Source organism: Poecilia reticulata, chromosome 10 (genome assembly GCF_904066995.2).
Source record: "Poecilia reticulata chromosome 10, P_reticulata-male-v2, whole genome shotgun sequence".
Lineage (NCBI taxonomy): Eukaryota > Metazoa > Chordata > Actinopteri > Cyprinodontiformes > Poeciliidae > Poecilia > Poecilia reticulata.
Genome location: NC_088839.1, coordinates 28,001,660 through 28,222,908, shown reverse-complemented (window position 1 = coordinate 28,222,908; position 221,249 = coordinate 28,001,660). Strand labels below are relative to the sequence as shown.

General features: G+C 38.0%; 3 protein-coding genes across 10 annotated transcripts; 2 read left to right on the top strand and 1 right to left on the bottom strand.

The window, feature by feature from the left end:
* The first annotated feature begins 43,334 nt into the window (after nucleotides 1-43,334).
* ppargc1b (peroxisome proliferator-activated receptor gamma, coactivator 1 beta) lies at nucleotides 43,335-156,074 on the top strand. 2 transcript variants are annotated; one of them, XM_008420859.3, is made up of 15 exons: nucleotides 43,336-43,439; nucleotides 54,463-54,516; nucleotides 57,978-58,103; nucleotides 58,197-58,295; nucleotides 123,787-123,972; nucleotides 129,587-129,787; nucleotides 137,781-137,906; nucleotides 140,483-141,539; nucleotides 142,087-142,132; nucleotides 144,484-144,548; nucleotides 146,331-146,961; nucleotides 147,921-147,978; nucleotides 148,173-148,291; nucleotides 148,759-148,886; nucleotides 149,833-156,074. In XM_008420859.3, exons 4-15 carry the CDS (start codon nucleotides 58,215-58,217, stop codon nucleotides 149,922-149,924), a joined length of 2,790 nt encoding a protein of 929 aa, XP_008419081.1. In that variant the 5' UTR covers nucleotides 43,336-43,439; nucleotides 54,463-54,516; nucleotides 57,978-58,103; nucleotides 58,197-58,214; the 3' UTR covers nucleotides 149,925-156,074. The 2 variants fall into 2 exon arrangements, with proteins under 2 accessions (XP_081467938.1, XP_008419081.1); XM_081611812.1 differs by lacking the exon at nucleotides 149,833-156,074 and having other exon boundaries at nucleotides 43,335-43,439; nucleotides 148,173-148,295; nucleotides 148,763-148,886.
* An 8,594-nt stretch (nucleotides 156,075-164,668) lies between these two features.
* Nucleotides 164,669-187,892, bottom strand: pde6a (phosphodiesterase 6A, cGMP-specific, rod, alpha). Of its 7 annotated transcripts, none has more exons than XM_017307268.2 (25): nucleotides 187,790-187,864; nucleotides 186,618-186,642; nucleotides 186,080-186,413; nucleotides 185,303-185,444; nucleotides 183,740-183,892; nucleotides 183,398-183,487; nucleotides 183,037-183,177; nucleotides 181,856-181,930; nucleotides 180,762-180,826; nucleotides 180,310-180,376; nucleotides 179,074-179,121; nucleotides 177,612-177,761; nucleotides 175,952-176,095; nucleotides 175,234-175,299; nucleotides 173,999-174,145; nucleotides 173,438-173,545; nucleotides 172,828-172,937; nucleotides 171,625-171,712; nucleotides 171,264-171,364; nucleotides 170,112-170,219; nucleotides 169,969-170,032; nucleotides 168,266-168,340; nucleotides 165,706-165,789; nucleotides 165,456-165,624; nucleotides 164,669-165,320 (listed from the first exon to the last, which is right to left on the bottom strand). In XM_017307268.2, exons 3-25 carry the CDS (start codon nucleotides 186,406-186,408, stop codon nucleotides 165,280-165,282), a joined length of 2,565 nt encoding a protein of 854 aa, XP_017162757.1. In that variant the 5' UTR covers nucleotides 186,409-186,413; nucleotides 186,618-186,642; nucleotides 187,790-187,864; the 3' UTR covers nucleotides 164,669-165,279. The 7 variants fall into 7 exon arrangements, with proteins under 7 accessions (XP_017162757.1, XP_008419077.1, XP_008419079.1 ...); XM_008420855.3 differs by having other exon boundaries at nucleotides 186,080-186,416; nucleotides 187,790-187,862; XM_008420857.3 differs by having other exon boundaries at nucleotides 186,080-186,416; nucleotides 186,618-186,685; nucleotides 187,790-187,839.
* Nucleotides 187,893-188,753: 861 nt separating this feature from the next.
* Nucleotides 188,754-197,591, top strand: slc26a2 (solute carrier family 26 member 2). The gene is made up of 5 exons (XM_008420853.2): nucleotides 188,754-188,905; nucleotides 190,078-190,686; nucleotides 190,865-191,155; nucleotides 192,674-193,122; nucleotides 194,317-197,591. The coding sequence occupies exons 2-5, from the start codon at nucleotides 190,093-190,095 to the stop codon at nucleotides 195,137-195,139; spliced, it is 2,157 nt and encodes a 718-aa protein (XP_008419075.1). The 5' UTR covers nucleotides 188,754-188,905; nucleotides 190,078-190,092; the 3' UTR covers nucleotides 195,140-197,591.
* Nucleotides 197,592-221,249: the final 23,658 nt, after the last annotated feature.

Here is a 221,249-nt window from a genome sequence, read left to right as displayed (position 1 = left end):
TACAAAGTTCCTTTTGTTCCATTAAATATTAAAAATGTGCCTTTACATTAATACGATGACAGTGCTGAGCAACAAAAAACTACAATGAAGCTGGGAAACAAGCGTACAGAATATTTTTAAATTCTGCAGATGCTTTTCAAATCATAGATCTAACATAACAAAAAACAACATTTTTATTTTACAATAAGCTTCAATGAGAGCATTGCATTTTTCCAAACTCAATTAAATGGCTTTCTTCTCACAGCCTAAACAAATGGTAAGTAGAACCAAAATGGAAAGTGAATGAATGAAAACAGGAGCAATCTTTACAGACACCATGTGATTCCTTAAAACATGGAACAGTGGTGAACCTTCCAGGAAATGGCTGTTCTGCCAAGAATACACCAAAAACACATTAATGACTCATCCAGGAGGTCAAAGAAGTACCAGGAAGAAAACAGCTCAAGCATTTCAGACCTCACTAACCTTTGACGAGGTCAGTGCTCACCAGCAAACGGTCCATGATGTGAAGCTTATGCCCAGTTGGGTTGTGTAGAGAGACAGTAATCTGAAGCAGATCAGCAGGCAGACATAAAACTGAGCTGAGGTAAATTAATGGTGGTTGTAATAAATTCAAACAAAGGAGACAGTCTGTCAGTCAGTTAATCTGCAGCTGTCTGATGTTGAACCTTCTGACCTTTATAGCTGGATAATGACAGTTTAATCCCACCCCTGCTCTCACACACGCACACATTTATGAATATATCTCTTTTTGGACAATTCTGTTCACATTTGGCATTTCTTGTCTTTTTACTGTAGAACACGACAAAGCTATGCAGCTGTTTGGATGCTTGTTCAAGAAAATAGCGACATGAAGACAAATGTAATCTCTCTCTTTCTCTCTATCATTCTCATTACTTCCTCAACCTCTCTATTGTAGATGTCCAAATACACACTCTTCTGCACAGGCACATAGTAGCCATGGTTCATTTCATAAATCCTCGTGGCCCTTGACATACTATTACTATATTAAGTTTTGCTCTTTCTCCCCCTTCAGCCTTTATCCATTTTACTTTAAAAACTCAATTGCGTATAGCCCTGTGAGATTTCGATCAGTCACCAGCTGTCCTGTGAGGTGAGGAGTAAAGGCAGGAGACCTCAGTCATTGTTCTCTCTTCAGATTTTTGTTGTCTTCTTTGTGGTTTTCTCCAGTAGTAACATCCGCCTGTCGATCACATGAACCGTGTGATGCAAAAAAGTGTTTCCATCGCAGTTTGGTGAAATACATCTATTTTGATAAACCACCTCGTCCTAGCACAAAAACGTTTTATCAAAATGTCCGTTTTTAAATTGGCATGTTTCCATTGCACAAATTCCATCCATCCATCCATTTTCTTGACACCCTTGTCCCTTGGTGGGGGTCAGGAGGGTTGCTGGTGCCTCTCCAGCTAACGTTCCGGGCGAGAGGCGGGGTCACCCTGGACAGGTCGCCAGTCTGTCGCAGGGCAACACAGAGACACACAGGACAAACAACCATGCACACACACACTCACACCTAGGGAGAATTTAGACAGACCAATTAACCTGACAGTCATGTTTTTGGACTGTGGGAGGAAACCGGAGTACCCGGAGAAAACCCACGCATGCACAGGGAGAACATGCAAACTCCATTGCACAAATTAATTTTTGTAATTTAAAGTTGTGCAATTTTATGGTTAATGAAACTGAAGTAAGCTATACAAATATTCCTGCTAATAAAGAAATAGGAATTATTTCATGTTCTTTTTTTGACAGACGTCCGCCGTGCCGCTGACCTCTATGCAGCTCTCCTGTTTGCCCTTTGCCATGGCATCTCTCACCCACCCTGTAGCTGCTGATATGCTTACTGCAGGCCTCTGCTTCCTCAAAGGCAAACCATTAACAGCAACACCATCACCACTGTATGACACTGTGGTTTCCCGATAACCGTGTTACGTCTTGTTAAACTCCCAACAAACAGAAAGAGAGAGAGAAATGAACAGCTTTGTTAGAAGATTAAATGGTTTACGATAAGAAGCTCCAATTGACCCGAGTCCTGTTTAAGAAAGGATCAAAGTCACACAGAAGGAGTTAAAAGAGATTCTGCTTCTTACATGCTTTGCACCAAATCACTTTTTTAGTTGTAAATTCTCCCTAAGACATTGTAAAGCCTATCAGTTTGCAGACACACCTGGGCTCTGTAAGGTTCTCCTTCCAGGGTGGATCATACGACATCTAGCTGGAATAAATAATGAACATGGGTGAAAACAAATGCACTTTTACATTTTAATTTATAATAAAAATGTAATTCCTCCAAATTACTCCGGTTGATGCTGCAGCTTTGATTTGTGTGTTTCAGTTAGATGAGGAGCAAACAGAATTTCCATCGTTGGATCAGATGCATGTGAGTATGTGTGAATTATGTGTGGAGGTCCAGCAGAGTTATTGATGCTCGTGACCTTGAGGCCTTAAAATAACAGCCATCTACTCAATTATAGATTGTACTGCTCCTATGAGGGAAAACTGAGCGTGAGTGCCCAAGTTAACCCATGTCTGTATGAGCGCACAAGAGCAGGGAAAATGACTGACATATTAGAAACACATTTGTGAGCTAGAATTACTTTGAGTGTCTGTATGTCTGTGTTTGTCTGCGAGTTCTGCAGGATCTGCAGCATGACGGAGATGCAGCGGGAATTCACCAACGCTGTAAAGGATCTACATGTTTTTCTCTCCCCAAGGGGTGAAGAATAACTGAGGAGACACAGGAGAGGGTGGATTTGTCAGGACATGCATGTGTAAGGAGATTAGGTGGAGCTGAAAAGATAAAGAAAAAAAGCAAAGTCATCATAAACAAAACGGTTTATGGAAAGAGCAGAGTCATCATGAGCAGCAGAAAAGGGGATACATATAGAAAAACATGGCGCTCTGATTGAAAGTAAGAAATCTGATTTGCTGCAGTTGATTATGTTTGGGTGCCAAGCAGTAATTACAGACAAGGCACAAAGAATACAGGCCATGAAACTAGAGCGACAGCAACATGAGAATCCAGCCAGCAAACGCTTAAATAATGACAAAGAATTATGGAAACCAGGTGAGTCTAGACCAGGGGTGGGCAATCCTGGTCCTGGAGGGCCGGTGTCCTGCCCTCTGGTCTCCCTGGTCCAACAAGCTTGAATCCAACAGCTGAATCACCTCCTAAGTGCAGTCAGGTTCTGCAGAGTCCTGCTAATGACCTCATTATTTGACTCAGGCGTGTTGAAGTTGAGACACATCTAAAAGTTGCAGGAGACCGGCCCTCCAGGCCTGGAGCTGCCCACCCCTGGTCTAGACAAAGGGCTGCAGAACAATTGAGGGAGAATCCCAGGAACATTAGGGGAGGTCAAGAGTAAACAGAAAATGAGAGATGTGGCTCAATGCTAGCATAAGACTCAGATAGAAGAGAACTACAAAATCCAACTCAATTAAGCTACTTATTGTTACTGTTGATTTTTAAAACGTGTCAATGTCTTTGAGTTTAAATGTTTGCAACAGGACTGACATGAAACAGATTTCAATAACAACTCTAGGAACAAAGAAATGAAAGCAACAAATGAAGTAATGGATAAAAATCTGGTGTGATGGAGAATACTCATTGAACATACAGGACTTACCAGACATAAGTATTGTTTGACCATCATCATCTCTGACCAGTCTTATGTATGTTTGATCGTTATGAATAAATAACAAACGTCTAACACCTCCGCAGGACATCTCTGCTTATTCTGTTATTACCTCCAATTCAAGCGGTATCCATGTTTTTGCAAGACACTGTAGATAAACAGAGGAACTAGGTGAGGCATATTGTGCATTGACTCTGTCTGTCTTCTAGAGATATCTCTGAGGAGCCACTTTATTGCAGTCACATCAAGCTGGGAGGACACCCTGGGGCACCCTACTGGAAAAATTATATCTGCCAAGGGAGTGCTGTTGGACTCCTGGAGAGGGGAACCATTTTTTACTTCAAGGACGTGTGAAAGTCACTACACTTCGTAATTTGCATGCAAACACATTAGAATTTGTGGTTATTTAACCAAACACTATGCTTTCCTTTTTTTACTTTATTTTCCTAGACTTGGTGGCTGAAAACAGTGAAGCACCTTTCAGGCGAAAACGCTTTTCAGCTCAGGAAATGAATCAAATTTCTCCCACCCGTTCGTCGTGATTTGTAAATGCCAGGATGGATTGGAAGTTGAGGGATTGGAAAGAGAAAGAACAGGCGATGCAGAGTGGAGGTAGGTAGAAACACTGTATGTGGTCACAATTTACCAAAGTGTTCTCCACAATATGAGTCATGCAGTAACTGTCTGTGAACTAAAGAGGAAACAGAAGACAAACTTGGACAGATATAAAGAAGTATATAAGAACAGAAATATTTCTTTTAACATAATCAATGAAAAAATATTGTCATATGAACATCGCCATCTTTTTTTTAAAGAAAAAAGTCGACATCAATACAACAAATACTGCAACGGTATTGAAGATTTTAAAAACATAAAATGTTCAGTTTTCTTCAAATTCTTTGATTACTGTATAGTAACTTAAATGTGAAATTCTGTTGTGTCTCAGTGATTGTTTCTATCTGCAGTTCTGACTCATAATAAGTTATCAGCTAAACCAAATTTTCTTGTAACTTGTTGCCAAGCAGACAGGCTCTCAAAACTTTTCTGTAAACTACTTAGGGAAGATTTTTCACTTAAACTGCATCTTTCATTTTACAGTATCAGTTAAGAAAAAATATGTCTGCAGTAAAAGAAGTGTATAGATTTTTGCTTTGCTAAGCTTTTGGGGTTTGATCCAATTGGAGGAGAAATTCCTTGTTTTTTGAAGCTTCAGCAGGTTGTAATGTATGATTTTAAATGTAAAAGCGTAATAAGGGAACTCTTTGTGCTTTAGAAGAGTGTTTCCTGTCTTAATGTTGCCTGAAGATAAACTTGTATCATCATTGATATGAATGTCTCGAAGATTCATTCATCACAGTTTCGTATTGATCTTTACCATTTAATGAACATAAATGTAAAATAAAGTTCAGGTCATAAAATTACTCAACAGGTCATGAATAAATTTGCATTGCACATAGCCTAACTTATTATCTCATAATTTAAAGAAACCATTTACAAAATGAATCCAACCTCCTTCATTTAAGTAAGAGGGTAAAAAAGTCACGATTTTTGCCATCTATGGCCTTATCCTCTAATTCTCAATTTTTTTGCATGAGTTCATCTTTATTACCACTTAAATCTAATACATTAAACTGTACCAGTGCTTTCTATCCTGTACATGAAAACAGCACAATCCAACCCACAGAGTATAGGATTGACTTTACAGCAAACAACATCCGACTGCATAGATCAAATCATAATTATGAGGATTTGTTTGCCCCAAAACATTATAAGTACCTGAACACACACAGTGAAAACTTCATGCTGCCATGGAGATTCCTGAACAGTCTTCCACCTCAACATGCAGTTTTCCATTAATAGTAAGTGGCTGCTGCAGGGAGAGGATTGCATTTTAATACGTTTTCATTATTTAATTAGAAAAAAAGAGTATTAAAATGGGGGCTTTCATCTCCAGTTCTCGAGAACCACTGTCCTGCATGATTTAGATGTGTCTCTGCTTCAACATAGGTGACTCAAATGGCTGAATTGCTTCCCCTGCATCTCATCAGGTTCTGCAGGAGCTGACTAATAAAACATTAATTTGATTCAGGTTTGTGGCACCAGGGAAATATCTAAAACATGCAGGTCACTGGCTCTTTTAAGAATAGAGTTACCTCCAACTTTCAACCAAGGATTACTTACCTGGGAAAATAAATAAACAAATGTATTTTTAATGAAAAAGAATGAATGGTTATTTGAACACAGAAATGTAAGGCCAAACATTTCAACAGGTTTTTTTTTTACAAGAACAGATGACGTTAGCATCCTTGTATGTGTGTTTCGCCGTTTGCACTGGTCAGGTTGGGAATCTTGAAGCTTTTATCTCTGAAACATGAACTCAAGGGGGAACAGAAAAAAAGTAGAGCAGCCTCTGTATCTGTGCTGCATTCTCACGGTACTGCAGCAAAGCACAACGAGCGCTACAACAAGGAGAGTTCACACAGAGTTTATAAGGAGCAAATCGTTTCCAGTTACTTGCATAAGAACATAGTGAATCAAAATCCCAATATTATCATTAGAAATTAGCTAACGGCTCAAGAAATACTCAAATATTGGTGTTGACATTAAACTTAGCATTTAGGTGTTGATTTCATCTCGAAAATAGAAATTGCACGTCTTTCAGAACATTCTGAGAACAGGACAGTTTGCTTTCAGCAGCCAGTCAAAGCCAAGGTCACACAAAGAGCATAAGGTGAGAAACAGGACATAGTTTGTTCACGAAGTGGGAGGAGTGTGTGAAATGTTTTAAACAAAACCATGGTTCACTTTAGTGACTACGCTATTCCTGATGGATCTATCCCAAACACACATGCTCCATGACAACTTAAATCAACTTAAGTGTCTATTCCAGAAATCTGGATACCTCTGGCTCAGGCTCAATGGAGAGTCAGCAACAACTGGTCAGCTAACTTTAGTGCCAACAGGCATGTCTGTAAAGAAAAGGTCAAAACTGTAGGCTAAGGTCTGTGCATAGCAAAATGTTTTAGGGAAATAGAAATAGAAAATGTCAAACCAAAATGTGGCAAACTTTGCTGTGAGTGAGGATTTAAGTCAGATTTACAAGAACACAAAAATAACTGTGTTGAAGACAAACCGAGTCAAAACAGGATTATTTTCTCAGTAGGCATCTTTCAAGGTTTTACAGCTTAGTTACTGTACACATGTACTGCACATGCTTTAACATAAGATTGCATGTGATACAGTCTGAAGCTGGACTAATTAGTATGAGTGCATTTTCTTCCAAAGACTACCAAAAAAGGAGTGCCACAACCACCCTGAACCGATCACCAGTCTGTCGCAGGGCAACTAAACCTGCAGTCAAGCAAAACCCTCTGAACAATAGTCTTATATCTTACAGAATACGGCCAGGATCTTCATTTATTACTAGTAAAAAATGACCTGATTAAGGTACTATTTTGTATTTCTGACTGTCAGACATTTTCCTATTTGAGGTCAGTTAGGGTGACTAAAATTATTTTATACTCTAAGTACCAGACCAAAACACAAGACATGTTTTTATTTCCTTCAAAGTTGTACGTTTTTATACATTTTCTTGGTATTTGTGGGCAACCCTCTACAAAATTCTGGTTTGCTGGATTTTTGTCCATTCCTCCTGACAGAATTAGTGCAACTATTATGTTTGCAGTTTGCAAATCACTGTTGAAATCGGTGATTGGAGACGGCTCCTCCCTCCTGCAGCAAATAACTCACCAAACAGGATGCTGCCACCCTTCAGAGCTGTAATGGTGTTCCCAGGCCTGCATGTTTTCTTCTTTTCCCTCTCAATGTCACAATTGTTGTCAGGGCCAAACCCTCTCTCTCTTTTATGTTGCTATTTTTAACCCATGTGGATGTGCACTCTCCTACTAACTTCAGCTAGCACTTTCTCGGGATCTTTTGCTTTCATTTTGGGATTGATACACACAATTCACACCAAAAGTCCTTGGCAGAAGCCTTTCATATAATTTATGGACAATCTTTTGGCATTTATATTGAATGTTGCACCTTCAGCATCTGGAAGAATTAATCAACAGGTATAATTCAAAACTTACTGAATACATGAGCTTGGTGCCTTTTGCACTTGCTGAAGCCACTGCATCTCCACGGTACAAAGCTGACGCAGCGCTTTGGAAAAGAAAGGTCACCGTCGCTTACTGTATAGCAAACATTAGAAGCTGCCAGGGGCCTTCACCATCAGAATCATATTTGGAGACACACACTCTCCATGTTCCATGTTGTTGGTGAAATGGTGAAATGTCTGTTGACATCTTTGGCTTTAGACGCTGTTGGCTCCCTTCCTGTGTTTGGCAGTTAATAAAGGTGATAAATGATTGAGGGAGCAAATCTATTCTTGGCTTCCACCTTCTCTTGTTCAGTCTAAGTCTTCACTTTTATTGTCTTTATATATTCTAAGCTGTGGTTCTTATTCATTCTTTTCTGTTTTATTTTTGTTTCTCTCATCCTGTAAAAAGTCCCAATACAATCTTGTATTTGTTCTCCATCTTTTGTCTGTTTGTTCCAGTATTACTCCAGGTGATTGGGTGCATGTGTTGTATTACTACCATGCCACAGGGAACAGCTGCTGTGTCCGCTCTCTTTTGCGGTCCATTGCTATTTACAGAGTGTATCACATGAGCACAATGACAAACACACACACACACACACACACACACACACACACACACACACACACACACACACACACACACACACACACGCACACGCACACGCACACACACACACACACACACACACACACACACACACCCCCACATACGCACACGCACACAATGACCTTCATAAACGTGCTTACACACAGTTCCCCTGTTGAACACACACAGATGCTGACACTGAAATTTGCAGACACTTATGCAGTCAAACACATGCGACATGCTCCAGTTACAAACACAGGTATTCAGAGCACTCCCACATTCGTCCACACATAAATTGTTTGAACCATATACAAATGCCACCCGCATGCATAACATCGTCTTGTCTGGTGGGACTCACCACTCCCACACCAGTCTACTCTGCTCATCTTTTTAAAAAATTATTTCTTACATTTCTCTATTTAGGCAGGAAGAAGTTTATCCAAATTTACTCAAATCAGTTTGATACCAGTTATACTTATACAGGGATAACTCAGCTCTAACTCTAACCGTAAAGACATGTCATTACAAATGGCGGATTTGTTTATATTTAGTCAGCAGCACTGCAGTTTTATGTTAAAGCTGCGCTGGTGGAAAACTGGGAGGTAAATCTCTCCGCCCATCTGTTCTCCTGACCTCTGCTGCAGTAATTCAATGTCAAACTGCTTCCTGTTCTTACTGTATCCATTCATCTCTTGTTCATAACTGCAGAGCCTTGGAACACTTTGCCCACCTCTTGCACCTTTTCCCATGGTATAATCACCAATTTCACTGAAATATATTATATATTTAGAATAACTTTAAAAGTTCCTATTGATACAAAGATGCTTTGCTTCAATAAAATCCAGAAAAAATATGTCAGCATTTGTTCTTGCAATGTAACATGTGCAAATGGTAAGTGATTGAAAGACTTTTCTAAGACACTATATTCTGAATGTAATTTCTAAACTTTTTAGTGAAAAGCAGTGCATAAAACCCAATAATATTAATGTGAGTTTAATTGCTGAAACAGTTTTTTCTGTCTCCATGCTGCATGTGGCGTGTGTATGCATGGTTTTTGTGTGTTGTACAACCTGGGAGCTAGCTGCAGGCTGAATCAGACCTGGCTGGCATCTCCACATGCTGTGAGAGACAGAAAAGGAGAAAAGGCACAAGAGACCCAGGAAAATGTCACATCTATTAAACAAGGGAATGTGATATAAATAGATGAACATGTCATGAGGAAAATACTGAAAGAAGGGATACCCTATTCCAAAGAAATATATTTTAGGTACAAATAAGATTATTATCATTTTTCAGAGGTGGGTAGAGACCCAAATAGTGTATTCATAATTTTATTTAAGTAAAAAGATATTACTCAAGTAAGAGTACAATGTTTTTTTGTTAAAACGTTTACTTAAGTACTGAGCAACTGATCAAAGCATCAGTCATTTAACATTCAAATTATGTGGAAATGTTGGTATTTTAAAGATCAAAATGAAAACAATCCAAACAACATAATTACAAAATCAGGCAAAGTAAACATTATTCCAAATAATCTTTTTTTTTCTGTATAAAACTTCAACAAAACTTCAACTTAATCCAATAAAGTTACTCACAGTGGGAAGAGTATCCAGAAATTTTACTCAAGTAAGAGTAGTGAGACTCTCTAATAAAAGCAAAAGTAAAAAAGTATGGCGTAGTGAAAATATCCCTAAAAAGTATTTTTCTTTCTTTGTTACTCAAATAAAAGTAATTGAGTAAATGTAACTATTTACTGCCAAACTCTGCCCCCTTTATGTAGAGCTGCAAATTTCTTAGTTTTCTTAGTTGTGAACATGTAATTATATGAAAACCCCAGAAGAAAATAATATTTTTAGGTTTATTTTACTTTTGTTTTGAGCAGCACAATCCATTTGATCTTCATGGTGATGTTTGGCCCTTGCCTGGGGGTTTTCTAGCCAATCAACCCCTGAATCCATGCGTTTACTCTCTTGCACCTGCCAGCAGTTAAGGGAAGCATTAGGACTTTTTTTGTTTTTCTCCACTTTGGCAGCAGTGTCCGTGAGCGTGTGTGCACGTTAAACAAGCAGGATCAGACCTAACCTTTACACCCTGTTATGAAAACACAAGAGGTGGGGGCTGAGCTATGCTTGCGCCTGTTATTTTGCAGGTCTATGTGACGATAGCATGTCTGTGTGTGTGTGTGCATCTGTATATATAAGAGCTTATGCAGGCACACATTTGAGTGTGTGTTATGAAGGTTGGCTGCCCATGGGGAAGACTGGAGGCGCTCTTGTTTTGAATTCCTTCAAGCCAACTGTCATAATAGAGTTGCATAGAAGAAGTTTGAGAAGTGAGGGGAGGAAAACTATCACAACAATGCAGCAATTTTTCTTTGTCATTGAATTTTGGGATTTCTACCCCAAAAATCTGAAGAAAAATTGTGCACTCTGCAACACTTGAATAACATTTTGAATAAAATGTATCTTCCTTACAATTTAGCCCTTCACTGCCCAAACCTAACCCTTCCGAGCAAATAATATTCTCCTGATTAGCTTTATCTATTTTGAAGCAGGGTGATATTATGTAAAATCAACTTTTTTGAGCTTTATATTATGTTATAATGTTATTGCCTCATCAAAAATACTTTTGAGTGTTGCGTTGATTCTTTCGTGCATATTTGAGAAATCGTTGAATCTCTGAATTTCCTCAGAGCTGCAGTCCCCACACTGCTCCCCCAGACTAGTGGTAGCAGTAACAAGTGAAAACCTGGTGGAACTGCATGTCAGCTGAGCTCATCAAACAAACTCATTCTCAGTACAACACGCCTATGTTATAATATCCGAACATTGTTGCGATGACGTGTTGAAAGATGTCAGAAAGACCTAGGAGCTTCTTAAAGAGACAGAGGCAAATTTCAAGATGTTGGATTGTGAAGTCAAGTTTCTGTTAAGTTATGCTTGATAGAGCATTTTTAGAATTGATGGTAACAGTTATTTGATTGCACTATGTGCCTGGAAAATCCACAATACCACCCATTTAATTTTAGTGCTAATAAAGGGACATACCTTAAATTTAAATCTTTACATCCTTTCCCCCAAAAGTTTTGTTGCAAAGCTGAACGACTCCTCAAGCTGAAATGTCTGTGTCGATAGCAGTGATTTTTACCTGCTTCCCAAAACTTTATGCAACAGAAATATAGTTTTTTGCACATTTTATTCTCCCTACAATTACTCGTGGAATATCCTTGCAATTATATTCCTTATCATTAAATGCCCTGCTGGTTGTGGGCATGCACACTGACTTATAATATGAAGCCTCTGAGGAGAGTGTTGGCCTCACAGTGACCCCTGTTAAGCATGATAGCATAAAAACCAAAACCCCGTATCAACCCAATTACATGTGATGCACCTCTGCAAGCAAAAGGTCAAAGAGAAGTCAAAATGTGAATCAACAGTTTGTGGGGAATCCATTGTGCTGTCGGATGCACAAAGGAAAGAAAGTATACAAATTGATGTTTCTTGCTTGGTAATAATAATGATGGCTTGCATTTTAACTTAAATATTACCATTGGAATTTGTCCTAGTACTGCTCTTTATTCAAGTTATGTTTGTTTGAATATATGCAACTAGTAATGCTTTTATTATGTTGTAGAAATGGTAAAAATTATCCGTTGAAGAAAGAACATCAAGCCCCCAAAACTGCAGAGGCTAAAATATCAACCGACTGGATCATCCAGCTGAAGCTCCGATTTTAAGTTCTAACATCAAAATATGGGATTAAAGCTGTTTTCCTCTTTTGTAGGAATATTTTCTTTTTGTGACAATGTTGCCTGATTAAATTTTATTTCTGTATTCATTTATTGTTTGTGATGGTTTGAGCTACTGTGAGTTACAGGTTATGTTTCATGTCATCCTAATTACTGGTGACAAAATGGTAAATTTTGGTTTGGCGGTTTTGCACAGTTCTTTTTCTTTTTCTTGAAATGAGATGATTGTCAAATAACTAGATGTCCAATTATGAGTCTGATAAGACAATTTAGTAAATCACAAACAGAAACAGTTCTGTTTCTTTTTAGCTTTTTTTCTGGCTCAGAGTAAATCTGTCCCTCCTCTCTCTATTTCAACTAAATACAATTTCACACATTTAGCTTATTTATGATTAAGTCTTGCATTTATTTGACCTTTGGTTCCACAGAACTTCATCCTTTTGGAAATTAGGTAGAATGAGTCAAAAGAGTCAAAGATAATATTTAGATTAGGTTATGTGATTTAGCAGGAGTTGTAAGAAATGTTGCTTTTCTTTATTTATTAAAATCAAATATGAAAAAAATCAGGTTGTGGTAAAATAAGTACTGTGGGTTCATGATAATTCAAAGCAGTTATTGTGACATCAAATTTTCACTCAAATGACAATTTTATTCTGTTAATTCAGCAAAGTATTTTTGCAGTGAAGCTAAATTTCTAACTGTTTTTTGCTTTTTCACAGACATGAATAAAAATAACCTGTTTGCTGTTAAAATCTGAGGAATGCCTGCTGAGTACAGCAGATTTGTAAAGGATTAGTAAATGGGTTGAAAATTAAAGAATGTGAGAAAGAAATTGTCCAAACACTCAATTGCCACGAATATCACCCGACTGCAGTAAACCTGGCTAAGATAATTCGAGCTCTTTCTGTGACCACAGCTTTCTGTGAGAGCATCGATCCACCAGGAAACACTCCAGAGGAAGCCGATGTGCCTTTGAGATGGCCTTGGCAGCAGCGGAATTAGATGGAGGCTTATTATCTTAACCCCCTCCCACCACTGCACATACACACGCACACACCACATGTCCAGCATGCATACAAATGGTAAAACCTTGGCAGCAGCTACATTTGCACAAGTGCACAAGAACAGACTCAGATAGGGAGAGACCCTCCCTGACAGACATCTAATAACACAACACTGATCAGTATCTGAGCTAATGGGAACTCATGACAAGCCACAGGATCAAAGAGAACACGTATGAATGCACACTTTTTAATATGATATGCACACACACACACACACACACACACACACACACACACGCACACACACACACACCCCCACACACACATACACAAACTTACTGACCTAAAAGACCTTCAGCTTATGCTGTAAAATGTAAATGTAGCCTGGAGGTCAACTGGTCCTGACTCAGGCACACACACACACACACACACACACACACACACGCACACGCACACACACACACACACACACACACACACACACACACACACACACACACGCACACACACACACACACACACACACGCACACACACACGCACACACACACACATGCGCACACGCACACACACACACACACTTGCGCCTACACAGCTGAGGGCTCCAGTATGACACCACTCACTCATGTGGAACCATTTGACCTTCGACTGATACTTGTCCTTGAGTCCCATGAAACAGATTGGAGAGAAGTTAAAAATTACATTACATGTAGATGTAAAAGCTAACCTGCTGAGCGTTTTAGTCCTGCACACCTGTTCAGACAACGACTGCAGCACTAAGCTAACATCCTTAAGACTGTTCCTCTGGGATGACATATAGCCTGTATAGGTCAAATGTTACTGCAACAGTATTTTTAGAACATAAACTGAAAAACAAAATGTTTACACTTTTTCAAGTAGCAGAAATTTTCCCCTTTTTTGTAATATCAATGATTGATCAGTTTTTGTCAACCTTAATTTGTTGTCAAAAACTGATATCTAACCTGTGATTTTCTCAAACCTTACAAAGCTGTGAGAGAAAGCCCACTAAATAAAAACAATGATAAAACTAAACTTTGAGATACGTAAATATAAAAATGTTCTATATATTAAGGTCTTTCCGCTTCTCATCAGTGTTAACTAATGGGGATTAGAGTGTTCTTACATTCTCCTCAGTTGGAAGACACTTTATTCTCTTTGACAAGTAAAATGCTTGTTTGTTCTTTGGTGTTTAATTAAATGTGATATACAATAAACTGCAATTAAATCATTTTCTTCTCCTGAGATCAAATGGTTAGATGATATGTGACCATTCCTCTATAAAGAACAGAACACTGCAGAGTCCAAATGTTTTTCTCTAACTGAGAATCAGTTGAGAAAACTTTTTCTGACTCCTGATTGTCTTGAGGTTTGAGCAACAATTCAGTAAAGATTTAAATAACAAAAGGGATGTTTTCATCCCTAACCTCTTTCCAGCTCTTTCTCGTTCGATATATTTTACCTCTTTTCCCTGAACATCTTTATAGTTTATACATCTTCTAATTCTTCTCCCACCACCTTCCACCTCGCTCTGATTTTAAATTCCTTTCTCCTTTTTGACACAATTTCATGCTACTGATTCAACATAATAACGCAGCTTTTTAACTTCCACACGTTTTAATTGATCTCTCCGTTTTCTTTATTCTGGCTTGCAGGCACAAAGCTGCTGCTGCTGCTGCATAAGATTCTCCTCATTTCCCTTGTTGCTCATAAGATCCGTCAAATAAAACATTTTGCACAAGATTGAAACAAACAGATTAAGCTAAACTTGCTGATCCAAGATAATCTGAGTAATCAGCCATCGACAACAGTATAGATTTTAACTGAATAAATCAAGGCATTAACTGTGCTTGAGAGAGATTTTACTTGTGTTGATTTGTGCAGATTTTAAATGTCTAAGTCTTCTGTGCTTTGAGTTTTAGTTACCATCACAGGAGTTTTGTATCACTTTATTAGCTTGTTATAAAGCCACAGAAAGATAGAAAATCAATACAGCTTTCTTGGTTGTTTATTCTCCTACCTTCAATATCCAAACACCCATTCACAGCAGCAGCACTAGACTCTGTTTTTGCTCTTATGGAGTGCAGACATTCAGATTCTGGTCACTTTTGTTGTGTTATTTTGCACCAGTTCATGTCAAAAGGGAATTCACCTGAAACCAAAGAAAATATGATCATCCTCAATCAATCTACAATCATCTTCCATTCAGTGTGATCTAATTGCAAAAAGCAGAAATGCTTTGGGTTTTGGAACATTTGCTAACAATTACATATGTTTTTATATATTCTCTGGTATGTATTTGTGACTTGGTAAAATCTTATAGTTAACAAAGGAACTGCTGTCGGGTTGCAGTAACAGTTCAATTAGTTCATCAAGTTTATTTGTGTGGCACATTTCAGCAACAATGCAGTTCGAAGTTCTTTACATCATAAAAACACAAAAAACCTGCTATTATCATCTGAAGAAATGCATCGCTCCAGACCAAAAACAACCAACCAGAGCCAGGAGGTATATTTTAGTGCTGCCAATCATCCATGTGAATGTGCTGCTAAATATGCTAATGGCAGAAAAACAACTCACTGTTATAGGAAAACCATTTATCTGCCTTCATTGGTGGCCATGCTAACTAGCTTTAGCATTCACAACAAGCTCTGCTGACGGGGAAGAGGCTAGTAGGCGGTGCACATACAGGCCTGGCTGTTAGCGATAAAACCCTCCTCTTGGCTCTGATTGGTTGTTTGTAGTTAGAGCTGGGATAATTTTTTTCACTGATTATCTGTCTCACATTATACTGCAACAACAAAGTGACAGTTTGAACAAATATGTATAAAAAAAAAAAAAAAACACTTTTTGTAAAAGTTACAAACATGCTGCTTTAATGCCTTCCTCTTAGATATCAGACTCCACCTGCTGAGCAGAAATCATGGTGAACAGATTGAGAAGATCCTCAAAAATCCATCACAATCGTTGTCCATCGGTGTCCTTTTGAGTGGAAATCTGCCATCGGCGTCCTGAACAAAGTGCCACTTTATTAAGTGATTTAAAAAGTTTTGTTGTCTTATTGCAGTCATGTCTTCAGCGACAGTCTTGGAGCTCAAAGGTCTTTCTCAGCTGATTGCAATTCACTTTCCACATACTGCATATAAATCTAAATGTTTTCTAAAAAGGTAAAGGTAAAATATTATGTAGTATTAATGTAAAACACCGTAAATACTCTACCATGAAGAGTAAAGAAAAAGGTTGATTGAAGCTGTGATTCAACTGACAGAAATCACTTCAAGGCATCTTCATTATTGTCAGCTGACTTCATAATGATGCTGTTTTATGATCAGATGTATGGAAACTGCCTTATCATGCTGAATCGTTTGGGCTTGCTGCTGCAGGCAGCGCGCAAAAAAAACCTATAAAACACTGAGATGTTATTTTCCACAACTTATCTGATGATGCTCGACAGAGCCTCTGCACCACAACAAAACACACAGTGTGGCCCCTTTTTGCAGATTTCATATTTTACTGCCCTGTGGTATTCAAACTGCTCTACATGCCTGTACACATTTTATTGCTAAGAACAGCAGGAAGCCAAACTGCTGGTTGCACATCAGCTGGGAATTGTTGTTTGCTTCCAACTTGTTTTTGTTCATTTCAAACTTAATTGAATCTTTTGAAGCCAAATAGCTTTTTTTAAATAAACTACAGTGCATGAAAATTGTTTTAATCATTGTTTTAAAGTTAATCACTTTACTTGGGGGCTACACTTTCTTCTGAAGACAGAGTAATGGTGTATAGATTTCAGTCTCAGTTGTTCAGCTTACTTGATGAATTTCCTCTGCAGATTCTACAAATCGTTGATACAATATTTTCCAAATTCCTTTAACTCCTTTGTACATGTTGTCTCATTAAAAACACAAACTTTACTGTATATTGGTTTTCATGTGTTAAGTCAACACAATATAATGCATAATAATTGTGATTTTTATTTATTCATTTTGTAACAAATAATCTGTATAGCGTGGCATGCATTTATAATCAGCTCCACATAGTCAATAATTTGTAGAACCAGTTTTCCTTTAATTACAGCTCTGGTATCTCAGAGTGTGTGTGTGTGTGTGTGTGTGTGTGTGTGTGTGTGTGTGTGTGTGTGTGTGTGTGTGTGTGTGTGTGTGTGCGTGTGTGTGTGTGTGTGTGTGTGTGTGTGTGTGCGTGTTTAGCATATCAAGAGACTGAAATATTTCTCATTTTTCTTTTACAAAATAAGTAAAACTCAGATTAATGAAAAATATCTGTGTTAATATTCAAGACTTGTCCAACTTCAGTCCTCACAGGCAGGCGTCCTGTGTAGTTAAGGTGCTCTAACATAACTTAATTGTACTGGATTTAATTTTGAGTTACAGAGTAAAGGGGGTTGAAAGCAAAGGCACGCAAAAAAATGTAGATCATGCATGATGGCATACCTTTCTTTTCACAATAATGTTTGCATTTGTTTTGGTTTGATGCATTAAAAATCCCAATTAGACGTGAAATATTGTGTTTGTAAAATAATGTAATCTGCTACTCAGAAGAAAACCTCCCTTCATTCCTATTCGTTAGATAATTGGAGATTAAATCAGGAATGGTGTTTCATCACAAGCTTGGATTTTCTTTTTCATATAAAAGAGTCTGCCATGATCTGACCTTCTGTTGGGACCAACATATCTTAACTGCTTCTTCTCGTGTCTATCACCTGAAAAGAAAAATCCCTTTGGTCTAGCCTTTTAACTTTACAGCTTTTGGGAAGTCATCCTGTAAAATATGTAATGAAACCTGCTGTGTCTTGCTGAAAGAGGCAGTCAACCCCTTTATTTCCCTATTGTGGGTAACAAAAGTGTAGCATGCGACACTAAAAGCAGCTTTACAGGATTTTCCAGCTGCCGTTGGTTTCCTGTGTGTTGAAATCAATGTAATAAGGCAGATTGCTCTGTACAGAATGCTGAGTAAAGATCAGATTGTTTAAATTTAAATGTTTTAGACTATCAGATTTTGATATCAATGTTGTAAATCCAAAATGCAGTTTTCAAATGAAGATTTCATTTATTAGGAGAATAAAGCCAGCCATAGTGAAGCCTGTCACATCATGATGCATGCTAGCCTAGCAGGTTTGTTACTATATTTATTTAAATCTGGGAAATTGCCTACTTCAGGTTGTGAGACAGGTTCATATCAAGTCATTTCTTGATTCTACAGGCCTGGGAGTAATTAGGCACCACTGTAATATGGAAACTGAATTTTGTGTTTACTTTGGATGTTTTATATACACATATATGAAATTGTGATAATCTGAAAAATGAATGCGATGAAAATCAAAAACACAAGAAAAGGTGCAAATACTTTTTCACAGCACCTTGAATTTTTAAACTTTCAAAGCGATATCAAGGTTTGTTTTTCCTTCTTATCTCTGCTCCTCATAAACACACGTTATCTCTTCTGTACTCTGGTTGTACTGAGTGACTTTTGCTTTTAAAGTCTCCGGCACAAAGGGACACAGCAGCTGATAAATGGGCCAGGACAGGAATAACTGGAGCTGAAATTGTGAAACAGCAGCCAACTTTATTCAATACACATCATATTTTACCTTTACAGTCAGTTCCTTATTGTCTGCAGCAGACAGAGCTTCTGCTTCCACACATCTATTCCAAAAATACTAACAAGTCAAAGGTTCTGACCTGCACTGCAGGCGACACGTTCTCCCTAAATGTCAAAGTGTTGTTACTCTACAGGGCAACATTCTTCTAATGTTAGTGATGCAGGTTTTGTTTAAGTGTTTGGATTAATAGTCTGACTAACTATAAAAATTGAACACTGTCTTCCTCTCTGGAAATCTTTAGTATGTTTTCTCTTCACATGGTTTGCACACAGTTTTCCCTTTGCACATGTGTGTGTGTTTGTCGTTCACTGGTTTAAATGTGGTACCTACCAGTAAATGCAAGGTAAAAAACAAAAATACCTTTGAAGGAATATATATTTTCTATCATTTAATAATTTTCTGATCAAGTGGTTTGCAGGTATTTCAGTGAAAAACAGAGGCTAGTAAAATAAAATCCGCAGAAGCTGAACTGAAACTGACTCCCATTAATGTCTATATAAACCATGCCTGATGTTTGTGCCATTGGAACAATCTATATCATTTGGAGAGAGAGGAAGCTGATAATTAAAAAGGAGAAAAATAAAACACTAAATCGGAATGTTTTTTATCTGGTGTGATGTAAAGGTTTTTTTTACAAGTCTAAATTTAAATGATCTAAACGACATTGGATTTGGATAATAGATTTCAATTCTGACATTGAAATCTGAAAGAAAAATTGATTCAGCTTTAAATGCAGATATGATAATTGAGCTTAATTTTTATCCTTGAGAAAGACACGTGGCCTACTTTCAAGACGAGGCTAAAACATTCGTTTTTTGGTAAAGGTTTTACTTAAAGAGTCTAACGACACCCTAAACTTTCTCTGTAAGTATAACATGCTGCTCTAGGCTTATGCTTCTGGTGGAAATATTGACAACTTTTCTCATTCTGCTGCTTTCTCCTCTCCATTTATGCATTATCGACAGTTATAGTTTCCATTAGTGTTATTCCCTCTTCCTCTGTTTTCTTCTCTCTATGCAGCTGAGCTGGTCTTTCTTTGGAAGAACTGTTGCTATCAGTAACCTAAAATGTCTTCTTACCATAGATGAGTGGCCATGTTTTCTGTTTAACTTGGTCTCCTTTCTTTTTTCTGTTTGTTGTGTTTCTTTTATACATGAAGTGGAACTCTAGAATTGATGAGAATTTATTATATTGCATTGATTATCTGAGTATATAGTGGAGATATGTTGAACTAAACTCAACTTTACTGACTGAAGCAAAATCTAGTGTGACGTTTCTTTGCTATTCAATCTTTTAAGATTCATTTCCAAATCACTCTTCTCTTAATTTTTAATTTTCATCATGTGCACACACCAAAATTATGTATCTTTTTATTTATTCCTCACTCATCTGATCTGATTCTCTTCTTGTCTTGATCTTGCTTGTTCTTTCTCCCATTAAATCCAGATGTGTTTTTTATGCCTTCAGCATTTTCTTCGGGTTCCCACGTGTTTGCATGTGTGAGTGCAAGTATTTGAATGGCAGAGCAGCTGGGATTTTGCAGCATGTTTGGAAGAATTTACTCAGATTATTTGAGGATTTTAATACCCCTTCTGTGTGTGTTTGCATGTGTGTGTGTGTGTGTGTGTGTGTGTGTGTGCGTGTGTGTGTGTGTGTGTGTGTGTGTGTGTGTGTGTGTGTGTGTGTGTGTGTGTGGTCTTGTGGGGCACTGAACTAATCACAGAGATTTCTTCCTCAATGGAGCGAATAAGAAGCAGGAGCCTAAGGAATAGTCTCTCTCATCTCATTTTTTTCTTTCACTTTATCTCCCCTTTCCTCAACTCACCTTTTATTTTCTGCTACTCTATTTCCCCCTTTGTCTTGTTCGACACAGTGCTCCTGTCAGAGCATATCAGTTTGTTAATATTTCCTAATACTAAATCTTTTTAATGTCCCCTTCCTTGCTATGAAATACTTTTTTTCTGATCTAGTACGATGCATAACACCGTACTATGCACGTGTTAAAGACCGTACGTACAATATGGTAGCACATATTGCATCCAATATGATTGTCTGGTACAACAGTTCACAACAAATGACTGTTAATTGTTGTTCAGTTTGTTTGTTTATCTTTCTAACTCCTGAAAAGTTACCATATGCTTTTTGGTTGTTTGTGTTATAAATATTCTCACTGGAATCATGTTTTTACTTTTTGTTTTTTTTTTGCACATTGGCTTAGGGCTTAGGTTGATTACATTTAATTCAGTTTATTCATGTAATGGCAATTCACAACAAATATAATCTCAAGGCACTTTGCAAAGTATCATGTTAAACTTTGTAATGTGTTGTAAAAAGGCAAAGTGTGTTGCATGTGCAATGAAAATGTAAATGAGGAATGACAGAATTTTACAGTGCAACGTTGACTTTTTTAATGGAACAAAAGAGCTATAGTCCAAAACACATATTTATGTGTGAAAAAAACAGACATACAAAACAACACATGCAAAAAGAGGAAGTATGCTGTTATAACAGATTAATTCCATCTTATTTAAACTTCTTGCACGCTATGCTGTCTTTATTCTTTATTTTCCCAGAACTCGTCCCTTTCAACGATGACTCATCCCTCTCTCTGTTTCCCACCCTCTACTCTTTCTGTTTGCATCTTCACTCTCATCCTTTAACTCCTTTCTTATACCCCCCTCATTTTTGCTCTCTGCTCTTCCCCCCACCTCTTTACCTCCTTCTCCTTCTCTTTCCCATCTATCTTTCCTCCCCCTCTGCCAGACTAAGCGGATGTTTTGGTGACTGTCCAACAACAGCTGTTTATGTTGGTTGGCAAAGGTTTGGTATGCGAGTGTGTGCGTGTGTGTCTGTGTGATCATTAACTCTACAAATCAGATTCTCATTTGTTCACCCACTGACACACCATCTCATTTCAGATCAAACAGGCTTCAGATGCATGATTTCTCTGTAACTACTGCAGAATTTATACACACTCTGCCTCTAACTGAGACTCAGAGTTGCGTGTGTGTGCATGTGTGTGGACCTCATGAATCCAGTGATATATTTCAGAAATGCTCTCCATCAGCCACACGTGACTCAGGGATTATTTCTCTCCTCTAGAATAAAGCTGAGAGAGTGAGAGAAGCTGAAAGAGAAGAGGAGGAGAGTGAGTAAAGCAAAAACAGAGTGAAATAAAAGAACGGCAAAGAGCTGCAGTATTAGTCAGAGTGTGAACCTTCACACAAAAAGCAGGCAGAAAGCGTGATATGAGCCTACAAGGTAGCAAGTAAAACAGATTTTAGGATAAATAAAAACTGCAAAATAATAATAATAAAAAAAATCTTAAATCAGAAGTTATTTTTTAATTTCTTGAGGCACTACTTGGCCCTGGTCCTGCACATTTGACATTTTCTCCTTCCTGTTTGCATCTTGGCACTCTGACCTCAAACTTAAAAAAACTTTACCATTTCTACCAAAAGTTCATATGTGTTTATTCTCATATTGTTTACTGCTCGACACATAGCATTTTGCCTCACCACAGAGTTTATATTATCTCATGCAAGACAAGGGTACATTCACACCTTTAATTAAACTCTTCAAAGTCTGGTTTCTTTGGAATCTGAACAAAAAAGCTAAATCTGGTCTGCCTAGAAACCTGCGTCTGTGTTTGGTTGAAGTGAACTCTGGTGTGATTCAAATGGATATGTGAATACCAAGCAGACTGGAGACCGCTCCAAAAGCAAGAAGTGGACTACAGCACAGGGCATTCTGTGAAAATACAAACAAAGCAAACTTGAGAGTCTAACGCCAGTTAGGGAGAAATGGGTTGTAGTCTTTTATCAACGACAGAAGAGAAATCCTCCAACCGCTGAAATCTGATACTGCTCCATTTTTGTTTACATTTTGTGAAGAAGGAAGTTGCGCTCATGGAGTTGTTGTGTCATTTCCCTCAGGGGGTCTAGGTGCAGCGCCACCAGAGGTGATGGAGGGAACAGTTTTTTTTCTGATGTTTTGGATCATTTGACACAATGCATTGTGAAAGCAAACTGCACCCGCTGAAAATGTAACAAATTGGACTATCTCGACAAATCGAGACAAATCGTCCACATTCAGAAACTTCAGAAACTGCAGGACACGACAGTGAGGTGAAAGTTTTGAGCTTCTGTAAACAGCAGTATGTGTGAAATCTTCTTGATGCAGCAGCAGCATCACAGTGTGTAACATCACGCCGCACAGCAAGTTCCCTGCAGTCACTCTGCATTACATGACTCACACACGCACTGCTTCTCTCTGAGAGGAGGGCTGCTGTGTTTGTATCTGTACTTACATACTCTAGGACTATTTACATGCTGCACATGTAGTGCTTTTCCCACTGTACACTCATTTGCATGCTCACAGGATCGTGTCATGAGCTGCCTTAATAATCTGTGTTTGTGTTTTTCCCTTACTAGTATCTCTCAGCTTTTAGATTTAACAGATAATCTGACAGAAACTGGTATACATTGGTGTAAATCTAATTTACTTCAGATGATCTGCATAAATGCTGTATTAACAGTTAGAAGACCAGTAAAGGATATAAAGTAAACTAATAAATGGCACCATGTCGTAAAAAAAGGAAGATCTGACGCTGATTGGAGAAAATTGGGGAGTAAAAGTGCAGGGGAGTGTGATAACTACATGAGTGTTTGCTGATTACCAATGGATGACAGATGGAGCTAGGAATGAGGTGCATCCAATGAAACATCTGAGGAAATCTAATGAAACGGATCCACCCATCCATCATTTGTTCATATCCGCATTTGTGTCACTTGCAGGGTCATGGTGGGTGGGCAGTTGGGAGGGGGCAGCACAAAAAGAAATGAACATCCAGTACACACAGCCTTGTGCACGCACACATACTAACTCCTATGGAGACAACTCTTCCTCCCAGTATGTGTGTGTTTGTAAAGGAGGAGAAAGTTGGAGTGCCTGGAGAGAACCCACAGATGCACTGAGAGAACATACAAGCTGCATGCAAAAAACCAGAGGGCGGGATTGAGCCCAGGACCTCTAAGGGAACAGAGAACCGTGGTGCCGAACCATCCAGGGAAGGGATTTCTAAGCCAAAATAAATAAAAATCATACAGAGAAATCCATAAAAAAACGATCATCTCAACCACATTAACACAAACCACCTCTGAAACCCACATGATTTACCAATGTAAATCACCACTGTTCTTCTTTTGAATACATTGTTTAATTTCTATTCCAACATCGTAATTAAACAGCATAATTTGGTGACATGTTGCTGGATTCAAAGGTGGGAAATCTTGTTTGATCTTTTGACTGTTGTGTTTATCAGGTTGACTTATTAAGTGCAAAGGAATTTATTAGCTGTGCAGTGATAAGAGGGAAAGTTCAACTAATCTCATAACTAACCTTTTCATGGGCTCTCAGTCACGAGTTTTGGATTTCGTTCAAAATTGTGAGATGTTTTGAAATATGCATTTTCCCAGTACGCTTTACAAAAAAAAAAAAAGTTAAACAGTATGAAATTATACAGGTAAATTCATTTTGTTATAATTCAAAATATATATTAATTGACTGAAAGAGTTCTGCCTGTCAATGCAAACTGACCTTATTTTTCAAATGACCATCAGAGGTCATACGTTTACATAAATTTAATTTCTAGTACGTACTTGACTGTGGCAAAACATTCAAAATGACTCACAACATTAGTCACTGAACCTGGGATAAAGAAATCACGTTCATTTTTAAACACTGTAAATCCTGACAGAAATCCCAACAAAAGAATAGTCAGACCACAGACATTCAAATCAGGACAGAAATTATGTTTATTGACACCATACTTAATTTCTGCTCCACAAATTCACACTGACATGATAACAAATGCTTCAGTTCCTGCTTGGAATCCGTCATGAGATTTTACATATAATGAACTTAAGATGTCCTTCTCTCTGTAAGTTATTATCATGTTCAGGTTCAGGCCATGATAACATGTTCTTTTTGTGCATAAGTAGGTAAAGGTATTTTGAAAATAGTGATGGTGGTGTTATTTTCTGTTATCTGATTGTGTATGAGCCTGCATTTTACCTTCATCATTGCAGAGAAAATAATCCTTGCAAAAATATTACAGGTGACACTAAAAGAGTCAATCAGCTCTGTAGTCTGTAGATTGCTGAAATAGCACTTTTAATGCAAACAAATAATTTTATTAAACATACATTTCGGATTTTGGATTCTGTTGTCTTTATAGTGAGGAGTAATTATGACATCAATAGCTTGAAAGTGTTTTAATGTTTGATATTGACACAGGAAGTCTGTAACCTACATTTTTTGATCTATCAAGTAGAAGAAAACAAAAACAAGCATTAGATTTGGGACATTTTCCATATTTTCCTTTTTCCTCTAACTTAACTGCCATTGATTGCTCTCTCCAAGTTAGAAAGTAAGACTAAACATTCACCAAATAGCGGACATGTATTGTCAAGAAATCAAATCACGATTTGTGACACTTTGTCCACAAAAATACTGGATTTTTAGGCAGTTAAATTTTCACTGAGTTTATCTGAAGATTAGAAGAATTGATAATTAACTGACTTTTCAGCCGTGTGCTATTTTCTGCCAGCTTTGTTGGGCAAGTTTCCAGCCTTGGCAAGCTAATGTCCAACTGAGGCAGTTGCTGATACTGTAGGTTACACAGCTCGACGTACAAGTTGTTTTCTATGTCAAACGGATACTCATCTCCACCCACTGGCCTAATAGTTTCCTTCACTGCCTTGGGTTGGTTAAATCAGTCGGTAATTGACCTCCACAGTCTTCTCAGTAGTCTCAGCTTCCCTATGTCATAATCTCCTTAAAGGGCAAGAATCTGCTGCTGATGTGAAAACAGGATGTTTTTCCTTGTGTTTACAAATCAAAACAACTATCACAATAATTTAAAAAAATGAAAGATAGATGCAAATTCTGCATATGTGATTTTAGGAGGCCTGCTTGTGTTTCTGTGGGAATGTGTACATTATGTGTGGATATTTTTACAACTAACTGTATGCGCCTGTGTCCTGTGCTCTCTCTCGTGAGTCATGTTCTATTTCTGTGTTGTGCAGCAACTTTCATGTAGAAAATGTAATAGTGTCTTCACATGACCAGCTGCGCTACTGGGGCAGTCTGATTGGACAAGAGTGTCCAATCAACTAGCCAAACATGCAAAGGCAACAAATTACTTTTAAAATACCCATCACTAATAATGTAAACAACATGGTGTTTAGAGCATAACCTTTAGCAATGCCCAGTTTTTATGAAAACCCCAAAGTGATTCTATTTTTACCTGGTCTGTATGCTGAGAGCTCAGGGTTCATGATGTCCTCTGTCTGTTCCAGCAGTGTCACATTTTCATGGACAAACATGCCTTCTAATATTCAACAACCACCTGTGTTGTAAAAATATACAATCTTGCGCTTCTGTTTCATTAAAAGTATTTAAAATGTATGATATTTGTTTCCCTAAATAATGATTTTTCTGCTTCCATTTTTTACAAAGAGCATTACTCTCCTGTCATAAATGAAAACCTGTTTTTCTCACTCTGTAATTTTCCTTTCATTTAATTTTTTTCTTTTTTCATTTACTCCAGTGATTCATTTGTTTCTTATGGAGCTTAAATGTTAATGATTTCCTTTCTTTATCTCACATTGCTCTTATTCCAGAAACTACTGCTGGATTCATCCACACTAAACTGTTTCTTTCTTCGTGTTTTCACACAGCTTTTTTCCTAAGCCTTGCATGTCTTTACAAAGTCATTTTTGTGTTTAGATGCACTTAACTATTGCACATAAAACACAATCTATGCTTACTGTCACCTTTCAGAAAGATGTATAAGAAGCCTTATAAACTTAAACTTTTTTGCAGGAGTAAGATAAAAATTTTAAATTTCATAATTATTTTGCTACAAATACATTTATTTAGCAGAGAGTGCCTTTAACAACTCCCCTTTACTCATAGGACATCGCTTACTCTTCTATGAAATTTCACAAGTTTGGAGTTTGCTGAAGGGAATATTTGTTGCACAATCCCTCAATCTTAGTCTGCTCTTTTTTTTTTCTTTAGCTTTCCTCACAGGTTTTCCGAATGTCTGTGAAAAATTTCCTAGAAATGTTTTGATTTTTGTTCTGGTGAACTGCTTCTGTGTTAATACGACCATAAAAAATAAAGACCCAGAGACAAACCACTTTTCATTTTTCTCCCAGAGGGCACTAGCTTTTTATGTGAAATATTTCGGTGTTTTCAAGAGTTCATGATGCCATTTACTCAAAGGTTCTCAGTGCTTTTGTAAGAGAAATGGGCCCACAGGATCATAGGTCTTCCACCATGCTTAATGCCCACTCCAGTGTTTATTCTTGAAAATCTTAGCCTGATCTGACCAAAGTTCAGTTAAAGACTTATAACAGTTCTACAAACTTCACACTTTTACATTTGTGGTGGCATTGAAGAAAACTACAGTTTCCCTGTCTCCCAAACATTTAATGCAGATAGTTTCTAATGGTTGCCATTGTGAGTTGCTTTGAGTTGTTTGAGGTTTGTTTATTCTTTGTTCTTTGGTTTCTTTCTTTGATTAGATCAGTCTTGTTTCTGTTTTACTTTGTGTTTCTAGTTATGTTTATTTCTTGTCTTGGTTATTTCTTGTTACTTTAGTTTAAATATGTTACTTATATCTAGTTATTTTTGTTAGAATCATGTCCTATTCCTCAGTGTGTCTCTCTTTCTCACTCCTCAGTCTGCTTTCTGCTCTTTCCCCACACCTGCAACCTGTTAGCTCATCAGCTCAGATCTTTTGTTCAGCATTAAACTTCCCAGTACTTAAGCACCTCATTTTCAGTCACTCCTTGCAGGTTCCTCCTGTTACACCCTGTTATTTTCTCCATTTCTTCACCATGGTCCCTGCTCGCTTTTTCATTAGATTTGTGCTTTTTGTTCTGCTCTGGCTCCCTGTGATCTTTGTAAGTTTGTCCATAATTCTTGAAACATTTTTTATTTACGCGACGTCTCTGCCTTTCTGCATTTGAATCCACCATCAAAACACACATCATAACAGATATTTAGAGTTGGTGAACCCAGATTATAATTTATTGCTGTGACTGGGGAGATGGGCAAGTTCAGAGAAAGGGCTATTTTCTTTTTGCCTTTTCTGAAATGAAGCATCCACTGCCTTTGTAGTTTTTAAAAGAAAAAAGGCTCTGTTTATTGAGAAATAGAAAGTCAGAAATTACTGATTAAAGGTTCCTAAATGCAGGTTAAGTTATAAACAAAAGTTTTTCCAAAAATACTTCAATTACAATTGTCTTAAAATAATTTTGGGATTGCTTATAAGTTTATCTACTTTTTATTGTAAGAAGAAAAAAAAAACTTTAATGTGTGAAGTTTTTACTTCATTCAATCAATCTGCAGAATGTTTTTTCTGCCATTTTGCATGAGATTATGATAATATGTTGCTACAATACTACTGTGTTCTTTGAAAATTACTTAAATATTGTAACCAGAAGGGCCAGCATGTGGAGGGCGCTGTGAGCTTCCATGATATGTCAGTGTGTTTGAGACAGATCACCTGGAATCTGTTCAAGGAAATTTCAAGGAAATTCAGTAAAACATTAAAGATGACCCTGTAATGATCTACAGGGATTCAGATTACAGGTTCTTCCTCATAAAGGGAAATATGAAACTTATCTGTAAGAAAACCGACGGCGTAGTGAAGTACAGTTCTGATATGATAACAGATTACTCTGGACTCGCATTAAGTTGCATCAGCAAAAGAAGGTTGATACTGAAATGTTACCCCAGCTGAACCCTACCACCTTTATTTGTGTGAGAAGAATTTTGAAAAATATGATTTCTTGTGTCTATTATAAAACTATTCTGAATGAATGTCTGTTCAAAAGTGCTGGTGATTTTGCAATTAAACGTTAAATTACTGAAAATATTTTACTTTCGGTTTTAAAGGAAAAGAACAATCATATCAAGACCTAGAAGATTACGCTCAGACTACTAGAAATTTGTTTTGGTGCTGAGACAAAACTGTCAAACTTTTATAAAAGTAACAATTAAGTTCACAATAATCTGTAGCAGAGGTTATCTGTCTCGATCTGTCTGCAAAACACACTAAATAAACCATTCTGAACTTTCTCTTCTTAATGCAGATTATTTTTTCAGCATGATTTATCTTCTGACTGCAGACTTGACAGAAGGCTCATGTTAAGTGATACAGTATGTATTGCATTACTTTCAGTAATCAGTCTGTGATATTGACAGTAAGATTGTGTCATCGCTATACTCTGAGTTCCTGTTCGGGGAAGAGAAGTCAGTTTTGAAATTCAAGAATTTCATTTACTGTGTTTTTAAAGAAGTACTGCAGTTTGTCATAAGGACAGTTTTGTAACTTCATTGTTTTTCTTCAAATATGATTTTTATTGTAGCCAAACCACTCATAATTATACAGAGACTGAAGAAAAGTCCCTATTTTCTCCTGTGTTGTTTATCAGCTCTGGGTCATGCATTGTCTGAGATTATTTAGCAGTGAAAAATGAACAATTCTAGCTGAGTACTTCTGCTGCAGGATTTCCTTGAGAAAACGGATAATGATTGAATGAGGCAGCTGGTGGAAGACCAAGTACCATCTAAACGGCAGTCCAGATGCATACTGTGGAGCGGAGCTATGGACCAACAGCTGCAGATATAAAGTGTGCATGCTTTGTACATACTTTAAAGTAAAAAAACATCAGGGGCAAAGGAAGCTTAGCTCCTCAAGAATTTTTGGGGAGAAAATGTGTTTTTCTTCAGCTAAATACACTATAATTACAGAAAATGTTTCAGAATATAAAAATGAATTATGAGAATATAAATCCCTGTCTTTGAATTTATGTGCACCAAATGTTTTACAATTCAGGCAAGGCTTATGAATACAAAAGTGCTTTGAAGAGGTAATTTCATTGTAGAGCAAGAAAAACTCAAAGTGTAAAATATGTATATTTTACCTTTTTATTGTTTTACAAACCAGATAAGCAATTAAAGTATGGCATCAAAACTAAATAAATAAATTGAAGCAATGCCTCCCTGAAACGGAGTCGCCATTACCATATATAACTGAGAACTTAGACTACGTTCACACAGCAGATCTTAATACACAATTCTCATATTTCTGCAGAAACATGATTTTTTCTTTTCATTGTTGTTCATGCTACTAAATAATGCAACCAGATTTCTGTGTGAACAGTTTACAACCCTAATGCTCATCTTGAAGGCGGGGCTAGGTCCAACCAGGCGTTTTGTTCGGCTAAGTGGTTGCCATGGCGATTAAAGTACTCCTCTAACATGAAAGAAAGAATCAAAACAGGTATGTTTTGATGTGTAAGATTATACGATGATGTAAAGCACAAAAGAGTTGATTTTATATAATACTGCTTTAAAGGAGGTATGGTGGATTTTTTTTTTTTTCTATCGGCTGATTTTTTTTTTTGACATATTTTATACGAAGTCTTGTTTACCATAATACTCTAAAATGTGTGTGTGCGCGCGTGTGCGTGCGTGTGAATGTGTGTGTGTGTGTGTGTTTGTGCTGTTTGAGCGCTGAAAAGCTGAAGTTTCTCTGAACAATTGAAACATCAATGACAAAAATGCGACGCAGTAAACACACCCGCTGCTTTGAGTCAGCCTCACACTCTCACACAGGCCAGACCCCCACACATAAACTCCCACACACACCTAAATACAATGCATTTAACTCCTTATAGACTTTGGATGAATCAGTGTTTGCACATGGTTTCCCACTAAAGCTGTTTTGTGTATTGTCATGCATAAAAAAAAAACACAAAATCGAACTTTTATTCTGAAGACATTCATTTCTTACTGGAATGCTTAACCAATGCAGGAACACCCTGGTCAAATTCATACACTCCCACAAACACACACTGAGTTCAGAGGTCGGAAAATTGCTTCACATGGTTTTTTATTTTAATCGTGTTAGATTTTTACCAGTAACACCTTGCTAAAGCATTCCTCTTTAACTTTGTCACATTTTGTTACTTTACAGCCAAAACCCTCTACATATTTATTGAGATATTATCTGGTACTACAGCAAAAAGTTCTGACAAATTGTGAAGTAGAATAAAAATGATACAAATTAAACTTTTTTGCCCTTTTTTCCCCTGCCAAATAGCTCAAGCTAATTCAGATCAGGGACAGATAGTGTCTGTTTGTGAACAACTTTTTTTTTTTGTAAACTCTTAATTTGATTTACATTGGACTTCGGCTTGGTCAGATATGATCTAATACAAACTATTGTAACAATGAGTCAATTAAAGTGTTTAATTCAGTGTTGAAAATGCAGCTACTGCCTCTTCTGCATTGAAAACTTTATAATGAAAACGTGTTTAATGCACAATGAAACTAATACAAAAGAAATATTTTACAGAGTTTCATCAGCTGAAATGTTCCTTTACTGAAATATGACTTCAGAACTCAATAAAACTTGGTAATTACATAAAGGTGAAAGACACAACTTTGAGGAAGACTCATCTAATTTCCTGTATGTAAATTAGATTTGAAAAAAAGAAAAACCTACTGCTTCCTTGAGTTTAAAATGTTGCTTAGTTAAAGTCATCTGTTGAAGTGATTGAGTTGTGATATGTACTGGCCAATAAGACTTAAACACAATGTCTTTTAAAGATGGACATCTGACTTGGAAAGTTAGAGGACCGTGAGAAACTCCCAGTTTCAAGTTACGATGGCTGCCACTCATATTAAAAGTCTTCAAAATCCTAGAACATACAACTCACACAAATTCACACAAAAATTACTTTCCTGCAGCAAGAAAAAATGGCTTAAAGCCTGATTTAAAGATCCAATTTCAGATTAGTTTTCTGTTGACTCAACAAAAATATGTCCTTTGAATCTTGTCATTTTATGTCTGAGTGATTAGAAGATCACACCTACATACATTTTTAAATAAATCTTCTCGTAATATAGACTGACAAATATCAGGTAATAACCAAAGAAAGAGAAACAAACTGTCTCCTTGAAAATAATTAAACAAGTGATGACTCAAGAGTGTCTGTGTGTATTTTTGAGCATTTCCTCAAAAATTTAGTGTTGAATGAACCTAGAAAGTGCTGCATAAACAGAGAGTTTCTTGTCACTTGGGACTGCAGCGCCTCCGACCACCTTTCACAAACACATCCTTCCACTCTGTCAAGCTTGTCTGCTTTGCGTGGGCAACCCTGCCTTTATATGACTGTTGACATGTGTGTGCATGCATGTGCATGAGTTGGCAGGAATGCAAGTGTGAATATTCCTTTTAATATTCTTTCTGTGGCCCAAAACACGCAGCGCAATTTTGCTCACGTTCCTCCCCTTTGACAACCGTGAAATGAAAACAATGGAATATGGATCAGTGCAGCTGCTGTTTACCTGCAGGATGTGTTGTGATGACCAAACAGCCTATATGTGAGAAACTGTTCTTTATGCTTGTTTTGTCCTGTACACACCAGCAAACCTTATAATCCATGCGAATCACACACACATAGCAAGGGTCAGGGATTGATTTTTAGTAAAAGTGTGCTGCCATCTTAGGTTCCCTTCATGAATTAACCAAAAGGAATGAAGAGACTTGAACCATAAATTAGCATAGCAAAAATTTTCATCTGACTAGAAACTTCTTTATCTGCTTAACTTTTAATTACTGTGGATATCTGTTTTGAAAAAATGTTCTCATCAACTCCCTCTTTGTGATAAGTTTTTCTAAATCATGAAAATACTCTTAGATTAAACTAAATCTGAAATGCAGTAAGAAAAAACCCAAACCAAATTCAACGCATTCTTTAAATTTGTTTATGCTAATCTTATTTGTTAAATATATATACTGTTTTCAACACTTTAAGAACTTTTTGTGTGAACCTTTATGTAGCCTAATGCAGATATATGCATTTAACACTATATTTTACCGTTTCTCCTCAATTACATTATAATATAACCTCCACAACATTTAATCAATTATAATAGCAGTTCCTCATTCCTTCCAACACATTGCTAATTCTTTTGGACATTCATCAGTTGTTTCCATACAATGTCTTTGTTTATGTCATGTCAGTCAAAATGAACTATACTTATGAATGCAGAATAGTCATTTCCTATGAAATAAAGAGTTCACATTTCATTGCTTGAGTTACTGCATTCAAAAATGAACCAGTTGTCAAAATCTTTCCAGCATATTTTCTGCATTTCTTTATCATTCTGTTGTAAAATGTCTTTCTCTCAAGTGAACCTCAGCTTTTACTGATGATATTGTTCAAGTTGTGCACAGCTTTACCCAAAGGATGTTTCTTATGTTTGCTATAAATAAGTTTGTACTTTGTTTTTGTGCAACACTGTAAACAAATTAGAACAGCAAAGAGCAAAAGCAGTAAAAAAAAGCATAAAAATTCAATATTTTCTATTCATTTATGTGTAACTTAACTGAGCAGATTTTGTAAAGAATAAATAAATAATATGAAAAGGGAAGCCCACACCTCAGAGAAAGCAGTTAATTGACTATTTGTGTGAAGGAGTGTCAATAGAAACAACCTTTATTGTCCCGCAAGGGGGAAATTCAGGTTTACCAGCCAAAACAGAAATAACATGCAAAAGCTGGACCTTCTCATGTCTTTCAACAATGCCTGACAGGATGTTTTAGTCCATCACAGGAGGAAATGCTCTCTCTGCATTTTTGTCTTACAGTAGCCCATAGGTGCATATAGTGAATGTGTGTTTATTTTTTGCACAAGTGGGCTGATATACGCCATTCGGTTTGTCTAAAGGGTCACAGCTATAAAACTTAACTGCCACACAGATTTAGAAGCTGAACCAGGATGAGTGACTGCAACAAAGACAAGGATGAAGGGAAAACCTGAGAGGAGGAAAAGAGAGATGAAAAGAGGGGCCTCGGGCGGCTGTCTGACAAAACTGATTATGAGAGAAAAGTGTGAGAAACACCAGGCTTGATCATTGCTATGTCACCCGAAAAGATAGTAATTAAAACATTTCTGAAACAGAGAACAGAGAACAGACATTCAGGATCCAAGGATGTAAGGAATTGCTTGTGGGTTCATTAGCGTGTTTCATTTGTTTTGCTTCATACGCTGCAAGTTCACATAATTACCATACAAGCAAAGAGAGGATGAAGAGGTTGCGAGGATAAGGGAGTATGAAGCTAGACGGACAGAAGGAAAAAAGGATATATGATGCAGGGAGGAGAGAGGAATGTGGCCGGATGAGAGTAAAAATGGAGCAGAGCAGAGAGGAGAGCGTGGAAAAAGCCCAAGCGAGGGAAAGAGATCAGCGCTGAGTCATGTGACAGAGCAGCACGTGTCGGCCGGTAGTGTCAGCTCTCCCTCCTCTTCCTCACTCTCCTTCTTTCCACTCAGATACAAGAGATGTTCCCAGCCAATCAGGAAACAGCTACTCTGTTTTGCTCAGTTTATGTGTCTCTGTGTCTCTGTGTGAGTGTGTCGTACTATTCGTGACAGAATAATTAATGGGAAGGCTCCTTTGCGATTTTAATGTTCAGAGCCATGACGGTAAGGGCAAAATCCAAAGAAACACAACCTAAACTAAAAACATGACCACAAATCAAAACAAGACTAAGACTTTAAAGAAAATCAACACAAAGAAGAGATTTATAGCAAAAAGTTTTGAGTTAGATCAAATGACTTCCACGCATTGATTTAACTGCAACATGGTGGATTGTTTATTTTTCTGAACGTAGTAATTATGACACCCAGCAGACAGAAAGTGCATTCATCCAAAGCAGATAAACTTCATGCACATTTTTAATTCTCACCCATTAACAAATTGTTCAATTGTTTTTCTGGTTCGTAATTTCAGTGTTCCTGTATTTCAGCTTCTTTTATTTAAGACTTCACTCTTGCGTGGTGTCACTAACTTTACAGCAAAACATGCCGTACTTAGTATGCGACAGTGGACAGAAATCTCCAGCAGAATCTTAGTACAAGCAAACATCTATCACAACCAACTGGAGGTTTCTCTTAACCCTGGACAAATCAAATATTTATTTGGCTTACGTGGATGACCTTATTTGACATCCCAAGAAGCTTTTGAATAACTCTCAACTAGCTGTTAAACTTTAAAATGTTCAGTGTTGACTTTATTTTCCAAATGCGAAGAAAGTTCCAGTCATGGGATATGCATTGTCTGAAGTGATAACGTCAGTTTTTTTTCTCTCAGTCCAAAGACAATGGTTTAGAAAAAACACTGAGGTCAGGGTTTTTTCACTTTCTCTCCTATGTGACGTATCACCCATGTTACCTTTAATCCACCTCTAACTGATCAGCCCCTCGTGACGCTGCTTCCCTTGGCAGAGGACACTGCAGAGGAGCTTAGCTGAGTCAGAGACAAAGAACAACAGAAGAAGGTTTTGCTTCACCAAGTCAGAAAAAGATCTGATCAACCTTTCAGATTCAGTTTCATCAAATATTTCCGCTTACATCATAGTCTATACTGTTACTTTGTGTTTGTATGAAAAAGATTTCAGTTTTCATTCCACCTACTATGGATGTGAGGTGCTAAGTTCACTCTTTGTATCCAGCCTGATTCTGAATCCAAAGAAAGGAAACATCCAGCAGCCTGTGCCAGAACCAACCACCTGCTAGTCTGCAAGTGACCTCTATGCTGACAGGCCCAGCTGTTCGACCAGTGACCCAGTTCGTCCTCTAAGCCAAGACACGGACATGTGGGAAAACCCACATCAAGAAAACCAAGCAGGGACCAAGAGAGGGCTGACGTAACAGACCACAACGGATGAAGGAAGACATTTATTCCTCAGGTCTTTAGTGGCAGTTTTGTTGTTGAAAGCTGAAAGGTCCAGGCGTCTCAGAAACTTTGAATTCCAACCATTCATCTGTTTTCTAGACTCAGTAAATCACTGCAGGGTCACAGCGGGGCTGGTTGGTGCTTATCACCGTTTGTCAATAAGTGACAGGCAGGGTGCACCCTGCATAGGTCATCATTCCATCACAGGACTTTGAATTCCTTTCACTTTTTCTTTCCCCTCTTAGGTTAAAATGAGACATTAGAGCTCAGAAGCTGGTCACACAAACCTTTCAGCCAACAAAGAGACCAATAAACTCTTCATGAATTCCAGATTTTTAGTAATCACTTCAAAAATGTTATTCTAAATGGCTATTTTTATTTGTTTGTGGGCTCATTTTGCTTAAAACAGCATAATGACACTACTTATAAAATTCTTCATTTCATTGGTTACAAGTTGTAATCTTGCTTTTTGTAATCTTGACATTACATAAATCCTTATTCTTAGAATTAAACAGGAATCTTTTGGTGTGTCATTTAGTGGAAAGCTCAAGAAATCACTATCAGATAGATCATTAGACTGATTTATGATCACTAAAATGACTAAAGGTAGATAATCTTTAATAACTGCAATTAGAGAACAGCAATCCAAGTTGGACAATCAGGCAGGACTGAGGAACCTATCTGGTCTCACTGAACTTTGGCTTAATTAAATGATTAAATGATTGAAATCAGTAACAGAAAATACAAAGAGAAAACAGCAGAGATCATAACAGTATTCAATGATGTTTTTTTTGCTTAATTTATCTTTAGGGATTTTACAGATGTTACAGTAAATATTAGAAAGTTAAACTAATAAGTACAGACAAGCTGTTGAGAATCCACCTACAGTTTGTTTACAAGTCTGTTGAGGTCAAATACTTTCTAAATGGTGCTGCGTGGTTGTGTTCAGGGAAACAATGAACGTGTGGGAGAGAAGGGAAAGCTCAAATACTGCATCAGTGTTTACATGCATTTTAGCTTCAGATTCATTTGCATTTTGTTGCTGATTTCTGTTCTTCTGCTCAGTCATAGGGCATGAATTACATAAATCAGAATTAAAATGAAAGTTTTTCCTTACTCTTTCTCTCAGTTAATGTAAAACAAGCAAGCTCATTGCTAGTTGAATACACGTTAAGTGTTTGAGTTTGTTTTAAAGTGTTGTTCATTTGTTCAAATTGCTGATGTGTTGAAGCTTTAAATGAGGTAAATATTTCTCTCCGCCATTCCATTTCTCTCATCTCTCTCTCTATCCCCAGCATTACTCGCTGTTTAAATCTGCATAGATATTTCCATCTGTCTTTCAGTCTAGCGTACAGATTTGTGCAGCGTGCTCAGTCGTGGATAAAAAGCTGATGCATTGCACACTCGAACACACTGGGATGACTTGGTTGAATGGGGTGCGCCCTAAGCCTCTGTGTCACTATGTGGCAGACGGAGGAAGAGAGAGGGCGGGAGTGAGAGACATAGTTGAACAAACAGGTATTTGCCTTGCAAGACGATGCTCGGCTTATCCTCTTGTTTACAGTTAATTGAGTGCAAGTGTGCATGATTGCAACTCAATGGCCATCACTATGCAAGCAGATCAATACCCATGTGATTGATTTACAACACAGGTTATGTGAGTTAATATTATGTAACATGGAGGAGAGCTTGTTCATGGTGATGGTATCTGAGTGCGTGCGACAGATGTGCAATGTGATCATTTTATTGAATGTAAATGCCTACAGAGGTTATCAGTCATGTAGAGTTTGAAGTCATTTGAATCAACCTTACTCTTTAAAAATAATATTTTTACTTGTATCTTTTTAGTACTTTTCCCATTTCTTTTTTTTTTAACAGACCAATTCCTAGAAACAGACTTTTTAAAAGATTATAAATCAAACGTTTTATTTTCTTTCAGATCTTCAGAATCATAAGTGGGGAAGTTAGCTTAGTATAGATAATGTTTTATCCTCACTGTAAAGCTAAACTTCTGGATTTAGCAAACACAATTTATACTTCTAAACGTACTTTTCTGCATATTTTATTATTCTTACATTTTCCTGCATTTATATTTTGTGCAGATCTTGTAAACTAAGTATATGTTAGTATAATAAGCAATCAGAACACAATTTCTTATGCTTGTTTCACATGGTTATTTGCTCACCTTAACAATGGCACTTCCCCAGCTTTAAGTTACATAAAAAAAAGAATTGATTGATTTATGAGCAACAATATAATGTGTCCTAATCACACTACATAAATTCTGACAACTTAAATGCTCCACAGTTCACAGTTCAACGTATTTACATACAAAAAGGTTATCCAAGATTTAAAACATTAAATAATCTTTCTCGATCATTCATTCAGTAACATACTTCTCTCAGTCACTGTAGTTTGCACATCTGTTATTTATGCATCATTTGCAGCTCATCAACCTAGACGCACCTTGCACATCTGTGACTTTGCCGTCAGCTGCCAAGTCTGTTGATGCCATGCAGGAAGAGTCTGTTTTGTCTCTAAGGATGCAAATTTGTGACTTCCACATATGGAACCTTGTGGTTGTTTTTCCCCTTTCAATAAAACAAGACATTGTTTCAAAATCAGTTGGCATTCTGGCTGAAGAGATTGCAAGATCATATTCAGCTGAAAATATCTTCTGGTTCTGGAAAAAGTTCAGCATCAGTTCTACTACTTTGAACCCTTAAAGTTTGTGCAGAGTTCAGTGTTTATCAGATTACAAGTGAACTGAATGAAGACAATGGGTTACTGAAACAGACGAGACAGCTCATCTGATGTAGGTACAACATGAGATCCTTTGGGATTCAAGAGAAAGAACACTACACAACTACTGGTGAGAGAAAAATCAGTCCTGTGCATCCTACAATCTAACCACAACTTGGATTGAATCATATTTATAGACTGTAATGGAAATTTATTAGAACACCCTGAATATGAGACAGACTCTGACAGAAAAAGAAACACACAGCACTCACCAAACTCTCACCTTGGAGGGAAAATGCAGTTACTAATATATTAAAAAGGAAACATTGTCCAACAAATACTCATATTTTAAAACGTGTTATTGGCTCAAAATGTTCACTCCAAAGCAAAGAACATGTTTAATGACACCAGGTAGACTTAAAGAATAACCATTTCCATTTAGTATATTCATACACAGCAGCACCAATAATAAAGAACAACTGAAGCCTGACCATCAAAACTTGGTCTGGATTATACTGGTTTGTATCCCAGTGTTGAGACTAACAACACTTTCTCTAATATAGCCAAGCAGTCTAAGGGAACAAATCCAAAGTTAATCAATTTTGACTAATTGGACATGTGGTTTCCAAATGGGAGCAAGGTTCAGGTCCCACCGTTCTGTTCATTTGTATTACTCTCAGCAGGGGTTATTGTTTCACAGTCCATTAAACTAGAACTGCCTTTCATGGTGAATAGCTGATCGAGTAAAGGCAGCAGAACATCTCACCTTAATTAAACATCAAAGCAGTCACATCTGTCCTGTTTTTAGGCAGCAAATGGCAAACTAAAGCGTGTCTGGAGCTGAAGTTATTCAAGGCCCTTCATACAGGCAATGAAAAAGGTGACATTTAAAAATAAACTGAATTAAATCTAAACATGAAAGAACTGAAGACACAAACACATATTGGAAAATGTTTCAAAAAGATATGTATAACGCTTTCATGCTTTGCCTTCTGCTGAGCCAGACTGACAAAAACCCACCAAGTCTCATTTTCCATCTGAAACTAGGAATGCAACTCCTCTCAATGGACATCAGGTATCACTTTTTATGATGACTTTTACAGAAACAGCTCACAAAGGCTGGACTGATCCAGTTATCTTTTAGTTCTCTATTGCTGAAGATGATTGTCAGAAGAGGTTTGTCTTGTAATCCAACAGTCGCTTCTTTGCTCATGGAAGCTTGAAATATTTGGCCTAAAACAAGAAACAATGTCAGAATAAGTAGATAAAGTTGGATGTTTCATTACCTGAAGTGAGTGACATCCTAACCCACAGTTCTGGTTAATGTTTTGTACCTAAAATAAACACACCCTAAAATTAATAAGATGTGCAACCACACGGTACTACTAAAGTACACATCTCTATACAGTTAGAACCACATATTTATGCTGTATAAAAATATGTATAAGTGAATTTTCTAAATGTTTTGCATTAAAGAAATCCAAACTTTTAATTTTTAGGTCAGCTAGGATTATCAAAATGATTTTTTTTATTATTTGTGAAAAAGTACAAAGAAAGGGAATTTTTGGAGTTTTTTGTTTTGTCAGGTTTATTTATATAAATTGTTATGCTTTTAAGAAATTGGTGAAAGCTTGGATAATGGTGTTATGGCTTAGTTGAGGCACGCCTTAAATTCATTGTCATCTTGTATAATGTTATAGGACGCAGCTTTATATGATAAACAGAATAACATAATGAACAAACAATAAATAAACAATACACTGGCAACATAATGAGAAGTCATGTTAAGTTGTTAGTTTAAAATCAACATAAAAATGTAGGATCAAAGTTTTCAAATGCACCCAGGGACAAAAACTAGCATTTTAAAGTCAAATGAAGTAAACATTGAACTGTTTGGCTGTAATTACCACTTTTTCATTTAGAGGATAAAAGAGCAAATTTGCAAGCCTGAGAATAGAATTGTTGTTTGCTGCAAGACGGACTGGTACACTTTGAAAAATTGATGGCAACATAAGAAAAGAACATTTTCCACTGTACTCAGTAACTGTTCAATAGGTCTTCCAAAAAGACTGATAACTGCAAATAAACAAACAGCCAGTAGAAGATGCTTTCTTGCTCTACTGTAATGATTTCTACTAAGTTTTAAATTGCATGTGACCAAGAAACCTCCAGTTGTTTATATGAACTATATCAGTTAAATTGACATATTATTTTTTCTTTTTTACTTTTCTCTGTATTTGTTTCTAAAACAAGCAAAAAAAAATTGTTTTATAAGCAGATATAAAAACTAGACATCACAAGCAGCAGGAGCTTGTAAGCAAAAATGGATCACTGGAGTTAGTCGGAATGAGAATAATGTTGTTTTGGTGCAAATTCAATTGCATTGTTATCACAGCTGTGTAGAGTGAGGAAACAGCACCCTGTGGGAGCACAGAGAGATTTCTGAGATGAAATGGGAAGAAGGAGAGGATAAATGAAACATTAAATGAGATGAAGAGGAAAACTGTGATGGAGACGGAGAGGATTTGGAATGGTTGCGTCAGGTTAAAGGAAAAACGTGTGAATTTCTACGTTCAGATAAAGAAAATAATTTGACAAAATTATACAATACTGAAGATAATAAAGAACATTTACAAGCATTTTAATAGCATTAGAGATTTTTTTAATTTGTTGGAGGAAAAATATCTAAAATTATGCAAACAGATTAAAAGTAAATAATGAAATAAACGTCTAGTGAGACAATAAAAGTGGCTCCATGACAGTTTGAATTTGGATCATGTGGATTTGATTTTGTGGTTTTGTTCTTTGAAACTTCTGTAAAATAAAACTATTTATTTATAAATCACTAAACTGATCTGCATAAAAATATCATCCATGTTTCTGTCCCATATTTCTATGACATTAAGAGATGTACTGACACTTATTTGTCTCCACTTGAAGTACTGCCCATCATCTGAACACACACACAGTAGAAAACTGCACAAGTAACACCCACTCACACAGATTTCATATATATGACAGTACTTGATGTTTCACAAAATGTGCTTCATTTGGCCACTTTTAGAGCAACAAAAAAATGTTTTAATATGACCCAACATATGTGGGATGATGAGAAATAGTGCAAGACTTGCTTAACCTCATAAATATAATCACCTTCATTGGATGAATTAAAGGAGATTACACTCCCTAAAAATATATGTCAACTAAGAAATTGTGAAGCAACATGTCAGGGACAGATTAAATAAAAATGTAATTGCTGTAAAGATATCAATAAAGAGGTGTACAAAACCGCCAGGACAATGACCTTCAAATCTGGCACAACACTTGCTGAAGTGGCATAATACCATGATGTCAAGTTCTTTGACACAGATGCAATCAGGTCACTATTCCTCCGGTTATCAAAGATGATCTCTGATTAACATAGTGAGTAAAGGTGTAATTTAAAAGTCTCCCAGAACAGGTGTTTATAAAAACAAAGATTTTTGATATGCATTTTTTCTAGAATTGTAGAGTTTTGCACAAATATTTAACAAGTATTGATTTCATGCAGAAATCAGTGTCTACTCAATATTTGCCTTTTCCTGTGGAGTAAAGGTCATCTCCAAAAGCATGATGAAAAAGTTTTATGTCTTAATCTTACAAATTCACATTTCTTTGAGTTGCAAAAGGAGGTAAAGCAAACCCTTTCCTAACATCTTAGCACACCACAGACCTCCGTGTCATGTTGTGAAACACCTCATGTGATATTCTCCTCAAAACTTTTCAGGCGCTGTCTGCGAAAATGTAGATTTTTTGTCAAGTCAGCACATTTACGATCCCATTCTGGGGCCTTGTCTCAATGTGTCGGTGTGTTCATGCTTCATTTCACAACAAAAATGTAGAAATTCTTCATATGTGATCATAATGAGGAGTGAGCAACATAAGCCTTCTGGCCTGTACCTTTTACTAACCAATCCGATGACAGAAAGCAATTTAAATCAATATACTTTGTTTGGTTTTGATAAAACAAGTTACATTGTAACATTGTAGTTTAAACTGATGTAGCTGGGAAAGTAGATTTTATAAGGGAAACTACATGTGTGAATAGCTCTGGGCAGTCTGCAGCTGAAGTAAATTATGAACTGCTAGGAAGTAAACAATGACAGAGGAGTGGCCAGAGAGAACGGGACTGAAGGTCAGACTGTTGTTTCTTTTCATGCCACCCTAAGGTGCGATAAAGAAAACTATCCTGGCTTCTGTTTTAAAAATTATAACTTGCAGTTTATTGTGCAGCTGTAATTAAAAGCTGGTTTAGCATTTTCTAATTAGCTGTTTCAAACTGTGTTTTTACTCAATGACTTTTTGCTGTCATTTTATTATTTTTTTAATGTAAACTATCGTTAAATCATGTTCACACAAGACAGCAATTGAAACAATTCGAGTTGATAAAAGAAAACAGCAAAATTACTATTGTATGTCAGTCCATTCATCGTCTATAACCGCTTATTCTGGGAGGGTAGATCCTGGACGCTGGTCCATCTTATAACACAGAGGACAAATATGTGTGTGTGCACACACGCACGCACGCACGCGCGCACAGCCACACACACATACGTCTTGGTGCAAATATATATCAGGGTCAATCAGTTATGCCAGTGGAAACAAATTTGCAAACTTGTTAACGTGATTTACATATCTGCTGAGCACACCTTTAATAGGCAATAATAGCAGAAGACTCTAAACTACGTAATTTTACTGTCATGGTTCTGGGGTGTTTGGGTTGCATCTGTGTTTGTATTTTGATTATTTCCTAGTTTATTTCAGCTTATAGGTTTTGCCTCTCCCATTCTATTTATTGCATTTAGCCTCTTTGACTGTGATATTTTATTCTTTGTGTAGTGGATCATGTTATTTCTCCTCTAGGTTTACTCCTCTGTTCCTTCCCCAGTAATTGCCCCAGGTGTTCCTCATTCTACTGATTACCCCTGTGTGCGAGAGTGTGTGTGTGTGTGTGTGTGTGCGTGTGTATGCATGCATGTGTGTGTGTGTGTCCCCACCAGTTCCCATTTCCAGCTGCTGTATTCTTGTGTCCTCTCATGCTCACATACTCCAGTGCTCCTTTGTTTCCTGTGTTGTATCCTCAATTTGTCCTGTAAGTATTTTTTTGAATTCTCTTGGAATAAATCATCATTCGATTGCAACGCTCTTCCTTGCAATTCAATCCACCACTCATCTGGCAAAACCTGACATTTAATCTTGTAATTGCCACTTCTTTGCTTATCAGTTGTTCAAAACTTTATCCTCTTTCCTTTGGTGCTATTAATTATATGTAATCCACTTGGCAGTTGTTAAAATATCATATCTGGTCAGTGTTTATATCATTGGTATGTTTTGAGATATGACAGGTTAATTTAAGGTAAAAAATAAAACACAATAATGATATTGCTGCAGAAACCTACAGTTGGTGGAACCAGAGATATTTTAGTGCTGGAAAAAACTAAAGTAGAAGCAACAGGAAGGCTACTTGCAATGCAGAGCACTAACGTACATTATTCCTTGAGCTTTAATGCTCTGCCATAAAGCATGAAAGATTTGGAAATGTTGAAATTTTGTTGGAAGACAACATTTATGGTAAAAATATTTAAATATATTTAGATGTCAGGACCAAATCAGAACCCCAAAATTTTGGATCAAACAATCTCTAGACCAGACATTCATTATTCCATCAAATGCTGTGGACTAACATGATTCACCCTCATTACACAAACATCAGGCAATGCTAGATTAAAATTTCTACAACCTTGCTACAATCTGCAGAATTTCCATATCAGTGAGGGGTGTCTTAACCTCCACAACCAGTTCCAGGCTTTTCAGCATGAGAGATTGCAGTTTAAGATGTTTCTGTTAATGCTGCACCCAAGTTAATTGTTCAAACAATTTTAAACTGGGCTCGTCACTCTGTACACATACCTTTCAGGGTGTGGTCAGAAGGAATCATGCACATGGAATCTAAAAAGTCTTTGTGCATCAATCATGATAATTCTTTGGCGTTGAACATTTTTGTTTCCTGGTCATGCTTTAGCTTGCTGATGCTTTTTCCTCTTCATCCTTATTGGTAGCAAACCTTCTCCCAGGGTTGCTCTTGCTACTTGCTGCATTCTGACTGCATCCTGAAAAGCTCACAACTTCCTTTGTTCTCCTAGCAACTAGCACAGCCAGGTCTACGTACAATTTGGAGGTGTGTGCCCTACTGTGCATTTGAGTAATTAAGAGCATACTGATTAAATGTGGGGCCTGCAGGTGCTGTGTTGCTTTTTGGCTTAGAAAGGGGATTGTTTGTTGCAGTTGTGCGTTGAGGTCTTTTTGGTTGAAGCAAAAACGGCAACAACTTGGAGTCACACGCCTTGGCATCAGGCCGGTGTGGCCATTCCTGATTTAAATTCTGTGCTTATGGGTTCTACAGAATAGATACAATGCCTCTACTGCCAACACACACACTGAAGCTCCTTTATATATATCCAGGACCCGGATATACTGCCAACACAACAATGAACCACCATAAACTCACCGTGGAAGTTCTGTTCAATCACAAAACGGTCATTGGGAAAAGTCACATCTAATTAAGAACTCACTTTTTAAAACATTTGTACAAATAAGTAAAATGAAAAGTTATTTCAGTCAATTCATTCTTATATAATACAGTTTGTCAGAGTCACAGGGCCTGTCATTTTATTCACAACTTACTTTACTACTGCATTGTGTAGCAGTACGACTCCAGTTGAGATTTGAAACCAGAACCTTTTTGGTACAAGACAATTCTGTAAAAAGATAAAACAATTTGTAAGTCCATACTTAAGCGGGTTATTCACAGGTCAGAGTCCCCAGAAAGGATTTAAATTTGGTCAGTGTTCTGGCAGATCTGATTTAAGGGGTTAATCCAGTTGACGTCCTAGGAGCAACAATTGAAATTGTGTGATCTCTTGGGTTTTTGAGCCACTGCAAGTATCTGGTTAGACTGTTCGAGGATGACCAAGAAATGAAATATGACAAATAAGTGGAAGTAGCCAACCACCATATATTGGAGCATATCCATTTAAAAATCCATCCTAAAAGAACAAGAGTGAAATCCACTTGCACCAGTCCCCAGGTGCCACTTTTTCACATGTTTTAAATGTGTCACAGCTCCTACATACCTTCTTAAAAGAAAAAATTACTTCCCCAGCATGTTGTCAGGTTGTGTGGATACATGTTATTCTGCATCAGATGTGCTAAAAGCAGGAACATGTCTAAAATGTGCACATTTTTCAGTTGTAGCTTTCATATTTTCCATTTTTACTACATCTTAGCTGATCCCCAGTGAGAAGAGAAGAAATTAATATTGCAACGTTTTCAAGGTTGTTTAATTTTGAAACGTAAATCAGTTTAGACGTCTTGCATGTTAATAGCTGATACGTGCTCAGGAAATTTTGCCAAGCCACAGTAATTTGTTGTTGAATGTGGTTTTGCAACACAAACAAGACACTCCTTAAAATACGTAAGGTACTTAGACATTACATAGTGTCAACAAAATCACACATGGAGTAGAGTGTGTTACTCCCTGTGTGTAACACACCCAACTCCCCCCCAGAGGGGACCGTTGGGGTGCACACACAGTGACATAAGTAGCAAACATTACATGAGGAGTCATTAATACAGCGACAGAGTGTTATAGGTCACTGGGAGGACATTTGCAAAGCAAGACTATTTACAGCATGTCTACACAAGCTGTTGTGTATCATGGTTGTAATTAATATGTACAGTTTAAATTAATTATTTAAAATCCTCCAATATGAAATGTATGTATGTGTGTAATCTGTGGTAGCAGAAAATGGCTTGTGCCAAGCACTAGCTGTGTAATACAAAACAAAGGAAAGCAATTGTTAAAAAATTCACTTTTTCACTATTTTGTTTTGCAGAATTGGTTGTTTGCCACTCTTCTTTTTGCAGGTGTGAACAGGAATGTGTTCCGTCGAGACATTTCAATGTCAACCAGGCAGAAATTTGCAACTGCCTTGAAAAAGTTTCAGTTACAACTTGATGACAAATTACTGTAAAAAAAATGTTGGTTTATGACTCCAGTCTACTAGTAGGAGGTGATCGAAGTTATTTTGATTAATCGTTATATTTTGTCAGATTGTATGCATAACTTCACCAGCCTTATTGGAATCTTGACCAAAATAAAACAAAATGGTGTAGAAAAAAATAAAAAAAACATAAAATATATTTATGGCATTTGGATATCCATTGTCATAATCTATAAACATATTTCACTACAATGGCAAAATGGCTTGTTCATAGTATGAAACTGAAGAAAGCAGTAAAAATTATTTAGTAAAAAGGGTTGTTAATTATTCCTAATTCTAGAAGTACTTCAACAATTTACTGTGCATATATATCTACACACTCTTTAGAGCAGACACAATATATAGCTCACAAAATTTAATATTAATATCACATTATCAGCAGTAATGCAATCAATGAATTACTGCTGGAAGGCGATTTTTGATTTGTTATAAAACTTCAGGTGCCTTGTCGGATTTTGTAAATCTTTATGGGTCAGTTGAAGGTGAAATATTGAATAACATGGATTTCTGAAAATACTACCAGACGAGAAAAGGGGGTTTGTTGCAATATATGCAAAGTAAAAATAAGTAAGAATAATGAAGTGTTTCTGTTTTAAACATGAAAATTCCTTGGTGATATTTAAAGCATGTTTTGAGGGATGTAAGGGAAGCAAGGCTGTGCCCTGGTCAACAGCTGTAGTGTAACTGTATTTGGATGCACTGACATTTAGCTGGACACACACATGATCTGTCACCCCCACTGTGATATGTAGTGCAAAAGTCAAGGTCAGCTTGCAAAAGAGAGGGACCGATGAGGAACCTAAGTGAGTGAGCTAAGGCGTAGAGAAGCACGTGCAAAGCAGAATAACGCATAGAACAGGATAAATTAAAACCTACCTCGCTCAGATTCACACCACACACAATTTTTCCAGCAGCTCTTCACCAGATTGACCAAGCAAGTAATGAAATTCCCTGGTTAGAAGTGAATGATGCAGGCTGCCTTGAATAACATACTCCTATAAATCACTATGCTCATCATTCAGTGAAGTACATTTAGGATGAGGAATGGAAATGGTTTCACACTGACCATGCATCCATAAGGGAATATACCTGCAAAGTAACCAGCATACAGGAACAAGCAGAAGCTGGCCTGTTCTCAATGCTCATCTTGGTCCAGCAGTTGTCATCCTATGTTACAGTCATGTTCCTGCTGTGCGGCTTACCCACCTGCAAGTCCTTGATACACTAAGCCACAGTGTAGGAGGACCAATAGGATTCCCATCTAGCGTTGTGGTAATGCAACCATTCTCAATATGCAGAAATTAAAAATGTTACTTACTCCTTATCTTTGTCCTTTCTCTTTAACAACACCAGCTGTAGATCAGGGAGCATCAGTAATCACTTGGCCACAAGTTAAAGTCTTTAATCAGATAATGTATTCAATCATGGTTGTTTCCCAGGAGACTTGCTAATTTTAAGATCATTCTCCAGGATGCTGGTGGAGAACATGGGTATCTCTGAAGAAACAGCTTATTAAGATTACATTAAATAACTTTACCAATTTCCTGTGCCTGTCTGTAGTGTGTTGATGTGTTTGAGTCCCAAGATTAAAACAGGATGTGGGTGGTTTTCCCAAAAGGCCACATAAATAACTTACGTTTTTACAAAGCCTTGTTTCATTAGCTGAACTAAATTATTCCAAAAATATACTTGGTAATAAACTCTGAATACATTTTCATCTGCTGCAACCATAAAATGTACCAAATCATACTGACAACTGAAACGTTCAATTATCTTACAGAAAACAATTATCTTTCAGAATAAACAGTGGCACAACACATTATTCAGGTGGATGCGAAAACATAAATCGGCAATCAGAAAACTCTGATCAGTGCTCAATAATGACCCTAAAATGATTCCTGTCTGATGAGTAATTAATAGTTCTTTTTTACACTGTTATCACTCAAACTGTAAATATCTACTGTCAGAGTTTCTGTGGTCAGCAGGTCAAAGTCTGACTGCAGTTCATCTGGAAAACAGCTTTTCTATTTAAAGTTTACTAGAGTTTGAATTCTTTATTCGCTCCAAACTTCAATTACAGAGCAGCAAAAGAACAAAGCAACACAATGTGCCTGTTGAGCTTTTTTTTTTTTTTTTTTTTTTAGATTAGCCTGACATCAGCTTGAGGATTTTGAAGAACTCAGCTTAGTGAGTTTGGAAGTTTCTTTTAATCTCAATAATCCACACAAGCATGATAATGGAAATGACATATTAACATCCTTGGCTCTTAATCCTGCAAACAGCGTTCAACTTGATTCCTGTGGAAACTAAACCTGTGTGTCTGAAGTGAGAAGGCAGTGTAGCAGAGTGTGATGTTCTGGCTAAGTGGGTGCCTCCTGGGCTGCCTGGTTTACAATGTTCCAGAGTATTCCAATATCTTGGACGGTTATATTTGGAACATCCTTCTTACATGACGAGATTCTTTTCAGCTCCTCACTGGCTGCGTTTGATCCCAACATCATAAAACAGTCAACAGACAAACAGTCAGCTGGAGTTTTTTTCTTTTGCTGAACTTTTTTGGACTTTTCTTAAGTGGGTTTTTGTACTTTCAGAAAAGTCCATAATGACTTGTTTTCTGCATGTGAAACAGATTTGAGAGCAGACATAAGGTAGCTATTGTTTTATGAGTGAATCACTGTTCACATTGACACTGGGATGCTGAGTATGTGGAAGAGTTGTGTAGGGTAAGGGTCTAAAACAGTATTCTCATTTTTAGACCGATTTGAATCATTGGACACTTTGGGAGAAACTTGCTGTCATCCCTGACTTTTGCTTCCAGACTCACTTGTTACGTCAGATAAGTAGATTAAAAAAGAGAACCTTAGAAGGATCTTAATTGATTCTGTCAAGATGTCATTTACAATTTCCTCTTCTACTGAACCAAATATGTCTGGTCAGAGATGTAATTGTGTCATTTTGCTAATAAATTATTCTATTTTTGAACCTTTGAAAAAGTTCAGATGGTACAGCTGTATTTATTTCTGTAAGTATATAATAACAAATCAGAATTAGTTCAGTGATTTATGTTGACAGCTCCCCATTTTCTTTTATCCATCAAGTCTGTAATACATGGTGAAATTACAACATGTCCCCGGGACACAATGCGACTATTGATCAATGTGCCTTGAAATTTAGACATAATATTAATGGTTGTCAAAACTTTTTGTAGACTCATAGATTTTTATTTTACATATAAATTTAAAAAATTTGACCAAATAGACTAAAATCTCATATGTTCATTGCTACCATCTCCAGCCGTTGGTCTTTTCCAGCAATAATCAGAAGGGATCATTTGTAATCATAAATTAACACCACAAATGGGAAATTTAAAAGCCAATTACTTTTTTTTTGTTAACTTATGCTAATTATTGGTTATTCTGCAGTATCGGATTTAACTTTTCTGCAGCTTGGGCTCACATCTGGAGAAACTACTGAATACAGGGAGCTGAAGAGAACTGCAGGAAACTAGAAAATAAATTTACTGAACAACAGAAAAATAAAACATAGGGACATAATAAATATAACGGAACGTGACTTAACAGAAGTCCAAAGTCTCACATATACAAAACGACAACTCTGTGTCTGAGAGAAAAGAAAAACAAGAAGTAATAATTACAGAATAATGGGGACCTCTTCAAACAGAAACAATGAGTACAACTTTATACATTTCAAAGAGTAAAAGCATGAAACTAAACTTCAAAATAAACGTATTGAAAATCCCAAGGATTATAACACTTGACCTTTTTAAAATTTAAAAAGGTTTACGTACACAAAGAAGTACAGAGTAAGAGGTTTCTTCAAGAAAGGAAAGCCAAATACAATGCACATAGGTAATGGCAGCAGGACTCTCCCTTGGAAAGAGGAACAGCTACATGTGAGAAGCACTCCAGAGTGTCTAGGTGTCATTAGAGTCTTAAATTAATATATCTAAAGTTAAGGACTTAAAATGTTTTAAATCCATTTTAAAAATACTACTTTTTTTGCTTTACATAATCACTGGTCTTTACTTTTAAATTTTATCTCATATATTCTATGTAAATATTTCTTGTGGAACTTTTTGGAGTCGTGTACAGACATCTTCATTGTGCTCTGTGACTCAAGGTGGTTAATATCACCGCTAGGCTAACTAGCTCCTAGTTTTCTAGTTTTCTGGATGACGTTTGTTTTTCCTACTGGCTCACTTCTGTTGTCAACCCATAAGATGCTACATTCATTCTAATATTAGCACTAGTTCCTTCAACAGCTGTGTCTACCAAAAGAAAAGGATACAAACCATTCCAAAACATACTTTGATTTACTGTCCTATTAATTCAAAATGTCCGCTGTAAGTTCTCACACACCTGTTCTTGGTAGGTTTCATAAAAGGCTTTTAGGTTTTTGAAGAGAAGTTTTCACTGACCTTTTGCATGAACAAATAGTAAAAGGGTGTACAAGCATACATTGTTTAGTAGAGTACAAAATTGTGTAAGATTTGAAATTGTGCGTGCATGCATTATTTAAAAGAAATAAATAGCTAATTTTAATAAAATCCTTTCTCACCTCTTAGTATGAAGGTGTAGCTTCTGGAATGTCCAATTACCCCTGAAGCTACCTGAGGTCAGCCTGACTGTTGCAGTGACATTAAAAAGTTCAGGAGTTCTCTGTTATCTTCTCATTTGCACATTAAGGCACAGAAACGCCTAACAACATAAGCTTGAGTGCAGCTAGAAAGCCCACTTCAGTAAAATACTGCAGTTATCCCAAGAACCGCCTCACAATGCCAGCCCAGCTCAACGACAGCCTGACCTCAGATCATGAGCTTGGATTGAGACTGCATGACCTCGGGGACAAAAATCAGAGAAATGTCCATTTTAATGGTCTGGATATGAGTGAGACACACATCCTCAGTATTTATACTTCAGTGGTATTGATTGTTTTTGGTGTTTGTTGTGGTCAGCTGCAGCTTGGTGTGATATACGAAGGTATTAATGTTGCCCTGGTTGCTGCAGCTTATTGCCTGTTTGTCATTTTGAATGGAGTTTTTTTCTAGGAGTAGAAAGGCATTTGTTGTGTAAAGCTCCTGTAGGCTTCAGGGTCTCACTGCATATTCTAGTTCCCTTTTTGTCATTTTGCACACAGAAAACTTAACAAAGACATAGTTCTGAGTTATTTGTGGTATGCTCTTAAAGGTGACCTATGCTTCCTTGACCTGATTTGGATAGATATGAGCTATTCGAAACATGTTCACTACATTTTTGCACTAAAAAGATTCTTAGATAATGAGATTTTAATCTGCTCAGTTCTGCCTATTTGACCACCTTTCAGGAGCTGTCTTGTAGGGCTTCTTGTCACTTTAAATTTAAATAAGCTGCTGCTGTCCCCCCAACTCAATATTTACATGAAAATGGCTGGAAACAGATCCAATTATACAACTGCACATATCTGAAAAGCAGACGTGGAGCCTCCTGCACAACCAACAAGAATCCAGCAAGTGGTTTCTCTATGGCATTGTTTCTCAATTCTGGTCCTCAGGCCCCCTTGCCCTGCATGTTTTAGGTGTTCCCTTCTGCCACACATCTGGATTGAATCTGTGCGTGACTAACAGGCTTCTGCAGTACTTGATGGGCATGCAATAATCTGAATCAGCTGTTTTGGAATAGAAGCACATCTAAAACATGCAGAGCAGGGGGGCCTGAGGACTGGAATTGAGAAGCACTGCTCTATGGCAATCCAACAACAAAACACTCGTCTTTTCCAGCAGCCATTGTACAGTGTGTACAGCAGCAAACCAGCTGACCAAATGTACTAGAGCTCAGCTTGGGTTGCTAGGTAACAGGTTGGGCCTTGCTCGGGTTGCTAGGTGATGGGCAGTGCCTACTGGTTAGTGACATTACATTCCAGAGCTTTCTGAAACGGCTCATTGAAACTGGAAACTGGTCCAGACTCGAGAAACATTAACTTATAACCAAAAACCAGCTGTGTGGGGTTTTTTAAGCACTTTGGCTATTTTTAGGAGCAGCAGGTACCCAAATGAAAGTGCAAAATGTGAATTTTACATAATACATCTCCTTTAAGTAAAAGAGATCTCATTGCAGTTTAGTTCCTCTCTCTTCCTCTCCATCTTTAAGAATGCCTCTTTAGTTATGCTGCTGTAGATGCTCTAGATGTTTTGAAACTGAAGGTTACTCTGTTGTTGAGCTCCTTGGCTGCGTTTCAGGGTCTGGGAGTGGACTGGAGGCATTAACGACACCAAAGTGCAGTAATAATAGAACCAGGCATCACCAGAACTTGATTTATAGTACTTTGTTGGCATTTCAGCTATGGAGGCTTCTTTAAAACAAACACTACTCACAAAACACCCTGAAGAAAAAATTACATTTGCTGCTATTTTAACCAGTTGTTATGACTTAAATCATTAGTTTAGTTCTCCTGAAGCAAACCTAACACATTGTGTCTAATGTGACTGCCTTACTATTTGTGTTTTCATATTGACATTGTTTTTGTCATTGGAGTAATCAGTTCTTAAAACCTTGCTACGTCTCTTTTTCAGGCCCAAAAGAAAAAGAATAGTGTACAGCGTAATGTGTAAGCCAGTGGGTGTTGAAATCAGATGAGGAATGAGTAATGCTGTACATTAAAATAAAATTGTTGTTGGTTTGGGTCCTTTACTGCATAAAAATGTGTAACCATGAATAAAACCTACCACTAAATTCCTATTTTTTTTAAGTTTCCATTTTAATATGCATCAAAATCAGCAAAGCTTATTCTAGTTCATGTAGCCCTTACTGACAACAAACACCTGTTTGAGATATTCTAGAGAAAAACATGTGCATTCATTCTTGTTATATTTAAATGTTTCACACTATGAAACAAGTTGAACATCAAACACAAAGTAAATCAGATGCAGCTTTCATTGTGAAAACCCAATCTGGCACAGCATTTCAGTCAGACTTTGACCAGATCACTACAAATCTTTAACTTTGGTTCTGCATGCACTGTAAAGTACATTACATACATAACATTTCTGTATTAGGATCAAATTTCTCTTGGTCTTCTGCAGTATTCAACTTTTTCAGAAACTCGTCAACTTTTTCAGAAACTCGTCATACCTGATGAGTGATACTCATCAGGTATGACTCACACCTGATGAGTTTTTATCAGGTGTGAGTCATATTAAGCATTTTTTGCATTTACTATATCACTGTGTGTAAAACAAATTTTATTCTGAAATAAACATATTAAAATCAAATTTGCTGAAAATAATTATCTTATCAATGATATTCTCATTTCTTGAGATGAAGTGGTATTCAGACAACCTTAACTGCAAGTTAATGAGTTTCTCCTTCATGATGAGGATGTTAATGAGCCATCATTACTGCATCACACCCAAAAGACACTTGTATATCACTGCCTTTGGTAAAGAAGAAAAAGCATTTGTAATTCCCTGTGCATAAGGAGAAGTTAGTATTTCCTGCTCCCATGGTTGTAAAACATGATCCCCGTGCCTCTTTCATGTCAGGTGATAGGTCCTTCCAGCCATTCACTCGCAGTGACTCATGCTTTGGTGTTATGACCTAAATACTCTACCTGCCAAACTAACCTTTAGCTACTAAAACCTTTCACTTGGTTTCTGCTAAGGAAAACATCAAATTCAAAGACATACGTTATTTTTACTACCGTACTGTGTTGAAGCAAAATAGAATTTAGTAGGTTTCTTTAATCTGCCTCTTGACTCAACTTATAAAGTCACTGATTTGATTAATATTGCGTGAAGCAACATGACGAATATGCTTTAACATGTTTCCTTTGTTTTCAAAACTGACGCTGTTAGTTGATATGTTGTCTGGGAATAAGTTCTGACAAGTTTTCCTAATGTATATTATATGTATGAAACCCATCTGTCTCTTGCAGGTAACAGTTTATTACCCCAAAATATACTCTATTTGAAACTGTCTGTCAACTTGTACTTCCCTGTATATTCACAGCTTGCAAAATGAGTACTTGTCAAATTGTGCTTCTCTGTTTCTCTCTCAGATGCATGTGGAGGTGCTAACTGGTGGTACTGGGCTCAGTAAATCTGTCTGCCAGGTAATCATTTTCTACAGCAGTAGTTGTTGGTCCAGCAAAAATGCCGGAAACATTTTTGGGACTTTAAAAGTCCTGTTGATAAAAATCATTACCCTTCATGGAGTTATTCTAACAGTTTGACTCAGAAAAATCACTGAAGGTCTTTGATAATGAAATCTGACCATTCCAGTCAAGCCTTGTTCTCTTCACCAAGCTGTCTTTATCCATTCTTAGACTCTTTGTCTGCTCCACTATTTAATTACCTTTTTGTGTCATGTTTTTGTGAATGTTGTATTTCATTTATTGGTTTTGTCTTTTCTTATTGTGTAATTTGTGTCATTTTAAAATTTGTCTTGCTTTACAGTCATTCTGAGTTGTAAGTAAGACATTTGTTCTCAATCGTTTTTTTAGCCTATTTATATAAATGTTTTATTGTAATACTAGTAAAAGTTTCCATCTACAGCTCCAACATGTTGGTGCAGCCAGAAATTTTACACATTTTTTTCCGTCTTTGAGTAAGGGGAAAAAAAACAAAAACAAGATACATCTTTTGTCTTATATATTGTGTGATGTCATCAGAGACATGTGTGTGGAAGATTGTTTTAAGGGATTAGACAATAAAAAAATACAACCAAGACATGATGTCCTACAGCTGACACCTTATATCTAGAATGAGTTTGATTGATTTCACAGAAAGCAATGCCTGCCACCTTTACCTGAGCTGATCCTCTTTTTTTTTTTTCAGGCCCAAAGGAGTTGCACCATTTTCTTTTTAAAATCTAATTCTGCAACACCTTTGTACAAAGGGATTTATCTGCTTTGTGATGTTTTGGATAATTGGGAATCTGTCCAATGCCATGATTTGTCCTGGAACATTTTAAGGAAAACTGCATTACATAGCTACTGTTTTTCCTCTGACCAACAACAAAACACAAACTTGCCTTCAAGCAAAGCTGCTTACTGCAATAATGCATAGCTACTGGTGCCAACAAACAAATGCTGAGGTGTACTTTCCATTCTGTTTTGCTGGATCTGACACAATTTCAGAAACACATAGTAAAAATGTAACAGTAACGAGTGTGTAGTGGGAATATACAACTGTGGATTCATTCTGACTGCATCCAAGGAGCTGGCCTAGTTTAGATAATTGCTTTTACTGGTACTAATAAGGCAACAGATTTGTTTCTAGTTTCTGCATCTGAATGAAGAAAACTTTGTGTTTTTGTGGTACAATTAACATATTTGCATCTGCTTGGGTCTTGAATGTGCACTGTCAGATGCATTCATATGGAAAACCGAAAGACTGTTATGAGTTCAGAAACTCTGGAGATCTACTGACAGAGCAGATTCAACATTACCTGGATCTGACTGTCCATTATCAAGTGAAACTGTTTGGATTAAGTGAAGGCATGTGCTGGAATGAACTTAAAATATATTATGCTCATCCACTGATGATACAACCACAAAGGATTAAGATGTAAGTTTTCCTCTAATTGCAAAAGAGAGAATTGTGTCTAAACTATACTGTTTAGAAGTGTCTCTGTGTGCAGAAGCTTGTCAACAAATTGCCAGGGGAAACTGTAAAGAATTAAGTCATCCAATTACCACTGACTGTGTGCAGTAAAGACGAGATTTACTCGAGCGTGCTATTTTGCTTCAGGCTAGGTGTCAGGTTGAAAGCTAGGTAAAGCCGGTTAATTCAGGCCAAAAAGGCAAAGTCATGCTGACTTTCAAGAAACAAGGTTGAATAACATCGCTGTTATTATCAGATTATAAACAAATGGCTCATAAAAATAAAACACCATTGCAGAACAAAGTATTAAATTCAAACATTTTAGCATAGTTTCTTGCAAAAGTATTTATACCTCTTGAACTCATTCACCTTTTATGTTACAGCCACCATCAACAATGTACAGTGTATGTACATGTACAACAATGTACAGTGTATGTACATGTACATCCAATGCATGTGGATTTTACCTGATAGGTCAACACAAATGTGAAGTAGAAGGATTGCTTCAGTTGTTTTTCAATCTTGTTCACAAACAGAATTCTGAAAAGTGTAGCATAAAATAAAAACCGGTGTTACCAACTGCTGTCAGAGGCCACCTGGTTAATGGATAGACTCCATGTAAGTGTAATTTAATGCCAGCATTAAAATTGCTTGTCTGAGAAGACTGCAGAAGTTTGTGATGAGAAAAAAGCTATTGTTAGCAGGAAACCATAAGCCAATGCGCTCATGCAGGAAGGGGCACAGTAAATATGTGGAAAAAGGGGCTGTCACTATATGAATCAATACAAATATATACAAAACCCTGAGTGCAAAAGAAAACAGTACCCGGTTAGAATGGTTTCGCAGAACATCAGCTGTGTTGGAATAGACAACTGACAGGCGTCGATGTTGCTGTTTCCCAGCAACAGCAAGAGGATTTTGCCACTTATAGCTGTGGATCTGAGACGAAAGCAGAATGTTTCAAGAGTTTTTAACTGTACAATGCATGTCCCCACTGATCAGCCCCACATTTAGTCTTTTTCTTTTCTGTGGTTACAAAACAATGTCCTTAATTAATGCATATTAGTTTGGCGTTCATTTTTATTCTTAGTTTCAATGCCAAGATTACACTTCAAATTTGTGTTTGATGTCATGTATTCAATGATCAGGCATAACATTATGACCACTTAGAGTTGAAGTGAATGAAACAGATTACATTTTTCTTTATGGTACTGCAATGGAACACTTCGTCCTAAATGTTGATTTGGAGTAAAAATTGATAAGTGTGAAGATTTGAGTGACTTTGACAAGTCCTGAATGATTTGTTCAGAGCATCTACAAAACTGCAGCCCTTATAGGGTGTTCCTAAGTGGAAAACATCAGTCAAAAATAGCATAGAGGACTGATGTCTTGGTCATAATGCACATTGGGAGCAAAGGCTTGCTTGCTTGTGAAATTGCTTAAGACGTTAATGCTAAATGGCTTGGTATAACATGGTATAACATTTTTTCAATCCAGAAGACCCGATTCGCACACACATTCACATGCTAATGGTAGCAAGCTACTGGATAGTAGACACAGTTGCCCTAGTCAGGGCTATTTTAGCAGCAAAAGAGAAACCAACCCATTAAGCAGCCGGTCATAATGTTAGGTCTAATTCATGTGTGGTGATGCTGGACATTGCTGAAACTCTATAAATATACAAGGAAGAAACAGACCAGGTTATTCTACAATGACAAAAATAAACTTTAAAAGTGAAGTCCCAAAACTGAAACTATGGATGATGACATGTATTTGCACGTTTGAGCTATATATCATCTACTAGTTCAACAAAAGTATATGAAAACATTGCATGGCGTGTTTCCAATTTCTGAGTCTTTCTCAGCTGCATCAAAAATTTATTAGCACATTTTAACTGCTGTAAACTGTTGATTATATTGCAGAAAATGTTCTTTCTTGTGAGAATATGTCTATCTATTTCTATAAACAGATCTTTATTAAGCTTATATGGCAGTGACATTGGAGTGAAGCAGTCCTGATTTAGCCGCGGGAATCCAAGCATTGACCCCTTGGTGCTCCCCGGAGACCGCTTTTGAAGAGCCGCATGTCTTTTAATGTATGTTTGTCTCCACGAGTAAATAGATGCGCCCCCTACTGGCGGCCCGCTCTCACTCCTCCTCCTCCTATACTCCACTCTCTGACTCCGCAGCTCCTCATTCACTAGAAGATGGCGGACTGCGCTCCACTATTAGATGAGGAACTCTCGTCCTTTGTCTTCAGTTACCTGACAGAAAACTCCGGCAGCCAGGTAAGATCCCAGCCTTGGAGGATACACGGGACTCGGGGCTTTGCAGAGCGGGGCACGTCTCTGCACGTCGCCGGCTCTGGCGCACGCTGTGCCCGGCTGATGGGAGCCTCTCTCTGGGCTGCACGGCAGCATCTCCCCGGCACAGTGCAAGCCGGCTTCTCGGTCTGCATGCGTGTGTGAGTGTGTGTGTGTGTGGACTACAATGACTTGGTGTCTGGCTTTCACGTGTCTTGGAGGAAATGTCATCAGCCATCGGCAATAGGGGAATTTAATGGATGAAAACGGATAAATGTGTTGGTGTTAGATCTGGAGGCGGAAAGCAGCCGGTGTGCTGCTGCTCGGCCGGGATTATTTGGTATGCAGAGGGGCGCTTTGGAAACTTTAGACGCATTCTTGAGGGAAGTTTTAATTTCAGTGCCGGGGACTCGGAACACGTGGTGCGCCTCTTCATGCGTGGACCAAGCCGGTGGATTATTGTGTTATATTGGCGTATTAATTGGCTTCTTCACTATTTATTTTTAAACTGTGTGTGAAGAAAGGCGAACTTGTGTGTGCTTAATCCATGTGTTTGCGTTCCTTGTTTTCTTTTTAACACTAATTAAATGTTTTTGAAGAGGTCTCTTGTTGTGGCATTGCAACACATTAATGCTGTGTAATGTTATTTATCCACTTCATTATTAAGCTGATTGCCTCGACACAGCGGGCTTGTAGCGCTGGAGGATCTTTGGATCTCCTGCGGATCTACGCATGCTGACCGGAGCGCTCCAAAGTTGAGCAACACCTTTCCCACGATGTGTTCACGGACATCTCATTATTATTATTGTTGTTAGATTTTGTATCTCCAAAACCTGAACGAAGAAGAGCAGACGCGGGTTCTGAGTCAGCTGGGAAAGTTGATGCGGTTTTACGTTTTCGTAATGCTTTGCGTAATCGAAATGATTACAAAACGCGTCTGGGTGGAAAAACTGACTGAAATCTGCTCGATTCTTGGACTGCTTACCTGAAAGTGTGGTTATGGTGGCAGGCTGTTAACAGATTGTGTGTATGGATGAGGAGGGTCCGCGGGGGGCTGCGCTTTAAAAGGGGCCAGTTATGTCAGGAAATCAGCGGAGATTTGCTGATTCTTCTCTAATTTACAGTCGCAACACACGAAGATTAATCTCCTCGCAGGTAGTCTGCAGGAAAAGACCCCCTCGGGGGTCTGTCACTGTCGATCCAGGATCCGCAGCACAGCGCGACATAATTGCATTGCGGTGATTGTTTTTGCTCTGGATGATGCAGGGTCATCGCGGCATCTGATGCGCTGTGTGTGTGGGTTGGAGGTATCGGTGTTGCTGTTGGTGAAGTGGGGGATGAAGGGAGGTCTGTCACAGCTGATTGGCAGCTCTAGCAGGTTGAAATCAGTGCGTGGAGGGATGTAGGGTGACTGTGGGCTATTTATAAGCCGCAGCAGTGACATGTGCCTACACATAACACATACTGTGGATGAAAGCCATCTCAATGTTATGCATATTAAAGGGAGATGCAAAACAATGTCTGTTATATTTTGCAGAACATTATGTTACACATAACTCAGCTATACTATTCATGTATTCTCACTGGAATTGATCACATATTTAGCTCTTTAAATTGGTTTTGCAGAAATAAATTGAATCACAGTCATCACACATTATCAGCATAAGCAATATCTCTATTCCAAAGCACTGCAATATTTTGTAGCCTATCATATTTCATGTTTTATGCATTCAAACTGCTTTCCAGTAATCTTTATAAGAGGTCCAAACATCAATTAGCATTTTAAATTACTTAGATTTTTTTCTTCATCATGTTGCCAATAACTGGATGGGATATATTAGGAAAACATTTCTCCTCAAAGTCAGAAAAATGGACAAGCGTAAGAATTTGAGTGAGTTTCAAAAGGGCAAGCATGTGATAGTCAAATTGTGTCAGAAACAGCAGCCTTCCTGCTTTGCATGGATCTGTAAATATAAGAAGTCCTTGACTACTTGACTAGTGAGCTATGAAATACGGCGATGGCAGCATCATGCATTTGTATAACAGAGAGAGAAAAGCAAAGTTGATGGGAGAATGGAAGGAGCTAAAATTAGGCAATTATGCTGTTTTACGCAAAAAGCTGAAAACGGGGATTAAGAATCAGCTTCCAGATGGAACATTACCCTAAACACATAAACACATCTTAGCTAAAATGGAATGGCTCGAACATATTCAGGGACTAGAATGGCCCAGTCAAAGATGAGACCTAAATCGAAATTTAAAATTGTGGAAATAATTTAAAATTGATGTTCACATATGTTCTCCATCCAATGGCTTTTTATTCTTGTTAAATTTGTAATTTGATGTATTTTTTTGTTAAAAAATACTTTTTATATATCGTTATTATTCTTATTATTTTCTGTTTTGATAAAAGAAGCTTGTTAACTTGTCTGTATTGCACTGCCGTGTATTTTCAATGATTGTACCCTGAGAGACTATGGTATAATATATATAATATTCATTGTCCCTTTTTGAAATAAATAAAAAACAGGTTGAGATAGATTGCAATGAAAAACTGGAAATAATTTAAATCTCTAAGTGCAAATCTGGAAGAGATTACATCAAGAGGGGCCTTGCTGGTCATAATGTTATGCCCTGGTGGGTGGGTATTTGGCCACTGGGCTGATTTGACTTTAGTGTACTTTATATCTGTACCAAATCTATATTTTAGTGACCAAGAGTCTAAAGCTCAGGGGATATCATGACCATGGAAAAGAGCAGTATAGAATCATATCTCCATTACTAGCAGTCACTATTATTAATGCAGTATTAAGCAACAATATTGTGTTATAATTATTTGCTGACTAATGATGTAAAATTGGAATAGAAGACATATTCACGGTGTATATGATACCAGTTTTGTTGTCTTTGTCCTTGTCTCTCCCCAAATTGAAGTGGCGCCCCAGGCGGTGAGTCTTAACGGCCAAATTACAAAACGCCATTGTGTATCAGGTTACCACTGGTGTGAATAAAATTCCCTGGAAGAGTCAAAAAGTGGTGTACCAAATCATTTCTGTTCACAAATCACCTCTGCCTTAGAAACCCACGCAACCAAACATCAGTCAAACAGCAGAAGGGAGTTGGAAATGCACATCATGCTGAGCACAAGGGGGAAAAATAATGCACAAGACACCTAATACACATTTCGATTTGGAAAATGTGACTATAAAACAAAAGTATATCCGTGCTGTGCAGATCCAATAAAGACGTGGATGTGGAATGTAAATGGGACAACTGCGAGGGAGAAGAGTGCTCAGATGGAAATAGGCATGCTGTTACGTCTACGCGGCGCTTTGCTCTGAGGCTTTTAATGCTGGATTGCTGCTAAGTCCTTGACTGGCACGGAAGAGGGAAGATAAACTTGAGTCAGAAACGGAATCAAACTGTGCACTGTATCGCAGTGTGAAGTCCTTTCTTTATGTGCAGTCTGATAAGGTTATTTATAGTGCAAACGGCAAACTAATATGTTAATATTTACTACTGGTTATTAAGGCAGACTTATGGCTTTCTTTTGCTCTCCGTTGCTGTGTGTGTGTATTTGGGTTGTACTTGTAAAAGACACACTTGCCCCTGCCGGCTGGTCATTGTAGTACTCTATCCTCGTGACTGGTGTTACAGAACTGCCCTGCTGCAGTCATGTGAGTTGTAGTGGAGGGAGGGGCGGACGGAGGCGTCACCGTGACGTAGAGGAGGGATGGGCTGTCTCACCTCCCTCCTCTTCTCTTCTTCCTTCTAACATGTGACTGCTTCCTCTTCTCGCTGTCTCTTTAGTTTTCTCTCACACATGCACACACAAACAAGCATGGCACCGTTTGCCTCATTTTTTCTCGTCCTGTCTGTTTTGCACATGCACCTCCACATATATCAAAATAAATTGCTGTTTGGGCTTAGATTCCATTTCTACAAACCTAGACAGGAATTGCCTTTCTAACAAACTTAGGTTTTTAGTTTTTATTTTGGGTTTTTTTCTGGCAATATTTGAAGAATTCAAACTCCCCAGAGTTAGTTTTCTTGAGTTGTCTCCTAAATGACACAAACTACTGCCTATATTTGTTGTATTATGTCACCATATAATCAAAGTTGGAGTATTTGCTAATTTCTTCATCATAACATGTCAATTACAGATTAGTCCTACACAAAATATGCTGTTGCCTCCAGGTGAAAATGATGGATTCTTAAACAACGTTGGCATCTCAAACATTTGTCTTGCAAAATCACAATGTCTTTGAAGACAAGTTCCTGCAGATGCTGCTGCTGACGTCAACGTGTTTTGGCTTTTATCGTAGAGAGAACAAGTAGATCCTTCGTAAAACTGCATATATTAAAGTAAAGGCAACAACAGGTCCTCCAAGTTCACAGTTATACCTTGCAGCCTATTAAGATTATGAAATTCCCAAGAGGATTCTGAAAGTGTCTGTTTGAATTTTTCTTTTGCAAAAACTCTTCCTCTTCTTTTATTGATGAGTAAGTTCATAACAAATGTAGGTCAACGTAAAAAGGTTGAGTCAAGCCTGTAGATCATAACTAAAAGTTATGATTTACAGTCAAGTCTGCACTCAACTAACTACAGGATAACTAAAAGTTATGATTTTTCCTTTATGTATTTTTCTGAATTTCCTCACTGTGGGACAAGAAAGTATATTTCTATTCTATTTTCATCCTAAGCTACTATTAAATTACCAGATCATCCCCATTTGTTATTGCATATAAACACAGTTGCCTAAAAGCACCAGCCAGTGTTAAATTGTCACTTCATACAAATCTTTAGTACAGTATTGGTGCATTTGTGCAACAATTTGGTAAAATTCTAGAACATTTTGCAACATCATTGAATTTATTTCATTTATGTAGAAACAGAATAGTTATTCCAACTGCTTCTAAAATAAAACGGCATATAAACAACCCCCCACTATATTTTGTTATAGTATTGAAGTGTTTAATGCAGTTTGTCTAACAAGCCTGCAGTCAACTGCGTAACAGACACATTCATAGCTTAACAACTGTAGTTCATAGTGCTAGCTTACAACATGAATATACTAATGTAAACTTAATATCAAAACATTAACATTATTATCCTATGACAAAAGTTATTGGAAGAATTACTGTGTAATCTAAGTTTTAAATGTGTTATGGTTTTACAGGATAACAATAGTAAGTTTTTGGACTTGCAAACCTGCTGCTTCTCTGGAGGTTTAATGGAAAGACGGCACGATGTATTTAAAACTTTTCTGTTTCCGTTGACCTGACCGGACCCACAGAGAAGTCGCTTTAGATCACAGAAGGCTTCTCAGACCTCTCTCAGGGCTTATAACTGACCGGGTGTCGAGGGTCACTCTCAGCCCTCTCAACGGGGGTGAGGGGGATTTTGGCGGAGATCAGTCCGACTTAACATCAGCAACACATCCTGCTTTGACAGGACACAATCGGCTAAGGGATGCATGCTGGTAAAATATTAGCCTTGTCACATCCACGCCACTCTGCTGTTCAAAGCACCGGTTGGGCAAACTCGCTTCACTACTGAGAAAATCACATGCACGTACACGCACACGTGTTATTTTCCAGTAAAAAGAAGGTGAACTCAGAAGCACTTGCTGCCTCTTTGATCACCATACAGTAGGCCAACCATCATTCATTAAACAGCACCATAAAGTTGGGAGAATCATTTTTTTGTCAAAGTATTTTGATGTTCTTTGGATATTTGAAAACCATAGTCACATTTATATCCATAGATATTGTGAATTTTTAAAATATTTTCCTGCATACTTATAAAAGTAAGTATGCTTTGCGTTATTTTAAAGCACTTTCAGTTGCCCTTTCTCTGAACAGTGACAAACCTGCCTTGTTTTGTAACTGTGTTGGCTTACAGTTGCAATTCAAAAATTTAACTTCAGACAAAAATCTTTAGAATGTTGTCAATAAGTCATTCTTGATGTATATTGCAGTAAACACCTATATAATACAGTTTATTTAATAGTAACTTACATTTATAAGGTTCCCTTTATTTTTGATTTGCCACAGCAAAACTTGAGTTTTTATTGACTACGTTTATTTATTTTGGTAAATCCATACTAATTTAAGATGCTTAAAGCACCTATTCAGTGGTTTTACCCTCTGGACTCCACTAAAATATGTTCTGAAACCAGTTAAACCAGTCTTACTCAAGTGGATATTAACTGAAGTAGGAGTGCTTTGTAGATGCCAAGCAAAGCATTCTGACTTGTTCCATTGAGAATGTTTATTTTTTTAACAAACAAAATAAATTCACCAACTGTGAATTGAAAGAATGTATATAAAGCAGGATTACTGAGATCTAAAATTGCATCAAATTGGATTTTAAATTGGAGAGAATCCAAGTTTGGTTAGATTCTCTCTCAAAACCATAATCGTCCTTTACCTCATTGCCCATTTGGAAATTCAACATTCTGTTTTTTCATGATTTATGGAAGTTGGAAAATATTATTGGACTTATATTTGAGTCTGCTAATGAAAGACATTTTATTAATCTTGAAATCAGTCACCAACCTCATTCAGCAACCATGAAGCATTTGTGGATGTAAATGTTGCATTGAGCTCAAGCAGACTTTATTTCTAATTCCAACCCATTAAAAACAAGCTTCTCATGTGTTCATGCATGTTTTTTTACGCTTCTGTATGATTACAGGAACAAGATGATGCTAATGCACAAAACAATTCGGTGGAAGTTGGAATAAGATTTATATAAAATCTCTGTGATTTAATTTGGATATAAAATTCTATTTGATTTGTTGCTTTCAGCCGAACGGGGGCTGAAAGCCAGCTGGCACATCACCTTCTTTGTGTAGACTGATAAATATGTCTTAAACTGGTTGGTGACTGAGGAGTGAAGGCTCTGCACAGACAGCAGACAGACGAGTATAGATATCAAGGCTTTGAGGATCCTCCCAGGTGTGATGGATGTCTTCGATACAGTCGTTACTGCCAGTGTTCAATATATATTCTATCCTGAGTTGTTTTTTTTGCTTTTCAATGATTTAGCCTTTTTGCTGTGTCTCCGCTGCATTTACTTTCGGTGTGTTTGTGCCCACCATCCTGTGTTTTATTCCCAATTCCGTGCCATTAGCTTTCTTGCTGTTCCTCTCTTGTCTGTGTGAGTCGTGATGTGCAGTGCTGCAGTGCAATGTGTTCAGCCTGCAGCCCCACGGTGACTCACCTGTCCCTTCTGTCACTATGCGCTGCTCACATCACGAGCAGCGCTTGGATATAATCACACAATTGTGTGGAAACAGTGTCCAAAATGACATAAGATGACTTGTTTTGTCTTTTAAATATATTTTTAATAATAGCTAGGGATGATACAATTAAGGCTGCAGCTGGTGCAGCATCCTCCTTGTTGGAGACGGAACAATATGTCCGCCTGACAAAGTACGAAAGTAAAGTGAGAAAGTTTAGGTGATTTGTTGCCCAGGTGTCAGATTCACAGGTTAGTAGTATTAAGATAGTCACTCGTCTTTTATAGTGCTTTGCACCTCATAAGAATCACCCAGTTTTTGTCAGGGACATAAGTGTGTTGATGTTTGGCTAATTCCCTTTGGGTCCGTGTTAGTATGTGATGGTGCTGGGAGTATGTTTGTTTCCTCTGAAATCCCTCTGAGGTTTATCAGGCATCCTGCTGAGACACAAGGGGCCCATGCTCCCGTTAACCGCGCTCCTAGACCCTGTGTGTGTGTTGAATGGATCTCTCCGCCCATCACGTGTTTGACTGTTGCTAGCTACCATGCTAGCAGAGGCAGGTTGGTGGAGGGGGTGTTCAATAATTAATTAGGTGGTGATTCATCAGCTGCTCACTCAGACTTCCTTGGCACCACAGCAAAAATTCATGCAGGCATACTCCCAGTTAGATCATGCAATCTCTGATTAAATCTGGACTTCTGTCTCTGAATTCAGATTATTATTGTGTCGTCTCTATAATCGCAGTAGCTCTTTGTTCTTTTTCTCATTCATCTAAGATACTTTTCTGTCATGATTTGCATTGTCAGTCTTTCTGGTAACTTGGGTCACCGCTCAGATTTGAGCATCATTGAAAATATATGCTCAAATATTGGATCAAAATTGCTTAACAGAGTTTTAATGATAACTGATTTTACCTTATTAGAGGAAGCAGTTTGCTAACTATTAACTTTTCAGCAATGCATTAACCAAGCTGCTTTGTAATATGACATCTTGGCATGTCTCAACTTTGCACCATTGTGTACACTGTTTTACGCCATAGATAGTGTTCTTGTAAATGTGTGACAAAAACTGCAGAGTAATTTTTGACAACTGCTCTCCACACTGGACATCAAGAAATATGATTAGCAACTGATTTCTTACAATTTTAGTGAAAATACATCAGTCGTTGAGTAAAGATCCAGTTCATATTTTCTACGTCCAAAAGATTTCATGAAGTTTACATCAGCCAGGTGATCCAAATCAAATGCAGTTGATTAACTGACCGCCAGTCCGTTCACCACTAAATAGCCAGTGGTTTTGGGAGAACAATGACTTCAAACACAGCCGCAAATCTGCACCAGCATAGCCGAAATGACGTGAGGCCTGGTGTTGCAATGGCTCGGTCAAAGTCCAGACTCTAGACTTTGTCATATTGAGTCATATTGTGAAAACAATTTACTACGACCTACGTCAAGTGAATGCTACAAAAGATAGCTATAGAATCATTAGATCTTGTTCTTCCTGTTTCCATAACTGTGTTTGTGACTTTTTGAAACACAACAATGGAAAATTAAATGTTGTTGATTGTGTTGTATGATTGCCTTCGATTTTTGTCCACAATGGTCTTGCTAAGTTTTACCTGTAACAAAATCTCACGTGATCCTAATTTTGCAGGGCAGTAATCAGAAGGTGTTGGTTAGACGCAACAAATCACCCATGCTAATTAAAACATAGCACAGTTGATTTCATTAAGCCTTGATGGATACAGTTTTAATGTACAGAAGTGGTATGATTATTGCTAAAGAGCCAGACTCATTAAGTCTGTGCTGGCAGTCCTGGAAGACTGATACGGTCTATCCATCTGTCAAGATCAGATGCAGTTTCTTCTTCTAATCATGTGCCTTTGTCTTTGGTATCCCATAACAGAGCACAGTAAGGCTCTTGGGCAGTGTTGACCTTTAGTCCAGTTTCCAAATAGGGATAAACGGTGCTAGCAAAGGCTTACCGACCTGCAGGTTCAGGTCAAACTGGAGCTGTACATTATTGCTTTAGGTTTAATCAAATCAACATGAGTTTTGTTCCTGCTTCCCTTGAATGCATGTCAAACTGCCCCCCATCACCACAAGCTTCAGCTTCATTTGAAGGACCTTGTGTTAGTGGAACTGCCTATTTCAATTGATAGTTTGAGCTCTGAGCTTTCTCATGATCCAATAAATGCTGTTTGTAGAATGGAAGTGGAGTATAACAGGTTGCATTTCTTACATTGCATTGTAAGAAACTTGGATGAATCTCTGAAATCCAATTTCCATGCAGCATTCTTTCTGTTAGGTATTGCAGTAAGCAGCAAAAGGAAAGATGGTGGAGAAATCAGGCAGACAGAAAAAAAATCTAACATGACTGAGACTCAGGGGGAATTCAGATCCTATTAGGAATTCCTTATTGCATTTTTCCACCTTAATTTATATGAAAATCTATTCAGACTGTCGCCGTGTTGCAGGTTGTTGCCGCTGTGACTCAAACCGGAGTGGGATGTGAAGATGTAAATTTCTCCTCCATCTCATCTTTTGCACTCAGTCCAAGCTTTTCAGTTAGTGTTGTGATTCACTGGTATCACCTCTCTCCATTTCCTCATGCTGCTGATTATTCTTCAAATTTATGCTTTTTATCTTTATGGCACATTGAAATCCACCTCAGAGGGTTTAAACATATTCAGTCTTTTATTGTCAAATCATCTTTTACACACCGTTTAACACTGGTGAGCTGGTTAAGCCTCTTGGTTGGATCTGATAGAGCTATTCCCCTGCAAAGACCCTGATTCATCAGCGAGTCAAATTACAACAATTTGAGTAATTTATCAGTCGCTAAAGTCATTGAGAAACTTCTTTGAATAAATCTTTTTGCTGCTTTCTCCTGTTACTGTAGGCCCCAGGCAGTCATTGGGTATTTTGTACTAGTATTTGACGCTGAATAGGCTCATAAATGGCTAATTAGACATTTATTAGACAAAACCCTGACTCTAAAGCCTTACATTTTACCCACTCAATAGCTTACATTGTATTGCATTTATAACACTTTGCCATCTTGCAAAGCTAAACATTTACTAAAAATATATGTTTATATGCATTAATTACTTTCCATATATTAACTAAATAATTATTCAGCTTACGTATGGTTTGGAGGAGGAAGGTAGATGCTCTCTGACTCATGGCATATCGACATGTCCAATTTCTGCCAGCTTTGCCACAACCCCAGAATCTGCTTTCCCTTCAATCAACTCCTTTCTGATGTTTTTGTGTGAATCTATATTTGTACTCATACTTATGCCCACAAATTGGTAAATTTAAGTGGAAATTATTGGTAATATGATAATTGCAGCTGAAAATGTAGTTTCCCCTAAAATTTTAACATTAGCTCACCAAAAAATGGATTTTACACATTTTTAGAACTACACAATCTTTGGAAAGACTTCTGACTGGACAGTTATCCGACAGTCAGTCACTGACACTTTCATGAGGAGAGTAAGTCACAAGAGGTCATTGCTAAAGAAGCTGGTTGTTCATTGTGTTTTGGTGGAAAGTTGAGTAGAAGGAAAAACTGTAGTAGGAAAAGTTGCAAAGGATTGTGAAGCTTAACCCACTCTGGGATAACTCTGCCATATCCAGATTTTACTTCACTGTCAAATCAGAGGTGATGCCAAAATAATATTGCCTGAGACAATGAGAAAAAGAACTAGATTGATGCTCAGTGGTGCATTATTCTTTTTTCAAATGACTTTGCAGTCTAAAGTCAAGAAATTGACTTTAGCATCTCTATAAACAAGGTTTATAGAGATACTAATTTCATATTCTTGCAGGACTTGGCTTCTTCTCACTCTGCCAAATGGACCAATTCCTGCTATACTGGCCATGGGCACTGACTTAATTGGCCAGTAAACATATTGTTAATCTGACTAAAGTCTGTAAGTCACCTGTCCCAACTTTTAAGGTGTCCAGAGAAGGTCCTAAGTGGCCCAATGAACAAAAATTATCTTAATAAAATGATTGGACTGGTGTAATATTTGAAGTTGTGAGAAGTTGGCTTTTGGCTTTCAGTAGCTCTACGCCATAACAATCAAAATCACCCAAGAATAAACATTTTAAATGGATTACTCTGTTTGCAATGAATAAAACAAACTTTTCAATGATATTCACTCGTGTTCTACGTGTCCTTTCCTAACCTTTGTTTGTAATTTGTATTCATCACAACTGCCATGGTGGCTTTATTGATGGTGTCAACATAAGGAGTGCAGCTGTCATCCGTTGTAGACTCGGATAGACACACAGTAGATGTCCACATCACCTGAGGGAGGCGTGGAGGGGTTGGTGGAGGGGGAATTCAATCTCACCCTGCTGCTCAGGGCTTTGTAGTGAGGCAAGAGCTCGCTGGATGCCCTAATTCTTTAAAGCTCTCTCCCACCGCTGCCTGATTTATCATAGGGGCAGCCACACAGGAAATGCCTTATTTTAAGGGCGAAAGACCCATACCCACTGTTATGTCTCTTTTCAAAACCTTAGATGAGTGGAAGATAAAAGAGAAAGTCTAATCTTGCTGGGTAGGAAACGTGACAAGCAAATAATGGAACATACTTGCAGACAAAACTGATAAACCACTGCGTCTCTTCCCTCCAAATAATCCACTCGTCCTCCTGGATTAATGTGTAAGATTATGACCCATGCTCCACAACTTCAGGGATTACATGGTGTTCCTGGGGCAATGCCACCCAGAGCTGAGGAGGCAGTGATGCAACATCAGTGCATATGTTGCACTCTGTAGTATTTCCCTTTACTCTGCTTGTAGTCGCACCGACCTGTAGTTTCACACAATGCTAGAAATGATTATTTGTGGAGTACATAAGTCTTTCTTACACAGAGTCTCTCAAAATCAAAGATTAAAAGAGATTCCTTAAATTAAAACACACCCCAATACAACCACTATTAAACTGAACCTTGATGAATTCATGACTTTATCTAGCTTATGCAAATTTGTGACTGCTCTGTCCGACTGTCTCACCTGAAATCTAGACTCATCGGCCAGGCAACATTTTCTGCTCATTTTCAGCAGTCCAGTTTGACTTTGTGATTTGTAGCTTAAATCAACGAGTGGCACCTGCTCAGGTTGCTTGCGTTATGCTCCTACTGAAAATACACCTTTCCTGTGGCTTTGCTGAGGTACCTTTGTCATGGAAAAGAGTAAAAACAGAAGTTAAAATGTTGCTGGTCCCAGTTCATACGTTGAAACCAGTTTGGTAGCTTTGTTTACCAGCGCCCTCTATTGTCGAAGAACACATTACTCTATTGTGCCCAACTACTGCAAAGACTATTTTGTGCAAGCCACAACAAGACTGAAAACTTGATTTGCAATTTTACAGTATTTGTGTTGTGAAAGCAGCAGGGATGAGACTACTGGAGATTATAACAGACTTTTAGAAGTAGTCTTGGCTAAGCTAATAGAGTAGTCGAAGCAGCGATATTATTCATCATGTGACTCAATGTTTTAGGAGTTTGGACACCTAAACGGTCTCCATGGCAGTTGGTTTTATCTCTACTGAACCGTTTACTGCCCCCAACAAAGAGACAGGGGAGATAGAAAAAGTTTTTGTTGCACCGAGAGGTCTCTCAAGGGCAATGGTGTAAATGAGGGAAAAGGTTAAAGGAAATTTCCACGGAATGGCGAAACAGACCTTAGGGACAAAAGGACACACAGTCACATGCATGAATGCCAGCATGGCATATATCTGTGGCAACAGTGAGCTAAGGGAAGGCAAGCACAGACTGGTATGATCATGCACCTCTGCAAACACAGGTATCCATGGTTTGCTTTAAACACTGCCAATTACAAGCAGCGCAACATTATTAGATATGGTTCAGTGCAGTATTGCACACACACTCCTGCACTTATAGCTTAGTGTTTCTCCCTGTGCTTTACTCCACTTTAAAAGATGTCTTATTTTTAGATTTAACTTTGTTGCTTCCTCCGATAAAAGGCACATTATTGTCTCTCTTTACCTCAGTGTGTGTGATCCAGCAGGGAGTGACTATTATAAATAGATCTGTTGGCTTCGAAGTGCACACCTTTCTGTCACATCATACACACTTAGACTTGTGGACGATCACAGGTTCAGACGTAATTACTAAAAGAGCTCCATGTGGGCTTGTTAAAAGAATAACGTAGAAAAATTGCAGACTAATGCTGTAACTCATCAGAATGTATTAAATTACCACAGCAGAAATCCAAAATTGAATCTCTGATTTTGTGATGTATTCTGATGATAATCTAATGTAATATCTCTGATAATTCCTAATGATGAATACATTAGAGTGGAGTTTCAGTAATAGGCTCAGGAGGCTCTGTGGGGCTTAGTGATGGAAAGTTTAGAGGTGTGTGTGCTGTAAGCAAGCAGGCGTCTACCTGCACTGAACGGAGGCACTGATGGAGGTGGGTGAGGTTGTTGATGTACATAGTGGGGCTTACTTCCACACTGGTACACGCATGTCAGCATTCATGCCAAGTCTAACGTGAGCACATGTTTGCCGCTAAACAGACATCCTGCTTCTGGAAATTTCCATCCTTTTCCCGCCTTTTTGTGCAATCGTGCTCCTTTATTATGATTTTATATCTGACTTGAGCATGACTTATTTCCACCTCCTGCCATTCATCAGCCTGCTGCTCATTGACCTACATCCCAAATTGTCACTTAGGTTTGCGTGACCGCAGTTCAGTGCCATGGTGATATGGCATTACACACATACAGTATTGTGTGTACAACCAAATTTGCTGCTGGGAAGTTCGGATCTGCTTCTGGATGCTGTATTATCAATCCAATCCAGAAACCTTCAGTCACAGTTTGGACAAAACATTGTAACAAAAATTAATATAAATGATTGTTATGTTTAATAATAAAATTTAATTCTTGAATGTGAACCCAGTGTGAAATTGTTCAGATTGAAATCAGAAAGGTGCATAATACTTTTATTCAAAGCCAATAAACATAAAGTAGTAAACTACTGAATAAAATCTTATTGCCTTTATCTGTTACAACAGGTAATAAATTGTAAAGCACATTCACAACTGGTTGGACATTGCTTGAACATTAGATGATGTGGATCAGGAACAGTGATGCCTTGTGGTGTTTTGTCTTTGTTGAACTTTGCCACACTTTACTGCAAACAGTTTGGTGGATTGAAGCCCAAATATATGATTTATATTATAAGGCTTTACAATACACCACTGATTCCACTACATGACACATGGTGCATCACATCTTGAGCACTGCTAAATAAAAACAAGTGGTGGATATTCAGCCTTCTGCATCTCACCCAGCTATTCTTACAATGCTTTAGATAGCAGCCTAATCTGTCATCTGTTTTGATACTTACAATGTTCTTTGTTGGACTTCATGTGAATATCGCCTAAGTAAGTACATGTACTGTTAATCCTCTGCTGCACAATATATGTATGCCTCTTAAATAGCTTGAAAACAAATAATTAAATATTCAGTGTTTTACCTGCATTCTTTGTCATGTCTTTGCAACTAAAGCATGCAAACACTCAGCATCTTACTTTGTGCAAATGTTTAAGTTGGTCTGACTTTTTTGAGCCAGAGAGGAAAACATTTTCTTTTGCGATTTAACTTTACTGTGAATATTTTCATTCTTTTGCATCAATGCATCCAACGCAAGAAAGTGAAATGAATCAAATTTAAAGTTTGAAAATCCATTGTTGCTCTGTTGATGCAGCGCAGATAGATTAAGCAACTTTTTCTTCTAACTTTTGTATTAATCACATTTATCAGAAAATTGAGACGAGCCTCTGGGGAGCATCAGGTTTGAGTTAATGAGGAAATGATTTCTAATCAACTCTGACATATTAATGTGCCCAGTCCTCCTCTCTCACCTCTTCAGTCTGTCAGTAGTTGGGAGAGTATCCGATCTCCATCAACAGATTAGAAAAATGAGAAGCATCTTGTTGATTGTGCTCTGGAAATATGGGCACATCCAACACTGTGGAGTGCAGCACCTTTGTTTCCTTTTTTGCTCTCTCTCCATAAGTGATTCCCAGTTTTGCTGCAATGCGGGGACGCTGTTGACATAAGGAACATTACTATTATAATGGTAGTTGGATAATAAGTCACATACTTTATTGGTGAGTGTGTCTGCTTTTGATGAATTCATCCTTTGTGCTAGTTAGTTGTAGATTAATCTTAAAAAGTTCAATAGTTTAGTGAAAAGCTGCACATTAAACCAGCGTGTGCTGATTTCATTTTCACATTAAATGAAATTCTTCCTCTTTCAATTTTGGTTGGTGGTTCTTCACAGTTATGTTGGGCCCAGACACTTAACTACTATTTTATATACAAGTAGTTACATCTACAAATTCATCATACTTGTTTACATTTAGCATTGTGAAACCAACAAACTTTACCTCACAAACTGACATAATCCCAAAGTTTTCCAGCTTTTGATTTATTTATTGGCATATTTGTCTGACAGAGGTTTTATTTATCTTAAAGTAAACTTTTTATATATGTTTATTTAATAATTTACAGTTGCACATTGTAAAAAAATCTATTTACAAACAGGCTTTTATTACATATTTTCTAGCTCCATGCTGTTCACATGCACAGCTGTCTGTTTTTTTCCTGGGTGAAAATGGTCTGCTCTTTTAAGGTTTGTTACCATCACAGTACAAGGAATTAAAGGTTAGCTAAATTGGAGGCTTATATGGATAAACCAGCAGCCTGGAAAGAGTGAAACCAACCCTGATCCGTCCAAACTTTGGACCTTTCAGCACCAGGTAATTGGGTGGAGGTGATGGATGGCTGCATGGACACACATTAGTAGACTAAATGTCTCCTTCCGGTGTTGTGTACTTTTATCTATACTCGGTAACGTTTGGATGCGCTGTCATTCTTCTATACTTTGTAGGTCTCATTGATGCTCTGACTTTCCAAAACATAATTTTAAAAACATACACCACTGAATTTTCATCTGTCCATCCAGTCTATATTTTTTGCAGGTCCCATATTTAAAGCCTGGCAAATGTTGAAATGGCTACCATAATCCCATTTCTACCATTTTGTATTTGACCTTTAAAAGTTTGCCATAAATGTACTGATTATTTTACAAAATGAGCATCTGGAAAATTGTAGAATCTGGGCTGAAAATGTGTCATGAACCCATGTTATTAATTCAGGTTGGGGGAATAACCAGATATGCACAATATGATTTCTAAAGTGATGAGTCCTGAAGATCAATGCTGCATTTTGGTTTCCCAAGCACAAGGTAGAAGAGATCCATGTGCTTTGCTTGTTTGGTAGTTGGCAGGGTTATGCAAATTTCCTTACACCTCATGTAAAGTTGGACTATGGACAAATACAGCTGCATTTCCGGTCACTGCAGACCTTTCACGCCATTTTTTGTTCACCTCACTTGTGTTCTTTCTGTGTGCTTCTTGGCTCTCCATCATCGCCCTTCTGTTCTGGGCTCCTTGCTGGAGTCTGTGACCTTTTTTTCAGCTGCCTTCCTCCTTTTATTTCCTTCCCATTTTACTCTTTTCAGTGCGTTTTTATTTCTGTTGGCTTTGATGTCGCTGCAGCCTGCTCTATCTTTTTTTATCACTCAGCTTGAATATTGCTCTATTAACAGTTAGTCATGTTTCGGATATTGGGGCAACACACGCACACACACTTGTACACACTCACTGTGACCGGTAAGCAGCCATGAGTGAGTGATGGAAATTTTGTCAATCAAATGTAGGATTTGAATTGACAGCACACACTTGCACGTAAACACACACACACTTTGTCAGAGAAGAGCAGAAATACCGGCTCAGGCAGGCTGATAGCCAATTTACACAGCGTGAAATACAGGCCGAAGAGACGAGAGTGAGTCTGCGAGTTGTCGTGGTCTGATAGCTTATCGATTCCTCTGCAGGTGATTTTAGGAAGAAGACGACCAGGGAATGCGGGGAAAGGAGGAAATAGACAAAAGAGTCAGAGCAGGTGAGGCAGATAGTGAAGCAGAGATGGACTCATATTATTTTAGTCGAGGGAAACAATCCTTCTGACAAAGAAAACCACCACAGACCTTTAGTCTCCCTTCAATGGGTGCGTTTCTTTGGAATTTACTTTCTACGAAGAGGAGCTTGCTCAGCGTGTTCACTCACTTAATCAACTCTGAACTCTTAAAAAAACATGTATTAGTGAGAGAGGTCATAGTCTAGCACACATGTTTCAAACTCAAGGCCCGCGGGCCACATGTGGCCCGCCACGTCATTTTATGTGGCCTCCCCAGCGTTTTATAGGCCCATGATTAACTTAAAATAGGTTTTGAGCACGAATTGACCTCAAACTACATCTCCCATAATGCATTCCGATTACCAGCCAACATTACGGCTTTTCGCCACTAGAGAGCAGCAGAGTCACCTCAAGCTGCTTATTGATTTTCCCAGTGAATAAAACTGAGACATCGACAAGCTAACATGAAAACGTACAAGAAAAGAAACATCGATTTACAAGTAAGACTGTGAATGAAGATGTGTGAGTTGGTGTCAGGGCGGCAGGTCGCGCTAGACTTTTTTTGTTATCCGTTATCTTGACCGACAACATAAAAAAAATCTGCCATTTACTATTTTTACCCGTGAAATTACGATCATATTAACATCGGCTATTTAGCCGCGTTTTATGCAGTTTAGTTAATATTCACCGTGAATCCAGATCCCATCACAAAGTAAGCGGATAAATGCATCTACATTTTTCTCCGTAGTGACAAAAAACACTGACTGTGGCCCCAATAACTTATAATAAATTAAGCGACTTCACTTAAATTAGCATCACTTCACCCGCTGGGGTCTGAACGCACTTCCTCCTGGTTCCCATCTGCAGAAAAATCTGCGCTAATTCATCAGCCAGTTGGATCTGTCTGATCCAAACAGATCAACTGAACTCTGTGAGTGTTTTACCCTGTGCGGTCCGGTGTGCGCTTTTACCAGGATTTATTTATTTATTCATTTGTTTTGCGCGGTTTTGCTTCTCCGAAACGGACAGATGTTACGTCTGCAGCAGCGCGCCTCCAGAACGCCGCTCCCCTGGGTAACGTGCACCCAGAAGGCTCCATTTGTTAAATCCGCTGGATGAGTTACTTCCAGCGGTTTTTAATTCTCCGCAGCGGTGTAGCCGCTTCCGCAGTGGCTGAGCAGCGGACTGCGCATGTTACAGTCTAATTAACTTCTGCGTCGTCATTTATTTCCTCAAGATAAACTCCCGGCTCCTCAAATGGATTAACACAACGTTGCATTCTCTTTACTTTTCTCTGGTCTGTAATGGAGACTTGAATTTAACGCGCCATTTCAACCAAAGGTTTTGAATGCGCTTCCTAACCAGACGCTCCAAAGCTTATTTAACAATATGAGGTGTTGTTTAATTTATTTTTAACATTGTATCTTCATACATTTATGCTAGGGCTGCTCAAGTCTAGTTTTCCAGAGCTACATCTGCAACTGTAGATGTGTTTCTTCTCTAACACACTTGGATCATTGACTCATTATAAGCCTCTACAGAACTGAGTTGCTGCTGATGAGGGAAGTCAACCTTTTGTCTGGGGTGTGTTTTAGCAGGGATGCATCTAAAAGTTGCAGTCTGGCGGACTGCAGCTGGAAACTCCTGATTTGTACCGTCAATGTGGCCCATTGATGGTGGCCAATATGCTGAAGCGGCCCTCGGTGAAATTGAGTTTGACACCCCTGGTCTAGCACTTTTGGTACCGACTGTTTTTTTTTATTAAAAGATGGCTGCAATCAATATTCCGAGGTATAAATAGAAAAGGTTTGTATGACTTCATTTTGTTCTCAACAGGAAACAAAGCTAATCTGTAATCAGTGTAAGAAAAATCACATTTTAGCCTCTGTAGCAGATGCTTAGACTGAGAGGTGGCCATTTATGGCTGTGACTTCTGCTGCAGTTTTAACTAGGTTAATTAGTTAAGCCCCAAACAGCCCTTTGCAGCTATTTAGGAGTGAAGCAGGCTGATGAGGAGCTCCCCAACGCCTGGTTGTGCCTTGGATGGGGTGTGAATGTTTGGCAGTGCCTCTTCAGTTGATATGTATGCTACAAAGTAGGTGTGTTTTATTTGCTCTGAAAAAATTGACGTAATTCCTTTTTGAAGGGCTCGTGAAAACATCAGCCAGATCAGACATCCTAGCTTGTATGTTTACTCTACATTTCTGCTATTTACATGAACGAGCTCCTTTTGGTTTCCTCAGCAGAAATCAGACTAGTTGGAAAGCCATGTTTCTCCCGGTCTGGTTGTATTTCAGAGTACTGAACAGTGCTGTTTAATATTCAGGTCTTCTTTCTTCCCCCTGGGGCTATGTGTTTGGGTAGCAGTACTGCCACATTGTTTGATATTGTTGTAGACTGCCCACGAAGAAGACTGAATGATCACCCAGTGTATACACCTCTGTGTTCTTGTCCCATCAGAGTGGCGATCTTGGTTTAGTTCATCAGCATTATTGCCAGGACCTGAATGAGGACCCGTCAGACATCTTGGAAATCAACAGTAAAAGACTAACATTCTTTTGAATATTTTAGATAAATACAAACACATTTAATTGGTTAATTGTCTGCAAATAATTTCATCGATTAAAAAAAATGCAAATATGTGAATTGGCAAATGGGAAACTCCAGCATTTATGTATTGTTTTGGTTGGTTTTGTGTGTATATGCATGAATAGATGGCTGAGCATTGCAGCCACCAGATGAAGCCACTTTAAAAAGGTGTTCAGCAGCAAAGCACAGGGAAGTGATTAAGTGATGGAAAGCTTCTTTCAGGCAGCAACGTTGGAGGTTTTTAAGTCCTAAAAAGTGGCAGTGAAGAGCTGATTGAGTCTGATTGTGGATCTTAATTTGAGCCGTTCAGCCGAAGTGAAGAATTGTGCTGTTAACTGAGAGGAAATAATCCCTGGAGGAGAGAACCTGAATAAAACAACAGATTTCCAGGAGAGAGATCAACTTTAGTTGGTTGGTGTGGTTTCCTATTCATTACGTTGCCTAATTAATCATCTGAGAAGTCTTAAATTGATTCATGTCCTCCAGCCTGATGTAGGTTATTAAAACCACCACATGGGAAAAGTGGAGGGAGACAAATGAAATGAGTAACATGATATGAAGCAAGATATTTATTCTTCTTTAATGAAAGATTTCTGTTGCAGGCCAGATTTCAAGCTGCCCCAACTTAATTTTAAGGTGTCAAAACCCTGTAAAGTGTGAGACGTTAAATGTTCTGACAGGTTCTCCAAACAGCCATTCCCATCTGGATCTGATGATGGATTCTGACACCACTGTCAAGAGATTAGTGACTCAAACTTCCGCAGCTCTTTTAGAAGACATATTAACAGAGGTTGGTAGAAAAAGCATGTTTTTCTGTGGAAGTCAAATTGAAAGTGCAATACATTTTGCAACTCTTGCATCCTCCTGAGGTATTCTTATTTGCCGTGAAGAAGTCCCATTATGGACACCAGGAGCAGTTTTACAGTGTTCACTAGTGAAGTATGTGGATACAAACTCTCTGCGATCAATTGGAAGAAAACCTGCTGGAATTCTTTCTTGCATGTATAGAAATGCTGAAAATTGCTGTCATGACTAACACTTGCATAAGAACTTCCTACACAGACTTCATCTCACTGACACAACACATACTCGCACACTTTATGATTCATCAAGCAATCACATTTTCTTTGCAAAGTTTCTGAGTGACAGAATCTACGTTCACATTGTGAGCCATTTTTCTCAAAAGGTGTTTGCTCTTTAAGTGCAGTTTGCAAAACTGCCAACATGTTACACTACCGAAATTCTGCTGTCACTGTCTTTTTATGGCCACCTGTAATTCTCTTACTGCAAAAGCTTAAATTGTTCTATTTCATCACGTTGGGACTAGAGACTAGCACATTTTATTGTACATACAACGAAAGTCTGTTCAGTTAAACATCTTTTTTTGTAGTTGCTTTGCTGCACCTCACATTTTAGTTTGTAGCCTCTATTTATTCTGATGCTCCAATAACAAAAGCCCAGTTTCAGCAGGATTTGACTAGAGCCGTTTCAATTAATGCTGTGCTTCACATCAGCCATATTGACCACTAAGACTTTTATGCACAGCTTGCTGTTGTGTGTCTTAAGATTTCCCAATAAAAAACCACAGCATTTCTTGTCAAAAAGGGAAGTCAATCTGCAGGACTATCATATTGCTGCCAGTGTCACTTTGCTTTATGAAATAATTTTTCAGATGTTATAATTATGAAGGTGAGTGTTTAAAATTTGGCACTATGTTGTACAGGAAGTGGTTCTTCTGGCTTACCATTAGCTGGTAGAAGCTAGGATGTTTGGCATCATCTCATGTTCAAAATCTGGAATAACTAGGCTTATTTAGCCTCATCTAAGCTATTCTACACTAAACAGATATTGTTTTTAAAACACAGTTTGAGATTTATTAAACTTTCATTTTATATTAAATTGTGTTTTGGCCTTAAGAACACTACTGGGAATATTTCCAAAATATTCCACACAGTCTATTTAAAACATTTTTAATTTGATTGTTTTTGAATGGTGATGCTTAATAGACACAAAAACTGCACACACACACACACCTGTGTGCAAGGGTGTGTATTAAAGGAATGATGGCAGTATAGTAATAGAATGAGGTGGTGGTGTGAAGGTCATTCTGCCACCATAAACATGATATGACACACACACACACACACAGACACACCCCCTCACATCAGCCGCCTGTCCCACTCTGCCTGCCTGTTATTTACTGCCACATTTTCAGAACGAGCCCACGGACTGAGTTCTGTCCGAGTGTGTGGTGGAGTGTGTGTGAAGGCCAGTTTCAGTCTGCAAGGTGAAAGATTTGCTGCAGGTATGCTGTCATGGATGGACCAAAGCAGCAGCAACTGGAGAGAAAAATATATTTTTTCTTGTACAGTTAACTGAGTAGTTTCAACCTACCAGTGATAAGCAGTTCTTCTTTCATCTTCCCACTCTTAAACATTTGCATTTTCACTTTTTGAAAAGATGTGTAAAAATGTTTTGACTCAGTTAAGAGCTATTTTTGTGTCGCCTGTTAAAACACAGCTGCAGTTCTCTCTCGTCACTAAGCATGCACTTAAACTTTTAACGTGTGGCATCATATTTTTTAGTAATGATTGATCACCTTTCGAGATGTTATTAGTGCATTTAAGATGGAAAAACAAAACTCTTGCAGATGATGTTGCAAAAATGTATGTACATTTTGTCAATATCTTATAAATTATTTGTGAGCAGCAGTACATCGATAGGCGCGTTACTGCAATATCGTAAAATCTAAATCATTCATACAAATTTAGTTTCAAGTGGTCAGTTTAGACAGAAAATTCAGGAATTATTCAGAGGAAACAGAAAAAAGCCACATGAACGGCACAGCATCATGCTTGTGCAGCCGAACTGAGTTGTAATGGAAAAATGAAAGAGGACACCACCCGACATTTGTGTGTTCATGTGATTTTGTAGATGCAGCGTGCGTCTGTTACACTATGATCCTGCGGACCAGGCTGGACATAATGGCCTAAATAAAAAAGGATGTTGTGTGTGGTGCAGTGTGTGAGAAAGACGTTAAGAGGAAGCAGATCTTTTGATGGGACAGCTGGGAAGTTCAAAGCCCGCAAGGCTTTGCGTCTGATGATGAACACACATGCTCCTATAAAAACACACGCACGCAAATATACATATTCTGGTGTACAGTTCGCAGCTGCAGCAACACACAACCTCCCACACACACACACACATACACACACGCGTGCACTTGTTTCGTCAGCCTCTCAGAAGCAGGTTCACTTTCTGCAGAGCTGTATTTAGAGATAAACCAGGAGGTCAAAGGTTGCAGTACAAAGTCCGTGTCTTTGTTTCCCTCCTTGTCTTCCCTGCCTAATATGGATCTGCTGCCGCATGAGCCTTGCAGTCACGTGTGTCATCCAGCTGCGAGACCACACACACATGCACAAAGACACACAGAAATTCAGCTCAAAACGGAGCATTTCACATGCAGGGGTTCTTATTGCAGGCATGCTTGGTGTAGTTCAGGAACATTAATGTCGCTCTGTAAATGTTAAGGACTCCTGTTTAATACTGGTTTCTTGGTTTCTTGAATCTTCCTCTTTTTTTCCCCATTCTACTTATATCCAGCTACCATCTTTTTTATTTTATTTTATTTTTTTTACAGATTTTATTTCTTGTCTTCTGTAGCCTCATTTTCAGGTCTGTTTTAGGCAGTCATTATTTTGACATTAGGTAGAGTGATCTTTCCTATGCAAATAAGTACTCTTCTGTAGAATTCCTTTGCAAAATCTGACAACTAGTAAACTTTTCTTTTAATTTTGTCCTGTGCTCCCTTAATGAAAAATAATAAAAATAATAATTTGCTAGTAGAATGCAATTTTTAACTTTTAATTACTTGTGTTTCCAGAGCATTTGATGATAAATTACCTCTGCAGCTTTGTTTAATCTTTTACAAACAAAAAAAGAGAAGCAGCAACATTAATCTACTTTGAACATTGACTAGTTGGACAGAAACCCAAAAATCCATTAATTTTCACATAAGTGACCACATTAAGTGCTGCTAGCGTAAAGTGCTAAGGGACTTCAGGGTGAAAACTTTTCATAAATGGAGAAGATTCAAAGTTTTGTCCAGAGATTAGCTAAACTTTGAGGAGTAATGCATTCTCTACAATATAGCAAGACATCTGTGGTTGAGTCAGGCTGATAACAGGAAGGGTAAATGAAGCACAGAAAAGTTGTAGTTTGTCATAAAAGTTGTAGTTTGTCATGGAGTATTCTAGATTTGGGAATGGACCTTTTGAAAACCTCAGTTTGACTTAAGGTCTGAATTCTTTAAGGAAAATACGTGGAGTGAACCTTTTTTAGTGCCAGTCATGATAACTTCTAAAAGAAGCTTTATAATGTCATCTCTGAAATAATTTTCTCTGTGTTTCTAAATAGTAAAGCCACGATTTCCAGTGAATGCTGTCTCACACAGCAGTGTGGTCGCCTCCCTGCCTCTTCATGGGCAGGTTAGCTAAAATCGGTCAAAGCTTCTCAAAAACCACCCTGTGAAGTCTGATTGTTGCACTGTCTAAAAATCATTCGTGTAAATGTTAAAGTTGACATTAAAATACTCCCAGAACACTCGAAATGTTCTGTGACTTTTCAGAATCCACATAAAGCAAATGTGTGCACTTGACTGGAGTTTGCAGGGCATTGCAACTGGTTGTGCTGGACTAATTCTGTATGTGTTAAGCCACTAAGCCGTGGTTATCTGCTCACATTTGGCTAAGCAGCCTAGCCAGGCAACGTCTGGACTCAATTCAGATGCACCTGCCCTCTCTGGTCATTATGTGAGAGGTGGCAGGAGCTTGTACCTGCAGGGGTAATACTTCTTATGCTAATGCTCTGCTCAAACCTCCTTTTAAACTCTTTTCACTCATTTCCTTCCTTTTCAGACTGAAACTGGAGTCTAATAATGCCAATAAATTAGAGGAAAATGACAATGAAATGAAAATTGCCTCCCTGTCAGATAGCAAGGCATGCATTCATTTTCAAATCAAAATGCTACTTTAAAGACTTCTGAATTTGAATCTAAAAGCAGCTTCTGAAAAGGCATAAGATTGTCCCCCACACACCTTTAGAAGCCGCTAAAAGCAGCAGCACAAAAGAATGTGAGACAGAGTAAAGAAGGAGAGAAAATAAAAGTTAGTAAAAAACGGTGGATGATGAAGCATGTCGTGAGTTTAATTGAAAACTGAGAGCGTGTAAAAAAGATATCAGGAGGAAAATGGCAAAAAGGAGAGAGATGAGTCTGCAAGATTCCTTCTCTGTGACGAAACAAGAGAAAATGTCAGAGGATTAGAGGAAAATGTTAAGGACGCTGAATACATTTGTTCTTTAATCATATCAGAACTCTTCAGACTTTATAACATCCTCCTGCAAAGTGTGCATGTGTGTGTGTGTAATGCATGAGCAACAGAACCACGTATGTGATTGTGTGTGTGTTTGTGTCATGTCTGCTTGATGATGTGTCACTCGCGGCATTCCTCACTCGGCTCAAGGACGGAGTCTCTGATTGCACCGGTCATCCTCCACTGCCTCACTCACTGTGTTCATGTGTGGGAAAGTGTGTATGTAAGTAAATATGAGTGCATGCCTGCTGATCCTGTTCTCTGCTTTCATGTATTTATTGTTTTTTGGGGACTTGTGCAATGGGTTAGAGCGTGTTCAGCAATGACAAGTTGCAGGTAAAAGGAGGAGGGGTGACTTTTACAGATTGCTTGCAACCATGCATGCATCTTTTTAAGGATGTTGCAGAAAGATGCATTTAGTCACTTAAGATGGAGGATGCTGGTTTAAGTCTTTTATAGCATGCTGGGTTGTGACTTGCACACAACTGAAATACTACAATTATCTAAATGCCATGAACATGATTAGTTTTCCAGGAGCTCATGTTCATGTTTTTAGCATTTATTTTATATATAACGCATGTTATCTTTTACTTTTAAACAATCATAGAAATGCATAAAAAAACTATACAAAAATTCCAATTGTATTATTTCTTTTCATTAAAGCTCTCTACTTTACACATAACCAGAGTAAAATAAGTACACAATAATCCCTTTTATTGTGTGCTTATATCTTACATGATGGTTATATATTTGAACTAAAACTCTGAATATGTGAAAATTGGGATTGATGCTTAAAAAATTGGTACACAAAATTCTTATCAGTGCATTTCTGCATGTTTCATCCTGAAGGATGTTTTTTTTTCTTTTCTTTTGCATAGTTAAAGGCAGAAAATTATCTTTTTTGCAGTTTTTTCAATGGCACAGATTGAGTGAAGTTTGTTTTTGGTCCTAACAGAGATAACCGTAGCTCTGTCCTGATAAAAGCCTTTAGCTGGGCGTGCTGGTGTTCTTCTGAAATAGCCACTGGAACCATCCCAGCCATCTCAGTCATGTACAAGCGGTCAGAGGAAGTGCTTTATAAGTCATAGACCTTGTGTTTCTGAGTCTGACTGACGTGCCCTTTAGCAGCGTGCTTTCTTAACTACTTCATACCTGCAGCAGCACTAGAACAGCCTTGTTTGTCCTCGCAGAGCTTTTGCTGCGGGTATCTGAGTTGCATTTCTTGTTGCCTTAGCTGCATCAGAGAAGGGCTAACAAGGTCAGCAGTCAAGGCTCTGAATGTTCTTTGTGTTGTGTTAATGCAAGCCCGCTCTCCACTTCTCTTTGTATCATGTGAATTTGTGTCAGCAATTTAAGCCACACTGTAAGTCGATGTGTTATGCAGAGAAAGGCTTTTATTTTCTTCCTGTGTGTTTCCGTTCACCTGGTCGTCCTGACAGTGACGGATGGATCGGGCTTCAGAACGAGAGCCTCATCTGCCGACATGCTTTTGCACATGCGCACTTACATCACCTATTTATAGCCGTATGAGTTCACGCATGTGAGGAGGGATATTATATCAGCTTTCTATTTTGGCATAGGATGACTTCTTAGTGGACCTCAAAGATGTGCCTCAACAGCTTCTGTTTGCATGCTCATGAGGTCAGAGTCTGACCAGCTTTGTGTGTGTTGCCAGGGGACACGCATCATGTGATGAAACCTGATCAAAGGTGGAAGGCGAAAAGCGAAAGCATACAAGCGATGACTTTCTGCTCAAAGGTCGTCACTCGCTTGTGTTTTGCTCAAAGTCAACCTGATTTCTCCACAGCGTCCGCTAACCCTGAACCCTAATCCAGAATTGAGTAACTCGGTGGTGCATGTTGCAGGAGGGGAGGCCACTATCTAGAATGCTAGTCAAGTCCAGACTACACAAATGCTGCTCCGCTGGCCTCTTCTGGTTTCCCATCATGAACCTTTCACAAGGTGTTTTTATTTTCAGAGGCAAATTCATTAGAAGCTGCCAGGACACTTAACGCTGCGCACATCTTAATGCTGTTGATTTCTCCGCCGAGCCTCAAGTTGCTGCCATGTCGTGGATAATAGCGGCGGCCAGATGATTAGAATTGGTTCAGCTTAAATTGGCTCTTAAATGAGAAAACTGTCGTCATTTAGAGTTACAGCCCATTTCATTCTCTCAACATCTAGTTAACATTTTGTTTGGTCATTATAGTGTGCGGGCGCTATGTAATTGGATCTATTTGATTTTAACTTTGTTTGATGGTAACATGTGACAGCTGCCGTTGCTCACTTTCCTGACGAGTTTGTTCTTTTGTGGAGTTTTAGAAGCAGCCTGATGTATTCTGTCATAAAGTGCTAATTATCTACTAACTACTTTATGTAAAGTGTCTTGCAAAAAACCAAAACATTAAACTTTGATGTGTCACAACCAGAACTCAATTCATTTTATTGTGAATTTATGCAGTAGGTCAACACAGCCATTCAAAAAAAGATTTTTTTTCCCCTTGAATAACAATCTGAAAAGTGTGGCATGCATTTGCATTCAGCCCTTTGAGTCAGTGACATTGTTTCTTTACTTTGTGACATCGTTCTGTATCTTAAGTTTGTATTATTTCGGTTTTTTGTTTAAATTTTAATCTTCAGGTTATTGTTTGAGTTGGTAGTATGCTTTGCAGAGCTCTCTTTAGATAATGTATCCCCTCTAAAAGTGTATTTCCTTTCATCATGCTTCTTCTGTTACTCTTAGATTCCTGCTCCTCAACAGCTGCTGTACTTGATTTATTCTGCCACCTGATTCACATTTCAGTAATCAGCCTTCCCAGAATTTATGCCTCTTTGTTTAGCAATTTCCTTGCCAGATCCTTGCATTGCCATGACTGTTTTCAACTCCGTTTCCCCCCATATTGCTTGATCTTATCTGTGGCATTGATGTTTTTGGATTTTATTTTTCTAATATTTTAACACAAGCTTTCATTTTTTAGTATTCCTGCCTTCCATCTCCTCCAACTATGTCCCCTCTACTCAATAAATGGTGGCACTGGAAGTCTTTTGTATATTTCTTTCTATCAGTTTTGCACTACTGAAGAGTGAAATTCTTTGCATTCTTCTTTGCTAAATAGCTTGAGCTCAGTCAGGTTGAATAGACACCATTCCTTTTCAGGTTTTGGCAGACATTTTCATTTGGATTTAGAATGAACTTTGACTGTGCCATTGTAAAACACAAATATGATTTGATTTAAAACATTCTGATTTAGATATGGCTTTATGCTGATGTCTTCCTGCAGGGGTGTCCAAAGTGGGTCCTCGAGGGCCGGCATCCTGCATGTCGGCCCTCCAGTTCTCTCCCTGGTTTAACGCACCTGGATCAAATAATGGCTCATTAGAGCATTGACATGCTGAAAAGATTGTTACTTCTACCAGGGAGAGAACTAAAACATGCAGGAGGCCGGTTCTCGAGCACCGACTTTGGACACCCCTGTCTTACTGGGAGGTTGAATAACTTAACAGGGTTTCTTCTACTATTTCCCCAAATCAACTTTGACCTGCTTCCATGCCCCTAAAAACGGGATCCCCACAGGATTATTCTGCCACGATTAAGTTTTCTCATTGAGATTGGATCAGCCTTTTGCATGTAAACCACAGTTCAGGTTTGTGCATCTATCACTAATGTGGATTATGACCAATTTTGATGATTTTGCAAATGAATACTTGCCTTAGGAAACAGACTTTGGATATTTCTTTTCATCATGAGTAAATAACAAGTTTACTATCATGAACTACTTGTGCTGGTTCGTATTACCAGACTGCAGTGCTGGTATCACATTGCACCACACTGGGCTGTTACTGTTGGTTAGCCTTGTGTCTATCTGGGCCAAGCTCAGTGCTGAGCCCTGGGGAAGAGAAACAGTTTCCTAGCCATCAGACCTTTGCAAAAATAGAGTTTCAGGGAAAGGGTTTCAGATAAAGGTTGTAAGGCACTTAATACAGACTTGGCTTCATCAATCTGAAAACATCTAAGTATTGTCTTCGATGCTTTTGTGAAATGCTGAGCTGCATAAACCAAACCCCTTTGAGCGTTTTTCAACTTTTGTGCTGACAGCAGCTCAGACATGATGAAATACATCAAACCTAAATCAATCAAATGTTTCCCAATGAGGCCAATAACTGCAATAATGTTCATGGAACTCAGATGTCTCCTGACCATATTTCCTTGAATAGCTCAGTTGAAGTGAGGAAACACTGCAAATAAAAATAACTGTAGGGTGACGTTTTGTGCAACAATATGGGATCTGGTGTTTGAGGGTTTCAGACAGAATGGTGAAAGTAATTTCATTCAGCCAATCTTGGGCAATATAAGTAACTGTCACTTTATTAAATCAAATTGTTGGGTACAAATACATTTAATTACAGCCAATATTCAGGTAAATAGAGCATGACAGCCTCAGTTCACTATCAGCAGATTTGTGTTTAGCCTAAAATTTGTTGCTGAATTAAATATGGAAATTTACATTTACCCATTAATTTCTTTCTACAGGAACCTGAAGAGCAGGGTGAGATTGCAGGCATGGTTATTATTCAACCTGTGTCTTTCTGCAGATAGATAAATGACCAGACTACATACTAAAAGTTTGATGTATTTCAACAATCTATTTGTGAATAAAGCAGTTTTCATTGCAATGTACAGTCTGTTATGGGAAAACGCCCTCTTTTGCAGCCTGACACATTTAATATTTGTAATGTAATCTCTCAAGGCTGACCTTCAGAACCTTCATATGTGGAATGCTGACTGCCTTTCAGGTCTATAAATAAACAGACGCCGGGAACAGATTACATAGCTTAAAACTGAATTTAATAAATCTCATTGTATTCCTGCTTTTTTAGTCCGTTACACTTGCAGGTAGAGCGAGCAGCTCTTCAGAGAGGAGAGGCAGGTTGCACTGCTATATTTATAGCCGCTCTGTTTCCATGCTAAGCTCTCACATGTTCTGCTGCATAGCGGCATATGCGGCATTCACCGCCACCGTGTGTCCTTCAGACAAGGAGCTCAGTGCCCTTCATGACTGCTGCATATCAGCAGATATGGACAACAAGGGAGGGAGGGCTGGGGAAATGAAAGGAGATGATGGGGGTGACACAGACCAGAGCAAAGTGGTGAGGGGTGATGGGAGGGAGATGGAAAAATAGAGCAAAGTTGAAGAAGGCAAAGTCAAGAAGAAGATGAAAAATCTGAGAGAAGAAGGAAAATGTAAAGAGAGATGAAGATCAGGCTGGGGCCTGTAGGAGATCCTCAGTTTGATCAAAATGGGCAATAAAAGGATTTCTATTTAAGGCAAAGTCTATATTATCTAACTTATTTCATTTTAAATGCACCTCTACCGCTAAAAAAATCTATACATTATTACTGATTTTATTTATACTGTAAATGTGTTGGTTTAGCTCTTTGAATTGCCTTTTTGAGGATATTTGCTACACAAATAATCTAGCCTTGGTTTGCCTGGCCGTAAAGTGAACATAAGGGGAAATGTTAAAATACTTTCTACCCTTAGTGAACATTCTCTTTGCACCTAATGTTACACTACAAAAAACATCAAAGCAGTATAATATTGACATTAATCACTAATTGGGCTATCAGCTGTTTAACGGACTAGCAGGATGCAGCATCAGGTGGTGATGCTGTTTGCTCTCTGCACGGATGAAGATTCACTAACCCCAACATGCTGGAAGCTTGAAATGGATGGCTACTTCTATTTTCTGAGTATTTTATTGGATTGTTAGATACCAAAAAGAAAACAGGTGATCCAACTTAAACTAACTGAATTAATTTGTTACAAGTAATCAAATTAGGTTTATCCAAGTAAATATATTATGTCTATTAAGTTGACATGTTGAACCAAACCTAAATAAAGCAGGTTTGACAAACTTAATACGATTACATGTGACAGATCACATAATTCCACCTCATTGATCCCAATACCAGTTACTATTCGGAGTTATGTGGTTTTGAAACTTTTTAAAACCTTGGTAATCAATCCAAATCTGAGTGTTATAAACTCATCAGGAGTTTTGAGTGGACCGAATGCATATGCTGACAGAACATGTTGAGTAACTTCTCAAATAATTGACACTAGAAGATGACCACAAACTTAACAACAAGGCAAATAACTATGTTTTTTTTAGGTTAGTTTTAAGGGATATCAAAAGACTGTGAAAATTGTCAGCACTCTTCACATTTATAAAGGTGGATGAAAACCAGCTCATTATCGACACATTTTGGACTGGCATGTAAAACTTAAAGCTGATGACAAAGTTTGGCATAAACCCACACATGAACTTAAAGTCTTTACAGGGATGTACAGGCAGGGATAGAAGTAAGAACATGGGTCTGACATAAAATTTAATTTGACCAGATTATAAAAACCAAAAGAAACAAAAATGTGCGGTAGGAGAAATTAGGGAGTAGTTAACAGGCGCAAAGAGAAAGAAAAGAGAAAAAACAGAGTGCATTAGAGGAAATGAAGACTGCAGCGGAGGCGAGAAGGAGCGCAGATGGTTAACTGAGATGCAATAGATGAGAAAGGGAACGAGAAGAGCATTGAAATGAGAGGAAGAGCATTAGGTAAGAGAGAAGAGTCGAGAGAAAGATAGAGGGAAGTGGACTCCATTCATCACTTAATGCGTTTTCTCCTTTTTCTTTAGAGTGCAGTGGCTGGAAGGCCTGCTCCGGTGCATTAGAATGCAGAGCCAGCTCCCTTTTTGTCAAGCAGTTGGCCTACCCTCTCTCTCGCACTTTCTGTCTCTTTTTCCTTTTCGCACGTCCAGACTCCATGTGTGCGCCCACATGGGGACGCTATCACGCGAGTGTGCATCCCCGCATGTGTTGTGTTGCCGTGGGTCACTTGAGGACGACGCTTGAAGGCTGTGTCTTCCTCATTTTCTTCGCCATGTTGCTTGAGACGATTCACAGCTTTGAAGGAGAGCTTGCGGGTAATCAGTGGTGTTTATGCATATGGGTGTTCTGCACATGCAGGACCGCCGCGCTCATCATCTCCAAGGAGATGCAGGAACCGAGACGACAAGCCAGCAAGGAGTAGTAACCCAAAACATGTCACTTACTCCAAGTCTGATTTTGTGTTTGGAAGAATGTGGCTGAATTGAGTCCTTACAGTTTTTCTGCTGCTAAGAAACCCTGTAACCCTGTGCATCCGCCATTTATAAAATCTTTCTACGTGTTTAATCACAATGGCATCCCAGGTGTGTTTGGATCGGTGCTTCCGTGCTGAAGTATGTCAAATGGAGATTATGTTACAGCTGTGTGTTAAATTGCCATTTTTACTCAAGGTATTTGGTTTATCTGCTCTGTTTGGTCCATTCTTCTCCAGACATATCCAATAGTTTTTCCTTTCTGTCTCTGTTCTTTCTCTTCCTTACTGTCTCGTCTAGAATATTTTCCGTCATCACTTGCAACCATTCTCTTCTTCCATTTCACCACTCTGCTTTGTAGAAATGCTGTATTAAAAAGGGGAGAAATGAAGATTAGATTTTTGTTGTTTTTTTTAATCGGCTAGTAAGTTTGTTGCCCAGTAAACTTAAAATTGCTACATCACGTTTTCATTTAATGTTGGTACATATTTAATGAAAATGAAAGTTTTTACTGTTGCAAAAATAAAATAAAAAGACTTTGGGGAAGTTAAGTCAGACGTTTTGAGTATCATTTTTTGGATGTTTATGTAGAGAGCATAAAGATTTATGATGACCACCTCATCTGTTTACAAGTTATCGGATTTGTTATTAAGGAAAGTCCACTGCCAGAATAAAACGATAATCTGAGTTCAAGTTCAATGGTGATATTTTTGTGTTTAAACTCCTTAAACAGTTTTACTGATTTTGAAGTAGGCACACATCTTCCTTCTCTATTAAAGCTTTGAGTTTTGTTCTAATTGGAGCATTATATTGAGTATGGGAATATACTAGATATTTGTGCAGGTGCTAATGACAATTACACAATTTTATTTTGAACACTTAATGATTGATGAGTATAACAAACTACAACTGTAATGTATATAAAAGGTTTGCTGCCATTTTAAAAATCTTTTTGTTTTTACTTATTTTGGGTTTATATTGCCGATACATTTCTCATGGCTATTTCCTCGGTGGTAAGTCTCATCAATCAACATTGTATATAATTGTATCATGTATATCGGTTACTGCCAGCTATATATTAGGAGGTGCCAATAAGTGAAGGAAATGCAAGAAATTTAGGCAATTTGAAATTTCTAAGCTGAGAAACTCGCTTCTGAAGGATTATTTTTTAATGCACTTTCATTGGCATCAAACTTGTCTTCATATTTATTTTTGCTAAGTCCAAAAATGTTTCTGTACAAATACGGGAGCAGCAGGAAGGAGTTGCTAAGAAGGGCTTGAACCCCAATCCTAACTGCTCTTCTTCTGTTCCTTATTACATTTTTTTTATCATCAAAATACTTATGAAGCTTAGAGATATTTTTAGTCCAAACAAAACTTAAATTTTAATCTGAAAAGTAAAAATAAGTAATGCCTAATCAAAATGGATTCAGACACAAATCTAATAAACAATATTCCAACATTGGCTGTTTTCTAGGACTCTCTAGTAGCGTAGTTTATAGAACAAATTTTACCAAACGTATGTTTAACCTAGAAGCAGCAGTTATAACTTAGTGTCTAATACCATCTGTGTCCTGCGTCGGGTAGGATTCAGCTTCCCAGACTTACAGACACTCTGATGTCTGTGACTGGGACTAATCTTTAGTCTGGGGCTAATCTTTTTGGTGTCACTCTGTATTTAGTCCAACGTGACCTCACACCTACGCATAGAGTGACCAGGTGAACTGAGCCAATCAGTCTGTCAGTCGTCTCAAAAAGCTCGCTGTGCAAGTTGCAGCGATTACGCTTCTCCTGCAGAGGTTAATGAAAAGTTGAGCACAATCCCAACTCTTATTTTTATACTCTTTTTTTTTTCTCTATACTTGACATGAATGTGTCAAAACAATACATACAATGCGAGCACATGTTGCAAAATCCTACTCTTTGAAGCAAATGTAGTGCTTAAAATCAGATTTAAAGGATTTCCTTTGAGCTTGAAGGTTCAGTGGGAGAATTTTTTTTCCCACTTGGAGTTTTATTTGTAGTTATTTAAACAAAAGCATAACATGGATATAAGGGAACATCTCATATTTTCCTTGCTTGCTTATTGCTTAGCAGGTTGTTTATCATCCTAATGACAGAGACAAATTAGTAATCAAATTGGTGTTTCTGCTGTAGCTGTCTGGAGTGCTGTAATTAACAGTGTGTACAAACTGAGTGTTTGTGTGCGGATGAAGACTGTTAAAGGTTTGAATTGGCAAGCAGCCAGTGGTGGGAATTATAGTTCACCATAATAATTCCTGTTTGTAGACCCATTGAGTATGTGAAGCTGCAAAGTTGGATAGTAGTTTGTGCCGTTTTGTAAATTATATGTTTGTATCAGTTTGCAAAACACTGCCAGGAGAAAAAAAATGTTGTAATCTGAAAGTTTTGAAATGTAGAAAGTTTATAGACGGCTACTGAAAAGGAATCTAATTGCATTTTTAGTGCTAATATGCATCTAGCAACAAGTAGACAAAGAACTTTCCAAGACCAAAAGTAAACTAAGTTGCTACACAAGGCCCCCACTTAATCACCGGACAAATCATGTTTAGGGTTTAATACGATCTTGGTCAGTAAGAAATTCATTTTCTGTTTTAACAACTATCAAAAGAGACATTTTATATAAAGAATTTACATAACTGTTCTAAACCGTTGAGTTCATTAATTCACAAGTATCTTCAGTTTGACTGTATTTTTGCATAAAGCCAGAGTTGAGACTGGACTCTGAAGCTCTGACTGATTAACCCTCCTGTCTGGACCTGTACTGAGTGTTTTGACGCAGACTTGACCTTCTTAAAAAGAAACTCATGACCTCATCATTAAGCTGTATTCCTATACTTCGAGAAAATGTTTTTGTTTTTCTGTTTGTCACATTTACCGTTTTCTGCTTAGTTTTGAGTTTTTAATACTTGTGTCCTAATATATATATATTTTTTTCTTTTATAGCTTCCTTTTAAAGCTGTAAATCTCCCATCTCACCCAAACAAGGTTTCATTTTAATCTCTTTCCACTGACAGGAGGGTGTGTTCTCAGAAATTCAAAACATGCCCTGCACAGAGGTGACTTTGTATAGCATTAGATGCAGGTTGCAAATAAGTATTTCTTTCTCTTGAGCTGTATTTATAATTAAAAATGTCCAAATTAGCAAAAAATCCTTGGTGACGCATTGAACTTCCAGATACCTGAGCTCTTTATGCTTATGTAATTTAAATCACATGTCTCCGTGAAGCATGTAGCTCTAAATGTAGCTTCGGCTGAACTGTCTGGCCTCATTGGAGGTAAAGCCCTTAGAAGCCATGACATCAAAATCAGGTTAAAGATGAGCAGTCTGCAGGTTGTGTTCCATTTAACTAAAACCAAGTCAGCTGATAAGCCTCATTTAGACTGGAATGTCACACCTGCTAAACAGTATCAGAATGACGAAGCAAAAAAAAAAAAAAAGGTTAACATCAAAATTTGGTTTGGCAGTTGGATCTCCAGTCAACCAATTGCTGGTCTCAATGTTTCAGACGAGCATTGATGTAAAAAGTTACTGCTGTGCAATTGGCTTGACAACAGATGGCCCTGCCGTCTGTCTCCACATTAATAAGATACTGATGAGATGAGTCAGTCAGCACACACACTTTCCCTGCTGTGTCTGTGCCTGTATTTGACCATGTAGATGAAGAAGCTGCATATCTATTCAATATCTGTTCAATATCAGTTTTTGGTTTTAAACGTATACCTATTTGTTGGTGTGTGTGTGTGTGTGTGTGTGTGTGTGTGTGCGTGTGTGTGTGTGTCATTGCTCCCAGTCTCCTCTGTTCTGCTTCCTCTGAGACATCAGGGAACATCGCTGACTCACAATGTCCACTGCAACGCACACGCACACACACACACACACACGCGCACACAACAGCAATGAGAACAAGTGAAATACATGGGCTGTCAAAAAGGCAATAGCTTTTTCTGATAGAAGATCCTCCACTTTTGATTGAATGCTGTGTTTTTTGAACATTGAGTCAAAGATGAGCACAGGTGTGAAAAATATCACTTGTGTGCGGTTGTGTCTATATGCGGAGAGGATTAGCCCTGAGCATATAGATTTGATGGCATGGTGGGATTCTGCCGTCAGCCCCTTCCACTTGAATGCATCATCTGCTCTCATTATGTATTTAGTAGATGCCACATTAGATGATAAAGCTGCATTTTGGATAAGAGGGTTGAATATGTCTAATCTCTAATCTTTGACCTTAAGATGGATGAAGAGATTGGATTGAATTTCTAAGCTTGATTGGGTCTGAAACTCAAAAGTCAAGTCATTTTCCAAACAGTCACAAATAAGTGCTATCAGGTTGTGCTAAGAATGCTCTTTGGTGGACATTGCTACAGAGTTAAGAACATGCAAAATATGTTTCTTTTTAGTTTCAGTGTGGTGTTTAAAATTAAGTCAGAGTGAGCAGAAAATACTTAAAAGCAAACATCATTTTCAGTCGTATGTTGAGACATGTCGGCAATTTGTTCAGGCTGTGAGACAGTGAGTGAGAGCAAGACTCGGGAACAGTAAAATTGCTCTGTTGTATTCTTTGAAACTTTCAACCTTTGTAACTCAATTTCTGATGAATTTGAATGAAGGGAATGAACTACATTGTCAAGCAAAAGCATAGAGAGACTGTTGTTTTAGAAATGCTAATGTTTTACAGTTACTGCTTTCTCTAACCCCCCACACACACTTTGACAAGTGCTCTACTGTTTAGGAAAAGAACTAATGATCCCTCACAGCAAAAAAAAAAAAAAAAAGTTGAATAAATCTTTAATTAACCCCTCTTGTGCATTTTTCCGAACCTAATATTTAACAGCACTCAGTTGAAAATTTGTCAACTTTAGTTTTTGTTTTCCGCCATTCGATTCATGTTTTATTTTATTTTTTTACAATTTTCTTCAGGCAATGAATGCAGATGACGAACTGGAAGATGTGCATCCTTGACTTTTTTAGATTTAATATAAACAAATGAATCCTCTTAACCTGTTTTATTAACCTCTAATTTAAGATTATCCCTAATCTGTGGAAATGATCATGTCAAGTGGCATATAGTTTCTCTTACCAAAGACTAACGGCTACAATCAAAGTGGTTCACCAATCTAATTTACAAGTAATGTTATCTTTGAAATGTCTAAAATCTTGTTAAAAAGTATAGTTTGTAATGGCCCATTACATTTTAATAAAGTTGGACGAGGCTTTTAATTAGATTTATGTAACTTGGATTGGGAGTACTTTCACCCAAAATGACTCTGTGTGATGGGACAGAAAAATTCTCTGCTCAGCTGGTTCTCCATAGAAGTACATCTGAAAATATGTAAGTGCAGAAATGTCAGAGGTGAGATGTGAAGTAGCTGCTGACTGCCTTTAATGTTTTATGTTGTTGCAGTTAGTGTTCAGGAATGTGTGTGCACGTGCGTGTGTATCTGTGTGTGTTTGTTAGACTGGGCTCTCTCTGTCCCTGGAAAATGCCGTTGCTGTTTCTTCCGTTGCTGTGTATTTTAATGCAGAAGTGATTACACAGCTCCATGGTGCATTTGGGAGTTTGGAAGGGATGCTGATGTGCATATGTGGAGAACAGCAGCGACCAATGCTGTCAACAAGAAGACTTCTTACCAGCTGCTTAGCACACAGAGTTGGTGCAGAGTGAATCTATGATGTGTGTTGGGCTTTTGAGCGTCGTATTGTTTATTTAATAAAATCTCAGCTTGCGAGATATTAGAATCGATGGGAGATAGAGAAAGTTATGGCCTTGGACAAAGGCTAAGCAACACACTGTAAAGGCAGCTCAAACAGAATTGATGATGAACTCCTATGTTTGAGTGTAATGATAAAATCAGAATGTGTCTTCATCAACATCGAGGTTTAGTTGAAATTTAGAACGTTTCCCCCACAAAAAATCTGCTAAGCTGATTCTTTGGGTCGCTAAGACAGTCGACCAGCAGCTCACCGTGTTTTTGTGTCAACACATATTAAAAGTGAGAGTTGGACTCCGCCAAGGCTGCCCTTTGTCACCGATTCTGTTCATTACCTTCATGGACAGAATTTCTAGGTGCAGCCGAGGTGTTGAGGGGATCCATCTTGGTGGCCTTAGGATCGCATCTCTGCTTTTTGCGGATGATGTGGTCCTGTTGGCTTCATCAGACCGTGATCTGCAGCTCTCACTGGAGCGGTTCGCAGCCGAGTGTGAAGCGGCCGGGATGAGGCTCGGTGCCTCCAAATCCAAGGTCATGGTCTTGAGCTGGAAAAGGGTAGAGTGCCTTCTCCGGGTCAGGGGGGTCGTCCTGCTTCAAGTGGAGGAGTTTAAGTATCTGGGGATCTTGTTCACGAATGAGGGAAGAAGGGAGCGGGAGATCGACAGGCGGATTGGGGCAGTGTCTACTGTGAAGCGGACGTTGTACCGGTCCGTCGTGGTGAAGAGAGAGCTGAGCCAAAAAGCAAAGCTCTCGATTTACCGGTCGATCTACGTTCCCACCCTCATCTATGGTCATGAGCTTTGGGTCATGACCGAAAGAACGAGATCACGGATACAAGCGGCCGAAATGAGTTTCCGCCGCAGGGTGGCTGGGCTCTCCCTTAGAGATAGGGTGAGAAGCTCGGTCATCCGGGAGGGACTCAGAGTAGAGCTGATGCTCCTCCACGTCGAGAGGAGCCAGTTGAGGTGGCTCGGGCATCTGGTAAGGATGCCTCCTGGACGCTTCCCTGGTGAGGTGTTCTGGGCACGTCCCACCGGGAGGAGGCCTCGGGGAAGAACCAGGACATGCTGGAGGGACTATGTCTCTCGGCTGGCCTGGGAACGCCTTGGGGTTCCTGGAGGAGCTGGAAGAAGTGGCTGGGGAGAGGGAAGTTTGGGCCTCCCTTCTGAAGCTGCTGCCCCCGCAACCCGACCCCGGATAAGCGGAAGAAAATGGATGGATGGATGAACATATTAAAAGTTACAAAACTTCACTAAATATGTTAAAGAAAGCTGTTCACCTACATGTCAATGTCCTTACAGGACCATCACCCTTCTTGTTTTCAAGGACACTTCGGTTCCAGGTCGATCAACCCAAAATATATTTGGCTTCAAAATATTATTTGGTGTGCAAAAGGAGGCACGTGGTGAATATGAGTTGGTGTCAGAGTTGGGTGTAGCGAGGGGCACATGGTGGTGTGCTTGCTCTGATCCTACTTTAGCTGGCTGCTCAGCAGATATACTCAGCCAGGGGCCAGCTCAGATCACACCGTTATTCTCAAGTTGGGTGGTGTTTGCAGGGAGGTGGGGGTAAGTTGTTGGTTTCGCTGTTCAACATGAGGACACGGCTAGTTCGAATAAAGTTCAGCGCAAGGCAGCAGATATCCAAGTCTGTCTTTTGTGTTTTTTTAGACAAAAAAGGCTTTTTGTTCAGAAAGAGAGAAAATAATTCCTTCCTTAAAGATGAACCTCATTATTTCCTGTTCATTGATCTGGTTTTCCTGGAATAAAACCTTCCTGAATTACAGCTTTTGGACTCTGTTTATTGTGCAATGTTACTAATGTTTCAATCCGAGAACATTTGTACCCATTAAGAAGGTGGTACGCTGTCAGAACAATATAAAAAAGCACAATGGGGCTTTTTAATATCTCCAAATATGCAGAATCAGGCAGGCTGCTGCTCCATTTCTACATGTGTGCCATGCTGTGATGAAGTATGTGTCCCTCAGAAATGTCTGTTGGTTTTGCTTTTATGTCACACAAAATGTTTTAGATAATCAATTTTAATACCAGATATGGATACAAAACAACAAAAGAGTCACAATTATTAGTGGTGGTAGTGTGATGGTATGGGATTTATTTGCTGTTTCAATACCTAGAATACTTTCTTTAATTGTAGGAGCCAGCAGATTGAGTTTAGGTTCAAACACTTGTTTTATATAGCAACACACTGATTACAAGCATACAAGTAAGTTGACCTCTGCAAAAAAACAAACAAAACAAAACTGGCCTAGTTAAAGTCTAGGACTGATTGTGTGCTGTGGGAAGACTATAAACATGTAAGAAATGTTGACAGCGGTTGCCACAGCAGACATAAGTTAAGGAACCATTTACATCATCACATAGGCCCAATGGACAGATTTTTCTGCTTAATAAACAAATTTATAATTTGAAAACTGAATTTTGGTTGTTCGACAAAAATATGAAAGTAAAAGTAATCTGCAAGGGGGGAATACTAGTGGGGATCTCCAGTTCAAGTATAAAACAACATGTGTGGAAGTTGGAAAATATTTCAAATAACATCGTTTATAAGTACAGCGATTCACATTGCAGTGTAAAACCTGTTTTGTGATCAAAACAGAAACGCAAACAGGAATGTGTGTGCGCGTGTGGAGAGCTTTAAATTTGCTCCACTATGTGTCGGCTGTTTGGGATCGAACGGGTGACCTTTCTGATATTAAACAGGCCGGCTGTTACATGAAAACAAAGAGGAGTCAATGGGAGACAAGCATTGCAGCCCTGAGGCCTACTTTTTTCTGCGTGAGTGACTGTGAGAGTCCACAGCCACCTCTTTGGTATGCATGCTTATGTTTGTGAGCCTAAAATATTTTCAGCCCTGGAAAAGAGAGAGAAGGCTTCTTGGTTGGCTGTTTGTCACCTGAACACAGTCTCACATGCACAGAGACCCCCGACAGTCTCATGTAAAGGTCAGATCTCCACCCATCTCTCCTCTGCTAAAACAAAATCCACCCCCTTATTAGAGATTGGAGGAAGGAGACATGTTGTGTACAGTAACACTTATCACCACACACCCTCCCACATTTATACACACACACACGCAGTCTGGCTGGTTGTTTTGAAGACAAGATGGAATGATGCCGATTTAGACGAGTGATGACCTGTTTGCCACGAACTGTGATCCAGTAATTCTCCAGTATCAAAGCAGCTCACAGCCTTCTCTTACCTTTTCACCCCCGTGTGACTGTCATGAAAAAGTGGCAATGATTTGAGCAGGAAAGTGTTTGTCAAAGGGATTTTTTTTTAGAAGTCTGTCTGCGACTCTCACTCTCCCCGAGGAGAAGAGACGGAAAGAAAGAGAGACTGATGATGACTATAGCAGCAAAACAACTTCCTTATTTAGATGAAGAGGAAGAGAGGCTAACAGAGGGGAGATCCTCTGAGAGACAGATTAAGAAAGGAGCTGCACTGATTGTTAGGCTTTTCTGCTGTGCGCTTCAGGGGGAATTGTGAGCTAAATTGTTGGTCCTAAATCACCCTGCAAGACCTGTCCATCAGCAGCTGAAATGGAGCACTGACGGCTAAAAACAGCCAACAGCGTACATGTGATGTTGCTAAGGTGTTGAGTTTCAGAGCTATCAGCAAAGTGCACACAAATTAATTAAAATGAGCCATCAATGAAAGGAGAAGAAATTCTCCTTTCCCTGCCTCAGTGTCACTGCTGCTCTGCGGTTGTAGATGTTTGGTAATGGATACTTGTCAGACCTTGTTTAGAAGCTTCGCTTTGCTTCTCTTCTGAATTTCATTTCTTTTATTTGCTGCAAAATGACCTTTCAACAAATAGGTATTACCACTCGCCATCCAAAGTTCAAAAGCATAAATGTTCCACAACATAATCACAGCAAAATTTCCCCCTTTATCCTGTTTTGGCATTTTACTTTGTATGTATACACATTCACAGATGTCTCTGTTATATACATCCTCTATGCACAGGCCAAAATGAGATTCTCACAATATGATAACCATAAAAATACCAAAGTATTTCCACAACAATGTGAAACTAAAACATATGATATAATTACACTTGTTGCTGTTTAATCTTTAATTGTCGCTTGTAGTTTGCCATTTCATCCATCCATTGTCAGTATGTAACTTTAATAAAAAAATATTTATTCATATATTTTTTACATATTTGTTAAAAGAATATTGAGGTCCTGCCTTCTTCCAGTTATATACTTATTGGTTATTTCTTACAGAATTAAGAAATAAGAGCCAGGAGGAGGGTCTTAGCATTGTCAATCATGCTCATGTATCTGCCGCTCACACTCCCCTTTGGTCTCTAATATGCTGCAGCTGGTTCACCACACTATAGTCTTCCAAAAATGCTAAGGCTAAATAAACAGATAAACAAGTTCAGGTTTACTAGCACATTAAGTTGCTTCTCTGTCATTAGCACATTTAGCAGCACAAACACAAGCATGATTAAAAGACCTTCATCTTGGCTCTGATTGGTTGATTTTGAGCGGAGCGGTGCATTTCTTCAGTCGGCAATGGTAGCTCAGGGTGCAGGAGATTGATCTTTTCACAGATCGATATATCGTCTTGCCACCACATGGCAGCATGGCGACAGTTTTAGCAAATATGAAAAAAATATATTTTTGGAAAAGTTACATACTTAAGCTTTAGGCAGTGAGACCCACACTTCCCCAGTCACTTGAGCCAGCTCCTCTGGGGGGATCCTAAGGCAAACCCAGGAGATCACAATCTGATGAAGCCAAAATGACCACATTATCTGCAAAAAGCAGAGACACAATCCTGAGGCCACCATAATGGATCCCTCAACACCTTTAGTCTTGGAATTCTGCCCATAAATGAACAGAATCGGTAACAAGATCAGTTTTCTCTTATTTTAACCGCATAAATAAATGTTGGATCATTTTTACTATAATGCTGGAGCCTTACAAGCGTTCTTCCAGACATTCACATCTAAAAAGTCACTATCTGCTCTGGGAGCTAAGATGTTACAGCAAAACATAAAGGAGCTCTTCTTATAATAATATCACAGATATTTCAAATATTTTATGTTCATATAGGAAGTCATACAACATTGTTCAACATAGTGCAGCCTACTGCTAATTCCACAATAATGATGCCTCTAAATCATCACTAGAGCAGCAAAGTAACTTTAGATGAGTAGTAGAAATTTTTAAAGATATTTTATCTTGATGTAAGTTGGATCGTCTTTGGAAACTTTTCCAGTTCATTGTGTCAGTTTGTAGAAAAATAAGACTAAAGTTTAGTTCATTAATCTTTCAGATTTTCCTATTTGTTTTTTGCTGCGTAGAAAAGAAACCAGCTTGTTAGGATTGAAGAAAAGGTAATCCATCACATATGCATGTCATCTGTTATTTGAGGTTATTTTTGTGTAGTGTTACGCCAAGCTGGAAAATCAGCTTTTGAAATAAACATAAATCCACATAAAGGACAAGGCAGCAGCCTAGATTTGCTTACATTGCTATGTTTGTTTCTTTCTATAATTCTTTGTACCTCCCTGGCTGTTTTTCTGCCCTGTCGGTTGATGTCTTTGCGCAATTATGGAGTCGTGACTGAATGGGTGCAGGAAGGATGAAGGGAAGAAGAGGGAGTGGTTGAAGAGTGGGAAACGGGTGTGCCATGATCTTCAGTTTCACCCCTGTTTTCTGCAGGGATGGAGATGGGTGGATTAAAGCTGGGGGCTGGAAGACGGACAGAAAGAGGTTGCATGCGCAGGGGTTAAAGAGCACAGAAATGATGCAATGCTTTTAAGAGGCAGGAAAAAAAGGGAAGCGATTTCTTAAATATGTAATGAAGGGATGGAATGGAGGAGGGAAGGGATGAAGAAATAAAGAGTGACAGGGAGGGGTTAGGATAGGAGGGTAAGTTTGCAGACGCACCGAGCGTTGAATGAGAATGAGACAAGATGGAGTACACACACACACACACACACAAGCATAGAGAAAGTCGTGATGCATCTGCGAGATGAGGCATTCGATCAGGTGACCCAGGTCTGGTCCATTACTTTTTACCTGCTTCTCCTCTTCCATTCTCTGTGTCCTTTAATTTTATCACCTCATTCTCTCCCTTTTCTCATAACATGACCTCATTCATTTCTTATTTCTTTCAGCTTAGCTCCCTTCCTTCATTGGGGTCTTCACTAATGAAACTCGCTGCTGTTCTCGCTAATAGAGCCACTGCACTACAGAAAGACCATAAATCAGTCTGTGTGTGTCTGTGTGTGTCCAGTCCATTTGGTTTCATTGCTTAATCTGCCCAGATACAGTACCTGAACCGCACACACGAGAACCAAGTGCAGACTACGGCCCAAGGACAGGAAACGAATGAAACCCTGAATTTACCTCGACCTCACGACAAGGCAGCACCACCTGCAGAGTAGTATCTGTATGTGTCTGAACAGGTGTGTCATTATCCAGCCTGCTGTAACAGTAGACACCTGCTGTCATTGTCTTTTTGTAAAGGACACCGGCGGGGCGACAGATAGGGTATCCCCTGTAGCGTGTCGTACACGTGAGTGGATATTTTCGATGCGTTTGTGGCAACTTCCTTCAGGGAGTAACGAGCAGCCATGAATAAAATGAGAGGGTGTTTCACAACAGTTGGTAATCATCAGTGAGACGTATGAAGAGGAGATTAGTAAAATTACAATTGGTTGCACTTTCCTAGAGCAAATATCGTAATACACTTGAGACAAAACTAACTTACAAGTAACTTTTCAGCAAGTTTATAGGTGTTTGTTTTAAGTCCATAGTTATTTAATATTGCTGGAAAAGGGCTGGGCGTTAAGGAATTAAAGTTTTATCATAATATTTTGTGACAACTATAAAAGTGATGATAGGAACTATTTATTACATCTTTTATAGGTAACTGCATGATCATATTATAGGCCCACAAACAGAATTAATGTTCAAAAGATATCCATTTATAATACTCTAATTAAGAACACCAGTCATGTTCAGAAGCCTTCACACCGTAACTTTATTTTCAAAGTTATTGCTATTTGTTGGTGCTTTTAGTAAACAAACAGTAGAAAAAATACTAAAATTCCGACAGTAAAGTCAATGTGGGGGATTTCAAACACCATTAATTGGACTTTATTGTTGCAATAATAAATAAAAATTATTATAATGATAAGTAATTTATCAGAAAAAAATGAATAAATTATAAACGATACAATAAATGCCCACCCCTAGTTCCACAAGCAGATTATTTCACTTATAACATGAAAATATATCTTATTGTAAAGGAAGTAATCTGCCAGTAACGTGTACTTTTTCATCAGTCATAAAAATACTTGGTAAGATTTTGTTTTTGTAGTGTATAGTAATGTTTTTTATAACATTTCTTATTCTTAATTAGGTTAAAATGTAGGCACTGACTGAGCTGATGAATTCAATTGTATCTTAGCCAGCTTTTATACATATCAACAGGTGGGGGTGGGGTACAGCTGCATTAATGTCAGCTTTTTTAAAATAATTTTTATCATCATGATAACCAGAACATTTTTATCCATGGCTGGATTTCTTTTGCTAGCTGTAAAGACCACACAGACATCACACTTAATTTAGCTTCTTCATCATCATTTTTTTTTTAAATCGTTTTGTGCTTTGCCACCTTTCTTTTCTTTTCCCACCTATTCTCTTCAAACCCTCTGACCCCACAGCTCACATGCTGAGTTGTGCCTACCTGCACATTTCCCAGCTATCTCATCCATGAGAAACCACCGATGTGTGTTGGTTTGTGTTTCCAAGCTGTGATAAGCTTCCCCCCCCCTCTGTTAGCCACTGATAGGGACAGCCAGGATGGTGTAGGGGAGACACTTACTGGTGGAGCTGAAACGAAAACTGTCCAATTTACTCACAGATAATGTAATTCCTGATAATGTGCTTTCATAGATTTATAGTCTTCTCAACCTTATATGGAATCTGAGTGTCACAGGAAGCAGAAAAGTTGAACATGTCAATAAAATTCGATTCTTTTCATAACTCGTATACCAATCCATCGACTACTGATCTAAATGGGCCAGTTTTCTCTTGATTGACTCATATTTATTATATACATGGTATTTAGGAATTCCTACTATTTTCCAGTCTCTAAACACATCAAGAAGATACGCTTTGGTGCATAATTGTATATAATCCCTTAATTTTGTTGGATTTAAAACCTCTACCTCTATCAAGAAAACTGCAGGGTATTTTTTTTCTTTTATGGTTGTTTGTCGCAGTTAATTGTTCAGGTAAAAATAAAAGATTGAACTGAAAATATGTACTTGAAATAGAAAACATTTTCGGGAAATGGTTATGGTTTGATTAAAACCAGTCGTTTCTCTGCTTATGAAATAATATGTAAATAGTTTTGCTTTTTATAAGTTGTTTTAACTGAACCAAATTGGAAAAATAAAAAAATGTTTGCGGTGTGTGTGTGTGTGTTAATACATCAGACGTCACCTTACCATGAGAAGTCAGTTTGGTCTGGTCGATAGTCTTCACAGTGCAGCAACATACCAACAATCAGTGGGCTGCAGCCAGCAGAGAAAACACAATCAGCTGCTATTTGTCTTTCTGTCTCATGCACACGTATCCGTGAAGCAAGCCACAAGTTTGTTTATGTTTTCGTGGCGGAGCAAATAGGATGTGATTGGCTGTGTAATTAGCTGCATGCACTCAGGTTTTCATCAGGTTTATGCTTCTGTTCAGGCTGCAGGATGGAAATGCCTTTGCACAGAAAGACAGTTGCTTGGTAGAGTCTGCTCCGCATCTGTGGTTTGTCTAGGAGATGAATTGACTCACTGATCGATTGATTGGTTTGCTTGTCTGCTTAAAGAGTTGGGTGTCATTTATAGCATTTTTTTAATGTATGAGAACCCTGCTGTTTAGTAAGGATTTCAACATTTTACACACTTGTAAAAACATATCTATTACAGTTTTTAGCACTTAACTGTTATTGCCGCAAACGGATGCATTTCAGTTCAGACTTTAATGATATTACAACAGCATGCCTCGTTAACTTTACAGTATTCTTCCTTCCACGCAGGAACGTCACCTATTCAGGTCTGATGCTGACGTTAAAGAGCTCACTCATGTTTCCCACCTTTTCAGAATTATAGTTTGCAACTAAAAGTTCCCAAAAATGCTGAGAATGTTCAGGTCACTCTGCATGCTGTGGCATTATCTAATTGGACTCTTGATAATTGATGAAGCTCCATCGCTACTCGGTGATATCATATTTCAGACCGCAGGATCGCATTTCCCTTCGGTGTCCTTGCTCTGTTCCGGCTGCCCCCTCCTCTTCCTCCTCCTCGCACCACCCACCCTCTCTCTCCGTTCGTCTGACGTTACATGCTGCCTTTGCTGCCCTTCAGTCAGAATAAGCAGAAAACGTATGCAGCAACGTCCTTTGTCGGCAGCAGATGGAAAACACGGCGTCAGCAGACAGTGTCGCTAGTCTAGAGTCAGGATGGCGAAGGAGATGCGGGAAGAGAATCATAAGCAGGCTGCATTAGGGCCAAAGGATGCCTTCAATTTTCATAGAAAACTTTTAAATTTAATTTGCACAGTTTAGTTCTATTTTAATTGATCTGCCTGGACACCTAAATTGAATTTGCAACATGGCTCTTTATTTCTGCTGACAGAATTGCAGAATAATTAACAAAAACTTGCACACTATCGGTATGTTGCTGCACATAGTTGACCCCACCTAATGCAATATCAGCTCTACTCAATCCTCTTAAAAGCTTTAAAAACTTCTTGATTTCCAGCCTAAGGAAGAGTTTATTGGATGCATAGACAACAAGAATGATGGACATAGCCTTTATAGTTAAAGATTGTTGAATTTGGGTTAATTATAGATTTGTCACCCTAAGTCACAGTTTGTGATATTAGTGTACAATTAGATTTTTCTTTTAGCTTTCATTTATTTTTCTCCTTTTTTGTGATTTAAAAATATTTTTACATTTGCCTTGCATTATTTCTTATTTTTACTTAATTCCATCTATCATCCCCTTATCTTATTTCATTTGAGTTTTTATGTGTGTTTATTTTAGCTGTTAATTGGATTTTTACACGTCCATCCCATGATATTTAGACCAGTCCAGAATCTGTTCCTAGTGGTAACAATGTTCAGGCCTCAGAGGAGGAAGAACATGAAGACAAATTGGTAACAAGACTAAATTTAATGAGTAACTTATTGTGAGCAGTCTGTTGGTTTGACCTCTGTTCCTCTTGTGTTGAAAGATGCATGTGTGTTCTTTCAACATGTGAGGGAAGGTGGATGGCACTGCTTTTTTAAATCCAATGGAGAGATCGACAGAACATGAGAGCGGGTGAGAAGACATGCATTACTGCACGTAGACCTGTAGATAAAAGTGGTTTTGAAAGAGGGATTCAGCATGAAAACGATTCTCTGTTAGACTTTGCAGTGGCTGAACTTGCTGCTGTTATTTCAATCCAATTATTATCTCAGATGAAATCCAGCATCTTTTTGCCTCTGGAGTGGTTTGGGATACCATCAGATGCACGGATCTCACAGTGACGGATTCCTCAAACTGCAACCCGGAGAAAAAAAAGAACAAAAAAAAAAAAAACAACAAAAAGAACAACTGCCGCTTTCAGGTTTATTGGCTCCCAATTTGATTTGTCACCAATGATAAAAGGAAGTGGCTTTCAGGAACAGAATAGGCAGTTTGGACCGTTTCTTTTAGTTAACTCACCACAAATGTTTGGGTGAATTAGATAATTGCTCTGCAGCAGTTGTTGCTGACCTGTGGGTCCGGATAAAGCTGAGTGTGTAAAAGTTTAGTGTCCATAATTTAGCCTCTAAAGTAATATTTTACATCATAATTTGAAAACACTCAGAAGAAATGTTTTTTTGTTTTTTTTTGTATTACTGCAATGCTGCATCAGATGTTTAAACCTAAAGAGATCTGCTGTGATAACAGTAAAATAAAAGGCACATGTGTGACTGTGAATGCATGGATTAAAATCTGAAATGAACATCCCTACAAAATAAACTATAATATAATGAAAAAAGCAAGTTTTTTAAACTTAATAAGGAAGTTAGCGCCAATTCCAACTGCTCTGGAATTAGATATTGGTATGGCAGGACATCCGAGACTGGGGCACCTTAAGTTGAAACCTGTTCAGCTGCAAATTCATCAAACTACAACTAAACAAGCTGGCGAAGGAATTTGGAGACAAAGAGATTTTATTTGTTGGAAGGCGCTGACACAACAGTGTAAAACAGAGAATACAAAGGGTTCAAACGTGATCCAAACAGAATCTTTAGTATTCGATTTTTTAAAAATCCATTTTTGTATCAACACCTGCCTGTTCGACTACATCTCCTGTCCTCTGTCTTTTTCAGTTTGAGGGTCAGTCACTCCAAACCAATGCTCTTGAACCCCCGAGCTTCTATTCTCAGTCTTTCTTTTCTTATTTCCTTTCAACGCCCCAACATTTTTCCTTTGTCTTTCTTTACCATTCTATCACACTGTAGCTTGTGCCCTGCATGAACCTGGCTGGCAGGGCCACCATGTCGACTTAGCTGTAACCAACGCTCTTATTTCTGAGCTTTGAATCGGCTTTTCCCTCTTCGATCCCATTACTGGGTTGGCCCTTAACCCATCGGGTCAAGATGGCAGCTCTCCTCCCTCCAAACTGTTCTTTGAGACCTTGTGGAGATCTTTACGATATTGACTTGAAGCAGGGTTCAATAAGGAGCCTATATTTTTAAATCTTTATGAATAATTAACTTTAGTCTCATCTAGCTCAGTAGTTTTTTGAGGATCATAACTAGAGATGCACAGATTAGAATTTTATCATTACTTTAACTGTAAGAGTCAACAATATTTAGGTCTTTGCTTTAGCTTTATCATTAAATTTTAAGAGATACAGATTCTTCTAAGAGGTTAAAAGCTCAAAAGAATGAAATGGAGCAACATTTAGCCTTACTGTTATTTCCTGAAAGTGTTGCTCTCTCTTGGATCCTGAGTGAACGACATATATTTCTTTCCAGGATATGGAATGCACATTTTCCTTCTAAATAACGCCTTCCATTATATAATACAGCTAAATTATTATTTTGTTTCATTCAGCAAGAACACCCACACCAAAGAGTTTTTCTGACTGTGCAACTTAATTGTGCTTAGTGGTGCTTTGAAAAACTGGAAAATAGTCTTTTATGTTTAAAGATTTTACTACATTTTAATTATTGTGGAAGTTGATACAGAATGTTTTGATGTTGAATCCCTTTATTTTAGTAGATGTTTCTATTTTCTTTATGTACTCTGCTCCATGTTTTCCCCTTTCATCCAATCAGAACGCTTGCCTTCCACTTCCCTCGCGCTTGATTGGCTGTAGGCTTATCATCGACCAGTGTGTCAGACTGATATTATTAGCCGTCAGTGCTAATCTGACAATAAGCAAGTGCTTAGTGAAGTGATGTTGATGTGGACGAGGCTCAATCAAAAACTGTGAAAGAACTGCTGCTGTAGCACCACATGTGCTGGATGGAAAAGAAAAACATCTTGAACAACAGATTAGTCAGGCAACAGAAATAAATACACCACACCCTGCCTATGTTTTAATGTGCCTCTCAAACTGAATAAAAACTGTTTGTCGCTCTGAGTTTATTTCCATCTGGCCATCATTAGCCTCTTAATTCAGGATGCAAGGGAGGGTTCACCAGGACTGCTCCAGATTTTGCCACGATAACTCTGACACCCTTTGGGGGAGTGGGAGATGGTGAAAGGGGGGAGGGATAAAGCCAGATTAGGTTGCAGAGTGGCAGAGGTTGGCTGGAGGTGAGATCAGTGTAACGGATCTGCCAGCAGGAAGAAAGGCAAGCAGACAGCCTGGATTCCCTGTCGTCAGTAACCTTAGACACTCAGACTCTGTGGAGAGTATTTTTTCCTCTTTTCCAATTTTAGAACATCATAATTAATAATTAATTATGTATATGAATGTAAATTGATGATGCGGTGAGGACATTTTAGCAGGATCCTTTTCTCTTCTGGGAAACTTTATGTTTGCACGTGTAAAAAAAAAAAAGCCAAGATTTTCACAAATTTGTACTTTTTCATCAAATGGTCTGAAATGAGAAGTGTTAAAAAGCAGGACTTCTCTGTGGATGCCAACTTACTTCTCTTGCTCCAAAAGGTGTTTTTTTTTTATCACACTTCACCTTTTTAGTACATCCCTTTAAGGGTTTTATCCATTATGGGAAGAGATGGATTGCCCATCGTATTCAGGAGTGAGAAAATGAGCATTAGATTGAACTCTTTGAGCATTTCTTTCAGATGAGACTGGAAGTGGCATCAGCAGCACTCAATATCATTTGTGGTATTGACTCAGATCATTTAGTTCAGAAACTCGGTGTGCGTGTGTGTGCGCGCGTGTGCGTGTGTGCGTGCGTGCGTGTGTGTGTTAGACAGCTACACCAAGGAAGTGAAAGAAAATTTGTTCCTGAGATAAAAGATGACAGAGGAAGAGAGTGTTTGATCATGTGCGTTTTTGTGAAACGGAGATGAAAGTAAATCCACATGGAGAAATTTGGGTTTTTGACTTTGAGTCAAAATGCAAGTGACTGAGGTTGAGTACTTCCCCACATCTTAACCCTCATCATCTATTAGGGACCTTTTATCACTCCTGCTCTCCTGCTGGCTTGTTCCCAATTTTTTTCAAACCTGCCAGTAATGAGAAAGGTAAAAGGTCCCCAGTCACGGTACCATCAGCTCCAGAAAGCAAATAAAATACCAGTTAATCTTAGAACCACACATTTTTATTTAAGTTGGTGCAATTCATCAGTACAGTATTCATTAAACCCTGTGGAGTTTGAACTTGAATATTTTTAATTTGGAAAAAAACAAAACATTCCAACGGTATTTACGAACAGCTGGTTATTAAACTGAACCATAGCACTTTGAAATCACACCATGATCATAGCAGGGATGCTGTATACGTTCAAGCAGATTTATGATACTAGATGTGATTAACATCAAACCATCTGGACAGAGCTGAGTAATTACTCAGAGATGATCTGAAATATGAACAAGAATGCTTTCTGTGTTCATTCATGGGTTCTCTGTGGGAACTCAGACTTCCTACCACAGTCCAAAACCCATGCTTGTTTTTTAGGTTCATTACCTACACTAAGTTGCTGCTTCCATTGTGTTTATGAGCATGGTTATTATTCTGTCTCTGTGTGTAGCTTCATCCGTGGTACACCTGCCTCACAGCACCTCCTGCAAAGCCCTGGAAATGGACGGATGGATGTTATAAACCGGTTCACTTGCAATGGGTGGAATCTTTGCCTATACTGTCGCTTACTTGTTTGAGGCTTTTAAACCTCCACAAACATAAAGAAGAAACCAGATTTTAATCAAGCATGATTTTGTTTACCATTAACTCAATGAAATTAAATGCAGATTGATGCCATTACATTTTTGTAAGTACAGTGTTAGCATGTCACTAATAATTATGAGTTTTAGTCATACATTAAACTCTCCTGAAAATATAACTTTCTCTTGCAACCTGGATAAATCACAGAAATGTGTATAAATGTCCCTTCCTCTGCTTTCAGTTTAAACACCTGACAAATACTGAATATCTGAGTCTACTTCATTCAGTAACAACATCAACACAGATAAATGCTCTGACAGCACTTATGTTTGATCATAACTGAAATATTAAAATATTTAATAAACCTTCAAACCTTTAAAGTAGCTTTCATGCAGCTTAAAGTTGCTGTACTATGATCAGTACTGCAGCTGACGCAGTTGGAGTACAGTGAAATGTTATGATCTTGCTCTAGGTGGAAAGGACTGGGAGTCTGTTGGAATGACTGCACACAGAGATATGCTCAGTTGCATCAAACCACTAGAACATTATCACATAAATGCACCCAAGAGAACAACAGCCAGCAGTTAAAATGCTGTTTTCTGGAGCATCATACTTACATTTCATTTGCAGTTATCACAGTTTTAACACACAAAAACAAACCGCGATTGTGTGACTCACAAATACAAGGAAATGAACTTGAAAAGTTCATTTGCAGACAGCTGCATTACAGAACTTGTAATGTAGCTGTCTGCTTCCTCAAGCTGTCTCTCTTTCAAGCGCATGCTCTGACCGCTGCTCAGGCATGAAATAAGCAACACTAGCTGCCAATTCAGCCTTTCATCCACTCATTATAGCTGCTTTATGTGCACATGTGACAGAAAGAGGCTCTCATTCAAGTAAATCACTTAATGTGGCATGTGGTCGCAGCGTTGTGCGAGGTCGAGGCCACGCACACACTCACGCACGCAGCCACGCCGGCGGTTGCCACCAGAGCTTGTCCGATTAGACTTTATTGATTCCACAATAATCCCTGTTCACTTGCATCATCAAGCTTTAAGGTGTGTGTGCATGTGTGTGAGAGGATCATCGGTGTCTGGCACTGCTCCTCAGCTCACTGGCAGCCAGTGGAAGAACTGGTCATGAGACCAGGATAACGGCTAAATATAGAGGCACAGACACAGTGGACACGGTCTGTTTGTTAGTGTCTGCATGAAGCGTTAGCTTATCAAAGATAGATTAACATTCTGGTCAGTGTCTCCCTTTATTTCATTTAATTCTCCTGTCTTGTTCCTCTTTTATTACAACTTGAATAGTATCTCCTGAAGTAATAGAGTGACTGACGTGTCACAACATCAGAGACGGCCTTTTTGAATTAAACGCATGTTAATAAACATTTTTTTTAACTTCATTGTCAGTGCGTTGATTGTTTTTTTTAATGTGAACAGGATGTTTAGTTACAGGCTGAGAAGGTTTAGCAATCAAACTTTTAGCGTTTGATACCATTTTCTGCTTTTTCTTTATGTTTTGACAGATCACAGTTTTATTAAACTCAATACACAGTTCATGAATGAACTACTCATTTTCAGTTTTGATTTATCAGTCCGGGTAATTCTGCTTTTGAAATGTTTGCTGCTGACCGTGGTTCTGAGTCAATCAAGAAAAATCCTCTGATATCCATTACTGCCCAAATGTGATTGTTGCATCACTGGCTATAAATGTCAAATAATCTCAAACCAACCAACTATAAACCGTTCATTTAGAAATGGCACATTAAGAGCTGCAAAGAGCTTGTTGTGATAACAATATGACCTCCAATTAATAAATCAAAGAACTGCATTAATTCTTTGTGAGCAGTTTATTCAACTGTAAAAACATATATTCACCTCAACAAGGTTTTCCTGCAAAAGTTGCTTCTGTCTAGTGTTTTCTTAATGACCTTACCACCATATGGCCTCTTTATCTCCAGAAAATATTTATGCTGCATTAAACAAATAGTGTCACCGAATATATTGCAGGTGTGGCGAGCCTTCATGGTTCCTAAATAATAAGCTAAACATTTTTGCAGTCCAAGCAGTTCCTCTTTAATAATGCAGTAATGACAATTTTCTGATTTATTGTGCAACACTTTACTAATTGTGCATTTGTAAAAAACTGACATTAGGCGCTTTCTTCTAAATACATTTTTCTCATAGCTATTTGCAAGTTATTTATTTATTCATAATTCAAAATATTATTGGACATCAACAATCCTGACAAGTGATGTCTGATGGAAACAAAAAATCCTTTCCAAGCTCTTTAAACACTGATATTGCCCATTAGATTTTAGCTATGCAGAAGCCATCAAGTTTCTTCAATTCCATCTTGTGTCCTATTTATAGAGACACTGTTACATTTTTAAACTGCCAAACATTCCTGTCATCACAGTTTTGCATAACCCCATCAACAGGCTGAGAAAAACAGTAAATCACAATGTTAAGTGGTAGATCTGTCTTTACAACTCATCTCCCAAGTCTTACTGGAAAAATTTACACCACACACTGAATCTTGCATGTTTTCTTCAGAAATTAAATTATGTTCATTCGATATTTCACAGCAAATGCAACCTCAAACCACTGTGCAAGATGAACAAGCCTAATTTCTGTTCAGTTATGTAAAATTAATTTTAATCAATTGCAATGCAATCCTGTCATCAGCTTAACAATCAAATTCATTACATAACGTAATGTTAATTAGAAAAGTATAGCATGAGGCTAAAGTAGAGAGGATTCCCTGTCAACAGGAAGTAACCTCCTGCAGACGCACGCTCAGTAGCAGCAACCATCTGCCTTCACAAGCTGGGTGTTGAGAAGACTGAGCTGACGGAGAAAAGAGCAACTCACAGAAGGGGATAATAACATAAAGAGAAAACAAAGATAACGGCACCATTAGGTGTCATTAATTTTAAGTGCAATTATAGGAACAGTAGTACCTAAACTGATGGAAATGGCAAATGAGTATTAGAGTAGCTATTTAAACATTCTGGGCATCTGCATTTGCCATTAATTGACGTTAAACCTGTAAATGTAAAAGCTGAAGCTAAAGAAGCATTTAAATACTATGTTAAGCTTTTCTAAGGAAAAAAAAAGAGATTAAAAGCTACGAGATAATGATGTGCATTGATCTGTACCCTGATTTAGCTTCTTTCTGTATCCCTGGTGAGATTTTATTGTCAGACTTTGTCCCTCAATAATCAAATGACACATAATTGGCTTTTTGTGGCCCTTATTAAACAGCAAGGGGGGCGATGGATGGACGGGGACATCCTTTTTATTCACTTTAATTAAACACATCTCCTTCGTATTGGCTGTGTAAAGGGACATTGAGTTTTGAAGTATAATTGTTCAGCATTCCCTTCAAATTCGCTGTTAGTAATTTATTCACAATCCCATAGTCCCCCTTGTAAAAGTTCAGCTTTATTTGTTAAAGAATAAAACCATGCAGGAGGTCACAGTAGAAATGTTCTTGCGTTAGAACTTGATATGCCAAACTTGCAAGCTTCACGATAAAAAAGGGAATATCTTTGGATTGTGGCTTAGAAATGACGGGTACAGACGGCTCCAGATATTCCAAAATTAATAAAACGAAAGGATTTTATGTTGCTCAGTACCCTCAATCTTTGACCGTAACTTTCTGAATTGTCATTTATTATCCACTCCCTGTCAAAGTGACCTACAAGAAAGTGGGACTTAAAGGAGTGGCACACTTAGCGGAGTCCCCAGCTTGGCACTCTGCCTTATATCTTCCATGTCTCTTCAATGTTCGAGGCTTGAAGGTGATTATGATTCTCCTTCCAGCTCCCCTCATAACCATCCTTCAGCTATATGGTCTGTGCTCTTGTCACTTAACCTTCACATATTCCTTCCTCTCTCCATTTTCTGTATTATGGCATCTCTGTGAGGCAGGGTATGGCAGCTGTTTGGATTATTTAAAATTCCTAATTAAATGTTAATTCTCAGAGAAGGACAACTTAAGCTGACCTTAGTCTTTATTCTTTGATCAGCCAAATCTGTGCTTGCATATATTCCAGTTGTTAAATTGTCTTGCTGAAGATCGGTCTATCCCAACCGGCATTGGCATTTCTACTGCTGTGCTGTCTTGAAGTTTCAAATATCTCCAAAGCAGTTTGGACATCTCGCCACTTGGGTAATGGAGACTCAGGTGTAGATGTAACATAAAGTTTGAAAGCAAATTATACAAGCACAGCTAAACTATATTTCCAAATTTGCTTGGAAAACCCCTTTGGTTTGTTTTGCCTCTTGGATATTTTGCATATTTATGGAAAACATGAACTCAGAAGATGAGAAACCACTTTTCCACTTAAGCAAACACTAACTAGAAAAGCCATTTGCTTTGGAGATTTACATTGTTTTCCTCCAATTTTGTTTTGACCCAATGAAATGTGTTAAGAAGTAAATTCAATTGGGATAATAAACCACAAAACCCCCAAACTAAACTTTTAGTATTTGCAATCCTAAACTTTCTGGACTAATGGATTATTCATTAGGTGTTTTCAAGGTGGTGGCATTACCTGAGAAACTGATTTGCACTTCTAATTAAGACTTAAAACTATCTTTTTTACTTCCACCATCCTTAGAGCTGCACCACAGAGCTGAAGGAGTGAGGCCTTGTATGGTGTTGCCTGTGATCGAGCATGCCTGGGCCTCAGTTTGTTCCTAAAGGGAAGTTTGGACAGTCCGGACCAATGTCACATGACTGGGCTTGTGACTGACCTTACGTAACATTACAATAGCCCCCGTCTGTCTAGCTGCCAGGAAAGCAGCAGCCAGGGCTTTGATTTCTTTTTGTGGATCAATAAAGTGTCACATCATTATTACAGCTCTGTTGCAGCTCAATGGTTTATTTTCAACAGTCGAACACCTGGATACATCAGACTGTGGCTGTCATAAATCAAACAATAAAATGTGCTTATACAAATACAGCCCTGCAGATTACCCTTGTATTCTGAGTCTATTCTGGATGTTTCTGCAAGAATGGTTGGTTCTGTTACTCTTGTGAAATTTTTTATATAAGGTTATGTTACCTAAATTCACTTTTGGTTTCCAAACCTGTGCAAAAGTTGGTTATCAGAAAGGGTTCTCCCTTAATGACACCATTTGAATCTACTGCTCATTCAAACATGGAAGCACTTCCACTTTATGCCAAGTACCATGGTCAAAACTCACAGAGGAGGTTGCAACTTCAAGTATGACCCCTGCATTGATGTATGTTTATAGAAGATCAGTTTTCAAATATGTACATCCACATGTGAGGGCATCAGCACAGACTGTCTGGTTTTCCAACATCCATTTGTTCATTTTTCTTCATACAGCTTTCCCATGTGCGAGCTTTCTATTAATAGGATGGGTCTAATGTGCGATCATCCCAGCAGGCTTTTTACGACTGAATGGGCCACTAGGTTCTCTGCGTTGTTACTAAGGCAGAGATTAACCACAAGAGGAAGTCACTGCACTTGGTTTTTTCTCCTTAAACTCAATTCTGCCAATGTAACTATTAGGCTTTATTGCTGATAGTATTAAGGGTTCTAAAGATGTAAACAATCCAAAACAGATATTTTATATCTAGGTTTTTGTAAGATTTAGAAATGTTTGTATGTTTAATTGGGAGCCAAGCAGCCATCGATTGTTTTCACCTAGTTTTATTTTTCTGCCTCCAGCAATATTGAGCCGTCAAAATGATGCACAAATCAAGCAGAGTTCAATTGCTTTTTAACGCACTGTGTTGTCAATTTTGGCTCAAAGCGGTTGTGTTGGAGCAAGCACTCAATCGTTAATTTATTTAGTACCCCTTGCTGTTACGGGGTTGGATCCCCTTTTTCTCCTGAAAACTGCCTAAATTCTTCGTGGCATAGATTCAATAAGATGTTCAAAACATGCCTCTGAGATTTTGCTGCATATTGACATGATAGAATTGCTGTTACTGTGCATTTTTCCACAGCACATCCAGGACCCGACTCTTCTGTTTCCCCACATCACTGTAGTGCTCTGTTGAATGGCCGTTGCATTACAGTCCAATTATTTTGAGATGATTTTAACTTTTTTAAAATGGTACATTTTTCTGCTGGATGTAGCCACTAGAAGATGAGTTCTTTGTGCCCGTAAGGGGTTGCATACGATCAACAAGAATAGTCAGGTAGGCTGTGCTCTTTGAAAGTGGCTCCTAAAAGGCCCCAAAGTGAACAAAGAACATATCCCTCAAACCATTTCCCACTACCAGCCTGAACCGTTGAAACTAGAATGGATGAATCTGCTTCCATGATGTTTGCACAAAATTATGATCCTATCAACTGAATTTTTCAGCTGAAATTATGGTTCATCAGACCAGGTCACGTTTTTCCACTGTGTTGCTGCTCAATAAGCTCTTGTGTAAACTCAGGCTTCAGTTTCCTGTTCTTAGCTGACATGAGTGATGTCTGGTTTGGAGAGATGGATGTTTGGGAAATCCCAGTAGATCAGTAGTTTATTAAAACACTCAAGCCGGCACCAACAACCATCCCACATTCAAAGTCGCATACGTTTCCTTTCCTTCCTCTTTTTGATGCTTGGTTTAAATTTTAACAAATCATCGTTACCGCTTAAGTGCATTGAGTTGCTCCTTTCAGTTCGAGTCGTACACTGTTTGTGTTAACATCAATCTACAAGTGTATCTAATAAAGTGGAAAGTGAGTTCATAAATCAAGGACAAGCAAGAATCAAGCATTTGAGGCATATAAATGCTTTAAAGCCCTTGAAACTATCTCCAAACTTATCAGTGAAATATGCCCTTTTTGTAACTAATATAAAGTCTTTATTACATATCAATTTCACACTAATTGGCCTAATCTACCAGTTCTAATGCCTCATTTAAGCCTTGGTGGATTTAGAGATATTGACAGAGACATTGTGACTGATGTTTTCATTTCTGAGGATGCCACTATCTAATTAAACTGCCTACTTAACAGTGGTGTTTTTCAGTAAAAAGATTTATCTCATTCAAACTCTGCATTGGGTCTTTATTGACCTACATGATAGTTTGCTAGATTTGCTTCCCAGTTGAACACATTTTGTGACATCCCATACATTAAAACACAAACATGGCTTTGACTTCACAGCCAGCATGTTTTGTGAAAACATATTTTTTTGTTGTACTTTTTAAAAAGTGAAATTGATTACTTAAAATGTCTCTTGCAAATGTTCAAAGCTTTTGGGCTTCAGTAACAATGTTTCCATGCATTTTACTTCACAATTTTAGATGCTGGAATCGTCCTAAAATGAGTTATTTTTTTGGAAATGTCAACAGGGGATAAGATAATGCAATGAAAAAACAAACACCAGCTTAGATAGAAAGAATGTTTTGTTTTTCAGAGGTGTGTAATTGAGATGAGATTGAGATAAATATCTCTCAAACTTGCTGAACAAGTTTGGTAAGGATCTCAACAATGTATAATCTTTCCTTTCATAACATATTCATTTTTGTAACGTTAAAATGAGGTAACATGAGTATTAAAAAATACACTTTAGGAGTTTCCACCTCCTTAAAAGCCTTTGCGCTTAATCATGGTGAGCTTTAGAGATCTTCCACAATCAACCCTGATGGAAAAATGAAACAAGAGCTGCATGCAGAGGAAAAACTGCTCAGTCCTGTGATTCTTCCTCCTGGCGCCTGTGAGTCATGAAGTGAAGCTGTCAGTGGCTTCATCAGAACTTTATAGCACACAGCATAGTAAACATGCTGCAGCCACAACTCTCGGCCACATTTAGCCTCCTGCTGCAGCAGTAAAGACATAAGAAGAAGCGTCACGTATTCTAGACATTGTTCTTCAAGTAGTTTTCTACTGTCTCTCTTTACAGTTTTTCATATCATAACCACAGAAAGACATTTTTGTGTGTTTGCTTATCACATTAAATCGACTTAAAACATATTGAATTTTATTGTTGTAGTCTCGCAAAATGTGAAAAAAATTCAGGAGGTTTTAGTGTTTCTGGCATGTAGTAAGCACCTGTTAACATATCATATTAATCAGCGACATTGCAGTGCTTATGTCTGTGAGTGTGTGTGATAGAGAACAGGATACAGGAGAGCGGAACGTTAGCAATATAAGGCAGAGAACCTCTGCTTTGGTATGTGAATCAGTCTCCTATAACAAAACATGACATTTATTCCTGTTTTCAGGTTAAACATTCGCTCTATGCATCTGTGTGCTTGTGGATGTGTGTGCCGTGCCCAAGGATGTTTTTATTGATTGACTAGTTGTAATGGACAGAAGAGGGGAGATATAAAGGGATGATGAAAGAGGTCCAGCAGCTGAGTGGAAACAAAGGAATCAATCAGCCAGTCCTTTGAGTTTATAAGGAGAAAAGACTGAGATGGAGGGATGAGGAAAAGATGGAGAACAGAGAGGAAGGTCATTGGAGAAGGCTTGTATAAATAGGAAAGAAAGTTGAACATAGTGTGGGATTGAGTACAGAGTCACAAGGCAAAAAGAAGGAATGAAAAAGACACTTAAGGGCAGATAACGGATAAAAAAAATGGAAGATATGCAGGGGAAAGCAAAATAACAAACAAAACACGAAATATGAGCCGAGCAGCAAACAAGTGGTTGTGGGGAAGAGTGGAAACCATGTGACATTTGTGTATGAGCTGCATGCTAACTAACATACAAATACAGCAAGGTGAAAACACACCTGCATCAGTAACTAGAAAGAAGGGAAGCAGCAGGAGGGTCTTATAGAGGACATCCTTTCCTTCTTCCTTGCTTTTCTTCTTCCCTTATCCCCAGCGACCATCTTTTTTCTCCTTTGACCTAAATGTTTCTTTTCCTCTCTCCCTCTTTGTCTTCATTCCTGCACCTGGATTCCCTTTTTCTTACCTTTCAAGTGTCCTGTATCATTTTTCCTAGCTTTTTCTCCTTTTCCTCTCTCTCCCTCCCTCTGCATTTCTTTTTCATCCAGTCCACGCTTTGATCAAGTCTTCTGTGGTTTACTGCGACTCTACTCCCTCTAATTTATGAAACCATAAATGATATCAGCTGCGTTATCCATTCCTTGACCTAAATAAACACATAACACACTCACCCACCCTGCAAAGCAGCACGATAAGTAACTCAGAGGCAGATTTTAAAGCACTATGCACAGCAAATATTTTTACAGCGTGATAATTAAGATAGAGAAAAGAAAACAGAAACTGACCGAATGTGGTTTTCTTGTTCATGAGAACTGGGAAGGTAGTTTTGTCTATGTGCGCATTTTACTGTGTGCAGAGAAAGGAAAAGACTCAGCTTGAAATTGTGAAATATATTAGTGAGAAAATAACCCATTATGGGGTAATATGATTTATGTTAATTATAAACAGCAAGGGTGTTTAAAGTGCCCCTTAAATTGGTTTGTAAAAGTAATCATAAACCTCTAAGCATCAAGGAATTTTAAATATGGTGGTAAAAACAAAGTAATGATGCTGCAGCGAGTGAGGGAAAAAATAAAAAAGCGAGAAACCTGATAATCAAACACCGCTTTGCAGAAGAAAAGACAATTATGATGGCCTAATGGTAATTTGTTATAAATTTGTTGTGGTTGTTGATTTTTGGCGGTGCTCTGTTTGTGCGTAATGGATAACCACAATGGCTTTTTTAATGGAATCTGCGATGATTGAATGGATGAAAATGTTGCATCAATGTGTTTGTCTTCTCTGATGACATTTTCAACCATATTTAAGCTCAACCAGGACAAGCAATCAACATAATTTGCATACATTTGTTTAATTTAATACACAATCATCTTTTTTGATTAATCAAACTGAGCTGTTGATGTTTCCAAATAAATTATGTTTAAGTGTCACAAACTTACACTCAATAGATTCAAGTGATTTCTGAGTTCCGTGTTTAAGTGAAATCTGATCCATTTTTCCTTTTACGTTCTTGACAAAACTTTTGGTTATTTTCACTTTAATATCCTATTTATCACTTTGAATGCTCATGCTTGTTTTATTAGCAAAAATTTATATTTGTAAAACAAAACAATTTTTTGTTGTTGCACTGTATGCATTTATTCCAAACTTTAAAGTGCAACTCTTTGCTCAAATTTTATTTGATGATCAACTGAAATACAGGTAATATATATACTGCTCAAAAAAAATAAAGGGTACACTTAAACAACACAATATAACTCCAAGTAAATCAAACTTCTGTGAAATCAAACTGTCCACTTTGGAAGCAACACTGATTGACCCGACGAGGGTCCCTGTTGTCAATCAGTGTTGCTTCCTAAGTGGACAGTTTGATTTCACAGAAGTTTGATTTACTTGGAGTTATATTGTGTTGTTTAAGTGTACCCTTTATTTTTTTGAGCAGTGTATGAAAAACCAAAAAACAAAGCTTATTTGTACTTTAGGTAGCAAAAGATTTTCTTAAGCGGCAGATTAACTCATCAGCCCTGTTTGCTCACCACAGAGAGTACAGACTTTTTTTTTTTTTCTGTGGGCGTTTCAAGTTCCGGAAACGAAGCTTACTTCCCCTTAAAACTTACAATAGATCATTGAGCTCTAGTTGCTCTCAGATGTGCAGTTACATGTTCAGGATGTAAATAAATTCAGCTGAGTCATTGTGATAATGAAAAACTGGTTGAGCTACGTTGTTTACGTCAGTGTTCCCGCCTCTAACGTTCCCTCCTCTAACGTTCCCTCCTCTCTTCTCCAGTTCTTCACCTAAAATCTCCTCCTGCACCCTCCTTCCCCAGGAGACTGCAGTTGGTTTCCGTCACAGCAAGTCACGCACACACTTCCTGCTTGTCTTTTAGGCTGTTCTCATGGTGACGTGGCAAAACGTTTCCGTCTGAGACCAACATCTGTTCACTGCACAACATGTGGCTGTTTTAGCCTCATTTAACATAGTTTTATAAATGACGTAGTTTGTTTGGGTTTGCAACAAGTTTGCATGTGGCTTTGGAGGAATCTCAAGTTTTAAAGCAATTTTAATTTGAGAACCACAACCTTTGGAAGTTGGAAAAACAACTTCCAAAACCTGGGAATTTTCTGGAAAACGGATGCTCTCCATTAACACACATGTTTTAAGGAGGTTGATGCAATCCATTTTTATCCCCAGGCTTTAAAGTTAAATGCACACACAAGTCAGACTGCATAATAACGACTCTATTGGAGCAATTGATGGCATGAAGCAATGTTTTTTAGAAGATGTGAGGTTTTATGATTCTTTCCAAGTGTTATAAGGGTATTTGGAGTCTAACCTGCTTTCTTTTGGAAGTTGTTTGGATATTATGAGTGTAACAGTACAGTTTCCAACTTTAGGGGTTCCTCAGGGTATCTAAAAAGGGATACCTTTCAGCAAATGGTACATCAGTGAAACATGGGGAAACAGTTTTGTGCTCCTACAATGGGCTTATTGGCCCATTGTAGGAGTTTTAGTTCTTCCTCAGGAGTAAATGTGACCTGAGACTCATTGAGACCGTCACTGATACAAATGGAGATGTCCAAGGAGTTCTTGAACTTTCAAAGTTTGAGTTTAGTTGGTAGGTTTTTTAGAAGAGCCTCTTGAAATGTTTCAGAAAACAATTATTTGTGAAAGTTCTTGAGTTACTGGTATTTAATATGTTTTTAATGAGTTTTGGGGCATTTTAAAGATGTAATATGACTTACAGATGGGGGTTTGTTAGGAGGATCCAGAATTTCTAGAGCAGTTGGCTCATGTGATTTAAGAGGCCTTCACAGGTCATTGGAGCTTTCAGGAATTATCTACTAGACCCTTTAAACTTACTCAAGTAAAATTTTATAGCAAGGTGTTTGAATTCTTAATTGATTAAGATTGACAAGTTCTTCCTAAGGTGTTTGCTTCTTGAAGAGGTTTGATCAATTCATGAGAGGCATTTAAGGTCAGGACCCAGGTTTTTAACTTCAAATGGTCTTAATGGGTTTCATGAGAATTCACTTTTATTAAAATATAAACAAAATGTCAATGCGGCGATACAACAAATATATAATTTTCCATTTTAAACCAAGACTTTTCTTGCCTTCTTACTCTTTCGTCCTTATCTCTGCTCACTTTCAGCAGTTAACGGTTCATGATGTCTGAAGAACATAAAGCAAATCCCTGTACAAAGTTTACAATACTTGGTCAGATTTTACAGAATATATCAAATACAGAAAACAATGCAGTCTACTTCACAGACAAACACCCCCCTCAGCCGACAAAAGAAAACTAATCACCTTAGGACCTCTAGGGTAACTTTGCTCTGAGCCACAGGGGGATGTAGCAGAATAAATGCATAATGCAACCTCTGCGGTAACAGTCGCAGAGTCTTCTGACTGCCTCGGTCGGTTTCCTTGTTGAACCTCTAAACGTGGAAGTCTCATTATCTCTAATGAGTGGCTGTTGAAAGATGAAGAGCTGTTGATGAGAGCTCCTTCTGACTCAGACAGTGAACTGGGTAATAATATACAGTATTGGCCACATGATGGGGGCTTTTATCCAAAGTGCCTTGCTGTGCTTCGCCTGCATGCATATTTTAGAAAGGGTAACCCAAGGGGGAACTACCTAAACCTCCAGTTCTAACAATGTGACTCTTCACAAAAAAACACCAACTGCAGCAGCATGTATCAAAGGTGGAGCAGGGTTACTTTTCATGCTTGGCAGCATGTTTCAAAGAGTTGCAGGGGGGGATTTAAATTTCTTTGTTTTGACACAAAACTGCAAAGGTTCATATTTGTTCATATCTCGCAGATCTATCCAGCTGTGATCAGCAGCTCCAGATTTATTCTGGATTCATGTTTCAGAGAGTGACTGTTTTTTTTTTTTGTGTGTGTGTGTGTGTGTATGCATGCGTGTGTGCGTGTGTGAACTCTGTTGTGTCTCAGAAGACCCAAACGCCTGGGAATTGTGTGTGAATTTCAGTACTGATGTGAACTTTCTCTCTTTGTTTTCATCCTCAGTATGGGGAGGAGGAGGTGTGTTCGGACCGCTTGGACACAGACTTCCCTGACATCGACCTCTCCCAGCTGGACACCAGCGACTTCGACAGCGTCAACTGCCTCAGTGAGCTGCAGTGGTGCACTGATCAGCCAGCGGATGCGTCGCCAGCCTCCATCCACTACAGTACGGCAGATGAGCTCTTCGAGGTGAGCTTTTAACACCGAAGTGAAGTTCACGTAATCTGCAGTTGAGTCATGGACTGGCACTTCAGCGTAGAATGCTTTTATAATAGCACAATTTCATTTTGCTCTATTAACAATGGAATGTTTGGTTTATTTCATTGTTAATAGTTAAGGGACAGTAACGTTTATTGTGTGCTGATATTTTTTCTATCTTTGTCTGTCACAAAGACAGACTTTGTTTCTGTGTGAAACAACAGTGAGGTCAAATTTTCCATTATGTTTCTGTTTACCTGCAGATGATCTGCAGATTATTTCACCAATAATCATTCTGTTTACAAATTGTGCAATTTCTCCATTTAATTTTCTTTTGTTAAATGAGGGCATGTTGACAGACACAACAGTCCTGCATCTTTCCATCCAATCTTTATTTTTGCAGTCCTGTTCAGGGTAAACACTTTTATATTCTGCATCCAAGCTACTGCTGTACATTTTATTTTGTTTCCTAATAAATACATTTAGAAGTTTAATTTTTTCAAATAGTTAGCTGGGAGGAAAATTGTAAAACACTTGGTGATTTTTTTGTTTCTCAATAAATTTGGAATGGTTGTATTGAAATAATATTCTCACCAAATGTTGGTAATAATCCAAGAAATCCATGGATACAAATAAATGAGAGCAATTTACTCTAAACTGGGGTCATATGTAATAAAGATTATAGCACAATGAATAAATATTGAACATGCTTTCTACAGTAGATTAAATGCTTAACTGAAAGAGATTTCCTGTGTCGACAGTCTCGTCTCAGGACTTATTCTATAGAGTGATCTCCAGTTCTTTGCATTGATTTTCAATTGTATTCATGTCAGGTGATTGATTGGACCATTCTGTCAGCTTTATTTCCTTTGAAGCCGACTTAGTTGCTTCTCTGTGTCTTTGGGATCATTATCTTGATGTAAAGTCCAACTTCATTAAAGCTTCACATTTTCATCAAGTGTCATTTACTGAAAGGTATCTCTGAAGCACGATGCTCCCACCTACAAAACTCACGTTTTTGAATATTGCATATTGCCTGGTCAGACTATATTCTTCCAATATAACATTGGTGTGTCAATGCTTCCTGTGTGCTTTTCGTTCAGAAGTGATATTGCAGAAAACTCTGCTAATTTCATGTCTTGGAACCTCTCTATGATTCACCAACTCGTATTATTCTTTTGACTTTTATGCTGAAATATCGTTCTTCATTGTGACCTAGGAGGTTCTCACAGGAACATTGAGAAGTTTAGAAAAAGGTCTACAACCAAAGCCATCGCTGCGTTTTGGTTGAGAGAGCTCTTCCTTTCTTTTAACCAATTATGAGATGACTCTTGTGCAATACCCTGGTAATAGGAAAGCTTTTTATGGGCCACAAATTAGTATCAAATCAGCTACTATTAATTTGCCTGGAAGCGGTTGGGATTTCTTTCTAATAGATTTCAGTGAGTTTTATGGCTTGCTCTGCCTTTTTGCGGCTTCTTTTCTTCATGTGTCCATTGCTTATTACCTGGGTAATTCCATCCATCTCTTGTGAATTTCAGGTTAATGGCTTTATAAGAAATTGAATTTTTGAGAAAATTGGTGTGGTTTATACTTTTTATTCCTTGCTAATTCTGTAATTTAATGAACTAAGTCAAAGACTGTATTATGTTACTTCACTTAAACATTGCGTGCCTTGTTCTTGACCTCCAGTACAACTTGTGCAGTCGCCAGAGCATTTCTGCTTGTTGACACGTGCAAGATCCCAACCTTCACTTGATCCTTGTTCTGAGATTCAGACATGCAGCAGGCCTCAGAGGGCACTGCCAACAAAACTGATTCCCATTTACACTGTGTAACACGATAATGGAGGCAGTCCATCAGTTTGGACTGGCCGAGTTCTTCTGCAAGGGGCCGGCGACAACCTTCAGGCTTCAGTTTCCTGGGGCCCTTCCTCCAGGAATTCGGAGAATCCCCATCTTGATTTTTTCATATCTAAAAGCCAACACTTCATTATTGACCAGGCGAGGTGTTGTGGTCTCGTTACAAAGGATAAATTGAGTGCACTTTGCAAATAAAAAGGAACAACTGAGAAATAACATAGCATTTTGGTGCAGATCATGGGTCATGTAATCCAGCCCTGCAGGTGGAAATTGCTCTGATCCTGTGATGCACCGCAGAGTGTTGCCTAAATGAAGACAGGCAAGGCATGATGGGAATGCAGGAGAAGTAAACAGTTACTGTGTCTGTCTTTGCTGTTCGTCTTGAGCGCCTCAGTCTTTATCACTACTTTGATTCATTTTAACTGACACGTATTCATTGCAGACACAAAGCAGATCTTCATAGTAAAGTTTGACCTTTTTAAAAACAAAAGTCCACATTTTGCATTAATGTTTTATTTTTCTCATCTCAGTTTGTTTGTTGAATCTCTTGTTAAAAAATGCTAAGTTAATAACCTTTCATCTGACTTTTAACTTAGTGTAGATTTCTTTAAAGCATAACTTCATATGCAGCTTCCTTGTTTCACTTTGCCTAATCTAATATGAAAATGTCTTTATTCATGCATTTCTATTTATTTATTTATGTGCCATTGCTTTCCTTTCATTAATTAATCTTTTGTTTTTACATTTCATATCTCATTTGCTCATTCCTCTGATTTAGTCTTTTTACACTTTAAAGTTGCACCGTTCCAGCCCAGTGTTTGGTATCTCTGTGCTTATTCGCCCCCTTTCCTCCTTAGCAACATCACATTTTGGCAGCGTAGTCTATCAGACTGATTCAACGTTGCAGACAGTCAGGCATCATTTAATTATCTCTGAATACAGTGATAAGGACACAAATGAAGCTTTTGTCAGTGTATCTTTTATGCCTCTGCTTCCTGTCAGTTGATTTCTTTATAGCAGCATATTGGAATTTAATCCCATGTTGAAAGTTATTGATTGCATTTCTTGGGAAGACTCGATATTACCTTGGAGACTAAATCAAAGAGATTGTTTCTAAAGGTTAGGCCAATTATAACTCATTTGTTTTTAAACTGTAGCAATATAGATGCTGGTTTATACATCTTATTTATCACATACATAAATAAAATGTTTTCTTTGTATAAACCTTTCTTCGGATTAAATATGTTAATAAAAAATCTCACCAGTGCCAAAAAACATTTTTACTATTTTTTGTGTCATGATGCCAAGGCTCTCTGGGCCTTTTGAAGAAAAGCACACCCACAGCATCACACATCCTCCACTGTACTTACTAGCAGGCATGAGGTGATTTTCCATATAATTTATCCTTATCTGGCCATAAGCAAAGTCCCAGCAGCTTTTTGCAATCGTTCACATCACTGTGATTTGCAGTGAATAAATACTTTTTATTGTTTCTAATGGAGATTTTTTCCCCTCCTTTGAGATCTTTCTCACTTTGTGTGATGGAACGTTAAACTTGTTCCTGTTGTTTTCAACTTCTAAATTATTGCTCGGCTTGTAGAAATGATTTATTTCTTGACTTACAAAGATCCTCAAACATCAGACATGTCCTCTTGTCTTTTTGTCTTCTGAAGAGTCGGCTGTGTGTTCAAACATTTCTATATTCCCAGTTATACCTGAATAATTGGAAGTTTTTAAGCAATCTAATCAACTTACTGTATAAATTGAATAGTTTTATAGTAATAGGGACTGTTTGGGGTAAGTGTGTCACTGGGGATTATATAAGCCTGAAGAGCTCTTGGTTACATTAAAGACAACTATTTTAATTGTATAATTAAGTTTACTAATCATTACAAATAACCAAATAAAAAACTGTAATATACAGTACAGTAACTCCCAAGACAATTATTGTCTGATTCCTTGATTTACTATGACATTTTAAAGTATTTCTTCCTTTTCCAAATTCTGAAAAGTAGCTTCTGGCACAGAGGTAGAGTGGCAGCCAGCCTGAGACAAGGAATAAATTTTATGATAAATACTTTGGCAGTGAGGGACATATTAAGCTGGATGATAAAAGTTAGTGGCTTCCTGTAGGCCAGCCGTGCTATCACTGCTCCTCCAGACGCAGCTCTCAGCAAGATGGCAACTCCTCATCGGTAAACAGCCCCTTTGTGCTGGGGTGCTGGGATTTAGAAAGCAAACAAACGTTCAAACAGAAACCTTTCCTGCTACTTTCACTATTTTCTTCATGCTTGAAAACTATAGGAAAAATAAAAATAGTCCCTGCCACAGGAAACGTAAAACAGATGAGCAAGAGTTCAAACTGAGTCAGTCATGATAAATTAAAAGGAATAAATATCCTGTTTTAGCACAACTATGTTTTTCTGAAAATGGCCAGACTGGTGTTATTGTGGTTAAAAGTCAGAAATCAGAGGAACTATTAACAGAACTGATCAGTGCTTAGAGCAGGCTGATTGAAGAAACAGGATTTAGTCAAATGTTTCTGCACATAAAGAACAAAAGTTCATTTTCAGTCTCAAAATGTGGTAGATGTATATAAATCCTTCAAAGGATTGCTATTTTCTGTCCCTCTTTATGACTTTATGGTGAAAATGTTTGCTGTGTTGTGGATGCTTCATGGGTGATGATTGCAGGGTGGAGTGAGATGTGAAAGCAATTTCCATCCAAATGCTGAAAAGCCTTGCTGAAACTTGATTCTGTTCTGCTTAGAGACTAAACTCCAAGCTTTAAACCTTTTCTACTCTTTTGCACTTGAGAGTGAAATACCCATTTTGAGTTTATCACACAAGGTGGTGGAGTCAGATACCGACATATATAGAGAAAATCTTTAGAAAAAAGTGCTAGCATTGTCTTTTTTTTAGTGTTGCCGTTGTATAACTGTCATTGGAAGTTACTGCACCAAGCCAGAGGAGATGCAGGCTAAACGGCTTAGTCATGGCGACTCCACATAGGGATAATGTAGGAAAACAAGACGCTGCTTACCTCTTTTTCCAGGCGGAAATGCAAATTGCTCAATTCAGATTCAGATCTGGTTTGTCATCCAAGCCTAATTACTTCCAAGTTGACCCTTAAGATTATTTCAGTAACAGCCTAATGCAAATTGTTCAAAAATATTTTAGGTAATCAGGTTTACAAATAACCTTTAGTACAACGACTAATTTCGTTACTCTCTTACATAGTAAAATTGATTTTAAAACGGCTAATTTTAACATTAGAAACATTTGATTCATTACTTTAATTGACGAAGAAGAAGAAGTGGTATAAAAATTTATAGACACAAGATGTATCAGTTTGGAGGATATGATGCACCCTGCTTTCATAAATATCTTCCCAAAGGACGCATTTAGTTGAGAAGCACAGCTAATTTTCCTTTTTAGTCCTCAGATAAGTTCCAGTGATATTTTCAGTTTTAAATCCATACAAATTAATTCTGAAATCTCCCACAAGGTGTTTTGGGCGAACTAATGCCGAACATTGTGATTGTGAGCAGAAGGCAATTAGAGGGAATAAAATTCACCATTAGGTCCAAACGAGAGACTATTTGCCAGTTTTTTGAATGACTGACTGATTGTTGCATCTCCACAAATATTTAAGAAACATTTCCAAGAATCCATTCCAGTCTTTTCTGTGTTACTTTCTTGTGTTTTCTTTTCTCACCTTTTTTTTTTTTCTTGTGTTCGCAGATAGAAGAGGAGAATGCAGCACTACTGGCCGCTCTGACAGACAGTTTGGATGGCATGGTGGATGCCGAGGTGGGCGGCCTCTCTGTTTTTCCAACTCTTGAGGAAGAGCCCAGTCAAGAGGAAGAGGACGAGAGGAGTCTTCCTCTGAGTGCCGAGGACTTCAGTCAGCCACTGGGGGCCGAGACAGAGGACCTATCTCTTGTAAGAACATCTGTTAGCTTAAAGTCATATTCATTTTGGGTACATTTTGAGAACATTATTATGAACAAAAACATCAGATATGAACATCCACTTTCATGTTCCTGCCAGTCAGTTTACAGCACACCTTTGAGTGCCTGTTTGAGAACATTAACGCTTCCCTCCTGGTTCTGTTTACAAAGATCTGAAAATCAAAAGTCCCCTGCAGCTCAGAAAGCGACATCTGTCAGAGTGGGTCCTTTAATTCGGGCTTCAAACGCCATCTATCCCCTCTTCACCCGTGCTTCGACGTGCCTCTCGTTTCCCATGCTCCCCCACTCTCTTTCTCACCGGCATTCTAATCTTCATCGCGCGTCGCACCTTGATGTTCCCCTCAAGTTGGCCTGCGAGGTTCAAAGTCTGCCTTTAACTCCCCGAAAAACAGAGCAGCGCCAAGGCACAAAGTAACCTTTCATCCGGTCCTGTTCAGTGAGCGTGGGCTGCCGTAGTTCCAAGACCCACGTGTCTCTTCAAGGAAAAGGGAGAAAGTTTTCAGAGAAAGAGGCTGCATGCTTTAATCTGTTAATTAATCATCAAAATTAACAGGAAAAAAAAATATTGAAATGCAACAGGGTGACATGTATTGAATTTACATGTCAGTTTAACTTTTATGGATTTGATTTGGATATTCTATCCTGTTAGGAATCAGCTGTATGTTACTGAGTACAGAAATGTTAGAGGATAAGATATCAGCAAAACGTGTGATAAAATATCCCCTTTGAAGAATTAAGACTTGCCCTTGACAATCAGAACATTTTTGGATTGGGTAACAATCACACCTGCTTGTTAGCACACTCATATGAATGCCTGTGATCGTGTTGCTCATGTGATTGCCTGTTTTCAAGCCCTCTTTTCTCTTTTCACACTGTGTTGCTGCATGCCTCCCTTCATCGTTCCCTGAACCACATTTCTGGGAACAAACCGTGTTTTCCTCTCTTCGCTCTGACTTCTCCCTGTTATCAGCCTGCACCTGAGCACACCCCCCCATCCTATCATACAGGAGCAACAAATTCTTGTATCCCTTTTCAGGGAATATTGTGGCCCATTTTCTTTTGTGTTGGCTCAGCTGTCAGAAGAATGCAGCCCTGTACCCGGCTCTGAAGCCTAATTAAAGCAGGAAGCTATTTCACTGCCACAAACGACTTATGATTAGCGCTGTAATATGGCCTTATTGCACTTGTCGAGTTGAATCCACCCGGCGTCCTTAATTTGACTTAAATTTCACAGCATAAGGGCCTGCGTCTAAGGTTCTCTGAGTAAGTGCCGGTCAACAAAGATGCCATTGTTTGGCAGTCACGAGTCAAGTTGGATGGCTGAATACCTGCAGTGTAAATATTCACCAAGCTGCTCTGCAGGAAAGATTTGCTAACCTCTTTTATATTGAATGGGTTCATTTATAATTCAGTCCAAAAGAGAAAAGCAAAAAATGTTTGTCGGTTTGGGTCTTACATTCTTCCCTGTTCTGTGCCACAGTGTTGGGTTGTTTTGTTGCAGAAAAAAGGCCTGTGCACCACTTGTTTTTGTTAATTAGCCTCCATCCATCTTAAAGTACACTTCGAAGGTGGCGAACCAATAATTACAAATAATCCCTAGCACTATAGGGAACAGTTGGTGAAAGTTCAATGGGGGTAAAGGAGATTATATACAAACAAATTTGTTATTGGCAGCCACATTGTTGGAAAATCTGAAAATAGAGAAGCAGAAAGTAAAGCTTTACTCTGTGGACTGTGAGTGTGAAACTAAATAAGAAGCTCCTGCTCTAAAACTGAAACAATAACTATGGCTTTTATTTGAAGGTGTTCATTTTATTTGAGGGTATTCAATTACAATGCATGGTAGGGGCAGCTTCATGCAGTAGCAGTTTGGCTGCCTGTATAAATGGTGTATCCCACATTTCCAACACAGTCAAATATAAATCACTAATTTAAAAGTAGGCAAAATTCTGCTGTTATTTTCTCTAAAGACTTTTCTCTTACATTGTGACATCTCCTCTCCCAATGCAAATAATTAATAAGCTGTCAAAACAGAAATACTTTTTAAGCTGGAGTGGATGACTTAATACACTACCTCCAAACTTTTTCCTCTAAAATATAAACTTGGACACAAGTGCTCTGTGCAGAACTGTTTTAAAATATTTTCATGCACGTCTACGATGTAAAATTTAAATTTAAGACAAGTCGGTTTTTAATTTGTGTAAAAAAAAAAAAGTAGTTTTTTATTGAAGCCTAATATGGCATTCATTCCCATTAAAACAATGCATGTATGTAAACATCTGAACTCAACTGCCTGCCGTTATAGTGTCAGTGAAAGACGTTTCCAAAAAGTCAGGCCTGGCAGCAATAACAATTACTGTGTGGGCTTTCTAAGCTGGCAAAGCAACAGCATCCAGCAAAACATCAGGACACAGAGGTGATTGTGCTGCAAGAGTCTGATAAATACCATGAAGGTATTGTTTTAGTCTAAATAAAATGTCAGCAGTACAAAGAGGTCACACTTCCAGATGGCATTTTCTTTCATTTTCTTTGCTGTTGTGTAGGGAAAAAAAACACAATTGTCCTTGTTTATCCTTGAAATCCCTCGGTTGTCGATGTGTGTCTAAACGAGCGTCGAAGCAGGCTGGTTACTGAGTTACCCATGTCTCTGTTTCCAGACTTATGGAGCAACAGAAAGGGTCAAACCAGAAGCAGAGGCTCATTCGGGCTCAAAGACGAATCCCTTTACATGTTTTCTCCATTTATACCTTAAATGGTGATGTGAACTCTATGATCTTGTACAAATTTTGCACTTTCCTCACATCCCCTTCCATAACTTATCCAGCACCCAACCCTCAATATTGCCCTATTTATGCTTTCAAAACACAAATCTGTTAAAACCTATTCTCTCCCTCTGGATTCAACTCTGACAGCTTGGCTCTTTTTCATGGTAACAGATAATTCTCATACACACTCAGTCCTCTCTACAAACTCTTCTGCAGAGTTTCTGCTCCTACCCTGACTCTGAATCAGTTTGCCACAGGCGCAACTTTTTCTTGTACCTGCAGGCAGGCAGTTTGTGACGAGCCAGTTAAGACCCATCACTTCTAGGAATTTCATCGCCTGAAATCGTATCATTTACATGCAGAAAGACTGGTAAACTGCACACTTTTCGTAGCTTAGTTTGAGGAGCTCAAGCAAGTTTTTCCTAGCATTCCTCAAGTCTTCAAAGAGGTTTGTGGTGCGCCTGTTCAGGGTGCAGTGTCTCAAAAATCCCTGATGCAAATCCAGCCGTGACGTTCAGCGCCCCTGAAAAAAAGCAGGATATTTCGCTGTACTAAATATAAATCATATCATCCTGAATCCAGCCTCTGTTTCCACTGAGTGCACTATCAGTGGCAAATATAGCAACCTGACATTCACATCCACTCACACAGAAAAGCCTGCTGTAATAACATTAGGCCTTTACTCAACTGTGTGGGTGCGTGCGTGCGTGCGTGCGTGCGTGTGTGTGTGTGTGTGTGTGTAATTCATCCCCTCCTTCCATCAGCTGAGTGGTTTACTGTCACATGTTTACTGTCACTCATGTGCTCAGGTCCGAGTGTGGCGCTGCCCTCTACTGTTAAGTGCTGGTTCTGCAGATGATCTCACTGAACTTTCTGGTGCTTCTTTGCCTGTCTGTTCACTGTCTGTGCTTTTAATGCTCAAGGTGTAATTATTGTGGAATAACTGCACACATTTTATTCATAATTGCACATAAAAGTTTTTATGGACTTTAAAAGTGATAAAGAAGAATATAGTAAACATTTTGTACTATTTTTATCTCCAAAGAGAGAAAAAACATCAGTGAGAAAGTAATTTTATTTAAGTAATTTAATTGGAAAAGTAATATAGCTATATTATATAGATTGTTGTGCACAGAGTGGTGTTTCTCAAGCATCTCTTAGAAAGTTTGAATATTTTAAGGACCATTAAATACATGATTTATATAATTTTCTGGCCTACACAAACATTTTGAAGACTATTGACAATCAACGCCCCAACAAAGAATGAGGCAAAAAATTATTATTATTGTTGAAGAAGCTGACTTTCCACTGTATACAACTTTTTAATGTAAGGTTGAGTGGAAGGAAAAAGTTGAAAATTGTGCACATGCAACCAATGTAAAACCCATTTAGGAATGGGATGACATTGACCTGTACCATAATCCCAATCCAGAACAGTTAGTCATAAACCATGATCATAAATATAAACAGAATATGTTTTTTGCATTGTAAATTTACTGACATGTACCTGAAATGAAAAACTTTCTTTGTTTAAAGAATTTACTTGGCTTTTCCAGGATCTTATATTTGTTGGCTTGGAATAAATTGCACTGAATGGGTTGAATGAGACATTATTTTAATCCAGAATCATTTATTATTGGAATTCCTCAGGGACTAGCAACACATAAATGAAAATAAGAAAAAAAAATTGCATGGCTACTTCATGTTTTTAACTTTTACGAACATCAAACATCTAATCAGAGTTTGTGTTTGGGCAAACACATTTATTTATCAAATGTGTGTATTCCTATCCATCTTATTTGAGTAAGTGAGTAAGAAGTTGCATGCTGTCAAAAAGATGATTTTGATTAGAAGTTGTTCTGAGGAATCGCATTATCTTTCTTCTTTGGTTTTCTGCCAGATTGCATTCCATACAATCTGTTCATACTCGTGTGTGATTCCCTTTGCATTTTTCTTTCATCACCTGCGTTTGCAATTCCACTTCCACTTTTCCTGTGTGTGTGTGTTCCACCGTAGAACAAGGCCTCTATTGATGATGCCAGCGCAGTTCTGGAAGGCATCCAAAGCGGAGTAGAGTAGAAGAGTGGGCTATACTGTTAGGGAGGCCCCCATGCCGTCGAAGAGTTTGCAGCGTTTCACACAGACTCAAACCTTCAGTTTACTCTTCAGTTTCCTCAATGGGACTCTCAGAGGAGCATCATCACACACTCTAAGCCAAGTTGGCTCTCAGACAAAGGGCCACAATGGCCCCATTAGCTGCGCAGGCAATCGTCCCATTTCTGTCAATTGACCCAGATAGTATTCTTTGGTGGCAGCCAGCGCTGTTGGGTGGTGATGTTGTGTTCATTAAAGCATTATAGTACTATAACAGTGATGAAAGTTGTTTATACCTTGACTCATGGCTAGGTAGTTTTACAGCATAAACTGCTAATATAAATATGTCAAATTTTGGTGCACTTTTAAACCCAATCCCTTTAAAAGCAGTTCTACCAATAATGTTTCAAATTACTTTCTCATAAAGATGTTACCATAAAAAGCCTTTAATTATTGTTTTTTACCATGAAGTACTTAGTGACTGCTGTCTGAGAAAGGTGCTAGTTAAATTAAATTGACGTACTATTTACTCAGTATAAATCGTCACTACCAGCTCTTCTCAGATCCATCTATCTCGTTTTATTAAATATAGCTGGCTAATTTGTAACATAGTCCTGATGCCATTGATAATTCTTGTGGTCCATGCAGAAACCTTTAAAAGGACATTTAAAGAACATTTTAATAATAGGGAATAGACCAATATATCAACATTACACGTCAAACTAAAGTGTTTAATCATAAAAATGTTTTAGTAAATAAACATAATGCAATGACATGATTTGATTATAGCGTACTAACAATAATTCAGTGCCATGTTAATATCCCTTGCACTCATTTTGTCACATTTCAACCGTGACAAAATTGTTGTATTTGCTGTGGCTTTGTGTAAAAAGTAGCTATTATTGTGAAGTTCAAGGAAATAAAATCGAAGGTCTTCATATTTTCTAACAAATACAATTCTGAAAATGCAGTAGTATGTATATCTGGCTATATTTACAGCCAGATGTTTTGTATTTTTTCTTTACTGTCTTTACAGAGCTAAAGGCTAAACATTTTTCTATTGTTCTTTACAACATACCCAGCTCACCTGTTTTTTCAAATTCCTTAAATTGCAACAAAAAAGTAAAGAATCTCCCTTCATAACATTATTGGCTTTAAGGAAGCATATTGATTAATTTCTGAGAACTATAACATCAAAAGTGACGCTTGGCTGCTTTGATACATCTATATAAATTGCCACAACCACATCCCAAGTGATTCAGACCCCCAATATTGCTGAATTGCCCCCCACTTTAGGTTAACCGTCTTTATAACGGGTCCCTTTGAATCCTCATTCCTATCATTTCTGTATTTTCTGCATCATCTTTCGGAGCAAAGGCTGCAAAGCTTAGAGGGGGATTTTCTTTTCTAAGCTGATTTATATCAGCTGATAGGGCTGCCATGAAGCCACGCTCAGGATTGAACGGATGAGTACACAGATGGAAAAAAAGGTAATGAAAGGATAGTTGGAGAAAGAGAAGCAGTTGTGTTAATATCCATTTCAAAGGTAATACCCAGGGAAGGTTTAAGGAGAGGTTTCCTATGCTTTATGCCTTAACTTGGGCTTTGTGTTTGATCTGGAGCAACAAAAGGATGGGAGCAGGAGGATGGGATGTTAGAAAAGAGGGCAGAGTTGATGTGACAGTTTAGAAGTTAAGATAAAATATGTAAGGGTCACACAGGCTGATTTACAAAGGAGTCGCAAAGAAATCAGAGAAAAAGATTATATATAAAAATAAAAAAATGTTGAACAGGTAGAGAATGATGGAGGGATGATGGAAGAACAGGAGGCTGAGGGAGAAAGAGGAGCAGTGGTCACGCCGTATTATAATGTAGAAAAGAACAGCTGGATTTGGCTCTTTAATAGGAAACGTGAACGTGCCATGTAGCTGTCAGCTTTAGTGGTGTGATAAATGTACAGTATCATGACCTTTTCTACACATTATTCCTTTATACAAACATCCATCTGCGGAGCATTAACGCCTGACAGAATATAGATTAGAAAGTGCAGTGAAAGGCCAAAAGAACTGGATGTTCAATGCTTTTATGTCAATGTGGATAGTTTTTTCTCCTCCTGTTCTATTTACTATGGTGATTTAAAGTATGTTATCACCTATTAATTCACTATATTTGCATCCTAATGATTCTGCCTTAATGTGTTTCCATCTGATGATCCAACCAGGAGCAGCTCAATAAATTAGGATGTCTTCAAAAATATGTATTGTAAACTAATATATTACATCACAACACAGAGTGCTGTAATGTAAAGCATCAACTTCTCAGTATATAATACCCATATAGAAAAATAGATTTTTATGCAAAAATGTGATTTTTATGATAATGTCCTGTTATGCAGTACATAACACTGCAATCCAGTACATGATCACTGAAACCCTCCCATGGAGGTCAAGCCATAAAAGGTCAATGCTAAGGGAGTTTACTTTTCACATTTTGTTACATCTCATGGAAAGTTGAGAGGAATGAAAAGCTGTGGTAGAATAACATGCACAAGCAGCAGGGGGATTTAAGAGTTTGCTGTACATCTGTACAGTTGGACTGGCATGAGGCTTTAGCAAAAGCAGCACATCTTGGCCAAAGAGGAAAAAACAACTGGACTGTTGCTCAGTAAGGCTTCACAATATCAAGGAAATGTTATATTTGTGACACTATTGCTGAGTATCACAATGACAATCTGATTATTCCACATATTTTCTTTCTTCAAAAGGTTCCTATCCATTTTTTGCAAGCTTCACCATCTTGCCTGGTAAAAATAGACATTTAGTGTGGGCATCTAGGGAAATCAAAGACTGCTATTGTATAGCATACTATGAAATATTGCTTCTAAGCAGTGCTTTTCAGTTGCAGTGCATTGATATTGCAATGGCTCTGGCCATCAACCATAATCATCTAATTTGCCATACCTAGTATTTATATACCTCTGTGTGTAGTGAATCTTTATAACATCTGAGTTTTACCATATGAACTAAATTAATAACTATTAAAGGCATTCTACTGACTAAATACCAAGAGAATGTCCTGATGTCATATGCATTTTTTTTTCTGCAGCTGAAGAAGTTGTTGTTGACGCCTCCCAATGTTCCAACCGGCATCGACGTGAATAAAGATGGAGTCCAAAGCCATCGCTACAGCAACAGAAGTCTGCGCCTACGGCCAGTCAGACCTCTGACTAAGGTGAGGTGCAAATTACTGTGAATAGGTGACAGGACAATATCATCTCATGCATATAAAACACTCTTATCATTAGTATGTCCTTTAGTGAAAATACCCACTTTCCAGCAGTCTGAAGTAGAACAGAAGCAAAAACACTCAGACGCACATTTCACTATTCGCTGCATGATGCCTCATTCCGTGTCCTCTGAAAGCTGGTGAGATAACGAAATTGGATTTTTCCAATCACTTCCTCTCAGGGTGGCGAGTTGAGGCAGAAGCAATTTACAGCTATATGTAGTGTTTGCAGTCAGCATCACTGCAGCTGCAGGAGTTGTGTTTTTACATGTGTCTGCATTAATTCGTCTTGCCTAGCCTTTAATGTCCTGAAAAGATTCTGAACTTCAGTCTGTATTGGATTGTTTTTGGTCATTTGCGAGGCTTAAATATTTCTAGCAAAAACGTTGCTCAATGAGGGTTGAGATGGAAAACTACTTGTGTCATCGCTCGCTAAGATATAAAACCAGATACAAATTTCAGAAATAAAAGTTGCTCGTGCATGACAGTCGGCAGAAACAGACGGAACAATTTTCAGGATTTGTGTGCTGAGTAGCATCCAGAAACAGATTTTCTTTTAAGATCTCTGGCAGCCCAAGGAATTTAACTACATTTTCTCCACTTCTTTATGAGTTACTCAGTAAGGATAAAGACCCAGCAAATGTTTTTGTTTGTGCTTTGAAACAAAAGTTTCGCAATGAAATGTAGAGTCAAACAGACAGATGCTTGTTAGTGATGCTGCTTTAGATGTTACGTTTTATTGCTTAAGTGTTTTCATGCTGCATTCTATTTGACTCAGTAATGAAAATGCCTCACCCACTTTGACCATTTCCAGCTGAAGTGCCAACTACTATTAACATGCAATCTGAAAGAATGTATCTCTCTCTGTCTTGTACATGTAAATATTAAAGGAATATTATCAAAATAATTGTTAGGCTGTGCAAATATTCCTGCATAGCTGTGTTTTCAACTCGGAGCAGTTACAGCAAATCTTGAGAACCTGAGTCCAAAGTGGCTGTTCTCTTTTTGCCAGCATGGATTTATTACATTGTTCTACGTTTGTTTCTTGTTTATATAAACAGAAGTTAGTGCTTTAGTTTGGTAATTATCTTTAGAAGCATCATTAAAATCAGGCTGGAAAAAATCGGGCTTTTCTTGAAGTATTTACAGAACTTCCTAACAGTTTAGCATCTGTCTTGAAAAAGATGGTGAGTAGTGTGTTTTTGTAACATCAACAGAACCGAACATCACTTCTTAAATTGGCTTCTTTAGTAACACGGAGAGTTTAAGCAACACTGACATGGTAAAAGAAATGATCAAATAAATCCAGCCACACTGTAAATAAAAAGAGGCTTCAGGACAATCCGGTCTCGTCGGCTCACGTGGAGGCTTTAATGCGTCTCCTGACAGCTCTCAGATACTCCATTATGTTTACAAAAATGGGAAACAATATCAAAGCTGTCCAGAATGCAGCAGCAGTACGTCGCGTATGGTGACAGTTTTTATTTTCCCAGTGATAGATATTTCATTTTAGAATAAAAACCCTGAGCCGTCAAGCTTGCAGAGACCTTCAGCTGCTGCCTGTGATAAATCTAGTGTTGGGGATGAGAGGACATCTACAACGGCTACTGCTGTATGACTTAGCAGTAATTGGATGGCTGCTAGCATTGTGCTTCAAGTGGTCATTGATTACAACACTGGTCATTTATCTTGTACAAGCATAGGGAACGGGAAGCCTTCGTGCAGGTTGTTGCCTACATAAGGAGCATACAGAACAGCTGCAGGAGGAAGAGCCTGGCCTGTGTCTGTCACAAGGCCTTCTTAAAGTCACCGTTGATGGTGGAAGTATTGACTGACGGGGCAGAAGGGCAACAGTGAATCACATTCGCTCACTCTATTCTTTATCTGTATGAGTAATACAGATCAGCCATTTTATTGCAGCTGCAGACTGAATCATCCCTCACGAAGTCGGAAGGAAAATTTACTGCTGTGTGCTCCATGATCATGTATCCAAGGCAGGAAATTGAAAATGCAGTCCTTTTTTTCTGTTTGTCTTTATGGGTGTATTCACACCAGCCCTGTTTGATCCGCTTTAATTTACTTGCGTTGCGTTTGCACAGTAAGTTCGGTTTGCTTGGGGTGATGTGATTGTGCAATCGGACTCTGATGCAGACTGAAAAAGTGGACCATGTTCCATCTAAAAACTTAGGTGACGGTTTGGTTGAAGATGAATCAAAATGCAAACCAAGTAGACCAGAGACCGCTCAAAAAGCAGGAAGTGGACTATAGCCCAAGGATTTCTGGGAAAATAAAACCAAAACACATTTAAAATACAAAAACTCAAACTTTATGTCAAAATTGAGTATTTCAAAGCAAACTCCATAGTACATTATATCTCCCATATGTATAATATAACGTCATACAATGGTTATTATCTGTTTGATGACAAATCTAATCTTACTTACTTGAGATAGAAATCTCTTATTTTATATTTAAATAATTGTCAGAAGTATTTTCATGAATGTTCTCTTTGTCTTCCCCAGAGCGACCTCCCGTCAGAGCGGAAGCCTCGAGCCGTGCGTCCCACGAGTCGCCTGTGCACCGAACTCCACCGCCACCTCACCACGGCACAGGACACCGAGGACGCTCCGGTTCACGACACCGACGAGGGCGAGGACGAAGAGGAGGACGAGGACAGTGAGTCGGAGGAGGATGAAGAGGAGGAAGGGGAGGAGGAGGAAGAGGAGGAGTCTTCCAGTAGCGAGGTGGAGGGCGCAGTGGCAGCGGCCGCTGGCCATGCAGAGCCCGCTGCGCCTCAGTTCAGCTCGGAGAAAGAACTGCAGTCCGTTGTTGAGCTGATCACGTACATGCACACATACTGCCTGCCCATGCGCAAGCAGCAGGGTTGGGACCGCAAAGACAGGGACCTTTCGAGGCAGCGGACCAAACCCGACGTCCCCCGCCCAGCCAACACCAACTCTCACAGCAGAGTTGTACTGGTTAGCGCTCCTGGGACTAGTGGAAGCTTGAATGGGACGAGCAGCAGCAGCGCCCCCAGAAGGCTTCCCTTCGCCAGGCGGAGGGAGATAAAGGCCAACTCCCTTCTCCGTGAGCTCTTGCAGCAGAGCAGCTCCTTCGACGTGAGCAAGCCTTACAGACTGCACAGCCCACCTTACGCCCACTCACACAGTCCCAGCAGGGGCACGGCCTCTGCTCCTTCTGCCCCAGCTAATAAAAGCCCCCCAGCCCAGTCCTTCAGCTCCATTCACCCCAAACCAGAGTTTTGGAAAGACTCTTCCTCACTGGAGAGGAGAAACTCTTCCTCCGAGCTGCAGCAGAACCTGGAAGAGCCGGCAGAAACCAGCGGCTCTTTCTCCGTTCGCCGCTCCAGACGCCTGGCGTCCTTTCCCAGCCGCTTCGCCAAAAGGTTGCGGCCTACACGAGCAAAGGAGGAAGAGGGGAAGGAAAAGGATGAGAATCACACGGACAGACTCCTGCCCACCCAGGCTGGAGGGGGAACGACGACGGAGGCGCAGCCAGAAAAACTGACATCTAACGATGGCAGCAATCCCTCTGAGCTGACCAAATCCTGCTGCCATGGTTAGATCACCAAACACACACAATGGCTGCGTCTGCACCACTCACTTCATAGCCAAGTTCACTTTAAGCATTATTACATTTGGAGCAATAATTTTTTTTAAAGGGAAACATATTTTCTTATTTGATGCTCTGAGATGAAAAATTTTTTTTATTTTGATTAATAAAATAAGATTTTTTGATGAGATTTTCCTTCTTCTGGTGTATTCATAATAACATTGACAACCACATGAAAACCTGAGCTGAAGTCAACCATATTGTCAACTTTAATAGTAGGCAGAGAGCAGTGACCCTATAAAAATGACTGAATTCATGTTGTTGAATTTTTACTTTTTTTACAAACATTTTGGCTTTCTTGTTACAAATTCAATAAGTATCCCACTATTTATTCATGTTGCTAAATTGCTGTCCTTTGCTATTATTTATACTGTGGGCCATTTATTCGGTCATTCCCGCTTAAGATAGTGGCTAAAAGTATTTCTCCTTTTATTTACAGGTGAGCAGTAGTAACTGTCACCCTGTTCTAACCGAGGTCTTATTCTAATTTCAGAAAAGCGAGCCTGTCTCTGTCTGCCCCTCAACCCAAAGTCCACAGGGTAAGTATCTGTGAAAGGCACCTGCTGTTTTGCATCATTGACTTTAGGTGCTTTTCGTCCAAACGGTGCCACAGGCTTGCTAAATGGTCCACAAACTGTAAATGGTCCGCAATCTAGAAAGTAACAGGGTTGAAAGGTAAAATACATCCCAGTTTGGAGCTATCAGGAAAACATGTAATTAAGTTGTTATTGCAGAATATTGTGATAAAGATGTTAATTTCTGTAAAAAAACAAAAATCGTATTCTTGACCATCATGTTGGTCTTCACTCTTGTGAAGCATGTTGCACATGAAGTGTAGGCGTCAAGAACAGACCAAATAAACTTCTCCCATGCAGAATTTGCATGCATGATACTTGAAACATAAAATCCAACCAGTCCTTTGCAGTTGTAATATTACACACATTGGTATTGAAATGATTCTTCTAGAATATATTGCATAGCTTTTTCTTCCAGAGGTGTTTTATGTGTAGAGTTTGGTGGAAGAATAAGAACTTTCTCTTACATAGACACAAACACAGCATACAGTCAGAGTAAAAAGAAAGTGCACGTCTTCAAAATATGGAGTTTCAGTAAAAATTTCACTGGAATCTGTGTTGTGGCTTTAGATGCAAATAATTTCCGAACTGAGTGACATATTGATTAATATTCCTGCCAGTATTCTTCACTGAATTTTTAAAAGTGAAAATATCTCCATTAGTGCCAAAGTTATAAAGGATATTGATTAATTCTAATATACACTTTAGCAAAAATATAAACAATTATTAATTTAGTTGTAGTTTTCAATTGACTCTTCAGCCCACAATTAGCTGTTGTACTGCTGCTATTAGCTTGCTAACATAGCTTGCTAGCTATTTTAGTTCTTACATGGACTGTTTTTTGCAACCGGTTTTACTTTCGAACAGCACATTTTTCTGTTTTGTAACCAAGGGAAAAGTGTGGAAGCCTTGTTTCAGTCAGCAGGCTGGCAGTGCAGAGCAACAGTTGAGCAATATGTTTTTTCTGTACAGTCAAGTTGGAATTCCCAGTTTCTTACTAGATTTGACTATAAAGGTAAATTTTGAACAAAATCTAACAAAACTGGCATATCTACACTGGTTTTCAAAGATTGCCTTTTCAAATTTGCAACAAAAAGGGAAAAAAATCAAAGCACTTTCTGATCTCAGGTAGTCTTGAGCATTTTGAAGATCTTTTCTCATGTGGTTTTTCTTCCTGATATTTTATTTACTGAAAACTGGAACCAACGAATGGAGTAAATTTAATCTAATACTGGAATAATATGAAGCAGGCTCAACTGAGGCTGAAATTATATAAAGCTTCCTAACATAAATTACAGTGTTAATCACCATATTTTTTGTACATTGCAAAAATTATAAATAAGGCATTAAATCCCATTCCTTAAACACCCTCAGTAATATAAAGCATCGCTTAATTATCGGGTATTGTTGAGAAAAGCTCTTCATAAATGAGTAATTAGCATAACACAGGACTTGGGGCATAACAAACAAAACTGGAAGCACTGTCCTTAGATGTGCTTCACGTCATCAGTTCTGAGTTGAAACAGGACTCAAATCAAAGACAGCTCCAAGCTTGTTGAGCAATAATGATTTTCTTCATTAATATCAGTTTGCAGGGTTTGCATGTCCTTATTTTGTTTGTGTGATGCCTTTTATCTGTATGCAATAAGTCACTGCTATCTCCGTCCTTGTTGTTCTATTATTCTCACAGGGCTAAAAGAAAATTAAGTCACAGATTCAGCTCAGATTTAATAAAATCCTCAACAATAATATAGTCATTGACTTTGACCTAAGCAGGTCTTTTTGATTTGCTGTTTGATACAAAATTTGCATCAGAAATTGTACATTTTAAACCCTGAACCTTTTCCTCAGCAAGAATCCATCCATCTTCTAAACAAATCACTCGAAAGGACATCAAAAGGGAAGAAAAAAAAACAAACTTTTTTCTATATTTGGTGTTTTCTGTGGAGGGTAATTGATCTCCCTGCCTGAAGCCAATCCAGTCTGCACACCCACTTCCTTTCATTGCAACCAGAGCAACAGAAACTGACAGCCACCAACAGCAGGAGGAAGAAAAGCACTGGGGACAGTAGAGCACATATGGTTGTGTTGATAAGAAATGAGATGCGCAGCAAAGTGCCAGTACTGTTCACACAAAGGCAAATAATTCAAATTCAGCAGACATCAGCCTAAACTGTTCTCTTATATTTAAAGAGGCAAAAAGCCGAGACTTGGAACCTATTGAGGGATTGGTGTTTTGTGTTTTAAGCCTGCAACATATTCCGGCATGACAGAGCGAGCTGAAAATTCTCTGCTTTGATCTGTCTCTTCACCAGAGAGCCCCAGTTCAGCACCAGGCCTTATGAGCAGACGCTCAGTGTGGATCTGTGTGGAACAGCAGGTAATCTCATCTCAGCCTCAATGGCTTATTTGTTGTCCATCTACTCATGTCCCCGTCGGCTGGTTACCGATCGAAAACAAAGTGGTTTGTGATGGAGTTAATAGGTGACTGAGTCACAGAGGGGTTGTTTCTAGAGGTCTGGATGCTTCAATGGATCTGAGAGAATAATGAAGCATTTACTGGAATATAATCAAATAATCCGTGTGACTTATACACGTATTTACTGGCACCCTGGCTGATAGTGCTACAACCCCCTTTGCCAAAAAGGCAACACTCACTCTTCTAAGACTGGATCACATATTCCTCTTTGAACAATTTCTTGTCCATCCAGAGTCACAAGTTAGGATTTAAGTCTAAGGACCTGCTGAAACACTCAAAATAAGAGTCTGTGATGCAATGCACTATTAGGGGTTCCCAAAGTTGGATCAGGTCCCCACATTGGGTCATGAATCAACAATTTTAGGGTCTTGAGATCCTTTAATAATTAAACTAATTCACAAAAATTATAATGGTAAAAAGCATATTTTTACTGTAAATGTAAGAAGAGATTAAGGCACAGGAAAATCCAAAATTGTGCTTGTTTATTGTGTTTGTTTTCTCATTATGCTCTTATTTAATTGTTTTGTATAAGCACCAATATTCAAGGTTGTTAGTTGTTCTCTCTTTTATTGGGATGGAAGGGAGTGGAAGCTGAACATTTTGGGAACTACTGAGGTAATGGAGCCTTTGACAGAAAAACAGTCCAACAGGACCACTGACCTTCAGCCAACAACATGTTCATCTTTCAAGGTTGTTTCAGGCTAAATCTGCCCTGATAAAAAAAAAACTTCAGTAGTATTGAGCAAATTCCACAAGTTATCATTTGTGATGAAAGGAAGAAAAAAAAGTATTTGTTTGCTGGCATGCTTCTCTGCAAGCCACTTGGCATGTACTGTTGATAGTAACCTCTGTTGGAAAACATTCCCATCACAAATCTGGAGCCAAGACCAAGCAGCAACATCTACTGTTGGTTTTCAAAAATAAAACTACCAGCACAGAACTACTGAACAAAATGCAGGATCAAGATCAACACTCCGTCTCGGTCTTCCCGTTTGTTTGTTTTTTACAAAACAATAATAGCAGAGTAACTTGGTGCAGCGATATGGTTGTTGGCTGAGTAAACTCTTTGAATTTAAAGTGCATAACTCACCATCTTACATTTCTCAATGATAATTGTTTCCTAGTCCTGCATGGAAGCATTTTGTGAAACGGGTTTTGAATGATCATTATGGAGACAATGTTCCCCAAAAAGCTTCAGTTCTTCTTACAGTGATCTTTGGAGAGTTGTTTCACATCCCTTCTCTCTGTGTGTGGCGGCAGCACAAGCCACCACACATCTACAGTACTTGCTGAGAATGGCATATTCTCTTTCCAATGTTGAAGAGTGGCTAAGAAAAATGGGCTTAAAAGATAAATTTCAAATGGAAACGGCAAGTAATGGGTGAACTAATTCAGAGCTCAATGAATTAGCGACCCATAACTTTTAATTACAAAACTTCAGACACATTTAGTTTTTTGGAATTGTTAGGGCTACCAGTAAGATTTTTACTTTCTGAATTGATTTAAATAATAAACAATTTTTTTCCCCAAAAAGTTTCATCATGACATTATGCTGTTGCTATCAGAGCTATTTATTTTTAAAAATTTTCATGCATTTTTGCCAAATGTGCCAATAAGTATTTTGTTTTTATTCTTGGAGGAACCATCCAACATTTAAACTGTACATCTTTCCTTCTCACTCAGGTCTCACCCCTCCAACCACTCCACCTCACAAATCTGTAGAGGATGAGCTCTTTAAACCCACAGAGGGAGGAAAAGGCGGCGGCGGCAGTGATGGTGGAGGTGGCAGTGAGTCTGTCCACCCGGCTTCAAATGCTAACACCAACGTTACCGCGAAGGGCTCAACCTGGCTGAGTCGCTCCCACCACCAGAGGAAGCTTCCGGAGCAGACCGAGCTTTACGCCCAGCTGCGGCGCATGGGTCAGGCCGGAGAGGGCGACACCCAGCGCACCTTCGGTGACCACGACTACTGCGCGCTTAGTCTCGGGGAGAGCCGCAAGCGCAGCTCTGCCATCCTTGGCGCCATACTCCAGACCCAGGGGGGCAGTGAGGGAGATGGCACCCACTCAACCAGTGTGGTGGATAATCAGGTTTTAGGTGAAAAGGTCCAAGAGAGCGAAGAGGAGCGCCTTGTGATGACAGAAGTGGTAGAAACGACAATGGTGTTATCATCATCACCGCCATCAGACTGCCAGTCAATTGCTGCAACGCCTCCAGTTTCTGAGGAAGAGGCGGAGCGCTTGTCGGCGTCTCGCTCTCCCTCACCCATCCTTCACATGTGTCCTGACTCTCCCTCCAGCAAGACAGACTCCAGGTGAGACAGACTTCAGAATAAAGAGAAATATTTGAAGGGACTGGATTCAAAAAACAAAATCTACATTTTTTGCACAGACGCAAAGGTTATAAGTGTATTTTGATTATCATATGCAGTACACCACCATCGCCAAACACAACATGCACAGACTTGTAGCTCACAATTATCTCTGGACTTTATTTAAAAAAAACTAATGAACTAATATCTCATAACAATTTGGGTTTCACTATAAATGCTACATACGTGGCAGATGGGATGGAAGATAAAATGCTTAGACGACATTTGCACCAAAATATCCTGTTCTTCACTTGACTCTGTCACAAAGAAAAAAAAGCTGCTGTTGTTTGACTGTGAATCATCATCCATATATGGTGGTGCCTTCCTGTTTTTATTAGTAAAAATGCTCTTTGACAGAGATGGTTCCAATTATAGTCACACTAACTTCTTTTGGATTGCACAGCCCCTCGTTCTGATTCATAATTTAACATATAACCACTTGACATTTGACGTTTTTACCCCTCAGTCTGTGCATTTAGCCCCGTGCATTGGGTTGTGAAGCAGAGGAATTCAGTCGGTAAATGCGTTGTGATTTATACCATATAAGAGAAAAAAAAAACACTCCTTAAACGGAAGCTGTACTGTCCAAGTTAATAAGGTCAAAAGTCCTGTTTGTTTCCGCTGAATGTGTAGATGTAACCGGGCAAATGCTGGAGCATCACTCAGATTTCAGGCAGCACTGTTTGAATAGGTGGCCTTTCACAGAATGAGGTCAGCAGTCATGTTATGTCTTATACATTATGACAGGGAATGTAACGGTAAGAGACATAAAACGGAAAGATACCTTTTTGCCACCAGTGGGAGACGTGTGTTGGATGTGGTTCACCTGTTTCTACATGTCTCACATTACAGTTTCCCACCAACTCACTGTCTTCCTCCCTGTCTGCTTTATTCTCCTTCAGTGAGAACTCGGAGAGCTGTACCGACGACAACCAGGAGAACAAGGACAATTCTGACGAGGTACACACCCTTCACATTCTGCAGCCTCATTCAAACTAAAAAAGTCTTTGAAAGTCTAATTAAAGTCTGCTTGGGTTTGACAAAGGCCCAGACTAATGTTAGTCAACGGTTTAGTTCCTCAAAAGAACAACAAGTGTATTGTCATTGGCTCTAAACTACTTGAAAAACGGGTCATTTGTTCTTATTATTGCCAGGATAACTGCCAGGTGTTTTACATCCATAACCTACCAAGCCGAGTGACCGAGAACATGCTGAGGAGACGCTTCCAAGTTTTTGGCAATGCAGAGGACTGCAAAGTCATCATCTGCAACGAGTAAGTGTCCGAGTCTGGATCAACTTTTTCAGAAGAGACACAGCAGATTTTGCAATGGTGCTAGTTATGGAGGATGAAGAAGATTCTGCGCAAAATAGAAAGAGCAATTGGTTTTGTGTATATTGGAGGTTCTGTTCACACTGCTGTCCTTGACTTAGAGTAGGACCTCAGAGCTAGAGATGGTTGTCAGATACTGCTTCTTAACAACCGGCGGTATAGTGGGGAGTTTTCTGTCAGGATTTGTTAAATACAAACACAAATTTAAAAATACTGCTAAATAAAACCCCAAACTCTTGTAGTCTAGAATTTGTTCTTGTACCTATTTAAGATAAAATGCTCTCTTAAAGCTAATACACCATTAGACATTACAATTCAATGAACTTTCAGTTCACACTGTTCACACTCTTTAGTAATAGGTTTTATTGGTACATCTTTCATGTGTGCTTTTTTTCTGTGTGGCTGTGAAGGGAGCGCTGCGGAGTGATAAAGATACGTCAGTCGGGGCCTCAGAGACATCGCAAAGAACGAGAGATTGTTTTCCAGAATGCACCTCCAGGCCTAAGGAGGCTAACAAGGAAACGCTACATAGACCTTGGTAACCAAAACATAAACTCAAATCTATTATAGCCAATCCTAACACTGGAAGTTATTTGAACATATCTTCTTTACATCATGGTGTTTTTGTATTGAGGTTGTTATTTCAAGTTGTATTAAATTGAGAAATGGACGATTGGACCAGAATTTAACCCTGAAGTAACTGAACTGTGGAGTGGTGTATCTGAATAACAGCTACATATTAAGAAGAAAACTGTTTGTGAATCACTAAGAAGCCATTTCCTAATGCATTACCTACTTTTTTATTTGGAAAATAATAATTTTCACAATATGAATATTGATAATAATTGAACACAAAGCTAACAAGGCTGTAAACTGAGTACAGACTGTACAGTAGGCACAAGTCAAGTACAACGTTTTTGGATAAAAAACTAAATAGAAGCTAAATTCAAAGGAGTACTTTGATTTTTTACATTTTTTTATTGAGGTTCTGTGACTATATAGAAAGCAGAAAAATGTCATGTTTCACTGCAGCTTGACTTGAGTTTTTGGAAAAGTGAACAAATCTTCAGAGCTATGACATGTCGGCTGTTTCTGGCCATTTCAAACAGCTAAAACTGAAACATTTTCATATGCCTGAGTTTGAACAATATATTAGCAGACTGGGAAGGCCTGTGTCTAGGAACTCCTCACTACTTCCTGCTGTTCTTACATACAGTCTATTCATAATAGAAAGCATCTACACATCCATCCTGCTTCCTGAATAACATAGTTGTGTCAGCTAATGAAGCAATTAGACAATAAAATAGACTTCTTGTAACGTGTGGTAAACGTGATAAAAATGCATTTATCAGAAGTTGGCAGGATGACGTTGACTGATGATGCAGATTTTCACGTTGGCTCTGTGACCTTATTGAGGCTGTAAATGTTTCAGGCTTGATTTCTACAAGGACCTTTTGTGACCTCAATGTGTTTCTGTGTTTCAGATGAGGCTGGCCCTGGCCCTGTCAAGAGTAAGTATGATGCACTGGACTTTGACACTCTGCTGAAGGAGGCCCAGAAGTCTCTGCACCGTTGACAGTCCAGCATTGCTGGCTGGCCAGCCTTAGTAAACTGCAGCAGAACCCCGCTGACAACAAGGCTCTGCCCACAGTACCTCCGTGCAAGGCAACCTCGCAAAATGTTTACATTTTTACTGTTGGAATAACGTAACAAGGACCTTGATTTTTTAAGTCTCTTTCACCGGAGCATACTGCTAAAAAACAAGGAAGTCACCGCGAGGAGTTAAGAGACGGGAGGGAGAAAAAGGGACTTTAAACAGCAATGGTACAACAGCTAAAAACAACAATGATACAGTTCTCTGAACAAAGGTAACAACAAAGCTGCTTCCTGTCTGTACTGGTGTCGTCTTTGCCCTGCCTTGGAAGAACGGGCATAAAAAACCTGTAGCAAATCCTTGCTATCCCTGCGTTGCGTTGGTCGTTGTAGTGTGTGTCGTTGCGTGTGCGTGTCCTTCACTCTGTTTTGTAAGCAAAAAAAACAAAAACAAAAGAGAAAAGAGAAAACCTCCCTTTTTTCTGGTCACAAATGGTGAACCTGCAGGCTGCGTTTGCTTGTCTGGTCATATAACCAGGACGTGAAAAAAAAGTCTGTTTTGTTTTAGCGAATAATTGTGTATGTTATAAATTTTTAAACTTACTCTGTGTGAGTGCGTGTTTGTGTGAATGTGTGTGTTTGTGTGTGTGTCTCATGGACAAAGTATATAACAAACACATTACTTAATGTAATCAACGGATGACTGATAAAAGTTTACAAACCTAAAATGAAGAAAAAAAGTCATGTTTTCTTTTTTGTAATTGTAGTGCTTCCTTGATTTGATCTATGCACTGTAACAGAGGTAAATGTCTCCTCTGTCCCCCCTCTGTGTCTAACTCTGCCATGCTAAATATTTAGCTTCTGCTACTGGCTGCTGTGGGCTTTGTTTAGTGAATGCTTTACACACAAAGACCCTATTTAAACTATTTATTTCTTAAACATTGTTCACAACCAATTTAGACAGAGGAAGGAATTTTCTCTAAAACTCACTTAGCTTAAAACCATACCATAGAACAGATTTACAAATAGATTAAGATGGCCGTTGATTTGGAAAAAATTTGGATTCTCTAATTTATGTTTAAAGGCAAAAATGTGAAAAAACTGGATTGGACTGCAACTAAATGTCAGGTAATTTCAGGATTTAGAACAGTGTGAGGAAAAAAGACCACAATTCATAAATTTAGCTTTAGATTAACAGTAAAGAATAATATCTCTTTTCAATGTTTTGCTCTGTGGTATAAAAAGCTGATATCAGCTGATTAATGATTAGTTCGGTTGTCTCCTGAGGTAGCTATCCTGCCATCTGTTGCCATCTCTCCTAGCTTGCCAACTTTAGTTTAAAGCAGAACTACTATAATAACAGAGATGGTTTGGACTCATTTAGTTGCCATGTCATTCTTGTCATTGGTTTTCATGATCGGAAATCTTTACAGCCAAATTTGTCTTTGTTGTACATGGGACAATCGTAGTAGCTTTTTTCGGTCAGCTGACTATCAGTGTGGGCACTTTTTCAGGAATCTCAGTAATAATACTTAACACTATAGAAACAGCTGATATCAGCTTACTTTTTACTGGAAAATAACCCATTTGTAGTTATGAGTTTATTGCAAGTTGAAATCCGACTCATTGACAGAACTAAACTAAAGGAAAGCTGGGTTATGGGTCACATATCTATTTTTAGGTAGTAAAACAAAACTCCCTTATTTGACTCTGAGTTTAAAGAGATTTTTAAAAATCCTTTAAACACATTAAGCTTGTTAACATAGCCTTAATTTAGACAATATTTTGACAAATCCTTTATAAATCTTTTCAACTGCAATGATATCCTGACATGTCGGTTATTTATTCTAAAGGTAAAGACAAATAATGGTGTCATTTGTGAGTAAAACATTTTGTTCTCTGGAATGTCCATCACTTCAATTACATGTAGTTTAACATGCAATAGGAACAAGTGCATCAAGCACGACAGGAGTTTAGCAACATAAGGTAGTTTGTCATTTCTGAGATTTTTGTAATGAGTTCAAACATAGGAAAAGGTTTTCATTTATATGGAAATTTGGGCCAATATTAATATATATAAAAATATCTGTGCAAATAAACCAGACAAACATTTATAGATATACGGGAAAAATACAAAAAAATTCTGTAAAACCTCCTTCCTCACCGCCTGCTTGCATGTTCCAGCCATGCAAGGTGTTCTCTATACCAGTTCATTTCAATACAATCATCTATTGAGTTAATACTGAATACAACACAAAGTAGTGGTCTTTAAAGATATTGTGTTTATTTAGGGTTATTGAACTGTTTGGTTTTATAAGCACAAAATGCATTACCCATTAATACACTAAGGTCACAGATGGAGCAGGAATGTATTTTAAGAAGCTGAATGTAATCATCGTGTTGTCCCCACACAAAGATTGTGGAGCGATGTGGTGCTTCAAAAGATGGGTTTGCTTGGTAACTTCAGACTGGATCTGGTTAGCAGCTAGTTTACATTCCAGCAGCAGCCAGCAGCAGCATGCCTTGAAAAACTTAAGAGAGTCTCTGAATCCTGCCAATCTGGTGGCATCAACTCCCCACCAACAATGCAGCCAGGGAGCTGGCAAGGAATCAGCTGATTAAGAACTAAGAAAGTAACCGGCTGAGAATTCGATTTCTCGTCATCTACCGGGTCAGATGAGCGTCTCTACCTCACATCCCTTCATCCAGGTCCTGACCGTCTTTGTGTTTAGCGGTTCTCCTGAACGCTCTCCCTCCTCCTCTATTATCACAGCATCAAAAGTTTGTTTTCTTGAAGATTAAAGCTTTCACAGCTGATGAGGGGTGTAGGGTGTTATAAGGGGTGTAGGTTTAGTTTTCTAAGCTCCTTGTAACGGAGGTGATCTCTGTTTGTGGTCTGTCCTCCGCTTGCCTCATAACAGTGTCCGTTTGTTGGAGTCTCAACGTTGTATCCTCGTGTAATTGAATGTTTTGTCTTTGTCTCGTGTTTGAGTTGGACACTGCTGGCGCTTACGGGTCAGCGAGAGGTCGAACAGCAATCTGGTGGACTGGTTGTTCCTTGTGTGCGCTTCATTGGTGAAGATTCAATTCAAAATCTTCTCCAACTGCACTCGTTTTCATGTTGTCTTCAAGGAAGTGCCACTCCCCCTGTTTTTATCTGCTCACCCTCTCCTTGCCTAGGACATCCAGTAAAAACGCAGCCTAACTCTTTCTCCATCCCTAACTTCTCTCTTTGTGGGTTCAAGGCCTCATCTTCTCCAGGTCTCCCCTCACAAAGTTCCCACTTTTTACCAGATAATCTCCCCGTCCCGGTTCTTGTCTTTTCTATCTAAACCACATCTTGGCAACACACACACACATACACAAAAAAATTGAATGTTTACATCACTTGTTTCTCCTTTGACTTTATTAGGAACGCACACTAAGTACAAAGGCGCCTTATTCAGTGCTTAAAAATGAAATAACAGCAAGTCAAGATTCTGGAGTGGATGCCTTCCCCTCCAGGCTCACAGATGTCCAAAACTAACACTTTAGTGCTATACATACTGATTGAAAACAAGGTGTCGTCTGTTAAAAAGGACAAAAAAACAACAACTTGTGAACTGAGTAAGGTTTTGTGCTTAGTATGTATACTACTAAAAAGTGAGAGAATGTGCTGGTTTACATGTTAAAAAGATAATATATGAATATATAATGTGTATATAGCACTATGCCTCATTGTAAACATGAAATTTATTGTGTGTTTTTATTTTATTTAATTTTTTGGTGGTGGGTCACACTTGATTACTAATAAGACAGGAGATTTCAGGTCTGTTTTGTTTCAGTATGTTAATTTTGTTCAGAGGAAATGAAGGGAAAATCCCAACTTCACACAAAGTCCAACACAACACTGTAGCAAAAAGGAAAAAAAAAAAACAACAAATGAAAAGGCATCACCATAGATAATCACGCTAGAAGGCTGTATTTTGTATCCTAATGTGGATTTTGTTTTCCTTGTTTTCTTAAAAAGCAATTTTCCGATGCAATACGTAATAATCTCAAGACAGCCTTTGTGAAAAACGGAGGTAATAATGTACAGTGTGTGGTTGATTGTTGAGCTATTACCTGGGCAACTGTTGAGCTGCGGATTAAATAGGCTGCTGTACTGTATGTAGACTGCCATTTTAAAAATAATCTACAGGAAGAATGTGGTCAGAAAAGCAGATAAACGGAACACGCTGATCTAACGTTCTCACTGCACAAATCGTCCTAATTGGTGAACTACCTTCACTGTATTTTCTTCTTGTAAGCTGTTGTAACTATATTATTACCACCTTTTGATGGTGCACAGATTTGGTTTGAATCAGAGTTGCTTAAAGCACTTACTTTACAGCCAATAACTATACAGTTCATGTATATCTCTGGTAAAGGAATGTGGCAGGGAGGTGTTGAAGAAAAGCTGGTAAATATTTTCCAACAGCCGATGTTGGCACTGTAGAAATCCTAGTTTCACTGCTGCACCTTACTTTGGATCGGAAAAAGGTCGACATGGGAGGGTGCATTCTTCTTGAAAACCATTCAGGCAATTATCCAGTTCAGGTTTCCTTGCAGATGACCAGTGGATAACGTAAAAGAGAAGTATACTCTGTCTTTTCATGTAAATTAAAGTTCAACCTTGAGCCTGCAGTACTGCTATGGTTTCTACAGTGACTGCCTCTGTGCCTGTGAGGCTTTTCAAGGGTTAAATGAAATCGGATCAATCCCATGTCTAACATGGCAAGCCTTAAAAATCAGTTTGGGGGGAAACTAAGCTATCATTAGCTTTTAATATTACTATTTAAACTTCTTTCCAATCCAACGTGGTTTATTATTAAATAATTACTGACGTAATTTTTTCAATAGCCATATTATAAAAAAAGGTATATACATATATATGAATATATATATATATATTTGTGTGTTTGTGTAGATATCTAGATTATTATATACTTTCTTATAGAAAACTTTGATGTGGGTCATTCTTCGCAGTGTTTTGAGAACACGTTGACACATTTCAACATTAATAACTGCTGTCTATTTGGTCTAGGTGTTAGGTCAATAGGCAGCGAATCCAAATAAATAAATAAAAAAAACATATTTAAAAAAAAAAAAACCTTCCAAAGGGAATTACCCTCATAAGAATGCAATATCTTTCTTTCCACTCTTCATTTCAGAAAAAAATGGAAAATGGTGAGAAAACAAACTTCTTAATAGGCAAGCTGACCAAAAAAAAAGTAAAAATAAAGAGCAATGATTCACCGGGGGTTGTGAACAAATGTGAAAACGTCCCGAGATTCAGTTCTAGATGTTACGTTTTTAACGCCGTGGCTCAGTAAAACTTTGCGTCACTCACTGTTTGTTTTAAGCCATGAAATTATCCCCGACCACGACAGGAGTGCTTGCAATATGGGCCGAGTTAAAATGAAGTGTTCAAAGAACTTGGTGGCTAATCTGACAAACTAAAAGGCGACACTGATGTCAAACAGATACTTATTTGGGACTGTAAACTGTCAAATCTGCTTAATATGAGTGAGTGTTTTTTTCTTTTTGTTTTTTTGGGGGTGGATATAAAAGGGCATATGTTTATGTTGTTTTTCATTACTGTTCATTTCACTGTCTCTTTACATCTAATGACTATCAAATTCAAAAATGATTTTTTTTTCTTCTTTTTTTTAACCTAGTTTTTTTTTTTTTGGTAAAACAAAAAAGTAAATACTGCTAGTGAGATTTTATATTTTTACATATGTTGGTTTTATTTCATGTTTTTTTTTCTTTTTTATTTATATGCCACTTAGTTTTGATGTCTTCAAAGGGTGTTTTTTTTTCTCTGTTGTGTAATTTCATATTTCTTGAGAATGTGGAGACAAAGGCATTTCAGTATTTTTGAATTGTTAAAATCTAGTTTCATAGAAGCTAAAGTATCTGATGTTATAAATTATATTTTAATTCATGTAAATAGTTTAAAACAGACGACTATGGCTTCCTTTTAAACTGAATACATTTCTCTTCAGAGATTGTTTACATTATGAAACTGTAGAGATGTGCTCCTCATATACTGTATAAAGTACATATATTCATTGATTTGCCTCCAAAAATAAAATCCTAATGAACAACATTCTGGCTTTGCTTTTGTTTATTAAACAAGAAACGCATTAAATAACATAATTACATTATGTTCAACTTACTATTAACTGTACAGATAAAAGGTTGACCTATTATGTTTCTTTGAATGGGTTAGGAATAGGTCTGAGGAATGTACAAAACATGTTTAGTACATTCTTTTGTGCAAAATCATTCTTGGGTAATGAGATTTCAGTCTGCTTCGTTCTGCCTATTTTGAGCTGTTTTAGGACCTCTTGTCACTTAAAAACCTAAATACGCTGCTAGCCCCCAACTCATTGTTTACACTCGGACATGAAAATGACTGCAAACAAATGTGCAATTATTCATAAAACCAGACATCTTTGAAAAGCAGAAGTAGAGCCTCCTGCGCAGCCATCAAGGCTGCAGTAATTATTGGCTTCTGGAAAAACATTTGTCTTTTCCAGCACATTTTTTACAGAAGTGAAATCACCTGACCAAACACTCTGAAGCTCATTTTGGATCGCTATGTGATTGACTGTATTTCATTGGGGTTGCTAGGTGATGGGCAGTACCTGCTGATTCGTGACGTTACATTCTGGAGGTTTTTGAAATGGCTCATTTTGCCCACACCAAAAAACATTAACTTATTCAATGTCAAAAACAAAACTGGCTGCATGTTTTTAAGCGCTTGGGCAGTTTTAAGAAGCAGTAGAAACTCAAAGGGAAGTACAAAAATGTACAAATGTGGATTTCCTAAATACGTCCACTTAAAAAAAACAGTTAACGCTAAATCAGTAAAAAAATCTGAGATCTGATCTAAAAATTGAGAGGGCCTTTGTACAATGCAAAAGACAAACCTGCAGTAGTTGAGGAAATGAGGAAAGCTAGGGGTTACATATTCAGAAGAACTTTAGTTATTAATTGGTCAGGGATTAATTAACAAATATGAATTAAAAAAAGATTGCTATGCCTCCTTGCCCAGTCCTTCGAGGAATGTGAAAATTTAAATAATTAGAAGGAGTTGAACCATTTTTATGAACATAATCCTCTTCAGTCTGAGCCGTATTTTTTTGTGAGATTTTTATGATTTTCTCTTTTTGGATTAATCTTTAATCCATTTCATTTTAGCTGTGGACAGGACACTGTCTCAGTAGGGGTAAGGGATGGATAACAGTACATAAGCAGCAGAGAGGTGTATTAAACTGCAAACCTGATAGAATTTGCAGAGGTTAAATGTCACCTTAGCTTCTGAAATGCTAATAATTTTAGCTTGTTTGTTTACAGATGCTCCTCACACTGCAAGAACAACTGGACGAAGAATCAACTTCACAATGTCTGTGGTTTGTCTTCACAAATCTGCATTCTCTGGTGTTCAAGCACACGCAATGGCTAACAGACATTCACTATTTTCAGTCCTCCTTTGGTTAACAACACCCTATTAACAGGCCGCTGGCAATTTTCCGCCTGGCTAGACAGTGATTCACATGTCAGTGACCACACCAATGATGTGAGTGCACAGAAGATCCTTACACCAGCAATGCTGCATGCATGGCCTCTTATTTCTTCAGCAAAAACTGGAATATGGATTTAAAATTTGTTGTAACTCTAGGTGCCAAACAAATGTGACCCTTTCAACTTTTTTGAGTCACAGCAGAGCAAACCACCGCTGAGTTTCAGCAGCGTGTCTTTTACGTACTTGTTTATAACCTCTCTTTAAATTTCTGAACGCATTCAGATAAATATAACAGTAATTCATGAGCTATTAAAAGTCGTGTTAAAACAGCTATTTGCAGAAGTATTAACCTTTAAATCTGGTGACTGTAAAGCTAAAGCCAGAGGAGATTAGAAATCATCCTGTCAGCCATTTCCTGTCCTGCTATCCTCTGTACGGCTGTTACTGTGGGGTAGTCGTGACTGCAGCAAAAGAAGCAGCTCTGCACTGCAGAGATATCAGACATACAGCTTTATCCCCCATGAGGTTCGAAGTAACGGACAGAAACACCAGGAGGAGGACATTACCTCGAAATCCAAACCTAATAATTTTACCTGTCATGTTTTGTAAACAAATTTGAAAGTCCTTTAAAAATAGGATCTAATGGCAGCTGGACTTATACTGCTGTGAAAAAGTATTTGCCACCTTAGGATATTCGTGTTTTTCCATTTTTATTACACTTTTGTGATTCAGATCACCAAACAGATTTTATTAACAAAGATAGTATAAAATAACTAACAATGAGTTTTTAGCTTCAACAGTCCATATAAGGTTCGACACATAATTTGAATCAGATTTGAGTTGTGATTTGATTTGACCGCTGTGCCATGATCCTCATACAGGCCTGTGACTCCAATGCAGTCAGTACTTTAAACAAAGGCAGGAAGGAAATGCAGCATATTTTGCATCAGATTAATATGGATTCACTTCCCCCGTTACATGTCGGGACCTTTTATTTGAATGCAAGGCAAAACTTAAAATGTCTGGATCAAGGAGCTAAATGACCATTTGAAAGGGTTCTTGAATTTCATTAGCTGGAGAAAAAATTATTTTTTAGAGCCATTAGCCTACTTCAAGATGTCAGACAGGTTCTATTTGAGTGGTTTCATAGGTTGAGCAGATAGTGAGTAGTTGGTAGGGTTTTTCTTACCCTTAGTAAAAAAAAAAATCGTAATTTAAAAACATTGTCTCGTATTTACTCATTTTGTTTTTGATTTGTCTTGTGAACTCAAAGGTTTAACAATAGATGAAAAGGAAAAAAAAAAACTAAATCTGTTCTGGACAAATCAATTTTTGGCCATGTAAGTTAATTATTGCTCGACTTTTTAAGTTTTCTTCTTAAAGAAGAAAACTTCTTTAAGAAGAAGAAAACTTCTTAAAGTGCATTCTCTGGTGCATTCTCTGAACACCAGAGAATGCAGATTTGAAGAAAACAGCCTCATGAACTTTGCAGTTCATGAGGCTGTGGTTAATTCACTTCTTGCTCTTTACATATTATATTCTCAGATTAATTGTTACTGTTATTAGCTTTACATATTGACTTGATACCATCTGGTAAAAACTGAGTACATCACGTGCAAATTTGCCCTAATGACATGTGCAACATTATGTCCTATTATAGAAACATCAAGATGCTCTATACCCAGCACTGTTGCTCACCTGAGCAATAATATGCTCCACTCACAGATTTCTCCAGAGAGGTGCCTCAGCACCTGCCACTGCATGAGTAACGTCTTTCCAAATACTAATAAATGAGTTAGAGGTGTTTCGTTGTGCAACATAAAGCATATGTTATTTGCTTCTGTTTCCAGTGTTTTCTAAAAAAAAAATAAAAAATGTAAATTTACATAGGGGAACAGGATATTGTTTTATAAAACACCATTGTCAAATCCTGATTTTGAAGATAAAATTGTAACAAACTGCAGAAAGCAGCAGGTTGTACTCCATCAATGCTTTGTGCAACCAGTCTTTTGCTAAAGTTTTTTTCCCCCATTACAAGAACTAAGTAGCTCAAGCTCAGTGAGGCTGGGTGGAGAGCGGCTGTGTGTACATCCGTTTTAGCTCTCTCAGTCTAGACTTTGAATGAGCCATTTAGTACATAAAAAAATCTTATCTAAACCAACTTAACTAAAACAACTGTGAAGAATCATTCAGTGTCATGACAATGTTAGAATCAAGGGACCAAGATTTATTTAGTAAATCAGTCATGTGGAGTAATGAAGTTCAATCAGACACAAAAGGTTAGAAGAAAAACCTCTGATTCCACAAAAAGTATTAACTTTTACTGGGGCTGATTGGCTTGATCAACTTATACACCAGCTGCAGAAGTTCAAGACAAAACTAGGATCTATTTTCTAAGTAAACATTTTAAAATCTTCAACATTCCTGATCTGTAACTTCAAGAAAAAATGTGTAGACTATGAGCATGCATTGTTCACAAATATGTTTTCTCCCTATTAATTTTAACCAGTTCAAGTTGAAAATAAAAACTAGATGGTCTTCAGCTACGTCTAAAAAGATTAATTATTTTGTTTTGCAGAATTTATGGCTCATTGTTCTGGTAAATGTATTTTTAAAGCACATTGACTTTGTACCCATGTTCTTAAAAGCAGGCAGGACAATAAGAGATACAGTAATATATAGTTGAGCATTATAAATATCTTGGTCAGAAAAATAAATGAAACTATAACCTGATTACATGTCATTGTACATTGTTTGAAATGCATTTTCTGCTGTCTATAAATAATATTAACCCACCAACATCTGAGAACCCCTAGGGGGATTTCAACGCTGATTCATGGAGCGCTGGTGTTAGAACGCTGAACAGATGCAGGTGGAGTGGATGTACTTTAGTTTGTGATACATTTGCTTTCTGCATAGATGCTGCTTATTGCTGGAGTTGTTGGATAAGCCTCTTAAACTGTCCTCATGAGGCATGCTGATCCAGGCAGCCACAAACGCACACACACGTATACGCACACACACACACACACACACACACACACACCCCCACACACACACCCACACACACACACACACACGCACACACACACTCACAACATGCTCAGACTGAGATAAATTGACTTGATTTTGTGCTTGTGCAAAGAAAATCTGAGACAATGATAAAAGGGCACATTCCGTCTTCAGATAATGTTACTGGAATCTCATTTTGTTTCTTTAATATTCTTTTCTTATTTAACTGGAAGCCAACCATCTCCGTCATTTCACAGTTAGGTGGACTTTTTATCCACTTTGCAATCAAAAGTCATGTGCTGTGACACAAAAGTGACACAAATATTGTCTTTTAAATATTATTAGGCCCTTAATCTGTCAGTCTTACAGTGTCAGCTATGCTATTTTTGTCAGATTTGTTACAGATTGATTTAAAACTTTTGAAATCGGTTAAAACTGTAGATTTTACAACCTTATCAACACAGACAACACAGATATAATTTTCTATTTTTTGATGGTGTGACTTTGTTCTGACCCTTCACGCTTTCTCACATGCAAAACATCAAAATAATTTAAAGTAAATCAGCAATAAAATGAAGGAGTTGGAGATGATTGTGAACCAGGCCAGATGCTAGGCAGTACTTTCAAGAATATAAACCATACTCAAATATTTAAAAATGTTGTAGTTATAGTACATATTTTGGGTACAACATGGAGCTCTAATGAACTCTAATTTGCATTTGTAAATTATTTTTTTCTTTGGTGAATAGGGAACCAAAAGACATTAAGACAACCAGCCCAATTCCTGCAAATGCTTTGACAAAAACACTAAGTTTGTTGTGAGATGGCTGCTGTTTACTAAACACCAAAAAAACTGTCTGCATGATGTTCACAAAGGGCAGAGACACCAAACAACCAGCATCACTGAGCATCACTGGAAACAGGAACTGGAGATAGTCATTTAAATATATGGGTTTAATTTGGACTCCAACCTTACATTTACAAACACATAAAAAAGTAACTCAAGTAGTTAATTTCAACCTACAAAACTCCAATGAGATTAAGCCTTTTATCTCAACTCTTACCTCAACTGAATGATTTTATCACAAATTTATATTGCTTCATTACTTTGTCATTTCTATTAAACAAATAAAATATGGTAAAATATGGAGTGTCTCAAATTGTTTTATTTTCTGTTAATTGCTCATACAGCACTTTGATTTAAAGTGCTGCATGAATAAAATTATTATTCAGGCATTGTGTTAATTCTAGGGTTAGAATGTGTGCCTAGCTCTAAATCAAGTTAAATTTAATGTAAAGCATGCAAAAACACACACACCAAATTACACAATATCATCCATTATCAAACAATGATAAATGTATTAAATCCCTAAAGTTTTAAGCTGTTGTACTTTGTGTTCCCTGTGAATGTATATAAGGAGATTATGTATTTAAATTAATGATAAATTCAATAAAACAGCCTAAAAAAACAGAATAAAAACAAACATAAAGTAGATTTGGAGAACTTAATACATGTATTAATTCAATGCACCTGGGCAAATATGGGTTAATCAATTCAACATGTGATCCAATCTGAACTTCAGCACTTTATCAACCTTTGGTCAGCACATTATGAAATGCACTGCTGTGTCAGAAACCCTGGACAAACTAGTCAAGTGACTTTCTCTGCTTGGAAACTGCAGTCAGCCCATGCATGGCTGTCCTATAAATAGTCTTGCATTGCTTTCCCCACTCTGACTTACTGGCTGCCAGCATTGCAATCACGACTGCTCCTGAACAGTTAGAATGAGGCTGAGTCTTCCTTCCTATTGGCTCTCTGGGTGCACTGCAGCCGCGGCTCTCCCCCTGCCTTTCCCCTCTGCAGTCACGGGATGTTCCTGCGTCAGAGCCGAGCCTCACAAGCTCCGCTGATCATCAGCACCGTATACGGCAATCCTTTGAGCTCCCAGCGCAGCCCTTACATCACGGGCACTTACGTCACACACCAGTGACGACACACTTCAGATTATGTATCCACGCTATTATTGCAAAACTGCTTCTGAGGGAGGGAGGGACGGAGGAATGAGTGTTATGAAATTAGCACATGAGCTGCCCCCCTGTGGAGGATCCTGTAGCAATCAGTTTTCATTATCCATCTCTGGCATCATGTGGAGTTTTGTAACAGTGTTATATATGGCTCTTGGTGGGAGCATTAACTAAAGTTTGCACACACTGATAGAAGGAAATAGTGCAGCTGATAGATACTGTATATTATAGATGTCCCCTGCAGGAATCTGCATTATTTCAGCAAACTTCACCCCTACGCACTGTAGTTTCAGCCATTTACCCAATTTACTCCATAGTTGCTAAAGTGTGACACACAACCTTAACTTTCCATAGTTTAAATTACAATGGTGTTGTGGTTTTAGTTTAATTCATACCAGATGACTCCATCTCAAAGCTTGTTTTATGGTTTAACCCAGAAAACACTTGTGAGGTTTAAGTAACACAAGGATTTGTTTTCCACTACTATCCTCAAAAACTATGTTCTGTTTTGCGTTTAGTGTGAGCTGCCGTCAGTAAACATAGTAAACATCGAAATATGTCCAAAGAAAAAAACAAAGTCTTGTTCTGAAAAGCTTGGGCTGACCCAGGCACGTCGTAGTTACATAAATAAAGAATGTTACCACATCCACCCATGCTCATGAGTTAACCCTGAAAACATGTGGCCTGAGAACAAAATTAAAATCAGTTTCAAATAACACTTCTTTTGGAAATCAGAACTTGTAGCATATATTTTATTTAGTGAGGTGGATATAAGTGATATTGTTTTTGTTTATGTTCTGTCTCAACACATTTAAGTGCAACCTTTATACAAATCATGTTTATTCCATTATAATTAATGCACTGAATCTGATATATATGCATGCAATATAAACTTATTCACTTGTTAAACTAGCCACTAAAAGTTGTGAGTTTTCTTCTGTATGCCTGCAGGAACCTGTTTGAAATTAGTCAAAAAATGTTGAACAAAAGATGTCTTATTTAAAGCTGTGAAAACATTTAGGGAACTTTTACAATAGGTGTTCACATCCCTCAAAAACTGTCAGCTTTTCCACATACTTTCACTGGTTGACACTTCAGCAGTTCCTCTGCACTTGGCCATTGACTTTCTAATATGATAATGTTCTAGATCTGTCCAACATATAACTCTCCTTTTGCTTAATGACCACTGGTTATAGGCACCATGGATGAATGGGCATGCTTGTAATATTTTGCAAGGCTATTTTGGTTTTTAAATGTACAGTAACTGCAGCAGGGATGTGATTTTAGCTAAAAATATGACAGTAACACGTACCTTAGACAGACTATGTATGTCACTGATTCTTACTTAGAAGATGCAGTTGTGATTTCTTGGATTACGAGCTTTGACTATTTGATTTAGAGAGCTGCTTGTTAGTGGATGGCAGATATTAACTTTAGTCCCTCTTGTGGAAGGAACCGGTATTACAAAATCCCATATTAAATGAGCTTCAACAATAAATAAACAAATCATTTTCTTTAAAAACATGAAAATAATATTTTTTACAAAGTTAGAAAGTATTCAAGACAAGAAAAAAATAATAACCAGTTGCCACTAAGTGCTTCCATTACGATTTTTTTTTTGTATTTTCTCACCAAGGTTTATTTTGTGCAGAACATCAGTACTCTTCTCTTCTGTCTACCTGGAGGTAACCAGTTATATTACAGCTCATGTGCTACATGTCTGAGTGAATATGTTCTTATGACATGTGGATAACAACAACGACTCGATGTTACAGCATATCAGTATACTTAACATTTAGGTGTAGCAGATGAATGTTTGTACATAATTTCTTTTTATAAAAAACCATGCACTGGACCTATTTATTTATTTATTTATTTTTCATTATTTTAATTTATTTGTATTGTCTGTCCTTCCTATATGCTGATGGAAAACATATTCTTTATATGCACTTACTGGACAATGAAGCAGATTATTTCTGACAAAAAGTATTTTGTTCAGAAAAACTACGGTTATATCCTATCTTCACTAAGTGATGAAAAAAGTCTTGCATCACTATAAAACATTCAGCTCCTAAATGCTTATTTTTCCTCATATGATGAATTGTTCATATAATCATTAAAAATGCTCCAGTCAATAGAATCAGAGAAGAGATTTTAATGTACAGAGCACAGAAACATTAATGATGCAAAGCTGAGAAAAATTCAACAAATGCCCTTCATACAAGCTATTACCTTTTACCTGCAAAAACATAAAATATGACCTATTTTACAGCATGCAGACATGTCAATGTATCATGATGTGTCAGTAATACAAAATAAATGACATGCAAGTTGAGCTATGGCAGCCTTATTGTTTTTAAAGCATCTTGAACAAAATAAATAAATAAACAATATCTAATAACCTGCACTGTTTTGGTTAATGTCACAACACAACTATAATCAATTCATAGAGGCCAGAAAAGTAATGCTGCATCAAAAAAATGGAGTATAGAAAAGGCTCCCTTCATGATCAGTGTTCTCTGTTTTATGTATGATTTTCAGAAAAAAGCAAAATTCTGGCAAGAAAAAAAAAGCAGCGCAGAGAGAGCAGAAGAAAAAAAGTAAAAAGTTGATTTAAGATGTAAGTAAGTTAGAAAGCTAAAATGACTTTTCAGGAAGATAACTTGGTTTTCAGAGTGAGTTTAGAAAGACCTCAAGCTATACACTACAAACATACAGTGAGTGAGCTGGGATGACAGCAGACTTCCTAGCTTAGAATACAAGTCTTTGACTGGGATGCACTTGCTGCTGGAAAAAGGAAGGAAGAAAAAATAAAGACAGAGGAGAAGTTACTTTCATGATTCCAGCCCTTTGAAACAGTTTGCATCCTGAACTTTATCTTAAACGTGCTACATGTTGGTCCCATTTGGGGTTCTCTCCTACCTTGCTTAGCTGCTGCAGCGCTCTGAGCTGCCTCCTCTTTGGCCTTCTTAGCGGCCTCGATGGCCGCCAGTTTGGCCTCGTGCTGCTCCTTGAGGGCGTTCCACTCCTTCCTGTTGTTCATGAGACGGTCCAGCATGGGGGTGATCTCCACGTGGAAACGGCTGAACTCCTGGGTGAGGTAGGAAGGAATCAAAAAACACTCAAGGAACATCAAACTCTCTGTTTGAACTTCTAAGATACGATGTTTGACCTTGTATACAAATGCGCAAACAAAGTCGATGAAACCACACTGCAGCTTTGGAAGGTCGTCCGCTTTATTTCGGTCCATCATAGGCTGAAGGAGAGAAAGAAGGTAACACATCAATGAACCAAAGACTAAACTCTTGTCATTACTTTTACAGTGATGTTCAATAAATAAATAAAGTAGAATATTTTCATGCAGTTTCTGGCTTTAGTACATAGTTATGAAATAACTAGCTAACTAATGTTTTTTCTATACATTATCACATCTGACTCTTATTTGGTTGTGAGATATATTTTATATAAATTACCAGAAAGCCCTTCATCTTTTCAGTTTGCTGGATTTAAATGAGGCATGGTTTGCCTCATTTAAAGATTAGCTTCAACAGTCTATTTTGGGGGTTTTTCTACACAGCAATCATTTAGCCTTTTCTTAGTTTTGAAGCTGTAGCTCTCTTATCTGTAGCAGACAGAAGACGAGGGTCTTGCATTTTGACAGGGCAAAACTGAAATTTTGTGACCAAGGCTAAAAAAATGTTCAAAATATTTCACTGGATTTGTGCTTCAAAAGTTTGGAGTGGAAAGTTAATAGCTGCAGGTCTTTTACACTAAATGTCTGGATTTAATGTTGGGCATGGATGAATCATCTTTGGCATAATTAGCTGTCTGTTGCAAACTTCAACCCATTCAAATGAAAGTTTATCTAAAACAGCCTGTTCAGAGCTACAGTGGGGAACGCATCTCCAGAGATCAACGGATGAGAAATGGTTTGCACCTTGAACATATGTAAATTTTATTAACTGCAACATTTGAAAGGTGATCCAGAAACTGCCTGTAACATCAACTTTTAACACCACCACTCACAACCCATTACTTCCTATTCGAAGTTCCTTTTCACTGTCAACATATTATTTCTGTTTCTTTCTCCAGAGTTAATGGCAACTCTCCTTAGAATGTAAACTATTTAATAATAGGCTTAAATGAAGCCAATAGAGGGTGACAGAAAAGCAGATTGGTTAGTATATAAGAGGTGGTTCAAGGAGAACAAGAGGAATGGATAGACTGTCTTTGCTAATGTCCTTTCTGTAATTTTGTTAATCTGCAAAGATGTTTAAAATATATTGGTCCTTCACAGCTTAAACGTGTACCCAGATAGAAAAATAAGATGTTTTATTATGTAGGCTTTTAGTATTTACAATGTTTATCCAAATGTAGATCTAGCAGACCACTTATCTTCCCTCAAATAAGAAAAAAAAAAAAAAACATGTACCTGAGCAGCACATACAAGTTTGAATTTCTGTGACAAGCTCAACCTGAACACAATTGCAAGTAAAAGTTACCACCCACACATTTTGAAAAAAAAAAAGAAAAACAGCTTGAGTGCCCCAGCCTCTGCAAAGTCCCGTCAGGCAGCGGTGAGTCACAGAATCCTCTGCTGGAAAAGTGCAAACTGTACCAAAATGAAAAGTTTTCCCTCCTGATGGATGCTATTAAATTTGGAGGTGAAAACGTGTAGGATGGAGTTTCTCACGCTCGGAGCGTCTCAAGGACACGAGGGAACAAAACCAAGGAAGCTGTGGAGAGCCAGGGAAGGTACGGTCGGCTGGGTCAAGGCCACGGTGACCGATCTTTCTGAATCAGTGCTCCACATAATGGCTTCTCTCTGCTCAACACTGCCACCATAGGGAATTTAATCTGTCTGTTCATTTGGTCTGTGTTTCTGTCGCTTGTTCTCTGTTCTCATCGTGTCCTTCTCTTTCTCTCCGTCTTTGGCTGGGGAGCTAAAAGAAGGCCTTATCCTGCTTTATACCCAGGAACCCTTCCAGTCATTTTACTCCTCTCATTAAAGCGTATTAAAAAGAAGAGAAATAAGTCATTTGGAAAAACTAATTATAAAAAATGATAATAATAATAATAATAATAATAACGGAAATACTTCATAGTTTGAGATTTTTAGGTCTAAATACGAGAAAAAAAATTTAAGTGCAATGTCTTGTTTCTTAAATTGTGTTGTTAAGTAGTCACATTGGATTAGATTTTTGTATGAAAATATTCTTTCAGTTTTTAAAGACTTTGTACACTTCTTTACCAGGAAGCTCAAAAATATGACTGGGCTGTAAATGTGTGTCCGTAGTTTATTGCTTCCCTTGTATGTGGTTTGTGACATGCAGTTCTAACTGTGGTGTTACACGAATGACCTTTAAGCTTGGTATGAACTGTTTTTCTCAGCAGAAGAGAAAAACAGTCTTCACAGCACATAAATTATTTTAAAGGTCATGTATAACATCATCTATTGATATATCCAACTAAAAGTCACTGTTGCTTGGCTAAAAAAGCCTTGGTTGGAGTTTTGTGATAGCAGAAAAGCCATTAAGATTCAGGATCTTTAGCAGGATGAATCATCCTGACAGCAACAGGTCTAATGAGTCAAAATGCAAATGTTGAAGAAATGTAAAAAAATTTGACATAAAGGTAACAGATCCATCCCATATCACAGCATATGCGGAAATATTGTATTGTACAGAAGCATAAATTAATCCAGCTTGGGTTATTTTTTGTTGAATTCTTACAATAGGTTGCTGTTCCAAGACGGTCCTCTCCAAATCTCCCTGCTCCCAGAACTCTGCAGCCACAGACAGCGCCACCTAGAGGAAGAGTTGAGATGTGCATTCAGTCACCTTGCCGATATTTTGGTCTCCAATGCAAACACAAAGGAAGAATATAATTTTTAAAGCATAAAAAAAATACTCTTGTTTGAGAAAGTGGAGCTTAACAATCTCAATTTCCTTTGGTTTATGTTTGAATTTTAGGGGCTCTTGTACTCAGCAAAGATATAAAACTGTAAATGGACCAGCATTTATACAATGCTGATGTAATAGATCTTTCCCCTCCATGTTGTTGAAATCATTCTTTAAAGCTTTTACAATGGCCCACAATGAGAAGGGTATTTGCAGATCACGAGGCAGCTTTCTGGCTTTGTGTCTTTGATGAAATGAAAGCCCATATTATCTGCCCTCGCAAACCAAAAAACTCTGCAGAGCAAGATCTGTTGAATAATATGTAAATTCTGTATTCAGCACAGCACACCCATTTTGAAAGAGTTAGTCATCAAGCCGGTTCTGAAGGAACAATTGCTCCAAGGCTTGTACAGAGACGCTGCACTTTTTATCCAGAACCGGATGAAAAGGACAAAATATCACCCAATACAACGGCAGCAGGAACATTTCTTGCATAGAGCACAGCAGCTCAGGCTTTTGTCTCCAAGTAATGTTATGAACAAGACTCTCTACCATCTGAAAATCTGTTTCCATGCAGATATTTAACAGCTAATAAGATGTGGGGTTAGTTTTATATGTTTCTTTTTAAAATCTGGATTGTATTAGGTTCCACTATTCTCAATAACAAAATTGATCACAAAGGTTGTTGTGCAGCAACTACAGTTTTTAAAAATGATAGTGAGAAAGCTCAGTGTTCTTATGTATTTTTTTTTGTTTGTTTTTGAGCAAAATTTGGCAAAGACATAGTTATCCTAGTGCATATAACCATCTGATTAGCAGCAGCAATTATAAGAGCATTGCAGCATTTATGAAACACAAACACTTTTGGAAATCCTAACTGAGTTAAAGCAGCAAATGTTTAGTCTGATTTAATGTCAAACAGTGATGAAAAATATTACTTGTTATGCAGTGTGTGTAAGCATCTATTTTTAACTGTAATTTATTGATCTCTATGCTTTGTAAAACCACCTAATTTCCTTTTAGATGCAGCATTGATGATGCATTTGCCATAAAACTTCAGTCTGTGTTTACATTGAATAATACGAAGCAGGTGTTACTGAAAATGAACACATTTTGTGCGGCTGTTACAGCCAAATAAAGGTAAAAAAATGACCATCAAGCACTGCCTGTCGAGTGGCCAGATAGGCTTGCTGTTCATGTTGATATGCAATAGTTGCTGGCTTGAAGGCAATGTGCACATTACATATTTCACTAAAATAAGATGCTGAGACTGGCAGGCGGTGATGAGGAGAATGAAAAGCAGCAGGTTGCTTTTTGATGCATGAGGCTATCAGGAACCACCGCCGAACGCTGCTGAGAAAAATGGTAGCGCTGACAAAATACCATTCGTTCCCTACTCTATCTTAGGTTCTCGCAGAGTTTGTGGCTGAGTGTGTGTTTTATCACCATTAAAAGATAGTTGTGAGCTACACTGGAGAGCTACTTTATACCTACAATCCTAAAATTTTCTGTAAGAAGATTAGATATGGATCTACCTTGCTCTGGATCTCCCAAGGTTTGGCAATGGCAGAAAGATCGCAGGCAGTCATCATCATGGCCCTGCAAACATGACACAGGACTGAGACCTGACTGTCTTTGTTTCCCTGTGGAACATTTATTTTAGCACATTTCTGCTTACATGACTATCTCTTTGCGCGTGGTCTCAAGCATCATGTATTTGGTCCAGTCGTTCCAGTTCTCGTAGGTTTTTGACTGGTCAACGATCTTCTGGAACATCGTTCTTTTTCTGCAGAGAAGCACAACAACAGACAGATTTCATTTCTGACAGCTGAGATGAGAGGATATCTGGAAACTTCCTAAGAATAGAGTCCTCACTTAATTTATACACAAACTTGACATAGCTATTTTAAGGCAGATTTACTTTAATATTTAAAGAATTGTATCTAATATTTATCTTTTATCATTTAGCTTCTATTTTTACTTAGAAATTGGCGAGTACTCACAACTTTTACGAATTTAGTTCAGAGGGTAATTATTTATACTTATCTAGCAACCCAAAACAGGGACCAGAACAAACTTAGAATCCAGAAGAAAAAAAAACAGCAGAATCTATTTTATATACTTTAGATCAACATTATTAGATTATTTTTCTTCTTTTGCTTTTTCCTTTTGGTTTATTATATTGTTTTTGTATTTCCTTTAAATTCATGTGAAACACTTTGAAATGCCTTATTGCTGAAAATGTGTTATATAAATAAAATTACCTTACCTTACTTTCATCCCACTCATCATCCTTATTACTTTTTAATATACATTTTTCATACATTTATCCTTCTAATTCATCTTTACAACCTCTTCCCAGCCCCCTCATCCTACTGATCCCTCTTTCATGATGCATTTTTCAATATATTTATCTTTCTCAGCCCTGTTTATAACTCCCTCTCACGTCTTTGTCCATGTCATCTATTTTAACGACCAGTTTTTAAATCATTTATTCTCACCAATGCTCTTCATATTTCCTTTTCATCCCATTAATCCTCTTATACTGATTTCCCTTATCTGTTTATGCAAAGCCTTCATCTTCATCACCTCTCTCATTCGTTTTTTGCTACTCCCTTCATCCCAATATTTTTTCCTAAACATCTTCATGACTTCTTCTGATGACAATCCCTACTAAAAAAACTTTTTCACATGCATTCATCCAAGTTTGTTTAGTTTCTGTTTGCTTATACTACACTAATTCTCAACAAATGTACCATAAAACCTAAACCTAAACTCATTTAGGTCTTTGCTAGTAAATGCAACTTAGAAATTATATTTTTGTACTGACTTGAAATAGAGAGCAAGGTCTGTGGCAATAATTGCGATGTCCATGAGGTGGATGACGATGTCATGCTGGCGGCGGTTCAGATTCTGATAAATGTTTAATGCCTGGAACACAAGAGAAAACGTCTCTTCAAATGATGGTACCAACATGTCACTCACTATGAAGCCTGGTTGGGGATGTTACATGAGTTTATTTCTCAGGAACAAAATGAGAAGTTGGAAGTCAACCATTCCTTTTGTGGGAAGCAAAAAATGAAAGCAAAACAAAAATTATGCATAATAATTGTTTGGGTTAAATTTCTTACTTTTAAACTGCATTACTTACAGGTGACCTATCAGGTGTGAAAAATCACGGGCCAACGTACCTCATCTCTCAACAAAGTCTTGCCAAACTCCAGATGGTGTCTCTCCAGGATGGAGGAGCCGTGAAGTTTGGCCAGAGGATTACCCGACCTGGAGACACACACACAAACAGCATGAAGGGAGGTTATACTGTAATAAATCATGCATGTAAAAGCTAAGGGAGGGCCTGGCCTGGTGTGTTCACAGCTAATGGCAATACTCATTAGCTCATCCATCAGCAGGTGGAGCGCAGCAGCTGGAGGCGTATCTAGTCAATAACAGATAACCGATGTCCTCTGTGTGTCATTACCTTTACCTAAAGAACCAAGATCAGGTCATCCTTATGAAGGACAGAAGGAGTGACAGCTGTATGTCTGACTCAATCAAGCTGGCTCACAGGATCTCTACAATCTGATGTCAATAACGTTTTATTGGATGTAGCATCTGCTCATGAAGAATGTGGGTCATTACAGCAACAACAAAAAATCAAAACTATTTATTATACTTCATTCTTGGTATTTAATCAAACAATTTTTGATTAAACTCACAGCCTGGGCTGTGAGTTGAAAACACTCCTTTTACTTTTTCATTCAGTACTGGTTTCATTTGAAAAAATTGTTTTCCGTCACATAATGACTGAACAGCATCCAACTCAATTAATGACAAAGAAAAAAAAATAATTGAGTGCAAAGGTTTGAATTTATAATGGAGTTTCTCTCATCCTCACAGGGTGAAAATTATGTGCTCCAATACATATTTTCAATAACTCACAGTATGAGTAAAGATAAGGTTTGATTGCTAAATTAAAAGTAAATGTTGAAAATAGAAACTTTTAAGCATGTATTAAGCATCTCGGGCTTCCTGGACAAAACATTTTGATTTCCACATGTTGAAATCAATACGTTTGCAGTCACCAGCTTAATCTGTTCAAAGATATTTTAAATATTTATTTTAGATCATTGTCTTCTTGTAACACTGAAGTGTATCCATGTCTCACCCACCACCTAGTTATTGATTTTACATGATTTTTTTTTTCAAAATTGTTATTCACTCCCTTTTTATCCTTTCACTTTCACTTTATTTAAACATTTGTCTGGCACCCTAATCCCATGATGAAAGTCAAAGTAAATGTTCTGATGTCAGTCCTCTTTTAGCTTATGAAACTAGTTGCAGATTAATCCCATCATGCTTCTGTGCCGTTTCCCCCTCAGTCCTGCAGCTCTTACTTCATCTGGTACAGGTTGTTGGTTCCTCTGTGGTCGATATCGTGACAGAATCCAGCGGTCACCATTGCCATGCACTCCAGGTCTGTGTAGTAACGCTTCAGATCACCTGTCTGAGAGCACAAACAACCCAACAGTCAGACAGAAATAGAAATGCGGGGTTAAAACAGGGTCAGCAATACAAAGAACTACACATGCTTCAGTCTCACGAACAAATAAGAGTTTTCCTTACAGGTCCAGATTGTTGGAACAATGACAATAAATAATTCTCTATTCAGACAGGACTTCTCATTTGAAGACATAGTCCATTACCTTTGTCGTTTTCTCTTTCCTTAGTCTTCCAAATGCACATAAAAACTATCCCATTCATACTCTTATTTACAACATATTACAGGGAATCACAGAGGGGTAAAGACTGAGAAAGAACAGGGAAGAGAAGAAATTATCTTTATCACCTTAAATCAGGGACAAAATGAAGGGCAGGCTAAATGAAAGAGTGGGTGTAAAGCCTGAGAGGAGGAAGGGGAGCATGAGGTGAGGAACTGATGAGCACTCAGGGAACGAAGGTAGAAGGAAGGAGGTGGAGGAATGAGTCAGATTAGCTGTGAGAGACCATCAGCAAAGTGAACATGGTCTGTCCAACGTTGAATCCGTGTCTCCAGTTGTGATAGGTGATCTTCCTGTAGCCTTTACTGAGAGAGTACATAAATCTCACCAAAGCCTGTGCAATAAAAACAGTTAAAATAAGGTAAGGCTCATATTCTAAAACAGTGATGTTTGATGCGTAAAGCTTGCATTGTTGCTAGAATTACTTATGTATTATCAAGCAATATTTGTATTGCTTTAATTCATTTTTAAATTACACACATTGATGCTGATATTATCATAAAGTTTGTTTGGTAACTTCTTTGTACTTTCAAGTAATTCTTAAATATAAATTTAAGAGTTTAGTTTTGGCCCTGTGAGCCTTGGGATTATCCAGTTGGATGAAATTAGCAAAAAATAGTGCCAGTACATGTCTAACTCTACAGCTGTAACTTTCAGAACACAGGCTGTTGTTTGCAGTCCTGTTGCTTTTTTGATGTTAAAAATTCTGTGCCAAGAAATAATTTCCTCCATCTTAGCACTAAAAATAACTAAGACATGCAGCAGTACCAGTGAAGAAAGCACTGACCTCTCTGGGAATGTGAAACTTGTCCACCACTTTCAGCTCATAGTACATCTTAATGCCACATTTCACCAGATCCAGCTCACTGTGATCAAAGTCACAGAAGTGAAACTCGAAGATCTCAGCTTTCTTAGAGTTTGGCAGAACTTCAGACTGTGGAATAAAACATAAATATTAACATTTTACGTCTGAAGATTTTTTTTAATTTTTAAACTACAAACCTCTGTATCATATATTTTGATGTTATGTGACAGACTAGCACATGTAACACATTTTGAAGGGAAAGAACAAAGATTTGTGTTTTTCCAATCTAAAAAAGAAGTGAAAACAAGCAATGAGCATTTGTATTAAGTCTCTCCACTTTCCTTATCCAGGAGAGCATAAATCAGGGGAAAGCAAACAGGTGCATGTTAACTCTAAAAGTTGCATAAGTCCATTGACAGGACAGTTATTAGTAGTGCACTCCATGAATCTGGCTTTCAGGAACTGAAAAGGAAAACCACTGTTAAAAGAAAAAGCTACAGTTTGCTAAAAGCCATGTAGGGGACACAGGAAGCATGTGGAGGAAGGCGATAAACACACAAATGTTACAGTGAAATATAGTGGTGGCAGCAAGATGCTGTAGGGAACGCTTTTCTTCAAGATGGTCAGGGAATGGATCAGAAAATGGATGGTGCTGAATACAGGGCAGGCCTGAAAGAAAACTTAAATCTGGGGTGAAAATTCAGCAAAACCAGAGCAACAATGTAATATTTTACCCTAAAGCATATTCATGTCTTAGAATGGGCATGTCAAAATCAATACCTAAATTAAACTGAGAATCGTAGGCTTAATTGAGTTGAAATTTAATGATTGCATATTCTTTTAATAAAATCTGATTGAGCTTGAGCCATATTGCAAGGAAGAAAAGGAAAAATGTAGTTGTAGCATTTACCCAGGGGAGGATAAAGTCAAAAACTCAAGTTTTCAGATTTTGTGTAGTAAAAGCTTAAAATAATGTGTCATATTCCATCCACAGTTATGCACCATTTCCTGTTGGTCTGTCGCAGTAAAACACAAATTAAAAGTCTTAGCAACACACATTGAAATTTCTGGATGTAACACCAGAAAAGATGTAAAAACCTTGTCCCTCTACAACTGAAATTACAAGTTAAACAGGAAGGTATGAGTCCTTGCTATATATTCATATTATATATTGCATGTTTTTTTTTTCTTCCTTTAATGACATGCTCAGTGCTTACCAGAATCTCCTGAAGATCCTCCTCCTCACACTCATCTGGCTCTTTTCCCCATCTCGCTCTGGTGTCCTGCAGAAACATACATCATAAACACTCACCTTGGATGAAACTGTACAGCATCAATCAGCTCACTCCTGATCTAAGGTCAGAATAGGTGATCTCCCTTAGCTTTTGTTCTCTTTCTACCCCCTGACAAATCACCTCATAGAAAATCTGACAGCTTATTTCATCTTATAGATGATGCTTGCCTCCATTTTATATCACCTACATCAAAAAGCTGCTTCCAAACTGACTTGGTTGATTCTTTTTCAGTTTTTAGAGTTTTGAAATTCTTAGTGTCACAACAGTCTTATGAAACTGATTGTTTTTATGATTTCATAGCATTGCTTTAATACAATAATATAAATAATTGAAATCACAATAGTGGTATTTTTAAATGTAAAAATAATTGATCTACAAACACATTTATTTTGTGTTTAGCAAGAAATCATTCCACAAAGTATCTGAACCTTTTTTGTCCTAAAACTAATTTCTTTCTCATCCATCAGTTTCACAGTTGTTACTCATATGGGACATGAAGCATGGAAAACTGTTGGATTCTAGTAGAATTTAAACATTTTTAATAAAATGATCTATTTTAAATGTGCCCTCTGTTAACACCCCCCCTCTACTTGATTTGACAATGAACACCAGGCCTCTTTCCTTTAATTTATTTACTAACCAGTATGTTCTGGATTTCGTCCTTGCGACACTTGACATGGTACAGCACCATGTCCTGGAAGATGTCCTTCCTGTTCTCCAGCTTGTTCATCTTGTCGTATGTGTCAGTGTTCAGCACAGACCAGCCCAGGAACTGGGTCAGAGACTGGACACAAGTGTGACGGAGAGTTGGGCAGTAAGAAAAAGCATGCACTTCTCACTTTCTACACATAATAGAATTAATGTTCCAATTTTTTGGTGGAAAAATTTACATTTAGCAGCATTTGTGCAACTGAAAGCCGCTGCTTAATTAATATAAATTGTTCATTTACTTGTCAGTTTGATCATTTTGTTGTTTATTTCTGTATTACAGGTCTTATACTGTAAACAGTCAAGTTAGAACTTGCCCTTTAGAAATATTTTGGAAAGATGTTTGAATTTTTATTTTCTAAGTCTTGTGTACAGTAATATAACTTGGAACGATTTCAACAAAACTGGGGAAGAAGAAACAAATTCCTGTCGTTTTCAAAGAGGAGCACTTGCTTTGCGGTTTGTTGCTCTAATAATGACAATAATAATTTTTTTTTGAGCGTGTCTTTCTAAGATCCAAAGTTACCTTACAAAAACGAGCAAATAAATTATAAAATAATCAATAAGCCATTACTTTAAAAAATTCAAGTCGATGAACAAGATTTGACAACAGTTCAATCTAGGTTTGAGAAGCCAGTTTGAATTGAATTAGATTATCTAAATTCAAAACAGAATGCAGCTTGATAAACTAATGCAATGCTACTTGACACGCTATTTGCAAATCAGCCAATCACCAAGGTGCCAAGAGGATCATTAATTTTCTTTGAGTTTTATTGGCTGTACCCTCAAGAGAGGAGATAAGGACCGCTGTAAATATTAATTTCTGTGCAAGTGCCATAATGTTTTCCACTGTGCATATGCATCCATGCTAAGGTATATTTAGTGTTTGAACAATTTAAATAGGCATTTGCATGTGTTTTTAGAGGAGATCTTATTTATTTTGCACTTTAGCTATTCTTGGGTAGTTGTGGTCCCTAACTTCCACGAATACTGGGGATTTACGGTGTTGTTAAGTCAACCATAAGATCATCTTTCTGACTTCTGAAGCTTGTGCCCACAGTGGGTAATCAACATGATATTTACCCCAAACTGAACAAAAAAATCTATAAGAGAATGGCTGAGAAAGCAAAGAACGAAGATATTCCAACGTCCTAGTCAAAGTGCAGGCCCTAACCTCACTGAGTAGATTTCACAACAAAACTTTCCTCACACTGCAATAAAATTAAACTAATGTTATGGAGGAGTGGAGCATAATTTCCTGATGGAATATACAGAAAGTCTCTCATTCCTTGCAACTACAGCTTCAGGATCTTCATCAAAAATAGAAATAAATTTTACTTCACCCATATAGTAAAATGTTCTTAGTCAGACAATAAGCTAAAGATGATTTAAGAATTAAAAGCTTCATTTGATGAGAAAAGACTGCTGAAGATCAAACTGTCATGACTGAAGTTTGTGAGTTACACAAACAGTAAAACGTCGGTGGAAAGCCCTCAGGCTCAGTGATAAATAATGCAGAGCGTCTGAATGGCCTGCAGTGTATTTATAAACCAGTGACTCAGTGCAGCCACACACACAAGCAGAACCTTTACCTCCATCAGCGTTTCATCCATTTCATCAAAGGGTTTCCCATCCTTCCTGTTATAGAACGTGGCCACGCCCACTATCTCTTCTTTCTTGTTGACAATTGGCATGGACAGGACGTTCTTAATGGTCCAGCCAGACTCGTCCAGCGGCTCTGTCTGCAGATAAAGATGCAGCCACAGACACAGACATAAAATAATGCACCTTATTTTAGAACACAGGCTACATCTGGATTCTTACCTAAGAGGAAACACTATTGTTTAAAGGGAGGCTTTGAATTTTTAATATACGTAATATTATCATAGCCATATAAATCTTTGTTAAATAAGAAAAAAACATGAATATAATGTACAGCTAAGACATTTTCACAATAATATGGAAATGATTTTAATGTTTGTTATGTACATTTTTCATTTACTTGCATATGTGCTGAAATTTTGAGCTTGTACTAGAAACTGTGACACAATGAATTAATATTAAAAGGTATTCTTATTAATCAAACAATACAAATCTCAAATACTTGACAGACCTTCAGACATGAGAACACTGTACAGCTTCAACTCTATTTAAAATCTGTGGGTTATGCTTCAAAGACGGAAACTGACCAGCTAACATTTCTGACAAGAAGAGTGATCAAAAATTTATCCACAATTAAGGCAGACATTTCTGTAGGAAAAATAGGTTTCTCAACTTGATAGCAGCAGTGGTGGGAAGTAACGAAGTACAAGTACTTCGTTACTGTACTTAAGTACAGTTTTCGTGTATCTGTACTTTACTTAAGTAGATTTAATAATGGGGACTTTCTACTTTTACTCCACTACATTTTACAGTAAGTATCTGTACTTTCTACTTCACTACATTTCTACAAAAGTGTCGCGTTACTCGTTACTCGTTAATCTGTGGTAGTGTTAATTAAAATGGCACATTTCTGATGTATTAAAATTAAATACGATCGGCACACTTAATGATATTAGCGATTAGGTAATGCATTCAGCGAGTACTTTTACTTTTAATACTTAAGTATTTTTAAAAGCCAGGACTTTTTTACTTTTACTTAAGTAAAATGTTAATGTGGTACTTTGACTTTTACTTAAGTACATTTTTCACTGTGTATTTGTACTTTTACTTAAGTAAATTTTTTGAGTACTTTCTCCACCACTGGATAGCAGACATATGTTAGTACAGATGTATGCATATATTTAACATTGTATGTATAATCTTGACAGTGTATATTTTACTAAATTCATAATAAATTCATATTGCTTGTTTTTAAATTACGTTGACATTTTCTGGGGTAAATTCAATGTACTCCATAAAAGAAGTATTCAAATAAGTCCTTAAAAGTTCAAACTTCACAAGATGTTTGTGTGGATGACATGGGTATGTAAGCATCTAAACTCCACTGTAGATTATAATTGAACATTAAGTGATTCAAACCTCAGGAACAAACATTGAAAAATATTTTCTTACCTGGAAATTAAAAAACTCATCCTCAGCAGCATTCATGATGTTGCAAATCTGGACAAAAGCAACAAAAAAAGCAAGAGAAGTTCAATGTATGTTCAAGTCTACAATCTAAAACCAATCTGCTAATATCTACTGTAAATGTGGCTGAAACAAAATAGACAGATGGATTTGAAAAAGAAAAAAAGGCTGCTACGCTAAAGAAGAGAAGACATCAGCATGTTCTCCCATGATAAACCCTCCAGCCTCACCTTTTCAGACAGAAACACATGTTCATATATAATTTCTAGCAGCTGACAAAGTTTTATCGCTCCACTTCTAATTCATTCACATCCCAGTGCCAGAACAAAAACCATCAGTGTCACTTTGGCTTGTCGTTTTATCCCCAATTTATGAATATGAGGCTTTATAGAGACGTAAAGTTTTCACTTTTCACATAATAGCAACAGGAATGATAGCAAAGAGGGAAGACGGTGAAGACTTGAAAAATGAAAAGCACCAAAGAAAATGAGAGTATGTAAGGAAGACAGATGGCGAGGGGAGAACAGACGAGTAAGTCAGTTTCAGCACTTTAGGAAAAGCTCTCAGTGATTAATTACAATGGCCACAGAAATTACAATTCTACATCAGAGCGGTACGACGCGTCACACTTTTCATTTCTACAGCGGTGTTTACACTGACAGCTGTGTAATAATGCCTAATGGTGTCCTGTTCATCAAACCTCCAGCAGCATCCACTGGAGCGGTTTCAGGTTTTCCTTAAACATCTTTTTAGAGGACACAATTTAACAAAGACTTCTGTTCAGCAGAAGTAAAATCTTAGTTAAATCAAATGATAATGAGGAATGTTTTGATCATTTGTAGCCCTACATTCTTTTGTGAGACAATTCTAATTTCTTTATGAGACACTTCTTTGACCAATTGTTTAGTTTCCTTGGCAGAAGACACAAATGTACTCTACTGGAGAACAGTGCCAGTAGAGACAGTAAATATCTCCCTCTTTGGACAGAAATTGGATCAAAGCATGGAAGCTTGTTAGTGAATAAAACATTAAAAATAAATTCTTTATCATTAATAAACAAAATCAACAAAAAATATGTTTTTCACTTTTATTGGATGTAGAGGCAAAGAGGGATGTGACTTTCTTATTATCAGTATGTTTTATCATGTTTGAAATAAATCTCAAATTAACCTTAAATGAGACTTGAAAGTCAAAGCCTTAATAAGAGTCTGAGTCACTCACCAGCCCAGTTTCTGCAACATAAGTAGGTAAACCACTGACAAGAGCCCAGTGGTCATCTGGAGGATTCCTGGGGATGAAAAATATGAAAAATAAAATATATTTAATAAAAATGACAATATAGAGAAAAAACTGTTTTAAACGTTATGGTTAGTTAGTCACAGTGGTAATTTTTTATTGTAAGACACATAATATTGTCTGTTGTTGCTTCTAAAAGACTCAGAAATAAGTATGCCTCATCCCTGACCAAACAGCTTTCAGTATTTGCTTTTTGAAAAATTCGGATCAGCAAGTGTCCTTATTTAATAAAAAAAAAAAAACATGTCCATTAATTAGACATTTCAAATTTAAATAGAAATGACCTTATTTTATTTCAGTTAAACCACATGCTGTCAGATAGGTATAGGATCACAGCCTATATTGCATTTCTTTCATCTTTCAGTGTCATGACTTACGGAATGACTTTAATGTCTTCTTTCCCATGGAGGATATAGTCGATCACTTTGTAGAAGATAATTTCCTGAGGAAGAAACAAAGAATTTACCAAGACACTTTATTACATGTCGTGAGTGTGAACACATAGATCAAACCATTCACCTGCAAGAACTGCAAAGTTCTTTCAAAGTATCACAGATACAACAACCTATTATCTCCCATGGATGGCATGGGAGATAAAATTTGAGCATTTCTTAATGTGTTAAACTCTCAAGCATTGTAAAATGTTTACAGAAGTCACACTCTGATTGGCTGATCAATTGGTCATGATGACTCCTCCCAGAAACTACTGGAAGCTGTTTAGTGAGGTTTACGCAGAGACGAACGGGACCAGGACATCAAATGGCTCCTTAGGCTTTATTAACTTGTTAGATTCAGTTAAAGTAAACATTTTTATTTTTATTGTCTCCCAATTTGGAATCCAAAGTGAGAGCCATCTGTACTTTATAAAGCCAGAACCACAATCTCCCTTTTTCCCCCTCAGCCAATAGAGCTGTTGTTGTATCTAAATTTGTAGTGATGCTAAATTCATTTTAATCTGAAAAATATATTGAAATCAAAGATGAAAGAGTGGTTTATTTAATGTAAATTAGTATAGTTTAATAGATGATCAAATGTTACATACAGAACAAATTCAATATTTTCCAAATGTTACTGGCAAAAAAAGCTGTATTAGTGATACTTAAAAAACAAACAGGAACAGCAACACATATTCTATATATCACCCTTTAAGTTGCAGGATCTAGTCTGTTGCTGATATGGACAATGATAACTGAATGATTAAGCAACAGTGTAAAGGTGAGCTCTATCAAGATTGATGCTGTAGAGTTAAGAGACCATTGAGATTTAGCAAAATCAAAATAGTTTCCAGCCCATGGATGCTTCAAAGACCTCTGGAAAATCTGTCACCTTTTTTCTGAAACCTTAAAATGATAAAAGATGTAAAATATGGAACTGGCTCTGTAGATGTTGAAAGGTTTTCTCAAGAGAAAGTGTGACATTCAGATTAAAAGGTAAAGGAAACATATTTGTAGTTGCTATCTTTCAGACTTACCCTGCCATCAGGAGTTTTGGGTCCATCATACGGTGGGACTTCTCCCATCAGTACCGGCCACAAGTCAAAGAACTCCTGCAGGCAGACACACAGGCAGACACACAATGAAAAAAAGCCATTTAAACATGAGCAAAAACAGATGATCCTCTGGGTTAGTTCTTATTATTTGGATGCATTTAAATCTTTGTGTACACAAAACTGCATTGCTTTACAAGGATGTAAAAAAAATATTCTGTTTAGAAAAGCAGAATATTTTATCTGATTCAGTAATGAAGTTTCAGGACTGAATCATCTGTGCAGTCAGAAATGTTTGTTCACATTAAGCAGGTGTTTGGAATAAACTGGCAGCAGCTTGTAATAAGTGAGAGGCAATTATGTGTTGGTTATCAGAAATACACAATGAAGTCCATTGAACGTTTAAGCAGATTTAGAGTTGTAGACTGGATAGAAAAAAAAATAATCTCCCGAAAGTTAAAATAAATATAGGAATGGAACAGAAAGGGTTAGTATTATATAAAAGTAACAACATGTTAGTATATCCCAGCATATTAATCCAAATACACTGTATATTGCTTCACATATGGTGTGGTTTGATGCATAAGTTTGAATGACTTGACTTCTTCGTTCCAACTTTCATATAGTTAATGTAGCTGTACTTACAACTGGGAAAACTGAACATTAACATTAAACAGATTCCCTGATAAACTAACTGAATTTTACATTTGCTTAACTTTTTACAAACTGCTGTATTGAAAGCATTACATACTTATTGTTGTAAAAAAGTCCTGACTGGGCACGTTTGACATGCATGTGATGGGGAGGATTTCATTTGGCCCATCTACTTTGCAAGCCTGAAATGTAACATTTTTGATTTAGTAATACTGGAGGATTAGAGAAAGGATGAGAGAAAAAAAGAGTTTATAAAACAGTTGATTGGAGATTTTTTGAAGATAAAAATCTTGAATCTCCCTGAAAGTCCAGCTAATCCAGAGGAACTTGTCTTTTACCAACTATTTCTGACTAAATGAAGCCCCTTATTTTCTTATTTTGAAGGTTTTAATTAAACAAAAGATATATATTTTTTATATCTAATCACAAATAATGTATACCACTGCAATTGGCACATATGACTTACAAACAACAGATTGGAAAGTTTTGAGTTTGTATTAGTGAAAACCTACCTTAGTCTTAGTCATGTCCAGCAGACCAACAGAGTAGCGGTCACAGTTCAGGAAAGCTCTCACTGTGTACAAGGCCTTGTGGAACTGCCTCTCTATGTCTGTCAGCTCCTCAAATACCTTGCTGGCTGACCACAGCAGTACCTGAATAATGAAATAAAAGAAGAGATGGATTTTTACCAGCTCATCTGCTCTTTTTCCATATACTGACTAATTATAGTTTCAATATATGACAAAAGTTTATCTCTATATGTGTGTATATGTGAAAAGATGGCAACTAGACTTCCTTTAGTTTTGTAATCAGCTTGTTCAATCTATTATTTATGCATCTCAAACGTATCAAAATCTTCTTTATGATTCTTACCTGACCCCTCCTCGTCTCGCAGTTGTGCAGGTAGCTCAGGTGGTAAACTCTCAGCACCAGGTTAGCAAAGTTAAGATATTTGTTTAGAGTCTGGAAGAAATAAGAACAGGTAGAGCAGATCATTTTATAGTTTTATTTAGCTTTCAATGTCACCGCTGTCCAGTCAACCACTAATGCCTGCACTATTAACATTTTAAAAATAAATACGGGAGAAAATGCTTTTGAAAAAATCAAAGAAAACCTTGAAAAACACACATTTTCTTACTACATGACAACAGTTCTACTTTTTGCTTCAGACCATTTATTTAACTGACTATTTGTGCAGAGATGAAGACAGTTTACCTCCTCATCCTTGGCAGTGAAGCACGGTCCGTCCAATTTATTGACCGCCATCATGACCGCCACCATATCTTTACCATTCATAATGGGGATGGCGAGGACATTTTTGGTCTCATACTCAGTCAGTTCATCAACAAAATTACTGAAATGTGGATTCTAGTGGGAGACGCACACAAGAGATGTTTTACTCCTTCAGTCTTAGGTCATTTAAGCTGTAATGGTGAGCTTCTGTCTATTTGTTATAGATAGACAGAAGCTATGCAGCATCTTTTTAAATTTAAAGTCAAGAGTCACATTTCTTCACTTAATTTTTACAAGTTAAGCTTTTTAAATTCTGTAAAAATGTCACAAATTCAAGTTATTTCCACAGCAAAAGACAATGATGAGAACAAGAGCAGAGCAGCCCAAAGGTGTTATTGTGCTGAGTCGGGGAAAGTGGCTCAGGGCTTGTGTGACCTATGGGAATAATCTGGGATCGCTCTAATTCTGGACAGATTAACTTGCTCCATGTTCAGGTTCTCTGTCTTACTTCCTCAAAGGCACAAACACAGAGACAGTTATTGAGTAACCACACCTTAAATTATGAATTAAATCCATCCTGTAGATGATGGGATTGTTAAATTCAGTTGTACGAGGGAAAGACAAATGATGATGGGAAATTTAGGACAGCGCTTAGTCACTCACTGCATAATCCCCACCTACGGTGCAGCACAGGCCTCTGCTAGATTGGATTGGGATGGAAATAGCATGCAGAGACAGTGACATCCAGTCTGTTACTAAAAAGCCATCCTTCTTGCATTAGTAACATAAAGCTAATCAATTAAATAGAAACATTAGCTGCTCCTTTGTTGCCACTGGGAAAATTGAGCCTTGGAGCCTTTGATCGTTACAGTTTTCTTTTATCTGCTCATGTGAGGCTGTGACTTCACGGTCTGAGGTTTCGACCAGAATGAGGTTTGTTCTGTCATGGCTCACAAGGAAAGGCACAACAGGCAGGCCTGGCAGCATGAAGTGCCAGATAAAAAAAAAAAAAAAAATCAAAAACGCAACAATTATCCCTGGTCTGTTGTCTTCATACATCAGCAGCTGAGCTCTCTAATCTCACATGAAAGGACAAGATACAGAGAAGTGCTTGTAACACATCAGTTAAGTTTTGCTTCATTATTACTAGTAAATGTCACAATAACACTTTGGGCAGGTCTGGGTATAGTGGGTGGATGTGATGACGATCTGTGGGAGCATGATGGGTACAAAAGAAAAAAAAGCTTTGTGGCTATTTAAATGTCAAATGTATTCACTGTAATGAGATTGAACTGGCTTTGGTTAAATGAGAGTTAAGTCGGAGGAACGGTGGGATCTTGGCGCCCCCTGGTGGTCAAACAGAAATAAATATTCAACATGAACATTATAATGAAACTGTTTTATCAATCATACCAAAGATATTGAAGCATTATTAGATGATTTTTTTTATCATACTGTACCAGAGTTGTATAGTTTATCTTAGACAAAGTATGGATTTGAAAATGACCATCAGAAAATCAATGAACCAAAGTCAAATTGGCCTACCTGTGTCACGTCTGGAATGTTGACCATCTTCTTGCTCGTGGCCACATGACCCACTATGCCCATATCTAGCGGGTATACAATTTCACTTTCAGGTTGCACCAGGCATTCATCATATATTGCATCTTTATGGACGTTGAATAATCTAAAAGGCACAGAGTAAACATTAGGAAATATGTAATAAATGACACAGTTGAAGGATGATTCTCTATGCCTTTTGTTGCATTTAATTTCCTAATGTATTTTTTACTTTTCTGTAAAGAAATATTACCTTGTTTATAAATGATGATGTACAAATTAACTTGCCTTGCCTTCATAATAAGCAAAGGGAAACTTAAAGTGTCAGAAATTGATGATACTCACAAAATTAAAGACAAGCAATTAAGGTCTTGCTTTAAATGTGGTCCCTGAAGCACTGCAATTGATTAGACCCTCCACATTAGCACTAGCATAAGTGTGTTGCTGTGCTGAATTGGAACATGAAATGCAGGAGTGGATCTACATAAAGCCTGCAAGTTAAAAAAGCTAAGTATATCTGGACATATAATAATCTACTTAGGTGTGGAAAACTTAAAATAAAACTGATCAGGAAACTAAACTTTACTTTAACAACCTTTTTTACTGAGTTTTATCCTTTTTGCTAAATATGGTTGGCAGGTTCACAAGCTTCACAGATCCATCTAGCATCTACATAGCTGCTAGAAAATGGAGTACAGTATACATACTAAAAAAGTTGTTCAAAAAGAGCCATTAATAGTCGTTAATAAAAGCTTCAGTGACCTTGTGGCGAGCTCAGCCACGCCGTTCCTCTGCCGGTACAGGAAGAGGCTCATGCGGTCCGCCCTCATCATGAAGCTGAGGTGCTTCATGAGCTTGAAGATCGAACGCTCAGTCTGCAAGTTGTCCTGTATGTCCCGTACCAGGTCAAAAAGAACCTCACTCTCATCTACCATGGTCAGATCATGGTAAGTTTTGATGTCCAACACAGGCTGCCGGTTGCTGTCCAGCAGGTTTGAGATTATTTGGGGCTTCAGATTCATGTCATAGTACTGTTTTGCGAATGCTGGGTTGGCATCCAGGAACTGCTCTGCTGCAGCTGCATCCACCATGGCTGCTGCTGTCAAATACAACAGAAGAAAAAACAAACAAACATTGTTTCAACATATATATTGAAATGTATTAATACATATGTATTAATGACTACATGTGTGCCTGCATACGTTTTGGCAAGAAGCTATAGAAGCTAAAAAAAACCAAAAAACAATATTTTATTGGAATAGCTAAATCCCAAATTAAATTGTTTTGAAAAAAATCAGACCTTGAGATTAGCAGTTCATGGAATCCTGGTTATAAAAGGGGAAGAGAAGTTGATTTCTCTTAGTCATGCTTCAAAATAGGAAATACAAGAGAACATAGTATTGATGTAGAGTAGAACTTTGTTGATCTTCATAAACCAGTCAATATACACAAGACAACTGCCACTCATCTTATTTAGCCCATGTCATATCAGTCAGACCTTTAACTATTTCATCTTTCCACCACACATGAAGAATGGTAATGCAAGTAAAACACTCTCCAATGCTCAGTGTTAAGTTACAAAGAGTGGCCAAGCAGCCATAACAGTCATTAAAGGCAATCTTTCTATCAATTGGCTGAGAAGGCATGGCAAGAAAAGTCTTGTCTATATACCTCCAAAAAACATAAACATATGTAATCTGCCAAATACAATGAACTTTAACTGGAATAGTGTGTTTGGGTGGATGGAGCTTTTTGGTGACAAGCACTCCAGGTGGGTTTGACATAGAACAAAGGATAAACATGTTAAAGAAGAAATGTAATAAACATTAAATACATGATAAATGAGAAAGATTGCTCCAAGAAGAATGGTCGTCCATTCCCTCTGTATGCTTTAACCTTGTAAAATATTACAGGATAAGATTAAATACTGTTGGCAAAAGGGGTTTGCTCAACATATTAACAGCAGAAGAGTAGCATGTACATATTTACAAAAAGAAGAATGATCAGAAAAATGTTAGTTTTGCATGTCAGTTGTCTTTGATTCAGCTATTTTCTATTTTAGGGTTTTTGTTCTTTATTTATAAAGCATGTAATTTTCTTTACTGGGTAATTTGCTGTTAAGGTTGGACAATATTACCCGAAAATACAAAAATTAGACAAGTTGGAAATAACCACCTAATTTTAGAGGGTTTTTTGGACCATTCAGTCAGTGTAGTAATAGAGCATGCAGTAAATACAATAAAAGTAGCTTTTTTAATATCTCTACTGGAGCGAATGAATAAATCTCACTACTTTAAAAGAAAACAGTTAATTAGCTTTGTACCAACATCGACTCACGTTGGTGCAGTTATATCTTGCTACTTAAAATTTAATATTAAATATTAAATTTATGATATCAATACCAGCATTGTTAATCATAAATATACCTCATGAGTGTAAATGACAATACCAAATTAAAGGAAATATTTGTACCTGTTAAGTCCTTGTATTGTCCCCCAGCAAAGTGTTTAATCCCTCTGTACTCCTTACCAACCCAGGTGTAGGTGTCTGAGAAGAGAAAAGGGATTACAAGGATGGCTTTAAATGGTCATGTGTGGACATAATCCTGCATCCAATTACAAATATGCGGATTACAAAACCGACCAATGTTTAATAACAATATATAGGGGATTCGGCTGTCTTTCTCCAAACAGATGTGGGTATTGGACCTTATTAAAGAGACTTGAATTTGATAACTGCTGTAAAGTTTCTTGTTTAAATATGGAAAAATTACAAATCAAAAATGTTGTCAAATGTAGAACAAGTTCTTATGTTTTATATGCATGGCAGCAATGCTGTATTCTCAACTTTGGACTGTGCTTTGACCACCAACCTCCACAGTTGTAATTCTGATTAAAAGCATTGTTCTTGTATTTTTTTAATTGCAAACTAAAAAAAAAAAAACAACTAATAATAAATAAAAAAATAAAATAAAAAAAGAAAGAGAAAAAAAGAGAATAAAGAGCGATAGAGAGCCGAATTGTTCTGAATTTTGGGGATTTCTGTTTTTGTTTTCTATGCAATGCAGAGTGCCACGATATCCTAATTCTAATAAAGGAAGTCGGATGTCGTGTAACTAAAAACACGTCAGGTTTCTAACACTTGACTTTCGATCGACTGTGCTTTTTTAGTGTCTGTTCCCAAATATAAAATACTTTTTTTTAAAATAGAAGAACTCAAAACTCATAACGTCGTTTTTTTTTGAAAGGCCTATGAAAAATACAACTGATAGTTCAATTCAGAAACTTCTTATAAATGTATTAAAATCGGTGCTATATTAACAACAAAGCTATCAATATAAAATGTAACATTAAATTACGAATATAATACAAAAGAAAAGATTGAGACACACATCCTAGCCAAAACCAAGTCCATTTCTAACAGTCTGTTTCTAGCTGCAGATCACATGACGCAAACACGTTTTCTAAAGACGTCACGACGTACCACATTACAATTAAACGTAAAATGAATCCGCGGCGGAATAAAACTCGACTTTTGGAAAGTAACAGGAGGAAAACTTGTTCGTAACAGCGCTTCGTTCGGCGGAAGGTTAGTGAAATTTAACATTAACATTTTCCTCTCTGAATTACGTCCGGTCACGTTAACTTACGTAAGTTGATTAAAGTTTCCTTCCATGTCCACGTTGACAATTTGTTTACAATGGTGCTCATTCATAGGACTCTGGTAGACGACTAAACGAGAAAGAAAGGGACCCAAACGATGATATATCGATGTATTCAATGAAGTTGTTGAGACTGCTGGTGTAAATTTCGGCAACTTCCAAGTGGCAGTATATAAACATACTATAGACTAAGCACCAACACCATTGCTCTGCTTTTAACATTTTGAAAATGCGAACTTTTACCTTGCTTGCCGAAGAAAGTATACAATTTAATTTTTAACTACCAATAGTAATCTTTTATTCAGTGACATTTATGAGTTATAACTACACAGGAACGATAACCATGTTTATTGTCATTTTCCTCATTCTTTGTCCTGACTTTGGTCCGTATATTCGCCATTTAAACACTGAAAGTTTGTGCCAGGTTTTCTTGGCGTGTCGCTTTATGTGTAACCTGAACTGTAAGCATACGCAGCATATCTCATACGCATAAAAGAAACATGCTTTTAGGTATGGACAAAATGTGAAGTCATGCTAGAGGGACTTCCGTGCTTTTCTGCTGCACGGTGACTGTTATAAGGTTTAAGTTTAGATGAATTGCAAAATACATTTATTAAACATGATATTAGGATAAAAGTCTATTCTGATGCTATTATGGCAATGATAAGTACTATGACAAGAATTAAATGTGGCGGAGGCAGTGTGGTACTTTGTATACTTCTACTAGGAAGTATACTATTATGACGCTCTATCATGATAATGCTACAAGCTGAAAGCTTTATAATCCACTTAGCTTCAAAGAAAAAAAAAGTTTCAGGAATTGTTTGAGGAGCACAACATCATCTTTGAGGTGCTAACTTGTATTTCCAGTTCCCCAAATCTCTAAAGACGCATCTTGTGAGAAGTGCTGGACAAAAGTCTAATCTTCTTAAAGAAACTGCTAACATCCTGTTGCCACAGCACACCTTTTGTGGTCTAGTATGTATGGACTAGACTTGCTTTCCCAGCAATAGGGTGACCAAAACACAGTATTAGGCAGGTGGTCATAATATCTGATTGGTTGTAATGTTTATTTGATCACTGAACATTCTCACTGCAGGAACTAAAGCTCAACATGCTAGATGGGGGCGACTGTTGCACAGCTGTGGAGGCTGACCCACAGCAGCCACTGATCCTGGAAAGAGCTGAGGAGGAACCTGAGAAGAAATGGCATACTGTTGTGTCAGATCGGGCGAAGAAGCACTGCTCATGCTCCCCGGAGAAGGCGAAATCCAAAATACTGAGCTTTGTCCCAATTCTGCAGTGGCTGCCCCGCTACAAGCTAAAGGACTGGATTCTGGGTGATATTATGTCAGGACTTATAGTGGGAATCCTACTGGTTCCTCAGTCCATTGCCTACTCCTTACTGGCTGGTCAAGATCCTATATATGGTCTATACACTTCCTTCTTCTCATCTATCATTTATGCTATCCTGGGTTCCTCCAGACACATCTCAGTGGGGATATTTGGAGTGCTCTGCCTGCTTGTGGGTCAGGTTGTGGACAGAGAGTTGGCTGTTGCAGGATACCTCCCAGAAAGCAGCTTTGGCAGTAACAACAGTGATGCCTTGTTGGCTGGCCTGGGGAACAGCAGTAATGTAGAGTGTGATAGGAGCTGCTATGCTATCACAGTGGGAGCAACAGTCACCTTCACTGCTGGCATTTACCAGGTAAATTTAATATCTCACAGTTGTCCATGAAAATAAAGGTAGTTGTTAATGTGAAATTAGACATATTTTACCATATAGTTTTTAGTAAATCTTTACATTTTTAAACATTTTATTAAAGTCAAACATCAGTTACTGCTTTACTTTTTAACTTGCCTGCTTTTTAATTTCTTTCTCTCAGGTTCTGATGGGCCTTTTGCAGGTGGGCTTTGTCTCCGTCTACCTATCGGACTCCCTCCTCAGTGGCTTTGCAACAGGGGCCTCCCTGACCATCCTCACGTCCCAGATAAAGTACCTTCTGGGGCTGAATGTCCCCCGGGCGCAGGGCTGGTTCACTCTGTTCAAGACCTGGTATAGTCTGCTCACCAACATGGCAGAAACCAATATCTGTGATCTAATCACAAGCCTGGTTTGCCTGGCAGTCCTGATTCCAGCAAAGGAACTGAATGATCGCTTTAAATCCAAGCTAAAGGTAAAAATACAAAGAGTTAAATTTGTATTTCTATTTGCATGTCTTAGACTGCTTAATCACTGAGAGAAATCCATACTCTTTTCTCCATAGTGAAGTAAAATTTGCGATTCTGTCTGGGTTATGGTACACAAGCTACTCTCTTCTGCTATTTTCTTACATAATTAATGTGCTTATTGATATACTGCATGTTTCAGGTGCATGCTAATCTCAAAATGTATTATAAGGAAGCATAAACGGCTTGAAAAAATGGCAAAAAAAATTCAAAGAATGTTAACCCTACAATTGTGCATTCAGGAAAACATGAAAGTCATCCAAATGGATAATCAGACAGTATCGTGTCTATGAGGCACCGCATAAATAATGTTACATCTTATGCACTGGGATTGCCACTTGGTGGTGCATATGGATCACTATCAGTGGCAACCAGGCATGGCCTTCAGGATACAAGGCACAGCGAACCCATAAATAAACAACAGTAAAATGAAAATGATTTTTTTGCCATTTCTTTAAATAATCAGAAAAGTTAATGTTGCTGGTAAGAAGCTTTCAGGGACACTGAAAAAGTCATCATTACAATGTTATAAAATGATGATGGATGATTATTTTTCCCCTTTTCAATATGGCAGAAATGTAAAAATATATATATTGTCTAAAAAGTTCTTCAATATGCAGTTTATTATCAGTCCCTCAGTTAGCAACTTTCCTATACAAATTCACTTGGTTTGCATTAATTTTGAAGTCTTGTGTTCAGTTTCTTTTTCTTGTTGATTCTCCAATTCACAGATTGGGACTTGGTTTGTGACGATAGAGGTGTTGATGTGACGGTCGAATTGTAGAAACTGGGTTGTCTATGTCGGTGTGTTTGTGCTATGAGCTTTCAGTTAGGAGCTTGAGTTGGTTGTGTTCCTGTGATGTTAGTTTATCTCAGATATGCTGCAATATTAAGTGCTTAACTTTGCCCAGTTAAGTCCTGGTTTATCTACAGCTTCAAATGTTTGCAGTTACAACAGGAACCTGTCTGGACAACCCTCTGTTCCCCATGCGTCCTGTATCTGCTGTATGCTACTACTGTTACGATGACGGGTAGCTATAATAGACAGTAAATATGATCTTGGCACTGAGAATTAAACTATGCAGACTGATCTAGATGCTCAGTGCTTTGGAAACTACATTTTTGTACTGACCTGACAATGTTTAACTCACTGAAAGTTTTCAGTGAGTTGTTCAGTTCCTTGGGTGCAATTTCTGCCCAAGTTATTGCTTCATTGACTATGACATTTCTTTTATTATGCCATCAATATTTTGGTTGATGCTTAGCATACACATCCTGAGAAACAAGTTTAGTGATTCAAGATGCACCTAAACACTAAACATGTTTGAAAAAGATTTATAGTAAGCATGATTCCAGGTTCAAAGCATATAAACAAAGCCACACATATGACTGGCTCTAAATGTCAACTTTTTAATTTGATTATCGTTTTACACCAGATTTATTTTACTCATTTTTCTCTTTCCCAGGCTCCAATACCATTTGAGCTGTTTGTGGTTGTAATCGCAACCCTTGCCTCTCACTTCGGTCACTTCAACAGTAAATATGGTTCTGGAGTGGCTGGAGTCATCCCTACAGGCTTCCCCCCTCCCCAGCTGCCAGCATGGACGCTCATCCCCAATGTGGCCGTGGACGCCTTTTCCATCGCCATCGTGGGATTCGCCATCACCGTCTCCTTATCTGAGATGTTCGCCAAGAAGCACGGCTACACGGTGGATGCCAACCAGGAAATGTATGCCATTGGCTTCTGCAACATCCTGCCTTCTTTCTTCCGGTGCTTCACGACCAGCGCTGCTTTGACGAAAACCCTCGTCAAGGAGTCGACGGGGTGTCAAACGCAGATGTCGGGCCTGGTCACGGCTGTTATTATGCTGTTGGTTCTCCTGGTTATTGCTCCTCTCTTTTACTCCCTTCAAAAGTAAGTGTGTCGGAATTTCTAGATACATTAAACTTTTCTAGTTAATGTGATTTATTGTTTTTACATGTGGGTATCATATTTCACCTAAAAATTATGATCCTTGCAATCAAGGTAACATTAAGCATTCATTTGTCTGGAAAATATTTGTTGAGCAACATTGCAGCTTAGGAAAAGGTAAAATTTCTTCTATTTTTTTGTGTTCTCTCCATAGAGTGAAAATGCTTTGGTTGCTTTTAATCAAATTATTAGATTCCCCTAACAACATATTTTAAAAAAATACACACACTACAGGCACAGAGTATAAAACTTTAACATGACATAGTCATTTAAAACATTCCCAGTGTTTCAGGAAGCAGGAGGTTTACAATAGGATCTGCTTGTGTTTACATTTTGAAAAGAGGTTTCAAAGGTAGACTTTGACAAATACGGATAACCTCTGGTTATAGTTCCGATCCCATGTTGACTCGCCTGCTTCTCAGTCAGCAGGAGCTCTGCTCAGTACAAACCCCGGATACAGATGTTTTAACATAGCCATTCATTTACAACAATAAACAGGCAGTAAAATAAAGGAAAGTAGAAGCAAACCATCAATGAATACAAATTAACTCTCGCATAAGGAGTCACCCTGCATTAGTTTGCACACATATTTTGTCATGTTACAACCTTCGCCGTGCTTTTATGATTAACCAACACATTTTCTTGTAAGTAAAAATTAGAAATATGCGGCATGCAGCCACATACTTATCCAATTTTTAAACAACCATCTATTTAAGCAATTATCTTTTCTACAACTGCTATAAAATGAAAGGATGAAATGGCAAAACGTGCCCCTAAAATGGGGATACGAATCAGTGAAGACTGAGCTCGCTTGAAACTGGACAGCAGTTTGACACCCCACACGTGTCTTCATGTGGTTGCCCGATCTTTTGCAATTGGCACGTTTCATGCCTTTCCTCTTTCTCACACTGACTGGCTCACTTTGCACTTCAAACCCCCCTTGAAATTTGGCAACCCTGGTTAATGCACTCTGAGGTGAGCTGCTAAGGAGAGATATTCTGCTTAGTTCCGCTAGCAACTGCAATTTTTATCTTTAGTAGCAGATGAGCCAAACGACTCTGAGGTTTATTTTTCTTCCTTATTCTGTCCAATGAAAACTGTTTAACATGAGGTTTTTCTCTCTTCTGCATCATACAGATGTGTTTTAGCAGTTATCATCGTGGTGAACCTACGTGGTGCTCTAAGAAAGTTCAGAGAAGTTCCCCGGATGTGGCGCGTCAACAAAATCGATGCCTCAATCTGGCTGATCACCATGGCAACATCAGCGCTGGTCAACACAGAGCTCGGCCTCCTGGTTGGTGTTTTGGTGTCGGCCTTCTTTGTCCTCGGCCGGACCCAGCAAGCCCAGGTCCTGGAGCTGGGCCGCGCTGCCTCCAGGGAGCACTATGAGAACGTTTCATCCTACCGTGGCCTTCAGACACATTTTGGAGTGGCTGTGTTCAGATACGGCGCTCCGATCTACTATGCCAACCAGAGCTTGTTCAAAAAATCTCTATACAAATGTGCAAACCTTAATCCTGTGAAGGAGAAGGCTCAGCGTTTGAAATTTGAAAAGAGCAAAAAGCAGAAAGACACTGAAGAGGGAGCAAAGGGGATGTCTGAAGTTAAACAAAACAGGGAGAGTGAGGCTTCTTCATCCGTAATATTGATGCTGGACGAAAAATCTTCCAGAAGCGTACGCAGCTTGGTAATCGACTGCAGCGGCATCTTGTTTTTGGACACGGCAGGAGTGAACGCTCTGAAAGAGGTCCGCAAAGATTACAGAGAACTTGCGGTTGAAGTGGTCTTGGCCCAGTGTAATACTTCAGTACTGGACTCTCTGGAAAGAGGCGGTTACTATGACAGCAAAAAAGATGGCGAGGTAGGAAAAAACAACATGATATTCTTCACCATCGCGGATGCTGTCAGCTACGTCCAAAACCTAAATGTGCCAAATGGAGATTGTGATAACAATTCCTGAAGATGCAATAATCCATCCAAACGTCTGTGTTGGCATGTGTGTGATATACATCCAGCACACAGCTGAACAGCAGCTCTCTGCCACCAACATGCCTTATAATTCTGCTGCTGCTGCTGATGGAGGATGGTGTTACAGGTGTAGATCAGAATTATTTATTTTACCTTCAGGGGTCAAATCGAACTTAGAGAAGAGTTACTGGAAACCTTAGTTATGATGTTACAATATAATCTTATTTTTCTATTTCGAAAGCAAATACACTCAAATAAAGTGTACGCATTTTCCCTCCAACAGTTGGGAGAGGTCTAAAATTTATATTTATGTATTTTTATTTTGCTACGTCTGTCATGAAAATCTTTTCAACCTTATTTTTATTCTACCTATTTTAAATCTAGTAGTAATTTTTTTCACATGAAATAGTTTTTTTTTTGAGTGTTTCAAAATTGTTTCTAAATTTGACAGTTGATGCAAAGATAATAAAAAACCCCAGAGGAAGATGGACATAAGTAAATGAAATTGCATCATCACTGCCTTCCTCTTTATTAAAGAAAACATGCTTTGTACAAGAAACCTTCCTTATTAGTTGTCCTTCCAGTCAAACTACTTTTTGCCTTCATGAATAGAAAAGTGACGATACTAACAGGATGTTTACTTTTGTCTACTGAGGAACAAAGTTTAACTTAATCTCAGAAGCCAATCCGTATTACAAATTCTTCATAGTTTTTGTAGCAATCCTTGTTTTATTTTTAGACGATGGTTTCATCAGACATCTTTTCCACATTATGAAGCCATAATTCATGTCTGAGAACTCCCGTTTTATTCATCACATCATTGCGCTTTTGTATTTGTCTATTATGGCAAATGCTTCAAAGCATTCCTGATCAGAAATACTGTGTCCTTGACCTCATTATCTCAAAAGACCTCAGTAATGCAGCCATCTAAAAATAAATGTAGGAAGTTTGGTGTTTATAAATGCTCTATTTTTGTTTTTTACAGGATTTTTATCCCCATTGAATAAATGCTCATAAATTAAAGGTAAATGTTTTATACTACTGGTGAAAAGGAATTTAATTTAAGGCGTCTTGCACAATTTTTATTATGGAGGCCATAAAACTTATAGTCTCCATATGTTTTATGTCACTAGCAATAATGTCACTTAATAGCAATAATTTAACAATATAGTCAGGTAGTCAAACATTTAAGCATGTTATAACATTATTACATTTCAGGTTGGAGATGAAGGCTTGATTTTTGTTAGACTAGAGTAGGCTCTTGAGTAAACTTTGAGTTTTAATTCAATATTTGAATTAAAACTCAAATATTGCTTTAAACCTAAACTGGTTTTCAAACGGTAACATTTGGTGGTGTAAATCTACCACAAAACGGCTCACAACTGTTGAATTTGATCATAGTTTTAAATATATTTATTAATGCTTTGCTGAAACCAAGAGACGAAAAAGTAGAGCCAACAGCAAAAGTAAGTTTTTGAGGTGTCCAAACACTGCTGAACAGGTCTTACTGTAACATGTAAAATATGCAGAGCAGGTTGGTTGTAGTGAAGTGAATGCTATGTACTCCTCTGAGTTTTGTGGTAAGTCGTCATGGTTTCAGTTCAAATATTGGATCAGTCAGCAAGATGAAGGGTGAATATACATTGAAAAGGTTTACTGTAGGTCATCAGAATGAAAAGCAGAGCAGTTATGCAATCGTAAATGAAACGTTTAGGAAGTCGCTGTATAAATAGTTTTCTTATGCGCTGTAGCACAGGACCTGGGAATAAAATGGAGGAAGAAAAATTACTTCAGGTTTATTCTCACCAGAACAAGTAAGGAAACATTATTGCTAAGATATTATTTATATATATATATATATATATATATATATATATATATATATATATATATATATACACACACGTACAGAAAATGGATGTCTGTAAAGGCTGTATGCACATTGTTTAGGTGTGACTGTTCACATTCCATTGGAACTTGATTATGGGTGTGGGGGCTGTAAATAAATGTGGACTCACCAGTTTTACTTGTTTTGTTACAATTATCAATTATAGGACTTTTCCTGCTGAATTATACTGAAGAGACTTTTGTGCTTTTGCTAAAAAAAAAAAATCCGTTAGGTAACTGAGACGTGATTTTTGTGTGTGTGTGTGTGTGTGTGTGTGTGTGTGCTTCTAAGACCATCATCTATAAATCAAAGTATCTATGCAAAAATCCATATTACAGCCTTCTCTTGTGTATAGTTTTGTTGTTTTTAATATGAGTAAATCCTTGAACCAAAAGAAGAGCACAATTATTTTTATTGCTTTAAGGCTCAGGTTTATTTATTTCACAGTATAGACAAGAAGTCAGAAAGTATGATGTAGAACCACAATGTTACTCTTTACAAGAACATTTATATGGTTGTGATATTTTAATAAATAAATAAAAGCATAATTTCACAATTTTTGGTTTTCTTGTTCTTTATAGCTTCTCTTTGTAGTTTAGTCCCAATAAAATCCCCAAATTCCAGTCTAAATGAATCTGTCACCAATTGTCTTACATTTGCTTAAAATTTGTGTTTTACAGAGATTAAATGACAACTTCTACTTTTATAATCCTGTGGAAACTGTGGAATGGAGCTTTCTGGAGAATTATCACTCCCTGTGGTGTAACCATAAGAGTTTAGTTTAATATTTTTATAGGATTAAATAAGGACATAAAGATTTCAATTTACCCTCCATTTTCTCTTGTGAATTATTCAGTGCTTAAGAGTCTGTGCTCATTGAGAAGGTAAAGATATAATAATGCAAAATTGGTTGCATTAAATAAGTCAGGCAGACCCAGTAAAAGATCAAACTGTTTCAGCGGTATTGTATATATATTAATTTTGTCTCTGTGTTGCCCTGCAACAGACTAGCGGCCTGTCCAGGGTGAACCCCGCCTCTCGCCTGAAATGTCTCGCTGGAGATGGCAGCGCACTAGAGACAAGGACGTACAGAAAATGGATGGATGTGTTTTAATTATATATAACTTTTTCTTTATACAGTCTTTTTTTTAATAGACCTCCTGCCCAATTTCCTTTCATCTGGGAGTTTCTTAAAATCTTGCCAAAATAGAGATAAATCAGAAGAATAAATGATCATCTTTAAATAATCATCTAAAGTCTTAATTCATTTATTAATCAGTTTGCTCTGTGGATGGTGGTGCTGTGATATGTGGGACACTGAGAGAAGACAGACCGTTTTTTAAATCAGTCTGATGTTTCAAGGTTTCCTTTCTTCTGAAAATGGATTAAACTGCTACTGAAATCATTACTTTTAATTTGTTCTTCTAAAAAACACCAATGTGTTTAGACACTGAGTGTTGTTTACGCCAGTTCTCTTTAAACACTTTTCTTATCATTCAGATAACAGACAATCACATCAGGCAAAACATAATACCAGATATTGATATCTGAGAGGGGATCCCTTGATGCCATGACTCTCCTCTCTGATGCTTTTGTCAATATTGATGCTGGTGTTTTTGCGGGTCGGTGGATGGGATTTAAGAGCACAGGAACTCTAGGTTTGGGGCTTGTCTTCATCACCATCCTCTTCCTCCACTGCAGATCTCCTCTTGGCATGTTTGGGTGTCCATTTCAGCATCTTTTTTTGCTCCACCTTCTTCACTTACACGTGGTTTGAAATCATAAGTTGTATAAAGAAGAGCTGTACTGATCAGGCGTAACATTATAACCGTGGATAGGTGGAGTGAAATTGTCTCTTATGTTATTGAGTGGAATCTAACAGGCAGAAAAAAAACCATTTGTCAAAAAAGCCATTACTGAATATATTGGAAGAAGCAGAGATGGAGAAAGCTGATCTGGTAAATTGATAGGTTCTGTGTTAATCCACATAGAAAAACATGTAATTCATGACATCTTTTAATTAAAGGTTAGTCAACTACTACCAGTAACTTTACTAATCTCAAAATATCAAAACAAATTGTTTAAAAGATCTGCTAGTAACGACCCTTTTTCAGAAATGACAGCAACCCTCAGGGGCCCCATGGACTCTGCGCCTCAATGAGTCCAGAAAAGGGGGTGAATGTATTACTTGGCATGTGGTCATAATGTTATGCCTGACTGGTGTCTATTTTATGCATTAGTTTTTGAGGCTCAGATTGTGTTAATGAATGTTGTTTTGCTGTTTATTTTCGATATGATTAGAAACCTTTCAAAAGTGAGAAGATTTTTTGCTGGATGAAAGGTATATTTTATCTCTGGACACTTCTTGACATTAAGTATTGACATATATGAATTATTATATTGCTGGCTGAGGTTGAGTATCTGTTTCACATTGAGGTATTGAACATACAATTTATTGAGTCTAGTTGACCACTAGATGGCACTAAAGTCTAGGAAAGGGTTTAGGATATATTGAAGCAACCTTAACCAGGTTTTACATTTTGAGGATTTACTTTTCTCGAAATCTTCATCTGCTTGATTTTAGAAAATCATTTGCACATTTACTTGACCTTTTTGGTCCGTTGTTACTTTATATTTTGCTTTCGTTTTGTTTTTCCCTTTCCAAGTCTAATATTAAATCAAAAAGAAGAAACCCAGACAGCATGATGAAACGATTAAAAGACCCCAGTCTCAGCTGACCAACGTTGCTACTGTTCTCCAATAAAAATGTAAGTCAGAGCTGAAGGAGACTGAAAGCACACACATTCTGGAGTTTATCTGGCTCACAGCAGAAAAGTCATTTATTTCTTGGGTATTTAAAAAGTAATGAATTAATTAGAATATTTTTAAGCAGAAAAAACAACTGAACTCCTGCAGATTCACTTTAAATCTGTTTAAAAACCGAGCAGTGAAAAAAAAATCCCAGTTGTCTGTGGCGAAGTGAGAATTGCAAAGATGATTATGGGCTCTTTCACGGCTTGATGCGTCTTGCAAATGACATTTACCGTGGAATGGCACTTGTCTTGATTGATGCACTGTGGAAATTCCCAAATCAGAAGCAGAAAGTTAATATATGCTCACCTTCAGTCTGTACATATCTTCCTAACACCAGTTCCCAATACAACTCTCACTAATAACACCTGGAGCAAAATTACTCCCTGAAAGTGGAGAAGGTTCCTGAATCTTCTCTGGAGGGAAAAATCTGATTTATGAGACCCAAGTTATTCAGACTCCTATAATCTAATGTTTTATATAATTTTTCTCTGCATGAAAATTAACATTTTTATTTATCAAAAGCACAACACTGTAGAAGCTGGAGTTTGGAGAAACTTTTGACAAGAGGTAAGCACAATTCTTCCTTCTTCATTTTCAACTATCTGCTTTTTCTGTAAATGACTAAAGACTCCCTCTATGTTTTTGTTTTTCCATAAAGAGAAGATGGCAGGGTTACAGATAGGCACTTTTCTCCTGGTGAAATACTGTTTCAACTTGTCAAATTCTTAATGTTCTGTGAAAAGAACATTTCTCCATTTCACTGAGGCTCAACAAGATCAGCCAGCAGGTATCTTAGGTTTGCTGTCAAAAACAGTTTTATAACCACCTTATGCATCAGTTTGTTATATTATTCTCCCATAATGCTTTTTCCAGCTGAAGCTCAGAGATCTGCAAAATCCATGTTTCCAACACAAGAAAAACAAAATTCAAATAAAAAATAAAGAAACTAGATTTCTGGTGGAAGTCGTTGCCTCACAATTTTCTGATTAAAAGACGTTAATAACAACAGTTCTCTTACAACAGCCCAGGGAGTTTTTTGCCAAAACAAAAGGTAAGTTTGTAGAATGTCAAATTATAACAAAAACATACGCGTTCAAAAATTCAGCAGTAATTTGTTGATTATTTTCCACTATGTCTGCTGTGAGTAAAGACGCAACATATTTACTCCGTCTCTTGATTTCTTCTGAATTATTTGCAAATGCTGCCATTAAGTTTGCAGGATTTTTTTGCTTCCTTTTCTTCCCATAGCAGATACATCTGGCCCAGTGGTTTTGTGTTTAGCCATGTCTGTTTCCTGAACAGAGCCATTGAACAAGCTATTGCTGCTTCTAATGATGCACAGTCTTTGTTTATTTTTTCTACAAAGTACCTCTGGCTCTGGGTGTTTTCTTGTAGCTGAGTCTTTTTCCTGTATGGAGGTACTTACTGCTTGACTTTTTCAGGAAAAAACCTAGAACAAAACTAAGACAATAAACTAGGGGGGGAAAATCTGGTATTAACCATACTCTTCATTTTATTTTATCTTTCACCTCATTTTTCCTAGTTTATTATAATTATTGTTGGTTTATACAATAATTAGAACCCAAAGGTTCTAATTAGCCTCAGTAGTCAAATAATCCCTGTTGTAAGAATACTGCAGACTGTAGTATTCTTACAACAGGGATTATTTGTTTATTGTTTTCTTTTCTCAATGGTGCTATTGTCTTTGGCATTGTTGCCTCTAGTTACGTCTGCTCTTTGTCATTTTTTTTTTTTGTCTTTGCCTACCTTTTTCCTTGCTTTGCCTCTTGCCTATTCCTATCACAGCTCACAGGCTGGAATCATTAGGGGACTTTTGTGAGTGATGATTGGATTCAGAGTTCTGATGCAAGTCTGAGGAGCTCAGAGTGAAGAGAAACAGTGAAGGTACAGGTCCCTGTGGTGCACCGTGGCTGTTTACCACCCACTCACTCCCATTCATCCAGGTACAATGATGTTCTGACTGTCAGATAGTCAATAATCTAGGCTGTTGTGGAGGCATGCGCCGGTATTTTCAGGACTTGTCTCACAGCAAGGCTGGTTGAATTGTGTTAAAAGCCCCAGAGAAATCAAAGAACATGGTCCTTACAGAGCAGCCTGCTCTGTGTGGATGACAGTAATATGGCAGAGTCTGTTTTATAGAGTGAGGCTGTGAAGAAGTGATAGGGAATCCATGGAGGGGGTGAGTGGCTGGGTGCAGGTGAGAAGAACTTAAAGTACTCCTCTGAACTTAATGTAATGAAAATGTAATTTAGTTCATTAACTCTATTAAGGTTTAAGTTAAGTCAAGCCTTATTCCCACTCTCCCTAAAGTCTTAACCCTGGAAAACACATCCTTCACACTGTTTTGCCGGTCTTAATTATTCTTCTTTTTTGCTATGAAGATACTCCACAGATCAATATCTTCAGTTATTTATTACTCACTTAGACATGTTTTATTTTGTTTTTGTGGTTACAATGAGTACAAAGGAGAAAAAACGTATTATGGTCAAAAACCATGCAGTCTACCATGTAATTAAAGGTATCATACTTGGTAGACCTTCAAATATAAAAGCTATAAATAACCAAGTTGTTTTTAAGTGCATATTCAGATCAGTGTTTTGTTTTTTTTCACACAACTGATTTTCTTCGTATGCCCTTCAACACTTGCCCTTCTGAGAGATATTCTTTAACATTCTTTCTTTTCCACTCTTTTGGTTGTTTGCTATAGAACACAAGAAATAGTGTTTGTAGTCAGAAATACTTTACAGAAAAACACAGTTGATCAAACTTTGCACGTCATAATTGAATGTATGTTTATTCTTAATTTTTACTTGCACATAAAAATTGAAATGTAAAAATGTTTTTGTTTTTTGTTTTTTTCCCCAAAAAAATATCCTCTCATCTTATGTGAGTTCACATTCATAACTGCACGATTTCACTGGCCAACATTCTGCTCTATTCTCTAATTTACTTGTGATAAAACACACAAAGTGCCCATTTAATCAGTTAGTAGCTGTAACTGAAGCCTTTCTCTCAGCAATTAACTGGGCAAAGCAAGATGTGTTGAAATGGTTCAATAATAATTCTGAACCATAACTGGACTCTGTTAAAGTGGCCTACAGGGAGGTAGAAGGCGACTGTGTTGCACAAAGCAGATGGCATGGAGTAGGCTGATGGCATCAGAGCACTGATACAAATACACACATGGAAACAAACACACACTTTAACATGCATGGTGACCCCTCTGTGCTCCCAACAACACCAAATGCTCTGTACCATCCAACAGCTAGACCTTACAGAATGATTAGGGAATGACACACAAACGCTGTCAGCTGACCACCAGACACTTTGAGCGCATTGCTGCCAAATAAAAAGTCAGTTGGGCAGTTATGAGTTGGCTGCTGATGAAATACGTCAGGAGGTTCCATTTCAGTCTGTGAATAAACAATATCAGCAGCCAAAGAAAGTGTTGCTAATTCACAAAAGTGGAAAGTCATTTTCCTACTTGGTAGCTACGAAGATGTGACTCATTTGTTTCTCTGCCTTCTCCTTCGTCTGCCATCTTTATCTGATAAAGTTTATATTAGGCAATCTGAGAGACATTCTTATCTTGATGTTAAATTCCCATGTGGAGAAGATAACAGCGGTCATGAATTTCTTCTGTTGTCTCTTACACAGATAAAACCCAGATATATCTGGTGTTATTTCTGGCCAACAGAACCTTCATATAAAAAGCAATAGGTTGACCCAAGAGCTTGCTTGTATTCAACAAAGACAAATTTGAATATTTTGATGTCTAACATTATCAAATAAATCAAAACATGTTTTCAGTGGAGCTGCTGCAAAACTGCTGCTTATTTTACGGCTCAGTGAGTGGAGTCTCCAGTTCTCCACCAGCGCCTGCTGACTTAAGCAGCTGACTTCTCCACCTTGTCCTGCTGTGTACATTATGAGACCTGTAATTGCTTTATAGTTTAATTATAGTTATTATGAAGTTGTAATTTGCAACGTGTGGATCTACAACTGCCCCCTTATGCTCAAAACAAAGTGTGTCCTTCCACACAGCCAACATGTCTTTCTGTGCTAATTTATGTGCAGCTGTGTTGGTCCTGGAAATAAAATCAACTTTAAAGCAGCCAAAATACAGGAAAATGACACAGATTGTTTTATTTTTCGACAGAACAAACCTACTGATTGATTATGTACTCTGCTATATTTTTATTTTATGTTAAAAAAAGGTTTAGTATAATCAATGTGCAAACTGTGTGGAAAATGGTAGCCTTTTTTACTCCTTGTGGATATTTTTTTGATAAATACTCTCAAAACACTTTAAGTCACCAGTTGACACATAATCCACACAAACCAAGGATTGCATTGAAAGCACTTTGCCGCCACCTGGAGGTTGTAGGTATGCAAAATTCAGTTTTATTTAGCTGATTTGCAGTATATGGCATATATTCAAATTAACTGTCTCTTTTTAACATAGACCTAGCTTGAAAGCAAAAAATCACCAAAAATTATTTATGTATAATTAGAAATAAATTCAAGGGTCAAGTTTTGTTATTCATATTACATTAACATCCCTGCATGTTTATACCACCAATAGTCCAAGCTTAGAAATGAATTTCTCCTTAGGCGTTTGCAGACATGCAGCGCTGTCAATCCAGCAAAAGAAAAACATCATGTTAAAGCATAAAAACTTTAATATACTAATGATATACTTTTCATGTCTGCATAATATATTTCATCCATTTTCTTTCACCCTTGTCCCTTAGTGGGGTCGGGAGGGTTGCTGGTGCCTCTCCAGCTAACGTTCCGGGCGAGAGGCGGGGTCACCCTGGACAGGTCGCCAGTCTGTCGCAGGGCAACACAGAGACACACAGGACACACAACCATGCACACACACACTCACACCTAGGGACAATTTAGACAGACCAATTAACCTGACAGTCATGTTTTTGGACTGTGGGAGGAAACCGGAGTACCCGGAGAAAACCCATACATGCACAGGGAGAACATGCAAACTCCATGCAGAAAGACTGGGGCCGGAAATTGAACCCAGAACCTTCTTGCTGCAAGGCAACAGCTCTACCAACTGCACCACTGTGCAGCCCACTGCATAATATATTGATATTACAATAAACATTTCACATCATAACATATATTTTTTCACACATGTAACAAATATTGCATGAATGTGATAATTTACAATGCAATGCCAGAAAGATATTTTCGTGTTAGAATGTAAAACGTTTTGCATTCAGACATAATAGTTTGTTTTGTAATATGACAACAGTGTGCAGTTGATGTATCATCTATATCAATTGTTTAATTTGGACTCTGTTAGGGTTGAGCAATTGCAAAAAATGAATAGATGGATGTTAGCTTGGGTCCGATCAGAATGACCTGAATCACTGCTGATTCTGAAAGTAGCTGTTTGAATTTACCTTCATGTATTCTTGAGAGATTCTAAAATCAATCTGGAGCAATGAGAAATATTTTTGGCACAGCTGTGCATGTTGTCCCCCAGAGCTTGTACACCATCTGCCTGCTGAGTGTGATTGATTAAGTCAGTCAAGACTCAGGAAACAGTTTCACAAAGGGAGTGTCTAAATACAGTTTGTTTATCTCCTACATCTGCTGAGCTAAGGAAATGCTAAGCTTGAATAGCTTAATATAGTAAAACAAGAGGCAGCAGAGGGTCACTGACGATATGAATTACATCTTTGTTTGCTTTCACTGTCCTTCCACCTCTTTACTTTTAACCTATAGGGAGAGTTAAACCCTGAGCAGAGTCTTGTTGACTTTTTTAATCATTTTAGTTTCCAAATTAGTTTTTTCTTTAGATAAAGTTTAGTTAAAAAGTTTTCCTTTGTCAGGAATAGTCTTCAGAAACACCTACATTTTAATTTGTGCCCAATTTCAATAAAGCATATAGCCAACAAGGTTCTGAAAAATTTAAAAGCAAACAGCAGCAACAAAATACTCTTTTTTAGGTTCCATAAACATGCCACTTTTTCAAAGATTGAATATTGAAGACCAGCTCAAATACATTTTGCAGAAATTAAACTTCTTTTAAATGATTGCAGCTAAAGAAACAATGCAGTAAATGTCTTAAGTCCTTCTATTAGCTTAGCTCTAATTCATGCAAGAGGTAAACAAAGTGTTCCAATATTACCGGAGCAAACGATGAACAGCCATTTGAAGCTCAAACACAAACCGTACATTCTGGGTTGATTTCAGGAATAATCAGTATTTTTTATTGCATGTGTGTCTCCTGTCATACTTTGACAGCTACTATTAATTGCCTTTTGTTGAGTATGCTGACAGAAAAATAATTTCATATGGACATAAAATCTCACAAGACTGAAACTGTCACAGAAGAATTATTACGGTTATTAAAATTACACGAGGCTGGAGGGGGAAAAGATAATTCTTCTCATGCTTTCATTCATTTTAAACTTTTATTTTCTTTGTTTAGCATTAGATGCAGTAACGCCTACAACTGAATGTGTAATTTTTATAAATTATGACATTTTTAAGCTATGCATATATTGTATGTTTGATTGTGAGGTTAGTTAGAAATGTCAAAAGCATCCTTGTTAAAAAAAATCAGTTAGCAGATATTTTTCTCATGTAACTCTTCAATTTGCACAACTATTTTTATTGATAGAGCAAGATCCTGCATTTCTTGATAAAACAAGAAAAAAACTTTTTTCTGATAATTTGATTAAATATGAAAGTCCTGCAAACATGCAAGAGTAGTGGTTTTGATTCACTAAATAAATAATAAAAAAAAAGATATTTACCAAAGAAAATTGTTTTCTTTATTAAAATGAAGAGAACAAAGCACAATCTGTTATTAAATTTTCAGGAAAAAACATTTGATTTAGGTGTGCATATTTCATCTTTCTCAGTTTGGCAGGGCCATGATGTCTAATTTGAGCGTTATAATCAAACAGATGTGTTGTCTTCCACTTATTTGTGCTGACAATGCAAACAAAGCTCTTTGCCTAAACAAGGACTGAATAACTCTTGAAGTCATTGAAATGTATTTGGACTGAACAGGCAAACTGACATGTCTTTCTTAGCAACTCTAAAGGGATAAAGATCTGGTTCAATGTTCCACAGAAACCTTTTAAACACCCCTATCTGATGATGGACTCACATTCTAGGTCCAACACAGAGGTAATGGTGATTAGATGAAGAAGATCTTCACTTTGTTTTGCTGACAGTATCCTCATTCTGAGTCTACATTTCCACAACCTAGACTAAATTCAGCTTGGGATGGTCTTTTGACTTTCTGAGTTATCAAGAGGTTTCCCAGAATGTCCTTGAGCCAAACTCTAACTCCCTTTCAATAACCTCCAGACATGCTTAGCCATTTTAAATAATCTGTACATGCATTGTCTATGCCCAGGGTTCAGATGGAGCTGGTTTCTATCTCCAGCATTAATTGGACAAGAGGCAGAGTACACCCTGGACAGTTCATCATAGTGCAACACATATGCACACAGAGCAAACAGCCATGCTTACACACATACTCACAGCAAAGGGTAATTTAGAGAGATTAATTGCCCTAACAATCATATTTTTGGACTATGGGAGAAAGGTGGAGCAGCCAGAGAGACGGGTACCACAAGAACATGAAAACTGCCCAAAAGAAAGAAAAAAAGAGCCAATTCCATTAATTCCATTTATTTTATCCAACAGCATCCAAAAATGATCCATTTGAAGAAATCCTTTCAGTGTAAACCAAACAAAAAGTAAAAATAAGTGGCAAGCATAATACCACTGAAGACAAAAGATTTAAAAGTTTCATTTTGAATTAAAGACCTTTGAGACCAGTGAAACACTCTTCATCAAGTGTGTGTTTGTTTGTTTGGCATCACTTTTATCAGCCAGTCTATAAAGGATTTCATTATAATTACGAACCAGTTATAAAACACTTATTTAGTTCATTTTTGAAAACATGAATGATGTGAAAATTGGCCTGAAGACACACATTCACAGCCTCACTCTTTCTTTCTCACTGGTGAGAAGAAGTGTCTTCTGTTGCCAGCCAGGATGATATGGCAGAGGAGAGTCAGGATAAAAGTAATGCCAGCTGTGCTCTGCCATTACCTGGGACATCAACAAGAATCCATTTACTGAAGCTCCCACTGGGATGTCCCATTATTCCCGTGTCAAGACTGCGGCTGGAACTCCTAATTTTCCCTCAGCTGGGAGGGAAAATCACACACACAGATTCAAGATGAAAGCAGATCAGTAGAATTGCAAAACTACGAGTATCTGTGGTTATATACTTATTGTACATATATACATACATACATACAAACATACATATATATACACACACACGCGTGACTGAAGTGACAATATAAATGTGCAAATAATCCTTTAACGTCTTCAAAAGTTTTCTTTCGAAACCATCTTAGATAGGCTCCTGTTTAATATCAGCTATAGAGAAAATAAAACCAAAAAATTGGGACATCTTGTCTAATCTGCATAAATAGAAATTAATCTATATTAACGAATGAAACATGTAGATATAAATGCAGCTTTTTTTTCAGAATTTCAGGCATGCCATAATTTTCACCTGGAATTAAGAAGAGGTTATAATATTTAGAAGGGCACAAATCTCACTGCAGGTAGTTTCTGCTCCCAGAAGTCAACATCCATCCCCAGCAGACAACCACTAGCTACATATTAACAAACAAAACAGCTTTGTTAATATGCCATACATGAATTTCCTTCTACTCGATCAGCCTGACATCATCCTGGCTGCGGTGCTGAAATGAAACCAAAAAGCTGAGGGTGGGCGGTTGGGTTTTGCTGTAGTCTGACCAAGAGTTTCTAATTTGATTATGCGTTAAGATTTTAACTCAATGAACAGAACACCAGAGAGTCAGAACTCACTGCCAAAACCGTTGATTTGGCATGAAGTCAGGTAACTGAAGCTCCACATAATAAACAGACTAGTTCAGGAATTCATGTTCTGTTTATGAGCCACTGTGTTGTTCTGTGGTTTGGGATCCTTTCATGCTGAGTCTTAAGATGACCCACAATAAGAATAAAAACTCAATTTGTTTTATGAGTTCATAGGGAGAAATGATTCACTCTGTTTATTCTGACATGATTTAGAGGAAACTCCAGCTGTCCCAATTTGATGCAAAGCCCTAAATTTGTAGTTTTAGAAACATTTGACCTTTTTTTAAAAATTAGCTTTCACTTGTTTTCTTTGTAAGTCATCCCTTTATTTTTGCTGCATGAAAAAATAAAGAAGAGACTGAGCACCTTTTGACAAAGTTTCATTTATGACACATAACTTTGAATGCGAGCTGTGGAGCTATCAAAGAAAATTACGTCATAAATGACATGAAAGCATTTTTACGGCAGCTGCCATACTTACATGCACACCTGATAAATACAGACTGAGATCCTCAAAACAAATTGTATCTGGGGAGGCTTTGCAGCACTATGTGCATCAGTGCTCTAATTCTCACTTTGCATGTCTGAAACATAAACCTACATCATTTTCTATTCTAGTTTGTCTTTTTCTTGGAGGGTTTTTTTCAGATTATGACGCTTTACAAATATCTGCTTCATTTTAACAACATTTGAAGAAGTGGAGTCATTGTCTGTAATTGATTATACAATGTCTAATAAATAAATTAAAATAATTAAAAATACTTTATTAATATTTATTTCAGTGTTTTAAAATTGTTGGGCACCAGTGATGTTGTTAAAAACAATGTTTACACTCCTAACCTAAATAATGGTATTTTTCTATTTTCATTGCAATGCTATTATAACTCTAGCAAACCGGTTTAGTTTAAAGCTTTTTAATTATACAGCGGCAGTGGGTTTGCAGCATCCATGGTGCTTGTTTTAGTCATTTCTTGGTTGTTTCTGTGGAAGTTTAATTCCACAAATAAGTTTGAAACAGATGCTAAAGACCCTCACTGTTTCCTCCACAGACTTTTTGGAGTGAGTCAGCAAAACGTCAGAGCACCAAGATGTATGAAAAATGTCTAAATGAGATTTCAAAGAAGAAAGTGAAATTTATCACATTAATTTATCAAGAGCCAGGGCCAGGAGATGCTCCTTAAAATAGCAATTTTAACATCAGAAACACAAGGAAGAAAGCACATGTAGAGAAGATGTATAAAAATAAGGAATTGCAAATCAAGGTTTTCTCTCACATTCCTGGATCGTCTTTTCCTGCTGAGAAAGAAATCATTGTGATTTATTACACCTGCTGATGCTGTGTTTTCTACTTGCTGCAGATGGTGTTTTCCATAAAACCTCAAACACACATTCAGCCAAGCAAAAGACACTCACACACCAAGATCCCACAGCACTCCCACACCATCTACACACATGAAAACCTTCTTCAGCAATCATTACTTACCATAATTACTTAGCCTGAACCAACAGACGCTGAAAATAAATGCTTAGATTCAACCAGAAGGAAATTTAATATCTGCTGAAGTTGAACTCTGTGGAAAATTTGCCCCTTGAAAGATGCTAAGTAAAAACATATTCAGACAGTTATGATTAAAAGCTCCTAATAAACATATTAAAACCTACAGTAAATGTTAGTGAGACATTTACTGTATGTATTCTTTCTAATTTTTAATTTCAAAACATAATGTTCATTAACTAACTTAGTCTAATAAATTATTGGCTCGTCATGAGTTACAAAAACAGGAAAACCTTTAATAGCAGATCTTCAGACTCCTATCTATAACTACAAAGACACTACAGAACTCTGTGTAGTAACAAACATTATATAGTGACAAACAGCACTATATTTAATTATATTGATCTACAAAATAATTAACCAGATAATAAAACGAACAATGGCAATTGAAATCAAAAAACCAAACAAAAAGAGCAAAAAAAAACACAAACAAGGAAGTATACATTACAAAACAGAACATCATCAATTGGTGTCACGACAAAAATGAAATTAACATGTGAATTAAGATATGCTTTTTTTTCCTAAACTCGTCAGTTATTTTCTAATTTGAATTATTTTTCTGTTCTCTAATTAATCTCAAGTCAGATATTTTGAGGAAAAAGTGGAAAAGGGAGGGGAAAAAGAAAGCAAACAAAAAGAGAATAATTAAATATATATCAGAACAAAGAATAAATAAAGAAACGGTAAGGATGACACACCATGAGTCTTATTATTTGGCTCCATCATTTCCCTCCTCTCCCCTGGTCTTTGCTTCTGCCATGGTGTTAACTCACCAGCAATGAAATGTCATGTAAAAATATGGAGTATATTTTACTGAAATATTCCAGTTGGTTTTTATGTATTGCTGATTGTTGCTCCATTGGTATCTGTTGTGTGAGTAGTTCTAGCCATTGTGAGGTACTGATTTTCTTTCTGTTTTTCCAGCTAAGCAGTATTGTTTTCTTGGCGATAGTCTGGGCCAGAGGCAGCAGGGTTTGGCTCTGTTTGGAGTTTATGTTCAGTAAGCAGACGAAAGGGGACAGTGGGATGTTGTGGCCAGAGATTTGAGACAGTTTGGTGATTGTTTCTTTCCAGAAGTTTTGTATTGGTGGACAGAGCCAGAATGCATGGAGGTGGTCATCAGTTGTATCAAGTGTACAGTGTGAGCAAATGTCTGATTCTGTAAGTCCCATGACGTGCATCCTGTGCTGTGTGAGGTGTGCTCTATGGATTATTTTATATTGTATCAGCTGTATCTTGGTGTTGCTGGAAATGTTGTGGCAGATATTATTCCAAAATTGACTTGCCTTTAAAGTATTCTTTTGCCATCATGCACCTTCCCACTGAAAGTGAAATTAAATCATAATTAGATTGTGATCTAATTATGCACCGATGGATGATCTTGAGATTAGGGTAATGTCAGAGAGGCCTTCCAACCTCAAAGACTTGGAGCTCATCATCAGAAATAAATGGTTCTAAACACCGGTGAAGAACTGGGCAGCAATTATAAAGAGCTGTAACTTCTGTATTACAATGGAAGGTATAAATCAATTCTACATGCAATTCTTGTATTAATATTAATGTATTTTTTATTTTAAAAATTGTTTTTCTTTTACATTGCTTTATTTTTTTTATTTTTTTAGAAAAGTATGACTCATTTTCTATCAGAAACAAACCTTTTGATTTAATGAAAATAACATTAAATCTAAATCTGCCAGGAGTATGAATCACTTTGGGTTCAACTGCAAATCGAGAAAATTCATGTTCCCAAAGATTCTCCTTCCAAAATGAGAATTGGTACTAAAAGTGCAAAGTGTGTAAAGCTGATGTCCTAACATTTGCACCTGTAATTCACAAATTGCACCAAAAAGGTGGTCCTACTGAGTATTCATTAAGTGGTCAAACTTTTCAGGTTTCAATTTCAGAAAAAAAATAAATAAAATTTTCCTTTCTCTTAGCAGTAAAAATCCTAATTTGTGTAGGTGTATCTTAAAAATTGCCTATAAAATATATTAGTTGTAACATTACAATATGAAAATGTTTAAGAGGCATGAATATTTTTGCAATGAATATTTTGTGACGCCATGACTGGAAAAAGGCACGCCACTTTTGTGTAAATAGAATAAAATCTACAGCTGACCAGCTTTTTCACGTGAAGTGCTGTTTTTGTATTTTTTGGTTCACAAGAAAACAGTGAAGTTGATGAGATCTCAGTCAGTTGTCTATGAAGAGCCTCTAAAATCCTGCATGAGCCACTTGCATTTCGCTGCAGTGGGTGGTCTCACAAAATCCATCTATTTCCTAGAGGGGAAGGAGTTTTGTCATTTTGGTGAGATTGAACTTGTCATCAACAAAAAACAGAGCAAAACAAACAACTGCTGTTTCTTCTCTTTTCTTTTCAACTCCCGGCTAAAGGCACACTCACCCATTTTGTTAGCATTCAGCAGAAACAGAAAATAGATCTCTTCAGATACGCATCTAGTTTATAGTTTATAAGGTTTACTTATATGAAGAGAAAAAAACAATGACATTATAGCTTTTGACAAAAGAGAGCGTTTAATTTCAATAGGATTCATGTTCAGTTCTATTTTACTGCAGTAATTCTAGTTTCATCAGTCCATCTAATCTATAAACGCCACTTTTAAAACCTTCTCACCAAAAAAACCTGACTTTGTTCCTTTATTTCTCACAATAATATTAGGAAAGATTACTTGTGGCTGTGCTTTTCTCATCTGCCCATCACATGCACCACGCTTGAAATGTCGTGCATGAAAATTGAGACATATCTCCATTTCCCCCCCAAAGCTATTGTCAACTTTTCTCAGCCTCCTCAAAGCAGAGCAATTACAGTGTGGGCTGTGAATGGTCTTGAGTGAAAATCCATCTAAAATGTTAGGCTAGACTTGGAATGATTTGCAGATGAAGGAATAATGACCCACTGTCAGTCTGTCAGACAGATTAGATGGAAATTTAAGGAGTAGAAAATCAAGATTGCCTCTGCAATTAATTCACTAAGAGTGCTAAAATAATTTCCTTTTTCAGGTTTCTGAAGACGTTAGAAAGCTAAGTTGCTGTAGCTTAGAAATGAGCTGCTGAATACAATAAAACTAATTTTAAATGTTCATTTTTGCTGTAATGCTGCTGGATCAGCTGTAATACCGGCCACATTCTGCACAATCTCATGTGATTATTATTTAAGTCTACAGTAACGTAGATCAAGTTTGAGCCATTTGAAACTAATGTTTTACATTTCTTCACTTTGAGAACAGATCTTGTACCTTAGCAATTTGAGAACAAAGTTGAAACAGAGTTGCTATGTGCTGACATTTTATTTTACGGACTTGTTAAAAATAAATTATACCTTCTTTTACATCTTCATCTTAAGCATGCAAGCAATTTAAAAATCACGTCAGTAATCCTATCTAAAAAAAGGATGTCACTTCTTTGTTTTACAATGTAATTGTATTTATATTTACATATAAAATGTAAATAAAAAAATCAGAGAGAAAGAGTTGGAATTCAAAAATCAGTTAATCAGTTAATCTAAGCTACCTCCTCTATTGCTGATCTTTTCCACCTATCCATCTCCACACTCAGGATCAGTCTTATAAAACGTGCTTCTTACTGCACCACTCCAGTAATAGAATCAGGTGAGAATTCCCGCAGGTCCCTCTCCTCCTCCACAGTCTATCTGTCTGAGAGGGATTCCAACGTAAGTTATTGCTAATTGAATACCAAGTTCTCACGTAAGGAATTGCTTTCATCTTCTACGCCTCTGTTGTGAAAACTCAATTGTTTGGAGCACAGCGATGGGAATCATTTCCTCTTGTATATCGAAGGAAGACTAAACTGTTTCTGCTCGATTCATTCATTCAGTCTTACTGAGTGCTGGGCTGTGCTCCTCCGTCTTCTGAGAGGCTATATATATATATATATATATATATATATATATAAAAATAAAAAAAAAATTCCCTTCTCACCCTCCGCGGGTGGTCTGTTTCATCCTCTGAGCTCGGGTCCTCTACCAGAGGCCTGGGAGCTTGAGGGTTCTGCGCAGTATCTTGGCTGTGCCTAGAACTGCACATTTCTGGACTGAGATGTCTGATGTTGTTCCTGGGATCTGTTTGAGCCACTGCTCCAGTTTGGGGGTGACTGCCCCGAGGGCCCCGATGACTACAGGCACCACTGTGGTCTTCACCTTCCAGGTCTTTTCCAGTTCCTCCCTGAGGCCCTGGTATTTCTCCAATTTCTCATGCTCCTTTTTCCTGATGTTGTAATCACTTGGTATTGCTACATCCACCACAACGGCTTTCCTCTGTTCTTTATCCACCACCACAATGTCCGGTTGGTTCGCCATTACCATCTTGTCTGTCTGGATCTGGAAGTCCCACAGGATCTTAGCTCGGTCATTCTCCACCACTTTTGGGGGTGTTCCCCACTTTGATCTTGGGGCTTCCAGTCCATATTCTGCACAGATGTTCCTGTACACTATGCCCGCCACTTGGTTATGTCGTTCCATGTACGCTTTCCCTGCCAGCATCTTGCACCCTGCTATTATGTGCTGGACTGTCTCAGGGGCCTCCTTGCACAACCTACACCTTGGGTCTTGTCTGGTGTGGTAGATCTGAGCCTCTATTGCTCTGGTGTTTAGGGCCTGTTCCTGGGCGGCCAGGATGAGAGCCTCTGTGCTGTCCTTGAGTCCAGCTTTCTCCAGCCATTGGTAGGTTTTCCTGACATCAGCCACTTCAGTTATTTGTCGGTGGTACATCCCATGTAGGGGCTTGTCCTCCCATGATGGTACTTCCAGCACCTTGTCTTCTGTTCCCCATTGCCTGAGACATTCGCTGAGCACATCGTCTGTTGAGGCTTTGTCCTTGATGTATTTATGGATCTTGGATGTTTCATCCTGGACAGTGGCTCTCACACTCACTAGTCCTCTGCCTCCTTCCTTACGGCTCGTGTACAGTCTCAGGGTGCTGGATTTGGGGTGGAATCCTCCATGCATGGTTAGTAGCTTCCTAGTCTTAACATCCGTGGCCTTCATCTCTTCCATTGGCCAGCTAATTATTCCGGCAGGGTATCTGATTACTGGTAAGGCATAGCTGTTTATTGCACGGATCTTGTTCTTGCCATTGAGCTGGCTTCTCAGGACTTGCCTTATTCGTTGGAGGTATTTGGCTGTGGCTCCTTTCCTTGTGACCTCATCGAGGTTGCCATTTGCTTGTGGTATTCCCAGGTACTTGTAGCTGTGCTCTATGTCTGCTATTGTTCCTTCTGGGAGTGAGACCCCTTCTGTGTGGGCGACCTTCCCTCTCTTTGTAACCATCCGACCACACTTCTCTAGTCCGAATGACATCCCAATGTCAGTGCTGTAGATCCTGGTGGTGTGGATCAGTGAGTCGATATCTCGCTCGCTCTTGGCGTACAGCTTGATGTCATCCATGTAGAGGAGGTGACTGATCATAGCCCCATTCTTGAGTCGGTATCCGTAGCCAGTCTTGTTGATGATTTGGCTGAGAGGGTTCAGGCCTATGCAGAACAGCAGTGGGGACAGAGCATCTCCTTGGTATATGCCACATTTGATGGACACTTGTGCAAGTGGTTTGCAGTTGGCTTCAAGGGTGGTTTTCCACAGCCCCATCGAGTTTGCAATGAAGGCTCTTAGAGTCCTATTGATGTTGTACATCTCTAAGCATTCAATGATCCAAGTGTGTGGCATTGAGTCATAGGCTTTCTTGTAATCAATCCAAGCGGTACACAGGTTGGTGTGTCGGGTTTTGCAGTCTCGGGCAACTGTGTGGTCTACAAGGAGTTGGTGTTTGGCTCCTCTGCTATTTATGCCTATGCCCTTCTGTGCCTTGCTCATGTATTTATCCATGTGCCCGCTTATCTTAGCCGCTATGATGCCTGACATGAGCTTCCATGTTGTAGAGAGACAGGTTATTGGCCGATAGTTGGATGGGACTGAACCCTTCGAGGGTTCCTTCTGTATCAGGATTGTTCGCCCTTCAGTTAACCATTCAGGGTGAGTCCCATTTTGTAGCAGCTGGTTCAGTTGAGCTGCCAGTCGCTCATGGAGGGCAGTGAGTTTCTTAAGCCAGTAGGCATGGATCATGTCAGGTCCTGGTGCTGTCCAGTTTTTCATACCCGAGACTCTGTCTTGGACATCTGCCACAGTGATGGTTACCGGGGCTTGTTCAGGGAGGTTGCTGTGGTCCTCTCGTAGAGAGGTTAGCCACTGTGCATTGCTGTTGTGGGACGCCTCCCTTTCCCATATGCCTTTCCAGTATTGTTCAGTCTCCAGCCTGGGTGGGTCTGCTCTGTTGTTATTACCCTGCCATTGAGAGTACACTTTAGCTGGTTGGGTGGCGAAGAGCCGGTTAATCCTCCTGGCTTCATTCTCTCTCGTGTATCTCTTTAGGCGGCTGGCCAAGGCTTGGAGCCTTTGTTTGGCAGTTTCGAGTGCTTCAGGTATGGGCATCTGGCTGTACTTCTTGGGTACTGATCTTTTCATTGCACCCCTTTGGAGCTCTGACAGTTGACTCACTTCCCTCCTTGTTGTCTTGATCTTAGCCTCTAACCGTCTTTTCCATGGTGGGTATTGGGTCTCATGGTTGCTCTTATAACCAAGCATCTCAAGGATCACTGATGCTGAGTTGTATATCAGCTCATTGGTTTCTGTTATGGTGTTGGTAGGGATCGTTCTCAATGCCGAATTCACATCTTCAATGAGACAGCAGTTGCCGTTTGCGGATGTTGGAACACTGAGCTACTAGTTGTTTGGCAGTTAGTGTTGACTGGGGATGTCGAGCTAACCATTCCTCCCACAGTCTTTGCATGTAGCCCCTCTGACTAGGATTACTTGAGTAGTAGCATTCCAACAGATCCATGTTTTCATCTCTCGCCCATTTCCGTCTTGTTCCAGTAGCCCACTTTTCATCAGGGTGCTCTGGTCCCCCAGCACCTGACGCAGACCTTGTTTGACCGGGCGACGTCTGAGCCGGCATGTCATGCTTATTTGTGTCTCTCATGGTATGAGGTAGGCTATATAGCTCCAAGGGTCTTGCCTAAGGACCCACACTGACAGCTCAATGTCACCGTTGTAACTTTTTGCCCCAGCCCCCAGCCTGGCCTCGAACCCGGGTCTCCCGGGTGGAAGACTGGTGACTTACCTATTGAGCTATACAGTCAGCTATATATATATATATATATATATATATATATATATATATATATATATATATATATATATATATATATATATATATATATATATATATATATATATATATATATATATATATATATATATATATATATATATATATATATATATATATATAGTTTATACACAGTGGCGCAGTTGGTAGAGCTGTTGCCTTGCAGCAAGAAGGTTCTGGGTTCGATTCCTGGCCTGGGGTCTTTCTGCATGGAGTTTGCATGTTCTCCCTGTGCATGCGTGGGTTTTCTCCTGGTACTCCGGTTTCCTCCCACAGTCCAAAAACATGACTCTCAGGTTAATTGGCCTCTCCAAATTGCCCCTAGGTGTGAGTGTGTGTGTGCATGGTTGTGTGTCCTGTGTGTCTCTGTGTTGCCCTGCGACAGACTGGCGACCTGTCCAGGGTGTACCCCGCCTCTCGCCCGAAACGTTGGCTGGAGATGGGCACCAGCAACCCTCCCGACCCCACTGAGGGAAAAAGGGTGCAAGAAGATGGATGGATATATATATATATATATATATATATATATATATATATATATATATGAAAATAACCATTCTTTTACTCTTTTTGTTTTTCATTAGAGAATTTATCAAAAACTGCAGTTCACCTTGCAATTTCCACCTTACATAGTTTTTACCTACAGATTTTTTTTCCCAACTTGGACACAAAGAATCAAGGTTTTGCTAAAGGTTTTCTCAAAGTCTAAATGTGCACAGTAACGTGTGCTGTACGGTAGGTTTTCTGTGGTCAGAAGTGACAGAAAAGAATAGGTGAATAAATCCAGCAGCACTGAATAATCAGAAGAAGGAAGAAAGAAAGAAATGATCAGAAGGGTTACCAAACAGAACCTCAGCTTTTAATGCTGGGGGGATATCATTTCTTATAATTGTAAATGGTGGAAAATGTGAAATCAATTTATCTGTAGATTTCAATTAAAATGTGTTTGAAAACCAACTTACACGATCTTGAATTAGTGTGAAAGATTAATTCTCCAGCTGAACCTGAGTCTGTACCACAATGTGTTTTTTTCCTTTACCAATGTTTGACTTCCACAGAAAGATGTCCACAATCTGTAACCAATTTAATTTAAACCCTCATCAAGAACGATTTGATCTTCCTAACTGAATTCATCTTATGTGCTGCTTCCCTGATTTTACTCTCTTATAATCTTGTCATTGCATCTGCTGCTCTACTTAACCAATGTGCATGACTTTTTCTTTTCTTTTTTGTTTTATGATATAGTAAAGCCAACTGAGTTTGCTTGTTAAGAGGAAATAGACAAGTGCAATAATCTAAATAAAACCACAGACATTGTTTCTCGTTTGTGTTATTCTATTCCGTTTTCACAGATGCAGCATATTCAGTTAATTACACTCACCTGTTCCTCTCTCCAGGTCTGATGTTCCAGTTCAGCTGAGGACACGTATCAGTTTTGCCTGATTTTATCCCTGATTATCTGTAAATTCCCAGAGCCAAATGTGGAATTCAATCTGGATAAACTCAGATGCAGGAAAGATAATTAAAGGATTTAATGACAAAATGAATAACAATTCTTTAGAAATGAATAATAGTTCTTTGGCGCTCTGGCCCCGGCAGAAGATTTCTGTGAACTCGGGTGAACATTCCCATCGCTGATTAGGGATGCTCTCCCCCCGAGGCCCGACACTGGTGGAGGTCAGAAAAGGATGACGTCCTGGAGAGCCGAATGATACTGGTGGAGAAGGGGTGGAGGTGGGTTGAGTACAGCTGGAGAGCGGCTGCCGGCATGGGTGTGGATCCTTATAAGCGGAGCTCGGTTGATGATTGAACACGCCGGGTCCAGATCCAGCGCTGAGGTTGGAGGCGGAGAGCATGACGCAGCGATTGGGTGGAGCAGGTGAGGCAGACGTTTTCCAGCTTGAATTTGCGCTTAAGCTCAATTTCCTGGACTATTAGTTTGGACTCCAAATCCTGAAGACTCTGAGTTATTTTGTGTTTCATCAACTTAAAGCAGAGGTGCAGTTACTCAAGTGCCAGAGTCCTGCATCTTTCCTTGGGTGAACACACCTGATTTAAATTAATGAGTTATTATGGAAACTAGACATAATCAATGACATAGTTAAGACCCATTAACAAAATATAAAAAAAACACTAGTTACCAAACAAAAGCATTGGTAAATTAATTCTCTCAGTTTGCTTCATTATTTATAAGACTTTTATGTGCAAATCATGTACGGTGCAACGTACCGTCTACGACAACTTGAGTTTGAGACTCAGACTTGAGTCACACTTAAGCTACAAAATGAAAAGACTTGGGGCTGCACAGTGGCGCAGTTGGTAGAGCTGTTGCCTTGCAGCAAGAAGGTTCTGGGTTCGATTCCCGGCCCTGGTCTTTCTGCATGGAGTTTGCATGTTCTCCCTGTGCATGGTGGGTTTTCTCTGGGTACTCCGGTTTCCTCCCACAGTCCAAAAACATGACTGTCAGGTTAATTGGTCTGTCTAAATTGTCCCTAGGTGAGTGTGTGTGTGCATGGTTGTGTGTTCTGTGTGTCTCTGTGTTGCCCTGCGACAGACTGGCGACCTGTCCAGGGTGACCTCGCCTCTCGCCCGGAACGTTAGCTGGAGATGGGCACCAGCAACCCTCCCGACCCCACTGAGGGACAAGGGTGTAAGAAAATGGATGGATGGATGGATGGATGAAAAGACTTCAGGTTTGACTGAGACTTGTGGTCTAAAGACTTTTGCATTGAACTTGGATTTCTGATCTGAGACTGGAGTGTTAGTTACACGTATAAGGAAAGTTGCTATGTTAGCAGCAGATCTCAGCTCTGACTGACAATGCTCATCTGTGCAAACTTTAATGTGATTGTCAACTTGTAATATTAATGGATTATAGTGTGGTAATGGCTTATATACAATATGTTCATGTCAGAGATGATAGATTATAGTAGCTGAATAAAGCTTTTTGAATGAGGTCACTGTATTATCCTCATATGGATGGCAAATGTATGTTTTGTAGAAAAAAATCCATGACATAATTTTACATTAATCACTTCAGCTGAGTGGCCTGGAGTTGAGTTATGCACCAATGACATAATGATGTACATTCCTGCTCTGACAAAGTACTTCATTTGGCTCAAAAGCAAATTTAAATGAGTTCTGGGAAAAAGAACATTTGCATAAAAACTCTCATGCATTTCAAAAGCTCTTTTTCTATGACAGATTGATCATACATCATGATCAATGAAATATATACATATATATTCCTAAATTGAGACTGAAATGAAGGAAATTTAATTCAGTCTAGATTTCCCCTAAGCCACATTTGGTGAATAATTTAAAATATCTACATACATTCCTATTGGATAATGTCCAAGTTGCAGAGGATCTGCATGTTTCTGTGGCCTCCAGCAAGCTTATGGCATAATACAAGAAGATTAAATCAATCTAATATCCATCCACTATTTTTCCCAGATCTTGCTGGTAGATAGAAAGAGATACAGTTCCACTGTAACTTGCTGAGGAACATTTACTCATATATTAGTGTGGTGGATCTATATACAGTATATATAACTCTATATGCACTTTTTTTAACTTCAGCTCTAAATTCAAACCTGTACACCACTTTCTTTTTAATTGTATTATATATTATCCAATTCCACAAATTAAGCTCTCAAAATTATTAATTGACCTGAGGATATGTGAACTTTTCACCAGCAATGTGTCTGGATAT

What these genes read in the sequence shown, in the direction of transcription:
- slc26a2 (XM_008420853.2), top strand. Translation starts at nt 190,093, where the DNA reads ATGCTAGATGGGGGCGACTGTTGCACAGCTGTGGAGGCTGACCCACAG. An exon ending in TCACTGCTGGCATTTACCAG is followed by an intron (nt 190,687 to 190,864) that starts GTAAATTTAATA and finishes TCTTTCTCTCAG; the next exon opens with GTTCTGATGGGCCTTTTGCA. An exon ending in GCTTTAAATCCAAGCTAAAG is followed by an intron (nt 191,156 to 192,673) that starts GTAAAAATACAA and finishes TCTCTTTCCCAG; the next exon opens with GCTCCAATACCATTTGAGCT.
- ppargc1b (XM_008420859.3), top strand. Translation starts at nt 58,215, where the DNA reads ATGGCGGACTGCGCTCCACTATTAGATGAGGAACTCTCGTCCTTTGTC. An exon ending in ACAAGGACAATTCTGACGAG is followed by an intron (nt 147,979 to 148,172) that starts GTACACACCCTT and finishes TATTATTGCCAG; the next exon opens with GATAACTGCCAGGTGTTTTA. An exon ending in AAAGTCATCATCTGCAACGA is followed by an intron (nt 148,292 to 148,758) that starts GTAAGTGTCCGA and finishes GTGGCTGTGAAG; the next exon opens with GGAGCGCTGCGGAGTGATAA.
- pde6a (XM_008420856.2), bottom strand. Translation starts at nt 186,408, where the DNA reads ATGGTGGATGCAGCTGCAGCAGAGCAGTTCCTGGATGCCAACCCAGCA. An exon ending in ACATTCCAGACGTGACACAG is followed by an intron (nt 183,893 to 185,302) that starts GTAGGCCAATTT and finishes GTCTCCCACTAG; the next exon opens with AATCCACATTTCAGTAATTT. An exon ending in AGACTTTGTTGAGAGATGAG is followed by an intron (nt 171,365 to 171,624) that starts GTACGTTGGCCC and finishes CTTGTGTTCCAG; the next exon opens with GCATTAAACATTTATCAGAA.